Below are 288,358 nucleotides of genomic sequence, written 5' to 3' on the forward strand. Positions count from 1 at the left end.
ATGGTGTGTCTCATAATCATGTCGTGGTTTTTGCACATAAAACCCCAGACTCACCTCTTCTTCCCTGTAAGTAGCATTGGTTACACGAATTTAAGGCCATACTGCTCCACTCAAGGCCTATATGTAGTAGGGGTTTTCATATTCTGATATTTCTGGATAGAATTAAATATGGATATTTGACGAAACTGGCCTATTGAATATTGAATAACAAATATGTTCACATTTCAGAGAAGTGTGGAGTATTCTTAAAAAAAAAGAAACTTTACATTGCAAGGGTGGACTTTTAACATTGTTGGTACAACATTTTTTTAATGCTTAGCGCAGAAACCATAGACAAGACAGGCGAGAGAAGAGACACACACAAGTGGTACTTTCAACAATTTATTGGAAGTTGGATCACGGGTTTATACATGCAAGCATTTGCTAGCATTCTTGATAAACCTGGCCAGATTGATGTTATATTCCTGTATTGCAGACAGAAAAGCATTTGAGCTTGTTTGACACTCTAAACTAACTGAGAAGCTCTAAATCGCAAATCTTCTGCCATACTTAATTAGCTGAATCTCTGCATACTTAACTAAGCACAAACAATTCGTCAGCATAAGCGATTGCCCTTCCCATGAAGTGCCAGTTACTTCCAGTGTTCCTCAAAGCAGCATGCTTGGCCTCTTGTCATCTTTAATATGTATTAATGATATAGAAGTAGTCAGTCTCCCCTTTTAAATAAAGTTGTTTGCTGATGATTGTTTTTTATTTAATGAAATACATTTCTGTGAGCCCTAACTTCTGTTATTTCAATCTCAAAATTGGCCTTCGTCGGATAATTCGAACCTCACTGGTCAGATTCGCCCAAATACAGCTGTGTTATGCACTGAAGCATATGCAACGTACTGTGGTGAAGCATATTGAGAATGGAAAAGGGCCACTGTCACAGGACATCACACGTGTTCCTTGATTATACAAGCATGCAGTTTCCTGTCACAGTAGGAGAACCTAGCCACCTAATAAGCATAGTGGCAGCCATTCAGAGCTGTTTCTTACGTTTCAGTGGTGATTTTAGTCCTTTTTTCACCTTCCAAGCATGTCTCGTGTATGAGACTGTTAATGAGGCCTAGTATGTCTTCTTTAAGTAAATGTGCCGTGCACAGAGAAGTGGAAAACAATCATGTGTTTTGGGAAAGCTAGCAAAAAGGAAGGCAGTAAGTTGAAAAAACTGCGTTAAGCCGAGGAGATGTTAAAAGCCAACAAAAGAGTGTGAATATATCAAACTCTGAAGGCCTGCCCATACACCTATTAGGCGTCTTGGTGCTCATACTGTGACTGGAGACTGCACATGTGCATGTATGTAATTTAGGGAACACGTGCTGATTTGCAACAATGGCACCTTTCCCTGCTTGGTATGGTTCTGTGCATAACATGGCTGTATTGCAGCGAAGCTAACATTAAGAAAAATAGTAAACTGGGCGAGTTCGTAGCTGTTGATGGTTGCAGGTGTAGCGCTAAACTGAAACGCGGCCAAAGTTAATTTTAAAGGCAAATACTGCAAAGTGAAGCAATGGCATGTTTCAATGTTTTTTTGTGCCTTTTGTTTAATTCGACCAGTATCAATGGTCCCGTCAGGATCGAATTAACAGGCATGCCTCATAATCAGAACTGGTTTTGGCAAGTAAAACCCCAGAAAGATCATCAAATTAATGGAAGTCGACTGTATATATGGCTGAGTAGAGCCACACTGTCTAAAACCGGTACAGCAAAAAAACACCAAGAAACCTAAATGACCCATTGCAAATGCAGTCAACTTTCATGGCATGCGAAAATAATCTAACTTTCTCACGGGCAATGATAGTGATAGTTTGCTGATACATTGGTCAGCGGCCGATAGGATTTGCCCAGTTTCTACTATTAATCTTACACACTTGCGCTTATCCCTGTATATAATAGCGGTGTCATTTAGAAGAGGGCGACATGGACATGTATTGCAATGCAAAGCAAGAAAATTGTCACCTGATACACTATATTTCTGTGCTCTCTTAAGTTCTCATTAATGCATCTTCCGGTTTGGCCTATGTAGCATCTACCGCATGACAGTGGAATATGATAGACCACTCCTACACCGCATCCGACGAACTCATCTTTGCAATGCTACCACAAACCGGCTTATTTGTCCTTATTGGGTTAGTGGTTTTACACAAGGTGCTTAGCTTATTTGGAGCTGAAAAAACACCCGCACATTACCTTGGCTTCCTATCTTTTTCAGGCTATGTGATATCTGGTGTATATACGGAATCACAGCAGTTTTCACCTGGTCACGGCTGCTAGCTCTTGCATTTGCACGGAGGCATCGTCTCGAAAGTTCCTGTTTGAGCAGCCTTTCTGCCACCGACACCAACACGTTGTTAGGGTAACCAGCCTCCTTAAGACTTGCAGCAGATTGCTGGAAAATGGTCTTCATTAGGACGTTTTTGAAACACATGTTAGTTACGAAGGGTGTAAGATTGGGCTTGTTGATAAATTATGCTTCAAAGTCAGGTTAACAGCGCAAAGCCACCAGAAGGGATAGAAGAGAGAACGGAGCGCTGAACTTCCAACTGTTTCTTTTCTTTTCAGAAAGCATCGCTATTTATACAGTCACACAATAGCCCACCAACCATGCTTAGAACGCCACGACAAAGCCGCACAAAATTCAACGTGGTGATAGCCCGAGGTATCTGATCTCCTTGTCAGTGAGAGCGATAAAGGGGTGCTGATGCAACCATCCTTTAAACGTAGAATTTCTCCCGCTTTGATTATCTCACGTGTAACATGGTCTCCGTGTTTTGCAACGATAAAACATTTTTTTGAATTTCGGCCTACATCCACGTGCACAGCAGTGGGCAGAAAGCCATCCCTATTAGTTAGTTATGCCCTTCTTTACCAAATTCAAATGGGCTGAATGAAATTGGAGAAGGGGTTTCTTAGCTCATGGACTGTAAGCCCAGCAAGTCCTACTATCAGTAGAGATGAACTGAAAGTCAAGAAACTGAAACGTATTGCACTTCAAAAGTCATTTCAAGAGGTCTCAAACACTCGCAAAAGATCTTAGACATCGGGACATTTTTCTAGACAACTATTACTAGGGAAATCCGGAAACACTAAAAAATTGTTGACAAATCTAAAAGCTAGCTGAAAAACTGTTAGTCCCGTGAGGTGGTCATATATGTGCCTATCTAATTGTGCTAAATATAGGTTGCTAAAGACGGGAGCCAGACACAACCCTATGCAAATGCCTTTCTTCTGCAGATGCAGCCTATTGTTCCACTGTGCAAAGGTTGGCGACATGTAAAAACACCATAATTCTAAATACCCTTCTACGGAAACAACCTGCTTCCTGTGAAAACCTTACGGCGCCATATTTGTCAATACAATCCTCAACACATTGAATAAGGTCATTGAGCAGGATAGAATAATATAATTCTTTGACCTTAGCTGAAAAGGCCTTGAAGCCCTTTTTGCCGTGAAACCTAACAAAATCAAGGATTCGTCAGAACCTTTTACAAGAAACTGGTCATCAATCTCTTTAATGTTCAGCTTTGAAACCAGGTACGGGGCAGCTTGCTTCTGCCAGGTACCCCTTTCGAAATTATGACCCGAAAAGGAACATCCTCCTTGTGCACTTACTAAAAATTACATCTTTAAACTTTTCCTTAGTTTATCGAGATTCAACTTTCTGTAAATTTCACCTGGTTTCGCTGCTACTTTCATAAGTGATACATCCTTGCGCTCATTGAAAACTGCAGAAATTGCTTAACTGGCTTTTTCCAAGAAACATTTAAAGGAAAAAACTGCAGAACCACCCTCTCTGTCAGCTGGTATGACACACAATGAATTGCTCTTCAGGTAAGACTACACATTTTACAGGTAACTTATAAGGTTGGGGCTTACATCACAACAGAGCATCTAAACCTTCCGAATTCATCCTCACACCATCTTCTTGCGGGGCTCTTCTGGACACTTTACTTATGACGGACAGGGAAGTTCCGGTTTAGTCCAGCTGGTAGCTTGGGCAAATTTTGGACCGAGGCCAAGAACTTTGCACACACTGTTGGGTAGGATGAAACCTTCAGAAACGTAGACATCACTTGTTGCTTTCTGTCAATCCTTGTTCACATGAGCCCGTAGTAGTCTTATTTGAGGTTGTCAAAGGAACTTGGTGACCTGATCAGCTAAGTGCAGGTGCCTCCACAGAAGATTCCTTGCAGCGCACGACTCATACTGATAAAACATCTGCACGCTGAGGTAATCTCTGTGGAGACACGCCTGCTGAAGTTGTTTAGCACGTACAATCTTCAAAATTCTTTTTCCGTGACCGACATCCGAATGGTGCGAAACCAGTAAACAACGATTTTATATCCTGTGGAAGCTGCTTGTTATGAATACAGAACTTTAGGACACACGTGCTGCTGGCAGCCATGGCAATGAGGGCAACAGTATGCCCGGAATCTCGAGGAACATATTGAAAAAAGCCTGTTGTACTAGAAATGAAATCGACAAGGGTGGCAATATGGGCTTGTTGGTCGGTCATCATGGAGTAGTATCTGGGTAATGCAGCAAAACACGGACATAGTAAAAGAAAGCTAGAACTACCTGTGAGCGCATATATATGCAAAGTGCATGGTTGAGTAAACTCACAGGTGTTTAATTTGTTTTCTTCTGTTGCTACTTTTTCTTGCATTTTGATTGCTACATATATTGTAATTCCCGCAAAAAGCATCAGCTGGTAGTCACCACTGTATTTTGCTATGCAATTTGTATTTTGTTATGCAATCTTATCTCAGCGCGCGCCTGAAGGCGAAATTGTTGCCTAGGCAAACTATCGCCGAAGTGGAACGTTTCAGAAGACGTCCCCAAGTATGTGCACAAATATTTCACTGAAAAACATTTCAGGCGTATCTTTGCTTTGTTTCTACTAAAATTTCGCAGCAACACAGCATTTCTTTACTCCAAGTTATTTATGAATCACTAGATGTCATTATCTACGTCGTTCATGCGTACTTTAGGCAGTGAAAACGGCACACCCACCTGCGAGCTTCTCCGATACCGACGTGCCTGTTATAAGGCGATGATATATACATATATATATTGTTCTGGACAAATCGGGCGAAGCCAACATGCTAAGCATATAATGAACGATGAGTACCAACAAATGGGATCTTGTTTTGAAATCGAACTAGAACTGAAGGAAACGAAAACGCAGGTTAAGATTGCGGTAGATTACGGTAGAGATTACGGTTACGTAGTACCCATGTAGTGGTTTCAATACCACTTTTCATCAGGCCTATAAGAAAGTGGCGGTCAGATGCAGCTGCATACCGATAAAGCATGTAGTTAAATTACAAATATTGCAACGAAATATTGCTTGCAACGAAGGTCGGCGCAAGCTGGCTGAGAGGGTTTGCTTACCTCCAGAGATGGCGCGTATACAAAGACACACACGTATCGATGCAGGACTTTCTAGAGGCTCCACAAATACACACAGCATCTATTTAATGACATTGCGTCATGCATAATGGCACAGGAAAGCTTCGAGACTCAGCTGCGTTAGTTACGCCAACTTCGAAAAGTAAACAGGAAGCTGCCATGGCACTTTTTGCAGGAAACAGGTGGCGCTTCATGCATCAGAAACCGAAACAGAAACTAGCAAAACCATTTTTTTTTTGTAAGCGTTAATCTTGTTTTCGGCGCTCGGAACTTATTCCATTGGTTTGTTGCAGGACGTCCGTGTCATTGAAGGATTCAGTCCCAGTTTAAATGGTTTAAATTCTTCAAACAGTTTGTATTTTTTGCACCGCCAGTACACAGAAGCGTTTTATAACGATCTTTATTGATAAATCGATATGTGGCCATTGTTTATTGCGTTTTGAAGAGCACTCGCTTCGTCTTTCCAACAAGACGCGTAGGTTCGGCGCCCCGATTTGAATTTAAAGTGAGCTTTTGATAGCCTTACTTTATCCATTTACGCGCTGTATATGCGTTGTGACGCCTTTCACTAGTTTGCGACGACGCAGAGTATAACAGCGGAGTCCCGCTGTTTACCTTTAACATGTTAAACGAAGCAAAACCTCGGTAGTGCATCGTAATTTTTTTCTAAACATAATGCAGGCACCACTCGCACCGTTAAAGCATGACTGTTAAGAAGCATTTGCAGCAGCTCATTTGTCACTACGTTGGGGCGAGAATATTGCTCATCTGCCGCTTTACCTTTCTTTACTGCTCCGTATTTTTGTGTATCCGGATATTTTAATTTTATGCAAACCACCCCTTCCGTGTGAAAAAGAAAAGAATTTAAGGAAAGGAAGATGCAACAGTTGCAAGGAAGGTGCAACAGTTGTGTGAAATAAATAGTGCTTTACTAACATCTGTAGTGACCTGGTGATCGTGCGCCTTGGGCGAATTCATTTTGTGTAAAAATGTGTTCCGGCTACTTAAAAGGTAAGCGTGACGTTGTGGCATCAACTGCTATCTCTCTTGTTGAATGAATTTTCGACAATACATCATTGTCATGGTACCGAGGCAAAACACAACTGAAAGGCACCTTGCAACCAAAACGTTGCCTTTCAACATACGACAGGAACACAAACAAAACATTAGTGTATGCTTCAGTATACCTTATTTTTACAGCTATTTTGAGCTATAAAGCTTAGGTAGTTGTGAAAATGAGAGGCAACTGTGATGGATATAGAAGAGCATAGTGTGCTTGCATGACCAAGAAATTTTTTAAGGATGAAATATCAGTACTTGAAAACGGTGCATAAAAGTAGAGCACTGCATGGACACTTTTCCCTGGCCTGACCCGAGCCAGTGCCATGCACTGGTCCACCCTTGTCTAGCTCAGCTAGGTTTGTCCAGTTAGCCCTTGAGCCTCAGTGTAGCATGATCCACCTCTCTGTTGTTATGAAGATGCCAACTGCATATGTATTTGCTAGATACATATCTTGCTAAGCAGTTTTCCACTTGCGTTGCTGCCGACAAGTGGCAAAAAAAAATTTAATTTTTGGCAGCAGTGAATAATTTGCCGCCTTGCATTTTAGCTGTGGTCATAGTAATGCAAGCACAAAAAAAATTTAGAAAATTTCTGAGAGAAATGAAATTAACTGGACTGGACATGGAAGGAAATAAATTATGGATATACATTCACCAATTATGTTGCACGTTACGGTGTAGTCCAACTGACTAATGGTTTCCATTTAATTTCTTTATTCATTGTTCAAGCAAGTTGAATGAAGTTCTGTGATTAATTGCATAATTACATCAGCATGAATGAATTCTTGATTGAAAGTTTTCTTCAATAAATACTTGAAGGGGGGATGCTGCAAAATTTCTCATTAGTGAAGGGGATTTGGAAAACAGAAAAAAAATGTAATGTGTCACCGCAATGTCGATGAGATCGGTGGATGAATAGGCGACCAGAGTGTAGTGGCTCCGGTTTGAAGAGGGAAGGCAGGCGGCGGCAGATGGTGGTGGCGTTCTGGCCAGGCAGCTGGGCGTAGAACTGGGGGCCCATAGCCCGACTGCTCTCGTTCTGCCCATAGGCGCAGAAACTCGCTGGTTTCGAGCAGCAGTTCATGATCGGGTAGAGTGGCGAAGTCCAGGAATGGGTTGGCAGGAGGTCCCGGTTGGGTGAAGTCCTGGTGGCTCGGGTCCGAAACCTGCCGGCCGGTCTTGAACTCCCGGTCCGGTGGCCGACGTTCTCTTGGCGTCGCTTCCTGGAACTCTCCCTTCTTCTGCCAGCGCACCTTGCTTTTCTGCCGCTCTGGTCGATTTGTCCTTTCCTGATTGGCCCCTGGAAGCTCCGTGTATTCTTTTGATTAGATGCCTTTTCGTTTTATTTTGTTCTTCTAGTGCTGCGTGCTCACGTGCCGGACACTCTTCAACGTTGTCTTCCATCCAGTATAGAATTCGCCTCTGCGTGCACATTCTTTCTCGTCTGCTTCTTGTCTCTCCATCTACCGTACCATGTCACGCACTACACACCACACTATGTAGTACAGACATTCATATTATTACGATCTCATCGAGAGATGCTCAAGAGACGAGCCGCCGCGAGGAAGAGATGAAGTGTGTCTGGGCTCATGGCGTGAGCGAGTGTCGGCCTGGCTGTCTGGCTCCAGTGTAGATAGCATGTAAATAGCCTCTTTCATTTGTTTATTTTGTCTGTGTCTGTGCAACATTCTGGTGGAGGTTAGCGATCCCCGTCCTCTTCACAGCACTCCGAAGTGGTCGGCATATCGAGCTTGTCACCATACCTCCCGGTGATGAGACCGCATCTGCAACAGCTTCAGCTTGTCCGACTGCTCTTATCGTCATGGTTGCCCAACATCGTGACCCTGGTCTCTTCTGTGGCCTGGAGGGACAGGACGTTGATGAATGGCTCAAGCTCTATGAATGCGCCAGTGCTAATAACAGGTGGAATCCAACAATTATGCTTGCTAATGTAATCTTTTAACTCGGTGGCACCCCATGCGTGTGACTCCAAACACATGACGAGATAATGAGCTGGGACAGTTTCAAAGTAAAGCTACGAGAACTGTTCAGTGACCCCTTCGGGCGCAAGGTTGCCGCGAGAAAGGCTCTTGCGCCTCATGTCCAGACATCTACAGAGCCATACGTTTGATACATCCTAGACGTCTTGGCTCTTTGCCACAAAGCCCACGATACCATGTCTGAAGCCGATAAGGTGGCCAAAAGGCATCACCGACGATGCTTTCAATTTTTTGTTTTCGGCAACGTCTTTCCTATTGGCGCCATGATAAATGAATGCCGTCGCCTTGAATAAGCTAAGAGCCGCCGTATCACACACCACATCACGCAGCTACCCAACACTGCTGCTACGTCGACATGTGAGGGTCGACCACATCAGACGACCACCTGTGATGACCTAACCCGTATTGTTCACCGCCAGCTCGAGGCCACCTGTTGGCCAGCCTTCTCCGCGACACCTCCCGACCCGCCAGCAACCACAATTGCCAGGATTTAGGCCGTCGTCAGACAGGAATTTGAGAACATGGGTCTGAACTCTGTGTGTTTAACGACTCAACCCAGCGTTCCCCCATTCTCTAGCGGCCCTCCTTGTCCCCAGAACTCCTTTTCTGCCACATATCGCAACCTGTCCAAATGGCGTACCCCTGATGACAAGCTGATCTGCTTCCACTGCTGTCGCATCGCCCACTCGCTCGTCACTGCCGCAACCAATGGCCACCACCTCCTCGGACATACACCTGCGCTTATTCCTGCACCTTTGGACCTACTGTTCCCTATGCCACCAGCCTAGAACCCACTGCCGCTGATGCTCCACCTCCGAACCTTCGCTACAGCCACTCGCCCTCACCTCAACGCCATCAGTCTCGTTCGCCCCAGGCCCGTCGCTTCTCCTCGCCGCCTATCGCCTCCTGGATGCCACATATCGCAACCTGTCCAAATGGCGTACCCCTGATGACAAGCTGATCTGCTTCCACTGCTGTCACATCGACCACGTCGCTCGTCACTGCCGCAACCAATGGCCACCACCTCCTCGGACATACACGTGCGCTTATTCCTGCGCCTTTGGACCTACTGTTCCCTATGCCACCCGCCTAGAACCCACTGCCGCTGATGCTCCACCTCCAAACCTCCGCTACAGCCACTCGCCCTCACCTCAACGCCATCAGTCTCGTTCGCCCCAGGCCCGTCGCTTCTCGCCGCCTATCGCCTCCTGGATGCAGCCAAAAAACTAGGCACTACAGCTTCTGGAGGTGAAGCTGTGTTGTCGACCCTGCCCTCAAATTCTCTACTCATGTTACCTATGAACCAAAACTTTCTTGGCATTGACAGGTATCCTGTGTTACGTTCGACCAGCAGGGGCTGGCGATCTTTGAGGAAGGGACCGACGGAAAGGCGCCACCAGTTCTGCTGTGACGACTCGCTTTGAAAGGACGACCAGACATCAGTCCCCAGCCCATCGGTGCCACCATGGCTGTGGCGGCGACTGGTTTTGTAAGGAGGACAATGCGCCGTGTCCCCAACGGAAGGGCGCCGAGATGGCTAGACACAGTGGGCAGAGCAAGTATTGTTGGCGTGTACACCGTCAAGGTCTGCTTGGAGCAGGGGAGCTCCTGGAAGATATTTTGCGGTGCCGTCTCATGCAGCTTAGAACCCGTCTCATGTGTCAGTCAACGGACAGATGCGGCGGCCACTGACTGCAGGGTCAACTCTGGGATAAAGAGGTGCCTGCTCGGGTCAAGCACAGTGTCTGCGAAAACCCTCTCACCTCGGTGTGGTCAGTGCAACCTGTGCAGAAGTGAGTGCGTAGAAGAAGAAGAAGAACAACTTTATTGTAGAATAAAACGCCCAATGGGTGGAGCCCCTAGACAAGGGCCCCACTGGCTTCCGCGCGCCGTCTTGCTTGTCGGATGATGGCCCTTTGGACCTCTTCCTGTGAGCTGGACAGCGCCACCTCCCATTGTGTATGCTCCGTAATTTCTGTGTTTGTCTTTTGTGGATATGCCGTGCATGCCCACGAGATGTGGTCTAAGGTTGGCGTGGCTCTGCACCATGGGCATGTGTCCGTATATCTTTCCGGATGAATTTTATGGAGAATGTGCAGGTTTTTATATGTATAGGTTTGCAGCTTTCTCCATATAACCTGTTCTTCCTTAGTGAGATTCTTACCTGGGGGTGGTAGCTTCATTCTATTTCCTCTGTGATAGCTTAAAATTGCAGAGTAGTTCCGGTCAATCGGGATCGGGTCGTCAGAGGCTTCCTGTGAGCATCCGTGGGGTGTAGCATGCGCACAGGCTACTCTGTCAGCCTCTTCGTTTCCCCTGATTCCCTCATGACCGGGTATCCATAAAAGGTGAAATCTGGCTCGGGGTTTTATATCTTGCATAATCCTATAGGCTGCGGTGCATACTCGTCCCCTGAGGTAGCTTTTGCATGCCGCTTGAGAGTGATGGTTATTTGTTGTTGGTTTGGTTCCGTCGCTTTGATAGCAAGGGCTATTGCGATTTCTTCTGCTTCCACGATAGTGGTGTTGTGAGTGGAGGCGCTGATGATTTCTCTGCCCATGTAGTCAGTGACAGCAGCTACCGTTCTTTTCTGCCTGCCTGGGTATCTTGCCGTGTCCACGAAGCAGGAGTTTGGTTTGTCGCCGTGCGTTTTTTCAATGTATGCAGCTCTGGCTTCTCTTCTGCCTGCATGTAGAGTTGGGTCCATAATTCTGGGTATTGGCGCCACTTTGATGCAGTTTCTGATTATTGTGGGGATGGGCTTAGTTTGGTTGTGTTTTTCAAGGAGCTCGTGATACTCGAGTCTGCCAAGGAGTTTCCTACCCGTGGTCGTTTGTGCGAGTCTGTTTCTTTGAGTTATCAGCTGAGCGTCTGCCAGTTCCTCGAATGTATTATGAATTCCTAGAGACATGAGTTTTTCGGTTGGGGCGCACTGCGAAATTTGTAGGGCGATCTTGTAGGCTTTCCTTAAGTACGAAATTGATCGCATCCCTCTCTGTTTTCGTTAGCTGGTAATACGGCAAGCTGTAAATGAAGCGGCTAACCACCAGACTTCTTATTAGGCAAAGGGTGTCTGATTCCTTCATCCCCGTCCTTTTCGTGGCTACCCGCTTTATCATTCTCGCGACTTGTTGTGTTGCCGTCTTGATGAGGTTAAACTGACCCCCTCAAAGGCGGGTTGGTTACGATGACTTTGGACGCTCTGAATTGGTCGGCGGTGAACTGCTGTGTTCCGTCACCTAGGGATTTCGGGAGGACAGTGTATTTAAGGAGCTGTTGGCAGCTCTTCAGGGTGCATTCCTTTTTCAGTCATGTTAGACTGATGAACTGTAGCATTCTCATGCAGATACTGTAAATAAGTCCCAGATTCCTCGTTCTTGATGAGAACAAGTCTCTCCCTTCAACAACGTCCTCAGTGTGGATAAGTTTGATGACCGCATGGGCCAGCTACCATCTATTTCATGCCCGACTCCAACCATTACACCTGTCACTGCACTCATCGATGCAGGAGCACATCTTTCTATTATAAGTGCTGCCTTCCGACGACGACTGAAAAAGCACTTCACCCCAGCGTCAGCACGCGTTGGTCGCGTTGCGGATGGCGGTACTGTGCCTATCATCAGCATATGTACGGCATGTGTCAGCATCGCCGGCCGCCACACTCCTGTTTTCTTCACTGTAATTGCTCATTGCCCCATGACCTAATTCTCGGACTCGATTTTCTCTCTGCGCATTCTGCTCTTATTGACTGCTCTGCCAGTACCCTTTGCCTTGAGGTGCCGATTTTCGTAGAACCTTCTAACGCACCCCAGTGCCGCTTACGCCCCACCTGCTTTATTCGCCTGCCACCGAAGTCAACAGCCTATACTGAACTGTTGTGTTGCCCACCTGTTCCTGATGGCGAGTACCTCGTCACTCCCCTGCCCAACATTCCACTACAGTATGACATCACCGTGCCTCACAGCATTCTGACTGTTACTGCTAACCATACTCGCATGCCTATCTTTAACTTTGGATTGGGAAAGCAAATCCTACTGCAAGGTATTTGCCTTGTCAACATTGATTGTCTCGGCGACCATCACGTAGCAGCTTTATCAACCGATGGTTCTTCTGAGCTTAGCAGGCCCCTCGCACCAGCCTCGGGCACCGATGCCAACATAAAGAAAATGTTTGCGGTGGACCTGTTCTCTGCGCAGGCTGACGGCCTTTGCAAAGTATTATCGTCCTACCGAGATATTTTTTACTTCAAACGATTGCCCTTTAGGCCAGACACTCGCAGTCCAGCATTGGATTTCTACTGGCGATGCTACGCCTATTCACCGATGACCATATCAAGTTTCTGCATCGGAACGCCGAGTAATTCTAAGTGAAATGAACAAAATGATAGATAAAAACATCATTAAGCTTTCTTCGAGTCCCTGGGCGTCACCTGTGGTTTTGGTTAAGAAGGACGGCACGTGGCGCTTCTGTGTGGACTACCGTCATCTGAACAAAATTACTATGAAGGACGTCTACCCGCTGCCAAATATGCTCAATCAGCTTAGTAAGTTTTAAAAAGTAGGGTACGCTGTTCACTCTATAGAGAAATGTTTTGCATTCCTGGTTCATTGGCCTTGAGACGAAATTGACCTCACTGTACAGAACTATAACATGGTTGAACTTCAAAAGTTCCTCCCATGAGAATGCAAAGCTCTCCAGTAGGATGGGTGCAGTTGTCTAATGTGGCTATCACTAATATTACCCACAGTCAAGATTCTATGGCACATATGTTTCTTTGACTAAAAAGGCCAACTTAAAGCAAGATGTGTGTTTTAACACCATAGATCAGCAGCACATAAGCTCCACCTTAAATGTGCTTGTTCACCTAAATCTGCCTGCATTTGGAAAGGTAGTGCAAACCTTAAAATTAAATTAAATTGTGGGGTTTTACGTGCCAAAACCACTTTTGCCAAAACCACTCAACATATCAAACGGATATGTTGAGCCAACAATGTGGACTGATTGTATAAGGCGAGCAAGCTGCAGAGAATTGCTAAGCTTGATGTGCAAACCTCATTTCTCAGGCAAATAAACTGTGCAATGTCTTGTTTTATTATTGATGACTGCTCTGCCAGTCTGCCTGAGTTGTCATTTTTTTGTATTTATCATAAAGCAGACAATTTCATGTTTTTGTAGTTGTGTGACACAGAGTCATTTGTTTCTTACAGCTGTCGTCTTCTCGGAAGCAGGCACTGATGCTTGGAGACCTGCAGAGCACAAACTGCAGCATGTATGCCGAAATAAACAGCTGTTGCCTATTTCAAATAAAAACAATGTCAGGCAAGGCCCCTTTTTGCTGTACTGTGCTTGCAAATTGCAAAGCAATGATAAGACACAATGTAGAAAGAAACATTTTCTTTTATTTGGCAGACATTAGAGAGGCATAAAAAAAAAAATATTGAGCAGCCTCAAGTCAGTCACTACACCAAGCAGCTCCACTGCAATTCACATGACCTAGGAATCCCAGCCATACAACCGAATGATTATTCATATAAGTGACGATCAAGATCATTCTTCACTTGAATGTCACGGAGCGCTGTTCAGTAACAGCAGTCAGTTTGTGTCCCTGCAAGCAGGAATATTAATTCGTGTTTTGGTTATTGGTGACATAACGAAATTTATAGTTTTCTGGCCCATCAGATGTTTGAATCGGAAATAAATTCTCCAAAGATGTACACCTTGTCAGCGGTACATGCAGAATGATTTGAGGTGGCCAGAGACTTTTGAGTGGGACTTCGGTATCAATGGAGGTATAATGTGTGTGCATGCTTCAGTACCAGGGAGATTGGAGGCAGCATCAAGGCAACCTATAGGCACTGCGTGAAAAATCTTGAAAGCTACACTATTTGCTAATGCTCTTCTGCCCTCTGCACTTGATAGAATACTTTCCAGCTTTAATTTCAATCAGAAAAGAAATTTGGTATTTTCTGATGCTACCTTGACATGCAAACAAGTTTTTGTCATGTAGGAAGAGGAGGGGGGTTACGTTAAACTACACCACAATTTACAAGTTTTTCAGCGTCCTATTTCATGTGTGGTACACTTTCTTTAATTTGGCTTGCTGACCTGGCAGTTGCATAGTCTTGGGCCAGGGATGACTGGATGGGAGAAGACAATGAGGAGTACTGTTCATTGTTTAATATGCACTTGTGTAATATAATATGTAAAAATAAAAAAAACGAGTGATATTTTTATGCTTTAAGCGTTTTGCAGAGTGAAATAAAGTTATAACGAATTTTGTTTTTTTCTAAGAGATGAGAGAAGATGGTGTTGCTTGCTCATGATGTTGCTGGGATACCCTAGTACCTAACTCATAACTCTTTAGTGCAGTGAAGATCACCAGGTAGAAACCACATCAATTTTTAAGAGTTATGAATCTTCAGCATGAAAGTAAATTAGTGCTTTATTTTATTGGATATGTTCCCCTTTTGGAAAGTCCTGTGAACAAAATGAAAATCAGCAAAAGGAACAAATAAGGATTTGGAACAAGCATGCTATCAACACAACTAATGCAGAAGTAGAATTTAGTCACACTACATACCAATAAGGACAGTGTAGGTGTGAGAACGTCGCTGATTACTTTTCCACCTATGACAAAGGAAAAAGTATACTCCAGTAATTCAGATGAGAACACAATTCTTGTTACACCAGGTGTGGCGAGCCCGGGAGACAGCAAGAGCCGCAGGAGTCCTGGACTAAGGGCGCCTCCCACACAAGCAGAAATACACCTGCTTTTCCTTTCTTTTCTTTAATACAATAGTTTACCTGACTTGGAGGCAGTTTTATCTCGGGAGCTCCTATCTGAATACATGGGAAAAGAGAAATAGTTTTTCTCTGAAGCCAGCAACGGAATTCGATGAGGTTGGTTACAAGTTAAAAAAAAAAACTGAAATGTAGCCACTGTTTTAGGGGGCAATGTTTTGTGGCAGGAAATTTTGAAAATCGTGAAATTAAAAAGACTTTTGTATGAAGTTTACAACTTGATACAAAAGCTATGACATTGTAAACTTCGTGCTTATATTTTTTAAGCTTACTGACTCTCAGCAATTTTTCCTAAATATTCAAGGTCCTAAATCAAAATTATGCAGCCTAGAATGACTAAAATTTAACTTTTTCTCTCAAATGCAACAAATTTCATTGAAATTATTCGGGTAGTTGTCTCAAAAGCATTTTACATGTATTTGAATAAAGAGATTAGAGTTGGCACTGAACTAAAGCATCCTCCTCAAGGTAAGCACGTCAATTCTGGCCGTAAGGCCAGTTATCAATCGACACTCTACGCTATAAAGGAGAATTGCCTTTTTTTACACTTTTCCAGCAATTCCAACTTAGTAGCATGCTTAACTGAATGCAGCTAGGAATAAGGAAATTTGACAATATTTAGTTTATGTGCAGAATTAATGCATTTGTATGTCACTGAATTTTGGCCTTCATGAGCATTCATATCCTTGAATTTTTTTCAATGTTGAATCTAACATTTGAATCAATTGAATCAAAGCAGCCATCAGGCCACCAAGCAACGTAAGGGCAAATAAGAACTTCATGTGGAAGCACTTAAAAGGTCTGTTCAATTCACCTGCACAACTGTGAACCAGTTAACGGAGGTTTACAAGAAGTTCAGAAATTGTGCAGCTTGTTTCTGCGGTGCAGGCACAGCACAACACTCGAAACGAATGGCAAGGTGCAGATTCGGTGCAGGCGTTATGTTATGCCCGATTAATGTGCACAGAGTGCGTACATTTGAAAGATCGTGAACTACAAGTATCAGCTTGTGGGCCTAACTACAAACCACACTTGTAGACACACAAGACGTGCGTAAGCGAGCTTTTAATGGCGCTTGCGCCCATGTGCTGGATTTTCTGCTGCACTGCTGCGTCGCACCTGTATGCCTGTACCAAGTCGGCACTGACAGCGGAGTAGGTGCAGCAAAATCATGAACCAGCCCTGCACCTTTTGAAACGAACGGAGTGGTTCAGCGGGCGCCACTGGAACAAATGGCTGGGTGCAACACGTCGTGAACTCGTTCAGGCGGTGCAGGCGAATTGAACGCACATTCAGGGACGCTATAACATAAAATGATTTAAAACTGTTTTGATTCCAATCTCCTGACATCAAATTTACGTAACCACCGGTGCAAGCATTGGGCGGTGACCTGCAGCGTGGTCTGAACAACCCAATCAAACACTCTCCTCGTTTATAGGAGGTCACCTTTGTTCACTTTCAAAACCAATAACATTGCCTACACTCAGCGGTTTTTCTTATCTAATTGGCTGACAAGAGGCAAGGAGTATGGTCTAGTGGAGAGGGTTTCGATGGGGCTGAGCCAGCACAGTAAAAATAGATAACCGCATGAAGAGGGTGGTGCTGGTTTCTCCGATTGGTCCGCTTCACCTTACTTCGCTTGCGGTGGCTGGTCGAAAATCGTGGCGGCTTGTAACAGAAGGATAAGAAGGGCGCTAAAACGGATCCTCAGCAAGGAAGAGTTGGCAAAGCGATGCTGTATACATGCCGCAAGGGCTCGATAACGTTTTACTGTCATGCAAAAAGGTTTATCATGTGAAAATAAATACATGCTGACCGGCAGGTGCGAGTAGCGAGGGCCTGAGCGATCGGCGGGCAGCCATCTTCTATTCCTTTCAGAACGGGGCAGTCTCTGGCTATTCAGAAAAATTTTCAGTTTTGTTCGGCATATTAATGCATTTTTTTTCGCGTACACGTCACTTTGATGCAGTGAGTTTTTGCTGTTTTGTGAGGTCGCGTGACAGACAGGCGAGGTGGGTGTCGCCCAAAAACATTGAACCAATAGCAGAGGGCTAATGGTGAAAAGGCGTTGAATCAGGAATAATTATTTTTCTTTTGTGCGGTTTAATCATTCATTATCAGTGTGTACATGTATATCAGGTGGAGAGCCATCACGGTTTTCGTGACGTCGCGCGACAGACGAGTGAAGTTTGGAGTGGCCTGAAAAAGTTTTGACCAATCGTGCTGGGCTGATTGCAGAATTTCATTTTGTTATAGCACCGCAGGATTCTACAGGGGGCCATAGAATTAGACTTCCATGCAGATGGCCAACCTCGCAAGGTTCACACGGCTGACGTAATGAAGTCAACCTAAGCTGATCTCAACCTCCCAAAGTGATGCAACATTGGTTGGCTGTTAAAATTTTTTAGCTATGGCAGTGGCAACCTCATGGACAAATTGGAGGTTGAGTGAGGTCGAATGCTCGGTGAGGTTATATTTCACAGCAGCTGATGTGCACATTTCCACCTCATGAATAAATATGTGGAAAGTTTTATGATTTTACTGATATGAAGGGGTAATTATTTAATACAATAGATCTGGAAGTGGGCTTCACCCCAAGCCATCTGAGGCTTTGTTTTCAGTTTTTATAGACAGCTCTCATCACATATGAAGCATAGGTGTACATTTCTTTTGCTTTACTTCAGATGTGTGACACCACCGCAGTTGGATATCTTGCATCGGCCTGTATCCTCTGACCTTACTTTTAAAAGACAGTGAGTCACATGCCAAACTTCTTCCTCGTCGAGTATTCCTGCTCTAAACTAACAAATGACAGTTGTTGCCTCTCATTCAGTGTTGGCCAAAGACACCTAGCCAGAATCTTGGTACTGAATAATGAAACTGCGCAAGACATTCTTCTTCTGGTATGTTGCCTGTAGGCAACAAATGTCAAGAAAGGGCTAATGAGAAATAAATTAAAAACTGAAATACAGTAGAACCTCGTTGATACGATCTTCACAGGAACTGGAAAATAAAGTGTCTCATAGGAAAATCCTATCATCCAACATATTATCCAACCAAATTGGATTTTCGGGAAAAGAAAAACAAAACTTAACATTTCGAAAAATGTATTAAGCAGAATCGTATCGAGGTTCCACTTTATAAAAAGAAACGACACTGAAATTGGCTGTAGAAAAGTTAGTAAATTACTAACTGCGCTCTGAAGCTTGTCACAATTTTTTCTAGAGTTTAGAAGTCTAGGACCTTGATTTAACGCAAGAAATGAATAGTCAAAAATATTGTTACGGTGAAGGGAAGGAAGAAGTTGGATTAGACTAGACGAAGTCTGGCAGTTGCCTGAATGTCATTAACATCAGTTGTAAATGTACATTATTTTACACTTGTGGGCCTGCTTTTTTCCTGCAACATTTTGGTGGAGGTGCTGGGTACATTCACGGAACTTCGCAGCGGACATCATCTACCTGCCGCCACAATGGCAAATCAACCGGACGATACCGATGCAGACTCGGACATCAGTGTACTATCCCTCTCCGGCTTCCTCCATATTGGCGACGAGCAGCGGAAAGATCCTGTTCTTCGAACACTTATGGAACGCCTAAGCTCCTCGCCCAATGACCCATCCCTCCGGATGTTCACCTTGCGCGATGGAACTTTATACCGTTGCAGCGTTCGTCCAGACGGCCCGGAGCTCCTCCTAGTCGTTCCCAAGCACCTTCGACTCGCCTTGCTCCAGCAAGTTCACGACGCTCCTTCTGGCCCGGCATTTATCGCTCTGTGCGCCGTTATGTCGCTTCTTGCGACCTGTGTCAGCGCCGAAAGGCGCCTGCTATGCCTCCTGCTGGTTTGCTGCAACCAATTGATATCCCTAAAGAGCCCTTTTACTGGGTGGGCCTAGACCTCCTTGGCCCCTTTCCAATTTCCATCAAAGGAAACAAATGGATAGCTGTAGCAACGATTATGCCACGAGATATGCCATCGCACAAGCACTACCAACCAGCTGCGCTACAGATGTCGCCGACTTCTTACTATACGACGTCATCCTGCACCACGGCGCCCCTCACCAGTTGCTGATGAATCGTGGCCGCTACTTTCTATCGAAGGTCGTCGACGATCTGCTCCGCTCCTGTTCTACAGAACACCAGAGTGCTACCGCGTACCACCCTCAAATGAACGGCCTCACCGAGCGACTCAATCGCAAGCTAACTGAAATGCTGGCCATGTACATTTCCGACGATCACCGCGACTGGGACGTCGCTTTACCATACATCACTTTTGCATACAACTCGTCCCGTCACGACACTGCCGGATTTTCACCATTTTACCTGCTGTATGGCCGCGACCCCACCTTGCCCTTTGACATGTTGCTACCTTCCGCAGTACAATCACCCAGCACTGGTTACGCTCGCGATGCTATTGACTTAGCCGCCCAGGCCCGAGAAGTAGCCCATTATCGCCTCACAGTCTCGCAAGCTTCTCAAAAGCGACGCTATGACCTTCGGCACCGAGACTCCCATTTTTCACCTGGTTCCCTTGTCCTTCTCTGGACGCCTTCACGTTGCGTCGGCTTGTCGGAAAAACTACTGTGCCGTTATTCTGGTCCGTACCAGATCTTACACCAGCTTTCCAACGTGACATGCGAGATCGCCCCAGTCGGTCAGCCTTCAGTGCCTTCCAACCTCATTGGCGATGTTGTTCACGTCGCCAGGCTGAAGCCCTATGTCCCCCCATTAAGTGATGCCCTATATCTTGCACCGGGACAGAGCTACCCCGCCGGGAAGGTGACGTTACGGTGAAGGGAAGGAAGAAGTTGGATTAGACTAGATGAAGACGAAGTCTGGCAGTTGCCTGAATGCCATTAAATCAGTTGTAAATATACATTATTTTACACTCGTGGGCCTGCTTTCTTCCTGCAGCAATATCATGTAAGTACCCCTTTAAAGTTCAACATCTTTAGACGTATTTCTGCACATTGAGACGTAGTATTTACCGAAGACATAAGACTCTTAACAAAGCATGTTTCAGTCTTGCAGGCAAACCAAACATTTACAGTGGTGCACCTTCAAATGGTGCAGTCAATTCTATGGACCTAATGCTTGTATCTTGCACACCTGCTCAAGCCAGAGGCAGGAAATTAGGACAACCTCCAAAACATTTCAATGATCTCTTTCTGAAAGGGAGAAGTGTGTTTTATCCAGCAATTCTTGACATAGCCAGAGTGGTCTAAAGGTAAATTGACAACTATGTTCCTCACGAGCCCTGATTCACACTACAGGTGTTATCGGCCCCACCACGGTACACGCGTCTGTCGGGACAGAGCATTTCCTTGCCGATTTCTCCGCAGAAACAAGACGCTATCGACATTTGCTGATGCTCTAAACATCATCAGTATCCTATGTTAGAGGAGAAAATGGTGTGAAAACCCTCTATTTTCACAGATACAGGTTCCGTAACATTTTGTGCCGAGACATGACAGGATGGGTCAAATGTGTGAACCAGAATTAACTTACAATGGCACTTGAACATAAGATAAGTTAGAGAAACATTGCTGTAGACAGATGAAAAAAAAAAACTAAAACTTTTCACCTGTAGACACAGGTGAAAAGTTTTAGATAATGATGCCAAAGGACAGACACCATTGCTTGTAATGCTACAGTAGAAGCACAAGGTGAGATTTTCAAGATCATATGCTGGAATCTAAACCACACAAGGCAAGCAAAGCCCACCTGCCAACTGTGTTCACAGCAGCCTACACATATTGTCAACACACGTGACGTTTCTGTGGCCAACATACCATGGCGGTTGTGCCAGGATGATTGTGGACGCAGATGGCAACGTAGCCAAAGCATTCTCGCCTTGAGCGCCTGCTGCATAAACCATTATTGCGTCTGGAAGCGTCCGCAACCTCCATGAAAGTGTTACAGAGGAAAAGAGATGCACCAAATATATTTACTGAATATTTACAAAAACTGTAGCAGCTGACAAGATAGTACATAGCACGCAAAATCCAAAAGTGTTCCCTTTTTCATCAGCCTTTTAAAGTATGCTTTCTAGATCACTAGACTTTATCTAAAGCAGGAACAATCGATCAATCCTCTTAAAAAAAAAGACAATACAGCACTGACATGGGTACTCACATGAATGAGCCCACTTCATGTGTCGACCACTCGAATCTGTTTTAAACACAGGCCTATTTCCAAAGCTCCAACTGCAGCGCACTTGCTTTTGAGATATGTAATTTAATTTGGGCTAGTTGATGGGTCTTAAACGAATGCACAGTGCAAAACAAAATATAGATGGAAGTGACAATGGTGCACAGAACCGTCTTCCAACTGTTTCTATTAGAGCATAACCTCCCTATAGCAGCGAAGCAACATATAGGGAACTGACAGTTAAACTGAAAAAAGTGCCAGTCCTGATTACACTCCCTTAGGCATTCACATATTTTTTAATGATATCCCATTCATGCACTGCGTGCACAAGAGACTATTTAAATATGACAAGCCTTTGGTGCAACTTAGAATGAACAGGGGTTCCCTGCAGTGCGATTAGGTGACAAGTTTGGTTCAGTACATATTGATTGGTTTAATTGCATGGTATTTATATAATTGTTATTTTTACAATATAGTTTGCCTACTGACTAATGCGAAATTTCAGTGCAGCTCTATACATGTATCCATCTCGCAATATATTGGCTAGCATGGACAATCTGTCTCATGTGGCACTTCGCAAACAAAGCGAAGTGTGGCGCGACTGCGTTGCTAATTGGAAGACCACGAGAGCAGCACATGGGTGATGCGTGGGCGCAATTCACAGCAGCTGCCGCAGACAGACCTCTGCTCATGCAGCGCTTTGTTTCCATACAGATGATGCGCACTAGTGTGGTATAAAGGCATCCAAGATTTTCCTTCCTAGGAAACATCTAATGAAGCAATAGCTCCTAAGAAGCCCACTATCCAAAATAATCAAGAAAGGAATAGAGAAAAATGTCACAGAAAACCACATCAAACTAGGTCAGAGCACCAAAAGGTGACCAACATTCTAGGCCTTGCCCTTGGAAAAAGTCTTGCAGCAATGTTAATTGAGCACAAATGATATACAGGTATTCTATGGAGTGATGTCAAGGCTCGAACACTGAGCTCTGCTCTTCTGCAGGACCTTGGTGATGCACATTTTAAATGCCATTCTTCTGGCTACTATGGTTTCCAGGAAAATTGGTCATCCTTAAGAGGACAGGACACCACCATAGTGCATTTTCAGGCATATTACTTGCACTAGCATACAAAACAATTAAGGTCTACTGACAATGAACATTTGCGGCAGGACACAATAGCAATGACAGTATTTGGCAGGATGTTTAGACAACAGACTAAAAAGAGTGGACTGGAGGTGAAACCAGTTCTTTTGGTGAAGTATTTAGCTCGGCTTTAAACAGTGCATTGCTTGCATATAGGGCAACATACTTGTCATGTGCAATTTTGTAACAGTGTACTTATGATGGAAAATTCTGATCAAAACCACACAGTGGCATGGTGAGGCAAGTGGACAACACAGTGGTTTTAAAGCATTGTTTCGTGCTGAGTACTAAGTAGCAAGTTCGGTATTCCCGCACAGCAGCCAGGTTAATAAGATCAAAAATGGGAATAAAATGTCAAACCAAGTGACAAAGCATAAGTGAGACCTACAAAGTTTCAAGGTTCTTTGAGTCATGTATGCACCTTGTTGGCAAATGTGTTAACTTTCAACGCAGAAAAAATGTTGTCATTGGAAACAACTTGTCAAAGATAATCACTTGTTTATCAACAAAGCGAGATTTTATCACACAAAAGTTCAAAAAAGCCTGCTTAAAAAATTTAAAACACCAGTAATTTTGACCTTTTTTTACACTGAACACCCTGTGATTAAACTGTCTATGGCATCTCTAGCATGTCATGCGGACCAACACCTAGGCAAGAGACAATGCCAGCAACTGCTGCAGAATAGGTGAAAGCAGAGAAAACAGTGATGGCACGAAACAGGCTGTAGCATTACAAAAAGAAAATGCACAAGTTTGATGACAAATGATAAAAAAAAAATACAATTCAGCTCCCTTCCACTATGTGAAGATGGAAGACCAGCTGAAGCTGTACTTGTTGACAAGTATATTGAGTTATATATGGTTAATTGCTATATTGATTAAATAAAGAAACATACACACAACTTCGTTATCTTTGATATTCTATTTACTTTGTCACCATGGTAACCATTGCTTTGTGGTCACTGTGATATACTGCAATTGGTCGATGATGCTTTCGTGCCCACTCCCGCTTCTGTTTGCAAAGGTGATCCTCACGGGCACGCTGTTCTTCATCGGTTACAGAGCAGCTATCTGACATTATGGATCTGCAGACAAGACAGGTCTGGCTATAGCAGCTGCCCGTTGCCTTCACGCTGTTGCTCACACCGGTGCTCTTAACATGCACATCATTCTTCTTCAGTACGGGCTAGACGCGTCCTGGCCATAGCAGGACCAAAGTAAAACTGCTGATAACATCGCTAGAGTGATGTCGACTTCACAAGAAAACGAGGCACAGACATTGGTGGGTACACAATGACGTTTTATTATTCTGCCATCCACTCCAGAGCCACTGAGCACTGCTGGCGCACAGCAGGCTACTGTGGATTCAGTTTTGTCGACGCAACTTTTTTCTACACACCCTGTCGATGTATGCACTATTGGTCGCGGTCAGAACCTAGCCATATACAGCTTCGCTGTAAAAATAGCAGGGGAAACGGAAGCAGCCACGTTCAATGCATCACAAAGGAATGCAGCAAGCAAAAAGATGCGGTTTCTGCAGCACAAGCCATGACCTTGTACAGCTTGTGGCAACAAAATGCAGCACAAGCAGATAGCTCAATCACTTCGCAGTTGTTCTAGCCTTGTGAACTGGAGCAACTGGCTTTCCTGTCCAGGAAGCACGGGCAACGACACTGCACACATGTTGGTAATATCAAGCTTTGATGCAGACATAGTAATGTGTGGTGAGGAATTAAGTGTAATCTTTGTTTCCACTTCTGCATGAATTTTGTGGAAGTGCTGGAGGGTCAAGGTTTTATACAGCTATTAATTTATGTATGTGGTCTAATAAACCATTGCAAAGTGAATGTGTGGCATCAGCAACAGATAGCCAGGCACTATCACAAAAAGAAGCAAAATAATGCTAGGTTGTCGAAAGTTGCGAAATTCTGGAAGAGAGAGAGAAAAGGACAAGACTGCATCGATCAATTGGACATGACTGAAGGCATGCATGGTATGTTGAGCAAGAAGCGGACAGAAAGAGTACAAGGAAACGCATGAAGGAGAACAGTCTGACAGTGTGTGAAGGCAAGAGCATCACATGAAAAGAAAAATTTGAAGAAAGTAGCAAATAAATGGGGAGCTCAGATGCCAAGGAGCAAGAATTTTCTGCTAGAAATATTATTGCTGTTGTGCCTTAGCCCTGGTGCTGCAAATGGAAGGTGGAAGAAACAAGTACAGTACAAGTTGAAAAAGTGTTGTGGCAAGAGTGAGCGGCATTAGATCGGTGCCTCATCAAAATGATTGAATTTGCAGTGCTCATCTGCACTCAACAAAGCGTGCTAACCTGTACTCCTGGAAGTGTGTGAGCTATCTCGAGATGAAATGTGCAATCAGCCAGCTCTTCCAGATTCAGAAAAGACTTAAGACCAGAGGAAAATTTTTAAAACTACAAGACGGCAACCTGATTTGATAAATCTTATTTTGAATGTTTCCAGTAGAAGCACTTGCACCAACGGAAACTAAGCTGCATTAAAGGTTGGACTTCAGAAAGTGAATCAACACTACACCAACGATAAATGCACTTCCACTACATGGATGACTTGCCTTGTATGAAAACATTCTTTCACCTTTTGCTCTCCTGTTCGCCACGTAACCATTGCGGACTAAGACGAAGTCTCACTGTTTGGTGCAATGCGTTTGTCACTGGCTGACCACAAATTAATCGCTGTCAATGTTGTGTAATAAAATTAAAAAGTTCTCTTCAGCTCCTACTTTGTGACTAATGAGCTGGCTGCGCTTACATAGGTGCGGATCCACCTCCAGAGGGTCACCACTGAATTGCATCTTTGTTTTTTTCTTTTTTTACAGGAGCGTGGAGGGCTGCATTAATAGTGTTTTCTCACTGACTGCACATATGTTACCAGGCTTTTTATTAATCTTTTAAATCACCCACACAGGCGTACGTTATCCTCTTCATTTAGTAAAGAGGGCTAAACATCGACAAAATGATGCAGCTCAAATAGCTTGAACGTGTATGCGCTTTCTATCCGCAGTGATAGACAACATGGCTCGAGCGTTGCATAATGCCGTTTGCCTAAATCCAGCTTCGCTGCAGGGCCCCAATGTCGCGCAATGTATTGCGGCAAAGTATACCAAGAGTGGAAAGCGGCCAGTCAGAGGATACAGCGTGATGTACGTGCCCAATTGCCGTCACGTCTCCTGCCGCAGTACAAGCACAGAGACTCCGAACAAGTGTACTGGCAGGCATTCAGAGCTATTTCGCATGCGGTTGTAGCGGTCTGAGCCCTTGTTTCGCCCACATAGAGCGCCCCGTATATGAGCTAGACATCGTAACAGCCGGGATTATTAATTACCCTTGCGCACAAGCACCTCAGAAACGCTACGAATCTGCACCACGTAACCAATATCAGAGTTATTGTACAGCTTTCACAACGGTCTACTGTTATGAAATTGCATGACGACCACTTTTCTTTAGCATAAATGTGTTCCGTATTCATCCGCAGGGCGTAGTGTTTTGCCAGTGTGGCTCTCACAACGATTTACGGCTCAGATTGCATGGCGACGCAAGTTTTAGTACTTACACATACAGAGTACAAAATTTCCATTCCCACGAATCTCCAAGTGTGTTGTATGCTCAGTTACATTAAGAACTAATGCATCGCCACGGCAGTTGAATTCGTAAACTGTTTCCGTTCCCGCGATTCCCCTGAAGTGTGTGATATGCTGACCTTGATCAACGACACTAATGAACAATGCATCGGCACGACGTCATACTTTGCCACTAAAGTCCTCCGAGAAGACACCTCACTTCCAAGCGTATCCCCTGCGACTATAAAATTTAATATGCTACCGTCGCAACAAAATAGCAACAAACTCACCTCGGACGCGGCTTTGACATCTTGCCGCCCACGCATCCTGTCGATTCTGTGCTGCAAGCTCGGCTAGGGACAAACGGAGCAAACGGTTTTCTTCCCCGTAGTACCTAGGCGAAGAGAAATTTTGAGCACCAAAAGTCCCCACATTTCTCTCTCGCAACTACTGCTCCTCGCGCGTGCGCAGAAAGAGCGGTGAAATCCATTTTCGATGTGCTCGTGTGACTTTGCAACGTCGGTGAGTAAAACGGCGCCCGCAGACGGCGCTACAGCGTTTCTGCGCAAAACGCAAACGCGCCGCTAGAAACAGAGTCAAGATGGAGCCGAGGGCAGCGCTAAAGCGCAACTATGGTGGCTACCGGAAGGGAAAAAGCGCGACGATAAGCTGGCTCTTTATTTTATGACGCCAACTTCGACGCTCGTTGCAAAGGACGACCCTGACAACGACACATTGGCTCGCGATGCTGGGCTAGACTTCAGCGATTTATGCACTGATGAACGTGAGCTGTTGCTGGAAGCTCGCGCTGCCGGCGTCGTTGCGTACGACTACGGCGGCGGCCTGCTTTGAAAGGCACTCCACACGAGCACACTACGTGATTTTTCTGCTCTTTGCCAGCGCATTGGGGCAGAGGTACGGCACTGAACCACTTCGAACGGAGAGGTTCACTCGTTGGCACACATTGATAAGTAACGTTGGATTCGCCGCTGCGACTGCCCTTGGCCAAGTTCCGCGGACCGATCACGCATCCCACGACATAATATGGACGTGGCATTCTCGCTGCTTGTTCCAAATGCAAGTTTCGCGAGCCAGCAGGACCACCGCAGCACGACGCGATAACGAAAAACTGAAACTCAAAGTGCGCGCGGCGCAATGTCGAGCGAAAACGAAACCTTTCCATCACCCATACAACTGAAGCTTAACGTCAAAGTGCTATTTTTTCTTAGAATCCAATATAAGTAGACAAGTAGCATTTTCTTCCGTCTTATAATTAATGAAATAATCTTTTTAATACGAGTAGTTCAGTAATTGTGAAATAAATTGTGATGAGGAGTGCCTTTGTCATGGGGCTAGTACCAAAATGTCGCTGGAGCGTCTCAAATCGTGTCATCCATTTGCCTCAATTCCTCGGTTGCTAAAGCTCTGTTCGCGAATTATATTGACGCCTTAGACGTTCTAGAGCATTGCTTTATCACTTGAACTTGACTTCATACTAACCTTTAGTGTCCCTTTAACTCCAGCTGGCGGTCGCCTCCGCCGCATAGCGAACCACGCAAGATGCCGTGCTTCCGCCACAAAGCTCGCCGTTCATGCACTTCTCTCTCCGTCTCCTTCACAAGTCACTACACACACACACACACACACACACACGGCACGCGTTTCCAGGTTAACATTAGGATTACATGTGCTCCATTTGCCGGGAAGCGTGAAGAGCAGTCAGGGGTGTTTGAATGCTATTGCACTCCACCCTTAAAGGCGAAGCTTAAGCATCCTACGAATTTTATGTCGAGTCACGGGCGCGGACGCATGGGGGGCCGGTCGCGAATGCAACAAGTCATCTGTTTTTATTTTTTCGGCCCTGCGCCTTCTCGTGTCCAATCTTCGTCCTTTATTTCTATTGATGAACGGGGCGTTGTCTAGCAAGAAAGCGTGGCAGAAAAGGGGCTCTGTAGAAGGAGGCAACCAAGACGACAATGAAACATTGGGGCTGCGATCGGAGATCATGATTGGGAGCCTTCGTTCAGTCAACGGCGCGGGGGATTGGCCTACTCCGCGCCGACGCCGCCAGCCGCGTGGCGTGGCCACGTTTTTGGTGAGGTCAAAATGACGACACGCAAAATGACGACGTCGCACGGCAACGTGCAACCGAGCACGTTGCCTGCTAGGCGCCGAACCCGGCGGGAGTTGGAAAGTTTGGAGCGATCACACGCTCGTTACGCGCGCGGCTTCGCATGGCGCTTCTGGTGGATTGGATTGGATCCAACCGGCGGCTGCGGCTGCAGGATAGCACATTCGGATCCAATCCATAGTTTTATTCGAGAAAATGGCGCATGCGTTGAGAACTTAGGTTGTTGCGCTGGCGTTGCTCGAGGAGGAAGGAGAGCGGGTGGCGGTGGAAAACGCGTTTGAAGAAATGGCAGAACACAAATTCCGGCGTCGCTTTCGTTTCTCGAAACAAATAGCGCGTTGGTTGTACAGTTATATCGACCCCATCATCGGTGCCAGCAAGAAAATGGAATGTTGTTGCTGATTTTTAAAAGGTGCGCCACTGTTCCCGTCGTTTCTTTCTGCTTTTTCTCCTCGCTGTGGGCGACACCACCAAGGGATGACGCAGAGAAACTAATAGTTACAAATCGTAGTATTCACACGGACTACTATTTGAAAACGTACTTAAGCTTGAAAAGAAAAAGATATACATTGTTTAGGTAAAAAGTTCACTCATTGGACGACGAGAAACATTTCGTCTTGTAGTAAAATGTGTGGAAGCAGACGGCAGACGATGGAAGTAAACTTCCTGGGAGTTCACCGCTTGACAATTGGCTGCTCTATCCGCCTCGTTCTGAGAAATGTTGCATACTGCCACTTTGTGACGTTGCAGCAACCGAACAGAACGCGCATCGAACAAAGATATTCGACCGCGCCCTCGATTTCCGTTGCGTCATCGAAGTCGTCCCGTTCCAAGCCGCCACAGCGGCAATCTTAGGAGGGCCACACGTACCCCGTTATCGCCGGCGCGCAAGGAGAGAGCGCGGAAACATGCACGCTTTCCGCCACGGAGGAACGCGCATGCGCGCAGCAGTCGCTCTCGACGACTGGGTTGCGACGCCAGAAGGCAAGGCGGGCCGTTTCGCCACGCGTTTCCGTACCGTGCATTATACATTGTGGCCGAGAGCACGTGACAACGGAACAAGCCCAATGTATATGCATCCGCTGCTGCGGAATCGGCGGTAGATGTATGGAACGGCTGTCGCCTACGATAACGAAGCACTGGCAGCGTTGCGAAAGTGGAGGTTCCCCATTCTACACGACAGTGCGTGCAGGGCTCCTTTTATCTCTCGTCGACGCTTATCTGGGCAAAGTGTCTGACGCCACCCAGTAGCGATAAGCTCGGTAAAGAAACCCACCGCGCTCTCGTGTGGGCGTAGTATTCGTGCCTGAAGACACCGCCATGCCGGATCACGGACGAGGACGGGTGCACCGTTTTCGCGACCACGTCGTCGCCGGCGTCAACTGGCGACCGACGCGGTTCGTCGACGATGTTCCCAGTTCACGTGTGTGCGGCCTCTGCCGCATGATCCCCAAACGGATGGTGATATTGCCGTGTGGTGACGCTCTGTGCCAATCTTGCTTCGAAGGGAGCGTCGGGCGGTGTCCATTGGATCAAGTGCAATTCGAAGAAGCGGAATGCGTGGTTTGTGAATTCCCTGGCAGAACAGCGAACACCCTGAAGGTGAGGAGAAAAGACAATTCCTGCCAGTTATATTTGGGGGGGGGGGGGCAAGTATGCATTCGTGTTCGTATCATTCCGCCGCGGCATATCTGCACGCCGAACGATTAGTGTCGCTTTTATTATTGCCGAAAAGTAGCACACAAATTCACCCTGACTACATGTTACTTTTTACCGTCTATCAAAACTAAACGTTTCTGCCCTAAATTCAAAGGGAACCTGCTGATAATCACTTCAGTGACACTTGAGTGATAGTTAATCACTTTCTGTGTACACATTATTCTTCTTTCCCTTGAAATTCGCACTGAAACATCAGAAAATGAAGTTGGGCACACTACAAAATAAATTCACTAGTTATTCTTCTAAAAGATGGTGTCGCTTCTGGAAAACTACAAATTGTGCAAATTTTTACTTTAAGACATTATTCCTCAACACCACATACACCCCCACTCACTCCCAACCGCCCACCCTATGACAGATGACTTGGCCCGTAGTGGGTGACCTCATTTCTTCGAGGAGCAAGCTAGCAAGCGAAAAGCACATGGCGGTCTCCACTGCACAAGAATGTTGCTGTCTTTCCGTAGATGAGTTTGGAGCTGGAAGAATAGTTGAACAATGGGCGTATTTTTCGTCGATTCTAGCTTACCAAGGTTGCTTCTTGTGCGAGAGTAGCTGTCTTGCTATTTAGAAGCATAATTAAGTGATTAACTTTAACCTAGTATTCGTGTTTGATGGATCTTTAATCTTGAGACAGCGACAGATACTGCTTGTTGATTTTGAGCATAATCGCTTCCCCAAAGAATCTGGCGATAACGGTGGTTCACACCGTAATTCATGTAAAGGTATATTCTAAAAGTTAGGGACAGGTATAGAAGGTGCCTTTAGTAAAAATAGTTTATCGGCTAAAAATTTTAACGTGTGTTATTTATATATTTTATTTTCCATCAAGGTGTACTGCTGGAACGAAGCCCACGGGTGCGAGTACACGGGCACCATGGACCGCATGCTGGAACACTACGAGAACGAGTGCACATTTCACGCCGTGGAATGTTTGCGATGCGGCGAGGGAGTCCAGCACAGAGACCTGCCAACGCACTACGCGGCGGGATGCAGTGCCGGTGTTTCTACTGCGATCACAGAGTCCTCGCAACCTGCAGCAGTGACACTCGAAGACTTGAACGCTTCCCTTGAAGACGTGAAGGCGCTGCTCGGATGCCTCAACCACGACCAGCTGCTGCCAGTGATTCAGAGTCAGTTGAATGAGCTTACAGAACAAGCCAGAAACCAGGAAGCCAGGTTCACTCGCGAGCTCGGAGCATGCGAGCAGAATTTAAAGACCGAGATGGAACAAATCACCGCCACGATTTCCTCGACCGTGTCGCAGCAGCGGACGTCTCAGCAAAATCCATTGGAGGAAGCCAGCACGTCGAGGTCGCTGTCGTTGCGCTCGGAACAAGAAGATGAGATACGTCGAAAGCGTGAACACTCAGGTCACCTGAAACACTCGCGGCAAACTTCCCCGAAGCCTGATTCCAGCCGTGTCATTGCCCGTTGTGAGGCTGTGTTCGATGACGTTCGGCATGTGAACAGTGCGCAGTCGATACCCGAGCGCATTAAAAATATTGGGGGCGTGACATATCGGCTGATCCTAGAAAACATTGAAGAAATCATTCAGTGGCAGGGAGACAGAAGAAAGTTTGCCGAGATTACGGTGCGGCACATGCAGGACACGTACTTTACCATTGCCGTTTGGAAGCACGCCGATTGTGCAGCTGACCTCGTTCTGAAGATCAAGTTTAACGGGATGATGGTGGACTCTAAGTGTTGGCCGCCTTTCTGGAGAGTGTACGCGATGCATCCAGAACCATTATTTGAACGTTCGTTGACTCCCGCTGCCGAGCGTTGTTCCTGCAACCGCGATGACCCCTCATTGCTGCACTTCCACCTCAAATTTGCTGCAGACATTGCCTCGCTGAAAAAGGGCGGCTACCTCCAAGACGGAAAGATGGACTTCAGTATCTTGCTCAGCAAAAGTAAGAGGGACGGTAGCATCAGAGCACCACCCTAACGTTCGTCATCGCACAATGTGCACTGCACCGGAGAATCCTCCTCGCCACTTCACAATATGCGTCACAGGAGCTTAACGAATTTTATGCGAAGCATATTACGAGGGCTCAACCCAGCTCCTCAGGCGCGGCGGTGACCATGAAATCACGTGACACCGTGACGTCACGACAGAGGAGAACGAGGGCTCAACCCAGCTCCTCAGGCGCGGCGGTGACCATGAAATCACGTGACACCGTGACGTCACGACAGAGGAGAAGTGGCTTTGGCTCAACTCTTGCAAGACGGGCTGGGTGGGAATCGAACCAGGGTCTCCGGAGTGTGGGACGGAGACGCTACCACTGAGCCACGAGTACAACGCTTCAAAGCGGTACAAAAGCGCCTCTAGTGAATGCGGTGTTGCCTTAGAAACGCGCTGTTTCTAAGGCGTGCGTCTCTTGCTCAGGCGCACATTTCGTTGCCGCGCCGAACGCTGCTTTGCTCGACGCTCACCGCGTCCAATGCGGGGCGCGTAGTCGCTGCCCTGTAGCCCATTGTCTTACACCCCTTGGCGGGTCGACGGGAACGCTGTCGCGTTCCACTCTTGAAGGCGAAGAAGTAATGCATGAGTTGTTTCTTCGTCTAGCCGAACCAAATATAGCCAAGCAACAGCAGTTCACCAGGCTAAACAGTGGTTCAACAACCAAAATAAAGGCTAGTATGCTTCGCATCCTGGGCTTAACCTTACCTAAGCCACAGCCATTTTTTTTATCTCCTTTCTCGTAAATAAAGTGAGCTCTGCGACATCTGGTTTTTGGAAACTTGCTATCCCAAGTAACTGTCAACCTATTCTGTTCTGACTTTACTGGCCGTTCATTTTGTTTATTTCTTATGCTAATACAGTTTTTGTTGCGAAACGTTGTATTCCTCGAGCGGTTTCTGACCTTATGGGGTTCACGTAGATACTTTTCTCTCTGTTATTGCCGTGCGGCTGTTAAAGCGATTGATTTCAATGCGACGTTCGTGTTTGATACTACGCTGGAGTACCGCGTTGTCCCGTGTCCGAAATGCAAGACCAATGCTTATGCGTCGCATCGCAATTATTTATTTATTTACTTATTTTACCTTAATTCAATGCCCGAAGTCGTTAAATAACGGAATGGATCAAAATACATAGCATGTGCAGATAACAGGGTGTAATAATATTTAAAAAAAATTGAAACTCCGGATTCACAAATGCATTTTTCAATAGTAGTTCTAAAAACAGACGTATCGGTTATGTTAACAATTGAGGCCGGCAGATGATTCCATTCGATGGTAGTATTAGGAATAAATGAATAATAAAATAGGTTCGTGCGACAGTGTGGAACGCTCAATTTATGGCGCTCGTCAGTACGCATTTATGCGTATGCAGGTTCGGACAAAACTTCCCTTTTTAATTCCGGATTGTAAAAATAAATCTTTTGAAGCAGTGATAAGTGTGCTAACTTCCTAAAGGATGAGAGGAGAGGGAGGTTTAAAGTAGCCTTCGTAGATGTTACGCTTGATGTCCGAGAATAGTTAGTAATAATGAAACGTGCGCTACGATGTTGTATAGAGTCTATTGCATTAGTTAAGTAATCCAAACCAGGCTCCCATACAGAAGAGGCATATTCAAGCTTAGGACGTATTAGTGTTTTGTATAGAAATAGCTTTAAGTTAGCGGGTGCCATAGAGAAATTGCGACGGAGGTAACCAAGCGTACGGTTAGCATTGTTAGTGATGTGGTTTATGTGTGTTTGCCAGGAAAAAATTAGCTGTTATGTGGACGCCTTAGTATTTATAGGAACTGACTTCTTCGAGCACAGAGTTTTTCAAGTGATAGTTGGATAGGTTAGACGAAGCAGTATGGCGGGAAATCCTCATTAGTTTGCACTTTTGGCTGTTAAGTGGCATTTTCGAAGTATCGCACCAGTTAGTTACCGTATCTAGATGAGATTGTAGTTTTATTGTAAGAATTTGATGATATTACTCTGTAAATGACACAATTCGTCTCTAAATAACCTTATGGAGGACGCTACACACTTAGGCAAATCATTAATATAAATCAGAAAAAGCAAGGGTACGAGAACAGAACCTTGCGGCATCCCGGAACTGACAGGGCAAAGCGAAGAGTCAATTGTTAGCAGCGACAAAATGTGTTTTATTCGATAAGAAGCGTTCAATCCATGAGATAATATTACGGTCAATGTTGAGTGTATTTAATTTTAGACAAAGTAATTCGTTAGAGACGAGATCAAATGCTTTAGATAATTCTATGAAGATGGTGTCAATGTGAAATCCATTATTCAACGCGGCACCGATTTGATGTTTAAATGAAATAAGTTTAGTACCACAAGAAAACAATTTACGGAACCCATGCTGACGAGATGAACAAAACGAATTTGTTTCTAGCAAGTTGACGAGATTAGAGTACATTATATGCTCTAGAATTTTGCATGGCACACTTGTTAGAGAAATCGGCCTGTAATTTAAAGGTGAATTCACGACGCCAGACTTAAATAACGGAACCACCTTGCCGACTTTATTCTATCGTGCTGATTACCAAAAGATTTTGGATTGCGAAAAGATGTTGCAGAAAATTATGGATGAGTACACTCCGGTATTTTTCAAAAACTTAGAATTATTATCGTCTATTCCTGACGATGACGAGATCCGTAACTTACGAATCTAGTTCACGACACTATCGTAATCAATTAACAAGGGCTCGATCTTAGGAAAATTGATCTTAACAACTTCAGGTAGAGAAGCACAGGGCAACACGTTATGCAAAAATGATTTCGAGAACACTTCATTGAGTGCAGAAGAACATTCTTCTTGCAGAACAACAGCACCATAGAACTTTTGGGAACCCATGACAGTTTTCCAAATTTTTTTAGTATTTTCAGTCAGCAGAGATGGAAGTGTATTGTCCATTTGTCCATAAGTCCATTTGCCCAAAGTCCATATGGACCACTTAGCATCGTAAAGGTTTGCCGCAATCGCTTGAATCTCGGTTTGCTGTGCCTCGCCTTTCCAATGCGCCGTCCTCGAATGGTTCCGTCCTTGTGATCAGCTTCCGATGCGTCGCACAGCCTAGGAAGAGCCAATCGCGCCCACCGGTAACCACCGGGGATCGAACCCCCGACGCTTCAGAAATTAAAAGTGAGGAGCAGGACACGCGAATGACTGCGTCACCGCACTGCTTCAGTGCATGGAAATTTGGGAGGCGTCTTCCACGTAATCCAGACACCGCCTGCCGCGTCCACTACTTCGTCTGGCATCCAGTCTGAAGCCGCGGTTCGTTTCCTCTTGAAACAGAGATTCGAGGCCCGTGTGCTCGTATTTCGAATACGCACAGAAGGCAACGCTGTAGAGGAAGAACGTGGCATTATGCTACTGCATGTTTTATTTTATTGTTGACAGAAGTACTTTTTTTAGATCGCCTGTGGAGGTCGGCGCAAATCTATTTATTTCGCTGAAGTACTCGGAGATGTATGCATTACTTCAAAGGAAAGCCAATGCGCACACTTCACTAATAACAAAACTGAATTGAATCAGTATTCAACTAATTACTTGAGCAGATATACTGCAACTCACGCACTGAAGCCAGCGATATCACAAGGCTCGTCCGCTTCTGATGAAATTTTTCGAGTAGCACGAGGTTTGAGACAAGCGCAGTGAAACCTGCGGTGAACAGGCGCTGTTGTTCCTCTTCGTTTTCTTTTTAACAAAGCACCAATCAGGGCCGCAGCGGCCGTATTTTCATGCGGGAGAAATGTGAAAACACCCATGTATCACGCACGCTAATGTGCACGTTGAAACAATCCCTGGTGGTCAAAATTAAACCTGAGTCACCCACTACGGCGTGCCTCACAAACATATCATGGTTTCGGCACGTAAAACACCAGAATTTGAACAAAAATAAACACACACCCACAACAAAAAGCGCTTTTTGACGCATTTAGGCTGGAATGTTAATGCAACACCATCGCATGTTGTTGCAAACTTTCAAAACGCGTACCCCAAAATGATGTTCCCCCGCATACTGAGAATTCTTTCCTACTGAATATAGCCGTCCAATTCACCGCAACATGTGGTGTAAAGGAATAGTTTAAAAGCTAAATAACACAAAAATTTAAGCTTAAATTATGCGTATAGTTACTTTGATAAAGGGAAAATCAGACATCCACAAGTTCGTAGCGATTGCTACAAAGGAAACCCATGCCGGTTCCTGGAAAGAAAAGCCTCACAATTGAAGAAAAATTCGTCCCGGTCCGGGACCCAAACCCGGGACCACGGCCTTTCCGGGGCAGCCACTCTACCAGCTGAGCGTTGCGGGCTTTCGCAGAACAATTACGTCAAATAATTAGTTTGATATTTTATGCAAATAATGTCAGCCGTTGAGACGAACTCAAAAAGTGGAATTGTGCAACGTGTCATAAGTGATTTGTAAAGATCATGTTACCAATACAATTAAACTGTACTGCAAGCATTAAGCCTCTCCCGGGTCTATGTTTGCTGTGAGGCGTCTGCCGCTGCTTCAGAAGATAGGATATCAAAGTAGAAGTTATGTAGAAGAACACAGAAGGGCATAGAACTATGTAGGAAACTCATCAACTACTGGAGCATTATCACGATGTCAACGCTTAAGGCTCAACCAGACGTACGCGTTCCAATGCGTCCGCGCACGCCGCGCTGACTCGACGTCGCGTCGCGCCCGACGGAGGAAGGGGGCGCGCACCCAAACGATGCACGAGTCGCAGCGCGTAGCCGCGCGTCTCGTCGCGGCGGCGCAGTGTTGCTAGCTTGCCATGTTCAAGGCAGTCTTGCCTTCGCTTAACGGCCATGTTAAGCAATGTGTCACATAGTGCAAGAAAACACAATAATTTTAGCTTAAAATTTGTTTTTATATTTCAGAAACAGATTTTACGACTCCTTGTGGGTCATACAGCTCAACTGGGACCTTTCATGAGTATTGTGAGCCCAGCGAAACCTGCAGCAGCATCGGCATAGCATCACCAGTACGATGCGGCGGCGCTGCTGTCGGCTCCGAGATGCCTCCCGTACGGTGGCTAAGGTTCGCTGCGGTTATTTGGTTCCGCTGTGAAGGGCTTTCTCGCTCCGTGGCTTGTTGGGGAACAAAACGCGCATCGGAAAATAATTTTAAAGGCTAGGCGGCTTTATCACTGCAGCTGGCCTAACGTACTATTTACTAAATTTTGGTCATTTTATCGCCGCGCTTTAGCTTCGCGCTCATTGCAACACTTGTGAAACTCATAATTGCACCAAACAGAGAAAGCTTCCGCAGTAGGCGGTTGTTTGCAGTTTGCCAGTGCCGCTTTTACATTTTAAGGGACTATTATGGGGTGCCGTATGAAGTTTTGTTTGACGTGACTTTATTAGTGTTTTGAGCTACAGGCGCTTGTCCTAATCGTCTACTACGACTACCATCTCGTGAACTTCATATAGGTGGCTCACATCCAGGAGATCATCCAGCTTACTCTGCATACCGACCAAGTTTTTCCAGTGGCGTTGGTCAAGAAGGCTACTCAGAACTCCTTATGACGAGCAAACAAAAGCGGGGAAGGCGAAGCTAACTTCACCACAGACTTCACGAAGCGCGCGTGGAGCCGGAGAGATTGCTCAAACACATCACGCTAGGCATCTCGGAGACGACGAGCGCGCCACCTGTCGCTGTCATGAAAAAATGCCGCACCGCCATACGCGGCGCAGCCCAGCCGATGCTGACACCTCCCATTCTAGCCACCGGGCTTGCCTGAACGTCGCGCGAAGAGTCGTTCCGGAAGTGACGTTGGCTTGCCGTAGTCATGTGAGGTGCGCCATGCTACTGACGCGAGCGGCAGCTTCCGGCGCGGGCGCAGAAATCCTAGCGGTTGTAGGTCTCCACGCCGCCACGCGCCTACACGCGAAACAGCCTCCGCGCCTGACGCTGTACGCGCCCAGGCGTGGTGCAACGCGTGCGGGCGCATTGGAACGCGTACGTCTGGTTGAGCCTTTACTCCCCTCAAAGGTAAAACTTCAAGTGTATTACGCACTATTCGCGTCCTAGATTAACTACTGTAGTCTAGTCTAGGCTACCACAAATAAACGGAACTTAAATAAAATCTTGCTTTTACAAAAAAAGATTCTTCAAAATGTTGCAAACATTTCCTACCTGGCTTCAACTGAAACGGTGTTTCATGAATATGGTATCATACGGGTACAGCACTTATACAAATTTCGTATTTTGCGATCCTTGTTCTTTTCAAGCACTTGTAAAGAATTCCTTGTAACTATATCGAACTTAACACCTAATTACCCTAATTGACGTACGCGACATACCTTAACATGGTCTGTTCCTCGTTACCTGTCCACCTACAACTAACAGGCACTCCAACTTCAATTCACCATCCATTCTAAACGAATTTCCGGAACTAACTACTGCTAGACAACGGCAGCCATAACAGTTCTTCACATCAATGTTGTAAATAGAGGTCGCATAGTTATGAGAACAAGTTCCTCCCTTCAACAACGTCTTTAGGGTGGATGAGTTGGACGACGGCATGGGTCAGCTAACCCTTTTCACATGCCCGGCCCCAACTCTTAAAACATTGCCCATTTCGTCTGCTGCTGAACTTCTGATTGGCTGGGCTCGCGTATGCTTCTAAAGGAGACAGGCGCCCACAGCCAATCAGCAATTCAGCAGCAGACGAAACGGTGATGTGCACAAGGTGGACACTTACAGAATAGCCCCCAGGTGCTGCCTTCTGGTGGGGACTGCGGTAGACGGGCGAACATGGCAGCACTTGCAGTTCGCCTTGGCATGTTGCTGTGTCCTTAAACGTATTCTTGCCGCATGTGCTGAGCTATTTGCACTAAACGCGTTCTTGTCACATAGGCTGAGCGGTATGTACAAAGGTCATTCCACCGAGCCCTACTGTGCCGGCTTTAGCTGTGGCAACAACCAGCGATCGACAAAACTGCTCATGCAAGAGCCCTGCGATCGATGTTCATGGAGACACAAGTTTATGGTGGCGTGGAGTACATTCGGCTGTAGAAGTTTCCTGAGGCACTTGAGAAACGACGCTGTAATGTAGCGCGCTTAAACAGAGACGAATTCCTGCAGAGCAAGCTCGATCGGGTGGGTATTGGTTTTGTTGCCGTAAGCCACGCGATAGTAGGCTTCGTGTCTGGCTCTACTGCGGACCTGCGATAACAGCATAACAATGCCGTTCACGCCCTCTAGGTGTCTTTTATTGTTGTTCTGCTCGGTTCTATTTCTAGATGGGAAGAGCACGCAGGTCAACCCGCATACACAAAACTGCGTTTCGATGTGGAAGAAAGGTAAGCAGAAAGCGTTCGGTTGTGCCTGTCCAGTTCGTAACTGGTGCAGTGATAGCCGCGTAACGGCAAGCAAACAAGACTGCACGGAACTTGACGGTTTTCGTGCCCTGCGTTATTGATGCGCACGAACGGGCCGCATTCGAGTACCGCGAAAAGAGAGAGCACATTGTGAGTGGCGTGCACAGAAACAGGGCTGCTCACGCCTGAACGCCTCAGTTCATCGTTCGTTTTTCTTTCTCTTTCACACAATGTGAGGGTGCTTGAACTGATATAATTGTTCCGATGCTGACTCAGCTTCACAATACGAATGTTCAGACGTTCCAAAATGAGCTGGACATGTCTAACAAATGAGCTTCAGTGATGTCTAACATGAATACCCAAATTATTGCGTGTCCTATATTGACTTGCGAGGGAGAAAAAAATGAAGTGCCTGCAACTGCTTGCAGACTCGAAATAAAATGTAACGCTGCTATTTCGTGCACACGGTACGGGCCCACCTTACTTGGTTACGTCGCTGAGTGTGTCTGCCGTACGTCAGTGCAGAACCCTGCTCGTCCTCGTTTCAAGCGTGCCGAAGTCTTACGTAAACAACCAAGAGTTGGAGCTTTCCCCACGACTGCATGCGAAACATAGAAAAGTCAGTTTGTTGTAGTCATATCGATCGCGATGGGCTAAGACCAGTCGACGATCCAGACGACAAAGTCGGGTAGAAGTGCAGCGTCAATGTATGACGCTAGCGCGAGGCACAAATATGCACAAACATGCGCGAAAAAAAAAAGACTATAGCGTACTAGATGTACTCCAGTATCATTTCATAGAGTGGTTCAAGCCACCAAAAAAAAAAAACATGTGTAGATATACAGACATCGAAGAAAGAAAGCTGGGCTAACAGGACAACTTTCCAACTCCTGTGAAACGGAAGGCGCTATAGTTCCGTTGAATAAACACTGGGCCACTGGGCCTTCTCGCAAAGTTATCTTTGCAGTATATTTGTGTGAGCAGAAATGTGATCGCTTTAAAGAGGACACAGTTACTGGCGTTCAGAGAAGACAACACGGCTGAACAGGTACGTACCCAGGATTGATTTTCGGGGGGGGGGGGGGGGGGGAACCCTAGGTAACTATTCTATGCAAATGAGGCGGGCGGGGTACCTTTACTAGTGCAAATGTGAATAACGCCCGCGATTCGCCATGAAAACGCGCGAACACACAAAAGAAAAATGAAATAAGGTGTATCTCTCAGGTACGCCTGTGAGATACACAATTCCTTTACTAGGCAAACAACGTACCACATGAAATGCACTCGCGCCGGAAAGAAGCGCAGGAAGAGCACTACCAAAAAGAAGTACAGAAGCGAAAGTGTCAAATAAAGATTACTTTAGTAGAATCGAACTTAAGGAAAAACAGCATTTGGTAGCACAGGTACACTGACCGCGCGGAGTTGTGTTACTCAGGCAGCCAATCACAGATGCAAACAATATCGTCGTCGTGCCGCCTTTTCAAAATGGCGTCGTACTTGATACCTCCGGTGCGTCTCCTGTCCTTGAAGAGTCTTTTCACCGGCGGAAGCAATGAGGTGTGCAACAGACATGGACAAAATGTATGGAGTCTGAGCATTTGACTCTTCAAAAGTCTGCGGTGCAGTGTATTTCACTGCTGAACCCGTTTTACTCATGAAACTTCACTGCCAACTGAAGTGACACTTCACAACAAATAGCTGTAGCGAAGCAAGCATGTTATTTTCGTTCAATAAAGAATTAGGCATTCGCCATTCCACTATAATAGGCGAGGGAAAAGGCATAAAATTGCGCGCTAATATTTTTATTTTTGTAGGTACCGCCTTATATGTGTAGCAGAAAAATTTTGAAGTACGAAATATTTGCAGCCTCGCGGAGGAACAGCGCCTGGTGGGTATAAGGGCGCATGCGGGGCTTCATTGGAGACTTAAGTTGTATCTGACTATAGTAGCGTTTTTTTTTAATTGGCACTGGAAGAATTATACAGAAATATATATTTGCGGAACAATCACAGTTTTTTTTGGATCCCTCGTTCACTGCTCTAACCAGTTAAGTGCCACAACCGACTCGTATAATTATTTCGGAAGTTACGTAACGGTGCGTGCCAGCCAGTCACGTATTGCGCCCACCGCGAAAGGTTATAAAACACCTACGTAAGCACAGCAGAGAAGTGGCTAGGTTAGGCAGCTCGAATGATAACTGTAGAAGCGTCATTCAGAACACATGGAATCGTCCGCCGCTTCGGGCGGCGTTTTATCTACTTTCTTTTTAAATAAAAAAATGTTGATCCATAAATATTTTCATAAACAACCGTTAAATTTGTTAATTTTCGCTTTTCCTTCTTGTTTGGCTGTTGCCTGGGCTCTCTCCCTTAGTAGATCGCATAATTTCTCAAATCCTTCCGACTCTTGTTTCCAGTTGGCAGTTTTGCGCGAAAAGAGCTGCACAAAGAAGGAGAAACCAGAAGAGTCAGCGGGTGACAGTCATATTGCCTATGAGTTTAAGGGTTATTGCAGGCTTTGATGATGGACGCTGTTTCGCATTATATTATTTTCCACCTTATGTAACCCCTGTAACGGGTATATGGTTCCGAGGATCTGTCAGCGTCGCGGCGAGCCGTCACTCGAGGAAATAATGAAACAAGAAGTTAAACGCAATTGGCATTTTTTGTGGCCGCAACTCATTCCACGTGCATACAGGTCAGCTGACCATGAACTGAATCCCTTTCCTGCTCCCTGGATCAATCTGAATGAAGAAGTTTGGACTAACGATGCAACAACGACGCGCGTGACCGTTAAATAGACGGTGACAACTCAATGCATCTCGAGTTAATCGCGCGGGCCCCGAATTGATGAGGAAACTGGCCTTCTCATCCCAGGAGATGCCGATAACTAACGCCATCCAAAAGGAGTGAGAAAGGCAGCAAAATGTTGACCGCCGAATAGCTGTAAAGTCTGAACATTGATTTGGCGGCGCTTTAGGAATGTGTGTGAGAAATGGTGACGTGCGCGGGGAGGGGCGGGTAGCATCTCAATTTCGGGAGGGGGGCGGGTCCAAGCTCCTCTGCCCCCCCCCCCTCATGGGTACTTGCCTGCGGCTGAAGCGATTTCGGAACCGGCCATCACGGGCGACGGACAACCGCAAACGCGCGGTGGCTCAATGCCGCCCGCCACGCTCCCGCAGTCCTCTCAGCATTATCATCATCATGAAAACAGAAACATGGCGGCCGCCTACAGGAGCTCCAAATTCTATCGCCGGATTCAACTGAAGCCTGCAGTGAAGCCCCGCCCACGCCGTCATAAGCGCCTGCCTCTGTTCCTCCGCGAGGCTGCAAGTAGTTGAGACTTCAACTTTCCCCGTTAGCTAAGTAAGGCGGAAACCACCCAAAAATAAAATTATCAGCACGTTATTTTCTACGTTTTCCCTCCTCTATTATAGTGGAACAGAGAAAGCTTCATTATTTGTTGAACTGAATTAAAACGCATGCTTCGCTGCAAATATTTATTGTCAAGTTTCACTTCAGTTGGCATGCAGTGAAGTTTCGTGAGTAAAACGGAGTCAGAAGTGAAATGAACTGTGCCGCCTATTTTTGAAGAGTGAAAAGCTCACACTTCAAACACTTTGCCCGTGTCTCTCGCACACGTCACCGCTTCCGTCGATGACGCTCCGGAGGTATCAAGTACGACGCCATCTTGAAATGGTCGCAAGACGACGATTTTGTTTGCTTCTGTGATTGGCTGGCGGAGTAATAATCCCGCGCGGTCCGTGTGCCTTGGTTGCCAACTGCCATTTTTTAAAGTTTTATCCTACTATAGTGTATAGCATCTACATAATACAACGTAGTATCTGTTAACATTATGTACCGTCGGTAGATTAAGCACTAACACAAGCTTGTACCTACGTCAAATTATCATTCCGACCGCCAATTCCCACGGTTCCTAAGATCGGCATGGCTTTTGACAATGAATACGGCATCTTATCAAAAGATCTTGTGAAATACTTTTGTACCATTTCGAGATTATAGATTATTTACATTAGCGAGTACAGTAGGTAATGGATTAGACAGGCGCTGGCTGATAATAAAAACTTGTCGCTGACTAACGCCGATGGTTTATCATCGGTCTCATCTCTAGTGCACAATAGAGGTGCGGCGCCCACAACGCCACCTGGCAAAACTTTTCGTCACTCGAGCATTGTGAGAAGCCTGGTAGCTGCCTGGGCGCTGTTCCTCCTGCAAAGCCGGAATGTCCTTGCCTGCTGCGTCGCGACAATACATCGTGACCACGTGTTGTAAGAACACCGACGGAGTTGTTGAAGCGCTACGCTAAAATCTTGCTATTGATTTCAGTGCTTCACTCGTGAGGTTAAACTAGTAAACATTTTTATTCTTCTATTATAGAGATGTCTGTATTGTTTGTTTAACTGCGCCATTCGTATATCTACTTTCTTCTTTCACTGATATCAGTTTACATGTGGAAGCTTTTTTCAAGGCGTGCAGCGTTTAATTTATTTATGGGGTTTTACGTGCCAAAACCACTTTCTGATTATGAGGCACGCCGTAGTGGAGTTCTCTGGAAATTTCGACCACCTGGGTTTTTTTAACGTGCACCTAAATCAAAGCACACCGGTGTTTTCGCATTTCGCCCCCACCGAAATGCGGCCGCCGTGGCCGGGATTCGATCCCGCAAACTCGTGGTCAGCAGCCCAACACCATAGCCACTGAGCAACCATGTGCAAGCTGAAGATAATAAATTAGCCCTTTTCTCGTCGTCACTCAGTTGCTTAGCAACTTCGATCCAGTAGCGTGATGGCGTACACTCCGCCACAAAATATTTCGGGACACGCGAGTGCGTATGGAAACGGACCACCGCGCCTTCTGGCGGCGCTCCCCTGTTGCGCGCATGCGCGTTCCTCCGTGACTGCAAGCGTGCATGTTTCCGCGCTTCCTCGTGGCTCGCCGGAGATATACGAGAGTAGAGGAGAAATATAATCAGGTTCAACTTGTTTCTGTTTCCAGTGCTTATCCCCAACCCCGAACTACTAACATCGATTAGCTCAGGGCTCCGTCCTGGGGCCACTTCGGCATTTAGTCTATAATAATGATTTACCTAATTGTCTTTCTTCGACAACTGCATTCAAACCACAACATTCACTTTTCATAAAAATATCTCATCTCTCCTTATTATGCTAAAAGCTGACTTAGAAAATATTATAAGCTAATGTAATGTTAACATGTTATCTATTAATGCAACCAAGACTAAGTTTGTTCCATTCTTTTCACATCACCGAAACATAGCTTCCTATCAGTTTTGATCTCCACTGCCTTCATCCAAGTTCATGTTCATCTTTATTTGGCATTCTACATGATTGTAATCTGAAATATCACAATGAAATTGCTCACATGAAAAAGAAAATAGCTTGCGGTATACGCATCTTAATTAAAGTGCGCCCTTACTTCACACCTACCCACATTGCTCTCACTTTACCACTCTTTCGTCCACTCTCACATTACTCATGGTATGATATGTTAGGCAAACGCCTATAATGCTCATATTGCGTCTCTACAGACAGTTCAGAACCGAGCCATCAGAGTAATTACTTGTAGTGCACGCTTTTCTAATGCCACTTCCTTACTACACGAGAATAACATCCTTACTATTTCTGGGCTCTACTATAAATGCAACCTAGGTATATTTTTCCACACATTTCTACTTAATGAGCAACCATCGATCACATTTTCACCATCTAACGTGATAATTCATAATACGACCAGATTCGTGTTGAATAACAATTATCTTTTACCAACTTTCTGCACTAACTACGGTAAACAAACCGTGGAAATCACTTCGATATCACTATGGAGCACTCTTTCTCTCATTATGAAAAACAAGATCATTACACCAATTCAGAAGGGAAATAAAAATGCATTTATTATTGACAGACCACATAGAAAATTTACTGTTAAAGTTTTTTTTGTCCGTACCTTTGTGCTTTTTTTTCGCTTTTGTTTTGTTTTTGTCCTTGTAGATAAACTACTGGTTTTTCTTCCCATAGAATTCTTCTTCCTACCATGAAATAAGCTAGACATGGTTATTCTTTCTAAAGAATTCTGTATTTTGTTCTCTTAACGTTCATATCCAGTTGCTAGCCTACTACCTTATTATACGCTACTGTTGCTTTGAGATGTCAAATGTCGTAACTGTTCATGTACAGGAGGTCCCGATACAGTCTTTGAATACGGGACCTCCTCTTCCATACTAAATACTCGTAATCTGACCCAACTTCTAACAATAAATTCGGATTCCGACTATACCAGAAAAACACAACTCTGCTACGCGAAAACTCAAACGAACCCCTTCACACACAAAGACCGGCCGCGGCGTCCGCCATTTTGTCCGCGCCGGCGCGATGGGCATCTCGGGGGCCACGGAGCGGCGAACCCGGTTCCTTGCATTAACTCCAGGTGGCGCTCGTGTCCTCCGCATAGGGAGGACACGAGAGGACACTAGGGAAACTACGGAGCATGTTTTATTAGAATGTGAAGACGTCTACCCAGCGGTCGATTTAGGCACCACTGGCTTCCTTGAATCCCTTGGGTTCAGAGGGAGCAGTGGTAAAGCAAACATGGCCTTAATAGACATTAGTAAGAGGCGACTGGAGGATTGGTGGAAGTAGGGAAACTACAAAAGACGGAGACGTACAAAAGCACAGTTCGCAATAGGAGATCAGAAAATTTGGTCGTGGTAGTTCATAGTGTTTTTTTTTGTCTTTTTTCATTGTTTAACCTAGGTAGAATATTAGGCAGTATAGTAGCTAGAGCTTGGTGGCGCAACCCACCACCCCGGTCCAAAGGGGACGCTCATAACATCCATCCATCCATCCATCTGCACAGTTCTCAATAGGGGATGAGAAAATTTGGGCGCAGTAGTTGATAGCGTTTTTATTTCTTTTTTCATTGTTTAACCTAGATAGGATATTAAGTAGTATAGTAGCAAGAGCTTGGTGGTACAACCCGCTCATAACATCCATCCATCCATCAGCGAACCACCCAAGACGCCATGCTTCCGCCACAAAGCTCGCCGTTCGCGGCACTCGATTCCAGGTAAACATAAGGATTACATATTCTCCAGTTGCCGGGAAGCGTGAGGAGCAGTCAGGGATCTTTGAATGCTCTCGCATTCCACTCTTAAAGGCGCAGCTTAAGCTTCCTTCAAATTTTATGTCGAGTCACGGGTGCGGACGCATAGCGGCCGCCTCGGCCTCGAACGCAACAAGTCATCTGTTTTTCTTTCTTTTTCTTTTTTTGCTCTGCGCCTTCTCGTGGTTAGGCTTCGTTATTTCCTGCTTTTTACGAACGGAGCGTTCCCTAGCAAGAAAGCGTGGCAGAACAGGCGCTCCGCAGAGGCAGACAGCTAAGACGAAAATGAACCGTGGATATCCGTTACGTCAACGAAGTCGTGGCGTCCGAAGCCGCCACAGCGCCAATCGTAGGAGGGCCATAGAGAAAGAAATTCAACAAGAGGGGACACTCTTCAAAAACTGGCAACAGGAAACACGTCACGCCTAGTTTCAACAACAGCCGTTAGTTGACGCGAGCATCAGAAAAAAAGAATGTGAAACAACCTTCCAGATAACGTTTCATTTTTTTTATTCCTTCCCACTAAAAGCGAAAAAGTTTTGCGTGTAAATGAACTTATACTTTGCAACTTTTTGTTGCGTTGCCTAGCAACAAGCTAGCGGCACGCCAGACGCGCGTGCATACGTCATGCGCCAGACAAGCCGCAGGAGTGAGCGAGGACGGTCGTACGTGCGAAGCTCGCGTGCTCGGCGACCCGTCTGTTTTGGATGTAGCCCATTTTATTGGGGGGGTTGAGTTGAGTTGAGTTGTTGTAGGCTACTGGTGGGATTAGCCTTGCAGTTGCTGCCGGCAATTGCTCCACCGTAGCGACACTTAAAATAATTAAATCACGTAATCCGACACAGACCTCCCAATTACAAATGTCCACTCCTCAGTTCACCATGTTGAAGCCAAATCCGTGTCCTGTAGGTAATTTAACAGAAGGCGAGAGACCTCCTTCCTACACAACCGGTTCCCGCGCGGGAAAATTATGTCCTGAAGCGAACTGTGAGGAAGTCCTGTGTTCTTGAGAGACCCGAATAACACCCTCCTTTCCGCGTTATACACAGTACAGCACATTAGGTAATGTTCAATGTCACCACACACACCACACGTTGAACATAATGGTGATAACGCCAGGCCAGTCTTAAACATCCACGCAGGGGTACGAGCAGAGCCCGTGCGAATGCGTAGCAGTAAGGTTGCTTGGTTTCTTTGGAGACCCTTGATCACACATGGCTTGTGAGGTGAGCTCCACAAAGAACTGAAGTGGCACGACACCGCTTCTCTGAAGAGTCTCCCGTCTTCTTGAGGCACTTTTCTCGAAGGATTCCCAGACAGCGCTCTATGGGCGAGGCTGTCCGCCATCTCGTTGCCTATGATACCTATGTGTGATGGCACCCATTGGAATCGTATGGAGAAGCCTTTGACACTGAGATTTTGCACCGAACGTAGGGAGCTTAGAGATAAGGCATCAGTAGGGAATCCGTGCTCTAACCTTTGAAGGGCGGATTTCGAATCTGTAAGAATGACCACAGGTTGAGGCGTACAAAACCGTAGCTTTTTGAGAGCTGCCTCAATGGCAACGCTTTCGGCCGTTGTGGAGGACACGACTGCAGTGAAGCGAACGGACCAATCAAAGTTCAAAGAGGGAATGTGAAAAGCAGCTGCACTAGATCCTCTGACCTTGTCCACAGAGCCATCAGTAAAAATTTGAAGGTGACGTGCATATTCCGTTTCAAGATGTTCCAGTACGAGCGAACGCGTTGCTGCCAAAGGAGAACTCCGCTTAGCACGAACGCGAGGAACTGCCAACGAACTATCGAGGCTCGCGAAAGACCAAGGTGGTTTCGACCTCTTAATTCGACCTCTAGCGTCAATACCCAGGTAACCAAGAGTATTAAGGGCCAAGTACGCTCGGGACTCGGATCTCTTTCGAAGGCGCTGTAGAAGGGCTCGGCCAGCTGCCGTCTGTTTGAGGCGGCCAATTTGCATCAATAACCTTTGTGAAGCGACTAAGCTAAGAGGTCTCGATAGAGATTCATAAAGTACTGCATTGTTAGGAGCAGTCTGCGGAACGCCAAGAGCCCTTCTTAGGCCCTTTCTGTGCAGAACCTCAAGTCGTTCCAGCTGTGATATCGATGGGGAAATTAAAGGGAGCTGATACATTATTCGACTCGTCACTAGTGCATCGTGCAACCTGATCATTGAAGAAGGGTGATTTCCCCATTGCTCACTTGCAACTCTACGGATTACATTGAGACGCGAAGATATCGATGTCACAACGCTCTCGGCCTTCTCTATGCTTCTCTTGCGTGTCGTCTGCATTTCGACATGGCGCCACTGCACTACTGGACTACGGCAAGGTGAGAAATTGTTTGACAGTGTGCGGCTCATTTTAATCACAATTAGGCCTAGTTCGAGTGGCGCAGTTAGCGAAAAACAGCACCGCCATCCTGGCGCAGTTAATTTGAGTTAATGCCTCGTCCTGGGAGATGTTTGCGCCGCTTTTTATGAGCCCCAACATTACTGTAACTTATTTCGGTAGTTTTTGGGCACGCTTGCCGCGCCCGGCTTATTGACGCAGTAAGCGAAAACCGGCTCGGCCGTGTGACGCATTTGCGCATGTGCATGCGTGTACTACGTCGTAGCGCCTAAGACAAGTTTTCGCGCATTCTGTGGCCCCCAACATTATTGTAATAATAATAATAATATTTGGGGTTTTACGTGCCAAAACCACTTTCTGATTATGAGGCACGCCGTAGTGGAGGACTCCGGAAATTTTGACCACCTGGGGTTCTTTAACGTGCACCTAAATCTAAGCACACGGGTGTTTTCGCATTTCGCCCCCATCGAAATGCGGCCGCCGTGGCCGGGATTCGATCCCGCGACCTCGTGCTCAGCAGCCCAACACCATAGCCACTGAGCAACCACGGCGGGTAACATTATTGTAACTAACGTCGTTATATTTGGGGTAGTATAGAAGCACGGTTGCCGCGCCCGGCTTATTGACGCAGTTAGCGAAAAGCAGCTCGGCTGTGTGCCGCAGTTAGTTTCGCGTGTACTGAATCTTACTGGTGAAAGTTCGTGACGCATTCTCTGACCCGAAAAAGTATTGTAATTTATTTGGTAACTTTTGGGATATCTTGAGGCTTGCTCGCCGCGCCTGGGGTTGTGAAGGTGTTAGCAGAAATCCAAGCCGGAAGTATTGAGTTAGTTTTGCGTGTACTGAATTTTAGTGGGACAAGTTTGTGACGCATTTTATAGGCCTGCAACAACATATACCTTATTTCGGTACTCACGCTTCTCGAAAATGCGACGAGCGATTGCCGAGAGTGATAACACGGGAGTGTTGCATGCGCTGGCAGGACGCGTAAAAGATAACACGGAGGAGCTCAAGAACATGGCATTTACGTATTCTGAGCGACTGAAAACAGGCTTTGCACCCACGAGTCTGACTTGAGTGCGATTAGAAGGCATTCTGCGAGCGTGTAACATGGTCTGACTGAGCCTGTGTTGTAGCCACCTTTGTGTACTTGGCGTACCATCGTGTCGACTGAGGCCAAGTTTTTTTGGAAACGCGCAGTCACCCGTGTATTTGTGCACTTGAAGTGCAGGAAGTAATGCCCGGGAAAGGAAGGGTGCTTGAAAATCGGATGTTCAGATTTTATGACATTGTTTGGGAGGAGTCCTTGCTGCGAAATGTACGTAAAAGTGAATTTATCTGTAACGCCGCTCATTCACCACTTACGCACGTTTCGCCTCACACGAAATACTCCTGTTAGGTCAATATACCAAAATGATACATGCTTGTAATTTACTTTCTTTCAGCTGATGGCATCCGGTGGAGCTTCGTACGGCACCTGGTGCCACAACTTTGGATGAATGCAGAAGAAGCCCGGAACGAGCATTAATATAGAGCAAAATAAACATTTCATCATTTCAGAAGACATCTTTCGTTGTCTTTATGAAATTGCACCTGACAGATTCGGTGCAGTCTTGTAAAGGTCAATCGCAATCATTTCTACATAACAATGAAACGATTCCACGCCAAGGCCACGCGAGGTTCAGCAAAAGCGAAAAACAAAAAAAAATGAATGCCGCGCCAAGCAGCGGAGCCGGCGCCGCGTGTACCACCTGGTGTTCAAAACGCGCGCGCCCAAAGCCGAAACCGGAAGGGGTCAACAACATCCGCTTGGTGTGCTACAGTCAATTCGGCCGCTGGGCTCTATGGGAGTGTCCGCTCTTGTTGAAATTTCTTTCTCTATGGTAGATCTGCGGAACGGCAGTCGCCAACGGTAACGAAGCAGTTGTTCCTCGTCGAGTCGTGGAGGCGATAACTGCGATAAGAGTTCGCCATTCTACGCGATAGCGCGTGCAGGGCTCGTTTTATCTCTCGTAGACGCTGATTTATGCAAAGTGTCTGACACCACCCAGCAGCGATAAGCTCGGCAAAGAAAGCTACCGCGCTCTCGTGTGGGCGTAGCATTCGTGCCCGAAGACGACGCCATGCCGGATCACGGACCGGGACGGGTGCACCGTTTTCGCGACCACGTCGTCGCCGGCGTCAACTGGCGACCGACGCGGTTCGTCGAGGAGGTTCCCAGTTCACGTGTGTGCGGCCTCTGCCGCATGATACCGAAGCGGATGGTGACGTTGCCATGCTGGCACGCTCTGTGCCAATCTTGCCACGCAGCCAGTCTCGAAGGGGGCGTTGGCCAGTGTCCGTTGGATCAAGTGCAATTCGAAGAAGCGGAATGCGTGGGTTGTGAATTCCCTACCAGAACAGCGAACACCGTGAAGGTGAGGAGGAAAGAAACAATTTCTGTCACTTCTTGCGTTATCTTTTTTTTTTGGGGGGGGGAGGCAATTATGCTTTAGCATTCCCATAATTCCGCTGCGGCATACGTGCACGCCCATCGATTAGAGTGCCCCTTTTACCATTGCCGAACAGTATTACACAAATTCACCCTCACCAAATCTTACTCTTCAGCGTTTATCAAAACTAACACAAATTGACTGTAGAGAAACACGGGGAAGGCGGGAGATGGAAATTCAAGACGATGATCAAATCGAGAACAAGGTGAAATGAAATTGTTTATTTGCCATCCTGTACATTTACAGATGGAGGGACTGTAGATAAAAAGCTGTCCTTCAACAGCTTGACGTGTCCACAATCCCTGTTTCTGCAGGGAGGCAGCATAACATATGCGCACATACATGTACATACATATATGTAGCTGTGTACATAGCTGCAATGACATGTTACTCACTCACACTTTCATGTCAACAAAAGAATGCAACAACACAGATACATAACGCTACCAGATATTACATCGAAACCGCGTATACATCAGTTTCAGTTTCTTGGATGATGACGTGAAAAGATCAAATCGGACGGAATTATAGTAATTTAACAGTGTTGGTATGGTGTATTTAAGGCATTGTTTCCCATAGTTTGAACGTGGTGTTGGTACTAACCAATCCTAAAAATGTCTTGTAACGTAATTTGTAGATTTCTCTGAAGTTGGGCTAGAGTACGCAGGTTGCTGATATTTCGATGGATTTCCAGTTTATATACATGACTCAGACGATATCTGTAGAGATTGTGAGCTGGGATCACACCAGAATTATTAAAGAAGGTTATTGTCGATGCTGTGTAGGAAGCGTTATATGCGTTGCGGAGATACTTCTTTTGTAACAGGTGAATATGTTCTAGATTGGTGGATGTTGTATTACCCCATACTAATTGGCAATAGTTTAAATGTGATTGGAAAAGCGAATTGTACAGCAAGAGTTTAATACGCGTGGAAAGAATGTATCTCATACGGCCTACTACACCAGTTATTGTACTTATTTTACTTAGAACGTGTTTGACGTGATTGTCCCAAGACATGTTCGCTGAAAAGAAGACACCCAGACATTTGAAGCTCTCGACTATTCCAATAGTGTTTGAGTTTAATGCAATGTCTTGATGGGGGAGGTATTTGCTTGTTTTTCGGTCTGAATATAACTGCTTTTGTTTTGTTTGCATTTATCTTCGTTAAATTCACTCTCGACCATTCCTCTAAGGATTTCATTGCATTGTTGCATTGTTCTATAAGAACTTGAATATTATTACCAGTGAAGAAAATACTCGTGTCGTCCGCGTAGATAATAAACCTTGCCTGAGAGTTAGTATTGACGATATCATTCAGATATATATTAAAAAGCAAAGGCCCTAAAATACTTCCCTGTGGCACTCCACAATGGACAGCTCTAGCCTTAGAAGTAAAGGTGTCGATTTTCACACTTTGTGTTCTCTCAGATAAGTAGGATTTGACAAGAGATAGTGCCTGTCCTCGTATTCCATAATAGTTTAATTTCTCCAATAAAATGTTATGATCAACTAAGTCAAAGGCCTTAGAAAAGTCTACGAAAACACCAACAACTATACCTTTGTTTTCAAACTCTGTTAATATATATTCTTTTTGCTCTACTAATGCTAACTCGACTGACTTTTTCTTACGAAAACCAAACTGGTGTGGTGTTAATAGGTTAATAGGTGAAAGCAGGAGCCAAGGTTTAGACAAGTGGACTCGTCTTCTTCAAGGCGCCCTATGCTTTCGCCGCTACCGTGTATATGGGTGTAGTGCAAATAAAGGGGATAGGGCGTAAGGCTGGCGGGTTGTAAGATTCGTCGGACGATCTCGCCGCTGCCACCATATGTTAGAGTTGTCGGACGATCTACGAGCTGTAGGTCGATCTCACCGCTGCCATTCAGATGTAAGATATGGAAGTCGTAGCTGTAGGAAAGAGCTTGACTCTTCGTTGGGACTTAGGAAAGCAGGATTTATTTACATGTTATTTACAGTTGAAACTGAGATACATCGACGATCTAGCGTGACTCCCAAATGGAGCCCGCAAGACGAGCATACAGCAAACAGCTTACGAGCACACAGCTCACGAGTACATTTCGAGCACGACAACGAGCACACTCTAGCAGCCGACAATCGCTGCTTATAAGCACTCCGCTCGACGTCATAGTTGGACGACATTGTAGATGACCCGCCCTTTTGGAGGAGGCGGGCTCTCGACTTGGAGGAGGAGGAGGGCTCACACACACGCACACACACACACACATAGGTGCAACGGACCGGAGCGGACGTCAGAGGGGCTTCGTAGAACTCTGAGCCGACCGGGTAGCGCTTCCGGGTAGCACATTGTCTTACGTCTTGGTCGGCGCGTGGGAAGGAGCCCTCGTCAGCGTTCCCGCGGCAACTCCCCCACTCATAGCAGAACAGGGCGCCGTTGCCGTGTTGCGCACAAAGCCTGCTTCGTCGAACTCGGAGCCGCCCCGGGTGGCGCGCCCGGGTAGCACATTGTCTGGTGTCTCGAAAAACGCATGGGGAGGTTCCGCCAATTACCTACCCTCGAGAAGTCTCCTGAGCTGCACCCCTCGCCATGTGGCTGCCGGTTATCCGCTGCTTTCTGAAGTGCGCCACCGTCCCGGTTGGATCGGAACACGTGCAACGGATTGAAATAGCTGCAGGCCGATCCTAACAGGGCGCGGCAACGAGCGAAGCTGTGTTAGCGTGTGGAATTAAGAATAAAGAAGTGCTGTGCACAAAGCCAGGGGCCCGGCCGTCTGCCAATCACGTGTCAACGGCCGCGTGTCAGCCGGCGTGTCAACGGCGTCTGACACGCTGGCTGAGAAAGAAAAAAACAAGAAAGGAAGGAAGGAAAGGGAGAAAAAGCGACAAGAAACCAAATTAAGTGTTGTTGCCTATAGCTTCAAATTTAGCATCCCGGATGTATACTAAAGTTCCCTTTGAAAGGTTTATGCCTGTTGGTTGCAATGTCTTGAAATTATGGATAGGGTATCATCCTCTATTTTCTTTCTCGTTCCCACCTATAACATTGGCTTCTGCTTTCACCTTATTCTCGTTGCGCTCATCAATCAAAATCTCACTGTAGGCTCATGTGAAATATTCTGTTGGAACTCGGTATTTACTTATTTCATAGCGTACAGCTAAGACAGAAATAACAAAAAGGCAATACATTGAAATGTGCGACGTCACACTGACGTTTTGGGCTTGTCGTTTCTGCGTTAAATTCAAAGGGAAACTGGTAATAATTAATCACTGCAGTGACAATTCAGTGATAATTCAGTGCAAGCGAATGATAGTGCAAGCGAAAAGCCCATGGCAGGGTCCAATGCACAAGAATGTTGCAGTCTTTCGTGGATGAGTTTGGAGCTGGAAGAATAGTTGAACAATGGGCGTATTTTTCATCGATTCTCGCTTGCCAAGGTTGCTTCTTGTGCGAGAGTAGGTGTCTTGCTATTTAGAAGCATAATTAAGTGATTCACTTTAACCTAGTATTCGTGTTTGATGGATCATTAATGTTGAGACAGCGACAGATACTGCTTGTTGAGTTTGAGCATATTTGCTTCCCAAATGAATCTGGCGATAACCGTGGTTCAGACCGTAATGCACGTAAAGGTATGTTCTAAAAGTTAGGGACAGGTATAGAAGGCGCCTTAATTAAAAATAGTTTGTCGGCCGAAAATTTTAATGTGGGATATTTATATATTTTATTTTCTATTAAGGTGTACTGCTGGAACGAAGCGCACGGCTGCGAGTACACGGGCACCGTGGACCGCATGCTGGAACACTACGAGAACGAGTGCACATTTCACAGCGTGGAATGTTTGCGATGCGGCGAGGGAGTCCAGCACAGAGACCTGCCGACGCACTACGCGGCCGGATGCAGTGCCGGTGTTTCTACTGCGTCCTCGCAACCTACAGCAGTGACACTCGAAGACGTGAACGCTGCCCTTGAAGACGTGAAGGCGATGTTGGGTTGTCTCAACCACGACCAGCTGCTGCCAGTGATTCAGAGTCAGTTGAATGAGCTTACGGAACAAGCCAGAAAACAAGAAGCCAGGTTCACTCGCGAGCTCGGAGCATGCGAGCAGAATTTAAAGGCCGAGATGGAACAAATCACCGCCACGATTTCCTCGACCGCGTCGCACCAGCGGACGTCTCGGCAAAATCCATTGGAAGAAGCCAGCACGTCGAGGTCGCTGTCGTTGCGCCCGGAACAAGAAGATGAGATACGTCGAAAGTGTGAACACTCAGCCCACCTGGAACACTCGCGGCAAACTTCCCCGGAGCCTGATTCCAGCTGTGTCATTGCTCGTTGTGAGACTTTGTACGGTAGCGTTCGGCATTTGACCAGTGCGCAGTCGATACCCAAGCGCATTCAAAAAAATGGGTCCGTGGAATATCTGCTGACCCTAGAAAACTTTGAGGAAATCATTCAGTGCCAGGAAGGCTCAAAACAGTTTGCCGAGATTACGGTGCGGCACATGACGGACACGTACTTTACCATTGCCGTTTGGAAGTACGACGATTGTGCAGCTGACCTCGTTCTGAAGATCCAGTTTAACGGGACGCGGGTGGACTCCAAGTGTTGGCCGCCTTTTTGGAGAGTGAGCGCGGTGCATCCAAAATCACTATTCAATCTACCTTGGTTCACTCCCGCTGCCGAGCGTTGTTCCTGCAACCGCGATGACCCCTCATTGCCACACTTCCACCTCCAATTTGCTTCAGACATTGCCTCGCTGAAAAAGGCCGGCTACCTCCAAGACGGAAAGGTAGACTTCCGTATCTCGCTCAGCGATAGTAAGATGGACGGTGGGATCAGGGGAGCACCCTAACCTTCCTCATCGCACAATGTGCACTGCACCGGAGAATCCTCCTTGCCGCTTCCCAATATGTGTCTCAGGAGCTTAATGGAATTTTCGATCTCCTTTTTAGTAAATAAAGTGAGCTCTGCGACATTTCTTTTTTAAAATTTACTATCCTTTGTAACTGTCAACCTATTTATTCCTGACTTTACCGGCCGTTCGTTTTCTTTATTTCTCGCACTAATACAATCGTTGTTCCGAAATCTTGTGCTCCTTGAGCGGTTTCTGGCCTTACGACGTTCACTCCGATACATTTCTCTCGATTATTACCGTGCCGCCGCTAAAGCAATTGATTTCAATGCGACGTTCGTGTTTGATACTACGGTGTAGTACCACGCGTTGTCCCGTGTCCGAAATACGCGGCCAATGTTAATGCATCGCAACGCATTTATTTATTTATTTATTTATTTATTTATTTATTTATTTATTGTACAGTAATTGAATGCCCGAAGGCAGTAAAGAAGGGAGTGAATCAAAATACACAGCATGTGCAGATAACAGGGTATAATAATATTAAAAAAAAATTGAAAGTGCGGAATAACAAATGCATTCTTAAATAGTAGTTCTGAAGCAGACGTATCGGTTATGTTAACAATTGAGGGCGGCAGATGATTCCATTCAATGGTAGTTTTAGGAATAAGTGAATAAAAAAATTGGTTCGTGCGACAGTCTGGAACGCTCAATTTATGGCGATGTTCAGCACGCGATTATGTGTATGCAGGTTCGGACAAAACTTGCCTTTTTAATTCCGGATTGTAATACTGAATTTTGTGCAGGAGTGATAACCGTGCTGACTTCCTACGGGATGACAGGAGAGGGAGGTTTAAAGTAGCCTTCAAACATGTTGCGCTTGATGTCCGAGAATAGCTAGTAACAATGAAACGTGCGCTATGACGTTGTATAAAGTCTATTGCATTTGTTAAGTAATCCAAACCAGGGTCCCATACAGAAGAGGCATATTTAAGCTTAGGACGAATTACTGTTTTGTACAGAAGTAGCTTTAACTTAGCGGGTGCCATAGAGAAATTGCGACGGAGGTAACCAAGCGTACGGTTAGCATTGTTAGTGATGCGGTTATGTGTGTTTGCCAGGAAAAATTAGATGTTATGAGGACGCCTAAGTATTTATAGGAACTGACTTCTTCGAGTACAGAGTTGTTCAAGTGACAGTCGGATAGGTTAGACGAAGCAGTATGGCGGGAAATCCTCATTAGTTTGCACTTTTGGCTGTTAAGTGGCATTTTCGAAGTGTCGCACCAGTTAATTAGCGTGTCTAGATCAGACTGTAATTTTAGTGTAAGAATTTCATGATATTACTCTGTAAATGACACAATTCGTCTCCAAATAACCTTATGGAGGACGCTACACACTTAGCCAAATCATTAATATAAATAAGAAAAAGCAAGCAGGGCAAAGCGAAGAGTCAAAATTGTTAGCTGAGACAAAATGTGTTCTATTAGATAAGAAGCGTTCAATCCATGAGATAATATTACGGTCAATGTTGAGTGTATTCAATTTTAGACAAAGTAATTCGTTAAAGACGAGATCAAATGCTTTAGAAAAGTCTATGAAGATGGTGTCAATGTGAAATCCATTATCCAACGCGGCACCGATTTCATGTTTAAATGAAATAAGTTTAGTACCACAGAAAAACAATTTACGGAACCCATGCTGACGAGATGAACAAAACGAATTTGTTTCTAGCAAGTTGACGAGATTAGAGTATATTATATGCTCTAGAATTTTGCATGGCACACTTGTTAGAGATATCGGCCTGTAATTTAAAGGTGAATTCACGACGCCAGACTTAAATAATCGAACCACCTTGCCGACTTTAATATCCTTTGGTAATGAGAACGAGAGAATAGGTTGCGAAAAGATGTTGCACAATATTATAGATGAGAACACTTCGGTATTTTTCAAAAACTCAGAATTAATATCGTCTAATCCTTTAATCGAATCAAGTTCACGACATCGTAATCGATTAACAAGGGCTCCATCTCAGGAAAATTCATTTTGACAACTTCAGGTAGAGGAGCACAGGGCAACACGTTATTCAAAAATGATTTAGAAAACACTTCATTGAGTGCAGAACAACATTCTTCTTGCGGAACAACAGCACCATCTACATCTGTTAACGATATTGTGTTACATTCGAAACCCTTGGCAGTTTTCAAAAATTTTTTAGTATTTTCAATCAGCAGGGATGGAAGTATATTGTAAGAGAAAACGCGTTTAGCTTCTTTGACTGAGTTTTAAAACAGTGAAGCAACCTGCTGATACGCACGTAAGCTATCAGTTGTGTTCCGTTTTTTTTTTTTAGTTTAGCGAAACAGCCGCTTCTTCCTGTTCAAGATACGTTTTAGGGATGCATTAAACCACGCTGCTCGATGGTTAAAACGGACAACTCGCCGGGGTATGTATTTTTGTACCAATTCATTATATTTATTTTTAAAAAGCGACCAGAGGTGCTCAACGCTCCGCGTATAAAACTCCATTCGTCGATTAGTCTAAAGTCCATATGGACCATTTATCATCGTTCAGGTTTAACGCAATCGCTTGAATCTCGGTCTGCTGTGCCTCGCCTTTCCATTCCGCCCTCCTCGAATGGTTGCGTCCTTGTGATCAGCTTCTGATGCGTCACACAGCCTAGGAACAGCCAATCGCGCCCACCGGTGACCCTGGGGATCGACCCCCGACCGTTCAGAAATTATAAGTGAGGAGCAGGACACAGGAATGATTGCGTCACCGCGCTGCTTCACTGCTCGGAAATTTGGGTGGCGTGTTCCACGTGACCCAGACACCACCTGTCGCTTCCACTACTTCGTCTGGCATCCCGTCTGAAGCCGCGGTTCGTTTCCTCTTTAAAAAAGAGATTCGAGGCCCGTGTGCTCGTATTTCGCATACCCACAGAAGGCAACGTTGTAAAGGAATAACACGGCATCATACTACTGCATGTTTTATTTTATTGTTGACAGAAATACTTTTTTTTAGATCGCCTCTGGAGGTCGGCGCAAACGTACTTATTGTGCTGAAGTACTCAGAGATGTATGCATTAGTTGAAGGGAAAACCAATGCGCATACTTCACTAATAACATAATTGAATTGAACCAGTATTCAACTAATTACTTGAGCAGATATACTGCAACGCACGCACTGAAGCCAGCGATTTCACAAGACTCGTCCGCTTCTGATGAAATTTTGCGAGTAGCACCAGTTTTGAGACAAGCGCAGTGAAACCTGCGGTGAAAATTCGCTGTTGTTCGTCTTCGTTTGTTTTTTTTTAACAAAGCACTGATCAGGGCCGCAGCGGCCGCATTTTCATGCGGGAGAAATGGGAAAACGCCCATGTACCACGCACGCTTATATGTACGTTGAAACAATTCCCGGTGGTCAAAATTAAACCTGAGTCACCCAGTACGGCGTGCCTCACAACCATATCATGGTTTAGGCACGTAAAACGTCAGAATTTGAACAAAAAGAAACACACAGCCACAACAAAAAGAGCTTTTTTACGCATTCAGGCTGAAATGTTAACGCAGCCCCATCGCATGTTGTTGGAAACTTTCAAAAAGCGGATCCCAAACTGATCTCATACTGAGAATTCGTTCCCATTGAATGCAGCCTAAAATTCACTGGAACATGTGGTGAAAAGAAAGTAGTGTAAAAGCTAAATAACACAACAATTTAGGCTTTAATTATGCGTATAATTAGTTTGATAAAGGGAAAATCAGACATCCACCCGTTCGTAGCAGTTGCTACAAAGGAAACCCATACGGGTTTCTCGAAAGAAAATCCTCACACTTCAAGAAAAATTCGTCCTGGTGCGGGACTCGAACTCGGCACCACGGCCTTTCCGGGGCAGCCACTCTACAAGCTGAGTGTTGCGGACTTTCGCAGAACTACTACGTCAAATAATTAGTTTGATTTTTTATGCAAATAATGTCTGCCTTTGAGACGAACTCAAAACGTGGAAATGTGCAACGTGTCATACGTGATTTGTAAAGATCATGTTACCAATACAATTAAACATCCCGTATGCATTGCAAGCATTAAGCCTCTCCCGGGTCTAGTTTGCTGTGAGACGTCTGCCGCTGCTTCAGAAGATAGAATATCAAAGTAGAAGATATGTAGAAGAACATAGAAGGACATAGAACTATGTAGAAAACTGTCATCAACTACTACCCGCCATGGTTGCTCAGTGGCTATGGTGTTAGGCTGCTGAGCACGAGGTTGCGGGATCGAATCCCGGCCACGGCGGCCGCATTTCGATGGGGCCGAAATGCGAAAACACCCGTCTACTTAGATTTAGGTGCACGTTAAAGATCCCCAGGTGGTCTAAATTTCCGGAGTCCTCCACTACGGCGTGCCTCATAATCAGAAAGTGGTTTTGGCACGTAAAACCTTATATATTAATTAATTAATTGTCATCAACTACTGGAGCATTATCACGATGTCAACGCTTACTCCCCTCAAAGGTAAAACTTCAAGTGTATTACGCACTATTCGCGTCATACATTAACTACTGTAGTCTAGGCTACCACAAATAAACGGAACTTAAATAAAATCTTGCTTTTACAAAAAAAGATTCTTCGCCATGTTGCAAACATTTCCTACCTGGCTTCAACTGAAACGGTGTTTCAGGAATATGGTATCCCACGGGTACAGCACTTATACAAATTTCGTATTTTGCGATCCTTGTTCTTTTCAAGCACTTGTAAAGAATTCCTTGTAACTATATCGAACTTAAAACCTAATAACCATAATAGACATACGCAACATACCTTAACATGGTCTGTTCCTCGTTACCTGTCCACCTACAACTAACAGGCTCTCCACTTCAATTCACCATCCATTCTAAACGAATTTCGGGAACTAACTACTGCTAGACAACGGCAGCCATAACAGTTCTTCACATCAATGTTGTAAATAGAGGTCGCATAGTTATGAGAACAAGTTCCTCCCTTCAACAACGTCCTTAGGGTGGATGAGTCGGACGACGGCATGGGTCAGCTAACCCTTTTCACATGCCCGGCCCCAACTCTTAAAACATTGCCCATTTCGTCTGCTGCTGAACTTCTGATTGGCTGGGGTTGCGTATGCTTCTAAAGGAGACGGGCGCCCTCAGCCAATCAGCAATTCAGCAGCAGACGAAACGGAGATGTCCACAAGGTGGACACTTACAGAATAGCCCCCAAGTGCTGCCTTCTGGTGGGGACTGCGGTAGACGGGCGAATATGGCAGCACTTTCAGTTCGTCTTGGCATGTTGCTGTGTCGTTGAACGTATTCTTGCCGCATGTGCTGAGCTATTTGCGTTAAACGCGTTCTTGTCAGATCGGCTGAGCTGTATGTACAAGCTGCGGCAACAACCAGCGATCGACAAAACTGCTCATGCAAGAGCCCTGCGATCGATGTTCATGGAGGCACAAGTTTGTGCTTGTGTGGAGTACATTCGGTAGTAGAAGTTTCCTGAGGCACTTGAGAAACGACGCTGTAATGCAGCGCGCTTAAACAGAGACGAATTCCTGCCGAGCAAGCTCGATCGGGTGGGTATTCGTTTTGTTGCCGTAAGCCACGCGATAGTAGGCTTCATGTCTGGCTCCACTGCGGACCTGCGATAACAGCATAACAATGCCGTTCACGACCTTTCGGTGTCTTTTATTGTTGTTCTCCTCGGTTCTATTTCTAGATGGGAAGCGCACGGAGGTCAACCCGTATTCACAAAACTGCGTTTCGATGTGGAAGAAAGGTAAGCAGAAAGCGTTCGGTTGCGCCTTTCCAGTTCGTAACTGGTGCAGTGATTGCCGTGTGACGGCAAGCAAACAAGACTGCACGGAACTTGACGGTTTTCGTGCCCTGTGTAATTGATATCCACAAACGGGCCGCATTCGAGTACTTGTGACCGCGAAAAGAGAGAGCACATTGTGAGTAGCGTGCACAGAAACGGGGCTACTCACGCCTGAACGCCTCAGTTGATCTTTCGTTTTTTCTTTCTCTTTCACACAATGTGTGGGTGCTTGAACTGATATAATTTTTCCGATGCTGACTCAGCTTCACAACACGAATGTTCAGCCGTTCCAAAATGAGCTGGACATGTCTAACAAATGAGCTTCAGTGATGTCTAACATGAATACCCAAAATATTGCGTCTCCTATATTGACTTGCGAGGGAGAAAATTATGAAGTGCCTGCAACTGCTTGCACACTCGAAATAAAATGTAACGCTGCGATTTCACGCACACGGTACGGGTCCACCGTACTTGGTTACGTCGCTGTGTGTGCCTGCCGTACGTCAGTGCAGAACGCTGCTCGTCCTCGCTTCAAGCGTGCCGGAGTCTTACGTAAACAACCAAGAGTTAGAGCTTGCCCCTAGACTGCGTGCACAACTTAGAAAAGTCAGTTTGTTGTAGTCATATCGATCGCGATGTGCTAAGACCAGTCGACGATCGAGACGACAAAGTCGGGTAGAAGTGCAGCGTCAATGTATGACGCTAGCGCGAGGCACAAATATGCACAAACATGCACGAAAAAAGGAACTATAGCGTACTAGATATACTCCAGTATCATTTCATACAGTGGTTCAAGCCACCAAAAAAAAAACACGTGTAGATATACAGACATCGCAGAAAGAAAGCTAGGCTAACAGGACAACTTTCCAACTCCTGTGAAACGGAAGACGCTATAGTTCCGTTGAATAAACACTGGGTCGCTGGGCCTTCTCACAATGTTATCTTTGCAGTATATTTGTGTGAGCAAAAATGTGATCCCTTTAAAGAGGACACAGTTACTGACGTTCAGAGAAGACAACACGGCAGAACAGGTACGTACCCAGGATTGTTTTTCGGGGGGGCAAGCCAAGGTAACTATTCTATGCAAATGAGGCGGGCGGGATACCTTTACTAGTGCAAATGTGAATAACGCCCGCCATTCGCCATAAAAACGCGCGAACACACAAAAGAAAAATGAAATAAGGTGTATCTCTCAAGTACGCCTGTGAGATACACCTCCCCTTTACTAGGCAAACAACGTACCACATAAAATGCACTCGCGCCGAAAAGAAGCGCAGGAAGAGAACTACCAAAAAGAAGTACAGAAGCGAAAGTGTCTAAAAAAGATTACTTTAGTATATAGAATCGAACTTAAAAAAAAAACAGCATGTGGTAGGACATGTACACTGACCGCGCGGAGTTGTGTTACTCAGCCAGCCAATAACAGACGCTAACAATATCGTCGTCATACCGCCTTTTCAAAATGGCGTCGTACTTAATACCTCCGGAGCGTCTCCTGTCCTTGAAGAGTCTTTTCACCGGCGGAAGCAATGAGGTGTGCAACAGACATGGACAAAATGTATGGAGTCTGAGCATTTGACTCTTCAAAAGTCTGCGGTGCAGTTTATTTCACTGCTGAAACCGTTTTACTCATGAAACTTCACTGCCAACCGAAGTGACACTTCACAACAAATAGCTGTAGCGAAACAAGCATGTTATTTTAGTTCGATAAAGAATTAGGCATTCGCCATTCCACTGTAATAGGGGAGGGAAAAGGCATAAAATTACGCGCTAATATTTTTATTTTTGTAGATGCCGCCTTATAAGGGTAGCAGAAAAATTTTGAAGTACGAAATATTTGCAGCCTCGCGGAGGAACAGCGCCTGGTGGGTATGAGGGCGCATGCGGGGCTTACTTGGAGACATAAGTTGTAGCCGACTATAAAAGCGTTTTTTTTATTTAGCCCTGGAGGAATTATACAGAAATATATATTTGCGGAACAATCACACTTTTTTTGGATCCCTCGTTCACTGCTCTAACCAGTTAAGTGCCACAACCGACTCGTATAGTTATTTTGGAAGTTACATAACGATGCGTGGCCGCCAGTCGCGTACTGCGCCCACCGCAAAAAGTTAGAAAAACATCGACATAAGCACAGCATAGAAGTGGCTAGGTTAGGCAGCTAGAATGATAACTGTAGAAACGTCATTCAGAACACATGGAATCGTCCGCCGCTTCGGGCGGCGTTTTCTCTACTTCCTTTTTAAATAAAAAGATGTTGATCCATAAATATTTTTATAAACAACCGCTAAATTTGTTAATTTTCGCTTTTCCTTCTTATTTGGCTGTTGCCTGGGCTCTCTCCCTTAGTAGATCGCATATTTCTCAAATCCTTGCGACTCTTGTTTCCAGTTGGCAGTTTTGCGAGAAAAGAGCTGCACAAAGAAGGAGAAACCAGAAGAGTCTGCGGGTGACAGTCATATTGCCTATGAGTTTAAGGGTTATTGCAGGGTTGGGTGATGGACGCTGTCTCGCATTATTTTATTTTCCACCGTATGTAACCCCTGTCACGGGTACATGGTTCCGAGGATCTGTCAGCGTCGCGGCCAGCCGTCACTCAAGGAAATAATGAAACAAGAAGAAAAGTTAAACGCAATTGGCATTTTCTCTGGCCGCAACTCATTCCACGTGCAAACAGGTCAGCTGACAATGAACTGAATCCCTTTCCTGCTCCCTGGATCAATCTGAATGAAGAAGTTTCAACTAACGAAGCAACAACGACGCGCGTGACCGGTAAATACACGGTGACAACTCAATGCATCTCGCGTTAATCGCGCGGGCCACGAATTGATGAGGAAACTGGCCTTCTCATCCCAGGAGATGCCGATAACTACCGCCATCCAAAAGGAGTGAAAAAGGCAGCAAAATGTTGACCCCCGAATAGCTGTAAATTCTCAACATTGATTTGGCGGCGCTTTAGGAATGTGTGTGAGAAGTGGTGACGTGCGCGGGGAAGGGGTGGTGTAGGATCTAAATTTCGGGAGGGGGGGTGGGTCCCAGCCCCTCCGCCCCCTCCCCCCGCCCCCCTCATGGGTACATGCCGGCGACTGAAGCGATTACGGAACCGGCCATCGCGGGCGACGGACAACCGCAAACGCGCTGTGGCTTAATGCCGCCCGCGACGCTCCCGCAGTCCTCTCAGCATTATCATCATCATCAAAACAGAAACATGGCGGCCGCCTACAGGAGCTCCAAATTCTATCGTCGGATACAACTCAAGCCTGCAGTGAAGCCCCGCCCGCGCCGTCATAAGCGCCAGCATCTGTTCCTCCGCGAGGCTGCAAATAGTTGAGACTGATTGATTGATTGACTGACTGACTGACTGACTGATTGATTGATTGATTGATTGATTGATTGATTGACTTCAACTTTCCCCGTTAGCTAAGTAAGGCGCTAACCCCCCCCCCCCCAAAATAAAATTATAAGCACGTTACTTTCTACGTTTTCACTCCTCTATTATAGCGGAACAGAGAAAGCCTCATTATTTGTTGAACTGAAAGAAAACGCATGCTTCCCTGCAAATATTTATATTGTCACGTTTCACTTCAGTTGGCAGTGAGGTTTCATGAGTAAAACGGGGTCAAAAGGGAAATGGACGGTGCCGCCTATTTTTGTAGAGTGAAAAGCTCACACTTCATACACTTTGCCCGTGTCTCTTGCACACGTCACCGCTTCCGCCGATGACGCTCCGGAGGTATTAGTTAGACGCCATTTTGTAATGGTCGCAAGACGAGGAATTTGTTAGCGTCTGTGATTGGCTGGCGGAGTAATAATCCCGCGCGGTCCGTGTGCCTTGGTTGCCAACTGCTACTTTTTTTTAGTTTTACCCTACTATAGTGTATAGCATCTACATAATACAACGTAGTATCTGTTAACATTACGTACCGTCAGTAGATTAAGCATTAACATAAGCTTGTACATACATCAACTTACGCTCCCGACCGCCAATTCCCACGGTTCGTGTGATCGGCATGGTTTTTGACAATCAATACGGTATCTTATCAAAAGATCTTGTGAAATACTTTTGTACCATTTCGAGATTATAAATTATTTACATTAGCGAGTACAGTAGGTAATGGATTAGACTGGCGCTGGCTGATAATATTAACTTGTCGCTGAATAACGCCGATGGTTTATCATCGGTCTCATCTCTAGTGTACAATGGAGGTGCGGCGTCCACAACGCCACCTGGCAAAACTTTTCGTCACTCGAGCATTCTGAGAAGCCTGGTAGCTGCCAGGGCGCTGTTCCTCCTGCACAGCCAGAGTGTCCTTGCGTGCAGCGTACCGACAATACATCGTGACCGCGTGTAGTAAGAACACCGACCGAGTTGTTGAAGTGCTACGCTAAAATCTAGCTGTTGATTTCAGTGCTTCACTCGTCAGGTTAAACTAGTAAAGATTTTTATTCTTCTAATATAAAGATGTCTGTATTGTTTGTTTAACTACGCCATTCCTATATCTGCTTTCTTCTTTCACTGATATCAGTTTACATGTGGAAGCTTTTTTCACGGCGTGCAATGTTTAATTTATTTATGGGGTTTTACGTGCCAAAACCACTTTCTGATTATGAGGCACGCCGTAGTGGAGGTCTCTGGAAATTTCGACCACCTGGGGTTCTTTAACGTGCACCTAAATCAAAGCAAACCGGTGTTTTCGCATTTCGCCCCCACCGAAATGCGGCCGCCGTGGCCGGGTTTCGATCCCGCAAACTCGTGCTCAGCAGCCCAACACCATAGCCCCTGAGCAACCATGTGCAAGCTGAAGATAATAAATTAGCCCTTTTCTCGTCGTCTCTCAGTTGCTTAGCAACTTCCAGTAGCGTGATGGCGTACACTCCGCCACAAAATATTTCGGGACACGCGAGTGCGTATGGAAACGGACCACCGCGCCTTCTGGCGTCGAACCGTTGTTACGCGCATGCGCGTTCCTCCGTGACTGCAAGCGTGCATGTTTCCGCGCTTCCTCCTTGCGCGCCGGAGATATACGAGAGTAGCAGAGTAATATAATCAGGTTAAACTTGTTTCCGCTTCCAGTGCGTATTCCCAACCCCGAACTACTAACATCGATTAGCTCAGGGCTCCGTCCTGGGGCCACTTCGGTATTTAGTCTATATAATGATTTACCTAATTGTCTTTGTTCGACAAATGCATTCATACCACAACATTCACTTTTAATAAAGATATCTCATCTCTCCTTAATAAGCTAAAAGCTTACTTGGAAAATCTTCTAAGGTAATGTAATGTTAACATGTTATCTATTAATGCAAGTAAGACTAAGTTTGTTCTATTCTTTTCACATCACCGAAACAGAACTTACTATCAGTTTTGGACCCACTGCCTGCATTCAAGTTCATGTTCATCTTTCCTTGCCATTCTACATGATTGTAATCTGAAATATCACAATGGAATTGCTCACATAAAAAAGAAAATACCTTGGGGTATACGCATATTATTTAAAGCACGCCCTTACTTCACACGGACCACACTGTTCTCACTTTACCACTCTTTCGTCCAGTCTCACATTACTTATGATACGATATGTTAGGCAAACAACTATAATGCTCATATTACGTCTCTACAAACAGTTCAGAACCCAGCCATCAGAATAATGACTTGTAGTGCACGCTCTTCTAATGCCACTTCCTTACTACACCAGAATACCATCCTTACTATTTCTGGGTTCAATAAATGCAACCTAGGTATATTTTTCCACACATTTCTACATAATGAGCAACCATCAATCACATTTTCACCATCTAACCTGATAATTCATAATACCACCAGATTCGCGTTGAATAACAATTCTCTTTTACCAACTATCTGCACTAACTACGGTAAACAAAGCATGGAAATCACTTCCATATCACTATGGAGCACTCTTTCTCTCATTATGAAAAACAAGATTAATACACCAATTCAGAAGGGAACTAAAAATGCATTTATTATTGACAGACCAAATAGAAAATTTACTGTAACAGTTTTTTTGTCTGTACCTTTGTGATTTTTTTTCGTTTTTGTTTTGTTTTTGTGTTTGTAGATAAACAACTGGTATTTTCTTCCCATACAATTCTTCTTCCCACCATGAAATAAGCTAAACATTGTTATTATTTCTAATGAAGTCTGTATTTTGTTCTCTTAACGTTCATTTCCAGTTCCTCGCATACTACCTTATAATTAGCTACTGTTGCTTTGAGATGTCAACTGTCGTAACTGTCCTTGTACAGGAGGTCCCGATACAGTCTTTGAATATGGGACCTCCTCTTGCATACCAAATACTCGTAATGTGACCCAACTTCTAACAATAATCTCCGATTCCGACTATACCAGAAAAACATAATGATGCTACGCGATAACTCAAACGAACACCTTCACACACACATACCGGTCGAGGCGTCCGCCATTTTGCACGCGCGGGCGCGATGGGTATCTCGGGGGCCACGGAGCCGCGAACCCGGTTCCTTGCATTAACTCCAGCTGGCGCTCGTGTCCTCCGCATGGCACAGTTCCCAATAGGGGATGAGAAAATTTGGGCGTGGTAGTTAAAAGTGTTTTTTTTTTCATTGTTTAACCTAGGTAGGACATTAGGCAGTATTGTAGCAAGAGCTTGGTGGCGCAACCCACCACCCTGTTCCATAGGGGACACTCATAACATCCATCCATCCATCCATCTATCCGCGAACCACACAAGAGGCCGCGGTTCCGCCACAAAGCTCGCCATTCGCCGAACACGTTTGCAAGTAAACATAAGGATTACATATGCTCCAGTTGCCGGGAAGCGTGGGGAGCAGTCAGGGATCTTTGAATGCTCTCGCATTCCACTCTTAAAAGTGAAGCTTAAGCATCCTTTAAAGTTTTTATCCAGTCACGGGCGCGGACGCATAGCGGCCGCCTCGGTCGCGAACGCAACGAGTCATCGGTTTTATGCAAAGCATATTACGAGGGCTCAACCCAGCTCCTCAGGCGCGGCGGTGACCATGAAATCACGTGACACCGTGACGTCACGACAGAGGAGAAGTGGCTTTGGCTCAACTCTTGCAAGACGGGCTGGGTGGGAATCGAACCAGGGTCTCCGGAGTGTGGGACGGAGACGCTACCACTGAGCCACGAGTACGATGCTTCAAAGCGGTACAAAAGCGCCTCTAGTGAATGCGGTGTTGCCTTAGAAACGAGCTGTTTCTAAGGCTCAGGCGTGCGACGCTTGCTCAGGCGCACATTTCGTTGCCGCGCCGAACGCTGCGTTGCTCGACGCTCACCGCGTCCAATGCGGGGCGCGTAGTCGCTGGCGGGTCGACGGGAACGCTGTCGCGTTCCACTCTTGAAGGCGAAGCAGGGTAACGCATGAGTTGTTTCTTCGTCTAGCCGAACCAAATATAGCCAAGGAACAGCAGTTCACCAGGCTAAACAGTGGTTCAACAACTAAAATAAGGGCTAGTATGCTTCGCATCCTGGGCTTAACCTTAGCTAAGCCACAGCCATTTTTTCTTTCTTTTTTTCTTCTTTTTTTGCTCTGCGCCTTCTCGTGGCTAAGCTTCGTTCATTCTTTCTTTTTACGAACGGAGCGTTCTCTAGCAATAAAGCGTGGCAGAACAGGCGCTCTGTAGAGGCAGACAGCCAAGACGAAAACGAACCGTGGATTTCCGTTACGTCAACGAAGTCGTGCCGTTCGAAGCCGCCACAGCGCCAATCGTAGGAGGGGGCACATGTACCCCGTTATCGCCGGCGCGAAAGGAGGAAGCGCCGAGATATCCACGCTTGACGTCACCGCGGAAAGCGCATGCGTGGAAGCGTCGGTCTCGACAACAGGTGTGCGCCGGCAGAAGGCGCGGAGGGCGGTTCCGCCATATTTCGCCACGCTTTAGTGCATGTGACAACGGAACAAGCACGGTGCAAATGCATCCGCTGCTGCGGAATCGGCGGTAGATGTGTGGAACGGCAGTCGCCGACGGTAACGAAGCAGTTGTTCCTCGCCGCGTTGCGGAGGCGATAACTGCGATAAGAGTTCGCCATTCTACGCGACAGTGCGTGCAGGGCTCATTCTATCTCTCGTTGACGCTTATCTGGGCAAAGTATCTGACACCACTGAGTAGCGATAAGCTCGGTAAAGAAACCCACCCCGCTCTTGTGCGAGCCTAGGATTCGTGCCTGAAGACGCCGCCATGCCGGATCACGGACCGGGACGGGTGCACCGTTTTCGCGACCACGTCGTCGCCGGCGTCAACTGGCGACCGACGCGGTTCGTCGACGAGGTTCCCAGTTCACGTGTGTGCGGCCTCTGCCGCATGATCCCAAAACGGATGGTGGTGTTGCCGTGCTCGCACGCTCTGTGCCAATCTTGTCACACAGCCAGTCTCCAAGGGGGCGTTGGCCAGTGTCCGTTGGATCGAGATGCATTCGCAGAAGGGGAGTGCGTGGGTTATGAATTCCCGGCCAGAACAGTGAACACCGTGAAGGTGAGAAGGAAAGAAACAATTTCTGTCACTTCTTCCTTTATCTTTTTTTTGGGGGGGGAAGGCAATTATGCATTAGTAATCCGATAATTCCGCTGCAGCATACGTGCACGCCTAACGATTAGAGTGCCCCTTTACCATTGCCGAACATTATTACACAATTTCACCCTCACCAAATGTTAATCTTTAGCGTCCATCAAAACTAACACAATAGAGCAACACAAATTGACTGTAGGGAAAACACGGGGAAGGCGGGAGATGAAAATTCAAGATGATGATCAAAACAAGATCAAGGTGAAAGCAAAAGCCAACGTTTCGATAAGTGGACTCGTCTCCTTCAAGGCGACCTATGCTTCCCGCGCCACAGTTTATATAGGTGGGGTTCAAATAAAGGGGAGAGGGCGTAAGGCGGGCGGGTGCGGCAACCAGCGAAGCTGTGCTAGCGTGTGGAATTGAGAATGATGGAGTGCTGTGCACAAGGCCTGGGGTCCGGCCGTCAGCCAATCAGGTGTCGATGCCCGCGTGTTAGCCGACGTGTCAACGGCGTCTGACACGCCATCTGAAAAAAAAAAGTAAAATGGAAAGAAAGAAACACGCTAAGAAACCAAACGAAGTTTTGTTGCCTATAGCTTCAAATTTAGCCTACCGGATATATTCTAAAGCTCATTTGAAACGTTTATGCCTGTTGGTTGCAATGTCTTGAACTTATGGATAAGGTATCATCCTCTGTATTTTCTTTCCCGTTCGCACCTATAACGTTGGCTTCTGCTTTCACCTTCTTCTCGTTTCGCTCATCGTCACTAACTGACTCTAGGCTGATGTGAAATATTCTGTTAGAACTCCGTATTTACTTATCTCTTAGTGTACACATAAGAGAGAAATAACAAAAAGGCCATACATTGAAATGTGCGACGTCACACTGACGTTTTGGGTTTGTCGTTTCTGCGCTAAATTCAAAGTGAAACTGGTAATAATTATTCATTTCAGTGATAATTCAGTGATAGTTAATCACTTTGTATGCAAACATTATTCTTCTTTTGCTTGAAATTTGCACTGAAACGACAAAAAACGAGGTTGGGTCCACTACGAAAAAAATTTACTAGTTATTCTTCTAAAAGATAGTGTTGCTTCTGAAAAACTACCATTTCTGCAAAATTTTACTTTTAGGCATTATTAGTCAACCTCAACTACTCCCCCCAACTCCCTCGCAACCGCCCTCTCGGCGCCATCTTTGCCCGGAGTGAGTGACAGCATCTATTTGAGGAGCAAGCGAAAAGGAGATGGCGGTCTCCACTGCACAAGAATGCTGCTGTCCTCGTAGATAACTTTGGAGCTGGAAGAATAGTTCAAGAGTGGGCGCATTCTTCCTCGATGTCGCTTACCAAGGCTGACTCTTGTGTGGGAGTAGCTGTCTTGGTATTTAGAAGTATAATTAGGCGATTCACTTTGACCTAGTATTCGTGTTTGATGCATCTTTAATGTTTAGACTGCGACAGATACTGCTTGTTGATTTTGAGCCTAATTGCTTCCCCAAAGAATCTCGCGATAACGCTGGTTCACACCGTAATTCATGGAAAGATGTGTTCTAAAAGTTAGGGACAGGTATAGAAGGCGCCTTAATTAAAAATAGTTTATCGTCCAAAAATTTTACTCTGTGTTATTTATATATTTTAATTTCCATTAAGGTGTACTGCTGGAACGAAGCGCACGGCTGCGAGTACACGGGCACCATGGACCGCATGCTGGAACACTACGAGAACGAGTGCGCATTTCACGCCGTGGAATGTTTGCGATGCGGCGAGGGAGTCCAGCACAGAGACCTGCCAACGCATTACGCGGCCGGATGCGGTGCCGGTGTTTCTACTGCGATCACAGAGTCCTCGCAACCTACAGCAGTGACACTCGAAGACGTGAACGCTGCCCTTGCAGACATGAAGGCGATGCTGGGATGCCTCAACCACGACCAGCTGCTGCCAGTGATTCAGAGTCAGTTGAATGAGCTTACAGAACAAGCCAGAAACCAGGAAGCCAGGTTCACTCGCGAGCTCGGAGCATGCGAGAACAACTTAAAGGCCGACATGGAACAAATCACCGCCACGATTTCATCGACAGTGTCGCACCAGCGGAGGTCTCGGGAAAATCCAGTGGACGAAGACAGCATGTCGAGGTCGCTGTCGTTGCGCTCGGAACAAGAAGATGAGATACGTCGAAAGTGTGAACACTTAGCCCACCTGGAACACTCGCGGCAAACTTTCCCAAAGCCTGATTCCAGCCGTGTCATTGCCAGTTGTGAGCCTTCGTACCGTGACGTTCGGCGTTTGACCAGTGCGCAGTCGATACCCAAGCTCATTAAAAAAGATGGGTTGGTGATATATCGTCTGATCCTGGAAAACATTGAGGAAATCATTCAGTGGCAGGGAGACAGAAGAATGTTTGCCGAGATTCCGGTGCAGCACATGCAGGACACGTACTTTACCATTGCCGTTTGGAAGTACGGCGATTGCGCAGCTGACCTCGTTCTGAAGATCAAGTTTAACGGGATGATGGTGGACTCCAAGTGTTGGCCGCCTTTCTGGACATTGTACGCGAGGCATCCAGCAGGACCCTATCGACGTAAGTTGACTCCCGCTGCCGAGCGTTGTTACTGCAACCGCGATGACTCCTCATTGCCACACTTCCACCTCCAATTTACTACAGACATTGCCTCGCTGAAGGATAACGGCTTCCTCCGAGACGGAAACATGAAGTTTGAAATCTTGTTCTACGTTACAGATGTGGACGGTGGGATCAGAGGAGCACCCTAACGTTCCTCACCGCACAATCTGAACTGCACCGGAGAATCCTGCGCGCCACTTCACAATATGTGTCACAGGAGCTTAACCAATTTTTGATCTCCTTTCTAGAAAATAAAGTGAGCTCTGCGACACATATGTTTTGGAAACTTGCTATCCCTAGTAACTGTCAACCTATTCTTTTCTGACTTTACTGGCCGTTCATTTTGTTTATTTCTTGTGCTAATACAGTTTTTGTTGCGAAACGTTGTGTTCCTCGAGCGGTTTCTCACCTTATGTCGTTCACGTAGATACTTTTCTCTCGAGTATTGCCGTGCGGCTGTTAAAGCAATTGATTTCCATGCGACGTTCCTGTTTGATACTACGCTGGAGTACCGCGTTGTCCCGTGTCCCAAATACACGACCAATGCTTATGCCTCGCATCGCAATTATTTATTTATTTATTTATTTATTTATTTTACCTTAATTCAATGCCCGAAGGCGTTAAAGAAGGGAATGGATCAAAATACATAGCATGTGCAGATAACAGGGCATAATAATATCTTAAAAAAATTGAAAGTGCAGATTAACAAATGCATCCTTATAGTAGTTCTAAAAACAGACGAATCGGTTATGTTAACAATAGAGGCCAGCAGATGATTCCATTCGATGGTAGTATTAGGAATAAATGAATAAAAAATTGGTTCGTGCGACAGTGTGCAACGCTCAATATATCGCGATGGTCAGTACGCGATTATGTGTATGCAGGTTCGGAAAAAACTTCCCTTTTTATTCCGGATTGTAATAATAAATCTTTTGAAGCAGTGATAAGTGTGCTAACTTCCTACAGGATGAGAGGATAGGGAGGTTTAAAGTAGCCTTCATAGACGTTACGATTGAGAACAGCGTCGACTGGCCGCCCAGGCGGTCGATATGCTCGGCCTGTAATTTTTGGCTGAATAAAAGTCTTATAATAATAATGTCCGAGAATAGTTATTAATAATGAAACGTGCGCTACGATGTTGTATAGACTCTATTGCATTTGTTAAGTAATCCAAACCAGGATCCCATACAGAAGATGCATATTCAAGCTTAGGACGTATTATTCGTTTGTTTAGAAGTGGCTTTAAGTTAGCGGGTGCCATAGAGAAATTGCGACGGAGGTAACCAAGCGTACGGTTAGCATTGTTAGTGATGAGGTTTATGTGTGTTTGCCAGGAAAAATTAGATGTTATGAGGATGCCTAAGTATATATAGGAACTGACTTTTTCGAGTACAGAGTTCTTCAAGTGATAGTTGGATAGGTTAAACGAAGCAGTATGGCGGGAAATCCTCATTAGTTTGCACTTTGGCTGTTAAGTGGCATTTTCGAAGTATCGCACCAGTCAGTTACCGTGTCTAGATCAGATTGTAGTTTTAGTGTAAGAATTTGATATTACTCTGTAAATGACACAATTCGTCTCCAAATAACCTTATGGAGGACGTTACACACGTAGGCAAATCATTAATATAAATCAGAAAAAGCAAGGGTCCGAGAACCGAACCTTGCGGCATCCCGGAACTGACAGGGCAAAGCGAAGAGTCAATTGTTAGAGGCGACAAAATGTGTTCTATTCGATAAGAAGCGTTCAATCCATGAGATAATATTACGCTAAATGTTGAGTGTAATTTTAGACAAAGTAATTGGTTAGAGACGAGATCAAATGCTTTAGAAAAGTCTATGAAGATGGTGTCAATGTGAAATCCATTATCCAACGCGGCACCGATTTGATGTTTAAATGAAATAGGTTGAGTATCACAGGAAAACAATTTACGGAACCCATGCTGACGACATGAACAAAACGAATTTGTTTCTAGCAAGTTGATGAGATTAGAGTATATTATATGCTCTAGAATTTTACATGGCACACTCATTTGTTAGAGAAATCGGCCTGTAATTTAAAGGTGAATTCACGACGCCAGACTTAAATAATGGAACCACCTTGCCGACTTTATTCTATCGTGCTGATTACCAAAGGATTTTAGATTGCGAAAAGATGTTGCACAAAATTATGGATGAGTACACTCCGGTATTTTTCAAAAACTTAGAATTAATATCGTCTATTCCTGACGATGACGAGATCTGTAACTTACGCATCTAGCTCATGACACCATCGTAATCAATTAACAAGGGCTCGATCTGAGGAAAATTGATCTTAACAACTTCAGGTAGAGAAGCACAGGGCAACACGTTATGCAAAAATGATTTCGAGAACACTTCATTGAGTGCAGAAGAACATTCTTCTTGCAGAACAACAGCACCATATAAATTTTGGGAACCCTTGACAGTTTTCCAAATTTTTTTAGTATTTTTTTTATTGATATGATATAAGGAGATGTTGGCGCGCAATTTAAGGCGCCGGCTACTCCTTATCTCTTGGGTGGTTCCGTCATATCAAATATCATTTACATATCATATCATTACATATCATATCATATCATATCAAATATGATATCATATCATATTTACATATCAAATAATCATTTCACACAAGCACCAGGACTTATAAAGCAACGTTTCCACAGGAAGACTATGGAAAATGTCTCCACACCTATGTAGTCGAAAGTCTCAAAAGTAGAAACGATACTGTCGCCTAATAACACATTTTCTAGTCAGCGGGCCAGCGGGTACATACAATATACATGGCAAATGTCTCCACACTTATGTAGTCGAAAGTCTCAAAAGTACAAACGATACTGTTGCCTAATAACACTTGCCTAATAATAAATATATTAGCACATACAGTCACAACAAAGTCGAAAGTCTCAAAAGTACAAACGATACTGTTGCCTAATAACACTTGCATAATAATAAATATATTAGCACATACAGTCACAACAAAGTAGTCAACATAACATAATTCCCAAACAGACGGATATATAGAGTCACATTGAAATGAACAGAACAATGAAAGCACTAATAGCGTCCAGCGATGCCGCTGTCTTCAAAGAAAGTCTTTAGTGCTTTTAATGCGCTCTTCTGCAAGGCCGTTGGTGGCCAAGGGCCCAAAAGTTTCCTTAAACTGAAAGGTCTGCGGTCTAATTTACTTAGCGCTGATTTAAGTCGGCATCTTGGTGTATCGTGATGTGGGCAATCTAGAAGCAGGTGATATATATCTTCATCTACAAATCCGCAATCACATTCGGGGGTTTCCGCTCGGCCAATTCTGTGTAAGAAATGCTTTGTGTAGGCAGTGCCTAGCCTTAATCGATGAATAAGCGTTTCCATAGTTCTATCTAATGACAATGAAAATTTGAATTCAATAAATGGATCAATATGATATAAGTCAGAGCTCTTTGAATTCTGCTCAAACCAAGTGTTCCTAGACATGTTGAAAGACGTTGTCCTTACAATGCAGCGTAATTCATTCTTTGATATTGGGAGTGGAGCCGTATCATCTTTCAGGTGCGCTTGTCGTGCTGCTTCATCGGCTGCTGTGTTGCCAGGAATGTTGCAATGCCCTGGTACCCACTGGAATGCTATTGCATGTTTTGCTTCGCTTGCCTTTGTGAGGTATTTAAGTGTTTCATATATTATACTGTCGCTGAATGTTTTCTCCTTTGTGCTGCAGAGTGATGTTAGAGCCGCCTGTGAATCGCTGAAAATTACCCATTTTTGCGCTTCTGTTGCTGACAATATAAATTTTAGCGCACATAGGATTGCGAACAGTTCAGCCGTTGTGGACGAAGTCGCACGAGATAACCTAAATGATTCTTGTTTGTTGAGGTGCGGTATAATGAATGATGAAGTTGAAGAGGTTGCTGTACTGTAGCCGTCTGTATAGACGTGTGTGTATCCTGAATACCGCATATATATCTGGTATAGTGCTAGTTGTTGAGCAGCTTGAATGAACATGTCTCTTTTGCTGAATATCCCTTCTACTGACAATTCAATTTTTGGAACTGTAAGCAGCCATGGAGGATATTCGATGTCTGAGTTCCAAAATTCATTTTCTGGCAAAATGTGAAGATTTTTTTGAATTTCTATATGAACATAACTTCTATCTCGTTTCATTATGTCTAGAGCGAATGGGTGGTTTTTATGCTGGGTTTGAAGGCGGAAATAATGCCGGCATGTTTCTGTAGTTCGCATAACTGGAAATGGTGATTGGCGAGCCTCAGCTATTACAAGAGAACTCGAAGTCGCTCGTGGAACTCCTAGACATAGGCGTAGTCCTCTAGCTAAAAGTCTTTGAAGTCTCTCTTCTGACGTGTGGGAAAGTCCGTGTAAGATGGGCGCGGAATATGCAATTTTTTGTCGTATTAATGCATTGTAAACAGTCAGCATGGACGATACTGATCCGCCCCATGATGTGCCTGCAAGTCTGCGAAGTACAGTGACTATGGCATTGACCTCGTTTTCGAGTTTTTTTAAGTGGGGTGCCCAGGATAGCTGCCTATCAAGTATTATGCCAAGAAATCGATGCTGTGTGACAATCATTAGAGGGTGTCCTTCCAGATTAAGAGTGAAATTTTTTAACACCCTCCGAGTGAAGGGCAATACAGCAGTCTTTGCATGTGATAGTACCATTCCTCTTTCTCTCAAAAATTGGTTGATGATATTTATGCCGTCTTGCAGTGCCATCTGGAGTAGTTGAGCTTTAGACCCAGATGTCCAAATACACACATCATCTGCATACAGTGAGAACTTTAACTGTGATGGCAGTCTTCGCGTTAAATCAGCCATGACGCAGTTAAAAAGGAAGGGGCTGAGTACGCTTCCCTGTGGTACTCCCTGTTTGACAATATGTTCAGAACTCTTTCCTTCACCCGTCTGAACAAATATTTTGCGACCTGATAAAAACTCAGAAATCCATCGCAAGGACCGGCCAGACAGACCAAGTTCCAACATGCTTAGCAGAACATGAACGTGACTAACGGTGTCAAATGCCCTCTTGATGTCTAGGAATACTGCTATCGTCATGTTTCCACGTGCACGCTCGTGCTCCACACAGGTTGCTATATCTAATATTGCATCCATTGTGCATCTATGTTTTCTAAAACCTACTAAGTAGTTCGACAGCACCTTCGTTTCATTACACCACCATTGAAGTCGCGCGTCAATCATTTTCTCCATTACTTTGCATAAACAACTTGTCAAACTAACGGCGCGGAAGGATTCAAGGTACAAGGGCGTCTTACCAGGTTTTAAAATTGGTATGATTCGAGCGACTTTCCAAGAGTCAGGTACAGTTTCCTATATCCATAAGTTATTATAGATGTCTAAGAGCGCATTTGTACCTGTCGGTCCGAGGTTTCTTAGCATATTGTACGTAATGCCGTCCGGCCCAGCAGCGGACTTTTGGCGACATGATGCAATTGCACATTGGAGCTCGTTTAATGTGAAAGTGTGATCTAATTGAGGATGTTGGGCCCAGTAGCAAGCAGTAATTTTTCGCTTAGCCAACTCTACTGAAATATCAAATTCTGCACATTGTGATGAAAAGGCAGATCTGGAAATTAGCTCACAAAATTCATCTGCTACTATTATTTCACACGTGTCCCGGGCTACAGCGAGAGCACGAAATGGGAAGCTTTGTGTTACAGGTCCGCTTAAAGAACGAATTACTAGAAAAATTCGTGGGACAGCCGTGTGAGGAGACAGCGTGCCGCAGAAATCGCGCCAGCGCCGTTTGCCTAAGCTTTCCATTCGTCTGCGCATTACATTGTGTATTTTCTGAGCGTTTCTGTATGCTTCTAAACTTCCGCTCCGTCGGTAAGCTCTTTGGGATCGGCGTCGGATGGCTCTTAGGTGTTCATATCCTCCGTCAACTGCAGCATAGTCTTTTGGTATTGGGACCTTCTTTGTGCATATGTTCATATTATCCTGCAAAAATTCTGTAAATTTTTCCACTGTTGCATATTGGTTAATTTGATCCGTTAGGCGGTATGGAAAAGCTTGCCAGTTGGTTAGTCTGCTGTAACGCCTGATATCATAGTGCATGCTAGGGTGGTTAACAAGAATGGGAAAATGATCACTTCCGCGCGTTTCCATATCTGTTGTCCATCCCACACCATTCACTAGATCATGTGAACACAGGGTAACATCTATGCAGCTTGAGTAATTATATCCACGAAGGAATGTTGGCGACCCATCGTTTAAAACAGTCAAGTTGCATTTATCTATGGCGCATTCAATAACATTACCCCGTGCATCACAGTGATCACTGCCCCAGATGATGTTGTGTGCGTTGAAGTCGCCACATATAAATACATTAGAATGAGCTATTTTGAATATATACACTAGCGCTTCTACTGAAATCCGGTTTGAAGGTTGTAGATATAGATTAATCACTGTTATACAGAGCTTGCCAAAGGATACTTTACATGCGATGAATTCCGGGAAGTCTGAATCACTGGACTGAATTTGATAAGATGGTAGGTCCTTTCTGACGCACAGGAGCACTCTGCTAACAGCACCTTGACGAGAAGTCTTATATATCACATAATTCGAGAGGCGAAAGTCATCAGTGATTCCCGCCTCTTGAATGCAAAGTATTGGGAAGTTGTATTGCACAAGCAGTTTACGAAAGTCAGCGCACTTTCTTCGAAGACTGTTGGCATTCCACTGAAATATGGAGACATTTTTGTAGCGGTTATTCATGTAGTGCCTGCCGCAGTTTCGGCCTGGATTGTTGACACAATAGTGCTTCTAGAGGCAACAAGGCTTTTACTTCTGGTAGGTTGTTTGCTTCCGGCAAAGCAGATAGGATTGCCTTAAGAGCTGCGAAAAGCATTGGCAAAATCAGTTGTGTCACCGATGCTGTAGTATGTTCGCTATTAGCTGGTGTTACTTCTGCAGTAGATGCGTGAGGTCGCTGAGAGAAATGTGTGGTAGTACAGGAGCTTTCTTGTGTATTACTTTCTGCCTGTTGTCCTCTGGGTTTCCGTAGTACTGATGCATAGGACTGGGCGCTTGACTGTGATCCTCTTGATTGGTCTCTTGATTGCACTGTTGGTTGTTCTCTAGAGGAGGGATATCTTGTTGGTGCTCTTGGCTGTGGTGGTTCCGGTGCCCGCTGAGGTGGGTGATCTGGCACTGGATGAACAATCTCGAGGTTTGGCGCGGGTTCATTGCGTCGCGGTTGTCTTCCATGAATTAGTTCATGTCGACGCATTTGCGCCGCTGCTTTTTTCTGTGGGAAGCCTGAGAAGGAGGCGGCATGGTTCCCCGCACAGTTCGCACATTTAGGTTGGAGAAGTGACTTGCACTGCTTGTGGTCATGGTCTTCTGAGCAGATTTTGCATCTACGTGTGCTACGGCAGGTTTTCGCCATGTGCCCGAATCTCTGGCAATTATAATTATAGCAGCGAAGTGCGGGTCCTAGGTATTCCTCGACAGGGTGACTGGTGAAACCCAAGTAAATTCTTCCAGGAAGAGGCCGGTCGTCTCTGAAAGTCAGGATTACCGTGTGAAGTGGATATGACTTCACTGCTCCATCTTCTTGGCGGGAATACCTTATCTGTCTGCGTGCCGATATAACTCCTGCGTCTTTCAAGAAGTCTAGGAGTTGATCGTCTGTGTACTGCAGAGGCACATGTTTTATTTTCCCAACGTTTCGCGTGTACGACTCTGGGATGAATGGCTTGACTTCCAGGCCACCTACACTTGAGAGCATCAAAAGGCGTTTCGCCGATGCTAAGGAAGCAACGCTAACACTGAAACTTCCATCTCTGGTCGTCCTGAAAGACTGTACTTTCTCTTTGGCAGCAGAAACTATTTCGGCAGACACTCGGTTTGGATTTACTTGCCAAAAAGTAGTACCTTCATTTGTTGGGCGAAAGACAACCGGAATGCCTTCGGCTCGCTTTTTCTTATACGTGACCACAGTAAATGGTGCATCTTCACCCATATCTTCTTCATCACTTAGCTCATAAGTCGATGTTCTATCATCGTACTTGCCGTCTTCTAGGCGAGGTTTTTTGGTCTCGGCTTCACCATCAGCCATCATTCCTGAATTCGCTGAAGTTAATTCTGAGTTGGGGAGAACCAAACGTGCCGGCTTTATGAAGTTTTGTGACGCTTGCAAGGCTCCAGGCTTTTCATTACCGCCCGTAGCGTCATTCATATGGCTTGTTACGTTTGGACGAGCATAAGGCTCGTGACGATGTTCTCGGCTTCCGACCACCGTAGCGGCGGGGTAATAGACAGGTCTTCAAAAAAGAAATGTCGTACCTGTAAGGCGCCTGGCTCGTCGAGTCTTCACCCGATGTCTTGTTAATCAATCGTCGTCAAAGGTAACCGTAACTATCCAAAAAACCAGAAAACTCTGAGCACCACATAAAAACAGCGACCGAACAGATACACTTCTTCTTTCCTTCTTTTTCTTTTTTTAGTATTTTCAGTGAGCAGAGATGGAAGTGTATTATAAGAGAAAACGCGTTTAGCTTCTTTGACTGCGTTTTTAAACAGTGAAGCAACCTGCTGATACGCACGCCAGCTATCAGTTGTGTTCCGCTTTCTTAGTTTGATGAAAGAGCCGCTTCTTCCTGTTCGAGATACGTTTTAGGGATGCAATAAACCACGCTGCTCGATGGTTACACCGCAGAACTCGCAAGGGTATGTATTTTTCTACTAATTCATTAAAAATATTTTTAAAAAGCGACCAGCTCTGTTCAACGCCCCTAGGGTAAAAGTCCATTTGTCCAAAGTCCATATGGACCATTTACCATCGCTAAAGTTTGCCGGAATCGCTTGAATCTCTGTCCGCTGTGCCTCGCCTTTCCATTCCGCCGTCCTCGAATGGTTGCGTCCTTGTGATCAGCTTCTGATGCGTCACACTGCCTAGGAAGAGCCAATCGCGCCCACCGGTGCCCCCGGGAATCGAACCCCCGACCCTTCAGAAATTAAAAGTGAGGAGCAGAACACAGGAATGATTGCGTCACCGCGCTGCTTCAGTGCTCGGAAATTTGGGTGGCGTGTTCCACGTCATCCAGACACTGCCTGTCGCATCCACTACTTCGTTAAAAAAAATTATGGGGTTTTACGTGCCAAAACCACTTCCTGATTATGAGGCACGCCGTAATGGTGGACTCCAGAAATTTCGACTACCTAGGATTCTTTAACGTGCGCCTAAATCTAAGCACACGGGTGTTTTCGCATTTCGGCCCCATCGAAATGCGGCCGCCGTGGTCGCGTGATTCGATCCCGCGACCTCATGCTCAGCAGCCGAACACCATAGCCACTGAGCAACCACGGCGAGTGTCCACTACTTCCTCTGGCGTCCCGTCTGAAACCGCAGTTCTTTTCCTCTTTAAACAGAGATTCGAGGCCCCTGTGCTCGTATTTCCAGCACCCACAGAAGGCAATGCCATAGCGGAAGAACATGGCATTATACTACTGCGTGTTTTATTTTAATGTTGACAGAAGTACTTATTTTTTTATTCGCCTGTGGAGGTCGGCACAAATCTACTTATTCAACTGAAGTACTCGGATATGTATGCATTGAACAAAAAACCAATGCGCATACGTCACTAATAACATAATTGAATTGAATCAGTATTCACCTGATCACTTGAGCAGATATACTGCAACGCTCGCACGGCAACCAGCGATTTCACCAGGTTCGTCTGAAGAAATCTAGAGAGTAGCACGAGGTTTGAGAAAAGCCCCGTCAAACTTCCGGTGAAAATGGGCTGTTGTTCCGCTTCATTTTTTAACAAAGCACCAAACACGGCCGCAGCGGCCGCATTTCCATGGGGGAGAAACGCAATAACACCCGTGTACCATGCACACTTACGTGCACGTTGACACAATTCCCGGAGGTCAAAATTAAACCTGAGTCACCCACTACGGCGTGCCTTACAATCATATCATGATTTCGGCACGTAAAACGCCAGAATTTGAACAAACACACACACACACACACACACACACACAAACACACACACACACACACACGCACACACACACAACAAAAAACGCTTTTTTTGCGCATTCAGCCTAGAATGTTTACGCAGCACCATCGCATGTTGTTGCAAACTTTCAAAACGCGGATCCCAAACTGATGTCCATACTGAGAATTCGTTCCTACTAAATATAGCCGTGTAATTCACCGGAACATGTGGTGTAAACGAAGTAGCTTAATATCTAAATAACACAAAAATTTAAGCTTTAATTGTACGCCAGAATTTGAACAAACACACACACACACACACACACACACAACAAAAAACGCTTTTTTTGCGCATTCAGCCTAGAATGTTTACGCAGCACCATCGCATGTTGTTGCAAACTTTCAAAACGTGGATCCCAAACTGATGTCCATACTGAGAATTCGTTCCTACTAAATATAGCCGTCAAATTCACCGGAACATGTGGTGTAATCGAAGTAGCTTAAAATCTAAATACCACAAAAATGTAACCTTTAATTACGTATAATTAGTTTGATAACGGGGAAATCGGACATGAACCAGTACGTAGCAATTGCTACAAAGGAAACCCATACGGGTTCCTCGAAAGAAAAGCCTCACAGTTGAAGAAAAATTCGTCCTGGTCCGGTACTCGAACCCAGGACCACGTCCTTTCCGGGGCAGCCACTCTACCAGCTGAGCGTTGCGGGCTTCCGCAGAACTACCACGTCAAATAATTAGTTTGATTTTTTATGCAGATAATGTCTGCCTCTGAGACCAACTCAAAAAGTGGAATTGTGCAACGTGTCATAAGTGCTTTGTAAAGATCATGTTGACAATACAATTAAACATCCCGTATGTATTGCAAGCATTAAGCCTCTCCCGGGTCTGTGTTTGCTGTGAGGCGTCCTTCGCTGCTTCAGTAGATACGATATCAGATTAGGAGATACTTCGGATAGCTTCCCTGCCCTCCCCTCTTATGGAACGCTTTTTAATTAATGTTATTTTATTTTATTCGCGAGCATCCGATATATAGGAAATGCGTTTTTTCGCTACTTGAGACGAACTAGATTTTATCTTCGTGCCCAATTCAATCAATCAATCAATCAGCTTTATTTCCTTGGAATAGGAGGAGTACAGGACTAAAAGCTTGAGCAGCTCGTCAAGCCGACCCTAACTCAAGCCGACTCTAATTCCAACTCTAATTCGCCGATTTATGTTAATGCTACTCTGTAAGTGTACACCTAGTGGACATTGTTACAATAGGCCAGCACGGTTAGTGACCTTCTAGCTGCTACCGCCCCCCTGCGATGAATCGCTTCGCGAAGCCAACAAATGCGTCTCCCTCGGACAATCTAAAGAACCTCCTTCCAAAGCTCCTCCATCCTCCATCAACCTACCTCGCAAGGCGAGGCAGGTTTGGCGGACCGAGTATTGTTTGTTGATCCACTGTTGCCTTCGCAGACCGATGGGAGCAAGAAAGAAACTCCTGGAAAAGAGTGTTCTAAGGCGTTCCCTCAAGGACTCCGGTAACCGCGACAGTCAGCGTCATCCCAGGAACCAAGACGCGCCAGCTTTAGTCAAACGAGGCAACCCCTGTCTACGAGGCTCCCCCCTCCTTTCTGTGTGTTGTAGGGGTTGAAGGACGGACTTCGGGATGAAAACAAACTTGGGAGTATTTATTCTACATTATATACAGAGAGGTGAGACTCAAGTAACAGTCGTACAGTCATTACGGGCCGGCAGCAACTCGGACGCTGCGGCCCGCGGCAAGAAGTTCGACAGAGGTGAATCAGGGAATCAGGGAATGCTCTGGTCTCTCTGGAACGCTTCTTTTAAACCCTTCGAAGAGTGGAAGTCGCGTCATGTTCGACCAATGGGAGAGTCCGCTCAGATGACGCCATTTTCAGCCAGTGGTTGGCGCCCCTATCGCGTTGTCACACCCGGCGGCTCTCTGCGGTCTTGCCTCGCAGACTTGCAATGCACTTCTTCCAAGGCGGAGAATGGGGGGGGGGGGTGCTCATGCTTCATTGTCCGAGGGCCCACCTGCTCCCGGTGCTACGGCCGCGCAGCGGTAGCAAATGTCTTCTTCAAAGGCGATGAAGAGGTACGCTTGGGCCTTACCGGCACGTCCGGCTGTCACGGCGCATTACCGCCGTCTTGGTTTGGCACCGACTTTACTCCCAACAATGCCGTGCTATCCCCTCGCTTTCTGGAAAACTCAAGCATTGAATAGTTCCTCGGCGGCACACGACCTGGGGGCCGCAAACTTGTTTGCACGTGTCTTGTGGCCTTCAACTTGTTTGCTCGGGCGCTCCTCTCGAATGTGCTTTCCTGCTTCTGCATTCCTCAATTAGCTGTGCTGCGATTCGATGTGGTCTGGGGAACTCGAAGTAGCCTCAGGAAACGGCGCCATATTTAACAGTGTTAAGAACGGCCCAGCTGAGGTGCAAGTTTTGCCAGTCAGTTACGACAGCGGCGGCAACCTCATCTTGAACAAGCAATGAATAAGCTTCACATAATTCACAGCTTCACAGCACGGTACAAGGAAGTGCTTCTTTGTCGATTAAGGATAGGCAACGCATACGGTACTCAATCTTATATCTCGACTGGGGTCGATCCAGCAACTTGTACTAAGTGCGGCAATTGTCTGACAGTGCTCCATGTTCATATTCAGTGCCCTGCAATAGAAACATAGAGAAAAAAAGCATTTCCCTTCAGATGTCACCGAAAATATACCTCTTTACCCGTACTTTTTCTTATCGATGAACCACTTTTTAATCCGCAAATAGTCTAAGATTTATTAGCCGAAACCGACACCCTGAAAACCATTTGGCCAAGCAACTTTTAGCACATGACTAACAGCCCTGTGTTCAAGGGCTCTCTTAAAGGGCCCCTGAAACGGTTCGGACAAATTTTGTAGACGCGTAGGGTACAGCTTAAGTAGAACATTCGCACCACAATTTAAGTGAAGCGTTACGTATTAATGGAGCTACAAGCGATTAGAAGTTACCCTCCTCCCCAGCCATGCTTTTCCTCCTCAACTCGTTCGCCGAGCGAGCGGGGCTAAGCTCCGCCTTCACTGGTCCTGCGTCACGATGCAACGTCACATCGTCCACTTCCGGTTGTTTTGAAGCCCGCCCCCGCCCGCGCGAAACCTCCCCGCTAGCCGCTTGGCTGTCGATCCCAAGCGAGAGCTATCGAAGCAGCGTGCATTGCGAGCATTCCGTCGTAGCGCCGAACGTGTCTGGTATTCCGTTAGCCACAGGCAAGCTGGTCATATCGGCAAATGACTGGAGGCATAAACTCAAGCTGATGAAGGAACTTTGGCGCAGACGTACGTGAGCGGCCTGATCGGTCTGCACGGTCCAGACACTTGTTGGCGCAGCGCTTAACCAGCCAAACAAATCGCTAATATTGCTCTAACCAAGTGTAAAACATTTTAAACATTTATAAAAACAACGTGTTGATGATTACACTCCTGCGAAAAATACGCACCAGCAGCAAAAATGAATACGCTTCGTTGCTGCTACTGTGTATTGTTGAGCTCTATGCCACCAGGTGGCTGCACCGTGCAGACCATTCACCTTTGCCCTTCTGCTCATCTCGGCTCATGCCGTTACGACACAGTCAAGCGGCCAGACCCTGTCCCCTTGCGCTTACGTTTGCCCTAATACGGGACTCGCGAAACGCTAGTGCGTTAGTAATCTTCCGGTGTAAAGTGACGGCCACAAACGTGCAAATCCTGGCGCCGATCGGATAGCGGCAGTCCGATGCGCAGCAGCCAGTTCGCTCGTACGCTGCCCTGCAGAGGGGCACGGTGTCGCAGCTTGACATATTGCCAGTCACTACGTTTGCAGTCCACAAGGCAACAAAGTCGAATCATAGTGCTCGCGAAAAGACTGAGACCAACTCTGACCGCGCAGCTCTCGTCAAAATGGAGTACGTTGTAACACAAGCAGACGACACTTACTGTGTGCCGGAAGTGCTTAAGTGTACTGAAAAATTGTTCTTGTGCATTCTCTTTCTGCTACTTTTTCTTTATAAAAACAAATTAACTAACATTCCAACTATTACGAAGATCATTTGTTTACCATACAGTTGGAAAAATTATCGATCACGCGCCCTGGTCAGCCGATCGGATAGCTCGCCCCACTGACGTCATATGGGTGATTTCGGTCATATGGGTAGGGGCGGCTTAAAATTCCGCCGAGCAGTGCGCTGCGATCGGCAGCGATGTGCATTTTTAAAACCTTATAATAAATTACACGCTTTACGCAGAGCACTTAGATGTGTCAATTAATGATCAGAAGGACCTACTCTAAAAACTCAGTACGTTTGTAGAAAATCGTCAAAAGCGTTTCAGGGTCCCTTTAAAACTGTGGTGTCACTGTTATGTTTTATTGCATCATGTTTTAGTGAAAGCCCATTGCCATAGCCCACATCTCTACCTAGTCCGCGTCATTATTTTAGCACCTATATATTCTACGCCATTTACACCACAGGTTTTAGGCCCTTTCACAGCCGTGTCACATCCACCATGAGGTATTCATTGTGCACGCCATCCACAATATATCGTTAACATTACCACTTGTCATGGCGCTCTTTCGCCAAACGGCCCTTGCGCCATAAAACACCACACATCATCATCATCTTTCGTTGTGTTCTCGTCGCATCAGCTTAACTGTTTACTTTTAGGTGTTCTTACCGCATTTGCTGAGCAGTATGTAAGGTTATTGCCCCGAGTTCCACTGTGCCGTCATTTGACTGCGCCAACAACCAGCGAACGAGGAAGCTGCTCATGCAAGAGCTCGGCGATCGATCTTCACCGAGACACAAGTTTGTGTTTGTGTGCAGTACATTCCCCTCTACAAGTTTCCAGAGGCACTTGAGAACCGGCACTGTATGATAGCGGCCTTAAACAGAAAGAACTTTGTGCCCAGCAAGCTTCGACTCGGTTATATTTCCGCATGGAGATCTCGAAGATCAACCCGTATACACAAAACTGGGTTTCGATGTGGAAGAAAGGTAAGCAGAAAGCGTTCGGGTGCCCCTGTCGAGTTCGTAATTGTGCAGTGATTGCCCGTTACGGTAAATAAGCAAGACTGCACGGAATTTGACGGTTTTCGTGCACTGTGTTATTCATGGGCGTGAACGAGCTTCATTCGAGTAGATGTGACCGCGAAAAGGCAGAGCACTATGTGAGTAGCGTGCAAAGAAACAGAGCCGCCGACGTGTCAGTGCCTAACTTGATCTTTCATTTGTTTGTTTTTTTCATTCCCACAATGTGTGGGTGCCTCAACACCTATAAACTTTCCGATGCTCACACTTAGCTTCGCGACAACCATGTTCAGTCGTTGCTGACAGAGCTGGTGCCACCTTCAGTGTTGTCTTACATGAATACCCAAATTATTGCGTGTTGAATACGGACTGCGAGGGAGAAAAGAATGAAGGGCCCGTAACTCCTTGCACACGCCAAATAAGATGTAATGCTTTTAATTCGTGCACACTGGACTGGCCTACTATAGTTGGTTATGTGGTTTACTGTCCGCTGTCAGTGCAGAACGCTGCTCATCTTCGCTTCAGGCCTGTCGAAGTCTTACGTAAACACCCAAGAGTTAGAGCTTTCCCTGCAACTGCGTGCAAAACTTGAAAAACAAGTTTGTTCTACTCATATCGGTCGCGGTGTGCTAATAGCAGTGGACGATCGAGACGACAAAGTCGTTCACAAATTCAGCACAACCTATAACGCTAGCGCGGGGCACAAATATGCAAAAACATGCACAAAAAAAACCATAGCGCACTGGATATCCTCTAGTACCTTTTCATACAGCGCTTCAAGGCAGAAAACAAAAAACTTCTGTATATATACAGATATTGCAGAAAGAAAGCTAGGCTAACTGGACAACTTTCCAACTGCTGTGAAGAAGACGACGCTACAGTTCTGTTGAATAAACACTGCGCCGCTGGCCCTTCTCGCAAAGTCATCTCCACAGTATATTTCCGTGACCTGAAATGTCATCGCCTTAAAGGGACCCGGAACCACCCTTCGGGCTTGGTGAAATAACATAGTCCGCGGGTAGCATACGCTGTTGTGAACATCTCAGCCAAGTTCTGCTGTCGTACTTCCGTGGAATTCGCAAGCGGAGCGCGAAGTCACCTTTCTCTCAAACACTCTCGTTTCAAAAACCCCATTATCCTCGCCGTTTTCTGTGTGCTCGATCTCGTCATAAAGTACACCCCAATACGCGGCTGCTATTAAAGCCCCTCAATTTTCCAAAAGTAGCGCCATTCTTAGATCTTTCCGCCACCCCGCTCACCCAGGCGCTTCCTCCTCCACTCCTCCTGTCACCCCAGCCTCCTCCGCTCCCCCATTGGCCAATCTGTGTCACGTGAAAGCAGGCGCCGCGCTTTTGTATATTTTTTTCTTTCCGGCGCAGAGCAGGCGCCGCGCTTTTGTATATCTTTTCTTTCCAGCGCGCTGCGACCCCCATTCTTGGGCCTGCGAGACGAAAGTACGGCAGGCGGTTTGAAGGAGCGCGGTAGTTTTATACAATGTGTTAGGGCCGAGTGCTTAATTGCGATGCCGTGCTGCTGCGCCTACGGTTGCCACAACAGACCCAGTGACGGCAAAAAGCCTTTTGCTTTACCATCCGCCGGGCGCAACGCAAAACGAAGAAAAGTGTGGATTCACAAGATCGGGCGGGCTGACTTCGAGCCAGTGGCAAAGAACGCGCGCCTTTGGGAAGTAAGTGCCACGGCACCTCCACCCTCTTCTTTTGACGCCCGTGTCGAAACGGGCCCGTGGCCAGTGCATTGGGGCGCATTAAAGAACCCCAGCTGGAAAAAAAAAATAATCCGGAGCCCCCATTATGGCGTGCCTTATAAGATCGTGGTGTTGGGATGTAAAACCCAAGAATCAACTTTTATCTGTCTTGTGTGCCTTGACTGTTCCAGTTAACGCAACACTGCTTCCTTGTGAAAACTTACAACGCAAAAGAATACAGACGCACGTAGTATACAGAGATAAAATTAGCACTTCAAGAAAAGTGTTGCTTGTGCCAATGAGGGGAGGGGGATAATTATTTTCTGAACCTCTTTCCAGTTGTCCCATCAAGTTCCTTCTTTTTTTTCTATCAAATTCTAACTATTTGCGCTGTAATAAATAAATAACGATTTCATATGCTGGTACGTTGTTCAAATTATCTATACCGCCTATGTGTGAAAACGTTGCTCATGGCCACCACAACCTGTGCATGAGCTACGTACATCTGTAAAAGGCGCGGAACAGAAACGGCCCTGCTGCCAGGCATTGCTGACCGCAGACAGTCGGAATCTCTCACGCGCCGGCCGAACAAAAGCATCCTGCAGGTACGTAAATTAACCTACGAAACCACGTGCACATACTTTCACGCTGCCAAACCTGAAACTCTGGTAATTACTCGCGTGTCTGAGCACACCGCGTGCTTGTGTCGTGTTTCAGCAACACGAACTTTCAACGTGCGCGCGCTTTACGCCTTAAATACGCCTTGAATAATGGTGCTTTTCTCTATTTCTTCCGCAAATCCGACACGACATTCTTAAGGCCAGTTACCGACTGACAAAGCAAGATCTATATTGAAAAAACTTCTCCGCAGGACTCGAACGAACTTTTCCGCGGATTTCCTCCCGTAGCGTGTTAGCCGTCGTCTGCTACGGCAGGCCCACCACCGGCGGCGCCACTGTCGAGGCCACGCCGAGCGGAGGAGGAGGGAAGTGAATGGCGCTACTTTGGGAGATTGAGGGGCTTTAGCTGCTATTGGTGGCGGCGCTCGGCTACACCGCAGCCGCCGCAAGGTGCCGCCACGAGTCCAGTGGCTAAGCGCATAGAGCTTCCTGGGAAACTCTATATTATAGCCCCGTTTACATGAATGCGACAGTGGCGCATCGCATTTCCAAGCGCATTAGGGAAAGGTGATGCGACGCCGTTTACATGTAGCGCATTAACTCTCGCAAAAACGTAGCGCCACATGGTGTCGTATAAGTGAAGTGCAACCGACTTCCGGTGCAACTGGTTTCCGGTTGTGGGCCGAGTGCACGTTCGTGGTTGAGTGCCGAGAAAGAGACAGTTTTAGTTTAGCGTACGCAACTTATAGCGTACGCTATACGCTATAGTGTAGCGGACGCGAAGCAGCGCACGTTTTTTGGTGCTTTAGCTGGCCAGCGAGATCTTCGGATCTCGGAGGCCATTAGTCGTCGTTGCGGCTACTTTCCGACTATAGCGATAGGTAGCGCTGACATCTCAAATGTTTCTTGCATTAGGCTTCGCCTCGTTCGAAACGAGAAGCGATCTCGAAAACACCACAAGGTTATCCATAATACCCTGTCGTCGAAGCGGCCTGAGACTAAGCGAAAGCCGTTTACACATTCATTTGCTGCGAACGAAGTGCATTTTACAAAAGCAACGCCAAATTCAATTCGAAGCGGGCAGCCGGGACCGCCGCCATGTTGTTTGGCAATTCCTTCCCATCATTCCTAATGCGACGATCCTGCGTTTACATGATCCGCGAGAGTCGACTCGCGCCCGTAAATCTACCCTCGCCTGGCGCATTAATGCGATGCGCCTTTCTAGCGCATTACTGCTGTTTACATGAATGTGATGCGCTAGAAATGCGATGCGATGCGACACTGTCGCATTCATGTAAACGCGGCTTATGGCTAAGCGCTCTGCGGCTCCATGAGGATAGCCGCGTTTGGTTCACGTTTTAGCGTGGCATAGGCACCGAATCGGAAACTTGAACTGCGCACCACGGTGGCGTCTCCGACGTAGCGTCTTCGACGTAGGAAGGGGAGCAGAGCTGAGGCCGTATTTGATTGTCGAGGACACCGCTTCTGCTGAACGCATTGAAGTACTTTTTGCGGCAAAGTGGTTCTGAAATAGCCCACCTTCTCTTGAAATGTCTTTCTCCACATCGATAAAAAGTGGTCCAGGGCCCCTTGAAGCACTTACACGAGCTTGTATCTGCTTCAAATTATCGACCCGACCGCCAATACCCACGGTTCGTATGATCGAGATGGGTTTTTACGTCAATGCGGTATTTTATAAAAAATCTCGTCAAACATTTTTCTACCATTTTGAGGTTATAGATTACTTATATAAGCTAGTATGGTAGCTAATGGATTAAAGAGGCGCTGACTGATAATTACTTGTCGCTGACTAACGTCGATGGCTTATCGTCGGTCTCATCTACAGTGCACAATGGAGGTTATCGTCTTTGTTCAATGCGGCATGTATGATCGACTGTGAACCTACGAACGTTTTTATTTTCTGTTCTCTTGTCGTTTGGAGCTGCTATATATTCCTCGTTCCAAGCAATAAACTTCAGTTGCAAGTCAGGGCTTGTCTGTGTCATGTGTCCCTGTCAATATAGGCGCTGTTCTGTTTAAGAAAGCGTTGAGGAGCCCGTGTCGCAGGAAATCCGCCGTCCGGTGTCGCATCGGCGAAATGATTTTACAACCGAGTATACCCAGCTTCAATATGATGCAATGCACTGGCTGTACTAATTGAATTTCACAAGCTAAAATACGCAGGAAAATCGTAAACTACAACTTCCACACACCGACAGACAGATTAGATTAGATTAGATTATGGGGTTTTACGTGCCAAAACCACTTTCTGATTATGAGGCACGCCGTAGTGGAGGACTCCGGAAATTTCGACTACCTGGGGTTCTTTAACGTGCACCTAAATCTAAGTAGACGGGTGTTTTCGCATTTCGCCCCCATCGAAATGCGGCCGCCGTGGCCGGATCCCGTGACCTCATGCTCAGCAGCCTAACACCATAGCCACTGAGCAACTGCGGCGGGTCACCGACAGACACAATATAACTCGGATTGTAATATTACTATGCCAGAAAAAAAAAGTTATCCGACGATTACGATACTCCCTAATGCGAAATGTGAGCGCAGCTTTATACGTGTTTCCATTTCGCGATATTTTGAAGCAAAGAATTTGAGAGAGACATGTAGCACAGTCGGTAATGGTCGAAAATCTGATCTGCGGATCAAGCGAGCCGGCGTTTATACATGACTCGTCAAAGGTTCCAGTGTGATCGCTGGTGCCGCATGGCTTCCAGAAAGTACTATACAATTCGCATAGCGCATACAATCAGATTAAGAAACAATCTCACACAATAACAACCAAAACAAGCGCGCACGAGACCGACCCAACAGAACCAAACAGGCGCGGGCGAGAGCTTTGGCGCGAGCAGACGATAGTACGAAACGAGCGGATCGGCTGAGACCAGACACGAGTGCGCATCGAGCCGTAAGGAGGGTCCGCATGACACCTGCATCGCGCGCGCACGTCACTGAAGGTGCCGCTCTCATTGGTCTCCGCCATTCGCGGCTCGCGTCCTTCGTCTCCCACTCCAGCGAAGGGGGGCGGAGCTGGTTACGAGGCCGACAACGCCGACGACGACGCGAAACCCAGGAACGGACGCCAAAGAGCTGCGCTCTAAAATATATATGTTACGCAAAAGCTCAAGCGAACCCCTTCACAAACACAAACCGGCCGAGGCGTTCACAGGCTAGCCGCGGCGTCTGCAATTTAGCGCGCGCCGGCGCGTTGGGCGTCTCGAGGGCCACGGAGCGGTGCGCCCGGTGTCTTCCATTAAAGGGGCACTTCAAGGTTAAAGGTTATTAGGTCAACGTTGACTCTTGAAATATCATCCCAGAAACCTCGAAACGCTTTTTATCTGTGCGAAGAAGAGACGTATTTTAAGAGAAAATGCGTTCTGGAGCGTCGGCGTACCTCTAGCGCAGTTCAAATCGCCCGCCCTCTGATCGAGGAGTAGTGACGTCATGGTCTCATATGGTGACTTTGACGAGCACATCGAAAATGGATTTCACCGCTCTTTCTGCGCACGCGCGAGGAGCAGTGGTTGCGAGAGAGAAATGTGGGGACTTTAGGTGCTCAAAATTTCTCGTCGTTTAGGTACTATGGGGAAGAAAACCGCTTGCTCCGTTTATCCCTAGCCAATGCCCTAGCCGAGCTTGTTGCAGCACAGAATCGACAGGATGCGTGGCCGGCAAGGCGAAAGAGCCGCGTCCGAGGTGAGTTTGTTGCTATTTTGATGCGACGGTAGCATATTAAATTTTGTAGTCGCAAAGGGATACGTTTGGGAGTGAGGTGTCTTCTCGGATGACTTTAGTGGCAAAGCATTACGTCGTGCCGATGCATTGTTCATTAGTGTCGTTGATCAAGGTCAGCATACCACACACTTCAGGGGAATCGCGGGAACGGAAACAGTTTACGAATTCAACTGCCGTGCCGATGCATTAGTTCTTAACGTAACTGAGCATACAACACACTTGGAGATTCGTGGGAATGGAAGTTTTGTACTCTGTATGTGTGTAAGTACTAAATCTTGCGTCGCCATGCAATCTGAGCCGTAGATCGTTGTGAGAGCCACACTGGCAAAACACTACGCCCTGCGGATGAATACGGAGCAAACTTATGCTAAAGAAAAGTGGTCGTCATGCAATTTCATAGCAGTAGACCGTTGTGAAAGCTGTACAGTAACACTGATATTGGTTACGTGGTGCAGATTCGTAGCGTTTCTGAGGTGCTTGTGCGCAAGGGTAATTAATAATCCCTGCTGTTACGATGTCTAGCTCATATACGGGGCGCTCTATGTGGGCGAAACAAGGGCTCAGACCGCTACAACCGCATGCGAAATAGCTCTGAATGCCTGCCAGTACACTTGTTCGGCGTCTCTGTGCTTGTACTGCGGCAGGAGACGTGACGGCAATTGGGCACGTATATCACAGTGGCCGCTTTCCACTCTTGGTATACTTTGCCGCAATACAATGCGCATATGATGCGCCTTGTATTGCCCTGGTGAAAACAATGTTTTCATACAGGGCAAGTCATCCATGTAGTGGGATTGCATTTATCGTTGGTGTAGTGTTGATGCACTTTCTGAAGTCCAACCTTTAATGCAACTTAGTTTTCGTTGGTGCAAGTGCTTCTACTGGAACCATCCAAAATATGATTTAACAAATCAGGTTGGTGAAAACAATGTTTTCATACAGGGCAAGTCATCCATGTAGTGGAATTGCATTTATCGTTGGTGTAGTGTTGATGCACTTTCTGAAGTCCAACCTTTAATGCAACTTAGTTTACGTTGGTGCAAGTGCTTCTACTGGAACCATCCAAAATATGATTTAACAAATCAGGTTGCTGTCTTGTAGTTTTAGAAATTTTCCTCTGGTCTCAAGTCTTTTCTGAATCTGGAAGAGCTGGCTGATTGCACATTTCATCTCGAGATAGCTCACACACTTCCAGCAGCACAGGTTAGCACACTTTGTTGACTGCAGATGAGCACTGCAAATTCAATCATTTTGATGAGGCACCGACCTAATGCCGCTCACTCTTGCCACAACACTTTTTCAACTTGTACTGTACTTGTTTCTTCCACCTTCCATTTGCAGCACCAGGGCTAAGGCACAACAGCAATAACATTTCTAGCAGAAAATTCTTGCTCCTTATCATCTGAGCTCCCCATTCATTTGCTACTTTCTTCAAATTTTTCTTTTCATGTGATGCTCTTGCCTTCACACACTGTCAGGCTTCTCCTTCATGCGTTTCTTTAATACTCCTTCTGTCTGCTTCTTTCTCGACATACCATGCATGCCTTCAGTCATGTCCAATTGATCGATGCAGTCTTGTCCTTTTGTCTCTCTCCTCCAGAACCTGCAACTTTCGACAACCACTCCCCAGCATTATTTTGCTTCTTTTTGTGATAGTGCCTGGCTATCTGTTGCTGATGCCACACATTCACTTTGCAATGGTTTATAAGACCACATACATAAATTAGTAGCTGTACAAAACCTTGATTCTCCAGCACTTCCACAAAATTCATGCAGATGTGGAAACACAGATTACACTTCATTCCTCACCACAGCTTACTATGTCTGCATCAAAGCTTGATATTACCTACACGTGTGCACTGTCTTTGTGTCTTCCTTTGTAGCTGTAGGTCGCTGCATGAGCAGAAAAAGATTTTGTTGCTTAAATGTTCATGTGCTTAAGTAGGCAATGTAGTGTACTTGATTTTCACAATGCTTAACTCAATTGGTGGTATGCCTGCACTATAACATGCACAAACTGAACAGCATATCCAAACCAGAAAATTGCTAGCCTATCACAGTTAGGTTGAGTCATTTGAATGAAAGTAGGGACAGTTTTTGTATGGGATGGCTGATGGCATTCAGGCTCATCATGTCAACATCAAAGTGGGAGCAAAAACGCAGTACATGTATAAAATATGAGCAGTTTTATTGGATTGTGGTGCTTTACATGCACCTCACTTCAAGCACAACGATGTCTTTGCGTGTCACCTGTGTCCAAATGAAGCCACTGCAGCTGGTGAGCAATGTGCTTGTAGATGGCACTGGCTACATTCCTTTGGAAAGGCATCCTTATGTTGCACAATGTAGTGAAGATGAAGGCTTTTAAATTAATGTGTACTTTATTTTTTATTTACCTCTCACCTACTGTTGCCAACACAAATGATGTCTCCTGGTAAGCCGAATGCCTGTGAACATTGCAAGGCACAGTGTCAGGCAACCGTTTATAATCTTCAGCATAATACTGTAGAAGGCGGCCTTCTGGTTTGTATACATGAAAGCACCAGGAAAGCAAGCTAGATAGACTAAAGACTAGCTGACTTGACAGCTCTGTACAGCCTGTACTGCTTACAGAAAGCAAGTCACACTAGTCACGGGACCTATAGCAGCGGCATGCAAATAGAGGTTTGTATTGCCTGTAGTACATATACATAGCCTTTCTTTGAAAAATATGTTTGGTCACTTTTCATTAACTTTACCTAGTCAGGACATGCATTATCACTTAAGCTGCTTGGTCTTCAAATAAAACGAGCATTTTCTGCATAGTAACTTTTACTTACATGAAATATGTGGTGGTGTTGACCTGTAGAAGTGTACAGAATACATAAAATCTTGAAGCACTTAAGCAGAATTTATAAACAATGCTAAATTTAGGTGGACTGACAAACTGGACTGTACAACACAGATAATATAGGGCACTTGCAAGACAGTTTCTTTATGGCCTCGTTCCTAGAAGGTATTTAGAACGAAAACAGTGTCAACTGATTGGGAAAGGAAAGGGGACAGACACAGTGCTCACTTATGACTCAAGGTTTTTTTTTGTGTGTGTGTGTGTGTGCAGTAATATATACGAGGTGGGTTCAGAAAGAAACCGAACTTTTGAAATAGCATGCCAATCAGCAGAGCGAGCGCGCTGCGGCTACTGAGCGCATGTAATGGCAGGTTTAGACAACAAACTGCCATTTGCCGCGTTTCGCTCTGACCGTAGTTGGCGAGCTACAGCCACTGAAGTGAGCACATGAACAAGCTGCTCTTCGGATTGGTGCCAAAGTGACAATGAAGGAATTGGAAGAACAGCGTGTGTGTGTGAAGTTCTGCTACAAACTTGGGAAAACTTTCACAGAGACTTTTCAGTTGCTTAGCCAAGCATACGGGGAGGACTGTGCGAGTCGCACGCAGTGCTATGGTTGGTTCAAGCGTTTTGAAGAGGGAAGAATGCTGGTCGGTGACGATCCCAAGCCTGGACAACCTTCCACATCCACAGATGATCACCATATTGAGGGAGTTCGAACTGTGATTCGCGGAAATCATTGTTTGACCGTTCGAGAAGTCGCTGATGAAGTGGGTATCAGCGTAGGATCATGTCATGAAATTTTGAGTGACAAACTAGGGATGCGTCGTGTCAGTGCAAAATTTGTGCCACGTTTGTTGTCTGGTGCACAGAAGCAGACCCGTGTTGAAATCAGCCATGAAATGCTTGCCACTGCCACTGACGATGAAAACTTCCTTAAGAATATCATAACAGCCGATGAGACATGGGTTTATGCCTACAATGTTGAAACGAAAGTGCAGTCGTCGCAGTGGGTGGCCAAAGGTTCTCCTCGTCCAAAAAAAGCACGCATGAGTCGGTCAAAAATGAAGGTGATGTTGGTTGTGTTTTTTGACTGCAAAGGCATTGCCCATCAGGAATTTGTGCCACATAGTTAGATGGTAAACAAAGAAGGTTGCCAGGGAACCCTAGCATATTTGAGAGATTCTGTGTGCAGTAAGAGGCCTGAATTGTGGGAAAATCAGGCTTGAATGTTGCATCATGACAATGCCCTGGCTCACATGTCGCTCCTTGTCCGCAGCTACTTAGCGAAACACCGCACTTCTTTTGTGCCCCTCCTACCATATTCTCCGGACCTAGACCCTTTCCAAATCGTAGAGGAGATCCAGGACAATGCGAGAAGAGACCTGCATGCCATTCCAGAAATTTCATTCCAGGAGGCTTTCCAAAAATGGAAGAAAAGATGGGAAGAGTGCAGTGCCAGTAGAGGGGACTATTTTGAAGGGGACAGCACTTAAGATGTTGTACCATAAGCAGCAAAGCTTTTATAGCAAAAGTTCGGTTTCTTTTTCAACACACCTCATATGCATGGAAAGGGTGGGGTTCAAGGCAGGTGCAACAAGAACGCCCAATGTGAGCTTCAATGTAGAGTTTAATGTCCAAACCACAGCAGTAAGCTGGTAACCTTTAAATGGTAAGCAGAACAGTAATGCTACGGGAACTGTCAGGCCCTTCATAATTGTAACAACCGTCGGAATGTTGAAGTGTCTTTTCAATGTCCCATTAATTTCCACTATTCTCATTCTAAATGGGCAAATGCACCTGCATTCATTTACCATAAGACATATCAAGAGATCAACCCCACTAATGCTAGTTCTTTCTAGGTAGCTGAAGCAAAATAGCATTTCGTTCAGTCAGTATTGATGCAAGTTTTCAAACACTCTTATCATGAAATAGCTCAGTTGCTCAGATCTTGAGCAAGGCAGTTATTAGCTGGTATAATGTCAGAATTTGTTTATCATTTACTGGTAGACCTGCTGATGATAATGTAAGCAGAATGCTGCTGAGACCAATGAGAAAGTGTGAAAAAGAAAATAATTATTACATTGTTCCAGCCATCATTCTCTAACGTGTCCACCCTGCCCCATCGTAAGCAATCACTTCACATCCCAGCATGCATATCTTGCGCATTTCTTTATTTCACTCCTTCTCTATTGTGTAGGACTGGCCATATTAGCTTAAAGCACTAGAAATCAATAAAATGACATCAGCATTGCCGCTGAGGAAAGACTGAAGTTAAAGAAAACAGAACAAAATCATACAAGGAAAGTAAGGTACAACACAAATTGATAAGGAAAAAAAATGTTCACAGAAAATCTGTACATGTGTAACAGAACCTTGTGGGTGCATAAAGAAAAAAAGACTAAATGTTAACCTCATCACCCAAAGGGTCCCTGAAACTATTTTATTGGTGTGACCTACACGTACACAGTATCTCTCCTCGAATGGTTACTCAAAAAAAGCTTCGTGTCACCATGCTATATAAAGAGCTGCAATTGGTTAAAAATTACCCTCCTCTCAAGCCTTTCCTCTCCAATGTCACTTTTATTCTATGTGGCCTTGGCTATGTCCTGCCTCATTGGACACGACATCGTACAGTGACAGTAGTGTTGGCTACTTGCAGTTTACTTGAATCTAGTGTGTTCCCATATGACTTAGAGTTATTGTGGTGATGATGGCCTCAAAACGAAGTTTACATAGAGCGCTTATGTTTTGTACAGTGTGCACTTGCGGTAACTTACTCTCTGCACTCACCTGCAGTACAAGAATATAAGTGCAATAGGTACAGTGCAAGTTTCTGCCACCACATGTACCCCTCTGCTGCTTTGCTTTGGTTGCTGTCGTCACTGTGCTATTGTTAAACATTATTGCATTCTTTTTCACTCTTTGCCTGCACATCTACAGCCTGGCACATCTATTGCAGAGCCCTGCTTTTTTGGGGAAACTCTCTAATTCATACCTTCCCTACCACACACGTACAAATGTACTCTTGACCCAAAAAGTTAACAAATGAAGGGATCTCACAAAAAGCTGAATATCTCCGCAGCCTCAAAACGAAGCCTGGTATTCCCATTTCCAGCCTCTACTAGTATATGCAAACATTGTGATGTACGGTTTTACTGGCTACTTTTTAAAGGCTGCTCGGATATTTAGCATTTTCTGAGATCCCATGGTTCGTAAACTTTTTTAGTCGATAGTATGTGTGTAGATAACAGTGGCAGACAATCTGCTATCTCAGGCTAGTCTACCATTAGACTCAAGAAACATCTACATGTCTTACATTAGTGTGTTTACTTTTACAGGTACATCAATTACTATGCCTTCATATCCTACTAAGAATAAGCTAAATGAAGAGGCTTGCTTTGTGTATTCTTAATGATGTCATGTGGGAAGCCAATCCACTTCATGAAAAAAGATCACTAGTTCGTTCTACTAGAGGTGGCTCAAAACCTGGGGAGTGGTGCCGCTATGACATCTAGCAACGGTGATTTTTAATACCTAATAATTACACAATTGATACAGAATACCTAAATTTTATTTCATCATTCATCATTAGTACAGAAGGACGTCCCGGAGTTACAAAAACTGTCAGTGGGACCTATTAGTAGTTTAACAATATAGTAATTAATACATTATGGCAACATAGCAGTGATACACATCAGAATACACGAAGTTAATGAAGCGAGTAATCAAATACAAGGAAGGTGCTTACAAATACAAGCAAATGAAATAGATGCTGCGTATGAATAAATAATGTAGTAATTGGCACGTTATGGAAACATAGGGATGACACATATCAAAGAACACAAGGTTAATGTACGAGATAATCAGAAACAAAAATGTGCTTACAATATGCAAAGTACAAGTAAAATATATACTGTGCGACAAAAAACTTAAAATTTCTAAAAATAAGGAAGGAAAAAATAAAGACAATGGGATATAGAGAATAAAAGTGATACATTTGGCAAATACAGAAGCACTGAAAGTGGTAAAATGAGTTTGTATATAATATGTGTTCGTGGTAATGAGTCTGTAGCCAGTAGTGTCGATAGTAAATATGTCTTTATATCTCTCTTGAATGTTAATGTTGTGCGGCAGGCTTTAATATGGGGTGGTTTAATTTAGTGTTTAATCGCCATAAAAGAGCAGTAAACATTGACAATTAGTGTTTATTTGAGGAAGGAAAGAATTGTTAGAGGAATATCTCGTATTGTTAGTGTCGGCAAGAGCAGATATATTAAATGCTGAACCCTTGATGATCACCAGTAGGTACGCTACTGACGGTGCACTTGCACAAAACTCAAAATAATTTCAGAGCCCTGAAAACGAAACTTTTTTTTCCCTACTCGTCAGGTGTTTCACAATCTGCACTGATGGTATTCTTCTCGAGTATGGCTGGAGTACATATTTGTGCTGTGCGAATGTTCAAAATGTCAAATGTAAATCAAATGGCTGTTGACCATTTGACTTGTATTTAATTGGAGAACACGCAATTAGAACTTATCAAATCTTCCTTTCTGTCAATAATTACACATACGGGAATCTTTAGGGAGAAAGTCAGGTGCTTGTGATGACCATTCTCAAAGGGAACTGCAGTTCCTGAGCGGACATATACAGCAGGTATTTTTTTGCTTTGCTTAGTAATTTCTAGTCGCGCAGTAAGGATGCCTCGCTTTTAGGCAGCCAACGGATTTTTCTCAATTGAGGCTGTAAAAATTATCATTTGGACAATGTGAACATGTTCCTGATGTCATCTTGGTGCAGCAGATACTATCACCTTTCAGTCACTCTCATTTACAAACTTATCAGTTGACCAGAAACCTGGTTGTGACTGGCATTACACGTGTCAAACAATCTAAAAAACATCTCTTCTAAAGCTTTCCGCGGTTTCTCTCCACCTCTTGAGTTTCAAAACCCGCCATAATGCCTTTGGCATTGTGTGATGCTAATCCCAAGGGCGCGGAATCAAATTCCGACTGCAGCAGCTGCATTTCCACGGGGAAGAAATGCAAAAACACCTGTTTACCATGCATTGAGTGCACACTGAAGAATTCCAGGTGGTCAAAATTAATTCGGAGTCCCCCACTATGGTGTGTCTCATAATCATGTCGTGGTTTTTGCACATAAAACCCCAGACTCACCTCTTCTTCCCTGTAAGTAGCATTGGTTACACGAATTTAAGGCCATACTGCTCCACTCAAGGCCTATATGTAGTAGGGGTTTTCATATTCTGATATTTCTGGATAGAATTAAATATGGATATTTGACGAAACTGGCCTATTGAATATTGAATAACAAATATGTTCACATTTCAGAGAAGTGTGGAGTATTCTTAAAAAAAAAGAAACTTTACATTGCAAGGGTGGACTTTTAACATTGTTGGTACAACATTTTTTTAATGCTTAGCGCAGAAACCATAGACAAGACAGGCGAGAGAAGAGACACACACAAGTGGTACTTTCAACAATTTATTGGAAGTTGGATCACGGGTTTATACATGCAAGCATTTGCTAGCATTCTTGATAAACCTGGCCAGATTGATGTTATATTCCTGTATTGCAGACAGAAAAGCATTTGAGCTTGTTTGACACTCTAAACTAACTGAGAAGCTCTAAATCGCAAATCTTCTGCCATACTTAATTAGCTGAATCTCTGCATACTTAACTAAGCACAAACAATTCGTCAGCATAAGCGATTGCCCTTCCCATGAAGTGCCAGTTACTTCCAGTGTTCCTCAAAGCAGCATGCTTGGCCTCTTGTCATCTTTAATATGTATTAATGATATAGAAGTAGTCAGTCTCCCCTTTTAAATAAAGTTGTTTGCTGATGATTGTTTTTTATTTAATGAAATACATTTCTGTGAGCCCTAACTTCTGTTATTTCAATCTCAAAATTGGCCTTCGTCGGATAATTCGAACCTCACTGGTCAGATTCGCCCAAATACAGCTGTGTTATGCACTGAAGCATATGCAACGTACTGTGGTGAAGCATATTGAGAATGGAAAAGGGCCACTGTCACAGGACATCACACGTGTTCCTTGATTATACAAGCATGCAGTTTCCTGTCACAGTAGGAGAACCTAGCCACCTAATAAGCATAGTGGCAGCCATTCAGAGCTGTTTCTTACGTTTCAGTGGTGATTTTAGTCCTTTTTTCACCTTCCAAGCATGTCTCGTGTATGAGACTGTTAATGAGGCCTAGTATGTCTTCTTTAAGTAAATGTGCCGTGCACAGAGAAGTGGAAAACAATCATGTGTTTTGGGAAAGCTAGCAAAAAGGAAGGCAGTAAGTTGAAAAAACTGCGTTAAGCCGAGGAGATGTTAAAAGCCAACAAAAGAGTGTGAATATATCAAACTCTGAAGGCCTGCCCATACACCTATTAGGCGTCTTGGTGCTCATACTGTGACTGGAGACTGCACATGTGCATGTATGTAATTTAGGGAACACGTGCTGATTTGCAACAATGGCACCTTTCCCTGCTTGGTATGGTTCTGTGCATAACATGGCTGTATTGCAGCGAAGCTAACATTAAGAAAAATAGTAAACTGGGCGAGTTCGTAGCTGTTGATGGTTGCAGGTGTAGCGCTAAACTGAAACGCGGCCAAAGTTAATTTTAAAGGCAAATACTGCAAAGTGAAGCAATGGCATGTTTCAATGTTTTTTTGTGCCTTTTGTTTAATTCGACCAGTATCAATGGTCCCGTCAGGATCGAATTAACAGGCATGCCTCATAATCAGAACTGGTTTTGGCAAGTAAAACCCCAGAAAGATCATCAAATTAATGGAAGTCGACTGTATATATGGCTGAGTAGAGCCACACTGTCTAAAACCGGTACAGCAAAAAAACACCAAGAAACCTAAATGACCCATTGCAAATGCAGTCAACTTTCATGGCATGCGAAAATAATCTAACTTTCTCACGGGCAATGATAGTGATAGTTTGCTGATACATTGGTCAGCGGCCGATAGGATTTGCCCAGTTTCTACTATTAATCTTACACACTTGCGCTTATCCCTGTATATAATAGCGGTGTCATTTAGAAGAGGGCGACATGGACATGTATTGCAATGCAAAGCAAGAAAATTGTCACCTGATACACTATATTTCTGTGCTCTCTTAAGTTCTCATTAATGCATCTTCCGGTTTGGCCTATGTAGCATCTACCGCATGACAGTGGAATATGATAGACCACTCCTACACCGCATCCGACGAACTCATCTTTGCAATGCTACCACAAACCGGCTTATTTGTCCTTATTGGGTTAGTGGTTTTACACAAGGTGCTTAGCTTATTTGGAGCTGAAAAAACACCCGCACATTACCTTGGCTTCCTATCTTTTTCAGGCTATGTGATATCTGGTGTATATACGGAATCACAGCAGTTTTCACCTGGTCACGGCTGCTAGCTCTTGCATTTGCACGGAGGCATCGTCTCGAAAGTTCCTGTTTGAGCAGCCTTTCTGCCACCGACACCAACACGTTGTTAGGGTAACCAGCCTCCTTAAGACTTGCAGCAGATTGCTGGAAAATGGTCTTCATTAGGACGTTTTTGAAACACATGTTAGTTACGAAGGGTGTAAGATTGGGCTTGTTGATAAATTATGCTTCAAAGTCAGGTTAACAGCGCAAAGCCACCAGAAGGGATAGAAGAGAGAACGGAGCGCTGAACTTCCAACTGTTTCTTTTCTTTTCAGAAAGCATCGCTATTTATACAGTCACACAATAGCCCACCAACCATGCTTAGAACGCCACGACAAAGCCGCACAAAATTCAACGTGGTGATAGCCCGAGGTATCTGATCTCCTTGTCAGTGAGAGCGATAAAGGGGTGCTGATGCAACCATCCTTTAAACGTAGAATTTCTCCCGCTTTGATTATCTCACGTGTAACATGGTCTCCGTGTTTTGCAACGATAAAACATTTTTTTGAATTTCGGCCTACATCCACGTGCACAGCAGTGGGCAGAAAGCCATCCCTATTAGTTAGTTATGCCCTTCTTTACCAAATTCAAATGGGCTGAATGAAATTGGAGAAGGGGTTTCTTAGCTCATGGACTGTAAGCCCAGCAAGTCCTACTATCAGTAGAGATGAACTGAAAGTCAAGAAACTGAAACGTATTGCACTTCAAAAGTCATTTCAAGAGGTCTCAAACACTCGCAAAAGATCTTACACATCGGGACATTTTTCTAGACAACTATTACTAGGGAAATCCGGAAACACTAAAAAATTGTTGACAAATCTAAAAGCTAGCTGAAAAACTGTTAGTCCCGTGAGGTGGTCATATATGTGCCTATCTAATTGTGCTAAATATAGGTTGCTAAAGACGGGAGCCAGACACAACCCTATGCAAATGCCTTTCTTCTGCAGATGCAGCCTATTGTTCCACTGTGCAAAGGTTGGCGACATGTAAAAACACCATAATTCTAAATACCCTTCTACGGAAACAACCTGCTTCCTGTGAAAACCTTACGGCGCCATATTTGTCAATACAATCCTCAACACATTGAATAAGGTCATTGAGCAGGATAGAATAATATAATTCTTTGACCTTAGCTGAAAAGGCCTTGAAGCCCTTTTTGCCGTGAAACCTAACAAAATCAAGGATTCGTCAGAACCTTTTACAAGAAACTGGTCATCAATCTCTTTAATGTTCAGCTTTGAAACCAGGTACGGGGCAGCTTGCTTCTGCCAGGTACCCCTTTCGAAATTATGACCCGAAAAGGAACATCCTCCTTGTGCACTTACTAAAAATTACATCTTTAAACTTTTCCTTAGTTTATCGAGATTCAACTTTCTGTAAATTTCACCTGGTTTCGCTGCTACTTTCATAAGTGATACATCCTTGCGCTCATTGAAAACTGCAGAAATTGCTTAACTGGCTTTTTCCAAGAAACATTTAAAGGAAAAAACTGCAGAACCACCCTCTCTGTCAGCTGGTATGACACACAATGAATTGCTCTTCAGGTAAGACTACACATTTTACAGGTAACTTATAAGGTTGGGGCTTACATCACAACAGAGCATCTAAACCTTCCGAATTCATCCTCACACCATCTTCTTGCGGGGCTCTTCTGGACACTTTACTTATGACGGACAGGGAAGTTCCGGTTTAGTCCAGCTGGTAGCTTGGGCAAATTTTGGACCGAGGCCAAGAACTTTGCACACACTGTTGGGTAGGATGAAACCTTCAGAAACGTAGACATCACTTGTTGCTTTCTGTCAATCCTTGTTCACATGAGCCCGTAGTAGTCTTATTTGAGGTTGTCAAAGGAACTTGGTGACCTGATCAGCTAAGTGCAGGTGCCTCCACAGAAGATTCCTTGCAGCGCACGACTCATACTGATAAAACATCTGCACGCTGAGGTAATCTCTGTGGAGACACGCCTGCTGAAGTTGTTTAGCACGTACAATCTTCAAAATTCTTTTTCCGTGACCGACATCCGAATGGTGCGAAACCAGTAAACAACGATTTTATATCCTGTGGAAGCTGCTTGTTATGAATACAGAACTTTAGGACACACGTGCTGCTGGCAGCCATGGCAATGAGGGCAACAGTATGCCCGGAATCTCGAGGAACATATTGAAAAAAGCCTGTTGTACTAGAAATGAAATCGACAAGGGTGGCAATATGGGCTTGTTGGTCGGTCATCATGGAGTAGTATCTGGGTAATGCAGCAAAACACGGACATAGTAAAAGAAAGCTAGAACTACCTGTGAGCGCATATATATGCAAAGTGCATGGTTGAGTAAACTCACAGGTGTTTAATTTGTTTTCTTCTGTTGCTACTTTTTCTTGCATTTTGATTGCTACATATATTGTAATTCCCGCAAAAAGCATCAGCTGGTAGTCACCACTGTATTTTGCTATGCAATTTGTATTTTGTTATGCAATCTTATCTCAGCGCGCGCCTGAAGGCGAAATTGTTGCCTAGGCAAACTATCGCCGAAGTGGAACGTTTCAGAAGACGTCCCCAAGTATGTGCACAAATATTTCACTGAAAAACATTTCAGGCGTATCTTTGCTTTGTTTCTACTAAAATTTCGCAGCAACACAGCATTTCTTTACTCCAAGTTATTTATGAATCACTAGATGTCATTATCTACGTCGTTCATGCGTACTTTAGGCAGTGAAAACGGCACACCCACCTGCGAGCTTCTCCGATACCGACGTGCCTGTTATAAGGCGATGATATATACATATATATATTGTTCTGGACAAATCGGGCGAAGCCAACATGCTAAGCATATAATGAACGATGAGTACCAACAAATGGGATCTTGTTTTGAAATCGAACTAGAACTGAAGGAAACGAAAACGCAGGTTAAGATTGCGGTAGATTACGGTAGAGATTACGGTTACGTAGTACCCATGTAGTGGTTTCAATACCACTTTTCATCAGGCCTATAAGAAAGTGGCGGTCAGATGCAGCTGCATACCGATAAAGCATGTAGTTAAATTACAAATATTGCAACGAAATATTGCTTGCAACGAAGGTCGGCGCAAGCTGGCTGAGAGGGTTTGCTTACCTCCAGAGATGGCGCGTATACAAAGACACACACGTATCGATGCAGGACTTTCTAGAGGCTCCACAAATACACACAGCATCTATTTAATGACATTGCGTCATGCATAATGGCACAGGAAAGCTTCGAGACTCAGCTGCGTTAGTTACGCCAACTTCGAAAAGTAAACAGGAAGCTGCCATGGCACTTTTTGCAGGAAACAGGTGGCGCTTCATGCATCAGAAACCGAAACAGAAACTAGCAAAACCATTTTTTTTTTTGTAAGCGTTAATCTTGTTTTCGGCGCTCGGAACTTATTCCATTGGTTTGTTGCAGGACGTCCGTGTCATTGAAGGATTCAGTCCCAGTTTAAATGGTTTAAATTCTTCAAACAGTTTGTATTTTTTGCACCGCCAGTACACAGAAGCGTTTTATAACGATCTTTATTGATAAATCGATATGTGGCCATTGTTTATTGCGTTTTGAAGAGCACTCGCTTCGTCTTTCCAACAAGACGCGTAGGTTCGGCGCCCCGATTTGAATTTAAAGTGAGCTTTTGATAGCCTTACTTTATCCATTTACGCGCTGTATATGCGTTGTGACGCCTTTCACTAGTTTGCGACGACGCAGAGTATAACAGCGGAGTCCCGCTGTTTACCTTTAACATGTTAAACGAAGCAAAACCTCGGTAGTGCATCGTAATTTTTTTCTAAACATAATGCAGGCACCACTCGCACCGTTAAAGCATGACTGTTAAGAAGCATTTGCAGCAGCTCATTTGTCACTACGTTGGGGCGAGAATATTGCTCATCTGCCGCTTTACCTTTCTTTACTGCTCCGTATTTTTGTGTATCCGGATATTTTAATTTTATGCAAACCACCCCTTCCGTGTGAAAAAGAAAAGAATTTAAGGAAAGGAAGATGCAACAGTTGCAAGGAAGGTGCAACAGTTGTGTGAAATAAATAGTGCTTTACTAACATCTGTAGTGACCTGGTGATCGTGCGCCTTGGGCGAATTCATTTTGTGTAAAAATGTGTTCCGGCTACTTAAAAGGTAAGCGTGACGTTGTGGCATCAACTGCTATCTCTCTTGTTGAATGAATTTTCGACAATACATCATTGTCATGGTACCGAGGCAAAACACAACTGAAAGGCACCTTGCAACCAAAACGTTGCCTTTCAACATACGACAGGAACACAAACAAAACATTAGTGTATGCTTCAGTATACCTTATTTTTACAGCTATTTTGAGCTATAAAGCTTAGGTAGTTGTGAAAATGAGAGGCAACTGTGATGGATATAGAAGAGCATAGTGTGCTTGCATGACCAAGAAATTTTTTAAGGATGAAATATCAGTACTTGAAAACGGTGCATAAAAGTAGAGCACTGCATGGACACTTTTCCCTGGCCTGACCCGAGCCAGTGCCATGCACTGGTCCACCCTTGTCTAGCTCAGCTAGGTTTGTCCAGTTAGCCCTTGAGCCTCAGTGTAGCATGATCCACCTCTCTGTTGTTATGAAGATGCCAACTGCATATGTATTTGCTAGATACATATCTTGCTAAGCAGTTTTCCACTTGCGTTGCTGCCGACAAGTGGCAAAAAAAAATTTAATTTTTGGCAGCAGTGAATAATTTGCCGCCTTGCATTTTAGCTGTGGTCATAGTAATGCAAGCACAAAAAAAATTTAGAAAATTTCTGAGAGAAATGAAATTAACTGGACTGGACATGGAAGGAAATAAATTATGGATATACATTCACCAATTATGTTGCACGTTACGGTGTAGTCCAACTGACTAATGGTTTCCATTTAATTTCTTTATTCATTGTTCAAGCAAGTTGAATGAAGTTCTGTGATTAATTGCATAATTACATCAGCATGAATGAATTCTTGATTGAAAGTTTTCTTCAATAAATACTTGAAGGGGGGATGCTGCAAAATTTCTCATTAGTGAAGGGGATTTGGAAAACAGAAAAAAAATGTAATGTGTCACCGCAATGTCGATGAGATCGGTGGATGAATAGGCGACCAGAGTGTAGTGGCTCCGGTTTGAAGAGGGAAGGCAGGCGGCGGCAGATGGTGGTGGCGTTCTGGCCAGGCAGCTGGGCGTAGAACTGGGGGCCCATAGCCCGACTGCTCTCGTTCTGCCCATAGGCGCAGAAACTCGCTGGTTTCGAGCAGCAGTTCATGATCGGGTAGAGTGGCGAAGTCCAGGAATGGGTTGGCAGGAGGTCCCGGTTGGGTGAAGTCCTGGTGGCTCGGGTCCGAAACCTGCCGGCCGGTCTTGAACTCCCGGTCCGGTGGCCGACGTTCTCTTGGCGTCGCTTCCTGGAACTCTCCCTTCTTCTGCCAGCGCACCTTGCTTTTCTGCCGCTCTGGTCGATTTGTCCTTTCCTGATTGGCCCCTGGAAGCTCCGTGTATTCTTTTGATTAGATGCCTTTTCGTTTTATTTTGTTCTTCTAGTGCTGCGTGCTCACGTGCCGGACACTCTTCAACGTTGTCTTCCATCCAGTATAGAATTCGCCTCTGCGTGCACATTCTTTCTCGTCTGCTTCTTGTCTCTCCATCTACCGTACCATGTCACGCACTACACACCACACTATGTAGTACAGACATTCATATTATTACGATCTCATCGAGAGATGCTCAAGAGACGAGCCGCCGCGAGGAAGAGATGAAGTGTGTCTGGGCTCATGGCGTGAGCGAGTGTCGGCCTGGCTGTCTGGCTCCAGTGTAGATAGCATGTAAATAGCCTCTTTCATTTGTTTATTTTGTCTGTGTCTGTGCAACATTCTGGTGGAGGTTAGCGATCCCCGTCCTCTTCACAGCACTCCGAAGTGGTCGGCATATCGAGCTTGTCACCATACCTCCCGGTGATGAGACCGCATCTGCAACAGCTTCAGCTTGTCCGACTGCTCTTATCGTCATGGTTGCCCAACATCGTGACCCTGGTCTCTTCTGTGGCCTGGAGGGACAGGACGTTGATGAATGGCTCAAGCTCTATGAATGCGCCAGTGCTAATAACAGGTGGAATCCAACAATTATGCTTGCTAATGTAATCTTTTAACTCGGTGGCACCCCATGCGTGTGACTCCAAACACATGACGAGATAATGAGCTGGGACAGTTTCAAAGTAAAGCTACGAGAACTGTTCAGTGACCCCTTCGGGCGCAAGGTTGCCGCGAGAAAGGCTCTTGCGCCTCATGTCCAGACATCTACAGAGCCATACGTTTGATACATCCTAGACGTCTTGGCTCTTTGCCACAAAGCCCACGATACCATGTCTGAAGCCGATAAGGTGGCCAAAAGGCATCACCGACGATGCTTTCAATTTTTTGTTTTCGGCAACGTCTTTCCTATTGGCGCCATGATAAATGAATGCCGTCGCCTTGAATAAGCTAAGAGCCGCCGTATCACACACCACATCACGCAGCTACCCAACACTGCTGCTACGTCGACATGTGAGGGTCGACCACATCAGACGACCACCTGTGATGACCTAACCCGTATTGTTCACCGCCAGCTCGAGGCCACCTGTTGGCCAGCCTTCTCCGCGACACCTCCCGACCCGCCAGCAACCACAATTGCCAGGATTTAGGCCGTCGTCAGACAGGAATTTGAGAACATGGGTCTGAACTCTGTGTGTTTAACGACTCAACCCAGCGTTCCCCCATTCTCTAGCGGCCCTCCTTGTCCCCAGAACTCCTTTTCTGCCACATATCGCAACCTGTCCAAATGGCGTACCCCTGATGACAAGCTGATCTGCTTCCACTGCTGTCGCATCGCCCACTCGCTCGTCACTGCCGCAACCAATGGCCACCACCTCCTCGGACATACACCTGCGCTTATTCCTGCACCTTTGGACCTACTGTTCCCTATGCCACCAGCCTAGAACCCACTGCCGCTGATGCTCCACCTCCGAACCTTCGCTACAGCCACTCGCCCTCACCTCAACGCCATCAGTCTCGTTCGCCCCAGGCCCGTCGCTTCTCCTCGCCGCCTATCGCCTCCTGGATGCCACATATCGCAACCTGTCCAAATGGCGTACCCCTGATGACAAGCTGATCTGCTTCCACTGCTGTCACATCGACCACGTCGCTCGTCACTGCCGCAACCAATGGCCACCACCTCCTCGGACATACACGTGCGCTTATTCCTGCGCCTTTGGACCTACTGTTCCCTATGCCACCCGCCTAGAACCCACTGCCGCTGATGCTCCACCTCCAAACCTCCGCTACAGCCACTCGCCCTCACCTCAACGCCATCAGTCTCGTTCGCCCCAGGCCCGTCGCTTCTCGCCGCCTATCGCCTCCTGGATGCAGCCAAAAAACTAGGCACTACAGCTTCTGGAGGTGAAGCTGTGTTGTCGACCCTGCCCTCAAATTCTCTACTCATGTTACCTATGAACCAAAACTTTCTTGGCATTGACAGGTATCCTGTGTTACGTTCGACCAGCAGGGGCTGGCGATCTTTGAGGAAGGGACCGACGGAAAGGCGCCACCAGTTCTGCTGTGACGACTCGCTTTGAAAGGACGACCAGACATCAGTCCCCAGCCCATCGGTGCCACCATGGCTGTGGCGGCGACTGGTTTTGTAAGGAGGACAATGCGCCGTGTCCCCAACGGAAGGGCGCCGAGATGGCTAGACACAGTGGGCAGAGCAAGTATTGTTGGCGTGTACACCGTCAAGGTCTGCTTGGAGCAGGGGAGCTCCTGGAAGATATTTTGCGGTGCCGTCTCATGCAGCTTAGAACCCGTCTCATGTGTCAGTCAACGGACAGATGCGGCGGCCACTGACTGCAGGGTCAACTCTGGGATAAAGAGGTGCCTGCTCGGGTCAAGCACAGTGTCTGCGAAAACCCTCTCACCTCGGTGTGGTCAGTGCAACCTGTGCAGAAGTGAGTGCGTAGAAGAAGAAGAAGAACAACTTTATTGTAGAATAAAACGCCCAATGGGTGGAGCCCCTAGACAAGGGCCCCACTGGCTTCCGCGCGCCGTCTTGCTTGTCGGATGATGGCCCTTTGGACCTCTTCCTGTGAGCTGGACAGCGCCACCTCCCATTGTGTATGCTCCGTAATTTCTGTGTTTGTCTTTTGTGGATATGCCGTGCATGCCCACGAGATGTGGTCTAAGGTTGGCGTGGCTCTGCACCATGGGCATGTGTCCGTATATCTTTCCGGATGAATTTTATGGAGAATGTGCAGGTTTTTATATGTATAGGTTTGCAGCTTTCTCCATATAACCTGTTCTTCCTTAGTGAGATTCTTACCTGGGGGTGGTAGCTTCATTCTATTTCCTCTGTGATAGCTTAAAATTGCAGAGTAGTTCCGGTCAATCGGGATCGGGTCGTCAGAGGCTTCCTGTGAGCATCCGTGGGGTGTAGCATGCGCACAGGCTACTCTGTCAGCCTCTTCGTTTCCCCTGATTCCCTCATGACCGGGTATCCATAAAAGGTGAAATCTGGCTCGGGGTTTTATATCTTGCATAATCCTATAGGCTGCGGTGCATACTCGTCCCCTGAGGTAGCTTTTGCATGCCGCTTGAGAGTGATGGTTATTTGTTGTTGGTTTGGTTCCGTCGCTTTGATAGCAAGGGCTATTGCGATTTCTTCTGCTTCCACGATAGTGGTGTTGTGAGTGGAGGCGCTGATGATTTCTCTGCCCATGTAGTCAGTGACAGCAGCTACCGTTCTTTTCTGCCTGCCTGGGTATCTTGCCGTGTCCACGAAGCAGGAGTTTGGTTTGTCGCCGTGCGTTTTTTCAATGTATGCAGCTCTGGCTTCTCTTCTGCCTGCATGTAGAGTTGGGTCCATAATTCTGGGTATTGGCGCCACTTTGATGCAGTTTCTGATTATTGTGGGGATGGGCTTAGTTTGGTTGTGTTTTTCAAGGAGCTCGTGATACTCGAGTCTGCCAAGGAGTTTCCTACCCGTGGTCGTTTGTGCGAGTCTGTTTCTTTGAGTTATCAGCTGAGCGTCTGCCAGTTCCTCGAATGTATTATGAATTCCTAGAGACATGAGTTTTTCGGTTGGGGCGCACTGCGAAATTTGTAGGGCGATCTTGTAGGCTTTCCTTAAGTACGAAATTGATCGCATCCCTCTCTGTTTTCGTTAGCTGGTAATACGGCAAGCTGTAAATGAAGCGGCTAACCACCAGACTTCTTATTAGGCAAAGGGTGTCTGATTCCTTCATCCCCGTCCTTTTCGTGGCTACCCGCTTTATCATTCTCGCGACTTGTTGTGTTGCCGTCTTGATGAGGTTAAACTGACCCCCTCAAAGGCGGGTTGGTTACGATGACTTTGGACGCTCTGAATTGGTCGGCGGTGAACTGCTGTGTTCCGTCACCTAGGGATTTCGGGAGGACAGTGTATTTAAGGAGCTGTTGGCAGCTCTTCAGGGTGCATTCCTTTTTCAGTCATGTTAGACTGATGAACTGTAGCATTCTCATGCAGATACTGTAAATAAGTCCCAGATTCCTCGTTCTTGATGAGAACAAGTCTCTCCCTTCAACAACGTCCTCAGTGTGGATAAGTTTGATGACCGCATGGGCCAGCTACCATCTATTTCATGCCCGACTCCAACCATTACACCTGTCACTGCACTCATCGATGCAGGAGCACATCTTTCTATTATAAGTGCTGCCTTCCGACGACGACTGAAAAAGCACTTCACCCCAGCGTCAGCACGCGTTGGTCGCGTTGCGGATGGCGGTACTGTGCCTATCATCAGCATATGTACGGCATGTGTCAGCATCGCCGGCCGCCACACTCCTGTTTTCTTCACTGTAATTGCTCATTGCCCCATGACCTAATTCTCGGACTCGATTTTCTCTCTGCGCATTCTGCTCTTATTGACTGCTCTGCCAGTACCCTTTGCCTTGAGGTGCCGATTTTCGTAGAACCTTCTAACGCACCCCAGTGCCGCTTACGCCCCACCTGCTTTATTCGCCTGCCACCGAAGTCAACAGCCTATACTGAACTGTTGTGTTGCCCACCTGTTCCTGATGGCGAGTACCTCGTCACTCCCCTGCCCAACATTCCACTACAGTATGACATCACCGTGCCTCACAGCATTCTGACTGTTACTGCTAACCATACTCGCATGCCTATCTTTAACTTTGGATTGGGAAAGCAAATCCTACTGCAAGGTATTTGCCTTGTCAACATTGATTGTCTCGGCGACCATCACGTAGCAGCTTTATCAACCGATGGTTCTTCTGAGCTTAGCAGGCCCCTCGCACCAGCCTCGGGCACCGATGCCAACATAAAGAAAATGTTTGCGGTGGACCTGTTCTCTGCGCAGGCTGACGGCCTTTGCAAAGTATTATCGTCCTACCGAGATATTTTTTACTTCAAACGATTGCCCTTTAGGCCAGACACTCGCAGTCCAGCATTGGATTTCTACTGGCGATGCTACGCCTATTCACCGATGACCATATCAAGTTTCTGCATCGGAACGCCGAGTAATTCTAAGTGAAATGAACAAAATGATAGATAAAAACATCATTAAGCTTTCTTCGAGTCCCTGGGCGTCACCTGTGGTTTTGGTTAAGAAGGACGGCACGTGGCGCTTCTGTGTGGACTACCGTCATCTGAACAAAATTACTATGAAGGACGTCTACCCGCTGCCAAATATGCTCAATCAGCTTAGTAAGTTTTAAAAAGTAGGGTACGCTGTTCACTCTATAGAGAAATGTTTTGCATTCCTGGTTCATTGGCCTTGAGACGAAATTGACCTCACTGTACAGAACTATAACATGGTTGAACTTCAAAAGTTCCTCCCATGAGAATGCAAAGCTCTCCAGTAGGATGGGTGCAGTTGTCTAATGTGGCTATCACTAATATTACCCACAGTCAAGATTCTATGGCACATATGTTTCTTTGACTAAAAAGGCCAACTTAAAGCAAGATGTGTGTTTTAACACCATAGATCAGCAGCACATAAGCTCCACCTTAAATGTGCTTGTTCACCTAAATCTGCCTGCATTTGGAAAGGTAGTGCAAACCTTAAAATTAAATTAAATTGTGGGGTTTTACGTGCCAAAACCACTTTTGCCAAAACCACTCAACATATCAAACGGATATGTTGAGCCAACAATGTGGACTGATTGTATAAGGCGAGCAAGCTGCAGAGAATTGCTAAGCTTGATGTGCAAACCTCATTTCTCAGGCAAATAAACTGTGCAATGTCTTGTTTTATTATTGATGACTGCTCTGCCAGTCTGCCTGAGTTGTCATTTTTTTGTATTTATCATAAAGCAGACAATTTCATGTTTTTGTAGTTGTGTGACACAGAGTCATTTGTTTCTTACAGCTGTCGTCTTCTCGGAAGCAGGCACTGATGCTTGGAGACCTGCAGAGCACAAACTGCAGCATGTATGCCGAAATAAACAGCTGTTGCCTATTTCAAATAAAAACAATGTCAGGCAAGGCCCCTTTTTGCTGTACTGTGCTTGCAAATTGCAAAGCAATGATAAGACACAATGTAGAAAGAAACATTTTCTTTTATTTGGCAGACATTAGAGAGGCATAAAAAAAAAAATATTGAGCAGCCTCAAGTCAGTCACTACACCAAGCAGCTCCACTGCAATTCACATGACCTAGGAATCCCAGCCATACAACCGAATGATTATTCATATAAGTGACGATCAAGATCATTCTTCACTTGAATGTCACGGAGCGCTGTTCAGTAACAGCAGTCAGTTTGTGTCCCTGCAAGCAGGAATATTAATTCGTGTTTTGGTTATTGGTGACATAACGAAATTTATAGTTTTCTGGCCCATCAGATGTTTGAATCGGAAATAAATTCTCCAAAGATGTACACCTTGTCAGCGGTACATGCAGAATGATTTGAGGTGGCCAGAGACTTTTGAGTGGGACTTCGGTATCAATGGAGGTATAATGTGTGTGCATGCTTCAGTACCAGGGAGATTGGAGGCAGCATCAAGGCAACCTATAGGCACTGCGTGAAAAATCTTGAAAGCTACACTATTTGCTAATGCTCTTCTGCCCTCTGCACTTGATAGAATACTTTCCAGCTTTAATTTCAATCAGAAAAGAAATTTGGTATTTTCTGATGCTACCTTGACATGCAAACAAGTTTTTGTCATGTAGGAAGAGGAGGGGGGTTACGTTAAACTACACCACAATTTACAAGTTTTTCAGCGTCCTATTTCATGTGTGGTACACTTTCTTTAATTTGGCTTGCTGACCTGGCAGTTGCATAGTCTTGGGCCAGGGATGACTGGATGGGAGAAGACAATGAGGAGTACTGTTCATTGTTTAATATGCACTTGTGTAATATAATATGTAAAAATAAAAAAAACGAGTGATATTTTTATGCTTTAAGCGTTTTGCAGAGTGAAATAAAGTTATAACGAATTTTGTTTTTTTCTAAGAGATGAGAGAAGATGGTGTTGCTTGCTCATGATGTTGCTGGGATACCCTAGTACCTAACTCATAACTCTTTAGTGCAGTGAAGATCACCAGGTAGAAACCACATCAATTTTTAAGAGTTATGAATCTTCAGCATGAAAGTAAATTAGTGCTTTATTTTATTGGATATGTTCCCCTTTTGGAAAGTCCTGTGAACAAAATGAAAATCAGCAAAAGGAACAAATAAGGATTTGGAACAAGCATGCTATCAACACAACTAATGCAGAAGTAGAATTTAGTCACACTACATACCAATAAGGACAGTGTAGGTGTGAGAACGTCGCTGATTACTTTTCCACCTATGACAAAGGAAAAAGTATACTCCAGTAATTCAGATGAGAACACAATTCTTGTTACACCAGGTGTGGCGAGCCCGGGAGACAGCAAGAGCCGCAGGAGTCCTGGACTAAGGGCGCCTCCCACACAAGCAGAAATACACCTGCTTTTCCTTTCTTTTCTTTAATACAATAGTTTACCTGACTTGGAGGCAGTTTTATCTCGGGAGCTCCTATCTGAATACATGGGAAAAGAGAAATAGTTTTTCTCTGAAGCCAGCAACGGAATTCGATGAGGTTGGTTACAAGTTAAAAAAAAAAACTGAAATGTAGCCACTGTTTTAGGGGGCAATGTTTTGTGGCAGGAAATTTTGAAAATCGTGAAATTAAAAAGACTTTTGTATGAAGTTTACAACTTGATACAAAAGCTATGACATTGTAAACTTCGTGCTTATATTTTTTAAGCTTACTGACTCTCAGCAATTTTTCCTAAATATTCAAGGTCCTAAATCAAAATTATGCAGCCTAGAATGACTAAAATTTAACTTTTTCTCTCAAATGCAACAAATTTCATTGAAATTATTCGGGTAGTTGTCTCAAAAGCATTTTACATGTATTTGAATAAAGAGATTAGAGTTGGCACTGAACTAAAGCATCCTCCTCAAGGTAAGCACGTCAATTCTGGCCGTAAGGCCAGTTATCAATCGACACTCTACGCTATAAAGGAGAATTGCCTTTTTTTACACTTTTCCAGCAATTCCAACTTAGTAGCATGCTTAACTGAATGCAGCTAGGAATAAGGAAATTTGACAATATTTAGTTTATGTGCAGAATTAATGCATTTGTATGTCACTGAATTTTGGCCTTCATGAGCATTCATATCCTTGAATTTTTTTCAATGTTGAATCTAACATTTGAATCAATTGAATCAAAGCAGCCATCAGGCCACCAAGCAACGTAAGGGCAAATAAGAACTTCATGTGGAAGCACTTAAAAGGTCTGTTCAATTCACCTGCACAACTGTGAACCAGTTAACGGAGGTTTACAAGAAGTTCAGAAATTGTGCAGCTTGTTTCTGCGGTGCAGGCACAGCACAACACTCGAAACGAATGGCAAGGTGCAGATTCGGTGCAGGCGTTATGTTATGCCCGATTAATGTGCACAGAGTGCGTACATTTGAAAGATCGTGAACTACAAGTATCAGCTTGTGGGCCTAACTACAAACCACACTTGTAGACACACAAGACGTGCGTAAGCGAGCTTTTAATGGCGCTTGCGCCCATGTGCTGGATTTTCTGCTGCACTGCTGCGTCGCACCTGTATGCCTGTACCAAGTCGGCACTGACAGCGGAGTAGGTGCAGCAAAATCATGAACCAGCCCTGCACCTTTTGAAACGAACGGAGTGGTTCAGCGGGCGCCACTGGAACAAATGGCTGGGTGCAACACGTCGTGAACTCGTTCAGGCGGTGCAGGCGAATTGAACGCACATTCAGGGACGCTATAACATAAAATGATTTAAAACTGTTTTGATTCCAATCTCCTGACATCAAATTTACGTAACCACCGGTGCAAGCATTGGGCGGTGACCTGCAGCGTGGTCTGAACAACCCAATCAAACACTCTCCTCGTTTATAGGAGGTCACCTTTGTTCACTTTCAAAACCAATAACATTGCCTACACTCAGCGGTTTTTCTTATCTAATTGGCTGACAAGAGGCAAGGAGTATGGTCTAGTGGAGAGGGTTTCGATGGGGCTGAGCCAGCACAGTAAAAATAGATAACCGCATGAAGAGGGTGGTGCTGGTTTCTCCGATTGGTCCGCTTCACCTTACTTCGCTTGCGGTGGCTGGTCGAAAATCGTGGCGGCTTGTAACAGAAGGATAAGAAGGGCGCTAAAACGGATCCTCAGCAAGGAAGAGTTGGCAAAGCGATGCTGTATACATGCCGCAAGGGCTCGATAACGTTTTACTGTCATGCAAAAAGGTTTATCATGTGAAAATAAATACATGCTGACCGGCAGGTGCGAGTAGCGAGGGCCTGAGCGATCGGCGGGCAGCCATCTTCTATTCCTTTCAGAACGGGGCAGTCTCTGGCTATTCAGAAAAATTTTCAGTTTTGTTCGGCATATTAATGCATTTTTTTTCGCGTACACGTCACTTTGATGCAGTGAGTTTTTGCTGTTTTGTGAGGTCGCGTGACAGACAGGCGAGGTGGGTGTCGCCCAAAAACATTGAACCAATAGCAGAGGGCTAATGGTGAAAAGGCGTTGAATCAGGAATAATTATTTTTCTTTTGTGCGGTTTAATCATTCATTATCAGTGTGTACATGTATATCAGGTGGAGAGCCATCACGGTTTTCGTGACGTCGCGCGACAGACGAGTGAAGTTTGGAGTGGCCTGAAAAAGTTTTGACCAATCGTGCTGGGCTGATTGCAGAATTTCATTTTGTTATAGCACCGCAGGATTCTACAGGGGGCCATAGAATTAGACTTCCATGCAGATGGCCAACCTCGCAAGGTTCACACGGCTGACGTAATGAAGTCAACCTAAGCTGATCTCAACCTCCCAAAGTGATGCAACATTGGTTGGCTGTTAAAATTTTTTAGCTATGGCAGTGGCAACCTCATGGACAAATTGGAGGTTGAGTGAGGTCGAATGCTCGGTGAGGTTATATTTCACAGCAGCTGATGTGCACATTTCCACCTCATGAATAAATATGTGGAAAGTTTTATGATTTTACTGATATGAAGGGGTAATTATTTAATACAATAGATCTGGAAGTGGGCTTCACCCCAAGCCATCTGAGGCTTTGTTTTCAGTTTTTATAGACAGCTCTCATCACATATGAAGCATAGGTGTACATTTCTTTTGCTTTACTTCAGATGTGTGACACCACCGCAGTTGGATATCTTGCATCGGCCTGTATCCTCTGACCTTACTTTTAAAAGACAGTGAGTCACATGCCAAACTTCTTCCTCGTCGAGTATTCCTGCTCTAAACTAACAAATGACAGTTGTTGCCTCTCATTCAGTGTTGGCCAAAGACACCTAGCCAGAATCTTGGTACTGAATAATGAAACTGCGCAAGACATTCTTCTTCTGGTATGTTGCCTGTAGGCAACAAATGTCAAGAAAGGGCTAATGAGAAATAAATTAAAAACTGAAATACAGTAGAACCTCGTTGATACGATCTTCACAGGAACTGGAAAATAAAGTGTCTCATAGGAAAATCCTATCATCCAACATATTATCCAACCAAATTGGATTTTCGGGAAAAGAAAAACAAAACTTAACATTTCGAAAAATGTATTAAGCAGAATCGTATCGAGGTTCCACTTTATAAAAAGAAACGACACTGAAATTGGCTGTAGAAAAGTTAGTAAATTACTAACTGCGCTCTGAAGCTTGTCACAATTTTTTCTAGAGTTTAGAAGTCTAGGACCTTGATTTAACGCAAGAAATGAATAGTCAAAAATATTGTTACGGTGAAGGGAAGGAAGAAGTTGGATTAGACTAGACGAAGTCTGGCAGTTGCCTGAATGTCATTAACATCAGTTGTAAATGTACATTATTTTACACTTGTGGGCCTGCTTTTTTCCTGCAACATTTTGGTGGAGGTGCTGGGTACATTCACGGAACTTCGCAGCGGACATCATCTACCTGCCGCCACAATGGCAAATCAACCGGACGATACCGATGCAGACTCGGACATCAGTGTACTATCCCTCTCCGGCTTCCTCCATATTGGCGACGAGCAGCGGAAAGATCCTGTTCTTCGAACACTTATGGAACGCCTAAGCTCCTCGCCCAATGACCCATCCCTCCGGATGTTCACCTTGCGCGATGGAACTTTATACCGTTGCAGCGTTCGTCCAGACGGCCCGGAGCTCCTCCTAGTCGTTCCCAAGCACCTTCGACTCGCCTTGCTCCAGCAAGTTCACGACGCTCCTTCTGGCCCGGCATTTATCGCTCTGTGCGCCGTTATGTCGCTTCTTGCGACCTGTGTCAGCGCCGAAAGGCGCCTGCTATGCCTCCTGCTGGTTTGCTGCAACCAATTGATATCCCTAAAGAGCCCTTTTACTGGGTGGGCCTAGACCTCCTTGGCCCCTTTCCAATTTCCATCAAAGGAAACAAATGGATAGCTGTAGCAACGATTATGCCACGAGATATGCCATCGCACAAGCACTACCAACCAGCTGCGCTACAGATGTCGCCGACTTCTTACTATACGACGTCATCCTGCACCACGGCGCCCCTCACCAGTTGCTGATGAATCGTGGCCGCTACTTTCTATCGAAGGTCGTCGACGATCTGCTCCGCTCCTGTTCTACAGAACACCAGAGTGCTACCGCGTACCACCCTCAAATGAACGGCCTCACCGAGCGACTCAATCGCAAGCTAACTGAAATGCTGGCCATGTACATTTCCGACGATCACCGCGACTGGGACGTCGCTTTACCATACATCACTTTTGCATACAACTCGTCCCGTCACGACACTGCCGGATTTTCACCATTTTACCTGCTGTATGGCCGCGACCCCACCTTGCCCTTTGACATGTTGCTACCTTCCGCAGTACAATCACCCAGCACTGGTTACGCTCGCGATGCTATTGACTTAGCCGCCCAGGCCCGAGAAGTAGCCCATTATCGCCTCACAGTCTCGCAAGCTTCTCAAAAGCGACGCTATGACCTTCGGCACCGAGACTCCCATTTTTCACCTGGTTCCCTTGTCCTTCTCTGGACGCCTTCACGTTGCGTCGGCTTGTCGGAAAAACTACTGTGCCGTTATTCTGGTCCGTACCAGATCTTACACCAGCTTTCCAACGTGACATGCGAGATCGCCCCAGTCGGTCAGCCTTCAGTGCCTTCCAACCTCATTGGCGATGTTGTTCACGTCGCCAGGCTGAAGCCCTATGTCCCCCCATTAAGTGATGCCCTATATCTTGCACCGGGACAGAGCTACCCCGCCGGGAAGGTGACGTTACGGTGAAGGGAAGGAAGAAGTTGGATTAGACTAGATGAAGACGAAGTCTGGCAGTTGCCTGAATGCCATTAAATCAGTTGTAAATATACATTATTTTACACTCGTGGGCCTGCTTTCTTCCTGCAGCAATATCATGTAAGTACCCCTTTAAAGTTCAACATCTTTAGACGTATTTCTGCACATTGAGACGTAGTATTTACCGAAGACATAAGACTCTTAACAAAGCATGTTTCAGTCTTGCAGGCAAACCAAACATTTACAGTGGTGCACCTTCAAATGGTGCAGTCAATTCTATGGACCTAATGCTTGTATCTTGCACACCTGCTCAAGCCAGAGGCAGGAAATTAGGACAACCTCCAAAACATTTCAATGATCTCTTTCTGAAAGGGAGAAGTGTGTTTTATCCAGCAATTCTTGACATAGCCAGAGTGGTCTAAAGGTAAATTGACAACTATGTTCCTCACGAGCCCTGATTCACACTACAGGTGTTATCGGCCCCACCACGGTACACGCGTCTGTCGGGACAGAGCATTTCCTTGCCGATTTCTCCGCAGAAACAAGACGCTATCGACATTTGCTGATGCTCTAAACATCATCAGTATCCTATGTTAGAGGAGAAAATGGTGTGAAAACCCTCTATTTTCACAGATACAGGTTCCGTAACATTTTGTGCCGAGACATGACAGGATGGGTCAAATGTGTGAACCAGAATTAACTTACAATGGCACTTGAACATAAGATAAGTTAGAGAAACATTGCTGTAGACAGATGAAAAAAAAAAAACTAAAACTTTTCACCTGTAGACACAGGTGAAAAGTTTTAGATAATGATGCCAAAGGACAGACACCATTGCTTGTAATGCTACAGTAGAAGCACAAGGTGAGATTTTCAAGATCATATGCTGGAATCTAAACCACACAAGGCAAGCAAAGCCCACCTGCCAACTGTGTTCACAGCAGCCTACACATATTGTCAACACACGTGACGTTTCTGTGGCCAACATACCATGGCGGTTGTGCCAGGATGATTGTGGACGCAGATGGCAACGTAGCCAAAGCATTCTCGCCTTGAGCGCCTGCTGCATAAACCATTATTGCGTCTGGAAGCGTCCGCAACCTCCATGAAAGTGTTACAGAGGAAAAGAGATGCACCAAATATATTTACTGAATATTTACAAAAACTGTAGCAGCTGACAAGATAGTACATAGCACGCAAAATCCAAAAGTGTTCCCTTTTTCATCAGCCTTTTAAAGTATGCTTTCTAGATCACTAGACTTTATCTAAAGCAGGAACAATCGATCAATCCTCTTAAAAAAAAAGACAATACAGCACTGACATGGGTACTCACATGAATGAGCCCACTTCATGTGTCGACCACTCGAATCTGTTTTAAACACAGGCCTATTTCCAAAGCTCCAACTGCAGCGCACTTGCTTTTGAGATATGTAATTTAATTTGGGCTAGTTGATGGGTCTTAAACGAATGCACAGTGCAAAACAAAATATAGATGGAAGTGACAATGGTGCACAGAACCGTCTTCCAACTGTTTCTATTAGAGCATAACCTCCCTATAGCAGCGAAGCAACATATAGGGAACTGACAGTTAAACTGAAAAAAGTGCCAGTCCTGATTACACTCCCTTAGGCATTCACATATTTTTAATGATATCCCATTCATGCACTGCGTGCACAAGAGACTATTTAAATATGACAAGCCTTTGGTGCAACTTAGAATGAACAGGGGTTCCCTGCAGTGCGATTAGGTGACAAGTTTGGTTCAGTACATATTGATTGGTTTAATTGCATGGTATTTATATAATTGTTATTTTTACAATATAGTTTGCCTACTGACTAATGCAAAATTTCAGTGCAGCTCTATACATGTATCCATCTCGCAATATATTGGCTAGCATGGACAATCTGTCTCATGTGGCACTTCGCAAACAAAGCGAAGTGTGGCGCGACTGCGTTGCTAATTGGAAGACCACGAGAGCAGCACATGGGTGATGCGTGGGCGCAATTCACAGCAGCTGCCGCAGACAGACCTCTGCTCATGCAGCGCTTTGTTTCCATACAGATGATGCGCACTAGTGTGGTATAAAGGCATCCAAGATTTTCCTTCCTAGGAAACATCTAATGAAGCAATAGCTCCTAAGAAGCCCACTATCCAAAATAATCAAGAAAGGAATAGAGAAAAATGTCACAGAAAACCACATCAAACTAGGTCAGAGCACCAAAAGGTGACCAACATTCTAGGCCTTGCCCTTGGAAAAAGTCTTGCAGCAATGTTAATTGAGCACAAATGATATACAGGTATTCTATGGAGTGATGTCAAGGCTCGAACACTGAGCTCTGCTCTTCTGCAGGACCTTGGTGATGCACATTTTAAATGCCATTCTTCTGGCTACTATGGTTTCCAGGAAAATTGGTCATCCTTAAGAGGACAGGACACCACCATAGTGCATTTTCAGGCATATTACTTGCACTAGCATACAAAACAATTAAGGTCTACTGACAATGAACATTTGCGGCAGGACACAATAGCAATGACAGTATTTGGCAGGATGTTTAGACAACAGACTAAAAAGAGTGGACTGGAGGTGAAACCAGTTCTTTTGGTGAAGTATTTAGCTCGGCTTTAAACAGTGCATTGCTTGCATATAGGGCAACATACTTGTCATGTGCAATTTTGTAACAGTGTACTTATGATGGAAAATTCTGATCAAAACCACACAGTGGCATGGTGAGGCAAGTGGACAACACAGTGGTTTTAAAGCATTGTTTCGTGCTGAGTACTAAGTAGCAAGTTCGGTATTCCCGCACAGCAGCCAGGTTAATAAGATCAAAAATGGGAATAAAATGTCAAACCAAGTGACAAAGCATAAGTGAGACCTACAAAGTTTCAAGGTTCTTTGAGTCATGTATGCACCTTGTTGGCAAATGTGTTAACTTTCAACGCAGAAAAAATGTTGTCATTGGAAACAACTTGTCAAAGATAATCACTTGTTTATCAACAAAGCGAGATTTTATCACACAAAAGTTCAAAAAAGCCTGCTTAAAAAATTTAAAACACCAGTAATTTTGACCTTTTTTTACACTGAACACCCTGTGATTAAACTGTCTATGGCATCTCTAGCATGTCATGCGGACCAACACCTAGGCAAGAGACAATGCCAGCAACTGCTGCAGAATAGGTGAAAGCAGAGAAAACAGTGATGGCACGAAACAGGCTGTAGCATTACAAAAAGAAAATGCACAAGTTTGATGACAAATGATAAAAAAAAAATACAATTCAGCTCCCTTCCACTATGTGAAGATGGAAGACCAGCTGAAGCTGTACTTGTTGACAAGTATATTGAGTTATATATGGTTAATTGCTATATTGATTAAATAAAGAAACATACACACAACTTCGTTATCTTTGATATTCTATTTACTTTGTCACCATGGTAACCATTGCTTTGTGGTCACTGTGATATACTGCAATTGGTCGATGATGCTTTCGTGCCCACTCCCGCTTCTGTTTGCAAAGGTGATCCTCACGGGCACGCTGTTCTTCATCGGTTACAGAGCAGCTATCTGACATTATGGATCTGCAGACAAGACAGGTCTGGCTATAGCAGCTGCCCGTTGCCTTCACGCTGTTGCTCACACCGGTGCTCTTAACATGCACATCATTCTTCTTCAGTACGGGCTAGACGCGTCCTGGCCATAGCAGGACCAAAGTAAAACTGCTGATAACATCGCTAGAGTGATGTCGACTTCACAAGAAAACGAGGCACAGACATTGGTGGGTACACAATGACGTTTTATTATTCTGCCATCCACTCCAGAGCCACTGAGCACTGCTGGCGCACAGCAGGCTACTGTGGATTCAGTTTTGTCGACGCAACTTTTTTCTACACACCCTGTCGATGTATGCACTATTGGTCGCGGTCAGAACCTAGCCATATACAGCTTCGCTGTAAAAATAGCAGGGGAAACGGAAGCAGCCACGTTCAATGCATCACAAAGGAATGCAGCAAGCAAAAAGATGCGGTTTCTGCAGCACAAGCCATGACCTTGTACAGCTTGTGGCAACAAAATGCAGCACAAGCAGATAGCTCAATCACTTCGCAGTTGTTCTAGCCTTGTGAACTGGAGCAACTGGCTTTCCTGTCCAGGAAGCACGGGCAACGACACTGCACACATGTTGGTAATATCAAGCTTTGATGCAGACATAGTAATGTGTGGTGAGGAATTAAGTGTAATCTTTGTTTCCACTTCTGCATGAATTTTGTGGAAGTGCTGGAGGGTCAAGGTTTTATACAGCTATTAATTTATGTATGTGGTCTAATAAACCATTGCAAAGTGAATGTGTGGCATCAGCAACAGATAGCCAGGCACTATCACAAAAAGAAGCAAAATAATGCTAGGTTGTCGAAAGTTGCGAAATTCTGGAAGAGAGAGAGAAAAGGACAAGACTGCATCGATCAATTGGACATGACTGAAGGCATGCACGGTATGTTGAGCAAGAAGCGGACAGAAAGAGTACAAGGAAACGCATGAAGGAGAACAGTCTGACAGTGTGTGAAGGCAAGAGCATCACATGAAAAGAAAAATTTGAAGAAAGTAGCAAATAAATGGGGAGCTCAGATGCCAAGGAGCAAGAATTTTCTGCTAGAAATATTATTGCTGTTGTGCCTTAGCCCTGGTGCTGCAAATGGAAGGTGGAAGAAACAAGTACAGTACAAGTTGAAAAAGTGTTGTGGCAAGAGTGAGCGGCATTAGATCGGTGCCTCATCAAAATGATTGAATTTGCAGTGCTCATCTGCACTCAACAAAGCGTGCTAACCTGTACTCCTGGAAGTGTGTGAGCTATCTCGAGATGAAATGTGCAATCAGCCAGCTCTTCCAGATTCAGAAAAGACTTAAGACCAGAGGAAAATTTTTAAAACTACAAGACGGCAACCTGATTTGATAAATCTTATTTTGAATGTTTCCAGTAGAAGCACTTGCACCAACGGAAACTAAGCTGCATTAAAGGTTGGACTTCAGAAAGTGAATCAACACTACACCAACGATAAATGCACTTCCACTACATGGATGACTTGCCTTGTATGAAAACATTCTTTCACCTTTTGCTCTCCTGTTCGCCACGTAACCATTGCGGACTAAGACGAAGTCTCACTGTTTGGTGCAATGCGTTTGTCACTGGCTGACCACAAATTAATCGCTGTCAATGTTGTGTAATAAAATTAAAAAGTTCTCTTCAGCTCCTACTTTGTGACTAATGAGCTGGCTGCGCTTACATAGGTGCGGATCCACCTCCAGAGGGTCACCACTGAATTGCATCTTTGTTTTTTTCTTTTTTTACAGGAGCGTGGAGGGCTGCATTAATAGTGTTTTCTCACTGACTGCACATATGTTACCAGGCTTTTTATTAATCTTTTAAATCACCCACACAGGCGTACGTTATCCTCTTCATTTAGTAAAGAGGGCTAAACATCGACAAAATGATGCAGCTCAAATAGCTTGAACGTGTATGCGCTTTCTATCCGCAGTGATAGACAACATGGCTCGAGCGTTGCATAATGCCGTTTGCCTAAATCCAGCTTCGCTGCAGGGCCCCAATGTCGCGCAATGTATTGCGGCAAAGTATACCAAGAGTGGAAAGCGGCCAGTCAGAGGATACAGCGTGATGTACGTGCCCAATTGCCGTCACGTCTCCTGCCGCAGTACAAGCACAGAGACTCCGAACAAGTGTACTGGCAGGCATTCAGAGCTATTTCGCATGCGGTTGTAGCGGTCTGAGCCCTTGTTTCGCCCACATAGAGCGCCCCGTATATGAGCTAGACATCGTAACAGCCGGGATTATTAATTACCCTTGCGCACAAGCACCTCAGAAACGCTACGAATCTGCACCACGTAACCAATATCAGAGTTATTGTACAGCTTTCACAACGGTCTACTGTTATGAAATTGCATGACGACCACTTTTCTTTAGCATAAATGTGTTCCGTATTCATCCGCAGGGCGTAGTGTTTTGCCAGTGTGGCTCTCACAACGATTTACGGCTCAGATTGCATGGCGACGCAAGTTTTAGTACTTACACATACAGAGTACAAAATTTCCATTCCCACGAATCTCCAAGTGTGTTGTATGCTCAGTTACATTAAGAACTAATGCATCGCCACGGCAGTTGAATTCGTAAACTGTTTCCGTTCCCGCGATTCCCCTGAAGTGTGTGATATGCTGACCTTGATCAACGACACTAATGAACAATGCATCGGCACGACGTCATACTTTGCCACTAAAGTCCTCCGAGAAGACACCTCACTTCCAAGCGTATCCCCTGCGACTATAAAATTTAATATGCTACCGTCGCAACAAAATAGCAACAAACTCACCTCGGACGCGGCTTTGACATCTTGCCGCCCACGCATCCTGTCGATTCTGTGCTGCAAGCTCGGCTAGGGACAAACGGAGCAAACGGTTTTCTTCCCCGTAGTACCTAGGCGAAGAGAAATTTTGAGCACCAAAAGTCCCCACATTTCTCTCTCGCAACTACTGCTCCTCGCGCGTGCGCAGAAAGAGCGGTGAAATCCATTTTCGATGTGCTCGTGTGACTTTGCAACGTCGGTGAGTAAAACGGCGCCCGCAGACGGCGCTACAGCGTTTCTGCGCAAAACGCAAACGCGCCGCTAGAAACAGAGTCAAGATGGAGCCGAGGGCAGCGCTAAAGCGCAACTATGGTGGCTACCGGAAGGGAAAAAGCGCGACGATAAGCTGGCTCTTTATTTTATGACGCCAACTTCGACGCTCGTTGCAAAGGACGACCCTGACAACGACACATTGGCTCGCGATGCTGGGCTAGACTTCAGCGATTTATGCACTGATGAACGTGAGCTGTTGCTGGAAGCTCGCGCTGCCGGCGTCGTTGCGTACGACTACGGCGGCGGCCTGCTTTGAAAGGCACTCCACACGAGCACACTACGTGATTTTTCTGCTCTTTGCCAGCGCATTGGGGCAGAGGTACGGCACTGAACCACTTCGAACGGAGAGGTTCACTCGTTGGCACACATTGATAAGTAACGTTGGATTCGCCGCTGCGACTGCCCTTGGCCAAGTTCCGCGGACCGATCACGCATCCCACGACATAATATGGACGTGGCATTCTCGCTGCTTGTTCCAAATGCAAGTTTCGCGAGCCAGCAGGACCACCGCAGCACGACGCGATAACGAAAAACTGAAACTCAAAGTGCGCGCGGCGCAATGTCGAGCGAAAACGAAACCTTTCCATCACCCATACAACTGAAGCTTAACGTCAAAGTGCTATTTTTTCTTAGAATCCAATATAAGTAGACAAGTAGCATTTTCTTCCGTCTTATAATTAATGAAATAATCTTTTTAATACGAGTAGTTCAGTAATTGTGAAATAAATTGTGATGAGGAGTGCCTTTGTCATGGGGCTAGTACCAAAATGTCGCTGGAGCGTCTCAAATCGTGTCATCCATTTGCCTCAATTCCTCGGTTGCTAAAGCTCTGTTCGCGAATTATATTGACGCCTTAGACGTTCTAGAGCATTGCTTTATCACTTGAACTTGACTTCATACTAACCTTTAGTGTCCCTTTAACTCCAGCTGGCGGTCGCCTCCGCCGCATAGCGAACCACGCAAGATGCCGTGCTTCCGCCACAAAGCTCGCCGTTCATGCACTTCTCTCTCCGTCTCCTTCACAAGTCACTACACACACACACACACACACACACACACACACGGCACGCGTTTCCAGGTTAACATTAGGATTACATGTGCTCCATTTGCCGGGAAGCGTGAAGAGCAGTCAGGGGTGTTTGAATGCTATTGCACTCCACCCTTAAAGGCGAAGCTTAAGCATCCTACGAATTTTATGTCGAGTCACGGGCGCGGACGCATGGGGGGCCGGTCGCGAATGCAACAAGTCATCTGTTTTTATTTTTTCGGCCCTGCGCCTTCTCGTGTCCAATCTTCGTCCTTTATTTCTATTGATGAACGGGGCGTTGTCTAGCAAGAAAGCGTGGCAGAAAAGGGGCTCTGTAGAAGGAGGCAACCAAGACGACAATGAAACATTGGGGCTGCGATCGGAGATCATGATTGGGAGCCTTCGTTCAGTCAACGGCGCGGGGGATTGGCCTACTCCGCGCCGACGCCGCCAGCCGCGTGGCGTGGCCACGTTTTTGGTGAGGTCAAAATGACGACACGCAAAATGACGACGTCGCACGGCAACGTGCAACCGAGCACGTTGCCTGCTAGGCGCCGAACCCGGCGGGAGTTGGAAAGTTTGGAGCGATCACACGCTCGTTACGCGCGCGGCTTCGCATGGCGCTTCTGGTGGATTGGATTGGATCCAACCGGCGGCTGCGGCTGCAGGATAGCACATTCGGATCCAATCCATAGTTTTATTCGAGAAAATGGCGCATGCGTTGAGAACTTAGGTTGTTGCGCTGGCGTTGCTCGAGGAGGAAGGAGAGCGGGTGGCGGTGGAAAACGCGTTTGAAGAAATGGCAGAACACAAATTCCGGCGTCGCTTTCGTTTCTCGAAACAAATAGCGCGTTGGTTGTACAGTTATATCGACCCCATCATCGGTGCCAGCAAGAAAATGGAATGTTGTTGCTGATTTTTAAAAGGTGCGCCACTGTTCCCGTCGTTTCTTTCTGCTTTTTCTCCTCGCTGTGGGCGACACCACCAAGGGATGACGCAGAGAAACTAATAGTTACAAATCGTAGTATTCACACGGACTACTATTTGAAAACGTACTTAAGCTTGAAAAGAAAAAGATATACATTGTTTAGGTAAAAAGTTCACTCATTGGACGACGAGAAACATTTCGTCTTGTAGTAAAATGTGTGGAAGCAGACGGCAGACGATGGAAGTAAACTTCCTGGGAGTTCACCGCTTGACAATTGGCTGCTCTATCCGCCTCGTTCTGAGAAATGTTGCATACTGCCACTTTGTGACGTTGCAGCAACCGAACAGAACGCGCATCGAACAAAGATATTCGACCGCGCCCTCGATTTCCGTTGCGTCATCGAAGTCGTCCCGTTCCAAGCCGCCACAGCGGCAATCTTAGGAGGGCCACACGTACCCCGTTATCGCCGGCGCGCAAGGAGAGAGCGCGGAAACATGCACGCTTTCCGCCACGGAGGAACGCGCATGCGCGCAGCAGTCGCTCTCGACGACTGGGTTGCGACGCCAGAAGGCAAGGCGGGCCGTTTCGCCACGCGTTTCCGTACCGTGCATTATACATTGTGGCCGAGAGCACGTGACAACGGAACAAGCCCAATGTATATGCATCCGCTGCTGCGGAATCGGCGGTAGATGTATGGAACGGCTGTCGCCTACGATAACGAAGCACTGGCAGCGTTGCGAAAGTGGAGGTTCCCCATTCTACACGACAGTGCGTGCAGGGCTCCTTTTATCTCTCGTCGACGCTTATCTGGGCAAAGTGTCTGACGCCACCCAGTAGCGATAAGCTCGGTAAAGAAACCCACCGCGCTCTCGTGTGGGCGTAGTATTCGTGCCTGAAGACACCGCCATGCCGGATCACGGACGAGGACGGGTGCACCGTTTTCGCGACCACGTCGTCGCCGGCGTCAACTGGCGACCGACGCGGTTCGTCGACGATGTTCCCAGTTCACGTGTGTGCGGCCTCTGCCGCATGATCCCCAAACGGATGGTGATATTGCCGTGTGGTGACGCTCTGTGCCAATCTTGCTTCGAAGGGAGCGTCGGGCGGTGTCCATTGGATCAAGTGCAATTCGAAGAAGCGGAATGCGTGGTTTGTGAATTCCCTGGCAGAACAGCGAACACCCTGAAGGTGAGGAGAAAAGACAATTCCTGCCAGTTATATTTGGGGGGGGGGGGGGCAAGTATGCATTCGTGTTCGTATCATTCCGCCGCGGCATATCTGCACGCCGAACGATTAGTGTCGCTTTTATTATTGCCGAAAAGTAGCACACAAATTCACCCTGACTACATGTTACTTTTTACCGTCTATCAAAACTAAACGTTTCTGCCCTAAATTCAAAGGGAACCTGCTGATAATCACTTCAGTGACACTTGAGTGATAGTTAATCACTTTCTGTGTACACATTATTCTTCTTTCCCTTGAAATTCGCACTGAAACATCAGAAAATGAAGTTGGGCACACTACAAAATAAATTCACTAGTTATTCTTCTAAAAGATGGTGTCGCTTCTGGAAAACTACAAATTGTGCAAATTTTTACTTTAAGACATTATTCCTCAACACCACATACACCCCCACTCACTCCCAACCGCCCACCCTATGACAGATGACTTGGCCCGTAGTGGGTGACCTCATTTCTTCGAGGAGCAAGCTAGCAAGCGAAAAGCACATGGCGGTCTCCACTGCACAAGAATGTTGCTGTCTTTCCGTAGATGAGTTTGGAGCTGGAAGAATAGTTGAACAATGGGCGTATTTTTCGTCGATTCTAGCTTACCAAGGTTGCTTCTTGTGCGAGAGTAGCTGTCTTGCTATTTAGAAGCATAATTAAGTGATTAACTTTAACCTAGTATTCGTGTTTGATGGATCTTTAATCTTGAGACAGCGACAGATACTGCTTGTTGATTTTGAGCATAATCGCTTCCCCAAAGAATCTGGCGATAACGGTGGTTCACACCGTAATTCATGTAAAGGTATATTCTAAAAGTTAGGGACAGGTATAGAAGGTGCCTTTAGTAAAAATAGTTTATCGGCTAAAAATTTTAACGTGTGTTATTTATATATTTTATTTTCCATCAAGGTGTACTGCTGGAACGAAGCCCACGGGTGCGAGTACACGGGCACCATGGACCGCATGCTGGAACACTACGAGAACGAGTGCACATTTCACGCCGTGGAATGTTTGCGATGCGGCGAGGGAGTCCAGCACAGAGACCTGCCAACGCACTACGCGGCGGGATGCAGTGCCGGTGTTTCTACTGCGATCACAGAGTCCTCGCAACCTGCAGCAGTGACACTCGAAGACTTGAACGCTTCCCTTGAAGACGTGAAGGCGCTGCTCGGATGCCTCAACCACGACCAGCTGCTGCCAGTGATTCAGAGTCAGTTGAATGAGCTTACAGAACAAGCCAGAAACCAGGAAGCCAGGTTCACTCGCGAGCTCGGAGCATGCGAGCAGAATTTAAAGACCGAGATGGAACAAATCACCGCCACGATTTCCTCGACCGTGTCGCAGCAGCGGACGTCTCAGCAAAATCCATTGGAGGAAGCCAGCACGTCGAGGTCGCTGTCGTTGCGCTCGGAACAAGAAGATGAGATACGTCGAAAGCGTGAACACTCAGGTCACCTGAAACACTCGCGGCAAACTTCCCCGAAGCCTGATTCCAGCCGTGTCATTGCCCGTTGTGAGGCTGTGTTCGATGACGTTCGGCATGTGAACAGTGCGCAGTCGATACCCGAGCGCATTAAAAATATTGGGGGCGTGACATATCGGCTGATCCTAGAAAACATTGAAGAAATCATTCAGTGGCAGGGAGACAGAAGAAAGTTTGCCGAGATTACGGTGCGGCACATGCAGGACACGTACTTTACCATTGCCGTTTGGAAGCACGCCGATTGTGCAGCTGACCTCGTTCTGAAGATCAAGTTTAACGGGATGATGGTGGACTCTAAGTGTTGGCCGCCTTTCTGGAGAGTGTACGCGATGCATCCAGAACCATTATTTGAACGTTCGTTGACTCCCGCTGCCGAGCGTTGTTCCTGCAACCGCGATGACCCCTCATTGCTGCACTTCCACCTCAAATTTGCTGCAGACATTGCCTCGCTGAAAAAGGGCGGCTACCTCCAAGACGGAAAGATGGACTTCAGTATCTTGCTCAGCAAAAGTAAGAGGGACGGTAGCATCAGAGCACCACCCTAACGTTCGTCATCGCACAATGTGCACTGCACCGGAGAATCCTCCTCGCCACTTCACAATATGCGTCACAGGAGCTTAACGAATTTTATGCGAAGCATATTACGAGGGCTCAACCCAGCTCCTCAGGCGCGGCGGTGACCATGAAATCACGTGACACCGTGACGTCACGACAGAGGAGAACGAGGGCTCAACCCAGCTCCTCAGGCGCGGCGGTGACCATGAAATCACGTGACACCGTGACGTCACGACAGAGGAGAAGTGGCTTTGGCTCAACTCTTGCAAGACGGGCTGGGTGGGAATCGAACCAGGGTCTCCGGAGTGTGGGACGGAGACGCTACCACTGAGCCACGAGTACAACGCTTCAAAGCGGTACAAAAGCGCCTCTAGTGAATGCGGTGTTGCCTTAGAAACGCGCTGTTTCTAAGGCGTGCGTCTCTTGCTCAGGCGCACATTTCGTTGCCGCGCCGAACGCTGCTTTGCTCGACGCTCACCGCGTCCAATGCGGGGCGCGTAGTCGCTGCCCTGTAGCCCATTGTCTTACACCCCTTGGCGGGTCGACGGGAACGCTGTCGCGTTCCACTCTTGAAGGCGAAGAAGTAATGCATGAGTTGTTTCTTCGTCTAGCCGAACCAAATATAGCCAAGCAACAGCAGTTCACCAGGCTAAACAGTGGTTCAACAACCAAAATAAAGGCTAGTATGCTTCGCATCCTGGGCTTAACCTTACCTAAGCCACAGCCATTTTTTTTATCTCCTTTCTCGTAAATAAAGTGAGCTCTGCGACATCTGGTTTTTGGAAACTTGCTATCCCAAGTAACTGTCAACCTATTCTGTTCTGACTTTACTGGCCGTTCATTTTGTTTATTTCTTATGCTAATACAGTTTTTGTTGCGAAACGTTGTATTCCTCGAGCGGTTTCTGACCTTATGGGGTTCACGTAGATACTTTTCTCTCTGTTATTGCCGTGCGGCTGTTAAAGCGATTGATTTCAATGCGACGTTCGTGTTTGATACTACGCTGGAGTACCGCGTTGTCCCGTGTCCGAAATGCACGACCAATGCTTATGCGTCGCATCGCAATTATTTATTTATTTACTTATTTTACCTTAATTCAATGCCCGAAGTCGTTAAATAACGGAATGGATCAAAATACATAGCATGTGCAGATAACAGGGTGTAATAATATTTAAAAAAAATTGAAACTCCGGATTCACAAATGCATTTTTCAATAGTAGTTCTAAAAACAGACGTATCGGTTATGTTAACAATTGAGGCCGGCAGATGATTCCATTCGATGGTAGTATTAGGAATAAATGAATAATAAAATAGGTTCGTGCGACAGTGTGGAACGCTCAATTTATGGCGCTCGTCAGTACGCATTTATGCGTATGCAGGTTCGGACAAAACTTCCCTTTTTAATTCCGGATTGTAAAAATAAATCTTTTGAAGCAGTGATAAGTGTGCTAACTTCCTAAAGGATGAGAGGAGAGGGAGGTTTAAAGTAGCCTTCGTAGATGTTACGCTTGATGTCCGAGAATAGTTAGTAATAATGAAACGTGCGCTACGATGTTGTATAGAGTCTATTGCATTAGTTAAGTAATCCAAACCAGGCTCCCATACAGAAGAGGCATATTCAAGCTTAGGACGTATTAGTGTTTTGTATAGAAATAGCTTTAAGTTAGCGGGTGCCATAGAGAAATTGCGACGGAGGTAACCAAGCGTACGGTTAGCATTGTTAGTGATGTGGTTTATGTGTGTTTGCCAGGAAAAAATTAGCTGTTATGTGGACGCCTTAGTATTTATAGGAACTGACTTCTTCGAGCACAGAGTTTTTCAAGTGATAGTTGGATAGGTTAGACGAAGCAGTATGGCGGGAAATCCTCATTAGTTTGCACTTTTGGCTGTTAAGTGGCATTTTCGAAGTATCGCACCAGTTAGTTACCGTATCTAGATGAGATTGTAGTTTTATTGTAAGAATTTGATGATATTACTCTGTAAATGACACAATTCGTCTCTAAATAACCTTATGGAGGACGCTACACACTTAGGCAAATCATTAATATAAATCAGAAAAAGCAAGGGTACGAGAACAGAACCTTGCGGCATCCCGGAACTGACAGGGCAAAGCGAAGAGTCAATTGTTAGCAGCGACAAAATGTGTTTTATTCGATAAGAAGCGTTCAATCCATGAGATAATATTACGGTCAATGTTGAGTGTATTTAATTTTAGACAAAGTAATTCGTTAGAGACGAGATCAAATGCTTTAGATAATTCTATGAAGATGGTGTCAATGTGAAATCCATTATTCAACGCGGCACCGATTTGATGTTTAAATGAAATAAGTTTAGTACCACAAGAAAACAATTTACGGAACCCATGCTGACGAGATGAACAAAACGAATTTGTTTCTAGCAAGTTGACGAGATTAGAGTACATTATATGCTCTAGAATTTTGCATGGCACACTTGTTAGAGAAATCGGCCTGTAATTTAAAGGTGAATTCACGACGCCAGACTTAAATAACGGAACCACCTTGCCGACTTTATTCTATCGTGCTGATTACCAAAAGATTTTGGATTGCGAAAAGATGTTGCAGAAAATTATGGATGAGTACACTCCGGTATTTTTCAAAAACTTAGAATTATTATCGTCTATTCCTGACGATGACGAGATCCGTAACTTACGAATCTAGTTCACGACACTATCGTAATCAATTAACAAGGGCTCGATCTTAGGAAAATTGATCTTAACAACTTCAGGTAGAGAAGCACAGGGCAACACGTTATGCAAAAATGATTTCGAGAACACTTCATTGAGTGCAGAAGAACATTCTTCTTGCAGAACAACAGCACCATAGAACTTTTGGGAACCCATGACAGTTTTCCAAATTTTTTTAGTATTTTCAGTCAGCAGAGATGGAAGTGTATTGTCCATTTGTCCATAAGTCCATTTGCCCAAAGTCCATATGGACCACTTAGCATCGTAAAGGTTTGCCGCAATCGCTTGAATCTCGGTTTGCTGTGCCTCGCCTTTCCAATGCGCCGTCCTCGAATGGTTCCGTCCTTGTGATCAGCTTCCGATGCGTCGCACAGCCTAGGAAGAGCCAATCGCGCCCACCGGTAACCACCGGGGATCGAACCCCCGACGCTTCAGAAATTAAAAGTGAGGAGCAGGACACGCGAATGACTGCGTCACCGCACTGCTTCAGTGCATGGAAATTTGGGAGGCGTCTTCCACGTAATCCAGACACCGCCTGCCGCGTCCACTACTTCGTCTGGCATCCAGTCTGAAGCCGCGGTTCGTTTCCTCTTGAAACAGAGATTCGAGGCCCGTGTGCTCGTATTTCGAATACGCACAGAAGGCAACGCTGTAGAGGAAGAACGTGGCATTATGCTACTGCATGTTTTATTTTATTGTTGACAGAAGTACTTTTTTTAGATCGCCTGTGGAGGTCGGCGCAAATCTATTTATTTCGCTGAAGTACTCGGAGATGTATGCATTACTTCAAAGGAAAGCCAATGCGCACACTTCACTAATAACAAAACTGAATTGAATCAGTATTCAACTAATTACTTGAGCAGATATACTGCAACTCACGCACTGAAGCCAGCGATATCACAAGGCTCGTCCGCTTCTGATGAAATTTTTCGAGTAGCACGAGGTTTGAGACAAGCGCAGTGAAACCTGCGGTGAACAGGCGCTGTTGTTCCTCTTCGTTTTCTTTTTAACAAAGCACCAATCAGGGCCGCAGCGGCCGTATTTTCATGCGGGAGAAATGTGAAAACACCCATGTATCACGCACGCTAATGTGCACGTTGAAACAATCCCTGGTGGTCAAAATTAAACCTGAGTCACCCACTACGGCGTGCCTCACAAACATATCATGGTTTCGGCACGTAAAACACCAGAATTTGAACAAAAATAAACACACACCCACAACAAAAAGCGCTTTTTGACGCATTTAGGCTGGAATGTTAATGCAACACCATCGCATGTTGTTGCAAACTTTCAAAACGCGTACCCCAAAATGATGTTCCCCCGCATACTGAGAATTCTTTCCTACTGAATATAGCCGTCCAATTCACCGCAACATGTGGTGTAAAGGAATAGTTTAAAAGCTAAATAACACAAAAATTTAAGCTTAAATTATGCGTATAGTTACTTTGATAAAGGGAAAATCAGACATCCACAAGTTCGTAGCGATTGCTACAAAGGAAACCCATGCCGGTTCCTGGAAAGAAAAGCCTCACAATTGAAGAAAAATTCGTCCCGGTCCGGGACCCAAACCCGGGACCACGGCCTTTCCGGGGCAGCCACTCTACCAGCTGAGCGTTGCGGGCTTTCGCAGAACAATTACGTCAAATAATTAGTTTGATATTTTATGCAAATAATGTCAGCCGTTGAGACGAACTCAAAAAGTGGAATTGTGCAACGTGTCATAAGTGATTTGTAAAGATCATGTTACCAATACAATTAAACTGTACTGCAAGCATTAAGCCTCTCCCGGGTCTATGTTTGCTGTGAGGCGTCTGCCGCTGCTTCAGAAGATAGGATATCAAAGTAGAAGTTATGTAGAAGAACACAGAAGGGCATAGAACTATGTAGGAAACTCATCAACTACTGGAGCATTATCACGATGTCAACGCTTAAGGCTCAACCAGACGTACGCGTTCCAATGCGTCCGCGCACGCCGCGCTGACTCGACGTCGCGTCGCGCCCGACGGAGGAAGGGGGCGCGCACCCAAACGATGCACGAGTCGCAGCGCGTAGCCGCGCGTCTCGTCGCGGCGGCGCAGTGTTGCTAGCTTGCCATGTTCAAGGCAGTCTTGCCTTCGCTTAACGGCCATGTTAAGCAATGTGTCACATAGTGCAAGAAAACACAATAATTTTAGCTTAAAATTTGTTTTTATATTTCAGAAACAGATTTTACGACTCCTTGTGGGTCATACAGCTCAACTGGGACCTTTCATGAGTATTGTGAGCCCAGCGAAACCTGCAGCAGCATCGGCATAGCATCACCAGTACGATGCGGCGGCGCTGCTGTCGGCTCCGAGATGCCTCCCGTACGGTGGCTAAGGTTCGCTGCGGTTATTTGGTTCCGCTGTGAAGGGCTTTCTCGCTCCGTGGCTTGTTGGGGAACAAAACGCGCATCGGAAAATAATTTTAAAGGCTAGGCGGCTTTATCACTGCAGCTGGCCTAACGTACTATTTACTAAATTTTGGTCATTTTATCGCCGCGCTTTAGCTTCGCGCTCATTGCAACACTTGTGAAACTCATAATTGCACCAAACAGAGAAAGCTTCCGCAGTAGGCGGTTGTTTGCAGTTTGCCAGTGCCGCTTTTACATTTTAAGGGACTATTATGGGGTGCCGTATGAAGTTTTGTTTGACGTGACTTTATTAGTGTTTTGAGCTACAGGCGCTTGTCCTAATCGTCTACTACGACTACCATCTCGTGAACTTCATATAGGTGGCTCACATCCAGGAGATCATCCAGCTTACTCTGCATACCGACCAAGTTTTTCCAGTGGCGTTGGTCAAGAAGGCTACTCAGAACTCCTTATGACGAGCAAACAAAAGCGGGGAAGGCGAAGCTAACTTCACCACAGACTTCACGAAGCGCGCGTGGAGCCGGAGAGATTGCTCAAACACATCACGCTAGGCATCTCGGAGACGACGAGCGCGCCACCTGTCGCTGTCATGAAAAAATGCCGCACCGCCATACGCGGCGCAGCCCAGCCGATGCTGACACCTCCCATTCTAGCCACCGGGCTTGCCTGAACGTCGCGCGAAGAGTCGTTCCGGAAGTGACGTTGGCTTGCCGTAGTCATGTGAGGTGCGCCATGCTACTGACGCGAGCGGCAGCTTCCGGCGCGGGCGCAGAAATCCTAGCGGTTGTAGGTCTCCACGCCGCCACGCGCCTACACGCGAAACAGCCTCCGCGCCTGACGCTGTACGCGCCCAGGCGTGGTGCAACGCGTGCGGGCGCATTGGAACGCGTACGTCTGGTTGAGCCTTTACTCCCCTCAAAGGTAAAACTTCAAGTGTATTACGCACTATTCGCGTCCTAGATTAACTACTGTAGTCTAGTCTAGGCTACCACAAATAAACGGAACTTAAATAAAATCTTGCTTTTACAAAAAAAGATTCTTCAAAATGTTGCAAACATTTCCTACCTGGCTTCAACTGAAACGGTGTTTCATGAATATGGTATCATACGGGTACAGCACTTATACAAATTTCGTATTTTGCGATCCTTGTTCTTTTCAAGCACTTGTAAAGAATTCCTTGTAACTATATCGAACTTAACACCTAATTACCCTAATTGACGTACGCGACATACCTTAACATGGTCTGTTCCTCGTTACCTGTCCACCTACAACTAACAGGCACTCCAACTTCAATTCACCATCCATTCTAAACGAATTTCCGGAACTAACTACTGCTAGACAACGGCAGCCATAACAGTTCTTCACATCAATGTTGTAAATAGAGGTCGCATAGTTATGAGAACAAGTTCCTCCCTTCAACAACGTCTTTAGGGTGGATGAGTTGGACGACGGCATGGGTCAGCTAACCCTTTTCACATGCCCGGCCCCAACTCTTAAAACATTGCCCATTTCGTCTGCTGCTGAACTTCTGATTGGCTGGGCTCGCGTATGCTTCTAAAGGAGACAGGCGCCCACAGCCAATCAGCAATTCAGCAGCAGACGAAACGGTGATGTGCACAAGGTGGACACTTACAGAATAGCCCCCAGGTGCTGCCTTCTGGTGGGGACTGCGGTAGACGGGCGAACATGGCAGCACTTGCAGTTCGCCTTGGCATGTTGCTGTGTCCTTAAACGTATTCTTGCCGCATGTGCTGAGCTATTTGCACTAAACGCGTTCTTGTCACATAGGCTGAGCGGTATGTACAAAGGTCATTCCACCGAGCCCTACTGTGCCGGCTTTAGCTGTGGCAACAACCAGCGATCGACAAAACTGCTCATGCAAGAGCCCTGCGATCGATGTTCATGGAGACACAAGTTTATGGTGGCGTGGAGTACATTCGGCTGTAGAAGTTTCCTGAGGCACTTGAGAAACGACGCTGTAATGTAGCGCGCTTAAACAGAGACGAATTCCTGCAGAGCAAGCTCGATCGGGTGGGTATTGGTTTTGTTGCCGTAAGCCACGCGATAGTAGGCTTCGTGTCTGGCTCTACTGCGGACCTGCGATAACAGCATAACAATGCCGTTCACGCCCTCTAGGTGTCTTTTATTGTTGTTCTGCTCGGTTCTATTTCTAGATGGGAAGAGCACGCAGGTCAACCCGCATACACAAAACTGCGTTTCGATGTGGAAGAAAGGTAAGCAGAAAGCGTTCGGTTGTGCCTGTCCAGTTCGTAACTGGTGCAGTGATAGCCGCGTAACGGCAAGCAAACAAGACTGCACGGAACTTGACGGTTTTCGTGCCCTGCGTTATTGATGCGCACGAACGGGCCGCATTCGAGTACCGCGAAAAGAGAGAGCACATTGTGAGTGGCGTGCACAGAAACAGGGCTGCTCACGCCTGAACGCCTCAGTTCATCGTTCGTTTTTCTTTCTCTTTCACACAATGTGAGGGTGCTTGAACTGATATAATTGTTCCGATGCTGACTCAGCTTCACAATACGAATGTTCAGACGTTCCAAAATGAGCTGGACATGTCTAACAAATGAGCTTCAGTGATGTCTAACATGAATACCCAAATTATTGCGTGTCCTATATTGACTTGCGAGGGAGAAAAAAATGAAGTGCCTGCAACTGCTTGCAGACTCGAAATAAAATGTAACGCTGCTATTTCGTGCACACGGTACGGGCCCACCTTACTTGGTTACGTCGCTGAGTGTGTCTGCCGTACGTCAGTGCAGAACCCTGCTCGTCCTCGTTTCAAGCGTGCCGAAGTCTTACGTAAACAACCAAGAGTTGGAGCTTTCCCCACGACTGCATGCGAAACTTAGAAAAGTCAGTTTGTTGTAGTCATATCGATCGCGATGGGCTAAGACCAGTCGACGATCCAGACGACAAAGTCGGGTAGAAGTGCAGCGTCAATGTATGACGCTAGCGCGAGGCACAAATATGCACAAACATGCGCGAAAAAAAAAAGACTATAGCGTACTAGATGTACTCCAGTATCATTTCATAGAGTGGTTCAAGCCACCAAAAAAAAAAAAACATGTGTAGATATACAGACATCGAAGAAAGAAAGCTGGGCTAACAGGACAACTTTCCAACTCCTGTGAAACGGAAGGCGCTATAGTTCCGTTGAATAAACACTGGGCCACTGGGCCTTCTCGCAAAGTTATCTTTGCAGTATATTTGTGTGAGCAGAAATGTGATCGCTTTAAAGAGGACACAGTTACTGGCGTTCAGAGAAGACAACACGGCTGAACAGGTACGTACCCAGGATTGATTTTCGGGGGGGGGGGGGGGGGGGGAACCCTAGGTAACTATTCTATGCAAATGAGGCGGGCGGGGTACCTTTACTAGTGCAAATGTGAATAACGCCCGCGATTCGCCATGAAAACGCGCGAACACACAAAAGAAAAATGAAATAAGGTGTATCTCTCAGGTACGCCTGTGAGATACACAATTCCTTTACTAGGCAAACAACGTACCACATGAAATGCACTCGCGCCGGAAAGAAGCGCAGGAAGAGCACTACCAAAAAGAAGTACAGAAGCGAAAGTGTCAAATAAAGATTACTTTAGTAGAATCGAACTTAAGGAAAAACAGCATTTGGTAGCACAGGTACACTGACCGCGCGGAGTTGTGTTACTCAGGCAGCCAATCACAGATGCAAACAATATCGTCGTCGTGCCGCCTTTTCAAAATGGCGTCGTACTTGATACCTCCGGTGCGTCTCCTGTCCTTGAAGAGTCTTTTCACCGGCGGAAGCAATGAGGTGTGCAACAGACATGGACAAAATGTATGGAGTCTGAGCATTTGACTCTTCAAAAGTCTGCGGTGCAGTGTATTTCACTGCTGAACCCGTTTTACTCATGAAACTTCACTGCCAACTGAAGTGACACTTCACAACAAATAGCTGTAGCGAAGCAAGCATGTTATTTTCGTTCAATAAAGAATTAGGCATTCGCCATTCCACTATAATAGGCGAGGGAAAAGGCATAAAATTGCGCGCTAATATTTTTATTTTTGTAGGTACCGCCTTATATGTGTAGCAGAAAAATTTTGAAGTACGAAATATTTGCAGCCTCGCGGAGGAACAGCGCCTGGTGGGTATAAGGGCGCATGCGGGGCTTCATTGGAGACTTAAGTTGTATCTGACTATAGTAGCGTTTTTTTTTAATTGGCACTGGAAGAATTATACAGAAATATATATTTGCGGAACAATCACAGTTTTTTTTGGATCCCTCGTTCACTGCTCTAACCAGTTAAGTGCCACAACCGACTCGTATAATTATTTCGGAAGTTACGTAACGGTGCGTGCCAGCCAGTCACGTATTGCGCCCACCGCGAAAGGTTATAAAACACCTACGTAAGCACAGCAGAGAAGTGGCTAGGTTAGGCAGCTCGAATGATAACTGCAGAAGCGTCATTCAGAACACATGGAATCGTCCGCCGCTTCGGGCGGCGTTTTATCTACTTTCTTTTTAAATAAAAAAATGTTGATCCATAAATATTTTCATAAACAACCGTTAAATTTGTTAATTTTCGCTTTTCCTTCTTGTTTGGCTGTTGCCTGGGCTCTCTCCCTTAGTAGATCGCATAATTTCTCAAATCCTTCCGACTCTTGTTTCCAGTTGGCAGTTTTGCGCGAAAAGAGCTGCACAAAGAAGGAGAAACCAGAAGAGTCAGCGGGTGACAGTCATATTGCCTATGAGTTTAAGGGTTATTGCAGGCTTTGATGATGGACGCTGTTTCGCATTATATTATTTTCCACCTTATGTAACCCCTGTAACGGGTATATGGTTCCGAGGATCTGTCAGCGTCGCGGCGAGCCGTCACTCGAGGAAATAATGAAACAAGAAGTTAAACGCAATTGGCATTTTTTGTGGCCGCAACTCATTCCACGTGCATACAGGTCAGCTGACCATGAACTGAATCCCTTTCCTGCTCCCTGGATCAATCTGAATGAAGAAGTTTGGACTAACGATGCAACAACGACGCGTGTGACCGTTAAATAGACGGTGACAACTCAATGCATCTCGAGTTAATCGCGCGGGCCCCGAATTGATGAGGAAACTGGCCTTCTCATCCCAGGAGATGCCGATAACTAACGCCATCCAAAAGGAGTGAGAAAGGCAGCAAAATGTTGACCGCCGAATAGCTGTAAAGTCTGAACATTGATTTGGCGGCGCTTTAGGAATGTGTGTGAGAAATGGTGACGTGCGCGGGGAGGGGCGGGTAGCATCTCAATTTCGGGAGGGGGGCGGGTCCAAGCTCCTCTGCCCCCCCCCCCTCATGGGTACTTGCCTGCGGCTGAAGCGATTTCGGAACCGGCCATCACGGGCGACGGACAACCGCAAACGCGCGGTGGCTCAATGCCGCCCGCCACGCTCCCGCAGTCCTCTCAGCATTATCATCATCATGAAAACAGAAACATGGCGGCCGCCTACAGGAGCTCCAAATTCTATCGCCGGATTCAACTGAAGCCTGCAGTGAAGCCCCGCCCACGCCGTCATAAGCGCCTGCCTCTGTTCCTCCGCGAGGCTGCAAGTAGTTGAGACTTCAACTTTCCCCGTTAGCTAAGTAAGGCGGAAACCACCCAAAAATAAAATTATCAGCACGTTATTTTCTACGTTTTCCCTCCTCTATTATAGTGGAACAGAGAAAGCTTCATTATTTGTTGAACTGAATTAAAACGCATGCTTCGCTGCAAATATTTATTGTCAAGTTTCACTTCAGTTGGCATGCAGTGAAGTTTCGTGAGTAAAACGGAGTCAGAAGTGAAATGAACTGTGCCGCCTATTTTTGAAGAGTGAAAAGCTCACACTTCAAACACTTTGCCCGTGTCTCTCGCACACGTCACCGCTTCCGTCGATGACGCTCCGGAGGTATCAAGTACGACGCCATCTTGAAATGGTCGCAAGACGACGATTTTGTTTGCTTCTGTGATTGGCTGGCGGAGTAATAATCCCGCGCGGTCCGTGTGCCTTGGTTGCCAACTGCCATTTTTTAAAGTTTTATCCTACTATAGTGTATAGCATCTACATAATACAACGTAGTATCTGTTAACATTATGTACCGTCGGTAGATTAAGCACTAACACAAGCTTGTACCTACGTCAAATTATCATTCCAACCGCCAATTCCCACGGTTCCTAAGATCGGCATGGCTTTTGACAATGAATACGGCATCTTATCAAAAGATCTTGTGAAATACTTTTGTACCATTTCGAGATTATAGATTATTTACATTAGCGAGTACAGTAGGTAATGGATTAGACAGGCGCTGGCTGATAATAAAAACTTGTCGCTGACTAACGCCGATGGTTTATCATCGGTCTCATCTCTAGTGCACAATAGAGGTGCGGCGCCCACAACGCCACCTGGCAAAACTTTTCGTCACTCGAGCATTGTGAGAAGCCTGGTAGCTGCCTGGGCGCTGTTCCTCCTGCAAAGCCGGAATGTCCTTGCCTGCTGCGTCGCGACAATACATCGTGACCACGTGTTGTAAGAACACCGACGGAGTTGTTGAAGCGCTACGCTAAAATCTTGCTATTGATTTCAGTGCTTCACTCGTGAGGTTAAACTAGTAAACATTTTTATTCTTCTATTATAGAGATGTCTGTATTGTTTGTTTAACTGCGCCATTCGTATATCTACTTTCTTCTTTCACTGATATCAGTTTACATGTGGAAGCTTTTTTCAAGGCGTGCAGCGTTTAATTTATTTATGGGGTTTTACGTGCCAAAACCACTTTCTGATTATGAGGCACGCCGTAGTGGAGTTCTCTGGAAATTTCGACCACCTGGGTTTTTTTAACGTGCACCTAAATCAAAGCACACCGGTGTTTTCGCATTTCGCCCCCACCGAAATGCGGCCGCCGTGGCCGGGATTCGATCCCGCAAACTCGTGGTCAGCAGCCCAACACCATAGCCACTGAGCAACCATGTGCAAGCTGAAGATAATAAATTAGCCCTTTTCTCGTCGTCACTCAGTTGCTTAGCAACTTCGATCCAGTAGCGTGATGGCGTACACTCCGCCACAAAATATTTCGGGACACGCGAGTGCGTATGGAAACGGACCACCGCGCCTTCTGGCGGCGCTCCCCTGTTGCGCGCATGCGCGTTCCTCCGTGACTGCAAGCGTGCATGTTTCCGCGCTTCCTCGTGGCTCGCCGGAGATATACGAGAGTAGAGGAGAAATATAATCAGGTTCAACTTGTTTCTGTTTCCAGTGCTTATCCCCAACCCCGAACTACTAACATCGATTAGCTCAGGGCTCCGTCCTGGGGCCACTTCGGCATTTAGTCTATAATAATGATTTACCTAATTGTCTTTCTTCGACAACTGCATTCAAACCACAACATTCACTTTTCATAAAAATATCTCATCTCTCCTTATTATGCTAAAAGCTGACTTAGAAAATATTATAAGCTAATGTAATGTTAACATGTTATCTATTAATGCAACCAAGACTAAGTTTGTTCCATTCTTTTCACATCACCGAAACATAGCTTCCTATCAGTTTTGATCTCCACTGCCTTCATCCAAGTTCATGTTCATCTTTATTTGGCATTCTACATGATTGTAATCTGAAATATCACAATGAAATTGCTCACATGAAAAAGAAAATAGCTTGCGGTATACGCATCTTAATTAAAGTGCGCCCTTACTTCACACCTACCCACATTGCTCTCACTTTACCACTCTTTCGTCCACTCTCACATTACTCATGGTATGATATGTTAGGCAAACGCCTATAATGCTCATATTGCGTCTCTACAGACAGTTCAGAACCGAGCCATCAGAGTAATTACTTGTAGTGCACGCTTTTCTAATGCCACTTCCTTACTACACGAGAATAACATCCTTACTATTTCTGGGCTCTACTATAAATGCAACCTAGGTATATTTTTCCACACATTTCTACTTAATGAGCAACCATCGATCACATTTTCACCATCTAACGTGATAATTCATAATACGACCAGATTCGTGTTGAATAACAATTATCTTTTACCAACTTTCTGCACTAACTACGGTAAACAAACCGTGGAAATCACTTCGATATCACTATGGAGCACTCTTTCTCTCATTATGAAAAACAAGATCATTACACCAATTCAGAAGGGAAATAAAAATGCATTTATTATTGACAGACCACATAGAAAATTTACTGTTAAAGTTTTTTTTGTCCGTACCTTTGTGCTTTTTTTTCGCTTTTGTTTTGTTTTTGTCCTTGTAGATAAACTACTGGTTTTTCTTCCCATAGAATTCTTCTTCCTACCATGAAATAAGCTAGACATGGTTATTCTTTCTAAAGAATTCTGTATTTTGTTCTCTTAACGTTCATATCCAGTTGCTAGCCTACTACCTTATTATACGCTACTGTTGCTTTGAGATGTCAAATGTCGTAACTGTTCATGTACAGGAGGTCCCGATACAGTCTTTGAATACGGGACCTCCTCTTCCATACTAAATACTCGTAATCTGACCCAACTTCTAACAATAAATTCGGATTCCGACTATACCAGAAAAACACAACTCTGCTACGCGAAAACTCAAACGAACCCCTTCACACACAAAGACCGGCCGCGGCGTCCGCCATTTTGTCCGCGCCGGCGCGATGGGCATCTCGGGGGCCACGGAGCGGCGAACCCGGTTCCTTGCATTAACTCCAGGTGGCGCTCGTGTCCTCCGCATAGGGAGGACACGAGAGGACACTAGGGAAACTACGGAGCATGTTTTATTAGAATGTGAAGACGTCTACCCAGCGGTCGATTTAGGCACCACTGGCTTCCTTGAATCCCTTGGGTTCAGAGGGAGCAGTGGTAAAGCAAACATGGCCTTAATAGACATTAGTAAGAGGCGACTGGAGGATTGGTGGAAGTAGGGAAACTACAAAAGACGGAGACGTACAAAAGCACAGTTCGCAATAGGAGATCAGAAAATTTGGTCGTGGTAGTTCATAGTGTTTTTTTTTTGTCTTTTTTCATTGTTTAACCTAGGTAGAATATTAGGCAGTATAGTAGCTAGAGCTTGGTGGCGCAACCCACCACCCCGGTCCAAAGGGGACGCTCATAACATCCATCCATCCATCCATCTGCACAGTTCTCAATAGGGGATGAGAAAATTTGGGCGCAGTAGTTGATAGCGTTTTTATTTCTTTTTTCATTGTTTAACCTAGATAGGATATTAAGTAGTATAGTAGCAAGAGCTTGGTGGTACAACCCGCTCATAACATCCATCCATCCATCAGCGAACCACCCAAGACGCCATGCTTCCGCCACAAAGCTCGCCGTTCGCGGCACTCGATTCCAGGTAAACATAAGGATTACATATTCTCCAGTTGCCGGGAAGCGTGAGGAGCAGTCAGGGATCTTTGAATGCTCTCGCATTCCACTCTTAAAGGCGCAGCTTAAGCTTCCTTCAAATTTTATGTCGAGTCACGGGTGCGGACGCATAGCGGCCGCCTCGGCCTCGAACGCAACAAGTCATCTGTTTTTCTTTCTTTTTCTTTTTTTGCTCTGCGCCTTCTCGTGGTTAGGCTTCGTTATTTCCTGCTTTTTACGAACGGAGCGTTCCCTAGCAAGAAAGCGTGGCAGAACAGGCGCTCCGCAGAGGCAGACAGCTAAGACGAAAATGAACCGTGGATATCCGTTACGTCAACGAAGTCGTGGCGTCCGAAGCCGCCACAGCGCCAATCGTAGGAGGGCCATAGAGAAAGAAATTCAACAAGAGGGGACACTCTTCAAAAACTGGCAACAGGAAACACGTCACGCCTAGTTTCAACAACAGCCGTTAGTTGACGCGAGCATCAGAAAAAAAGAATGTGAAACAACCTTCCAGATAACGTTTCATTTTTTTTATTCCTTCCCACTAAAAGCGAAAAAGTTTTGCGTGTAAATGAACTTATACTTTGCAACTTTTTGTTGCGTTGCCTAGCAACAAGCTAGCGGCACGCCAGACGCGCGTGCATACGTCATGCGCCAGACAAGCCGCAGGAGTGAGCGAGGACGGTCGTACGTGCGAAGCTCGCGTGCTCGGCGACCCGTCTGTTTTGGATGTAGCCCATTTTATTGGGGGGGTTGAGTTGAGTTGAGTTGTTGTAGGCTACTGGTGGGATTAGCCTTGCAGTTGCTGCCGGCAATTGCTCCACCGTAGCGACACTTAAAATAATTAAATCACGTAATCCGACACAGACCTCCCAATTACAAATGTCCACTCCTCAGTTCACCATGTTGAAGCCAAATCCGTGTCCTGTAGGTAATTTAACAGAAGGCGAGAGACCTCCTTCCTACACAACCGGTTCCCGCGCGGGAAAATTATGTCCTGAAGCGAACTGTGAGGAAGTCCTGTGTTCTTGAGAGACCCGAATAACACCCTCCTTTCCGCGTTATACACAGTACAGCACATTAGGTAATGTTCAATGTCACCACACACACCACACGTTGAACATAATGGTGATAACGCCAGGCCAGTCTTAAACATCCACGCAGGGGTACGAGCAGAGCCCGTGCGAATGCGTAGCAGTAAGGTTGCTTGGTTTCTTTGGAGACCCTTGATCACACATGGCTTGTGAGGTGAGCTCCACAAAGAACTGAAGTGGCACGACACCGCTTCTCTGAAGAGTCTCCCGTCTTCTTGAGGCACTTTTCTCGAAGGATTCCCAGACAGCGCTCTATGGGCGAGGCTGTCCGCCATCTCGTTGCCTATGATACCTATGTGTGATGGCACCCATTGGAATCGTATGGAGAAGCCTTTGACACTGAGATTTTGCACCGAACGTAGGGAGCTTAGAGATAAGGCATCAGTAGGGAATCCGTGCTCTAACCTTTGAAGGGCGGATTTCGAATCTGTAAGAATGACCACAGGTTGAGGCGTACAAAACCGTAGCTTTTTGAGAGCTGCCTCAATGGCAACGCTTTCGGCCGTTGTGGAGGACACGACTGCAGTGAAGCGAACGGACCAATCAAAGTTCAAAGAGGGAATGTGAAAAGCAGCTGCACTAGATCCTCTGACCTTGTCCACAGAGCCATCAGTAAAAATTTGAAGGTGACGTGCATATTCCGTTTCAAGATGTTCCAGTACGAGCGAACGCGTTGCTGCCAAAGGAGAACTCCGCTTAGCACGAACGCGAGGAACTGCCAACGAACTATCGAGGCTCGCGAAAGACCAAGGTGGTTTCGACCTCTTAATTCGACCTCTAGCGTCAATACCCAGGTAACCAAGAGTATTAAGGGCCAAGTACGCTCGGGACTCGGATCTCTTTCGAAGGCGCTGTAGAAGGGCTCGGCCAGCTGCCGTCTGTTTGAGGCGGCCAATTTGCATCAATAACCTTTGTGAAGCGACTAAGCTAAGAGGTCTCGATAGAGATTCATAAAGTACTGCATTGTTAGGAGCAGTCTGCGGAACGCCAAGAGCCCTTCTTAGGCCCTTTCTGTGCAGAACCTCAAGTCGTTCCAGCTGTGATATCGATGGGGAAATTAAAGGGAGCTGATACATTATTCGACTCGTCACTAGTGCATCGTGCAACCTGATCATTGAAGAAGGGTGATTTCCCCATTGCTCACTTGCAACTCTACGGATTACATTGAGACGCGAAGATATCGATGTCACAACGCTCTCGGCCTTCTCTATGCTTCTCTTGCGTGTCGTCTGCATTTCGACATGGCGCCACTGCACTACTGGACTACGGCAAGGTGAGAAATTGTTTGACAGTGTGCGGCTCATTTTAATCACAATTAGGCCTAGTTCGAGTGGCGCAGTTAGCGAAAAACAGCACCGCCATCCTGGCGCAGTTAATTTGAGTTAATGCCTCGTCCTGGGAGATGTTTGCGCCGCTTTTTATGAGCCCCAACATTACTGTAACTTATTTCGGTAGTTTTTGGGCACGCTTGCCGCGCCCGGCTTATTGACGCAGTAAGCGAAAACCGGCTCGGCCGTGTGACGCATTTGCGCATGTGCATGCGTGTACTACGTCGTAGCGCCTAAGACAAGTTTTCGCGCATTCTGTGGCCCCCAACATTATTGTAATAATAATAATAATATTTGGGGTTTTACGTGCCAAAACCACTTTCTGATTATGAGGCACGCCGTAGTGGAGGACTCCGGAAATTTTGACCACCTGGGGTTCTTTAACGTGCACCTAAATCTAAGCACACGGGTGTTTTCGCATTTCGCCCCCATCGAAATGCGGCCGCCGTGGCCGGGATTCGATCCCGCGACCTCGTGCTCAGCAGCCCAACACCATAGCCACTGAGCAACCACGGCGGGTAACATTATTGTAACTAACGTCGTTATATTTGGGGTAGTATAGAAGCACGGTTGCCGCGCCCGGCTTATTGACGCAGTTAGCGAAAAGCAGCTCGGCTGTGTGCCGCAGTTAGTTTCGCGTGTACTGAATCTTACTGGTGAAAGTTCGTGACGCATTCTCTGACCCGAAAAAGTATTGTAATTTATTTGGTAACTTTTGGGATATCTTGAGGCTTGCTCGCCGCGCCTGGGGTTGTGAAGGTGTTAGCAGAAATCCAAGCCGGAAGTATTGAGTTAGTTTTGCGTGTACTGAATTTTAGTGGGACAAGTTTGTGACGCATTTTATAGGCCTGCAACAACATATACCTTATTTCGGTACTCACGCTTCTCGAAAATGCGACGAGCGATTGCCGAGAGTGATAACACGGGAGTGTTGCATGCGCTGGCAGGACGCGTAAAAGATAACACGGAGGAGCTCAAGAACATGGCATTTACGTATTCTGAGCGACTGAAAACAGGCTTTGCACCCACGAGTCTGACTTGAGTGCGATTAGAAGGCATTCTGCGAGCGTGTAACATGGTCTGACTGAGCCTGTGTTGTAGCCACCTTTGTGTACTTGGCGTACCATCGTGTCGACTGAGGCCAAGTTTTTTTGGAAACGCGCAGTCACCCGTGTATTTGTGCACTTGAAGTGCAGGAAGTAATGCCCGGGAAAGGAAGGGTGCTTGAAAATCGGATGTTCAGATTTTATGACATTGTTTGGGAGGAGTCCTTGCTGCGAAATGTACGTAAAAGTGAATTTATCTGTAACGCCGCTCATTCACCACTTACGCACGTTTCGCCTCACACGAAATACTCCTGTTAGGTCAATATACCAAAATGATACATGCTTGTAATTTACTTTCTTTCAGCTGATGGCATCCGGTGGAGCTTCGTACGGCACCTGGTGCCACAACTTTGGATGAATGCAGAAGAAGCCCGGAACGAGCATTAATATAGAGCAAAATAAACATTTCATCATTTCAGAAGACGTCTTTCGTTGTCTTTATGAAATTGCACCTGACAGATTCGGTGCAGTCTTGTAAAGGTCAATCGCAATCATTTCTACATAACAATGAAACGATTCCACGCCAAGGCCACGCGAGGTTCAGCAAAAGCGAAAAACAAAAAAAAATGAATGCCGCGCCAAGCAGCGGAGCCGGCGCCGCGTGTACCACCTGGTGTTCAAAACGCGCGCGCCCAAAGCCGAAACCGGAAGGGGTCAACAACATCCGCTTGGTGTGCTACAGTCAATTCGGCCGCTGGGCTCTATGGGAGTGTCCGCTCTTGTTGAAATTTCTTTCTCTATGGTAGATCTGCGGAACGGCAGTCGCCAACGGTAACGAAGCAGTTGTTCCTCGTCGAGTCGTGGAGGCGATAACTGCGATAAGAGTTCGCCATTCTACGCGATAGCGCGTGCAGGGCTCGTTTTATCTCTCGTAGACGCTGATTTATGCAAAGTGTCTGACACCACCCAGCAGCGATAAGCTCGGCAAAGAAAGCTACCGCGCTCTCGTGTGGGCGTAGCATTCGTGCCCGAAGACGACGCCATGCCGGATCACGGACCGGGACGGGTGCACCGTTTTCGCGACCACGTCGTCGCCGGCGTCAACTGGCGACCGACGCGGTTCGTCGAGGAGGTTCCCAGTTCACGTGTGTGCGGCCTCTGCCGCATGATACCGAAGCGGATGGTGACGTTGCCATGCTGGCACGCTCTGTGCCAATCTTGCCACGCAGCCAGTCTCGAAGGGGGCGTTGGCCAGTGTCCGTTGGATCAAGTGCAATTCGAAGAAGCGGAATGCGTGGGTTGTGAATTCCCTACCAGAACAGCGAACACCGTGAAGGTGAGGAGGAAAGAAACAATTTCTGTCACTTCTTGCGTTATCTTTTTTTTTGGGGGGGGGGAGGCAATTATGCTTTAGCATTCCCATAATTCCGCTGCGGCATACGTGCACGCCTATCGATTAGAGTGCCCCTTTTACCATTGCCGAACAGTATTACACAAATTCGCCCTCACCAAATGTTACTCTTTAGCGTTTATCAAAACTAGCACAAATTGACTGTAGAGAAACACGGGGAAGGCGGGAGATGGAAATTCAAGACGATGATCAAATCGAGAACAAGGTGAAATGAAATTGTTTATTTGCCGTCCTGTACATTTACAGATGGAGGGACTGTAGATAAAAAGCTGTCCTTCAACAGCTTGACGTGTCCACAATCCCTGTTTCTGCAGGGAGGCAGCATAACATATGCGCACATACATGTACATACATATATGTAGCTGTGTACATAGCTGCAATGACATGTTACTCACTCACACTTTCATGTCAACAAAAGAATGCAACAACACAGATACATAACGCTACCAGATATTACATCGAAACCGCGTATACATCAGTTTCAGTTTCTTGGATGATGACGTGAAAAGATCAAATCGGACGGAATTATAGTAATTTAACAGTGTTGGTATGGTGTATTTAAGGCATTGTTTCCCATAGTTTGAACGTGGTGTTGGTACTAACCAATCCTAAAAATGTCTTGTAACGTAATTTGTAGATTTCTCTGAAGTTGGGCTAGAGTACGCAGGTTGCTGATATTTCGATGGATTTCCAGTTTATATACATGACTCAGACGATATCTGTAGAGATTGTGAGCTGGGATCACACCAGAATTATTAAAGAAGGTTATTGTCGATGCTGTGTAGGAAGCGTTATATGCGTTGCGGAGATACTTCTTTTGTAACAGGTGAATATGTTCTAGATTGGTGGATGTTGTATTACCCCATACTAATTGGCAATAGTTTAAATGTGATTGGAAAAGCGAATTGTACAGCAAGAGTTTAATACGCGTGGAAAGAATGTATCTCATACGGCCTACTACACCAGTTATTGTACTTATTTTACTTAGAACGTGTTTGACGTGATTGTCCCAAGACATGTTCGCTGAAAAGAAGACACCCAGACATTTGAAGCTCTCGACTATTCCAATAGTGTTTGAGTTTAATGCAATGTCTTGATGGGGGAGGTATTTGCTTGTTTTTCGGTCTGAATATAACTGCTTTTGTTTTGTTTGCATTTATCTTCGTTAAATTCACTCTCGACCATTCCTCTAAGGATTTCATTGCATTGTTGCATTGTTCTATAAGAACTTGAATATTATTACCAGTGAAGAAAATACTCGTGTCGTCCGCGTAGATAATAAACCTTGCCTGAGAGTTAGTATTGACGATATCATTCAGATATATATTAAAAAGCAAAGGCCCTAAAATACTTCCCTGTGGCACTCCACAATGGACAGCTCTAGCCTTAGAAGTAAAGGTGTCGATTTTCACACTTTGTGTTCTCTCAGATAAGTAGGATTTGACAAGAGATAGTGCCTGTCCTCGTATTCCATAATAGTTTAATTTCTCCAATAAAATGTTATGATCAACTAAGTCAAAGGCCTTAGAAAAGTCTACGAAAACACCAACAACTATACCTTTGTTTTCAAACTCTGTTAATATATATTCTTTTTGCTCTACTAATGCTAACTCGACTGACTTTTTCTTACGAAAACCAAACTGGTGTGGTGTTAATAGGTTAATAGGTGAAAGCAGGAGCCAAGGTTTAGACAAGTGGACTCGTCTTCTTCAAGGCGCCCTATGCTTTCGCCGCTACCGTGTATATGGGTGTAGTGCAAATAAAGGGGATAGGGCGTAAGGCTGGCGGGTTGTAAGATTCGTCGGACGATCTCGCCGCTGCCACCATATGTTAGAGTTGTCGGACGATCTACGAGCTGTAGGTCGATCTCACCGCTGCCATTCAGATGTAAGATATGGAAGTCGTAGCTGTAGGAAAGAGCTTGACTCTTCGTTGGGACTTAGGAAAGCAGGATTTATTTACATGTTATTTACAGTTGAAACTGAGATACATCGACGATCTAGCGTGACTCCCAAATGGAGCCCGCAAGACGAGCATACAGCAAACAGCTTACGAGCACACAGCTCACGAGTACATTTCGAGCACGACAACGAGCACACTCTAGCAGCCGACAATCGCTGCTTATAAGCACTCCGCTCGACGTCATAGTTGGACGACATTGTAGATGACCCGCCCTTTTGGAGGAGGCGGGCTCTCGACTTGGAGGAGGAGGAGGGCTCACACACACGCACACACACACACACATAGGTGCAACGGACCGGAGCGGACGTCAGAGGGGCTTCGTAGAACTCTGAGCCGACCGGGTAGCGCTTCCGGGTAGCACATTGTCTTACGTCTTGGTCGGCGCGTGGGAAGGAGCCCTCGTCAGCGTTCCCGCGGCAACTCCCCCACTCATAGCAGAACAGGGCGCCGTTGCCGTGTTGCGCACAAAGCCTGCTTCGTCGAACTCGGAGCCGCCCCGGGTGGCGCGCCCGGGTAGCACATTGTCTGGTGTCTCGAAAAACGCATGGGGAGGTTCCGCCAATTACCTACCCTCGAGAAGTCTCCTGAGCTGCACCCCTCGCCATGTGGCTGCCGGTTATCCGCTGCTTTCTGAAGTGCGCCACCGTCCCGGTTGGATCGGAACACGTGCAACGGATTGAAATAGCTGCAGGCCGATCCTAACAGGGCGCGGCAACGAGCGAAGCTGTGTTAGCGTGTGGAATTAAGAATAAAGAAGTGCTGTGCACAAAGCCAGGGGCCCGGCCGTCTGCCAATCACGTGTCAACGGCCGCGTGTCAGCCGGCGTGTCAACGGCGTCTGACACGCTGGCTGAGAAAGAAAAAAACAAGAAAGGAAGGAAGGAAAGGGAGAAAAAGCGACAAGAAACCAAATTAAGTGTTGTTGCCTATAGCTTCAAATTTAGCATCCCGGATGTATACTAAAGTTCCCTTTGAAAGGTTTATGCCTGTTGGTTGCAATGTCTTGAAATTATGGATAGGGTATCATCCTCTATTTTCTTTCTCGTTCCCACCTATAACATTGGCTTCTGCTTTCACCTTATTCTCGTTGCGCTCATCAATCAAAATCTCACTGTAGGCTCATGTGAAATATTCTGTTGGAACTCGGTATTTACTTATTTCATAGCGTACAGCTAAGACAGAAATAACAAAAAGGCAATACATTGAAATGTGCGACGTCACACTGACGTTTTGGGCTTGTCGTTTCTGCGTTAAATTCAAAGGGAAACTGGTAATAATTAATCACTGCAGTGACAATTCAGTGATAATTCAGTGCAAGCGAATGATAGTGCAAGCGAAAAGCCCATGGCAGGGTCCAATGCACAAGAATGTTGCAGTCTTTCGTGGATGAGTTTGGAGCTGGAAGAATAGTTGAACAATGGGCGTATTTTTCATCGATTCTCGCTTGCCAAGGTTGCTTCTTGTGCGAGAGTAGGTGTCTTGCTATTTAGAAGCATAATTAAGTGATTCACTTTAACCTAGTATTCGTGTTTGATGGATCATTAATGTTGAGACAGCGACAGATACTGCTTGTTGAGTTTGAGCATATTTGCTTCCCAAATGAATCTGGCGATAACCGTGGTTCAGACCGTAATGCACGTAAAGGTATGTTCTAAAAGTTAGGGACAGGTATAGAAGGCGCCTTAATTAAAAATAGTTTGTCGGCCGAAAATTTTAATGTGGGATATTTATATATTTTATTTTCTATTAAGGTGTACTGCTGGAACGAAGCGCACGGCTGCGAGTACACGGGCACCATGGACCGCATGCTGGAACACTACGAGAACGAGTGCACATTTCACAGCGTGGAATGTTTGCGATGCGGCGAGGGAGTCCAGCACAGAGACCTGCCGACGCACTACGCGGCCGGATGCAGTGCCGGTGTTTCTACTGCGTCCTCGCAACCTACAGCAGTGACACTCGAAGACGTGAACGCTGCCCTTGAAGACGTGAAGGCGATGTTGGGTTGTCTCAACCACGACCAGCTGCTGCCAGTGATTCAGAGTCAGTTGAATGAGCTTACGGAACAAGCCAGAAAACAAGAAGCCAGGTTCACTCGCGAGCTCGGAGCATGCGAGCAGAATTTAAAGGCCGAGATGGAACAAATCACCGCCACGATTTCCTCGACCGCGTCGCACCAGCGGACGTCTCGGCAAAATCCATTGGAAGAAGCCAGCACGTCGAGGTCGCTGTCGTTGCGCCCGGAACAAGAAGATGAGATACGTCGAAAGTGTGAACACTCAGCCCACCTGGAACACTCGCGGCAAACTTCCCCGGAGCCTGATTCCAGCTGTGTCATTGCTCGTTGTGAGACTTTGTACGGTAGCGTTCGGCATTTGACCAGTGCGCAGTCGATACCCAAGCGCATTCAAAAAAATGGGTCCGTGGAATATCTGCTGACCCTAGAAAACTTTGAGGAAATCATTCAGTGCCAGGAAGGCTCAAAACAGTTTGCCGAGATTACGGTGCGGCACATGACGGACACGTACTTTACCATTGCCGTTTGGAAGTACGACGATTGTGCAGCTGACCTCGTTCTGAAGATCCAGTTTAACGGGACGCGGGTGGACTCCAAGTGTTGGCCGCCTTTTTGGAGAGTGAGCGCGGTGCATCCAAAATCACTATTCAATCTACCTTGGTTCACTCCCGCTGCCGAGCGTTGTTCCTGCAACCGCGATGACCCCTCATTGCCACACTTCCACCTCCAATTTGCTTCAGACATTGCCTCGCTGAAAAAGGCCGGCTACCTCCAAGACGGAAAGGTAGACTTCCGTATCTCGCTCAGCGATAGTAAGATGGACGGTGGGATCAGGGGAGCACCCTAACCTTCCTCATCGCACAATGTGCACTGCACCGGAGAATCCTCCTTGCCGCTTCCCAATATGTGTCTCAGGAGCTTAATGGAATTTTCGATCTCCTTTTTAGTAAATAAAGTGAGCTCTGCGACATTTCTTTTTTAAAATTTACTATCCTTTGTAACTGTCAACCTATTTATTCCTGACTTTACCGGCCGTTCGTTTTCTTTATTTCTCGCACTAATACAATCGTTGTTCCGAAATCTTGTGCTCCTTGAGCGGTTTCTGGCCTTACGACGTTCACTCCGATACATTTCTCTCGATTATTACCGTGCCGCCGCTAAAGCAATTGATTTCAATGCGACGTTCGTGTTTGATACTACGGTGTAGTACCACGCGTTGTCCCGTGTCCGAAATACGCGGCCAATGTTAATGCATCGCAACGCATTTATTTATTTATTTATTTATTTATTTATTTATTTATTTATTGTACAGTAATTGAATGCCCGAAGGCAGTAAAGAAGGGAGTGAATCAAAATACACAGCCTGTGCAGATAACAGGGTATAATAATATTAAAAAAAAATTGAAAGTGCGGAATAACAAATGCATTCTTAAATAGTAGTTCTGAAGCAGACGTATCGGTTATGTTAACAATTGAGGGCGGCAGATGATTCCATTCAATGGTAGTTTTAGGAATAAGTGAATAAAAAAATTGGTTCGTGCGACAGTCTGGAACGCTCAATTTATGGCGATGTTCAGCACGCGATTATGTGTATGCAGGTTCGGACAAAACTTGCCTTTTTAATTCCGGATTGTAATACTGAATTTTGTGCAGGAGTGATAACCGTGCTGACTTCCTACGGGATGACAGGAGAGGGAGGTTTAAAGTAGCCTTCAAACATGTTGCGCTTGATGTCCGAGAATAGCTAGTAACAATGAAACGTGCGCTATGACGTTGTATAAAGTCTATTGCATTTGTTAAGTAATCCAAACCAGGGTCCCATACAGAAGAGGCATATTTAAGCTTAGGACGAATTACTGTTTTGTACAGAAGTACCCTTATGAAAATGACTGTTGAAATGTTGTTGGCATATTGTTGACGAACTGTTGACTCAATAGCCTTTCAACAATACCTCAACAATTATTGAAACCATAGAGCAATAATTCAACAGTAAAGTTGTTGGGCAGTTCACAACAAAAAAGTCGTTGACTAAATTCTGTTGGTATAGTGTTGAATAGTATTGAGTATTATTGAGCCATTGTTGAGTAGTTTTCAACACTAAAGTCGTTGACTAAATTCTCTTGATATATTGTTGAATAGTATTGAGTATTATTGAGCCATTGTTGAGTAGTTTCCAACAATAAAGTCGTTGACTAAATTCTGTTGGTATATTGTTGAATAGTATTGAGTATTATTGAGCCAATGTTGAATAGTTTTCAACAATAAAGTCATTGACTAAATTCTCTTGACATATTGTTGAAAAGTATTGAGTATTGAATCATTGTTGAGTAGTTTCCAACAATAAAGTCGTTGACTAAATGCTGTTAACTTATTGTTGAATAGCACTGAGTCACGAGCAATATTGAGTTTCGAAGTACATGTGAAAAACACACGCACATATGTATGTGTGCGTCTTTTGCACATATATGTTGCTTTACTGATCACTTGATCACCATTGCATATATACAGGGTGTTGTTTCACGTTACTTGAACCATAGACGTATATACACGTGTTTCAGCCAACTTTACTCAGAGTTTAAAGATATGCCGTTGCACCATAAGACGATGCGACCAAATGCATGTTGCTCACTCTTGCACTTGTCACGTTATTCTTGTATTTTTCCTAAGTAGTTAAGTAGTCAAGAAAATTATATAGCCATTCTGAATGAACAAAGTTAGGCGGAAAATTCCAATTAGAAAGTTCTAGAGCACTTTGCAAAACGTCCGATTGGCAATTTCTAACTTTCTATCTATTAGGTGTTAGTGTTTTTCAGCTTACAGCGGATGCCCGAGAAATACAAAAAAATATCACCTGGCATATACCCGGTTGCGCGCCGTGCTTGCAGCGCTCCCAAACGAGCATACCATCGAGCAGGGTGTGTTGCCGCTTAAAAGGCAACAGGGCAGTGACGAAGGCGTTGGCTGTAGTATTGACGCCAGCGACGTGCTTCCCTCGCTGCGGTTCATGATGGCGATAAGCAGACGGGTGTTCACACCGGTTAAATGGTATGTTTTGGTTTGCGCGCAGAAGGCTTAGGAGCAGTGCAATCACGACTCGCAGGCGGGTATGTCACGTGGTGCTTTTTGTATTTCGCGAGCATCCGCAGTAAGCTGAAAAACACTAATACTTAACAGATAAAAAGACAGAAACTGTTTATTCGGACGTGTTGCCAACTGCTCTGCAACTTTCTAATTGGAATTTCTTCGCAACTTCCTTGCTTCAGAAGTTGGTTATTTATCCTTGACTAATTAGCTAATTAAGCAATATATAGAAATAGCGCGACATGCTACTTACCAAAGGGAGCAACATGCATTTAGTCGCGTCGTCATAGAGGGCATAGAGTTTACACTCGGCCTAAAGTTAGCAGAAACACCCTGCATATATACACACACACACACACATATATATATATATATATATATATATATATATATATATATATATATATATATATATAGTTTGAGAAGACAAACGTCGCTACAAGCAGTGATAAACAACCGATGATTGGACGCATCCTGCATTTCTATCGGCGTCCATTTTAAGGGGCCAGTGCCCTGGCTGAGTGTTAGGAAACGGCATTGCATGCCTCCATGTTAAATATGGTCAAGGTGGCGGGGAACGTTAACAAAATTCAAATCTGGGGTTTGACGGGCCAATACCACGCTTTAATTATGAGCCGCACCGTAGTAAGAAACTCCATATTTATTTTGACCATCTAGGGTCCTTTAACCTGCACCAAATTTGGTGCAGGTTAAACGCACAGTACGCGGGCGTTTTTGCATTTCAGCCCCATCGAAATGCAGCCGCCGCCGCCGGCATTAGACTCCAAGCACTCGGGTTAGTAGCGCAACACCTCAGCCGCTATGCCACCACGGCGGGTGCGGCGGAGAAAGGAATGAACATCGTTTTTACAGAGTAATTTCGCTTAGATGTTACCCGTTAGCGCGCTACAGAACGAAACGAAAAGCTTGGCGGATATGTACAACATGGTGCTCATATTTCACATGGAGGTCAAATTCTTTCCTGTGACCTAGACGGGGTGCTGGCGAATGTGTTGGGAATCTGCTCGGCCACCAAGCACAATCTGCGCTGCTATACGTTCTCGGTGACAACTCGCACAGCGCAGAAGCGCACGCACAAATGTTTAAAGAATGGGACGACAGACCGCCTGCAGTTTGCCATGACGTCGAAATAAGAAGCACAAACAGCGACGTTTCTGTACTTTTGTGGTCAATAGTTCAGTTCGCATGGTTGCGGCACGCATTACTTTTTTTTTTTTAAATACAAACGACGAATACTGTGCGCGCAAACATTAGCACGGCGTTTGCGACGTTTGAATTTGGCGCGTTTTCCCGCGCATGCCATTAGCTCCGGCCGGTGCACTGCGTTACTGCGCCAAAGAAAGTAGTTCATCAAAGAAGCGAAGCAAAAAACTTTCATACACTTGCAAATCGCAACAATTGTTCAGTATTAACATGAAATTACAAAATTTGTTATCAAATGGTACAATTCATGATAATATAAGCCTGTATTTGTATGAGTGTACACGTATAATTGCGCGTTTGGACTGTTGATGCTTGGCACATTTCGCCGGCGGCACGCTGTTTGCTTGAGAGTTTCCTGCGTTTTCTGCGTCCTTTGTGTGCTTCGCTGTGACATCTTTGGAATATTCCTGCGTGCTGCTCGCTTTTTATGGGCTTGTTGCCTCGAAGAGCGCCATGATCGCCTCCGACTCAGCGACATTAAGGGTGAGTTGAGTGTTTCGAATTCCCCTTGTTGAACGGAGCGCGGAAATGATTTCAGCGCTTGTGCGTGTCTTCTGCGCGCCTCTTTTCTAGTTTTCATTCCTAGTACTATCCTTCCGTTGCCAGAATTGGTTGTACAGCACTAGATTCGTGGTATATAACATGGAGCTTTGTCCTGGTTTAACTTTACACTCCGCTTGTGGTGACGTAAGGCAGCCAGCTAAAACAGGGCATGTTGTACGCCATGATTTCTGATACGGTGTTCGAGCACCGATTGAGTTAGCCTTATTAATGAGCGCAAAACAATGCGACGTGAAACCATCCGATCTGTACTGTAATCGGAAGATATTTCGTTTGCGCCACGCTAGTACAAGACGTGGGAGCGAGCTTGTAGCGGCGTGGGGCGGTGGGATCGGCGAAGGTGTATTCTGTTGCGCTGTTCCCTTCGACTCCGCGGCGCTTCAAGGCTGCTATCTGGCACGCCGTGCGGCCGATGTTCGCGCGATAGGAAAACACAGAGGAGGCTGTCGCGCAATAATAATAAAGAATTTGAAGGGTGTACGTGTGATTCTATGCGATACGTGAGATACAATGGAGAGGGATGCCACAGAGTGCTGCGAAATCATCGAGTTATACGCCGTGCCAACCGCGTGTGTTTTGTTTTCCACCAGTTCGCGCGCATTCAGCTTTCTTTTTTCATCTTCGTTCGACGCCATCGAGTGCTTCGCCCCAAACGGCTTCGCGTAGGCGCTCTTAGCATTCACGGAAAGGCAGATTTCATGGCACTCCAGGTCCTACAACATTCAAAATAATGTAATTTCGTGAAACCGCAGCTTTTCGCACTTCAGTAAGTGATTGATTTAACAAAATTTTAAAATCACTAAAGGAACGAGATGCCTGGCATATCTGCCTTGTCGTCCCACTGGGTTTCGAGGCGGCATGTATACGTTATCGGCAACATAAACATCAATAATTAGCATTGTTTCTTGTAACCATAGAAGTAGCTAGTTATGTCGAAAAGCTATTTTTGATTTGAATCCGAGCACTAAAGAGTGAACAGATTGAAAGGGGAGCGCATAGTTGGGAACTAAATGACAATGCTTTGCCACAAGCTTGGAATAATGCATCGTCGAAAGAGCAGTTCTGTGAAATTCTTTCTTTGAGAGTAAGCAAAAGTTCAGTAGCGTCAGGTAGACGGGGAGTAAAATGCAACACTGTGGTTTTATATGAAGGAGCTGCCTTTAATATGTGGCCATAACAGTTCAGTAGATGCATGGAAATAATTTTTAAAATAATAGAGGAATGTGAAATAAATTATTTGACGAGCTCACACTGCCATTGGCAAGAGCGGCCACACTTTAGTGTATTCAATGACTAGTCATTTGTATCCGTCAATTTATGTCAGCCTAATGGTCCATGTAGCGCTTTTGATTGTTGATTTTGCTGCATTGTGGCTTCACATTTTAATACTGACATCTTTTTTCAGATTCAAAATGAGCTGAGAGACACCCAAGCTGGAATGCTAAAGGTGAATTCTTTGGCCTTCCGTTCTGTAACGTCACCATGATCAAATACAGTGATGCCGTGAAAATGTATTGCAGGAAGCAGAAAAAACAACATTGCTGATGCAACTGCAAGGCATTTGCTCCAGTCATCAATTGGTGCAGAGTGCCTTCATTAGGAGACATGGTGCCTTTAAGCACTCAGCTGAAAGACTGCAACTGCACCGGGACTGGGAGTGAATTTCAGTGTCACTTGTGAACATATTAGAGATAGAATGTGCCTTCTTCAGGGTATATGCCTGATATGAGAGGGGCGTTCAGAAACTTAGTGTGGACATTAGTGGTCTACGTGAGTGCACATCTTCCTAGTTTTACCAGAACGAAGGTATGACCTATGTCATGCAGCAGTGCACTGCTAGAGGTATCAAACCAGAACAGCAGCACCCTTTGAGAAAGTTGGCTGAAGAACGAGCAGTGATCAGGGCTTTCTGCATTTCAAGGGCCAAATTCCAAAAAGATTGATGCCGAGCTGGACGGTGTGAAGTGCCGGTCACCACATACTGTAGCCAGCATGGCATGAATCTCCTTGGCATTATGCCTCGTTAGGATACAGAAATTGCATCACTGCTCATAAAAAAATTGGAAATTGGGAGGTTGAGGGGAAGTGGCAGGGCTCCCCTCTGGAGCAGCCAGTGCATGCCCATTGCTATACTGATAATCCTACCTTAATGAGAACTAGTGATGCATGTTAACCTATTACGCAGCTAAGTGCATTCCTTGTTTTGTATTAAGGGGACACTAATGACACCTTAAATGAATTTAAAATAAAGCATCATTTTAAATATCTACTTCTGTAAGTTTCTTGGTAATTGCTTGATTATTAGAGAAAATAAAGCTCAACGTTCAATTTTCTGAGTATCGCCCCAAAATCTTCGTGCTGACATCTCATTGTCACATCATGGATTTCAAGTATTTTTACAAACTTGGGTTGTATTGTTTCAGTAAAAGTTCCTGACGGTTCTTATTTTAAGCTTTCGGAATACGATGAAGAACATCTTTATTTGTAAAAAAAAGTTGCTGCACCTGAAGAGACATCATCAAAATCTATGACGTCACAGCAAGCGGGTGTGGTAACTTCAAGGCAGCACTGCCACCAATCTTTCCTCTTGCTGCTTTTACAATTTACTCAGCCTCTTGTCATCGTACGAGTGAATCTCTTGAATTGTAGGAAGGTCATTTACAGATACATCTAAAATAATTGTTCTCTTTAGTGCTTTCTTGCCATAGTTGCTTAGGGGTGTTGGCACAGCGCCGCTAAGCACGAGGTCACATGATCAAACAACCGCATTTTGATGGAGGTGAAATACAAAACTGCCCATGTACCTTGCAGCCTGATTTGGTAAAAATTAATCCAGAGTTCCCCACTATGGCGTGCCTAAAGCCTGTTTCACATGCAAGTGAAAATGCTTGCAAATCCTGCCGCCGCGCCGCAGAAATCAGTTTCAAGCGGCGGTGGGAGCGGCAAGGTTCGGGCAAGTTTGAATTTCATCGCAGCGGCAGAGCGGCAGCACTGCTTCCGAACGGCCCACCTCGACACGTGACCAGCGGAGGATTAGTGCTGGAAAGCCTGCGCATAGGACGATGTTTATTTACTTGGTACGCGTGGTACAGGCAACATGCCAAGAGAGCTTTTCAACGAATTGTTAAATTGCTAAGCGCAGGATATGTATTTATAAAATAAAAATTTGAGAGGCAGGGACAAAGCAATGTTTACGTTGGTAGTCGCAAACTACCGAAACTGACTGAAAGTCCTGTGTTTTATGCCAGCAACATTGCTATTCGCAGCAGCGGAAAATGCGCGGCGGCAATGCATGTGAAACGAAACTTCGCGAAAAGCTTTGCAGTGCCGCGTCGCAGTTCGCTCCATTAGCTGAATCGCTTGCATGTGAAACAGGCTTAAACATCAGATTGTCGTTTTGGCACTTAAAATGCCAAAATTTAATTAATGTAATTTTACTTTAGTGCTCCCTTAAGCGGTAGAATTCATGATCTCTGCAAAAACTCATGCTCAAAGTATTTTCCGTAAAGATTAAATAAACAGTAGATATAAGTGTCTATTTATATTTTGAATTCTGTGATACGTGATGACTATTAGTGGTACAACGACACAGAATTGTTATACAATGTGTGACGGCACGATGATGCACATCGAGGAAATGACCGAGTCTCCCTAGAGGTCCCTGACATGGACATCAACTGACTGTCCACAAACTTCTGAGTTCACTCCGTGATCTTGTGCAGCCTGTGCTTCGCGAGTAGATTAATTTAATTGAGGTTTAATTTAATTAATTTAATATACTGTCCTTGCGGCTTATGTACATTTCATACACTGGAGTGGAATCTCGCATTACTTCTGGAGCACAGCAAGGAAACGTGATGTGTAGTGGTAATCTTAGTAATGATCGACAATCATGTCCCACTTCGAGCTCCTAATGCTGCTTGCCAACACAAGCAGCAGCATCTGCTCAAGATAGCGTGAAAGAGATTCATTGAAAAGTGGCATATGCCCAGGGTTGCATACCCAGTCACCCAAGCTGTTCCAACGGTTGGTATTGAACTCTTCCCTCAACATAGCAGCCCAATCTCCCCATTAGACCATGGGCTACATATTCACACAAATGGATGGGACAATCGAGACAAACACCTGAAAATATGAAGTATCCCAAGAATGGTAATCACAATAAATAGTACTAGATGTGCATTAGCGCAAGCTCTTGGGCCAGTTGGTGCATGATGAACTTGAAAAGGGGGGTACCAGCAAAACAAAGGACGCGCGCACATGGAAAAGGCATTAGACAGGGACGAACGCTGGTCCGTCCCAATGTCCGTCCATGTCTAATGCCGTTTCCTTGTGTGCGTGTCATTTGTGTTTCGCTGGTACTCCCCTTTTTCAAGTACTAGATGTTTGGATACTTTGGTTTATTATTCTTGTTTGTGCTGGATTGTTTTTCTGAAACATGGGGCATCCAGACAGCATCAGAAGCTTGTAAAAAGTCAAGTTTAGCATTCTAGATTTGCAACAGGTACTTTTGTAATTTATTTGCAATAGGGCTGTTGTGTGAATGTACTTGAAAGGCCTAAAACTGTTTTGCTAACATTTACTTAAACATGCAGGTTCACATACGCTGTAAGAGTGCACATTGAGAAGGTTATCCTGGCCCAGCTTACCATGGCCTGCCATGGTGGACCAGGAAAGTTTGCAAGGGCCTTGCTTCACCATGTGTTCACAGAGGAGGAGCTCATGGGCCATTTGGGCTTTGGAAATAACACCAAGGGGCAACAGAGGCTCTTGACCCCATCAGGGTCAGTGCTGTTATAGGCAAGTACCATATATCCTTTCCGGTTGCATTTTTACATTCACATTTCTTTTCTAAAATTATGAACTTGCCATTAGCATAATAAACGACTTTCATGTAGCCCGTATGTGCAGTTGTGTGCTACAATAGCCTATCATTTGGAATGACTGTTCATATGATCTTAAGTGCCTAATGCCGCCATACTCAAATGCTTCTAAAATTTAAAAGCTGCCTTCACTGCCGAAAGTTTTTAGCATCTCCACCAAATAAAATGAGCTGCATTTGTGCATTAGCAGTGCTACTTGGCTATCATTGCAAGGAATAGTTGTCTGTGAAGCACGCTCCAAATCTGTTGGCATGGAGGACATGGTTAAGTAGCCTGAAAGTGTTATTCTAATACACAAATTGCGGAGAAGCTATGCTCAAGTGTGGTTACTGCTCAGCTCGAGCAGGAGCACGTTCACCAAATTGCAGAAATCAAAACAGCTCTCCATGTTCTGAGATGTGAAACAGTAGTTTCACCAATTTTAACAGACCACATCAAATCAAAGTTGCTCCTATCTTGAAGGAGGTCCATGTGATCCGAGACAGCAACCTTTCAGCAGAGGGAACCTGAGTGGTGTGGCAATTTTCTTTTGGTAGTTTCAATCAAAGAAAAACAGGGACAGAGTTGCCAGCTTCACTGTCAACAGTACTATGTTTAGTGGATGCTTACTTATTCTAAGCACCTAACCTATGACTCGTATTTATTAACATGCACTTTATCACTTTGTATTCTAAGATATGAAAAAGAATATTTATGTGGCTTTTCCCCATATACTTCAATGAATGGAGAATAGGCTCTTGGGGCCTAATGTATAAAGCTTCTCACAGACCATCGGACATGTCCACTACTCCCATTCTGAAATTGTTAGAATTGTTTCCTGCTTCCTTACTTCACCTACCTGTTAACAGGGTTATGAACCATTGCCAAGTAGATTATGGGCTTACATTTATCAAAAAGATGAATGGGCTTTTCTGTCGCTCTTGTTTAGCCCGTTGAGGATCACATTTTGGGGAGAAATATGCCTCTAATTTAGGAGTTATATATCTTTTGTGGTGTGCACATACTCAAAACTTTCGAATTGAATATTGTCCTATTCAATTTAGTCTTTGAATGGTCACTATTTGTAAATGTGAGTATTATTCTAATATTTCGAAACACCAATAAAACATCAGATTTGAGCCAAAGTACGGTAAATTTTCACCTCCAATAACATAGTATAGACGTAAAACGTAAGAACTTGTAAGAATAGCAGACCGGGCTACGTTACTAAAGTAGCTGTACTTTAGAGGCTGTACAGCAATCATTCATGCTTACTGAAGAGTCCTGTGCATGTGAAGAAACTTCTTGCTGCTCCATTTGTGCTTTTAATAAACAGCTCTTCATAACATAACAATGACAGAAACTTGCTAACATTAAGAATACTAGTATGTGAACCTCATCTTACATTAATTGTGATATCAGCTGTTCATTATTCAGAAGCTATCCAATATTTGATTTGCTTCTGGCATTATTCGGTTCAGTCTCAAAAATCACTTTTCGCGCATCCTTAATATTTTTATTGCAGATTTAAGTTCTTCAGGGCGACTTTCCGAGAAAATAAACTGGTAAATAATTTTTAAAATAACAATAAAGTGGCAATACAATTTCAGTATTTGCAGTTTTACATGTTTTATTTTTTTATGCAGAATAAAGCAGCATAATTTTTTCTGTAATGAAAGTTACAAAAACTTGTGGCAACACTCCCAAATTAGTGCAATGACAGACACCAAGGAGCTAAGTGAAAAATCCGTTTGGGAGAAACCCAAGGAGCGACAGCACTATAAGAATATTTCCTAGAAGTCTCGGAAGGTTGCAGCACCTCCAGTGGGAGGCTAGGCAACACTTTGTTCTGAAAAGGCAAATTTTTTCAGAACGTTCCGTCACAGCGACAGATGTATGGCAGTGAACCCTAAAAGGGTTAAAGAAGTCAGTCTTATGGCATATGGCCCTTAAAAGACAGCATTTCTTCGTATCTGTCACATTCTGCATGGGTCATGCTAAGCAGCTTGGTGCACAACTACACGGAATCCTCATTATAACAGTAATTCAGTCGTTGAGGCAGAAAACATACTTCGCTGTAAGCAGTGTCTTCTTTAATGTTGAAAGTCCTAAGTCATTGTAAGGTGAGAAGTACGTTCCGATTGCATGTGAACTCAGGAAACCTAACATCAAATGAAGCTACACTCAATTCTAGTGACATGACACTATTGTATTTGGAGCATGGAAAGGCACAGTGAAGTGCTGCACATTTTAATTATGAAAGTTACAAGAATTTATTTTAGTTGTCAGTTCAGGTTTATTTATGAACGACATGAATTTTTTTCACCATTTTGTTTCTCAGCAAGCAAGGTTCACATCTTTGACATTGAAGATATTCATAAAGTTATATTGCTACAGTGTTTTGTTCCTCTTTGCCCTTTCCTGCATTTGACACTTAGTGGAGTCCTGTGCCACACTAAATAAATTTAAATGGTCATGCTGTAAAGCTGTACCCATGGAAAATTGGAATGAAGCAACACAAATACATAAATCAATTTCATTGTAATGAGGGCACATTGCATGCCATTCTTTTGCATGTGGAAGTTGCTTTTTAAAACTTGTTCTGGCTTGTATTTGCAGGCTTCACGTGTCGCAAATTTCCTGGTACCAACATGCCCTATGTAAAGAACTCCGGCCTCGCTTCTCGCATGGGACCCTGCCCCTGAAGCAACTGCCCCTGCCCCTTCACCTCTGAAGAGCCCAAGTTGGACAGCTCAAACCAAAACACAAGTGTTGTGCTTTTGTGACTCTCGACATTTTTATGTTTTATGTTAGTCTCCTGAAGGGACCACTTTGGATTTCTCAAATGAGCATACAAATGTTGTGCCTTCCTATGCCTTGATATTTTTATGTTAATTTTATTTATGTTAACTTTGCTAGTCTCCTGAGAAGCCCACATTGGATTGCTCAATCCAGAATACAAGTGCTGTGCTTCGTTATAGTTCACTACATTTTTATGTTAGTTTTTGATATGGTTCCAGTAAGGATAGTGTTTCCTTATTAATATATTTTTTAAGTAGCTTAAGTCATTTCATGCCAAACCACTCAACAATTTTCTCAAGAACTGTTCCATTATGGCAAACCATTTCAAGTTTGCTTGATTTTGAGTAGGTACAACGAGAAAATTTTTGAGAAAATTTGCTTTCATACATACTCTTAAGTAATTCCAGGGCAACCAACCAGCGTTTTTTTGGCCATCACAGATATAGTTGAAGCTCCGAACTCTTGCTCCCCATTTATTTTCCTTCCCAAAAATTTTTTTGAATTTTGGCAAAAATTTATTGTTCTTGCCCAGCTAAGCTAGAAGCCACTGATACACGTTTCTTCTGAAAGGGAAATTGTATGATTCAGATATTCAGGTGGTGTTCATGTCAAGAGACTGAAGTGGTGTGACTGCCAAAATTTGCAAAGTTTGAATTTTCTTCTAACGTAGATGACTGACTGAACTGACTTGACTTGCCGTAGGGAAATACAGAAGGCACAAAATGAATATAAAATCAGACTGGTTGACTTGGGATAGCAGCAAAATATTTCAAGCCTTGGAGGTTCAGTTGATCAGTTAAAAAAACTGTAACGTTGAAATTTTTTGCAAGCTTCGTGTTGAAGGTAAAAAATTAGCTTTGGTGGTTGGCACAAAAGTATGTCACCCATCATTACACAGCCGTACATGTCTGCTATGCATGTGACAAGTAACAAAAAGTGATTATTCTTTAAGTGCGATAAGGTATTTTTATAATGTTCCTTTGTGGATCACACATACAGCATAAATATAGCATAAATATATGAAGCCATGTCATCTAGCAAGGAAAGGTTGTTAATATATTAGCCACAAGAACTACTCAACAAACTGACTTGCCTTTTTTATCATTACGAAGGCAGGTGACGTCAAGCGCTGCTGCTGCAGTCTCAGCTCGTATTTTTTAAACATGAACGCAAAAAGTGGTCGCCAATGGTGTCTGACCACATCAGACTGAACATGGCACATATGACTTTTATAGATGAGCATGTTCCAGCTCTGAAACAGTGGTAGCAAACAACACCACAAGAATTTGTTCATACTCATGTAGGTTTTCAGTCTTAATTATGAAGGTGTTTTCTACTTGCATCATCATTGGGCTTCAGGGAGCAGGGCACAAAGTGTCCTGCTCCCTCTATGTTGCATTGCAATGCGACATGCCCTTTAGGATGCTTTGTATGAACAATATCAGTGCTCTTTATAGATTTACTGTCTACATAATAGCTGATATTTCTTTTTCTAAACTGCATGAAACATATTTTTTAGCACTGCAGGATTCCCTCACATATTTATTACGTACAAGGTCTGTTAGAAAAGTATTCGACCTTTTTTTGCGAACACCTGATGAATATGAAACAAGCGCGTTTTCATCAGCCACCCTTGAACCTTTGTGCGCATGCATGAATTTTTTCCCACCTGCCAATAGCGTGAATTGCTGGGACGCAGCGTTTGAATGAGGTAGTACAGTGCTCTCGTCGGTTTTTATTGCAAGGAAAATGGCAGAGCGACTGGAGCAGTGCTACTGCATCAAATTTTGACAGAAACTGGGCGACAGCCAAGTGGAAACCATCTGGAAGATTCAGACTGCTTTTGGTGACTGTGCTATGAGCAGCACACAGATTAAGGAGTGGTACAACCAGTTTAAAGACGGCCACACATCGGTGGAGAGCGAGCCACGCTCCAGTCGGCCATCAACATGCTGAAATGACCAGGTCATTGCCGAAGTGAACCCCGTGGTGATGCGGGACCATCGTGTAACTATCCAAGAAATTGCGGAAGAGGTGGGCATCAGCACATTTTATCCACATTCCATTATCACCGAAGATTTGGCCATGAAGAGAGTTGCGCCGAAATTCGTTCGCAAGCTGCTCATGGTGGAGCAAAAGCAACTTCGTGTTGAAGTCTCACAGACATGCTGGATTCCACAAACAGTGACCCCAACTTCATGAACACCGTAATCACTTGTGACAAGTCTTGGGTGTATGTTTACGACCTGGAAACCAAATCCCAGTCGTTACAGTGGAAGCATTCCACGTCGCCAACCAAAGACCGCTAAGTGTGCAGCAACGTCAAAGTGTTGCTGACTGCTTTCTTTGACTCCCGCAGTGTGGTACACCACGGATACACACCACAGGGTCAAACAATCACTAAAGACTACTACAGGGATGTCCTCCATGGCCTATGTGATGCTGTATGGAGCAAGATACCGAAGTTGTCAACAGGAAATTGGCACATCCATCACGACAATGCTTTTCTCGCACTTGATTCAGACTTTTTTGGCGAAAAACCAGACTCCTGTAGTTCGACAGGCTCCTTGCTCTCCTGATAAGGCGGCCTGCAACTTCTGGCTGTTTCCCAAAATCAAGGGGCCATTGAAACAAGCGTGATTTCAGACAAGAGAAGACATTATGGCTGCAACGACAGCTGAGCTAAAGTCCATTTGGAAAGAGGCCTTCTCGGAATGCTTCTAACAATGGCAGCACCGCTGGGAGAAGTGGCTGGATTCCCAAGGAGACTACTTTGAGGGTGATTAGGTTTCCAACACTTCAGTTATGCCAGTTTTTTTTTCTTCAGCCAAAGGTCGGATACTCTTCTAACAGACCTCGTATTGATATTTTATGTGCAATGGCTGTATGGTTTACCTGGCCCACACCAAACACAAGCCTCGTTGCGTTAGAGCATGTGTCCCTTAGCAATAAAATGCAGACCCTAACACCGCTTCTCTGTCATCTGTGCATACGAAGCCAGCTTTGTCGTCTGCATTCCCGGCCAGCAAGCTGTGCGCACATCAGAGAAAAGTCGGTGCTGACAAAATTTCAAAAAAGAATTTCTCGCATTTAAAAATGCCTTTTTTAACTTCACACATGCATAGCAGACATGTAGAGCTATCCAATAATGTATCACATTTTTTCGCCAACTACGAAGGCTGTTTTTTCCTTGAACATGAAGCTTCTTGCAAAAGATTAGAATTTTTTTTTTACAGGCGATCAGCTGAACCTTCAGAGCTTCATATATTTTTCTGCTATACTATGTCACCTGGGCTACCATTCTGTATTTAATTTCGGTCCTGTGAATTTTTTCTTACGAAAAAAAAACTAACGGATTGCAATTTGACTCATTTTTGCCGGTGCCAAAAGCAATTGAAGTATTCAAATATTTGAAAAATTGGCTATTTTGGCAGTTGCATCACTTCACCGTATTTCCACGCACACCATTTGAAGGCCTCGATCAATACAATGTGCATTTGAAAAAAAGTATTTGAAGCATTTGAAAAAATGAAAAGCTAGAGGACATTTGATGCCTCTAGCTCAGCTGAACAGGAAAACTAAACTCACCTAAAATGCTACAAAATATCTGGCAAAAATAAATAAAAGTGGGTAACGAGCTTTAAACTCTAGTAAACATATGGCAATGTTTCAGATATATGTGCGGTGTCAAAAAAATGCTTGTCGATTCGGCATGGAATTGCATACCTGCAAGTGCATCTGTGCCATTTCCAGAGTTCAGTAAGAACGGCATTTTACATAACTTTGTAAAAATGGTTTATTGCTATCTAAAATACATGAGTAAAATTAATAGGTATAAGTCGGCTTAAATTTAATATGCAACGAAACATCTCCAGTAATGGCAATGATGTGCCTTTCATGTTTGCATAAAACCATATCTTCTGAATTCTTTCGTTATTTTTTGTGGCAGCGAATAAAATTGAAATGGAACTCGCACAAGGAGTAACTTTGCTGTATTCCAGCACATCACTAATAGCTGTCTTTGTTTCATATGAAAATCTGAAGCAGTTAATATGAATAAGTCGCTTGATATGGAATTACCTGCGCAGGAACGTTATCATAGAAGAAAACACAACTGGATCATGCAACAGCAATGCAGCATAATAAACTGCTCCCATAGGCATCACTTATTGTGATTGCCATGTTTCAAAAGTATGTAAAGTTTACTGAAATTGGCACACGCCATTCAACCAACCAATAAGGATTGTACAGTGATCCTTTTTCAGTTTTACAGATATTTAAGTTGTCTGCCAGGTAGCATAATTCTTGTTCTTGAGCTGGATTATTCAGAGGTGGACATTACTAGCACAAGAAATGGAAACATTAAACTGATTGTCATAAATTTATTAATTCACTTCTAACATCACAGCACATATTTCAGTTTGCAAATTGTAGCCAGTGAGTTTGCAAGACATTCACTTGAAATTAATTTCCAGGATGACACCAGTTGCGATATTTTTCCATAAATGTGAGAGAAATACATGGGCATTCCGGTTACTTTTGTGCTTCGATGCATAGCAGTGCATTTTTACAGCCAGTTTGATGGCATGTGTCTCGTTACTAGTGTCATTCTGGAAATTCATTCTAAGTGCATACACCTTGTAAAATTACCGGCTACAATTCGTAAAAACTTTATTAGGAACTGAGTTTTTGTTAATCAGCTGACTATGGTGTCTTGTTTCTCATGCAAGTAATGTTTGGCACTCTGTATCTAGAATTATGTTAGCTGCAACAGTCAGTCTTCAATAAGTTCCATGAAACTTAAAGATAACCACCCTGCATATCAGGTCTCAGTTGAGTGCTGTGGGCACAAGCAAATTGTGCCATGGTTATAGTACCACTGGCTACCTAATAGAGAAAACAAGTACCTTTTTTGAGTGTTCTTATTTACAGTCATGTCAGTCTGCTTGTACATTTATTTATTTAGGCATTTATTTTTTTAAATTTATTTCTTTTGGGAAATGTGTTTTACTTGAGAGCCACACTGACTACATCTTCAGTACTCAATTTTGTTATGGTGTCAAGCTGCAGGAAGTTTGTACTGTGTGATAGTTTTTAAGAAGTTTCTGATCTCAAACTACAAATGGTTGTACATTTACACAGATGTTTACAAATAAACAGTTCACCTAGAAAAATGGTTTTTGTCTGCATCAGTTCAGCACTCTTGATTTTTTGGAGGACCATTCACTCTGACAACTGAAAAAAGTGGCATAACAGTACTGCTAGCAGTTTTACAGTATGGTTTATTACAGGCAATCTAGGAGCATGCTTTTGAGCCCAGGGTGACAGAGGTCTGCGGTACAAAATGCCTGTATTTAAATTTTATCCTTATCCTCTCACAGCAGACATACCACCGTGACATCAAAGGTAATTATATGCAACATAGCTCAGCAGTATTTTAAGGTAAGTGCAGGTTTAAACTGCCAAATACCCAGTGGGGCATAAAGGGCTTTCAATGTAATTTGTGTTGATGTTCAACAGATCTGCAACAATGCTTCCATGGGCTTTCAATATTGACGAACTACACATTTCAACAATACCTCCATGGGCTTTCAATTTTGAGGCTCAACACATCTGCAACAATGCTTCAATGGGCTGTCAACATTGACAAACAACACATTTCAACAATACCTCAATGGGCTTTCAATTTTGGGGCTCAACACATCTGCAACAATGCTTCAATGGGCTGTCAACATTGACAAACAACAAATGTCAACAATACCTCAATGGGCTTTCAATTTTGACCTTCAACAATGCTTCAATGGGCTTTCAACATTGACAAACAACACATTTCAACAATACCTCAATGGGCTTTCAACATTGACAAATAACACATCTTCAACACTGCTTCAATGGGCTTTCAAGAGTGAAATACACCATAGTTTCAACGATATGCCAACGATCTTTCAAATTGAGAGGCCACAATGATGTTTCGACAAAATGTCGCGGGCCAATTATCAACACTTGTCAACAATTTCCTCAATGACGTTTCAACAATTTGCCAATAATCTTTCAAGGTCATTTGTTGACGTTGACCAATGATATTTCAATAACATTTCAACAATTTTTTTTGTAAGGGTAGCTTTAACTTAGCGGGTGCCATAGAGAAATTGCGACGGAGGTAACCAAGCGTACGGTTAGCATTGTTAGTGATGCGGTTATGTGTGTTTGCCAGGAAAAATTAGATGTTATGAGGACGCCTAAGTATTTATAGGAACTGACTTCTTCGAGTACAGAGTTGTTCAAGTGACAGTCGGATAGGTTAGACGAAGCAGTATGGCGGGAAATCCTCATTAGTTTGCACTTTTGGCTGTTAAGTGGCATTTTCGAAGTGTCGCACCAGTTAATTAGCGTGTCTAGATCAGACTGTAATTTTAGTGTAAGAATTTCATGATATTACTCTGTAAATGACACAATTCGTCTCCAAATAACCTTATGGAGGACGCTACACACTTAGCCAAATCATTAATATAAATAAGAAAAAGCAAGCAGGGCAAAGCGAAGAGTCAAAATTGTTAGCTGAGACAAAATGTGTTCTATTAGATAAGAAGCGTTCAATCCATGAGATAATATTACGGTCAATGTTGAGTGTATTCAATTTTAGACAAAGTAATTCGTTAAAGACGAGATCAAATGCTTTAGAAAAGTCTATGAAGATGGTGTCAATGTGAAATCCATTATCCAACGCGGCACCGATTTCATGTTTAAATGAAATAAGTTTAGTACCACAGAAAAACAATTTACGGAACCCATGCTGACGAGATGAACAAAACGAATTTGTTTCTAGCAAGTTGACGAGATTAGAGTATATTATATGCTCTAGAATTTTGCATGGCACACTTGTTAGAGATATCGGCCTGTAATTTAAAGGTGAATTCACGACGCCAGACTTAAATAATCGAACCACCTTGCCGACTTTAATATCCTTTGGTAATGAGAACGAGAGAATAGGTTGCGAAAAGATGTTGCACAATATTATAGATGAGAACACTTCGGTATTTTTCAAAAACTCAGAATTAATATCGTCTAATCCTTTAATCGAATCAAGTTCACGACATCGTAATCGATTAACAAGGGCTCCATCTCAGGAAAATTCATTTTGACAACTTCAGGTAGAGGAGCACAGGGCAACACGTTATTCAAAAATGATTTAGAAAACACTTCATTGAGTGCAGAACAACATTCTTCTTGCGGAACAACAGCACCATCTACATCTGTTAACGATATTGTGTTACATTCGAAACCCTTGGCAGTTTTCAAAAATTTTTTAGTATTTTCAATCAGCAGGGATGGAAGTATATTGTAAGAGAAAACGCGTTTAGCTTCTTTGACTGAGTTTTAAAACAGTGAAGCAACCTGCTGATACGCACGTAAGCTATCAGTTGTGTTCCGTTTTTTTTTTTTTAGTTTAGCGAAACAGCCGCTTCTTCCTGTTCAAGATACGTTTTAGGGATGCATTAAACCACGCTGCTCGATGGTTAAAACGGACAACTCGCCGGGGTATGTATTTTTGTACCAATTCATTATATTTATTTTTAAAAAGCGACCAGAGGTGCTCAACGCTCCGCGTATAAAACTCCATTCGTCGATTAGTCTAAAGTCCATATGGACCATTTATCATCGTTCAGGTTTAACGCAATCGCTTGAATCTCGGTCTGCTGTGCCTCGCCTTTCCATTCCGCCCTCCTCGAATGGTTGCGTCCTTGTGATCAGCTTCTGATGCGTCACACAGCCTAGGAACAGCCAATCGCGCCCACCGGTGACCCTGGGGATCGACCCCCGACCGTTCAGAAATTATAAGTGAGGAGCAGGACACAGGAATGATTGCGTCACCGCGCTGCTTCACTGCTCGGAAATTTGGGTGGCGTGTTCCACGTGACCCAGACACCACCTGTCGCTTCCACTACTTCGTCTGGCATCCCGTCTGAAGCCGCGGTTCGTTTCCTCTTTAAAAAAGAGATTCGAGGCCCGTGTGCTCGTATTTCGCATACCCACAGAAGGCAACGTTGTAAAGGAATAACACGGCATCATACTACTGCATGTTTTATTTTATTGTTGACAGAAATACTTTTTTTTAGATCGCCTCTGGAGGTCGGCGCAAACGTACTTATTGTGCTGAAGTACTCAGAGATGTATGCATTAGTTGAAGGGAAAACCAATGCGCATACTTCACTAATAACATAATTGAATTGAACCAGTATTCAACTAATTACTTGAGCAGATATACTGCAACGCACGCACTGAAGCCAGCGATTTCACAAGACTCGTCCGCTTCTGATGAAATTTTGCGAGTAGCACCAGTTTTGAGACAAGCGCAGTGAAACCTGCGGTGAAAATTCGCTGTTGTTCGTCTTCGTTTGTTTTTTTTTAACAAAGCACTGATCAGGGCCGCAGCGGCCGCATTTTCATGCGGGAGAAATGGGAAAACGCCCATGTACCACGCACGCTTATATGTACGTTGAAACAATTCCCGGTGGTCAAAATTAAACCTGAGTCACCCAGTACGGCGTGCCTCACAACCATATCATGGTTTAGGCACGTAAAACGTCAGAATTTGAACAAAAAGAAACACACAGCCACAACAAAAAGAGCTTTTTTACGCATTCAGGCTGAAATGTTAACGCAGCCCCATCGCATGTTGTTGGAAACTTTCAAAAAGCGGATCCCAAACTGATCTCATACTGAGAATTCGTTCCCATTGAATGCAGCCTAAAATTCACTGGAACATGTGGTGAAAAGAAAGTAGTGTAAAAGCTAAATAACACAACAATTTAGGCTTTAATTATGCGTATAATTAGTTTGATAAAGGGAAAATCAGACATCCACCCGTTCGTAGCAGTTGCTACAAAGGAAACCCATACGGGTTTCTCGAAAGAAAATCCTCACACTTCAAGAAAAATTCGTCCTGGTGCGGGACTCGAACTCGGCACCACGGCCTTTCCGGGGCAGCCACTCTACCAGCTGAGTGTTGCGGACTTTCGCAGAACTACTACGTCAAATAATTAGTTTGATTTTTTATGCAAATAATGTCTGCCTTTGAGACGAACTCAAAACGTGGAAATGTGCAACGTGTCATACGTGATTTGTAAAGATCATGTTACCAATACAATTAAACATCCCGTATGCATTGCAAGCATTAAGCCTCTCCCGGGTCTAGTTTGCTGTGAGACGTCTGCCGCTGCTTCAGAAGATAGAATATCAAAGTAGAAGATATGTAGAAGAACATAGAAGGACATAGAACTATGTAGAAAACTGTCATCAACTACTACCCGCCATGGTTGCTCAGTGGCTATGGTGTTAGGCTGCTGAGCACGAGGTTGCGGGATCGAATCCCGGCCACGGCGGCCGCATTTCGATGGGGCCGAAATGCGAAAACACCCGTCTACTTAGATTTAGGTGCACGTTAAAGATCCCCAGGTGGTCTAAATTTCCGGAGTCCTCCACTACGGCGTGCCTCATAATCAGAAAGTGGTTTTGGCACGTAAAACCTTATATATTAATTAATTAATTGTCATCAACTACTGGAGCATTATCACGATGTCAACGCTTACTCCCCTCAAAGGTAAAACTTCAAGTGTATTACGCACTATTCGCGTCATACATTAACTACTGTAGTCTAGGCTACCACAAATAAACGGAACTTAAATAAAATCTTGCTTTTACAAAAAAAGATTCTTCGCCATGTTGCAAACATTTCCTACCTGGCTTCAACTGAAACGGTGTTTCAGGAATATGGTATCCCACGGGTACAGCACTTATACAAATTTCGTATTTTGCGATCCTTGTTCTTTTCAAGCACTTGTAAAGAATTCCTTGTAACTATATCGAACTTAAAACCTAATAACCATAATAGACATACGCAACATACCTTAACATGGTCTGTTCCTCGTTACCTGTCCACCTACAACTAACAGGCTCTCCACTTCAATTCACCATCCATTCTAAACGAATTTCGGGAACTAACTACTGCTAGACAACGGCAGCCATAACAGTTCTTCACATCAATGTTGTAAATAGAGGTCGCATAGTTATGAGAACAAGTTCCTCCCTTCAACAACGTCCTTAGGGTGGATGAGTCGGACGACGGCATGGGTCAGCTAACCCTTTTCACATGCCCGGCCCCAACTCTTAAAACATTGCCCATTTCGTCTGCTGCTGAACTTCTGATTGGCTGGGGTTGCGTATGCTTCTAAAGGAGACGGGCGCCCTCAGCCAATCAGCAATTCAGCAGCAGACGAAACGGAGATGTCCACAAGGTGGACACTTACAGAATAGCCCCCAAGTGCTGCCTTCTGGTGGGGACTGCGGTAGACGGGCGAATATGGCAGCACTTTCAGTTCGTCTTGGCATGTTGCTGTGTCGTTGAACGTATTCTTGCCGCATGTGCTGAGCTATTTGCGTTAAACGCGTTCTTGTCAGATCGGCTGAGCTGTATGTACAAGCTGCGGCAACAACCAGCGATCGACAAAACTGCTCATGCAAGAGCCCTGCGATCGATGTTCATGGAGGCACAAGTTTGTGCTTGTGTGGAGTACATTCGGTAGTAGAAGTTTCCTGAGGCACTTGAGAAACGACGCTGTAATGCAGCGCGCTTAAACAGAGACGAATTCCTGCCGAGCAAGCTCGATCGGGTGGGTATTCGTTTTGTTGCCGTAAGCCACGCGATAGTAGGCTTCATGTCTGGCTCCACTGCGGACCTGCGATAACAGCATAACAATGCCGTTCACGACCTTTCGGTGTCTTTTATTGTTGTTCTCCTCGGTTCTATTTCTAGATGGGAAGCGCACGGAGGTCAACCCGTATTCACAAAACTGCGTTTCGATGTGGAAGAAAGGTAAGCAGAAAGCGTTCGGTTGCGCCTTTCCAGTTCGTAACTGGTGCAGTGATTGCCGTGTGACGGCAAGCAAACAAGACTGCACGGAACTTGACGGTTTTCGTGCCCTGTGTAATTGATATCCACAAACGGGCCGCATTCGAGTACTTGTGACCGCGAAAAGAGAGAGCACATTGTGAGTAGCGTGCACAGAAACGGGGCTACTCACGCCTGAACGCCTCAGTTGATCTTTCGTTTTTTCTTTCTCTTTCACACAATGTGTGGGTGCTTGAACTGATATAATTTTTCCGATGCTGACTCAGCTTCACAACACGAATGTTCAGCCGTTCCAAAATGAGCTGGACATGTCTAACAAATGAGCTTCAGTGATGTCTAACATGAATACCCAAAATATTGCGTCTCCTATATTGACTTGCGAGGGAGAAAATTATGAAGTGCCTGCAACTGCTTGCACACTCGAAATAAAATGTAACGCTGCGATTTCACGCACACGGTACGGGTCCACCGTACTTGGTTACGTCGCTGTGTGTGCCTGCCGTACGTCAGTGCAGAACGCTGCTCGTCCTCGCTTCAAGCGTGCCGGAGTCTTACGTAAACAACCAAGAGTTAGAGCTTGCCCCTAGACTGCGTGCACAACTTAGAAAAGTCAGTTTGTTGTAGTCATATCGATCGCGATGTGCTAAGACCAGTCGACGATCGAGACGACAAAGTCGGGTAGAAGTGCAGCGTCAATGTATGACGCTAGCGCGAGGCACAAATATGCACAAACATGCACGAAAAAAGGAACTATAGCGTACTAGATATACTCCAGTATCATTTCATACAGTGGTTCAAGCCACCAAAAAAAAAACACGTGTAGATATACAGACATCGCAGAAAGAAAGCTAGGCTAACAGGACAACTTTCCAACTCCTGTGAAACGGAAGACGCTATAGTTCCGTTGAATAAACACTGGGTCGCTGGGCCTTCTCACAATGTTATCTTTGCAGTATATTTGTGTGAGCAAAAATGTGATCCCTTTAAAGAGGACACAGTTACTGACGTTCAGAGAAGACAACACGGCAGAACAGGTACGTACCCAGGATTGTTTTTCGGGGGGGCAAGCCAAGGTAACTATTCTATGCAAATGAGGCGGGCGGGATACCTTTACTAGTGCAAATGTGAATAACGCCCGCCATTCGCCATAAAAACGCGCGAACACACAAAAGAAAAATGAAATAAGGTGTATCTCTCAAGTACGCCTGTGAGATACACCTCCCCTTTACTAGGCAAACAACGTACCACATAAAATGCACTCGCGCCGAAAAGAAGCGCAGGAAGAGAACTACCAAAAAGAAGTACAGAAGCGAAAGTGTCTAAAAAAGATTACTTTAGTATATAGAATCGAACTTAAAAAAAAAACAGCATGTGGTAGGACATGTACACTGACCGCGCGGAGTTGTGTTACTCAGCCAGCCAATAACAGACGCTAACAATATCGTCGTCATACCGCCTTTTCAAAATGGCGTCGTACTTAATACCTCCGGAGCGTCTCCTGTCCTTGAAGAGTCTTTTCACCGGCGGAAGCAATGAGGTGTGCAACAGACATGGACAAAATGTATGGAGTCTGAGCATTTGACTCTTCAAAAGTCTGCGGTGCAGTTTATTTCACTGCTGAAACCGTTTTACTCATGAAACTTCACTGCCAACCGAAGTGACACTTCACAACAAATAGCTGTAGCGAAACAAGCATGTTATTTTAGTTCGATAAAGAATTAGGCATTCGCCATTCCACTGTAATAGGGGAGGGAAAAGGCATAAAATTACGCGCTAATATTTTTATTTTTGTAGATGCCGCCTTATAAGGGTAGCAGAAAAATTTTGAAGTACGAAATATTTGCAGCCTCGCGGAGGAACAGCGCCTGGTGGGTATGAGGGCGCATGCGGGGCTTACTTGGAGACATAAGTTGTAGCCGACTATAAAAGCGTTTTTTTTATTTAGCCCTGGAGGAATTATACAGAAATATATATTTGCGGAACAATCACACTTTTTTTGGATCCCTCGTTCACTGCTCTAACCAGTTAAGTGCCACAACCGACTCGTATAGTTATTTTGGAAGTTACATAACGATGCGTGGCCGCCAGTCGCGTACTGCGCCCACCGCAAAAAGTTAGAAAAACATCGACATAAGCACAGCATAGAAGTGGCTAGGTTAGGCAGCTAGAATGATAACTGTAGAAACGTCATTCAGAACACATGGAATCGTCCGCCGCTTCGGGCGGCGTTTTTTCTACTTCCTTTTTAAATAAAAAGATGTTGATCCATAAATATTTTTATAAACAACCGCTAAATTTGTTAATTTTCGCTTTTCCTTCTTATTTGGCTGTTGCCTGGGCTCTCTCCCTTAGTAGATCGCATATTTCTCAAATCCTTGCGACTCTTGTTTCCAGTTGGCAGTTTTGCGAGAAAAGAGCTGCACAAAGAAGGAGAAACCAGAAGAGTCTGCGGGTGACAGTCATATTGCCTATGAGTTTAAGGGTTATTGCAGGGTTGGGTGATGGACGCTGTCTCGCATTATTTTATTTTCCACCGTATGTAACCCCTGTCACGGGTACATGGTTCCGAGGATCTGTCAGCGTCGCGGCCAGCCGTCACTCAAGGAAATAATGAAACAAGAAGAAAAGTTAAACGCAATTGGCATTTTCTCTGGCCGCAACTCATTCCACGTGCAAACAGGTCAGCTGACAATGAACTGAATCCCTTTCCTGCTCCCTGGATCAATCTGAATGAAGAAGTTTCAACTAACGAAGCAACAACGACGCGCGTGACCGGTAAATACACGGTGACAACTCAATGCATCTCGCGTTAATCGCGCGGGCCACGAATTGATGAGGAAACTGGCCTTCTCATCCCAGGAGATGCCGATAACTACCGCCATCCAAAAGGAGTGAAAAAGGCAGCAAAATGTTGACCCCCGAATAGCTGTAAATTCTCAACATTGATTTGGCGGCGCTTTAGGAATGTGTGTGAGAAGTGGTGACGTGCGCGGGGAAGGGGTGGTGTAGGATCTAAATTTCGGGAGGGGGGGTGGGTCCCAGCCCCTCCGCCCCCTCCCCCCGCCCCCCTCATGGGTACATGCCGGCGACTGAAGCGATTACGGAACCGGCCATCGCGGGCGACGGACAACCGCAAACGCGCTGTGGCTTAATGCCGCCCGCGACGCTCCCGCAGTCCTCTCAGCATTATCATCATCATCAAAACAGAAACATGGCGGCCGCCTACAGGAGCTCCAAATTCTATCGTCGGATACAACTCAAGCCTGCAGTGAAGCCCCGCCCGCGCCGTCATAAGCGCCAGCATCTGTTCCTCCGCGAGGCTGCAAATAGTTGAGACTGATTGATTGATTGACTGACTGACTGACTGATTGATTGATTGATTGATTGATTGATTGATTGATTGATTGATTGACTTCAACTTTCCCCGTTAGCTAAGTAAGGCGCTAACCCCCCCCCCCCCCAAAATAAAATTATAAGCACGTTACTTTCTACGTTTTCACTCCTCTATTATAGCGGAACAGAGAAAGCCTCATTATTTGTTGAACTGAAAGAAAACGCATGCTTCCCTGCAAATATTTATATTGTCACGTTTCACTTCAGTTGGCAGTGAGGTTTCATGAGTAAAACGGGGTCAAAAGGGAAATGGACGGTGCCGCCTATTTTTGTAGAGTGAAAAGCTCACACTTCATACACTTTGCCCGTGTCTCTTGCACACGTCACCGCTTCCGCCGATGACGCTCTGGAGGTATTAGTTAGACGCCATTTTGTAATGGTCGCAAGACGAGGAATTTGTTCGCGTCTGTGATTGGCTGGCGGAGTAATAATCCCGCGCGGTCCGTGTGCCTTGGTTGCCAACTGCTACTTTTTTTTTAGTTTTACCCTACTATAGTGTATAGCATCTACATATTACAACGTAGTATCTGTTAACATTACGTACCGTCAGTAGATTAAGCATTAACATAAGCTTGTACATACATCAACTTACGCTCCCGACCGCCAATTCCCACGGTTCGTGTGATCGGCATGGTTTTTGACAATCAATACGGTATCTTATCAAAAGATCTTGTGAAATACTTTTGTACCATTTCGAGATTATAAATTATTTACATTAGCGAGTACAGTAGGTAATGGATTAGACTGGCGCTGGCTGATAATATTAACTTGTCGCTGAATAACGTCGATGGTTGATCATCGGTCTCACCTCTAGTGCACAATGGAGGTGCGGCGCCCACAACGCCACCTGGCAAAACTTTTCGTCACTCGAGCATTGTGAGAAGCCTGGTAGCTGCCAGGGCGCTGTTCCTCCTGCACAGCCAGAGTGTCCTTGCGTGCAGCGTACCGACAATACATCGTGACCGCGTGTAGTGAGAACACCGACCGAGTTGTTGAAGCGCTACGCTAAAATCTTGCTTTTGCTTTCAGTGCTTCACCCGTCAGGCTAAACTAGTAAACATTTTTATTCTTCTATTATAAAGATGTCTGTATTGTTTGTTTAACCACGCCATTCGTATATATCTGCTTTCTTCTTTCACTGATATCAGTTTACATGTGGAAGCTTTCTTTCACGGCGTGCAATGTTTAATTTATTTATCGGGTTTTACGTCCCAAAACCACTTTCCGATTCCGAGGCACGCCGTATTGGAGGTCTCCGGAAATTTTGACCACCTGGGGTCCTTTAACGTGCGCCTAAATCAAAGCACACCGGTGTTTTCGCATTTCGCCCCCCCACCGAAATGCGGCCGCCGGGGCCAGGATTCGATCCCGCAAACTCGTGCTCAGCAGCCCAACACCATGGCCACTGAGCAACCATGTGCAAGCTGAAGATAATAAATTAGCCCTTTTTTCGTCGTGTCTCAGTTGCTTAGCAACTTCCAGTAGCGTGATGGCGTACACTCCGCCACAAAATATTTCGGGACACGCGAGTGCGTATGCAAACGGACCACCGCGCCTTCTGGCGTCGCAGCCCTGTTGCGCGCATGCGCGTTCCTCCGTGACTGCAAGCGTGCATGTTTCCGCGCTTCCTCCTTGCGCGCCGGAGATATACGAGAGTAGCAGAGTAATATAATCGGGTTCAACTCGTTTCTGTCTCCAGTGCTTATTCCCAACCGCGGACTACTAACATCGATTAGCTCAGGGCTCCATCCTGGGGCCACGTCGGTCTTTAGTCTATATGAATGAGTCACCTAATTGCCTTTGTTCGACAAAATTCATTCTGTATGCTGATGATAGGAGAACATTCACTTTTCATAAAGATATCTCATGTCTCAATTAGCTAAATGCTGACTTAGAAAACATTCTAAGGTGGTGTAATGTTAACGTGTAATCTAATAATGCAACTAAGACTGTGTTTGTTGTATTCTTTTCACATCACCGAAACATAGCTTCCTATCACTTTTGATTTCCACTGCCTCCATCCAAGTTCATCTGCCTCTTTCCTTGGCATTCTACTTGATTGTAATCTGAAATATCACAATTATATTGCTCACATAAAAAAGGAAATAGCTCATGGTATACGCATCTTAATTAAAGCACGCCCTTACTTCACACGTACCCACACTGCTCTCACTTTACCACTCTTTCGTCCACTCTCACATTACTTATGGTACGATATGTTAGGCAAACAACTATAATGCTCATATTGCGTCCCTACAAACAGTTCAGAACCGAGCCATCAGAGTAATTACTTGTAGTGCACGATTTTCGAATGCCACTTCCTTACTTTTATTTACAAATACTGCAGCCCAGAAGGGCTCTTGCAGGAGTGGGTGAATACAAATATGAGAAAGAAAATCACTATACAAAAGAACCATACGTGAGTAACATGGCTAAGGGGAGCATTCAATGGCGTCCCCAAATTCTCTATGTGGTAAAGAACGGATGGCACCAGGCAGGTCATTACAGAGTTCAATTGTCCGAGGAAAAAAACTGTATTTAAAAGTGTTGGTGCGAGCAAAAAAGACGGATAAGTTTAAGTCATTGCTGTTTCTCGTGATTAGGGGCTTTGCGCGGGTCAAATATGTGTTAGGGGAAGCATAATGTGGAGATTAAAATAGAGAGTGTAGAAGTTTCAGAGAATTAATGCGACGACGGTGGCAAAGAGGGGTTAAACCAAGCATATTCAGATGACATGACGGTGAAAACATGCTATCATAACGGCGGTATATGAAACGAGCTGCCTTTTTCTGAACAGATTCAATTTTGTGGATGTCCGAAATTTCGTAAGGGTTCCATATGGTAGACGCATATTCAAGAATAGGTCTTACAAGTGTTTTGTATGTAATGAGTTTAGTTTCTTTGGGGGCAGCATGTAGAGTTCGGGTTAGATAACCAAGTTTTTTCAGTGCTTTGTTGCAAGTTGTTAGAATATGTTCTGACCAGGATAATATCGGAGTGAAAAGGAGACCTAAATAGTTATATTCATATGCGCGCTGCAGGAAAGTGGATTTACAGGAGTAATCGAAATGTGAGCAAACAGTATGCTCGTGAAAGGACATAGCGACTCTTTTTTTAAAGTTAATGTTCATTTGCCAGAGTTGGCACCATTTACAAAAAGTTATAACAGATTGATTCAGAGTGTTATGATCGTTAGATGTCGAAATGACATTGTAGAGAACGCAGTCGTCAGCGTAAAGCGGAATTTTTACTGAAACAGAGTTTGGAATATCGTTAGTATAAAGCAAAAAAAGCAATGGCCCTAATATAGAACCTTGGCGTACTCCGGATGATACTGATGCGTCAAGAGAGTTAAATGAATTCAAAGAAACATACTGTGAATGACAATAAAGAAAACTACGGATCCAGTCAACAAGAACAGGGTTATTAAGGATAAGGCTTAGTTTATGTAATAGTTCAGGGTGTGGTATAGTATCAAAAGCTTTCGAGAAATCAGTGAAGAGCGCATCTACTTGATGACCTATATCAAGAGCAAAACTGATGTCATGTGTAAATTCAGTTAATTGAGTCACTTTGCTAAAACCACTGCGAAATCTATGCTGAGCGCTGCATAAAATGTTATTAGACTCGAGAGCAGTGATAATGTGTTTATAAATTATGTGTTCAAGCAGTTTGCATGCCTGGGAAGTTAAAGAAATGGGTCTATAATTTAGAAGAGATTGTTTCTGCCCAGATTTGAACAATGGAATGACGCTTGCCCGTTTCCATGAACAAGGAACTGTACAAGTAGATACCGATTTCTCAAAAATCAATGTGAGGTATTGACACGTCCAAAGCGCATAACGATGAAGGAACACATTGTTGACATTGTCTGTACTGCAGCCTTTTTTGATGCCAAGATTTAAAATAAGGTACAGGACTCCTTGCTAACATATTGTAACATTGTTAATTGCACAGGGCATGTTAGTTGTCGTGGAGTAGGGAGGAATTGCGCCATTGTCCTGTGTGAATACAGACTGAAAATATTCATTGAATGCTTTAGCAATAGGTCGAGGATCACTTATTTCGGGATCATCTAATAGAAATGTCTGGGTGGTGTTTTTGATAGGCGGAATTGAGCTCCAAAATTTTCGTGGATTATTTTTATTTAAGTTAGGTAGAGTGAACTGATAATAAAAGTTCTTAGCTGCGTCAATTTTTTGACGGATTTCTTCTTTCTTAAAGCGGAACTGGTCATTTGTTTCGGCATTCATGTGGCGCTTCCGACGTGCTCTGGCTACTCGACGCTTCAAATGCAGTATTTCCCTTGTCATCCAAGGAAGGTCAAGATTTCTCTTTTTTGTTTTTAATGGCACATAGCGCTCTATGCAAGTATGGACAATGTTTTCAAAATGGGATACTATAGCATTGATATCACTGGTAGTGCATAACTGGAAGAATCTGTCGAATGAAATGCTTAATGCATCAAGTATAGACATATCATCTGCATGATTATAATCGTAAAAACTGGTATATTCATAGCGGCGCCTTGAAACTGAAAGATTAATAGTAGAAATAACAGCTTTATGATCGGAAATACCGTCCGTAATCTCACACTCAAAGCCACTTGTTAAGAGCGGTGCACTTAGAAAATCAAATCTAGTATGGAGGACTCTAGTATGGTTAGATAAAGTTTGTTTCAATCCAAGGGATAGTGGAAATTCAAGCAACTCTCTAGAAAGAGGGACGTTATCACCAGTTATCGTTAATGAAGCCCACGAAACGTTACGTACATTGAAGTCCCCCATGCAGATTAAATTTGAAGAGCCAAAACCGCGCTCTTGGATGAACTCGTTAAGGATCGTTATTTCACTTGAGGCATGTCTGGGAGGTCGATAAAACACACCAATGATTACATTTGTTTTATTAAAGTGCACCTCACACCAGACCGCCTCGATTTCAAGTGGAGATTGTAGTACAGAAAACTGTAGGTCAGAGCGCAAAAACAAGGCAACGCCTCCGCCTCTTCCCGCATTCCTGTCTACTCTTATGACGTTATATCCTGGGGGAGTTACTTCGCAGTCAAGGATGTCGCTATGCAACCAGGTCTCAGTAACACCGATAACATGTGGGGAATGTGATGCCACCAAAGAGGAAAAGCTTGAATATTTGTTAGATAGGCTTCTTGCATTAGGATTTAATATAGAAAGTTTATCGTACTTGTCATTGTTAAGTCAAGGATTGTTCCCCTGGGAGAGCGGTAAATTATGGTGAGTGGTGCGGTCAGGAGCTTTTACAAGAGAGTGGAAACAACATCCCAATTGTAGAGCTGATTATCAACAAACGCATGGTCGTACCTGAGCTGTACCACTGAACCATTGTTACGGAGTTTTGCTGTAGCGTCCCATAGTTTTTTACGGATGGATCGTACGTTTGAAGAAAAATCTTCCGATAAGCGCCACTGAGACCCTTTTAGCTTATAGCCATTCTTTAGAGCTCCAATCTTGAAAAAAAGGAAGACGAAGTGCTTCTCTTGCGGAACACATCTCGCCCGTCTCTGTGTTTTTCTGGACTTCTTACTGCACCTGTGGGGTCTACCGCCCCCTCCATCGCGGTGATGGATGTACAACACCCCGAGGATCCTCCCGGTTCCCGTTCACCCGCGGACATCGGTTCGAGGAAGCGAGGAAGTACGTCAAGTGGTAGCGAGGACACAGAGTTGTACTGCGCATCAGGTGACGAGTCCTCGGAGGACAGCTTTCGACTTGTCCAGTACCGCAAGGCCAAACAAAGAATTATCAACTCATCTTCGGCGTCCAGCTCGAACACTGTGAAAACAGCTCCTCAGCGATGGCCTCACTCCATCCTGTTTGTGCCACAGAACGCTACCGACAACCTGCGCGTCCTCAACAGGCAAGCACTCTCCGTGTATCTAGAGAACACCGTGCCAAATGAGATCAAGGATGTCAGGATAAATACTAGACGAAACATCCTGGCAATCGATGTGATGAACCCGAGTGCACTGACCATACTACAACATGTAACGCAGCTGGGAAACATCAAGGTCCGATCCATCGTGCCAACGAATGGTGCCACAATAACTGGAGTCATCTATGACATTGACAATGAAATATCTAATGCAGACCTCCCAATTCTCATAAAACCAGCAAGCGAACACAACGTGATTGTGCATGTTGGTCGCCTCGGCAACACACGTTGTGTGAAGATAACCTTCAAAGGCGACTGCCTTCCACCCTACGTGAAGGTCGGCCATTTTCGCCACCAGGTTCGACCATTTATTCCAAGACCAATACAATGCTTCAATTGTCAGAAGATTTGACATGTGAAGGGTGTTTGCAGAAATTCGGCCGTGTGCCCTCGATGTGCCGAACCCCACTCAGAAGACAACTGCAGCGCAACCACGTTCAAGTGTCCTAACTGTCAAGGTGATCACTGCGCCTCTTCCAAAGACTGTCCCCAGATCAAGAAAGAGTTCACCATTCTTAAGCAAATGGTGAGAGACAACTCTACCCACAAAGAGGCCGCTGTGAAAGTACGGCGAAGACGACGTCACCGACAACGGTCTTCACGGCGGAAAACATCAAGCTTTCAGGAAAAGTCCCCTCGTCAAGCATCATCATCAGCGGACGTTTCCAGCACTCCGATCACCAATGTTGGAAGGGAGCAAACTGCCAGATCTCTCTCCACAAAGGAATGGCCGCCACTTCCGCGTACACGACCGCCAGAAGAGCCGCAGAAGAAGCCGCCCCCAGTACAGCAAGGTGCTGTATCCGAGGGGTCGCGGAAAACAGATGAGCAAGTGATAGCACTTATTAGGCCTTTAATGAATGCCATTCGCGTGCTGCTAAGCAACATGCACACACCGTCTGCCAGAAGTGCGCTTCAAGTACTGGACGCTCTGAGTCCGGTGCTTGCAACCTTTGAGTAGATCATGGCTCCACAGCCACGGTCTTTTAGGGAAGAGGTCCGACAAGCAGCTATTTTTCAGTGGAATGCCCGCGGACTCAGAGCGCGCCTTTCGGATTTCCGTCGCTTCGTGTTCGCCAATATGTTTCCCATTATCGTCATTTGCGAGCCGAACTTATTGAACAAAATCAGGCTTTCTGGATATGAATCATTTATGTCATCAGCTGTTGATGAAAACAGTAAGGTTTTGGTGTTCATTCTCCGTGACCTCACCTACACTCATCAGCCTGTACCACCTAATGAGAGTAATCAATATATATGCCTAAACGTAAGGAAAAAGAATCTGGCCTTCACTTTTGTAGGCGCCTACCTATCTCCGTCAAGTCGATTTGATTACAAAAGACTACGAGACATCCTTTCCTCAACTTCCAATCCCTGGGTCATCACTGGAGATTTCAACGCCCATCATACACTCTGGGGAAGTCCGATCATCAACGCAAGAGGCAGAGCTCTGGTATCTTTCGCCTCCAGTAATGAACTTTGGCTGCTGATAGATGGAAGTCCTACGTTCTTACGTGGCTCCACGTACAGCAGCTGTCTTGACTTGGCTTTCGTCTCACGAAGCCTAGTCAGACATGCAGGGTGGTTTGCGGACATAGAGATGCACGGAAGCGACCATATCCCCACGTACATCAAGATCAGAGGATTGACCGCTTCCAAAATACGGGATACGATCCAAAGAGTGGACTGGCCTAAATTGCAGTCTATTATGTAAGAACACTGCGACGCCAATCCATCTTTCGACTTGGAAGAGGCAATCAAGAGCGTGGTGCAAGACACTATGCGTACTCTAACATGCTCCTCGAAACTTAATGATTATGATGTGGAACTAGAACGACTTCGAGCAATCCGACGACGTGCTGAACGAAGATACCGACGTACGAAAACAATGGACGATCTACGGACCGCCAGGTGCACGCAAAAGAAGATACAGCGCCGGTTAGACAAGCTCGAATCGCAACGTTGGGCTGCCTTCTGTGAGTCTCTAGATCCACGCAAGCCTTTATCGCAACTATGGAGAACGGTGCGCGGACTGCGGACACTTCCCGTACAGCGATTCCCATTCAAGGCACTTGCCCTCTCTCAAAAGAGATCGGAGATTGACGTGGCAGAGGATTTCTGCGCCAGATTATCCGGCCAACTCACAGCTACCAACATTCCATCGCCTTCGAGCAGCTGTCCGCCACCACGTGATCACCGGTTGGATCTACCATTCTCGATCCACGAACTTAAGGCAGCATTAGCTTTGTGTAGCCGCACATCAGCGCCAGGACCTGACGGAATTCCCTACCGAGCTTTGTGTCACCTGGGGGAGCGAGCGAGAGGGGTTCTTCTTGAGGTGTACAATGAATCTTGGAGAAATGGCACGCTACCAACAACCTGGAAGACAAGTCGCCTTGTTCCACTGCTGAAGCCTGGCAAGTCGCCGTTGGAGCTCTCCTCATATCGCCCGATCGCTTTGGCGAGCTGTGTGGGCAAAGTAATGGAGAGGATGATCCTAGGACGCCTGGAGTGGTACTTGGAGTACCACAACACCTATCCAGATGCCATGGCGGGCTTCCGACGCGGTCGATCATCGATCGATAACGTCGTCGACCTGGTCACCTACATTCAACATGAGAAACGCCGTAAGCGTCTCTGCGCATCCTTATTCCTCGACGTTAAAGGGGCGTATGACAACGTTACGCATGAAGCCATCCTCTCTGCTCTCGCAGAGGTAGGAGTGGGTGGTCGGATGTTTCAATGGATACGGAGCTATCTATCCATGCGATCCTTCTTTGTAAGCACCGAGGAAGGCCATACTTCTCTACATAATAGCTACCGCGGCGTCCCCCAGGGCGGTGTACTTAGCCCCGTGTTATTTAATCTAACACTAATTGCTCTCCTTGAGCACGTGCCAACCACAGTCAGGGTATCAATGTACGCGGATGACATCTGCATATGGACATCTGCAGTAACACGCCTACAGCTGCGAGCGAGAATTCAGAAAGCCGCGACACAAACTGCTGTCTACCTCCGTAATCGAGGCCTCGAAATTTCCTCCGAGAAATGCGCACTGGTGCCATTTACGCGCAAACCCATGGCAAACTAGAGTGTAACGATAAATGGCCAAGTAATACGACGGGTCCGATCGTACAAGTTTCTAGGTGTCATAATCGACAGGGACTTGTCATGGAGCCCACACATATCTTACGTGAAAAAACGGTTGACAGGCATATGCCACCTGTTCAAATTTTTCGCTGGAAAGACCTGGGGAATGTCGCCTAGTGCCATGTTGCAACTGTACAGGGTGCTTTTTCTGGGATTTCTGCGATACAGCTTGCCAGCAATAAACAACACAGGCAAAACGAATCTACGCACTATACAAAGTCTTCAGGGTCAAGTGCTCCGGATCTGTCTAGGCCTGCCTCAGAGTGCTTCAACAGTGGCTACGATAGCAATCGCTAGAGACCACCTTGTCAAGACCCACATTGAAATTGAAGTACTCAGGACCCATATAAGGCATCTAGCCAGGACTCCTCGTCACCATTTAGCCTCTCTACCAGCGGACAGGCCACACACATCTTTCAGCCAAACGATAACTGCATATGATGAATCATTGCCAGCTTGTTTCACTCCGGCTGCGAGACCTTCGTTCCCTCCATGGTGCCTCGCTCAGCCGAAAACCAACTTCGCAATACCTGGTATCTCGAAAAAAGCTGATCTGTCATCACCAGCCCTTAGACAGCTCACGCTACTATATTTGTACGAGAACTACCGTGACTCTACGCATATTTACACTGATGGATCTGTCCTTCCAAGCAGCTCCGCGGCGGCAATCGTCATACCAGCGAAAGCTACAACAATCAAATTTAAGACGACCCACGCGACAACATCGACAGCAGCAGAGCTCGCAGCGCTCTTTACTGCTCTTCATCACATTGGTGATGAACCGCCACACAAATGGACAATATTCTGTGACTCGAAGGCGGCACTGCAGTCTCTACTGTCACCTTTACGACGCGGACCGCACGAACAACTAATATTCCATATTACAGAGACATTACACCATATAAGTGATGCAGGCCACGACATAACCTTTCAGTGGCTTCCAAGTCACTGCGGGATTGTCGGCAATGAACGGGCGGATCACGCTGCCCGCTCAGCCCATACTGAGGAGCGCCACGTCCCCATTCCTCTTTCTAGAACTGACGCTGCACGGAAGCTCCGCCTACTTGCTCGGCAGTGCACCGCGTCGCAATGGAATGAGCCACATTTAAGAAATCCGCGACTGCACTCACTTGATCCAACATTAAGTCTTCGAGCGCCATCACAGCTTCGCCGTAGAGACGCCACGCTTTTATATCGACTTTGGTTGGGCGTTGCCTTTACTAAAGCCTATGCCTTCCGCATAGGGATGACCGACACCCCAACCTGTCACCACTGCGGCCATGAAGAATCAATTGGCCATATTTTGTGCACCTGCCCGCAGTACAGTCCACAGAGGGCATGCCTCAGCCAGGAACTAGACCAACTGGACGACCAACCGCTATCCGAAAAAAGAATTCTGCAACATCGAAAGGACCTACCGTCACAGAAGAAGGCCGTGCAAGCGCTTTTGCGCTTCTTGCGATCTACCGGCCTGTGTGAACGACTTTAACTGGAACGCCTTTTGTGTGTGTGTCTCCATGTGTGCGCGTTCGTTTTTTTTTTTCGTTTCCCTCTCTGTCATCTTTCTAACCCCTATCCCCCATCCCCAGTGTAGGGTAGCAAACCGGAGACTCATATCTGGTTAACCTCCCTGCCTTTCCTCTTCATTCTCTCTCTCTCTCTCTCTCTCCAATCTTTTCGCGAAAATCTAGGAGCTTCATAATGATGGGGCGAGGTCTCCCACCTCTATGTCTACCAAGCCTATGCAATCGCTCAATTTGAGGAAAATCAAGCTTTAGTACGTCAGTAAAAAAGTTCTTAACTTGCGATTGCAGCAATTCATTAGTGTCATGCTCAGATTCAGTTAGACCATAAAGAATAAGGTTGTTCGACGCGAACGATTTTCTAAATCATCGTTTTGGGAAGAAAGTGTGTTAATAGTGGATGAGATTTTCTGAATTTGGCTCTGTAGGTTATCGCAGTGGGCTTTGCTAAACGTGGGTGCCTGCTGCTCAAGATCAACTATGCGTTTTTCAATTGCCTCAAATCGAGCGTCGATATATTTTCGCATGTCGGCTATATCTTTGGTTATCTTATTTTGCCCTGCAAGAAGCTGAGCGAACAGGTTTCATAGAGCCAGAATCATCTGTTTGAGTGGCGGAGCGTTTTGTAGGGCCCGGGTTTGTTTCAATATCGCCATTCAGTAGGAGGCTGCTCATGCAGTAAACAAGATCAGCACATACAGAAGCATATGCAGAAAGACATTCGTGTGGGCAAGGCATCAGCAATAAGAAGCGGTTGTCAGATCGAAAACAATAAGCGTTCTTAGGTAACATACCTGCATGAAGAAGAGACAGCGTTTGAACATCTGGCCTGTATTGCTGCTGCCTTGCCCACTGAAGCGATGAAGCTGCGGTGTGGCTTTTATACTGAACGGAGCCGGCGTCATGACTCGCATTAGTGCACCATCCAGGCTGACGTCACCGATGGCAGAGGTCAGTATCTTGTCGAATCCAGCGGTGAACAGACCATGACTATCTGCCAGGGCGGAGATAGGGCATTCACACATTCACAGGGCGGAGATTCACACATTCCAGGGCGGAGATAGGGCATTCAAACATTCACACGAGAATAACATCCTCACTATTTCTGGGCGCACTAAATACGGCCTATGTATTTTTTTCTAGACATTTCTACATAATGAGCTACTATAGCGATCACATTTTCACCATCTTACCTGACAATTCATAGTACCACCAGATTCGCGTGGAATAATAATTCTCTTTTACCAACCATCTGCACTAACTACGATAAATAAATCGTGGAAATCACTTCGATATCAGTATGGAACAGTCTTTCTCTCAGTACGAAAAACACAAGATATTTGCACCTATTGAAAAGGGAACTAAGATGCATTTATTATTGACAGACGAAATAGAAAATTTACTATAACCGTGTTTTTTGTCCGTTCTTTCCTGTTTTTTTTTCGTTTTTGTTTGTTTTTGTGCTTGTAAATAAACTACTGGTATTTTCTTCCCATACAGTTCTTCTTGCAACCATGAGATAAGCTAAACATTGTTATGATTTGTGATGAATTCTGTATTTTGTTCTGTTAACGTTGATTTCCAGTTCCTCGCATGCTACCTTATTATAAGCTACTGTTGCTTTGAGATGTCAACTGTCGTAACTGTTCTTGTACAGGAGGTCCCGATACAGTCTTTGAATATGGGACCTCCTCTTGCATACTAAATACTCGTAATGTGACCCAACTTCTAACAATAAATTCTGATTCCGACTATACCAGAAAAACATAATGATGCTACGCGAAAACTCAAACGAACACCTTCACACACACATGCCGGCCGCGGCGTCCGCCATTTTGCACGCGCTGGCGCGATGGGCATCTCGGAGGCCACGGAGCGGCGACCCGGTTCCTTGCATTAACGCCAGCTGGCGCTCGTGTCCGTCGCATCGTACAGTTCGCAACAGGGGATGAGAAAATTTGGGCGTGGTAGTTCATTGTGTTTTTTTTTTTCATTGTTTAACCTAGGTAGGATATTAAGTAGTATAGTAGCAAGAGCTTGGTGGCGCAACCCACCGCCCCGTTCAATAGGGGACACTCATAACATCCATCCATCCATCCATCTATCCGCGAACCACACAAGAGCCCGCGGTTCCGCCACAAAGCTCGCCATTCGCCGCACTCGTTTCCAGGTAAACATAAGGATTACATATGCTCCAGTTGCCGGGAAGCGTGAGGAGCAGTCAGGCATCTTTGAATGCTCTCGCACTCCACTCTTAAAAAGGAAGCTTAAGCATCCTTCAAGTTTTTTGTCCAGTCACGGGCGCGGACGCATAGCGGCCGCCTCGGTCGCGAACGCAACGAGTCATCTGGTTTTTTTTTTTTTTTGCTCTGCGCTTTCTCGTGGCTAGGCTTCGTTCTTGCCTGCTTTTTACGAACGGAGCGTTCTCTAGCAAGAAAGCGTGGCAGACAAGGCGCTCTGTAGATGGAGACAGCTAAGACGAAAACGAACCGTTCATTTCCTTTACGCCAACGAAGTCGTGCCGTCCGAAGCCGCCACAGCGGCAATCGTAGGAGGGCCACATGTACCCCGTTATCGCCGGCGCGCAAGGAGGAAGCGCGGAGACATGCACGCCTGCCGTCACGGAGGATCGCGCATGCGTGGAAGCGTCGGTCTCGACAACATGGGTGCGCCGGCAGAAGGCGCGGAGGGCCGTTTCGCCATATTTCGCCACGCGTTAGTGTATGTGTCAACGGAACAAGTCCAGTGCATATGCATCCGCTGCTGCCGAATCGGCGGCAGATGTGTGGAAGAGCAGTCGCCGACGGTAACGAAGCAGTTGTTCCTCGCCGCGTTGCGGAGGCCAGGACTGCGATAAGAGTTCGCCATTCTACGCGATAGTGCGTGCAGAGCTCATTCTATCTCTCTTTGACGCTTATCTCGGCAAAGTTTCTGACACCGCTCAGCAGCGATAAGCTCGGTAAAGAAGGCCACCGCGCTCTCGTGTGGGCGTAGCATTCGTGCCCGAAGACGCCGCCATGCCGGATCACGGACCAGGACGGGTGCACCGTTTTCGCGACCACGTCGTCTCCGGCGTCAACTGGCGACCGACGCGGTTCGTCGACGAGGTTCCCAGTTCACGTGTGTGCGGCCTGTGCCTCATGATCCCAAAACGGACGGTGCTGTTGCCGTGCTCGCACGCTCTGTGCCAATCTTGCCACGCAGCCAGTCTCGAGGGGGGCGTTGGCCAGTGTCCGTTGGATCGAGATGCATTCGCAGAAGGGGAGTGCGTGGGTTATGAATTCCCGGCCAGGAAAGCGAGCACCGTGAAGGTGAGGACCAAAGAAATAATTGCTGTGACTTATTTATCTGTTTCTTGGGGGGGAAGGCAATTATGCATTAGTAATCCGATAATTCCGCTGCGGCATACGGGCACGCCTAACGATTAGAGTGCCCCTTTACCATCGCCGAACATTAATACCCAATTTCACCCTCACCAAATGTTACTCTTTAGCGTCTATCAAAACTAACACAATAGAGCAACACAAATTGACTGTAGGGAAAACACGGGGAAGGCAAGAGATGGAAATTCAAGACGATGATCAAAACGAGAACAAGGCGAAAGCAGGAGCCAACGTTTCGAAAAGTGGACTCGTCTGCTTCGAGGCGACCTATGCTTCCCCCGCCACCGTATATGTAGATGGGGTTCAAATATAGGGGAGAGGGCGTAAGGCGGGCGGGTGTGGCAACCAGCGAAGCTGTGTTAGCGTGTGGAATTGAGAATGAAGGAGTGCTGTGCACAAGGCCAGGGGTCCGGCCGTCAGCCAATCACGTGTCAACGCCCGCGTGTTATACGGCGTGTCAACGGCGTCTGACACGCAGGCTGAAAAATAAAAAAAAAGACAAGAAAGGAAGGAAAGGCAGAAAAAGCGCTAAGAAACCAAACTAAGTGTTGTTGCCTATAGCTTCAAATTTAGCCTACCGGATATATTCTAAAGCTCATTTGAAACGTTTATGCCTGTTGGTTGCAATGTCTCTAACTTATGGATAAGGTATCATTCTGTATTTTCTTTCTGGTTCCCACCTATAACGTTGGCTTCTGCTTTCACCTTGTTCTCGTTTCGCTCGTCGTCACTAAATGACTCTAGGCTGATGTGAAATATTCTGTTGGAACTCGGTATTCACTTATTTCTTAGTGTCACAGATAACAGAGAAATAACAAAAAGGCAATACATTGAAATGTGCGACGTCACACTGACGTTTTTGGGTTGTCGTTTCTCCGCTTAATTCAAAGTGAAACTGGTAATAATTATTCATTTCAGTGATAATTCAGTGATAGGTAATCACTTTGTATGCAAACATTCTTCTTTTGCTTGAAATTTGCACTGAAACGTCAAAAAACGAGGTTGGGTCCACTACGAAATAAATTTACTAGTTATTCTTCTAAAAGATAGTGTTGCTTCTGAAAAACTACCCTTTCTGCAAAATTTTCCTTTTAGACATTATTCGTCAACCTCAACTACTCCCCCCCACTCCCTCGCAACCGCACTCTAAGCGCTATCTTTGCCCGTAGTCGGTGACAGCATCTATTTGAGGAGAAAGCGAAAAGGAGATGGCGGTCTCCACTGCACAAGAATGCTGCTGTCCTCGAAGATACGTTTGGAACTGGAAGAATAGTTGAACAGTGGGCGTATTTTTCCTCGATTCTCGCTTACCAAGGCTGACTCTTGTCTGAGAGTAGCTGTCTTGGTATTTAGAAGTATAATTAGGCGATTCACTTTGACCTAGTATTCGTCTTTGATGCATCTTTAATGTTTAGAGTGCGACAGATACTGCTTGTTGATTTTGAGCATATTTGCTTCCCAAAAGAATCTGGCGATAAGGGTGGTTCACACCGTAATTCATGTAAAGATGTGTTCTAAATGTAAGGGACCCGTATAGAAGGCGCCTTTAGTAAAAATAGTTTATCGGCCAAAAATTTTGACATGTGTTATTTATATATTTTAATTTCCATTAAGGTGTACTGCTGGAACGAAGCGCACGGCTGCGAGTACACGGGCACCTTGGACCGCATGCTGGAACACTACGAGAACGAGTGCACATTTCACACCGTGGAATGTTTGCGATGCGGCGAGGGAGTCCAGCACAGAGACCTGCCAACGCACTACGTGGCCGGATGCAGTGCCGGTGTTTCTACTGCGATCACAGAGTCCTCGCAACCTGCAGCAATGACACTCGAAGACGTGAACGCTGCCCTTGAAGACATGAAAGCGATGCTGGGATGCCTCAACCACGACCAGCTGCTGCCAGTGATTCAGAGTCAGTTGAATGAGCTGACAGAGCAAGTCAGAAACCAGGAAGCCAGGTTCACTCGCGAGCTCGGAGCATGCGAGCAGAATTTAAAGGCCGAGATGGAACAAATCACCGCCACGATTTCCTCGACCGTGTCGCAGCAGCGGACGTCTCAGCAAAATCCATTGGAAGAAGCCAGCACGTCGAGGTCGCTGTCGTTGCGCTCGGAACAAGATGAGATACGTCGAAAGCGTGAACACTCAGCCCACCTGGAACACTCGCGGCAAACTTCCCCGAAGCCTGATTCCAGCCGTGTCAATGCCCGTTGTGAGACTTGGCGCGGTAACGTTCGGCATTTGACCAGTGCGCAGTCGATACCCAAGCGCATTAGAAAAGATGGGATCGTGACATACTGGCTGACCGTAGAAAACTTTGATGAAATCATTCAGTGCCAGGAAGGCATAAAACAGTTTGCCGAGATTACGGTGCGGCACATGGAGGACACGTACTTTACCATTGCCGTTTGGAAGTACGCCGGTTGTGCAGCTGACCTGGTTCTGAAGATCCAGTTTAACGGGATGCTGGTGGACTCCAAGTGTTGGCCGCCTTTCTGGAGCGTGGACGCGGTGTATTCAGGATTATCCTTTGGACGTGCGTTGACTCCCGCTGCCGAGCGTTGTTGCTGCAACCGCGATGACCCCTCATTGCCGCACTTCCACCTCCAGTTTACTACAGACATTGCCTCGCTGGAAAATGACGGCTACCTCCGAGAGGGAGAGATGGCGTTCTCTATCTGGCTCGAAGATACAGATACGTGCGGTGCGATCAGAGGAGCACCCTAACGTTCCTCATCGCACAATGTGCACTGCACCGGAGAATCCTCCTCGCCACTTCAGAAAATGTGTCACATCAGCTTAACGAATTTTCGACCTCCTTTCTAGTAAATAAAGTGAGCTCTGCGACATGTGTTTTTTGGAAACTTGCTATCCCTAGTAACTGTCAACCTATTCTTTTTTGACTTTACTGGCCGTTCGTTTTGTTTATTTCCTGTGATAATACAGTTTTTGTTGCGAAACGTTGTGTTCCTCGAGCGGTTTCTGACCTTACGACGTTCACCCCGATTCTTTTCTCTCGATTATTGCCGTGCGGCTGTTAAAGCGATTGATTTCCATGCGACGTTCGTGTTTGATACTACGCTGGAGTACCGCGTTGTCCCGTGTCCCAAATACACGACCGATGCTTATGCGTCGCATCGCAATTATTTATTTATTTATTTATTTATTTATTTATTTATTTATTTATTTATTTTACCTTAATTCAATGCCCGAAGGCGTTAAAGAAGGGAATGGATCAAAATACATAGCATGTGCAGATAACAGGGTATAATAATATTGAAAAAAAATTGAAAGTGCGGATCAACAAATGCATCCTTCAATAGTAGTTCTAAAAACAGACGTATCGCTTATGTTAACAATTGAGGGCGGCAGATGATTCCATTCGATGGTAGTATTAGGAATAAATGAATAAAAAAATTGGTTCGTGCGACAGTGTGCAACGCCCAATTTATGGTGATGGTCAGTTCAAGATTATATGTATGCAGGTTCGGACGAAAGTTCACTGTTTAATGCCGGATTGTAATAATAAGTTTTCTGCAGCTGTGATAAGCGTGCTAACTTCCTACGGTATGAGAGGAGAGGGAGGTTTAATGTAGCCAGAGGGAGGTTTAATGTAGCCTTCATAGATGTTACGCTTCATGTCCGACAATAGTTAGTAACAATGAAACGTGCTCTACGATGTTATATAGACTCTATTGCATTTGCTAAGTAATCCAAGCCGGGCTCCCATACAGAAGAGGCATATTCAAGCTTAGGACGTATTAGTGTTTTGTATAGAAGTAGCTTTAAGTTAGCGGGTGCCATAGAGAAATTGCGACGGAGGTAACCAAGCGTAGGGTTAGCATTGTTAGTGATGAGGATTATGTGTGTTTGCCAGGAAAAATTAGATGTTATATGGACGCCTAAGTATATATAGGAACTGACTTCTTCGCGTACAGAGTTCTTCAAGCGATAGTTGGATAAGTTAGAAGAAGCAGTATGGCGGGAAATCCTCATTAGTTTGCACTTTCGGCTGTTAAGTGACATTTTCGAAGTGTCGCACCAGTTAATTACCGTGTCTAGATCAGACTGTAGTTTTACTGTAAGAATTTGATGATATTACTCTGTAAATGACACAATTCGTCTCCAAATAACCTTATGGACGACGCTACACACTAAGGCAAATCATTAATATAAATCAGAAAAAGCAAGCAGGGCAAAGCGAAGAGTCAAATTGTTAGCTGAGACAAAATGTGTTCTATTCGATAAGAAGCGTTCAATCCATGAGATAATATTACGCTCAATGTTGATTGTATTTAATTTTAGAGAAAGTAATTCGTTAGAGACGAGATCAAATGCTTTAGAAACGTCTATGAAGATGGTGTCAATGTGAAATCCATTATCCAACGCGGCACCGATTTGATGTTTAAATGAAATAAATTTAGTACCAAAGAAAAACAATTTACGGAACCCATACTGACGAGATGAACAAAACGAATTTGTTTCTAGAAAGTTGACGAGATTAGAGTACATTATATGCTCTAGAATTTTGCATGGCACACTTGTTAGAGAAATCGGCCTGTAACTTAAAGGTGAATTCACGACGCCAGACTTAAATAATGGAACCACCTTGCCGACTTTATTCTATCGTGCTGATTACCAAAGGATTTTAGATTGCGAAAAGATGTTGCACAAAATTATGGATGAGTACACTCCGGTATTTTTCAAAAACCTAGAATTAATATCGTCTATTCGTGACGATGACGAGATCTGTAACTTACGAATCTAGTTCACGACAATATCGTAATCAATTAACAATGGCTCGATCTGAGGAAAATTGATCTTAACAACTTCAGGTAGAGAAGCACAGGGCAACGCGTTATGCAAAAATGATTTCGAGAACACTTCATTGAGTGCAGAAGAACATTCTTCTTGCGGAACAACACCGTCATCTAACTCAGTTAACGATATTGTGTTACATTGGGAACCCTTGAGAGTTTTCCAAAAATTTTAGTATTTTCAATCAGGAGAGATGGAGGTGTATTGTAAAAGAAAACGCGTTTAGCTTCTTTGACTGCGTTTTTAAACAGTGAAGCAACCTGCTGATACACACGCCAGCTATGAATTGTGTACCGTTTTTTTATATTGGCGAAAGAGCCGCTTCTTCCTGTTCAAGATACGTTTTAGGGATGCATTAAACCACGCTGCTCGATGGTTATACCGAACAACTCGCAGGGGTATGTGTTTTTGTACCAATTCATTAAATTTATTTTTAAAAAGCGACCGGTCCTGTTCAACGCTCGGAGTGTAAGCGTCCATTTGTCCAAAGTCCATATGGACCATTTATCATCGTTAAGGTTTCGCCGCAATCGCTTGAATCTCGGTCTGCTGTGCATCGCCTTTCCATTCCGCAGTCCTCGAATGGTTGCGTCCTTGTGATCAGCTTCTGATGCGTCACACTGCCTAGGAAGAGCCAATCGCGCCCACCCGTGACCCCCGGGAATTGAACCCCCGACCCTTCAGAAATGATAAGTGAGGAGCAGGACACAAGAATGATTGCGTCACCGTGCTGCTTCAGTGCTTGGAAATTTGGGAGGCGTGTTCCCCGTCATCCAGATACCGCCTGCCGCGTCCACTACTTCGTTAAAAAAATTATGGCGTTTTACGTGCCAAAAGAACTTTCTGATTATGAGGCACACCGTAGTGGAGGACACCAGAAATTTCGACTACCTAGGATTCTTTAACGTGCGCCTAAATCTAAGCACACGGGTGTTTTCGCATTTCGCCTCCATCAAAATGCGGCCGCCATGGCCGGGATTCGATCCCGCGACCTCGTGCTCAGCAGCCGCACACCACAGCCATTGAGAACCACGGCGTGTGTCCACTACTTCGTCTGGCGTCCCGTCTGAAGCCGCAGTTCTTTTCCTAATTGTTTTAAACAGAGATTCGAGGCCCGTGTGCTCGTTTTTCGAATACCCACAAAGGCAATGCCGTAGAGGAATAACACGGCATTATACTACTAGCATGTTTTATTTTAATGTTGACAGAGATACATTTTTTTAAGTCGCCTCTGGAGGTCGGCAAAAATCTACTTATTGCTATGAGGTACTCGGACATGTATGCATTACTTGAAAGGAAAGCCAATGCGCACACTTCAATAATAACATAATTGAATTGAATCAGTATTCAACTAATTACTTGAGCAGATATACTGCAACGCAAGGCTCGTCCGCTTCACAAGGCTCATCCGCTTCTGATGAAATTTCGTGTGTGGCACCAGTTTTGATACAAGCCCCGTCAAACTTGCGGTGAAAATGCGCTGTTGTTCAGCTTCTTTCTTTTCTTTTTTTTAACGACACACCAATCCCGATCGCAGCGGCCGCATTTCGATGGGGGAGAAATGCGAGAACACCCGTGTGCCGTACACGCTTATGTGCACGTTCAAAAAACCCCCGGTGGCCAAAATTAATCCGCTGTCCCCTACTACGGTTGCCTCATCACATCGTGGTTTCGGCTCGTAAAACACCAGAATTTGAACAAAAATCACACACACACAACAAAAAACGCCTTATACGCATTGAGGCTAGAATGTTGCTGCAGCACCATCGCAGGTTGTTGCAAACTTCCGAAACACGAATCTCAAAACTGATGTCATCCTGAGAATTCGTTCCTAGTGAATATAGCCGTACGATTCACTGGCTACACTTCGTAAATAGGAATTTGTGGTGTAAAGGAAGTAGTCTTAAAGCTAAAAAAATCAAAAATGTGATTTATGCGTATAATTAGTTTGATTTCTTGTGCAAAGAATTTCTGCATCTGGGACTATAACGCTAAATGTAGAATTCTGCAACGTGTCATGAGTGGTTTGTAAAGATTATGTTAACGATACAATTAATCATCCCGTATGTATATCGCAAGCATTAAGCCTCTCCCAGGTCGATGTTTGCTGTGAGGCGTCTGCCGCTGCTTCAGCAGATACGATATCAAAGTAGGAGATACTTCAGATAGCTTACCTGCCCTTGTCTCTTATGGAACGCTTTTTCTTATCCTCGGTATGATTTGTGTCACGTACTTCCAAAGACTGTAATGATCATACCAGCAAAACTCTATCCCTACGCAATAAATTTATTCCTTGCGAAACTGCTGGAAATATAGTTTGACGAGGGGCGAAAGTTTTTCTTTGCAAAAATATTGCCTTTTTTCTACCAGATTCCACAAATAACGCAGCAAAACAACCGCAACACTAATGTTATCGGAGGAAACGTAAATGGTGTAATAGCGAAATCATTACTTCCAAGGGTCGATTATTAATTTATTGTTTTGTCATCAAAACATAACCAAACTGTCGGATAGTAGCCTTACCTCTGACATGGCATTCTCAAAAACTTCGTTCCCCCAAAGCAGAACGATTGTGTTCTTTTCATTTCTTTATTTATATTTATTTATAACATGATTTATTTATTTTTACTTATAAAATAATTTACTTATTTTTATTTGCGAGCAACCTATATATAAGAAAGGCGTTCTGTCTCTACTTGAGAAGCACTAGATTTGATCTTGCTGTCAATTCCAAATCTAATTCGCCGATTCATGTACATGCAAACGCAGGTATGCTCTCCATTCATTCATTCATTCTCCATTCAGGAAAGCAATGGAATATTCGACGTTCTGCACCGATTTGTGAAGTGCATCCACCGTATCTCTCAGTGCGAGAAGCTCATCTACGTTTAGGGCAAGGAGGTTGATGGCGACTTTCAGCAAAAGGAAGGCTTCTATCTTTGCTGCTAATTCAGATACTGATGCTGAAACAGGCACTAATTCATCTTCCGTCGATGCCTGGTTGTCCGCTAGACAAGCACGGCATCGCCAACTGTCTCGCTTATCAGCTCCTTTGCCCGACATGGTACTTTCAGCGACGCGAACACATTTTTTTTCCCAAAGTGAAAACTCTGTTGGCATTCTACGCAGGTTAGAAATTTGCCGTCAGCCGGCCAGAAGTTTCCTACATAAACCACAGTTCGGTTCCATTGTCATCACACAAATCGGAAAGGCAGCAGACGGCGGCAAGCATGAAGTAATGTGAAAAACAAAAACAGCGAATACTACACCTCACCTGCAAGCGTAAGCCTGTGCCGAGCGCTTGCCGCCGACTGCGAAGAAGCTGCTGCGCGGTCGAGACTTTATCCCCCTGGACGTTGCTGATGCGCAGGCGTCCAGATAAGTGGGCCATCTTGCAGCCGGTGATTAACTCCTGACGATAGAAGCTGGGCGAGGGCCTCCAGGATGGTTGAAGCACGCTCCGCGCCGCCCGCAAATGGGACAGGTGCTCCCAGCAAGTGCTGTTGCACCTAGCGAGATCGGCACCAAAGACAAGCGTAGGCGTGGGCCGAGCGCTCGCCGCCGACTGCCTGGCGGTCGTAGCTCGCTACTTTTGACTGAACAGGTCAGGAAGCGATGAAAGTACCCGCGACACCGAATTCAGACAAACGTAGACAAGCACGATAGCACAACGAGTGAGGGGGGCGTATTTCGACGGGTGAACTTTACGAGCGCGACTTTCTGCACATTTCAAGAGCTGTATTGCATTGCGAGTGACAGCGGCGTCAACGCCCCCTGTAACGATGGGCGCCGAAAATAAATGCATCTATTAATAATAATAAAATTGAATAAACTTGTATTTTCTTAACTCGTCACGAATATATAAGACTGAACTGAAATTTTATTTTCATTGAATGAATCTGTCTCGCTTGAATTAAAAACCGATTTTTTTCTTTCCAAATGTTCGTTCCCTCCAAACATAGTCGCGCTTCAATCGCTGCTCCCGTAGCCACCCTTGCTGATGTCGGCGACAATATTTAGTGAACCGCTTTTCGCCCGAAGCTTCGCGACCTATTTGGATCGACCTTAGTTCGTACGCGTATGATCGGCGTGACTTCTTACGTCAATACGGAATCTTATAAAAAGATAGCGTGAAACATATTACACCATGTTGAGATTATAGATTATTTATATTAACTAGTAACAGTAGACAATGGATTAATCAGGCACCGACTGATAATAACTTTTCGCAGACTAACGTCGATGGTTTGTCGTCTGTCTCATGGACAGTGCACAACGGAGGTGCGACGCTCGCAACGCCATCTGGCAAAGCTTTTCGCAACTCGAGCATTCTGAGAAGCCTGGTAGCTGCCAGGGCGCTGTTTCTTCTGCACAGCCGGAATGTCCTTGCGTGCTGCATCGCGACAATACATCGTCGCCGCGTGTAGCGACAGCACCGACCGAGTTGTTGAAACACTACGCTTAAACCTTGCTATTACTTTCAGTATATCTTAAAAAGCTAGTTGTTAGCTGTTCATTATAGAATATGAAAGATGCCAAACAAACCGACACACACAAGACAAGAGAAGGGGCCAAGGCGCCACATTTGCAGTTGCGACTGGCGCCTTGCCCCGTTCTCTTCTCTTGTGTGTATCGGTTTGTTTGGCGTCATCATATTTCATAATTACTTTCAATGTTTCACCCATCAGGCTAAACCACTAAATATTTTTATTGTCCTATTACAGGGATGTCTGTAGTATTTCTTCGTATAAATGAGCCATTCGTATATCTGCTTTCTTCTTTCCCCGATATCAGTTCCCACGTGGAAACTTTCTTTCACGGCGTGCAATGCGCTCGGTGACGATAAGAAAGCAGGCGTTATCTCGTCGTGTCTCAGTTATTGAGCAATTTCCAATGGCATGGTGGCGTACACTCGGCCACAAAATATTTCGGGACACGATAGTGTGTGGCGCACCCCTGTTTCGCGCATGCGCGTCCCTCCGTGACTGCAAGCGCCCATGTTTCCGCGCCGGCGGTGTCCGAGAGTAGCCGCGAGGTAGCCGGGCTACGAGTGGCGCTGTGGCAGCTTCGACGGGCACAGTTAGCGTAGCCTCAGCTTGCGCCCACCGCGGCGGACGCTTCTCACGCGACAGCGTTAAGGAGACCGTGTCGAGGGAAATCCGGCGTCCAGTGTCGCATCGGCAAAAAGCTTTTACACCCACGTTTACCCAGGGCTTCTATATGATGCAAGACATTGACTGAAATAATTGAATTTCACAAGCTAAAATACACAGAAAAATCGTAAACTACGACTTGCATACACGTACAGAAACAATAGCTCTCGGATTGTAATTTCACTATACCAGACAAAATAATTAGTTTGCGCAAAAACTCAAACGAACCCCTTCACAAGCACAAACCGGCCGAGGCGTTCACAGACCAGCCGCGGCGTCCGCCATTTTGCGCGCGCCGGCGCGTTGGGCGTCTCGAGGTCCACGGAGCGGTGCGCCCGGTGTCTTCCATTAAAGGGACACTTCAAGGTTAACATTAGGTCAACGTTGACTCTTGAAATACCATCCCAGAAACCTCGAAACGCTTTTTTTTCTGCGCGAAGAAGAGACGTATTTTAAGAGAAAATGCGTTCTGGAGCGTCGGCGTGCCTCTATAGCGCAGTTCAAATCGCCCGCCCTCCGATCGAGGAGTGGTGACGTCATGGTCTCATAGTGACGTTGCATCGTCGGTGAGTAAAACGGCGCCCGCCGACGCGCTACGGCTTTTCTACGCAAAACGCAAACGCGCGGTCAGAAACAGAGCCAAGACAGAGCCGACAGCAGCGCGAAAGCGCCACCAAGGTCGGCGCAACTATGGTGGCTAGCGGAAGGGAAAAAGCGCGACGATAAGCTCGCTCTTTATTTTATGACGCCAACTTCGACGCTCGTTGCAAAGGACGACCCCGACAACGACACATTGGCTCGCGATGCTGGGCTCGACTTCTGCGATTTATGCACTGATGAACGTGACCTGCTGCTGAAAGCTCGCGCTGCCGGCGTCGTTGCGTACTACTACGGCGGCGGCCACTTTTGAGAGGCCCTCCACACGACTTCAGTAAGTCGGCGTCGAACTCGTAATATTCTGCACGAACGTGCAGCAAGCACTCTACGTGATTTTTCCGGCTCTTTGCCAGCGCACTGTGGCAGAGGTACGGCACTTAACCACTTCGAACGGAGAGGTTCACTTGCTCCCACACAGTGATAAGTAATGTTGGATTCGCCGCTGCAACTGCCCTTGTCCAAGTTCCGCGGACCAATCGCGCATCCCACGATATAAGATGGGCGTGGCATTCTCGCTGCTTGTTCCAAATGCAAGTTTTGCGAGCCAGCAGGTCCATCGAAGCACGACGTGATAACGAAACAACTAAATCTCCAAAGCGCGCGCGGGCCAAAGTCGAGCACGCAGAGTCGAGCGAAAACGAAACCTTTCGATCACCCATACAACTCAAGCGTAACGTCAATATGTTATTTTTTTTCTTAGAATCAAATAGAAGTAGACAAGTAGCATTTTCTTCCGTCTTATAATATAATGAAATGATCTTTTCAATACCAGACGTTGAGTAATAGTGATATAAATTGTGATGAGGAGTTCCTTCGACATCGGGCTGGTGCCAGAATGTCGGTGGGGCGACTCAAATCGTGTCATGCATTTACCTCAATTTCTCGGTTACTAAAGGTCTGTTCGCGCTTATATTGACGCCTTAAACGTTCTAGAGCATTGCTTTATCACTTGAACTTGACTTCATACTAACCTTTAGTGTCCCTTTAACTCCAGCTGGCGTTCGCCTCCACCGCATCGAGAACCATGCTAGAGGCCGTGCTTCCGCCACAAAGCTCGCCGTTCATGCACTTCTCTCTTCCTCTCCTTCACAAGTCACTACACACACACACAGTTTCCAGGTTAACATTAGGATTACATATGCTCCATATGCCGGGAAGCGTGAAGAGCAGTCAGGGATGTTCGAATGCTATCGCATTCCACTCTTAAAGGCGCAGCTTAAGCATCGTTCGAATTTTATTTCGAGTCACGGGCGCGGACGCAACAACTCATCTGTTTTTCTTTTTTCGCCGTTGCGCCTTCTCGTGTCTAATATTCGTCCTTTATTTCTCTTTATGAAAGGGGCGTTCACTAGCAAAAAAGCGTGGCAGAAAAGGAGCTCTGTAGAAGGAGGCAACAAAGGCGAAAATGAACCCTTGGGGTGCGTTCGGAGATCGTTGTTGGGCGCCTTCGTTCGGTTAACGGCGCGCACGATTGGCCTACACCGCGCCGACGCCGCCAGCCGCGGAGCGCGGCCATGTTTTCGGTGACGTCAAAATGGCGACGTCACATGACAACGTGCAACCGAGCACGTTGTCTGCTAGGCGGGGAGTTGCCAAGTTGGGAGCGATCATACGGTTATTACTAGACCAGCTTCGCATGGCGCGTTTGGTGGATTGGATTGGATCCAACCGGCGGCTACGACTGCTCAATAGCACGTTCGAATCCAATCCATAGTTTAATTCGAGAAAATGCCGCTTGCGAGGTTGTTGCGCTGGCGTTGCTCTAGGAGGAAGGAGAGCGGGTGGCGGTGCAAAACGCGTTTGAAGAAATGGCCCAACACAAATTCCGCCGTCGCTTTCGTTTCTCGAAACCAATAGCGCGTTGGTTGTACAGCGAAATCGACCCCGTCATCGGTGCCAGCAAGCCACTGCAATGTTGTTGCTCCCTCTTGAAAAGTGCGCCACCGCTGCCTTCGTTTCTTTTTTTCTTTCTCTCCTCGCTGTGTGCGACACCACCAAGGGACGACGCAGAGAAACTAATAGTTGTAAATTGTAGTATTCACACGTAATACTACTTGAAAACGTATTTAAGCTTGAAAAGAAAAAAAAATACATTTTTTAGTTAAAGATTTCATTCATGGAAGACGACAAACATTTCGTTCTGTAGTATACTGTGTGGAAGCAGCCGGCAGACGAGGGAAGTAAACTTCCGGGGAGTTCACCGCTTGACAATTGGCTGCTCTCTCCGCCCCGTTCTCAGAAATTTTGCGTACTGCTACTTTGTGACGTTGCAGCAACCGAACAGAACGCGTATCGAACAAAGATATTCCACCGCGCTCTTGATTTCCGTTGCGTCAACGAAGTCGTCTCGTTCCAAGCCGCCACAGCGCCAATCGCAGGAGGAGCTCATGTACCCCGTTATCGCCGGCGCGCCAGGAGAGAGCGCAAAAATCTGCTGGCTTTCCATCACGGAGGAACGCGCATGCGCACAGATGTCGGTCTCGACGACAGGGTTGCGACGCCAGAAGGCAAGGAGGGCCGTTTCGCCACGCGTTGCGGCTGAGTGCACGTGACAGCGGAACAAGCCCATTAAATATGCATCCGCTGCTGCGGATGCGGCGGTAGATGTAAGGAACGGCTGTCGCCGACGATAACGAAGCAATCGTTCCTCGCCGCGCTGCGAAGGTCAAGGTGAGATAAGTGTTCCCCATTCTACGCGACAGTGCGTGCAGGGCTCATTTTATCTCTCGTCGACGCTTATCTGGGCAAAGTGTCTGACGCCACCCAGTAGCGATAAGCTCGGTAAAGGAAGCCACCGCGCTCTCGTGCGAGCGCAGCATTCGTGCCCGAAGACGACGCCATGCCGGATCACGGACGAGGACGGGTGCACCGTTTTCGCGACCACGTCGTCGCCGGCGTCAACTGGCGACCGACGCGGCTCGTCGATGACGTTCCCAGTGCACGTGTATGCGGCCTCTGCCGCATGATCCCAAAACAGATGCTGCTGTTGCCGTGTGGTCACGCTCTGTGCCAATCTTGCCACACAGCCAGTCTCGAAGAGGGCGCTGGCCAGTGTCCGTTGGATCGAGAGCCATTCGAAGTAGCGGATTGCTTCGGTTATGAATTCCCTACCAGGAAAGCAAACGCAGTGACGGTGAGCCAGAAAGAAACAATTTCTGTTACTTTTTGAAGGGGTGGCGGGGGGGGGGGGAGGGGGCGAGGGACATTATGCATTAGTATTCGCATATTTCCGCGGCGGCATATCTGCACCGCTTACGATTAGTATCCCTTTTACTATTGCCGTACTGTAGTACACAAATTAACCCTGACTAAATTTTACTTTTTAGCGTCTATCACAACTAACACACTAGAACAACACAAACTCACTGTAGGCTCATGTGAAATATTCTGTTGGAAATCAGTATTTACTTATTTCTTAGTGTCACAGATAGGAGAGAAATACAAAAAAGACAATACTCGGAAATGTGCGACGTCACACTGTCGTCATGGGGTCGTCGTTTTTGCGCTAAATTCAAGGGGAAACTGGAGATAATCACTTGAGTCACACTTGAGTGATAGTTAATCACTTTCTATTCAAACATTCTTCTTTCCCTTGAAATTCGCACTGAAACATCATAAAATGAAGTTGGGTTCACAGCAAAATTCACTAGTTATTCTTATAAAAGATGGTATTGCTTCTGAAAAACTATCATTTCTGCAATTTTTTTTTTACTTTAGGACATTATTCCTCAACAGCAACAGCCTCCCCCCCCCTTTCCCTCGATGCCACCCAACACTGTAAAATAATTTACACGTTTAAAGGCGAAAAAGGGTGTAAATGTGTCTATACCTCCCACCCGTCGAGTGTCCGTTATATAAATAACACCCCAAGGGTGTCAGTTATAGGCACACTTACACCCTTTATCACGTTTAAGGGTGTAAATAATTTTACGGTGTATAATAGTTATCTTGGCCCGTAGTGGGTGAGGGCATTTATTTGAGGAGCAAGTTAGCAAGCGAAAAGAAGATGGCGGTGTCCAGTGCACAAGAATGTTGCTGTCCCCGTAGATGAGTTGGGAGCTGCAAGAACATTTGAAGTGTGGGCGTATTTCTCCTCGATTCTCGCTTACCAAGGCTGACTCTTGTCTGAGAGCAGCTGTCTTGCGATTTAGAAGCATAATTAAGTGATTCACTTATACCTAGTAATCGTGTTTGATGCATCTTTTAAGTTTAGACAGTGGCAGACACTGCTGGTTGATTTTAAGCATAGCGAATAGACTGTTCACACCTTACTTCATGTAAAGGTACAGTGACGTCCACACTTAGGCTTAACACGGCTCACCGTGGCCGCGCTCCTCGGGGCGCCATTGCGGCCGGCGCGGCGCATGCGCACACGGACCTCGGGAAGGCGCTTCGCGTCGTCTGCTACAGAGCTGGAGCTCTGGCTTTGCTGTACAGCACGCTTCGCTGGACCCACAGGCAACGTTACTAGACTAGCTTCAGTTTTAAAACTCGGCCCCGTTGCACGGAACCGCCACCCGCCCGCGCCTTCGTGGCGCTGCAGTCGCGCCCGGCTTCACTTCCCCACTGGCCGGCTACGCGGGCGGGCCGGACTAAGCACGCGGTGCAGCGTTGGTCTACTCTGTGGTTCGTTGTTGACGGCGAATTTCAGCAAGCATGTCATCCTTGGAACTGTAGCCTTCGCCGAGTTTCTTAAGAATATCAGCTGACGATGCCGACGTGCTGCGTACCTGGCTGCATAGGCCGCTATCGGAACGATGTCAACAGTTTGGCGCACCACTTTTTCTGTGCTCCCAGGAATGCGATGCTTCGCTCGGCGTGAAAAAAAGCGATTCCTCGTGCCGACCGGTAACAGTTGTTGTTGTTGTAGCCTGTGAAGCGTGTGGCTCCTACCCACGATGGGGCATTGGCCAAGAAATGGGTGGATTATTCGAAATTATTATGGAGCATAAATTTCCTAATAGCTATTGAAATAGCATTGAATAGCGCAGAATTACCTGTTAAATAAAATCAGGAAGGTCATATTGAATGAGTAATAATTAATTTAATAGTAAAAAAAAAGAAAGGAATTTAGCAGGGCATTCGTTTAGATTCCGTAAGGAATGTTTCGACAGCGAAGCATGCATCCCTGTGGCTGAATCCCAAAGTGGACGCTCCGAATGAAAGAACGAAAGAAGACCGGGAACACTCAGCGAAATCAACGGCACGCGCTCGTGCCACTGCTCCCGCGTTCGTCGTCGTCTTCCACAGCTGGCTGCATGGCCGTTCATCTTTCTAGCGTAGAATTTCGCTTCACTTCTGTCGTCGTAATGGGGAGGCCACGTTTACGGGGGTATGAGCCATTGCTTAAGGGAGTATGAGCCACTCATGGTCTTACGTAACGGAAAGATTTAGTTTTGAAGAAATTTAATTTCAAAGAATCACCAGCGGCAAATCGCAGGCGATGGCTGCTAACCATGCCGCCGAGCAAACTCGAGACATCGAACGCAAGCGACAACTGCGGACTGCGGGCATGCCATCAGTGACGTCGTTCTCTCTCGCAGCCGATTGTGTGTGTAACCTCATAACTGAGAAATACTTTAATGAACCCTCGGGATTAACCCAGTGGTAAACACAGGGGCCGCACGTTTCAGCTTCGCTGATTAAGCATCTTGACGGAATAAAAAATCCGGCTTCTTTTTTTTTGTGTGTGTGTGTGGCTTGTGGGTACAAAGACCGACCTCATCTTTCTTTTTGTAGCGCTTCTTTGGCGTGGTGACAAGCTTCGGTGGGGATGAAGATCATCCTAAAATCACGCACTTTGGCCAGATATTCAGGCTCCTGAGCCTAAACTGCGCGAATCATTAAGACGACAGGAAGAAACACACGACATTTAGAGACGCAGCTTCTGCGCTTCGCTGTATGCGTTTCTTCTTTTCGTGCAGTTTACCCTTCTTTCAGTATTAACGAACTGGTGCGATAATTCTTATTGCTGTAGGTGGATATCGCTTTCTCGTGGTCTCACTAATTCGGACAAGGGGAACGCCAGCGAGCGTGAAACACGCACCAACGGCGGCCCGTCCGCACGAGCTCAAGGCTGTGACGAGGCGTCTGCAGTGGAGCCCGATGGAACAGCGTTGCCCTCTGGCGGCTGTCACAGAAGTGGCGACAGCGGCTGTAAGCGCGCGGGCGGAGAGTTTTACAACTGAAGCTAGTCTAGTAACGTTGCCCACAGGTGACTGTGTGCCAGAGGCGGCGTCGCGGGAAGGCGCACTTCGCTGATTGGATCATTTTCCAGCTGGTTCGGTCTACAGCTTGTGAACAGCCTGCTTAATCAATATACATTACCAGAAACGAGCCTCTCACCACATAAATCACTTAGTGTGTTTTTTATAAGTGATGAGGGTAAAAATACAGTCGTTTTTTCGCGCTCTTTATTAGGCTGGGGCTGTTTCATTTTACTCTCACAGCACTTGGTGTAGTGCATACGGAGAAACCTATTAGGCGGGCTCTTCTTGGTTGGAGTCATCACGTGATGAGCCTAGCGCGCCGTTTCGCGCATGTCTTGATGCTCGAACGAATTCGCTTAATTCACTTAAGAAAACGACCGAAACCCGCAATAAATTTCTCACCAAGTTAAACAGCGATTTTTCAATCACGCATCATCATGTTTGCCATGGAGTTTACCATTAAGGAGGGCAATAATGTTACTTCGACCGCAACTAAGAAGTGATTTCCGCTGCTTCGTGACTCGCTTATTGACACTTTAATGTCGCTCGTAGGAGGACATGGAGCGCTACACGCGATGTAGAAAAGTACCCTCCCCGACATAGCAACTGATTTGTCTTTACTCCCCCTTTTCATCTCTCTACATCCTATAAAAAAAAAATTCATTTTTGTTGTCACAGTTTGGGCAAAATCACCGAAGCGGTACCGGCCCTTTGATGGCTACCTGACGCGAGAAGTCGCATTCTCATTTAGAGGAATCATCGGTCAATTATTTGATTACATTAATTAGGTGAAGTAAAACATGTGGCGCAGACATTTTTTTGGTTGTTTTTTTTATCCTTGGAGTCATTACACGCCACATGCGAATGCTGTTTCTGTCCGTTTTGAATACGTAATTGGAGGGGAAAATCTATAATCTACGTGTCTGTTTTCTAGCTTAAGTTACGTCTTGCCGGGTAAGTAAGACGCTATTCGCTTCTATTTCATTTCAGTACTTCCTCGCAATAGGCCATATGCGTGTTCTCATTAGCATATAATTTGCTAATTGCGAGGTATACGGTGCGAAGCGACACATTGCCTCTGCGTTACGTCATAGAGGTGGGCATCGGATAAATTTCGAGAGTAAGAGGAATTGATTTCTTTCCTTTTCTTTTTCTTTTTTAGGGGGAAGGAGGGGGGCTGTACAGAGTGGCTAAAACCCAAATGCAGACAAGCGATGCAGTTGCCGTCCTGGGGAAGTGGCCGGTCCGTGTGTTGGACGAACGCGGCCACGATAATTAAACCGGCGGTCATGAGGCCGGCCCGGTGTCGCCTGCCGACAGCATGCCGGTGGTCGTCAAACGGGCTCGCCATTTGTAAAAGCCAAGCCAGATTGCTGTGGTCGGGCCAGTTTACTTTTTAACTGACCATGGGCGTCAGCCCGATCTACCGCCGAGCCCTCCCCCCCCCCCCCCCCCGCTTTTATTTTCTTGCTTAGGTCATGGTATGCCCCATCTTAGCTTAATATGATGATGCGCTACAGCCAACGGCTACTCAACTGAGTGACCGGCCGCTCACGAGTTAAAGATTCTTGGATGACTCGTAAAAAACGAGACACCACAGGTGTTTCCATTAAACGCATTTTTGTCGACTTGCATGATGAATTGCATTTTGTTCGGTTACTGGTTGCCATGGCACTTCGGCGATAAAAACGCTGTCACATTGCAGGATAATTTCATTTCCCCGTTGCACTTTCGGAAACTAGTCATGTCGAGGGTAACGGAAAAAAGAAAGATGACGCATTGTAGATCTGTGCCTACAAAACTATTCTCAAGGCGTTATATCCGAGTTGACAAAAGGGCCACTGAAAACTGAATAGGCGCCCAGGCTTAGAAGAAGGATGGAAGAATTGTGGGTGTTCCCCGTAAAGCTCGGCAAACAGTGACCACTCAAGCTGAATACATGAGTATTGTTGAGCAAGTGAGCAATACATGAGCAAATTAACAACAGGCTCAGATTGGCCGACGTCTCTGACACGACTATCATGCGTCGCCTCTACGCCTCAGCCTAATAAAGAGCGCGAAAAAATGACTGTATTTTTACCCTCATCACTTATAAAAAAAACACGATAAATGATTTATGTGGCAAGAAGGTCGTTTCTGGTAATGTATATTGATTAAGCAGGCTGTTCACAAGCTGTAGACCGAACCAGCTGGAAAATGCTCCAGTTAGTGAAGTGTGCTTTCCCGCGACGCCGCCTCTGGCACTCAGTCACCTGTGGGTCCAGCGAAGTGTGCTTTGCCGCAAAGCCAGAACTCCAGCGCTGTAGCAGACGACGCGAAACGCCTCCCTGAGGTCCGTGTGCGCATGCGCCGCTTCGCTGCGACGCGCCGCCGCGCCGGACGCAATGGCAACCCGCGGAGCGTGGCCACGGTGAGCCGTGTTCACCGTAAGAGTGGACGGAACTGTACGTTTTGAAAGTTGGGGACAGGGATGCAACGCAGCTTTAGTAAAAATGTTTTGTAGTCCAAAAAATCGTCATGTGTGGTTTCCTTATTTTATTTCCTCTTAAGGTATACTGCTGGAACGAAGCTCACGGCTGCGAGTACACGGGCACCATGGACCGCATGCTGGAGCACTACGAGAACGACTGCACATTTCACACCGTTGAGTGTTTGCGATGCGGCGAGGGAGTCCAGCACAGCTGCCTGGCAACGCACTACGCGGCCGGATGCAGGACCGACGTTTCTACTGCGATCACGGAGTCCTCGGAGCATACAGCATTGACCCTTGCAGACGTGAACGCTGCCCTTGAAGACGTGAAGGCGATGTTGGGATGCTTCAACCACGACCAGCTGCTGCCAGTGATTCAGAGTCAGTTCAATGAGCTCAAAGAAGAAGTCAGAAACCAGGAAGCCAGGTTCGCCGAGATCACTCGCGAGCTCGGAGCATGCGAGCAGAACTTAAAATCCGAGATGGAACAAATCACCGTCACGATTTCCTCGACCCTGTCGCAACAGCGGACGTCTCAGCAAAATCCCTTGAACGAAGCCAGCACGTCGAGGTCGCTGTCGTTGCGCTCGGAACAAGAAGATGAGATACGTCGAAAGCGTGAACACTCAGCCCACGTGGAACACTCGCGGCAAACTTCCCCGAAGCCTGATTCCAGCCGTGTCATTGCCCGTTGTGAGAATTTTGGCGGTGACGTTCGGCATTTGACCAGTGCGCCGTTGACACGCGAGCGCAATAAAAGAAGTAGGTCCGTGACATATCAGCTGACCCTAGAAAACATTGAGGAAATTATTCAGTGCCAGGAAGGCTCAAAACAGTTTGCCGAGATTACGGTGCGGCACATGGAGGACACGTACTTCACAATTGCCGTTTGGAAGTACGGCGATTGTGCAGCTGAGCTTGTTCTGAAGATCCAGTTTGACGGGACGCTGGTGGACTCCAAGTGTTGGCCGCCTTTCTGGAGAGTGTACGCGAGGCATCCAACAATATTCCGTGAATGTTTGTTCACTCCAGCAGCCGAGCGTTGTTCCTGCAACCGCGATGACCCCTCATTGCTCCACTTCCACCTCCTATTTCATATAGACATTGACTCGCTGAAAAATGGCGGTTACCTCCGAGACGGAAAGGCAGAGTTCCGTATCTATCTCAACAGTAGTTCGATATTCGGTGGGATCATAGGAGCACCCTAACCTTCGTCATCGCAGAATGTGCACTGCAGCGGAGAATCCTCCTCGCCACTTCCCAAGATGTGTCACAGGAGCTTAAGGAATTTTTGATCTCCTTTCTAGTAAATAAAGTGAGCTATGCGACATCTGTTTTTTGGAAACTTGCTATCCCTAGTAACTGTCAACCTATTTTTCCTGACTGTACTGGCCGTTCGTTTTTGTTTATTTCTTGTGCTAACACAGTTTTTGTTCCGAAATATTGTGCTCCTCGAGTGGTTTCTGACCTTGCGACGTTCACCCCGATTCTTTTCAATCGATTATTGCCATGCGGCTGTTAAAGCGATTGATTTCAAGGCGACGTTCGTGCTTGATACTACGCTGTAGTACCGCGTTGTCCCGTGTCCCAAACACATGACCAATGTTTATGCGTCGCATCGCATCGCATTTATTTATTTATTTATTTATTTATTTATTTATTTATTTATTTATTTATTGTACCTTATTGAATGCCCGAAGGCATTAAAGAAGGGAGTGGATCAAAATACATAGCATGTGCAGATAATTGGGTATAATATTATTTTTAAAAAATTGAAAGTGCGGATTAACAAAAGTATTCTTCAATAGTAGTTCTAAGAGCAGACGTATCGGTTATGTTAACAATTGAGGCCGGCAGATGATTCCATTCATAGGTAGTTTTAGGAATAAATAAATAAAAGAATTGGTTCGTGCGACAGTGTGGAACGCTCAATTCATGGCGATGGTCAGTACGCGATTATTTGTATGCAGGTTCGGACAAAACTTCCCTTTTTAATTCCGGATTGTAATAATAAATTTTGTGCAGCAGTGATAAGCGTGCTAACTTCCTACGGTATGAGAGGAAAGGGAGGTTTAACGTAGCCTTCATAGATGTTACGCTTGATGTCCGACAATTTAGTAAGAATGAAACGTGCGCTACGATGTTGTATAGAGTCTGTTGCATTTGTTAAGTAATCCAAGCCAGGGTCCCATACAGAAGAGGCATATTCAAGCTTAGTACGTATTAGTGTTTTGTATAGAAGTAGCTTTAACTTAGCAGGTGCCATAGAGAAATTGCGGAGGAGGTAACCAAGCGTACGGTTAGCATTGTTAGTGATGAGGTTTGTGTGTTTGCCAGGAAAACTTAGATGTTATATGGACGCCTTAGTATATATAGGAACTGACTTCGAGTACAGAGTTCAAGTGATAGTTGGATAGGTTAGACGAAGCAGTATGGCGGAAAACCCTCATTAGTTCGCACTTTTGGCAGTTAAGTCGCATTTTACAGAGAGAGAGAGAGAGAGAGGAAAGGGGAAAGGCAGGGAGGTTAACCAGAGGAAAAAAAAATCCGGTTGGCTACCCTACGCTGGGGAGAGAGGGGAGGGGGAGGTAAAGTGGAAACAAAGTAGAGATAAGGAAAGGAAGGAGCATAGACACACAATCACAATCGGTCACTGTCACCGAACACTGTCATCGCACAGCACACTGACACCTGTAGCACTATCAACATCTGTTCAGGCTACAGTCGCCTGTCCAGTTCTGTCGCCCTCAAGAACCGCAACAGTGCCCTCGTCGCCCTCTGCTGCGATGGCTTATGATGGCGGTATCTGAAAATGAGTTCCTCTGTGAGAGGTCTTTGGTCAAAGCGCGCTATCGCGGTTGCAAGTGATTGTCTCTGTAAAGTATATCGAGGACAGTCACAAAGAAGGTGTTGAAAAGTCTCCTCATTACCACAGTCCTCACACGAGGCGTTGTCGGCCCATCCAATTCGGTAAGCGAAAGACTTGGTGAAAGCCACCCCTAGCCATAGTCGACAAAGCAGGGTAGCTTCGCGACGACAGAGCCCAGCTGGAATACAAAGGCGTAGGGAGGAGTCAAGATGGTGGAGTCGGTAGTTGTGAAAACTTCCAGCGTTCCACAAGGATAACGTGATGTGACGGCTGATCATTCGAAGTTTTCGAGCGGCATCTGTCCTTGATAACGGTATCGGCTCGTCTTCGTCGCCTTGAAGAGCCGACCGAGCAGCGTTATCAGCGTGTTCGTTCCCTATGACTCCGCAGTGACTTGGGAGCCACTGAAATGTCACGTGGTGTCCTTTCTCAGTTAAGGTATGTATGAGTTCTCTAATCTCAAATACCAGTTGTTCGTGTGGTCCACGCCGCAGGGCTGACAGCAAAGATTGCAGTGCAGCCTTGGAGTTACTGAATATTGACCACCTTCGAGGTTGTTCTTGGTTGACGAGACGAAGTGCAGCGCGAAGGGCTGCAAGTTCCGCGGCCATCGGTGTCGTTGGGTGACATGTCTTGAAACTGATGGTGGTGGCTTTCGCTGGGAAGACCACGGCTCCAGAGGAACACTGGAGAGTTGCCGATCCATCAGTATAAATATGTACGTGTTCGGCGTACCTCTCGTGCAAAAGAAGCAGAGTTAGTTGTTTAAGAGCTGGTGATGACAGCTCAGATTTTTTCCTGATTCCTGGCACGGTGAGGTGCACTGCGGGTCGAGCCAAACACCATGGAGGAATCGATGGCTTAGTTGCGGGGGTGTAGCCTGATGGGAGGCAGGTGTAATACTCCGAAATCGTAGTACAAAAAGCTGCCTGCGGCCTTTCTTATGGTAGTGTTGCCAGATGGTGGGAACAGGCACGGGCAACGTGCCTAATGTGCACTCGCAACACTTCTACCGCAATGTGTGTTTGTATAGGTTGGTCCTGAGCAATCGCAATAGTCGCTGCTGTCGATGTGCATTTTGGCAAACCAAGACAAACCCTGAGAGCCCGAGCTTGAATAGCCTGTAGAGCACGAAGATTTGTCTGGCAGGTGTTGGTCAGTACGGGCAAACTGTATCTCAAGAAACCCAGAAAAAGAGCCCTGTACAATTCCAACAGTGCATGCACTGACATTCCCCAAGTCTTTCCTCCCAGAAACTTGAAAAGTTGGGAGATTGCTGTAAGACGCTTTTTCAAGTAGGTAACGTGCGGGCTCCATGAGAGATCTCTATCAATGATTATGCCAAGAAATTTGTGAGTCTTCTCATAAGAAATTATCTGGCCATTTATTGATATGGCGTAGGGTGTCATTGGTTTGCGAGTGAACGCCATCAGTGCACATTTGTCTGACGAGATTTCAAGACCTTGGTTGCGGAGGTATAGAGCTGTTAGCAGCTTTTTGAAGTCTTGCACGTATCTGAGGACGTGTCACACATGAGGTCCATATACATATGTCGTCGGCGTACATTGATATCTTGATCGCTGCTGGCAGATGATCAACGAGACCAATGAGTGTGAGGTTGAATAGGGTAGGGCTTAGTACACCGCCTTGAGGTACACCTCGGTACGTGTAGTGTAGTGCGGTTTTACCATCACCGGTACAGACAAAGAACGATCTCATAAAAAGGTAATGAGAGATCCATTTGAAAACTCGACCACCTAGGCCAACCATCTCCAGAGCATCGAGGATAGCCTCGTGAGATACGTTATCGTATGCCCCCTTGACATCCAAGAACAGAGCTGCAGATAATCTTTTGCGTGACTTTTGAAGCTGGACGTACGTAGCGAGATCAACAACACTGTCTATGGAAGAGCGATCTCGACGAAAACCAGCCATGCAATTCGGTAACATGTTGTAGTGCTCCAGGTACCACTCCAAGCGGGCAAAGATCATCTTTTCCATTATCTTTCCCACACAGCTGGCCAGCGCTATTGGGCGGTATGAGGTGGTTTCAAGTGGGGACTTGCCTTGCTTCAGGAGAGGGACCAAGCGGCTTATCTTCCATTCTGCGGGAACCATGCCATCCTGCCAAGATAAGTTGTAGAGATGTAACAGTTCTCTCCGTGCGCCATCACTCAGGTTGTTCAAGGCGTGGTAGGATATTCCATCTGGTCCCGCGGATGAAGAACGCCTGCGTAGAGCAAGAGCCGCTTCTAGTTCATCCATTATGAATGGAAGATCCATGCGGCCGTCACGTGAAGCAGGGATGCGACTGGGGGCTGGAAAGCCAGGACCGGTTGCTTGGCCAGCGATCCTTGCACAAAAGTCTTCTGCAACATCAGCCTCTAGCCGCCCCTGGAAGAGCGCCAGCGCCTTGAATGGGAAGCGTTGTTCAGGGAAGGAACGTAGACCACGTATGGTTCTCCAGATGTGGGAAAGTGGCTTTCGGGGGTCTAGTGACTGGCAAAATCTTGCCCAACGTCGAGATGCCAATCTATCCATGCGACGTTGAAGTTTCTTTTGTAGTCGTCTGGCTGCCCTAAGGTCTTCGATGGACTTTGTACGCCGGTAACGCCGCTCCGCACGACGACGGAGCGCACGAAGTCGCTCCAACTCTATATCCAATTCCGTGTGCTTCGACGAAACCATGACCGTGCGTGTGGCGTGTAGCATTGCAGACTTGATTGCTTCCTCTAATCCAGAGGACAAGCCCTCTCGACAAGCATCCTCCATGGTGGAAGTAAAAGTGGTCCAATCAATTAATCGAATGGTGTTCCGTGGGGTGGGACTGGACATTCCTTTGATGACAAGGTATGTGGGAATATGATCACTCCCGTGTGTCTCGATATCCGAAAACCATTTAACATATCTTGTGAAAGTGCTGGAGACGAAAGCTAGGTCAAGACAGCCGCCATAATTCACGCCTCGTATAAACGTTGGGCTGCCGTCATTCAGAAGTGAAAGGCCGTGGTTACAGGCGAAGTTTGCAAGTCTTTGCCCTCTTGCATTTGTTTTTGCGCTTCCCCATGCTATATGGTGCGCATTAAAATCTCCGATGATGATGAAGTGTCGCACCGGTTAGTTACCTTGTCTAGATCAGATTTTACTTTTACAGTGTCAGAATTTTATGATATTACTCGGTATATGACACAATCGTCTGCAAACAACCTAATGAAGGACGCTACACAGTTAGGCAAATCATTAATATAAATGAGAAAAAGCAAGGGTCCGAGAACAGAACCTTGCGGCATCCCGGAACTGACAGGGCAAATCGAAGGGTCAAAATGCTCAGCTGAGACAAATTGTGTTCTATTGGATAAAAAGCGTTCAATCCGCGAGATAATATTACGGTGAATGTTGAGTGTATCTAATTTTAGACAAAGTAATTGGAGAGAGACGAGATCAAATGCTCTAGAAAAGTCTATGAAGATGGTGTCAATGTGAAATCCACTATCCAACGCGGCACCGATTTCATGTTTAAATGAAATAAGTTGAGTATCACAGGAAAACAATTTGCGGAACCCATGCTGACGAGATGAAAAAAAAAATGACTTTGTTTCTAAGTTGATGAAATTAGAGTATATTATATGCTCTAGAATTTTGCATGGCACACCGGTTAGAGAAATCGGCCTGTAATTTAAAGGGTAATTCACGTCGCCAGACTTAAATAATGGAATCACCTTACCGACTTTAAAATCCTTTGATAATCAGCACGACAGAATAGATTGCGAAAAGATGTTGCACAAAATTATGGATGAGTACACTTCGGTATTTTTCAAAAACTTAGAACTAATATCGTCTATTCCTGACGATGACGAAATTTGTAACTTACGAATCTAGTTCACCACACCATCGTAATCAATTAACAAGTGCTCCATCTGAGGAAAATTGATCTTAACAACTTCAGGTAGAGAAGCACAGGGCAACGGGTTATGCAAAAATGATTTCGAAAACACTTCATTGAGTCCAGAAGAACATTCTTCTTGCGGAACAACACCTCTATCTAACTCAGTTAACGATATTGTGTTACATTGGGAACCCTTGACAGTTTTTCAAAAATTTTAGTATTTTCAATCAGCAGAGATGGAGGTGTATTGTAAAAGAAAACGCGTTTAGCTTCTTTGACTGCGTTCTAAACAGTCAAGCAACCTGCTGATACGCACGCCAGCTATCAGTTGTGTTCCGCTTTCTTAGTTTGACGAAACAGCCGCTTCTTCCTGTTCAAGATACGTTTTAGGGATGCATTAAACCACGCTGCTCGACGGTTATACCTGACAACTCGCAAGGGTATGCATTTTCGTACTAATTCATTAAAATTATTCTTAAAAAGCGACCAGTTATGTTCAACGCTCCGAGTGTAAAAATTCATTCGTCCATTTGTCCTAAGTCCATATGGACCACTTATCATCGTTAAGGTTTGCCGCAGTCGCTTGAATCACGGTTTGCAGTGCCTCGCCTTTCCATTCCGCCATCCGCGACTGGTTGCGTCCTTGTGATCAGCTTCTGATGCGTCACACTGCCTAGGAAGAGCCAATCGCGCCCACCGGTGACCCCCGGGGACCAAACCCCTGACCCTTCAGAAATTATAAGTGAGGAGCAGGACACACGAATGATTGTGCAATCGCGTTGCTTCAGTGCTTGGAAATTTGGGTGTCGTGTTCCACGTGACCCTGACACCGCCTGTCGCATCCACTACTTCGTCTGGCGTCCCGATAAAGCCGCGGTTCTTTTCCTCTTTGTTTTAAACAGAGATTCGAGGGCCGTGTGCCCGTATTTCGAATACCCACAGAAGGCCATTCCATAGAGTAAGAACGCGTCATTATACAACTGCGTGTTTTACTTTAATGTTGACAAAAATACTTTTTTTTAAAATCGCCTGTAGAGGTCGGCAAAAATCTACTTATTGCGCTGAGGTACTCGGAGATGTATGCATCACGTGAACGGAAAACCAATGCGCACACTTCAATAATAACAAAATTGAATTGAATCAGTAATCAACTAATTACTTGAGCAGATATACTGCAACGCACGCCCACTGAATTCACAAGGCTCGTCCGCTTCTGACGAAATTTTGAGAGTAGCACCAGGTTTGAGAAAAGCCCCGTCAAACTTGCGGTGAAAATGCACTGTTGGTCCGCTTCCCCTCTTTTTTAACGCAACACCGATCCCGGCCGTGATGGGATTGGTGTTTCTCGTATTCACATTTCTCCCACACCAATGTGGGAGAAATGCGAATAGACCCGTGTACGGCGCACGCTTATGTGCACGTAAACCCCCGGTGGTCAAAATTAATCCGGAGTCAATCACTACGGCGAGCCTCACAATCATATCGTGGTCTCGGCCATGCCAGAGTTTGAAGTAAAAGCGCGCGCGCACGCGCACACACACACACACACACACACACACACACACACACACACACACACACACACACACACACACACACACACACACACACACACACACACACACACACACACACACACACACACACACACACACACACACACACACACACACACACACACACACACGCACACACGCACACACGCACACACACACACACACATTGATTGATGCTTGAAAGTACTGCGAATTCGTTCCTAGCGAATAGAGCCGAACAATTCACCGGCTACACTTCGTAAATAGGAACATGCTGTGTAAAGGAAGTAGTGTAAAAGCTAAATACCACAAAAATTGTTAATTATGCGTATCATCAGTTTGATGTTTTGTTCAAATACTGTCTGCCTCTGCGACGGTCTCAAACAGTAGAATTGTGCAACGCGTCAAAAGTGATTTGCAAAGATCATGTTAACAATGCGATTAAACATCCCGTATGCATCGCAAGCATCAACCTTCTCCCGGGTCGATGTTTGCTGTGAGGCGTCTGCCGCTGCTTCAGTACATACGATATCAAAGTAGGAGATACTTGAGAAAGCTTACCTGCCCTCCCCTCTTATGGAACAATTTGTGTACTTTGTGTCACGTACTTCCAAAGACTGTTATGTTCGTGCCAACAAAACTCTATCCCAACGCAATGAATGTATTCCTTGCGAAACTGTCGGTAATATCGGCTGACCAGGGACGAGGGTTTTTCTTTGTAAACATATTGCTTTTGATACCAGATTCCTCAAATAACGCAGCAAAACAACTGCAACACCCATGTTATCGGAGCAAACGTAAATGATGTAATAGCCACATCTTTACTTCCAATGATCGATTATTAATTTATTGTTTCTTCAACAGAACATTACCAAACTGTCATATAGTAACCTTAACTCTAATTTCTCATTCATTAAAACTTCCTTGACCCGAAGCAGGAAGATTGTGTTTTTTCATTTATTTATTTATTTATTTTACATATAAAATTATTTATTTTTGTTAGCGAGCGACCGATATATAGGAAAGGCGTTTTGTCCCTACTTGAGATGCACTAGATTTCATCTTGGTAATAAATTACAACTGTAATTCTGCGATTCATGTACATGTAAACGCAGATATGCTCTCCGTTCATTACCTATGAACCATGCATGAACGTTGCCGCATGTAGTAGGGAAGGTATAATTTTACCAACTGCTTTAGACTATTGTCTAAGAAACACTTTGGGTTCAGCGAAAATTGTAGAAAATCCGTAAATTATGGTCAAAAGAAGTGTAAGTTATGACTTCTCAGATTGGTAACTCTGGCCAAAAGGAGATATCTCCCTTCTTTGTATTCCACATCTGGGAGCATCTCAATACAAAAAAATATGACGTCTCCTTATCGCAACGCTGGTACCAGCTACACTGCTCACTAAAACACGTCATTAAGTACTCAAAAATTGGTAGCATATAAAAAAGCGCTATATACCGCATATTTCTCTGCTTTTTATTTCTGTTTATTAAAATCTTCCATATTTTGCAACCTTGTTTTTCAGAACAGCCTCGACTCACTCACTCACTTTTCGAGGAGCCTCACAGTACTGCCAGTAGCATCCCACTTTTCTTTATTCTCAATACTTCTCCCATCTGCTCTCTTTGCACTTTTATTTATGAAACAATATTTCTTTAGAGGCATTCTGCCAGCCATTGCTCGTATACCCAGCCTGCGAGGTCAAGAGAGAGAGACGCGAAACTTTATTTAATGCCCTTGCTTCTGTCAAGGGTGAAGGGGGGGGGGGAGGGGGGCAAAGAGGAATGTAGGTTGCGGTGGGCCTAGTCAGTGAAGACGAGGGGAGAAGGGGAAGGTAGTAAGGTAGAGCAAACGCCTAAGTTCATTATATTACTGCTTTGGTTGGCCATTACACAGGCTGTTGCAGTGAACACTTTTAAAATATTTTAAATGTTGTCTGTGGCATATATCTCAATTCTAGTTTATGATCTGGTCTACTCGAAGCGGTGAACGCTACTTGCACAAAAATTGAAAAGCAAAATCGATCAGCTAAAGAGAATTCACTAATTAACTTTCTAACTAATTAACATATGACCCATATTGCCATTTACAAAATTCTAGCAATGGACTTTACAAAGCGGATCCACTTGAAACGAATTGTGAGGACGACATCTGCTTCGAGATACAAATTCCCGAACTTTGCGAAGAAATGAATTGGCGTTCCAGTTACTTGTGTGCTACAGCGCATTAAACAACGTTTTGTTAAATTAACTGGAACGCGAATGCATTTCTCCGCAGAGTTCGGGAATTTATATCTTGAACCTGGCGTCATCTTGAAAATTCGTTCAAAATGGATCCGCCTTGCGAAATCCACCGCTAGAATTTGTAAATCGTAACATGGGCCATAACGAAATCAGTTAGAACCTACACAACGAATTTTTATTAATTCGTCGATTTTGCATCTCAATTTTTTGTGCAAGTACTGTCCGCCGCTTCGAGTAGACCAGGTGATGAACTAGAATTGTGATATCTGCCACAGGTCACTTTTAAAGATTTTTGAAAGTGTTCGCTGAAACACCCTGTATATACTACTTACACTGTCCTCGCAAATGGTCATTCTTGACGCGAGCCGTTCCTGGAGACAGCGCAAGGAAAAGTGTGGGAGCTAGGCATCCAATTTCATAAGGATGTCGTGCGGAAAGACGGCTGGAAATAGGCTGGAATGTCTAGCAGTGACAAAGATTCCGTGTCGTCCAGGAAAATAAGTGAACTTAATTTATTCCCGAGTATTGCTTCAACATAAGCAAGGTCGCTACACGCATGAGGCATCAACATGTAAAAACCGCTGCGCTACCATCGACAGCGAAAAATGGGGGGGAGGGGGGGCTATTCTGCAAGTGTCCACCTAGTGGACATTGTCACAATGGCCCGGCGGTGTTAGTGACCTCCTTGTCTCTCCAGCCTCGCTGCAACTAATCGCTTGGACAGACTAGCGGCGCCAGAAGCGAGGCAGGTTTCGCGGACCGAGCATGGTTTGTTGGTTCACTGTCGCCTTCATGGACCAATGGGAGCAAGAAACCAATGGAAAAGGGTGTTCGAAGGCGTTACCTCACGGATCCCGGTAACGGCCACGGTCGTTTGACAAACGCCCCACCTAACTGCGGGCTCATCGCAGGAACCAAGACGCGCCAGCTTGAGTCAAGCGTGACAACCCCTGTCTACGAAGCTCCCCCTCCTTCCTGCGTCTGCAGTGAACAAAGGTGAGGGGGTGAGCGTGTGAACCCTCACAGTCAATGCGGTTCCTTCGGCGACTTTGGATGCTCCGACTAGAAGAAGTTTGGACGGCAGTTTCCAGGGCTAGGCATCTAGGGAGTACAGAGCGTTTTTAAGCAGACGTTTCTCGGCTCCTCGGTGTGCTTCACTTCAGTCATGCGATGCTAATTAGATGTAACGTTTAGAACGACAGAAAGCTGAGCTAGCTGGTAAGGATAAATTATGTAAAAAAACAAACGGGTGAGGCGTGCAGACAAGACACAAGAGAAGTAGAATACACGAATGCCGACTATCAACTGAAAGGGAGCACTGAAAGGGAGCATCATTCCAGAGTTTGTGCAGATGAGATTTGTGTCTTCTTCCTTTTTTCGCCTCAGTGCTCCTTTTCAGTTGATAGTCGGCGTTTGTGTTGTCCCCTTCTCCTGTGTCCTGTCTGCATGCCTCACCCCTTCTTTTTTTGCATAACGAGATGTAGCCTTCTTCACTTTTCGTGTAGATGTTGTAAATAAACTCAGCACTCCTCGTACTCAATGAGACCAAGTTGCTCCCTTCAACAACGTCCTTAGCGTGGATGAGTTGGACGACGGCATGGGCCAGCTACCCATTTTTACATGCCCGGCTCCAACCCTTACATGTTGATTTCTTCTGCTGCTGATGTTCAGATTGGCTGGGCTTGGGTACGCGTATAAGTGAGACAGGGACCCACAGCCAGTCAGCCATTGAGCAGCAGAAGAAATGGACATGTCCACAAGGTGGACACTTACAGAATAGCCACCAGGCGCTGCCTTCTGGTACTACTCAAGCGTAACGTCAAAATGTCATTTTTTCTTAGAATCGAATAGACAAGTGACATTTTCGTCCGTCTTATAATCGACTGAAATAATCTTTTTAATACGAGTAGCTGAGTACTAGTGGCATCAATTGTGATGAGGAGTTCCTTCGTCATCGGGCTAGTACCGGAATGTCGCTGGGAGGTCTCAAATCGTGTCATGCATTTACCTCAATTTCTCGCTTACTAAAGGTCTGTTCGCGCTTATATTGACGCCTTAGACGTTCTAGAGCATTGCTTCATCACTTTAACTTGACTTCATACTAACCTTTAGTGTCCCTTTAACTCCAGCTGGCGTTTGCCTCCGCCGCATCGGGAACCACGCAAGAGGCCGTGCTTCCGCCACAAAGCTCGCAGTTCATGCACTTCTCTCTTCCTCTCCTTCACAAGTCACTACACACACACACACACACACGGTACGCGTTTCCAAGTAAACATTAGGATTACATGTACTCCAGTTGCCGGAAAGGGTGAGGAGCATGTCAGGGATGTTTGAAGGTAGCTTAAGCTGCGCCTTTAAGAGTGGAGTGCGATAGCATTCAATTTTTTTGTCGAGTCACGGGCCCGGACGCATAGCGCCCGGTCGCGAACGCAGCAAGTCATCTGTCTTTCTTTCTTTTTTGCGCTGCGCCTTCTCGTGGCCAATCTTCGTTCTTTCTCTCTTTTACTTTTTTTTTCTAGCAAGAAAGCGTGGCTGAAAAGGCGCTCTGTAGACGGAGACAGCCAAGACGAGAATGAAACATTGGGGCGGCGATCGGAGATCGTCGTTGGGCGCCTTCGTTCGGTTAACGGCGCGCACGATTGGCCTACACCGCGCCGACGCCGCCAGCCGCGGGGCGCGGCCACGTTTTCGGTGACGTCAAAATGACGACACGCAAAATGATGACGTCGAATGACAAGGTGCAACCGAGCAATGTTTTCTGCTAGGCGCCGAACCCGACGGGAGTTGGGAAGTGTGGAGCGATCATACGCTCGTTACAAGACCGGCTTGGGATGGCGCGTCTGCTAGATTGGATTGGATCCAACCGGTGGCTAGCACGTTCGCATCCTATCCATAGTTCAATTCGAGAAAATTGCGCTTGCGTTGGGAACTTGGGTTGTTGCGCTGGCGTTGCTTGAGGAGGATGGAGAGCGGGTGACGGTGCAAAACGCGTTTGAAGAAATGACAGAACGCCAATTCCGACGTCGCTATCGTTTCTCGAAACAAATAGCGCCTTGGATGTACAGCGAAATCGACCCCATCATCGGTGCCAGCAAGCCACTGGAATGTTGTTGCTGATTCTTGAAAAGTGCGCCACTGTTCCCGTCGTTTCATTTATCTTTTTCTCCTCGCTGTGTGCGACAGCACCAAGGGACTACGCAGAGAAACTAATAGTTATATATTGTGGTATTCACACGTATTACTACTTGAAAACGTATTTAAGCTTCAAAAGAAAAAAAAATACATTTTTAGGTAAAGATTTCATTCATTGGAAGACGACAAACATTTCGTGTTGTAGTATACTGTGTGGAAGCACACGGAAGACGAGGGAAGTAAACATCCGGGGAGTTCACCGCTTGCCGATTGGCTGCTCTCTCCGCCCCGTTCTCAGAAATTTTGCATACTGCCACTTTGTGACGTTGCAGCAACCGAACAGAACGCGTATCGAACAAAGATCTTCGACCACGCCCTTGATTTGCCTTACGTCAACGAAGTCGTCCCGTTCCAAGCCGCCACAGCGCCAATCGCAGGAGGGCCACATGTACCCCGTTATCGCCGGCGCACAAGAAGGCAGCGCGGAAACCTGCACGCTTGCGGTGACGGAGGAACGCGCATGCGCACAAATGTCGGTCTCGACGACAGGGTTGTGACGCCAGAAGGCAAGGAGGGCCGTTTCGCCACGCGTTCGCGTGCTCTGCATTTTGCGTTGCGGCCGAGTGCACGTGACAGCGGAACAAGCCCAGTGAATATGCATCCGCTGCTACGGAATCAGCAGTAGATGTAAGGAACGGCTGTCGCCGACGATAACGAAGCAATCGTTCCTCGCCGCGTTACGAAGGTTAAGGTGCGACAAGTGTTCCCCATTCTACGCGACAGTGAGTGCAGGGCTCATTTTATCTCTCGTTGACGCTTATCTGGGCAAAGTGTCTGACGCCACCCAGTAGCGATAAGCTCGGTAAAGGAAGCCACCGCACTCTCGTGTGGGCGTAGCATTCGTGCCCGAAGACACCGCCATGCCGGATCACGGACGAGGACGGGTGCACCGTTTTCGCGACCACGTCGTCGCCGGCGTCAACTGGCGACCGACGCGGTTCGTCGACGAGGTTCCCAGTTCACGTGTGTGCGGCCTCTGCCGCATGATCCCAAAACGGACGGTGCTGTTGCCGTGCGGTCACGCTCTGTGCCAATCTTGCCACGCAGGCAATCTCGAAGGGAGCTTCCAGCAGTGTCCGTTGGATCAAGAGCCATTCGAACAAGCGGAATGCGTGGGTTATGAATTCCCTGCCAGAACAGCGAACACCATGAAGGTGAGGAGAAAAGAAACAATTTCTGCCACTTATGCTCGGGAGGGGGGGGGGGGGGGTAAGTATGCATTAGTATTTGTATAATTCACGCGGCGGCGTATCTGCATTCCTAACGATTCGTATCCCTTTTACTATTGCCGTACTGTAGTACACAAATTCACCCTGACTAAATTTTACTTTTTAGCGTCTATCACAACTAACACAATAGAACAACTCAAACTCCCTCTAGGCTCATGCGAAATATTCCGTTGGAACTCGGTATCTACTTATTTCTTAGTGTCACAGATAAAAGAGAAATACAAAAAAGCAATACTTTGAAATGTCCGACGTCGCACTGAAATTTTGGGGTCGTCGTTTCTGCGCTAAATTCAAAGGGAAGCTGGTGATAATTAATCACTTCAGTGACAATTCAGTGATACTTAATCACTTTCTATTCAAACATTCTCCTTTCCCTTGGAATTCGCACTGAAACATCAGAAAACGAAGTTGGGTTCACTGTAAAATAAATTCACTAGTTATTCTTCTAAAAGATAGTATTGCTTCTGAAAAACTATCATTTCTGCAAATTTTTTATTGAGGAAGTTAGCCCTCAACAGCAACTCCCCCCCCACCCCTCCCTGGCAACCGCCCTACATTAATATAATTTACATGCTTAAAAGTGAAAGACGGTGTAAATGTGCTTATAACTCACACCCGTCAAGTGTCCGTTATATAAATAACACCCCTAGGGTGTAAGTTATAGACACCCTTACACCATTTTTCACTTTTCAGGGTGTAAACTATTTTACGGTGTATAACAGTTATCTTGGCCCGTAGTGGGTGACCGCATTTATTTGAGGAGCAAGTTAGCAAGCGAAAATGAGATGGCCGTCTCCACTGCACAAAAATGCTGCTGTCCCCGTAGACGAGTTGGGAGCTGGAAGAATATTTAAAGTGTGGGCGTATTCCTCCCCGATTTTCGCTTATCAAGGCTGACTCTTGTCTGAGAGTAGCTGTCTTGCGATTTAGAAGCATAATTAGGTGATTCACTTTGACATAGTATTCGTGTTTGATGCACATTTAACGTTCAGACAGCGGCAGATATTGCCGGTTGATTTTAAGCATAGCGCATACACTGCTTCACACCTTACTTCATGTAAAGGTACAGGCTCGTCCACTCTTAGGGTGAACACGGCTCACCGTGGCCGCGCTTAGCGGGGCGCCAGTGCAACCGGCGCATGCGCACACGGACCTCGGGGAGGTGCTTCGCGTCGTCTGCTGCAGCAATTTTTTTTATTTTTATTGTTTGACTTAGGTTGGACATTATGCAGTATAATAGCAAGAGCTTGGTGGCGCAACCCACCGCCCCGTTCCAAAGGGAACACTCATAACATCCATCCATCCATCCACACAGCGCTGGAGCTCTGGCTTAGCTGCAAAGCACGCTTCGCTGGACCCACAGGTGACTTAGTGCCAGAGGCGGCGTCGCTGGAAGGCGGACTTCACTAAGTGGAACGTTTTCCAGCTGGTTCGGTCTACCGCTTGTGAACAGCCTGCTTAGTCAATATACATTACCAGAAACGAGCTTCTCACCACATAAATCACTTAGCATGTTTTTTATAAGTGATGAGGGTAAAAATACAGTCGCTTTTTCGCGCTCTTTATTTGGCTGGGGCTGTTTTGTTTTACTCTCACCGCACTCGGTGCAGTTCGTACCGAGCAACCTATTAGGCGGGCTCTTCTTTGTTGGAGTCATCACGTGATGAGCCTAGCGCGCCGTTTCGCGCATGTCTTGATGCTCGAACGAATTCACTTAACTTCAGAAAACGACCGAAACCCGCAATAAATTTCGCAGAAAGTTAGAGAGCGATTTTTCAATCACACATCATTATGTTTGCCATGCATTTTACCATTAAGGATGGCAATAATGTTACTTCGACCGCAACTAAGACGCGATATCCGCTGCTTCGAGACTCGATTATTGACACATTAATGTCACTGGTAGGAGGGCGTGGAGCGCTATACGCGATGTAGAAAAGTACCCGCCCCGGCATAGCAACTGATTTGTTTTTACTCCACCTTTTCAGCATTAATTTTTGTTGTCACAGTTTGGGCAAAATCACCGAAGCGGTGCCAGTCCTGTGACGGCTACCTGACGCGAGAAGTCGCATTCTCATTTAGAGGAATCGTCGGTCAATTTTTTGATTACATTGGTCAGGTGAAATAAAACATGTGGCGCCGACGTTTTTTTTGTTGTTGTTGTTGTTGTTTGTTCGTTTTTTTCTCCTTGGAGTCGATACCCGCCGCATGCGAATGCTGTTTGTGTCCGTTTGGAATACGTAATTGGAGGGGAAAATCTATAATCTACGTGTCCGTTTTCTAGCTTAATTTACCTCTTGCCGGGCAATTAAGCCGTTATTCGCTTCTATTTCATTCCAGTACTTCCTCGGAATAGGCCATATGCGTATTCTCACTAGCATATAATAATTTGTTAATTGTGCGGTATACGGTACGAAGCGACACATTGCCTCTGCGTTACGCCATAGAGGTGGGCATCGCATTAATTTGGAGAGTAGGAGGAATTGATTTCTTTCCTTTTTTCGTTTCTTATTTAGGGGGTAGGAGGGGTGCAGGGCTGGGCGGAGTGGGTAAAACCCAAATGCAGACAAGCGATGCAGTTGCCGTCCTGGGGAAGTGGCCGGTCCGTGTGTTGGACGAACGCGGCCACGATAATTAAACCGGCGGTCATGAGGCCGGCCCGGTGTCGCCTGCCGACAGCATGTCGGTGGTCGTCAAACGGGCTCGCCATTTGTAAAACCCAAGCCAGATTGCTGTGGTCGGGCCAGTGTACTTTCTAACTGACCATGGGCGTCAGCCCGATCTAACGCCGAGCCCCCCCCCCCCCTTTCTTTATTTTTTAGCTTAGGCCATGGTATGCCCCATCTTAGCTTAATATGATGATGAGGTGCGGCCAACGGCTACACAACTGAGTGACCGGCCGCTCACGAGTTAAAGATTCTGGGATGACTCGTCAAATCGAAAGACACCAGAGGTGTTTCCATTAAACGCATTTCTGTCGACTTGCATGATGAATTGTATTTTGTTCGGTTACTGGTTGCCATGACACTTCGGCGATAAAAACGCTGTCGCATTGCAGGATAATTTCATCTCCCCGGTGCACTTTCGGAAACTAGTCATGTCGCGGGTACCGGAAAAAAGAAAGATGACGCATTGTAGATCTGTGCCTACAAAACTATCCTCAAGGCGTTATATCCGAGGTTACAAAAGGGCCACTGAAAACTGTGAATAGAATCGCTAGGCTTATAAGAAGGATGGAGGAATTCTACGGGATGCTCCCCGTAAAGTTCGGCAAACAGTTACCACTGAAGCTGAATACATGAGCATTGTTGAGCAAGTGAGCAATACATGAGCAAATTAACAACAGCCTCAGGTTGGGCGACGTCTCTGACACGACTATCATGCCTCTACGACTATCTACGACACGACTATCTACGCCTCAGCCTAATAAAGAGCACGAAAAAACGACTGTATTTTTACCCTCATCACTTATAACACACTAAATGATTTATGTGGCGAGAAAGTCGTTTCTGGTAATGTATATTGATTAAGCAGGCAGTTCACAAGCTCTAGACCGAACCAGCTGGAAAATGATCCAATAAGCGAAGTGCGCCTTCCCGCGACGCCGCCTCTGGCACGCAGTCACCTGTGGGTCCAGCCAAGTGTGCTTTGCAGCAAGGCCAGAACTCCAGCGCTGTAGCAGACGACGCGAAACGCCTCCCCGAGGTCCATGTGCGCATGCGCCGCTTCGCTTCGATGCGCCGCCGCGCCGGAGGCAACGGAGCCCCGCGGAGCGCGGCCACGGTGAGCCGTGTTCACCCTAAGAATGGACGACCCTGTACGTTCTAAATGTTAGGGGCAGAGATGGTACGCGCCTTTAGTAAAAATAGTTTGTCTGGCGAAAATTCTAATGCGTGTAATTTATTTTATTTCCTCTTAAGGCATACTGCTGGAACGAAGCGCACGGCTGCGAGTACACGGGCACCATGGACCGCATCCTGGAGCACTACGAGAACGAGTGCACATTTCACATCGTCGAGTGTTTGCGATGCGGCGAGGGAGTCCAGCACAGAGACCTGCCGACGCACTACGCGGCCGGATGCAGTGCAGGTGTTTCTACTGCGATCACAGAGTCCTCGCATCCTACAGCAGTGACACTCGAAGACGTGAACGCTGCCCTTGAAGACGTGAAGGCGATGCTTGGCTGCCTCAACCACGACCAGCTGCTGCCAGTGATTCAGAGTCAGTTGAATGAGCTTACGGAACAAGCCAGAAACCAGGAAGCCAGGTTCACTCGCGAGCTCGGAGCATGCGAGCAGAACTTAAAGGCCGAGATGGAACAAATCACCGCTACGATTTCCTCGACCGTGTCGCAACAGCGGACGTCTCAGCAAAATCCATTGGAGGAAGCCAGCACGTCGAGGTCGCTGTCGTTGCTCTCGGAACAAGAAGATGAGATACGTCGACAGTGTGAACACTCAGCCCACCTGGAACACTCGCGGCAAACTTCCCCGAAGCCTGATTCCAGCCGTGTCATTGCTCGTTGTTGGGCTGAGTACGGTGACGTTCGGCATTTGAACAGTGCGCTGTCGATACCCGCGCGCATTAAAAAAATTCCTACCGTGACATATCGTCTGACCCTAGAATACTTTGAGGAAATCATTCAGTGGCAGGGAGACAGAAAACAGTTTGCCGAGATTACGGTGCCGCACATGCAGGACACGCACTTTACCATTGCCGTTTGGAAGTACGGCGATTGTGCAGCTGACCTGGTTCTGAAGATCCAGTTTAACGGGACGCTGGTGGACTCCAAGTGTTGGCCGCCTTTCTGGAGAGTGTTCGCGTTGCATCCAGGAACATCCCATCTACGTTGGTTGACTCCCGCTGCCGAGCGTTGTTGCTGCAACCACGATGACCCCTCATTGCCACACTTCCACCTCCAATTGACTACAGACATTGACTCGCTGAAAAATGACGGTTACCTCCGAAACGCAAAGATTCAGTTCCGTATCTGGCTCGAAGATACAGATACGTACGGTAGCATCAGAGGAGCACCCTAACCTTCGTCATCGCAGAATGTGCACGGCACCGGAGAATCCTCCTCGCCGCTTCACAATATGCGTCACAGGAGCTTAACGGATTTTTTATCTCCTTTCTCGTAAATAAAGTGAGCTATGCGACATCTGTTTTTTTTGGAAATTCGCTATCCCTAGTAAGTGTCAACCTATTCTTTTCTGACTTTACTGGCCGTTCCTTTTGTTTATTTCTTGGGCTAATACAGTTTTTGTTGCCAAACGTTGTGTTCCTCGCGCGGTTTCTGACCTTATGACATTCACCCCGATACTTTCCTCTCGATTATTGCCGCGCGGCTGTTAAAGCGATTGATTTCATTGCGACGTTCGTGTTTGATACTACGCTAGAGTACCGCGTTGTCCCGTGTCCCAAATACACGACCAATGCTTATGCGTCGCATCGCAATTATTTATTTATTTATTTATTTATTTATTTATTTATTTACCTTAATTCAATGCCCGAAGGCGTTAAAGAAGGGAATGGATCAAAATACATAGCATGTGCAGATAACAGGGTATAATAATATTTTAAAAAATTGAAAGTGCGGATTAACAAATGCATCCTTGAATAGTAGTTCTAAAAACAGACGTATCGGTTATGTTAACAATTGAGGCCGCCAGATGATTCCATTCGATGGTAGTATAAGGAATAAATGAATAAAAAATAGGTTCGTGCGACAGTGTGGAACGCTCAATTTATGGCGCTCGTCAGTACGCGATTATGTGTATGCAGGTTCGGACAAAACTTCCCTTTTTAATTCCGGATTGTAATAATAAATCTTTTGAAGCAGTGATAAGTGTGCTAACTTCCTACAGGATGAGAGGAGAGGGAGGTTTAAAGTAGCCTTCATCGATATTACGCTTGATGTCCGACAATTTAGTAAGAATGAAACGTGCGCTACGATGTTGTATTGACTCTATTGCATTTGCTAAGTAATCCAAGCCGGGGTCCCATACAGAAGAGGCATATTCAAGCTTAGGAGGTATTAGTGTTTTCTATAGAAGTAGCTTTAAGTTAGTGTGTGCCACAGAGAAATTGCGACGGAGGTAACCAAGCGTACGCTTAGCATTGTTAGTGATGTGGTTTATGTGTGTTTGCCAGGAAAAATTAGATGTTATGTGGACGCCTTAGTATATATAGGAACTGACTTCTTCGAGTACAGAGTTCTTCAAGTGATAGTCGGATAGGTTAGACGAAGCAGTATGGCGGGATATCCTCATTAGTTTGCACTTTTGGCTGTTAAGTGGCATTTTCGAAGTGTTGCACCAGTTAGTTACCCTATCAAGATGAGATTGTAGTTTGAGTGTAACAATTTGATGATATTACTCTGTAAATGACACAATTCGTCTCCAAATAACCTTATGGAGGACGCTACACAGTGAGGCAAATCATTAATATAAATGAGAAAAAGCAAGGATCCGAGAACAGAATCTTGCGGCATCCCGGAACTGACAGGACAAAGCGAACAGTCAAAATTGTCAGCTGAGACAAATTTTGTTCTATTGGATAAGAAGTGTTCAATCCACGAGAAAATGTTCTCAATGTTGAGTGTGTTTAATTTTATTAGTGTTTGTTTAGTATTATTATGTTTAGTATTATTAGTTTAGTTTAGGTAGTTGTATTAGTAGTGTTTAAATATTAGTGTTTCTATAAGCATAAGCATAGACAAAGTAATTCGTGAGAGACGAGATTAAATGCTTTACAAAAGTCGAAGAAGATGGCGTCTATGTGAAATCCATTATCCAACGCGGCCCCGATTTCATCTGCAAATGAAATAAGTTTAGTACCACAGGAAACAATTTACGGAACCCATGCTGGCGAGATGAAAACAATGAATTTGTTTCTAGGAAGTTGTCGAGATTAGAGTATATTATATGCTCTAGAATTTTGCATTTGCATTTTGCACACTTGTTAGAGAAAACGGCCTGTAATTTAAAGGTGAATGCACGACGCCAGACTTAAATAATGTAACCACCTTGCCTACTTTAAAATCCTGTGGTAATGAGCACGACAAAATAGTTTGCGAAAAGATCCTGCACAACATTATGGATGAGTACACTTGGGTATTTTTATAAAAACTTAGAATTAATATAATCTATTCCTGACGATGATGAAACCTTACGAATCGAGTTCACGACACCATCGTGATCAATTCTCAAGGGCTCCATCTGAGGGAAATTCATCTCAACAACTTCACTTAAAGGAGCATAGAGCAAAGGGTTAGTCAAAAATGATTTAGGAGACACTTCATTGAGTACAGAAGAAGATTCTTCTTGCGGGATAACAGCACCATATACATCAGTCAAGGATATTGTGTTACATTCGGAACCCTTGACAGTTTTCCAAATTTTTGTTTAGTATTTTCAGTCAGCATAGATGGAAATGTATTGTAAATGAAACCGCGTTTAGATTCTTGGACTGCGTTTTTTGAACAGTGAAACAACCTGCTGATACGCACGCCAGCTATCAGCCGTGTTCAGTTTTTTTTTTTTTTTGGGGGGGGGGGGGGGTTGGCGAAACAGCCGCTTCCTTCTCTTCGAGATACGTTTTAGGGATGCATTAAACCACCCTGCTCGATGGTTATAGCGGACAACTCGCAAGGGTAGGTATTTCTGTACTAATTCATTAAAATTATTCTTAAAAAGCGACCAGTTCTGTTCAACGCTCCGAGTGTAAAAGTCCATTTTGTCCAAAGTCCATACGAACCATTTATCATCGTTAAGGTTTGCGGCAATCGTTTAATCTCGGTCTGCTGTGTTTCGCCTTTCCATTCCGCCATCCTCGAATGGTTGCCTCACCGCGCTGCTTCAGTGCTTGGAAATTTGGGGGGCGTGTTCTACGTCATCCAGACACCGCCTGCCGCGTACACTACTTCGTTAAAAAATTATGGGGTTTTACGTGCCAAAACCACTTCCTGATTATAAGGCACGCCGTAGTGGAGGACTCCAGAAATTTTGACTACCTAGGATTTCTTAATGTGCGCTTAAATCTAAGCACACGGTTGTTTTCGCATTTCGCCCCCATCGAAATGCGGCCGCCATGGCCAGGATTCGATCCCGCGACCTCGTGCTCAGCAGCCAAACACCACAGCCACTGAGCAACCACGGCGGGTGTCCACTACTTCGTCTGGCGTCCCGTCTGTCGCCGCAGTCTTTTTCCTCTTTAAACAGAGATTCGAGGCCCCTGTGCTCGTATTTCGAATACCCACAGAAGGTAATGCCGTAGAGGAAGAACATTGCAATATACTACTGCGTGTTTTATTTTAATGTTGAGAGAAATACTTTTTTTATTCGCCTGTAGAGGTCGGCACAAATCGACTTATTCCGCTGAAATACTCGGATATGTATGCATTACTTGAACGCAAAACCAATGCGCATACTTCACTAATAAGAAAATTGAATTGAATCAATATTCAACTAATAAATTGAGCAGATATACTGCAACGCGCGCACTAAAGCCAGCGATATCACAAGACTCGTCCGCTTCTGATGAAATTTTGCGAGTAGCACGAGGTTTGAGACAAGCCCCGTCAAACTTGCGGTGAAAATGAGCTGTTGTACCGCTTCCTTTTTTTTTTAACGAAACACAAATCCCGACCGCAGCGGCCGCATTTCCATGCAGCAGAAATGCAAAAACACCCGTGTAAACTACACGCTTATGTGCACGTTCAAAAAATCGCCGTTGGTCAAAATTAAACCCGAGTCACCCACTACGGCGTGCCTCACTATCATGTCATGGTTTCAGCACGTAAAACGCCAGGATTTGAACAAAAAAAAAGCACACCACAAAAAGTGCTTTTTTACGCATTCAGGCTGGAATGTTAATGCTACACCATCGCATGTTGTTGCAAACTTTAAAAACGCGGATCCCAAACTGATGTCCCATACTGCGAATTCTTTCCCACTGAATATAGCCGTCCAATTCACCGGAACATGTGGTGCAAAGGAAGTAGTGTAAAGCTAAATAACACAAGAATTTAAGCTTTAATTATGCCTATGATTAGTTTGATAAAGGGAAAATCAGACATCCACCCGTTCGTAGCAATTGCTACAAAGGAAACCCGTACGGGTACCTTTGCCAAGGCCAAAATCCAGAATCATGTTACCATACGGGTTCCTCGAAAGAAAAGTCTCACAGTTGAAGAAAAATTCGTCCTGGTCCGGTACTCCAACCCAGGACCACGTCGTTTCCGGGGAAGCCACTCTACCAACTGAGGGTTGCGGGTTTCCGCAGTACTACGTCAAATAACTAGTTTGATTTTTTATGCAAATTATGTCTGTCTCTGAGACCAACTCAAAAAGTGGAATTGTGCAACGTGTCATAAGTGATTTGTAAACATCATGTTACCAATACAATTAAACGTCCCGTATGTATCGCAAGCATTAAGCCTCTCCCGGGTAGAGGTTTATTGTGAGGCGTCTGCCTCTACTTCAGTAGATACGATATCAGAATAGGAGATACTTCAGAAAGCTTCCCTGCTCTCCCCTCTTATGGAAGGCTTTTTCTTATCCTTGGTATAATTTGTGTCACGTACTTCCAAACACTGTAATGATCGTACCAACAAAACTTTATCCTTACGCAATAAATTTATTCCTTGCGAAACTATTGGAAATATAATTTGACGAGCGACGAATGTTTCTCTTTGTAAAAAATATTGACCTTTATATCAGATTCCTTAGATAACGGAGCAAAACAACCGCAAAGTTATGTTATTGGACCAAACTTAAATGATGTATTAGGCTAATGTTTATTTGCAAGGTACGATTATTAATTGTTTTGTCATCAAAACATAACAAACAGTGTAATAGTAGAGTTACATCTGATTTAGCATTCCCAAAACTTCCTTCCTCTGAAGCAGAACGATTGTGTTGTTTTCATTTATTTATATTTATTTATAAAATGATTTATTTATTTTTATTCGCGAGCGTCGGATATATAGGAAAGGCGTTTTGTCTTCACTTGAGACGCACTAGATTTTACCTTGGTGCCCACTTCCAACCCTAATTCACCTATTTATGTACATGCAAATGCAGATATGCTCTCGATGCATTACCTATGAAGCGCACATGAACTTTCCTGCATGTTGGAAGCAAGGATCAGTTTTACCAACTCAATCAGAATATTGTTTTAGAAACACGTTAGGCTGGGTGCAAAATGTCGAAAATCTGGAAATTATTTGTCAAAAAAGTGTATGCTCGGAGTTCTCAGTTTGAAAACTCTGCACAAAAAGGGATATCCCAGTTGTTTGTATTGGACATGTGAGAGCAACTGTTTCCATATCGCAACGCTGGCGCCAGCGACATTGCTCACAAGTACACAGCTCATTAGTACTCGTTAATTGGTAGCATATAAAATTCGCTACATACCGCATCATATTTTGCTGCTTTGTACGTCGCTTTATTAAAATCTCGAATATTTTGCAACCTTGTTTTTCAGGGCAGTTTCGACTCACTCATTCACTTCTTGAGAAGCCTTACAGTTCTGCCAGTAGCCTCCCAATTTTTTTTTTCAATCCCAATGGTTTTCGCATTTGCTTTCTAAGCCCTTTAATTTACAAAACATGATTTTTTGGGAAATTTTGTCAGCCATTGCTCGTATACCCAGCCCACGAGCTCAAAAGAGAGGCGAAACTTTATTTAATGTACTTGAGGTGTCAAGGTAGACGGGGGGTCAGGAGGAAGGTAGGCTGCGGTGGGCCTAGCCAATAAAGACGGGAGGGGCGCAGGTGGAAAGGTCGGAAAGTGTATACTACTACTTTGGAGTGCCAGTATATAGACAAGGTAAGATGTATGTGTCCTAGCACTGAATAATTCGAAATGCGAGCCGTTCCTGTAGACAGCTCAAAGTAAAGTCTGAGAACTAGGTGCCGAAATCGCTAAGGCTATCGCATCACTGTCATCGATGTGCTCCACGTGGACATACATTCTTTCGTTCTTTATCACGGTTTGCATCAGGTTTGTATCAGGTTTGTATCAGGTTTGTATCAGGGTCTTTATCAGGCCCTGCATCGGTGTCCCACCGAGTGGACATAGCGTGGGGGCATACCACACAGCTGTTGGGCTCGGGTAGCGTGGGATTCACTCACGTTAGAGTGGGGTGGTGAGGGACAAAACTGCCTCGAAAGTGCGGACGGAAGAATCGAACATTTGCGCGTAAGGACATTCACCAACGCACCAATGACGTGGTGCAAATAGTCCGGACGTCGCACAGCGGGCAAACGCGTTACGTTGCGTACACGATCCCACTTATTCCACTTGCACCGTAACACCGACTTCGTCCTGGTTATATAGAGTGCAGAAAGACGGCTCGGGTATGGATACGCTGGAATGTCTAGCTGTGACAATGACTCAGTTCTGCCCAGGAAAAGAAGTCAACCTAATTCGGCTAACATTTCGCCTAATCCGGCTAACTTGGTCAACTGGAAAATTTTCTAACTGCTGTGAAGTAGACGACGATATCTAGTTCCGTTGAATGAAATTAAGACTACCAGTGGGCCTTCTCTCAGTTTAATCTCCGCAGTATATTTGTGTGAGGAGAAATCTGATGATGAATGTAGTGTTTTGTGACGCAAGGGCCAAGTTTGACTAACGAGCGCCAGACCAATGGTAGTAAGATCAAAGTGATGCGATAAATTACAAGCAATGGGAAAAAGAGAGAGATGCAAATGAAAGGAAGGCAGGGAGGTTAACCAGACTTAAAACGTCCGGTTTGCTACCCTGCACTAGGGGAAGGGAAAGGGGAAATAAAGACGGAAAGAAGAGCGTGACAAAAATGAAAGCATGAGAAAAAGAAATATGAGAAGCGACGAAATGGGGTCATTAGAGTCTTTCTAATAGGCCACTGTCACGTAGAAAAGTCAACAGAGCCTTGACCGACTTTTGCTGCGACGACAGGTCACGTCGGCATTCCAAAACTAACTGTTCTGAAAGTGGCCTGTCGTCAAGGCGCGCCAACGCGGTCGCTAGTGACAGCCGGTGCGCGCTGTATCGAGGGCAGTGGCAAAGCACGTGTTCGATAGTCTCTTCGCCGCCGCAGTGTCTGCAAGCCGCGCTGTCATCCATACCGACTCGGAAGGCGAAGGATCTTGTATAGGCGACACCAAGCCACAGTCGGCAAAGTACGGCTGTTTCGAGTCGAGAGAGTCCAGGCGGTGGTCGAAGTCGAAGGGATGGGTCCAATGATATGACAGGGATATAAAGGGCCTAAAAGTCGGTCACATTAAAGTGCATCAGAGCTGCATGTAATAAACCTACGACAATGACTATACGAAGCGTGCCAAGGGCGCGAAAGATCGATTGTGAAGGAATTACAATGCGCTACGAAAATCGTAAACTACGACTTGCACGACAACCATAGACTTGATAGCTCTCAGATTGTAACTCGACTGTAAAGGAAAAGATAATTCTGTTTCGCGAAACCTCAAGACAAACCCCTTTACACAAAAAAAAACCGGCCGCGGCGTTCGCAATTTTGCGCGCGCTGGAGCGATGGGTGAGGGCCACGCAGCGGCGCACCCGGTTCCTTGCAACACCTTCAGGTGGCGCTCGCCTCCTCCACATGGCCGCCCATGCAAGAGGCCGTTGCTCCGCCACGAAGCTCGCCGTTAGCGACAAGCGTTTTCTGGGCTGCAGTCTTGTACACGTTCGAAAAGCCGACGTTGGATTTCGCTTCGCGCGATTGTCCAGGCTGCGCCGATATCGCGGCCTATGCCAATCTAGTCCAATCGCGTCAGGCGAAATCATTATCGCGTGAGGCGATAAGCAGGTGGATCATTATACACCTGCTTCATAATCATAACACCAATACACAAATCAGGAAATAAATCTGATCCTTCTAACTACACGCCCATATCTACAATCGGCACAGCATGCAAGTTAGTAGAACGTGTTATTTTAAAACACGTAAACGCTTATCTAGAAGTAAATGATATGTTAACGCCTTGCCAGCACGGCTTTCGTAAAGGTCTTTCTACTATTACGCAATTAATTGAATTAACACATGACATATCCAAGAGCATTGATAACCAGAAACAAATAGACCTCATATTTTTAGACTTTTCGAAGGCATTTCACCGCGTCTCACACACTAAACTTCCTGCTAAACTAGAACTAACTTTGGGAAGCGGCCCTATTCTTGATTGGATTAAAAACTATCTTAGAAATCGCACACAATTTGTTGAAATTAACAACGAGAGCTCCGCGACAACTAACGTTACACCAGGAGTACCCCAAGGACGTGTCTTAGCCCCAGTGTTATTCTTAATCTTTATTAATGACTTACCAGCATATGCTCCACAGAATATAAAATTTTTAATTGACTGCGTTCTTTTCCAGGAAATTAACTGCCTTGATGACTGTAGAACTTTAGATAACGCCATAGCAGCAGTCTCCCAGTGATGGAAGGACTGGCAGATGGATATCAATCTAAAAAAGTCCGTTTTATTATCTATACCCAGAAAAAAAAACATACATCAGCCTTCCAGTACACCCTTAACATTCCTCTTGCATCTGCTCATGAGCATAAGTACCTTGGTGTGACACTAACATCTGACTTCAGGTGGGATTCTCACGTTAACAATATCACATCAACCCAAATAAGACAGCTATTCTTCATTAACAGACGCCCTAAACTAGCACCATCTGAAACAAACTTACTCGCATATAAAACACTTATAAGACCGGTTCTAGAGTACTCCAACACCGTTTGGTCCCCGTTTAAAACAAGCTGATTAAAAAACTTGAAGGGGTACAGCGAAAAGCGCTGAGAAACATATATAATAAACATTGCATCACAGACTCACCAACAGCATTGCTGAAACGGGCAGAACTTGTAACCATGGATAACAGAGCTAAGCTTGCTAGACTAAACATCATGTATCAGTTAATACACAATCAACTCCAACTGCCTATTATGAAAAACATATCAACATCCTCAAATAGATTAACTCGTCATAAACTCACACACACATTAAGCGAATTTTCATTCCACACTGATATTTTCAAATACTAATTTTTTCCAAGGGTCACACGCGAATGGAATAATCTTAATACAGGTATCATTGACAGCTCATCCTTAGATACGTTTGGTACCCTGATTGCAGATCAACTATACGTATCGCAGAAATAATTATTCTCATTATTTACGTAGTTCTTTGTTGCCTTGTTAATTTAATGGTGTTTGTGCTTGAACATAATTAGGGCAATGATGCAATATATTTCCTTTCGTGTTGGCATTATTGTAAGCTTGATTGTTGCGTGACTTTTATTACCTCAATACTGACCCGGTAACTGGTTTCTGCAACTGTAATTATTGTTGTCATATCCTCCTCGTTCTTGTTATTCTCTTGTACAATAGCGTAATCAAATTGTTATGTGCCCAAATTCTTTATTGTATAAGATTTAGTATGTAACACCTTATACCATATTCCTATGTATCACATACAGCCCTTCCTGTTACAATATCTGATGGGATTCACATTATCAATAAATGAAAAATGAAAAATATCGCGGCCTAGGCAAATCTAGGCCAATCGCGTGAGACGAAATCGAACGTCGGCTTTTCGAACGTGTAGAAGATAGCGGCCCAGGTAAACATTACGGTTACATATGCTCCAGTTCACGGGAAGCGAGTGAAGTACTCGGGCATCTTTGAATCCTATCGCGTTCCACTTTTAAGTGCGAAGCTTTTTTAAAAGTCCTTCAAAATTTTTATCGAGTCACGGACGCGGACGCATAGGGCGCGGTCACGAACGCAACAAATCAGCCGTTCCTCCTTTCTCTTTTCCTTTTTTTTCCCGTTGCGCATTCTCCTGGCCAATCTTCGTTCTTTATTTCTTTTTACGAACGCCCCGTTCACTAGAAAAAAGAAACGCTTAGCAGAAAAGGCGCAGCGAAGACGAAAATGAACCCGTGATTTCCGGTACATAAGCGCAGTCGTGAACGTCGAAGCCGCCACAGCGCCAATCGCGAATGGGGCACCTGGCGGCGGCACTCAGTTGTCGCCGTCGCGCAAGGAGAAAGCGCGGAAAGATGCGTGCTTGCCGTAACGGAGGGACGCGCATGCGCGGAAGTGTAAGTCTCGACAGCATGAGTGCACCGCCAGAAGGCGCCGAGGGCCGTTTCACCGTAGTGTTCCTGTATATGCTGCCGCAGTGAGCAGAGTTGCGCGTAGGTCCGCCACCTTGCCTGAGAAGCAACCAAGTCTATGCGGCGAAGCCGCACTCCGTTTTTGCAGGTGACATGCCTAGCGTATCGTCGATCGACCGTGGGCGCTTTTGCATCGCTTGCGCACCGCTTTTCCGCCTAATCGCAAACAAAGCGCATCGAAACAGCTGACTGGATTGGACTGCGAAGAAAAAGGCGCTGCCCTTTTTTAGCGCGCGGCGTAAGATGCAGCACGTATATTAGTTTTTTTTTTGAGTTGCATTCACCTGTGCACTTTCTCCGCCCTAATAACGTATCGGCACTCGCGTATCTAGAATAGATTGTGTATTCTATATACGCCGATCAGATGCAGCATTCGTGAACCGCGACGGCAACGATTAGATCGCACCGAATAAACTTAGGGAATATGGTGATGTTATTATATACATTCCGGAAATCCTACAAAATTTTCGTGCGAGAAAGCTACTTCCCAAGGTAGTATAAGGTTCGAAATAACATAGCGTATTAAAAACTGGACAAACTTTAGTAACTGAGATAAACAATCAGATACTTTAATAACTTTCCTTCGCTTGAATACTACTTGGCACTCAGGTTTTGTTTCAACAGAGATAAATACGCTCCTAAGAGCAGTGCAGTGCTCTTTTAGCATGTAAACAGTAACAAAAAGTACCGAGCCGCAACTACCTCTTTCTTTGGCAATAAAATCACAATGCGAATTCCAGAGAAAACAAACAAACACTAGTATATGCGCGTGCTAATTTTTTGATATAGCGAGCTTTATCAAGTGGTGCTCTTTTACAAAAAGAACTGTACTAAATCTAATGAGGCTCATACTTGCTTATGTGCCATAGCTCTCAACATGTAGCCAGTCTAAAATATTACTGGTGAATCAATGACCAACCATTGCTATTTCGACTCTGGTACCCCATTAGATCTTGTGTAGGAACATATCCATCTACCGCAAGCAATGGATATCAGCTACACCTTCAAGTGTGATTTCATTATGCGCCTTTTCACTGCAGGGATTCCAAAAGTAGCCTTCTGTGGGAGTGTAGCGAAAGTTTTTCTCACAGGATTGACGTAGCTACATTATAGGGAATAATTCAAAACAAAGTTCGGCCCTTGCCGTATGTTAAATGACGACATTCATTCCTCTTGCATCCTGGTTCACATAAGCTGTAGTAGATTAAATATCTTTACTCAGTAGTAACCTCTTTCATTTTCAGAAACAACCCAAGCAGTGCATAATCATGAAAACGTGAGCTGGCTTTTTTACGACACTTCTGTGAAAGCAGTGTGGTGCATCACATGCAGACAACTGGTAATTCCAGCTAAATATTCTATATAACTCTACGTGCTTCCATTATTTAAAGAACAATCCAGACTTGCAGCAGCTTTTAATATTCCAGCTGTGAATTTTTTAGCACAGCCCAAAAAGCACGTAGCTGTTAGTCAATCAATTTCATCTCATACACACTTGACGCAATAGGCAGTTCACTGAAAATTTGTTTGTTCAGGTGTCTTTACCTGAACACCCTTCACTAGTTTTACAAAGGAAGAAAAACAATTACTGCAGTAAGGTGTCACGAGGCAGGCCGACGAAACAAACGTGAGATGCGCTGCGCACGTTGCGTTGTTGCTACGCAGCTAGCACGCACGTGGACAGCGAACGGCAAGATCGGCCGGATTGGATTTGAATTTGACTGGCGATAACTTATGTCAATCCAGTTCGCTGCAGCGGCGGCGTCGGGAAATACAAAAATTGGCCCGAACATCTGCTTCTCCGCAATGCACGGTTGCTTGGCTACCACGTGATGACGTTCCGCCAATAGAGGCGCTAGCGGCGTGATAAAACAGACGCGCAACTCTGCTACCTGCGGTAGTACATACAGTAACTCTAGTTTCATCTAGTTTCACCATAGCGTTCCTGTATATGCTGCCGCAGTGAGCAGAGTTGCGCATAACACTTGCGACGCCGCTCGCATCGCTATTCGCCGAACGCTATCACGTGGCGCAATATAAGGTCAAATGTTCAACCGCTCCGGAGCAAAGCCAACTTTACGGGCACGGCGCAGACTCGTTTCCGTCAGTGCCATCGAAATTGCAATCAGCGGACCGTCGAACGTTCGTTGCAGCAAGCGGCTGCGGGTTGTATATACGGTATCCGACGATATTAGGTCATCGACTTTGGGGAAGTGGTGCGAAACATAGCATTTTGACGCTTGAATTCCAGCATGACGGGGTGCACTGCACCAAACTGCACAAACCGCACGGAAGGTCCCAAAACTTTTCACACGGTGCCATGCGGACGGACGAGACAGGCGGGATACGAAAGGGGTCCAGAATATGCGAGTTGCGTTCGCCTTGTTTACAGGGATGAGCTCGGCTTGCTTACATCGAAGCAGCATTTATCTCGAGTAACACTCCTGTACACGCTGAAATGGGTACGCCTGGCGGGAGATCTTGTTCACTTGTGCAATTTTCGGTGCATATTTACAGCGCGACACAGACGCGAGACAAAGCGGTGACGCCCCGTCTGTGTCACGCTGCACATATACGCAAAGAATTTTAACTTACCAACTCGCCCAATTCGCTGTGTTGCTAGTACGATTGTTCTGACTATGCGTGTCTACAACAGGTAGTTCTAAACAGAATAAATGCTAGCAGATACAATTTGCCCGCTGCACTATGGTTTTTCTCTACTCGGTTCTTTTTTTTTTCCTTTTTGTCGGCGTTCTGATTTGTCATGTAAGGTCGATTGATGTACTGGTATCGTTATTTTTTTAGTAAGCGAAAACATCGTGCGCTCCCGCTGATGAGACAGCTGTGATAGCTTCTGCATTTACCGCCCATAATCTGATGCTTGTTCGATCAGCCTTAGTCGACGTGAGGAATGTGAAACTATTTTTGCGCGTTTAATAAGCGCTCTATTATAGTGAATTAACCTGAGTAGCATGAAGACGTAAAGAAACATGTGTTGTCATCTTACAGTCTGCCATGTGTGAATAATTACTTTGCAAGTTTGCCATCTCATGTGATTAGTGCAATAAAAATAACCTGTTGTTACCCTTGATAACTTGTTGCCTTTCCTATGGCTTCGAATTCTCCTCCCCGAGGCTCCACGGAACAGCACTCATCCCCTGCTGCCATCAGCCATTGCTCAACCATTCCCTTGTGCGAAATCAATTACATCTAGAAGCTCGTGCATCTTGAATCTTTTTCCACTTGCAGATTCGCTGCTACGAAGCAGCTGTTAAGTTTGCGGTATGAATCGTAAAAATAAGCTTTTCACAAAATCAGCGCATTTCAACAATTGAAATGCGTTTAAATGTGTGTGTGTACCACATATATCGATGACGCACGTACAGCAGCTGTGAACGCCGGTTAGTGATGAATGACGGTCACGGTCAACGGTCACTGACATAACTGCAGCAACGATAGTTCTCTTGGCGACGAGCATTATTCGTGTGATTTCGACAGCCAAAATGTGCTCACCTAATTGCCCACCACACGTGTGTGAAGTTTTCGTTAAACACCATTCAAAAAATTTCTTGCCTTGCGTCCTCCGCGACAAAACTTCATATTCATGCTGAAAAACATTGCGCCGCTTTTTGTTGCAAGCTAATGCGCGTTTGCACGCGAACTTTTGAGCTGTTCGAGCAATGGGCGTAGTCATTGTTTTATTTCGAGGGATCGAGAGGGGTCCTACTCCTTATATGTACGTTGACGCGTGTGTCTGTATGTGTGCGGGCATATATGTACATACAAACTGAAAATTTCGGGGGTTTGGCATCCCTCCGGCTACGCCGATCGTTCGACCTTAGCCTGCATTAAAAAGCGTCATCTTGCTTGCGAACACTTGCCGCACGTAGTTCGCGACAAGCAGACAAAAAAGAAAACGGAACACCGCGCGGCATTTGCCTCCTGCGCGCGCGAGGAGTGGCTTCACTGCAGACACGGAACATAACCGCGGACCCATGCGCAACTCTGCTCCCTGCATGCGGCAGCATATACAGGGACACTATTTCGCCACGCGCTTGCATGGCCCCTAATATGTTGTCGCCGAGTGTGCGTGACAAGGAAAGAAGCCCAGCGCATATGCATCCGCTGCTGCGGAACCGGCGGTGGATGTATGGAACGGCTGTCGCCGACGATAACGATGCCCTGGCCGCGTTGCGAAGGCAATAGGTGCGATAAGTGTTCCCCATTCTACGCGATGGTGCGCGCAGGGCTCATTCTATCTCTCGTTGACGCTACTCTAGCCAACGTATGTGAGCCCACTCAGTAGCGATAAGCTCGGAGGAAAAAGCACCGCGCTCTTGCGCTCTCGGTTAAGCGTACGATTCGTGCCTGAAGACGACGCCATGCCGGATCACGGACGAGGACGGGTGCACCGTTTTCGCGACCACGTCATCGCCGGCGTCAACTGGCGACCGACGCGGCTCTTCGACGAGGTGCCGAATGCACGTGTCTGCAGCCTCTGCCGGATGATCCCAAAACGGACGGTGCTGTTGCCGTGCGGTCACGCTCTGTGCCAATCTTGCCACGCAGGCAGTGTCGAAGGGACCGTTGGGCGGTGTCCGTTGGATCGAGAGCCATTCGAAGAAGCGGAGTGCGTCGGTTATGAATTCCCTGCCAGGAAAGCGAACGCCGTGAAGGTGAGGAGCAAAGAAACAATTTCTGTCACTTTTTGATGGGGGCGGGGGGAGGGAGAGGCAAATTATGCATTAGTATTGGCATAATTACGCTAAGGCATATCTGCAAGTTTAAAATTAGAGTGCCCCTTTTCAGCATCACCATCATCAGCCTGGTTACGCCCACTGCAGGGCAGACGCCTCTGCCATACTTCCCCAATTACACTGGTCATGTACTAATTGTGGCCATGTTGTTCCTGCAAACTTCTTAATCTCATCCGCCCACCTAACTTTTTGCCGCCCTCTGCTACGCTTTCCTTCCCTTGGAATCCATTCCGTAACGCTTAATGACCATCGGTTATCTTTCTTCCTACGTGTCCTTCCCATGCCCATTTCTTTTTCTTGATTTCAACCAAGATATCACTAACTCGCGTTTGTTCCCTCACCCAATCCGCTCTTTTCTTATCCCTTAACGTTACACCTATCATTCTTCTTTCCATAGCTCGTTGCGTCGTCCTCAATTTAAGTAGAACCCTTTTCGTAAGCCTCCAGGTTTCTGCCCCGTACGTGAGTATTGGTAAGACACAGATGTTGTAAAGTTTCCTCTTGAGGGATAATGGCAACCTGCTGCTCATGATCTGAGAATGCCTGCCAAACGCACCCCGGCCCATTCTTATTCTTCTGGTTATTTCAGTCTCATGATCCGGATCTGTCGTCACTACCTGTCCTAAGTAGATGTATTCCCTTACCACTTCCAGTGCCTCGCTACCTATCGTAAACTGCTGTTCTCTTCCGAGACTGTTAAACATTACAAAAGTTTTCTGCAGATTAATTTTTAGACCCGCCCTTCGGCTTTGCCTCTCCAGGTCAGTGAGCATGCATTGCAGTTGGTCCCCTGAGTTACTAAGCAAGGCAATATCATCAGCGAATCGCAAGTTACCAAGGTATTCTCCATTAACTGTTATCCGCAATTATTCCCAATCCAGATCTCTGAATACCTCCTGTAACCACGCTATGAATAGCATTGGAGAGATCGTATCTCCGTGCCTGACACCTTTCTTTATTGGGATTTTGTTGCTTTCTTTATGGAATACTACGGTGGCTGTGGAGCCGCTATATATATCTTTCAGTATTTTTACATACAGCTCGTCGGCAGCCTGATTCCGCAATGCCTCCATGACTGCTGAGGTTTCGACTGAATCAAACGCTTTCTCGTAATCAATGAAAGCTATATATAAAGGTTGGTTATATTCCGCACACTTTTTCCATCACCTGATTGATAGTGTGAATATGGTCTATTGTTGTGTAGCCTTTACGGAATCCTGCCTGGTCCTTTGGTTGACGGAAGTCTAAGGTGTTCCTGATTCTATTTGCTATTAACTTAGTAAATACTTTGTAGGGTACGCACAGTAAGCTGATCGGTCTAAAATTTTCAAGTCTTTGGCGTCCACTTTCTTATGGATTAGGATTATATTAGAGTCTTTCCAAGACTCCGGTAAGCTCGAAGTCATGAGGCATTGCGTATACAGGATGGCCAGCTTCTCTAGAACAATCTGCCCACCATCCTTCAACAAATCTCCAGTTACCGGATCCTCCTCAGCTGCCTTCCCCCTTTGCATAGCTCCCAAGGCGTTCTTTACTTCTTCCGGCGTTACTTGTGGGATTTCAAATTCATCTAGACTATTCTCTCTCACATTATCGTCGTGGGTGTTACTGGTACTGTATAAATCTCTATAGAACTCCTCAGCTACTTGAACTATCTCATCCATATTAGTAATGATACTGCCGGCTTTGTCTCTTAACGCATACATCTGATTGTTGCCAATTGCTAGTTTCTACTTCACTGCTTTTAGGTTTCTCCATTCTTGAGATCATGTTTAATTCTATCCATATTATACTTCCTTATGTCAGCTGTCTAACGCTTGCTGAATAACTTCGAAAGTTCTGCCAGTTCTATCCTAGCTCTAGGGTTAGAGGCTTTCATACATAGGCGTTTTTTGATCAGATCTTTCGTCTCCTGCGATAGCTTACTGGTATCCTGTCTAACGGAGTTACCACCGACTTCTATTGCACACTTCTTAATGATGCCCTCAAGATTGTCGTTCATTGCTTATACACTAGGGTCTTCTTCCTGAGTTAAATCCGAATACCTGTTCCGAATACTTGCTGAGCGCGTCCAAATCTTGTAGAATGCCAGGGTTAGCACAAAGTATGAAGTCAATTTCATTTCTAGTCTCGCCGTTCGGGCTCCTCCACGTCCACTTTCGCCTATCGCGCTTGCGGAAGAAGGTATTCATTATCCGCATACTATTCTGTTCCGCAAACTCTACTAATAACTCTCCCCTGCTACTCCTAGTGCCTATGCCATATTCTCCCACTGTCTTGTCTCCAGCCTGCTTCTTGCCTACCTTGGCATTGAAGTCGCCGATCAGTGTAGTCTATTTTGTTTTGACTTTACCCATAGACGATTCCACGTCTTCATAGAAGCTTTCGACTTCCTGGTCATCATGACTCGATGTAGGGGCGTAGACCTGTACAATCTTCATTTTGTACCTCTTATTAAGTTTCACAACAAGACCTGCCACCGACTCGTTAATGCTATAGAATTCCTGTATGTTCCCAGCTATATTCTTATTCCTCAGGAATCCGACTCCTAGTTCTCTTCTCTCCGCTAAGCACCGGTAGCACAGGACGTGCACGCTTTTTAGCACTATATAGGCTTCTTTTGGCCTCCTAACTTCACTAAGCCCTATTATATCCCATTTACTGCCCTCTAATTCCTCCAACAGCACTGCTAGGCTCGCCTCACTAGATAACGTTCTAGCGTTAAACGTTGCAAGGTTCATATTCCAATGGCGGCCTGTCCGGAGCCAGGGATTCTTAGCACCCTCTGCTGCGTCGCAGGTCTGACCATCGCCGTGGTCAGTTGCTTCGCCGCTCCTGGGGACTGAGGGCCGGGGTTTGATTGTTGTGTTCACATAGGAGGTTGTGGCCAAGTACTGCACCAGGGTGGCCAATCCTGCTCTGGTGAGGGAGTGCGTTACCGGTTCTGGTCACCGGGATCAGGCCACGCTCCAGGCCTTGTTTGTGCAATTTTATCAACACGCGGATTTTTTATTTTTTTATTCCGATGGAAAATTGCCGGCACCGAGATTCGAACCACGGACCTCTTTCACGCGGGGCGGGTGTTCTACCTCTACGCCACCACTGTTCTTGTTCCCACCTATAACATTAGCTTCTGCTTTCACCTTGTTCTCGTTTCCCTCATCATCACAATCTCACTGTAGGCTCATGTGAAATATTCTGTTGGAACTCGGTATTTACTTATTTCATACCGTACAGCTAAGAGAGAAATACCAAAAAAGCAAAACCTTGAAATGTGCGACGTCACACTGACTTTGGACTTGTCATTTCTGCGTTAAATTCAAAGGGAAACTGGTAATAAATAATCACTTCAGTGTCAATTCAGTAATAATTCAGGGCAAGCGAATGATAATGCAAGCGAAAAGCACATGGCAGTCTCCAATGCACAAGAATGTTGCTGTCTTTCGTAGATGAGTTTGGAGCTGGAAGAATAGTTGAGCAATGGGCGTATTTTTCCTCGATTCTCGCTTACCAAAGTTGCTTCTTGTGCGAGAGTAGCTGTCTTGCTATTTAGAATCATAATTAGGTGATTCACTTTAACCTAGTATTCGTGTTTGATGGATCTTCAATGTTGAGACAGCGACAGATACAGCTTGTTGAGCTTGAGCATATTTCCTTCCCAATAGAATCTAGCGATAACGGTGGTTCACACCGTTATTCATGTAAAGGTATGTTCTAAAAGTTAGGGACAGGTATAGAAGGCGCCCTAATTAAATATAGTTTGTCGGCCAAAAATTTTAATGTAGGTTATTTATACATTTTATTTTCTATTAAGGTGTACTGCTGGAACGAAGCGCACGGCTGCGAGTACACGGGCACCATGGACCGCATGCTGGAACACTACGAGAACGAGTGCACATTTCACACCGTGGAATGTTTGCGATGCGGCGAGGGAGTCCAGCACAGAGACCTGCCAACGCACTACGCGGCCGGATGCAGTGCCGGTGTTTCTACTGCGATCACAGAGTCCTCGCAACCTGCAGCAGTGACACTCGAAGACTTGAACGCTGCCCTTGAAGACGTGAAGGCGATGCTGGGATGCCTCAACCACGACCAGCTGCTGCCAGTGATTCAGAGTCAGTTGAATGAGCTTACGGAACAAGCCAGAAACCAGGAAGCCTGGTTCACTCGCGAGCTCGGAGCGTGCGAGCAGAATTTAAAGGCCGAGATGGAACAAATCACCGCCACGATTTCCTCGACCGTGTCGCAGCAGCGGACGTCTCAGCAAAATCCATTGGAAGAAGCCAGTACGTCGAGGTCGCTGTCGTCGCGCTCGGAACAAGAAGATGAGATACGTGGACAGTGTGAACACTCAGCCCACCTGGAACACTCGCGGCAAACTTCCCCGAAGCCTGATTCCAGCCGTGTCATTGCCCGTTGTGAGCCTTGGGACGGTGACGTTCGGCATTTGAACAGTGCGCTGTCGATACCTGCGCGCATTAAAAAAATTCCTACCGTGACATATCGTCTGACCCTAGCAAAATTTGAGGAAATCATTCAGTGGCAGGGAGACAGAAAACAGTTTGCCGAGGTTACGGTGCGGCACATGCAGGACACGCACTTTACCGTTGCCGTTTGGAAGTACGACGATTGTGCAGCTGACCTCGTTCTGAAGATCGAGTTTAACGGGATGACGGCGCACTCTAAGTGTTGGCCGCCTTTCTGGACAGTGAGCGCGGTGAATTCAGGAACACCCTTTGCACGTCCGTTGACTACCGGTGCCGAGCTTTGCTCCTGCAAGCGCGATGACCTCTCATTGCTGCACTTCCACCTCCGATTTACTGCAGACATTGCCTCGCTGAAAAAGAAGGGCTACCTCCGAGACGGAAAGATGGAGTTCCGTATCTGGCTCAGGAGTACAGGTGGGTTAGGTTGGATCAGAGGAGCACCCTAACCTTCGTCATCGCACAATGTGCACTGCACCGGAGAATCCTCCTCGCCGCTTCACAATATGCGTCACAGGAGCTTAACGAATTTTTTGATCTCCTTTCTCGCAATAAAGTGATCTCTGCGACATCTGTTTTTTGGAAATTTGCTATCCCTATTAACTGGCAACCTATTCTGTTCTGACTTTACTGGCCGTTCATTTTGTTTATTTCTTGGGCTAATACAGTTTTTGTTGCGAAACGTTGTGCCCCTCGCGCGGTTTCTGACCTTACGACGTTCACCCCGATTCTTTTCTCTCGATTATTGCCGTGCGGCTGGTAAAGCGATTGATTTCAATGCGACGTTCGTGTTTGATACTACGCTGGAGTACCGCGTTGTCCCGTGTCCCAAATACGCCTCCAATGTTTATGCGTCGCATCGCAATTATTTATTTATTTATTTATTTATTTATTTATTTATTTATTTATTTATTTATTTATTTATTTATTTTACCTTAATTCAATGCCCGAAGGCGTGAAAGAAGGGAATGCATCAAAATACATAGCATGTCCAGATAACAGGGTATAATAATATTTAAAAAAATTGAAAGTGCGGATTAACAAATGCATCCTTCAATAGTAGTTCTAAAAACAGACGTATCGGTTATGTTAACAATTGAGGTCGGCAGATGATTCCATTCGATGGTAGTATTAGGAATAAATGAACAAAAAAATAGGTTCGTGCGACACTGTGGAACGCTCAATTTATGGCGCTCGTCAGTACGCGATTATGTGTATGCAGGTTCGGACAAAACTGCACTTTTTAATTCCGGATTGTAATAATAAATCTTTTGAAGCAGTGATAAGTTTGCTAACTTCCTACAGGATGAGAGGAGAGGGAGGTTTAAACTAGCCTTCATAGATGTTAAGCTTGATGTCCGAAAATAGTTAGTAAGAATGAAACGTGCGCTACGATGTTGCATAGACTCTATTGCATTTGTTAAGTAATTCAAGCCGGGCTCCCATACAGAAGAGGCATATTCACGCTTAGGACGTATTAGTGTTTTTTATAGAAGTAGCTTTAAGTTAGCGGGTGCCATGGAGAAATTGCGACGGAGGTAACCAAGCGTACGGTTACCATTGTTAGTGATGTGGTTTATGTGTGTTTGCCAGGAAAAATTAGATGTTATGTGGACGCCTAACTATTTATGGGAACTGAACACTGTCCTCGAGTTAGCCAAGTGATGGTTGGATAGGTTAGAGGAAGCAGTATTGCGGGAAACCCTCATAAGTTCGCACTTCTGGCTGTTAAGTCGCATTTTCCAAGTGTCGCACCAGTTAGTTACCGTGTCTAGATCAGATTGTACCTTTAGTGTCAGAATTTCATGATATTACTCTGTAAATGACACAATTCGTCTCCAAATAACCTTATGGAGGACGCTACACACTTAGGCAAATCATTAATATAAATAATAATAAGCAAGGGTCCGAGAAGAGAACCTTGCGGCATCCCGGAAGTGACAGGACAAAGCGAAGAGTCAATTGTTAGCCAAGACAAATTGTGTTCTATTCAATAAGAAGCGTTCAATCCATGAGATAATATTACGGTCAATGTTGAGTGTATTTAATTTTAGACAATGTAATTCGTTAGAGACGAGATCAAATGCTTTAGAAAAGTCTATGAAGATGGTGTCAATGTGAAATCCATTATCCAACGCGGCACCGATTTGATGTTTAAATGAAATAAATTTAGTACCACAGGAAAACAATTTACGGAACCCATGCTGACGAGATGAACAAAACGAATTTTTTTCTAACAAGTTGACGAGATTAGAGTATATTATATGCTCTAGAATTTTGCATGGCACACTTGTTAGAGAAATCGGCCTGTAATTTAAAGGTGAATTCACGACTCCAGACTTAAATAATGGAACCACCTTGCCGACTTAATTCAATCGTGCTGATTACCAAAGGATTTTAGATTGCGAAAAGATGTTGCACAAAATTATGGATGAGTACACTCCGGTATTTTTCAAAAACTTAGAATTACTATCGTCTATTCCTGACGATGACGAGATCTGTAATTTACGAATCAAGTTCACGACACTATCGTAATCAATTAACAAGGGCTCGATCTGAGGAAAATTCATCTTAACAACTTTAGGTAGAGAAGCACAGGGCAACACGTTATGCAAAAGTTCGAGAACACTTCTTTGGGTGCAGAAGAACATTCTTCTTGCAGAACAGCACCATATATCTTTTTGGAACCCTTGACAGTTTTCCTAATTTTTTTAGTATTTTCAGTCAGCAGAGATGGAAGTGTATTCTAAAAGAAAACGCGTTTAGCTTCTTTGACTGTGTTTTTAAACAGTGAAGCAACCTGCTGATACGCACGCCAGCTATCAGTTGTGTTCCGCTTTCTTAGTTTGACGAAAGAGCCGCTTCTTCCTGTTCAAGATACGTTTTAGGGATGCATTAAACCACGCTGCTGGACGGTTACACCGGACAACTCGCAAGGGTATGCATTTTCGTACTAATTCATTAAATTTATTTTCAAAAACGACCAGTTCTGCTCAACGCTCCGAGTGTAAAAGTCCATTCGTCCATTTGTCCAAAGTCCATATGGACCATTTATCATCGTTAAGCTTTGCCGCAATCGCTTGAATCTCGGTTTTCTGTGCCTCGCCTTTCCATTCCGCCGTCCTCGAATGGTTGGGTCCTCGTGATCAGCTTCTGAAGCGTCACACTGCCTAGGAAGAGCCAATCGCGCCCACTGGTGACCCCCGGGGATCAATCCGCGACCCTTCAGAAACGATAAGTGAAGAGCAGGACACAGGAATGATTGCGCAATCACACTGCTTCAGTGCTTGGAAATTTGGGTGGCGTGTTCCACGTAATCCCGACAACGCCTCTCGCGTCCACTACTTCGTTTGGCGTCCAGTCTGAAGCCGCGGTTCTTTTCCTCTTTGTTTTAAACAGAGATTCGAGGCCCGTGTGCTCGTATATCGAATTCCCACAGAAGGCAATGCCGTAGAGGAAGAACACAGCATTATACTACTGCATGTTTTATTTTATTGTTGACAGAAATACTTTTTTTAAATCGCCTGTGGAGGTAGGCACAAATCTACTTATTGCGCTGAAGTACTCGGAGATGTATGCATTACTTGAACGGAAAACCAATGCGCATACTTCACTAATAACAAAATTGAATTGAATCAGTATTCAACTAATTACTTTAGCAGATATACTGCAACGCACGCACTGAAGCCAGCGATTTCACAAGGCTCGTCCGCTTCCGAAGAAATATTGAGAGTGGGACCAGGTTTGATGAAGGGAAAATCAGACATCCACCCATTCGTAGCAATTGCTACAAACGAAACCCATACGTGTTCCTTGAAAGAAAAGCCTCAGAGTTGAAGAAAAATTTGTCCTGGTCCGGGACTCGAACCCGGGACCACCGCCTTTCCGGGGCAACCGCTCTACCATCTGAACTAACGAGGCGGCTAGCAAATGGCAGGGCGAAGTCGAATTTGTCGACAACACACGAAGCAAAGGTAAGTGTTTGACGTAGTATTTCAGCCGAAATCCGCAAGCTGGAGAGAATTGATAAAGGGAAAATCAGTCATCCACCCTTGGATGTCTGATTTCCCTTTATCAATTATTTTTCTCCACCTAGCGGGTTTCCGCCGAACTACTAGGTCAAAGGACCACGTTTGAGACAAGCGCAGTCAAACTTGCGGTGAAAATGCACTGTTGTTGCGCTTCCTTTGTGTTTTAACGAAACGCCAATCCCGGCCGCGATGGCCGCATGTCGATGGGGGAGAAATGCGAGAACACCCGTGTACCGTGAACGCTTAAGTGCGCATTCCAAAAACCCCCGGTGGTCAAAGTTAATCTGCATTCCCTCACTACGGCGTGCCTCACAATCATATCATGGTTTCGGCACGCAAAACTCCCGAATTTGAACAAAAATCACACACACGCACAACAAAAAACGCCTTATACGCATTGAGGCTAGAATGTTGCTGCAGCACCGTTGGATGTCGTTGCAAACTTTCGGAACGCGAATCTCAAAACTGACGTCATACTTACAATTCGTTCCTAGTGAATATAGCCGTGCAATTCACTGGCTACACTTCCTAAATAAGAATTTGTGGTGTAAAGGGAGTAGCTTAAAACTAAAAAAAAATCTAAGTTGTTTTTATTTAGGTTGATTTTTTATGCAAATAATGTCTGCCTCTGACCCCAACTCAAAAAGTGGAATTGTGCAGCGTGCCATAAGTGATTTGTAAAGATTATGCTAACAACACAATTAAACATCCCGTATGTATCGCAAGCATTAAGGCTCTACCGGGTCGATGTTTGCTGTGAGGCGTCTGGACGCAGCTTCAGTAGATCCGGTATCACAGTAGGAGATACTTCAGAAAGGTTCCCCGGCCCTCCAACCTTACGGAACACTTTTTCTTATCCTCAGTATAATTTTGGTCACGTACTTCGAAAGATTTTTATGATCATACCAAACACAACCCTATCTCGACGCAATAAATTTATTCCTTGCCTAACTATCGTAAATATAGTTTGACGAGGGACGAATGTTTTTCTTTGCAAAGATATTGCTATTTGTACAAGATTCCTCAAATAACGTGCAAAACTACCGCAACACCGATGTTATCGGAGCAAACGTAACTGATGTAATAGCAAAAATAAAAATTAAATTATGGGGTTTTACGTGCCAGAACAACTTTCTGATTATGAGGCACGCCGTAGTGCGGACTCGCCGATTGGCCGAAAATGGCGTCATCTGAGCGGGCTCGCCCATTGGCCGAACGTGACGTGTCTTCGAGACACCGAAGGGCTTAAAAGACACAGACCGGGAGTAGCAAGAGAGCATTCCTAGAGCATTCCTTGATTAATCTCTTTCGAGCCTTCTTGCCACGGGCCGCAGCGTCCGAGTTGCTGCTGGCGCGTAATGACTTTAAGACTGCTAATTGACTCTCACTGTAAATAATGTAAATAAACCTCCCAAGTTTTCATCCTAAAGTCCTCCTCAACTCCTACAACACTGAACATAACGACGAGCACGTGCAGTCATTCCTGACAGAGCTGGTCCCCATTCAGTGATGTCTTACACGAATAGTAGACACATTTGTATTACAAATATTGATTGCCTAGTTTCACTTCAATTGGCAGTGAAGTTTCATGGCTGAAACATGGTCAGATGTGAAATGAACTGTGCCGCCGACTTTTGAAGAGTGAGAAGCTCAGACTTCTTACACTTTGTCCGCGTCTCTTCCACACGTCATCGCTTCCGCCCATGCAAATTCTCCTAAGAATAGCAGACGCTAAGGAGGTAAAAAGTACGACGCCATTTTTAAATGGTCGCATGACGACGATATTGTTTGCTTCCGCGATTGGTTGGCGGAGTAACAATCCCGCGCGATCCATGCGCCTCAGTTCTCAACTGCAGTTTTTTTAGTTGTACCCTACTATAGTGTACACCATCTACATAATACAACGTATCTGTTAGCATTAGGTAGCGTCAGTATATTAAGCACTAACACACGCTTGTACCTACATCAATTTACCCTCCCTACCGCCAATTCCCACGATTCGTACCATCAGCATGAATTTTTACGTGAATACGGTATATTATAAAGAGATTTCATGAAACATTTTTGTACCATTCTGAAAGTACGGATTATTTATATTAGCTAGCATAGTAGGTAATGGATTAAACAGGCGCTGACTGATAACTTGTCGCTGACTAACGTCGATCGTTTATCGTAGGTCTCATCTCTAGTGCGCAATGGAGGTGCGGCGCCCACAGCGCCACCTGGCAAAGCTTTTCGTCACTCGAGCATTGTGAGACGCCTGGTAGCTGCCAGGGCGCTGTTCCTCCTGCACAGCCGGAATGTCCTTGCGTGCTGCGTCTAGACAATACATCGTGACCGTGTGCAGTAAGAACACCGAGTTGTTGAAGCGCTACGCTAAAATCTTGCTATTGCTTTCAGTGCTTCACACGTGAGGCTAAACTACTAAACATTGTTATTCTTCTATTACAAGGATGTCTGTATCCTTAGTTTAAATGCGCCATTCGTACATCTGCTTTCTTCTTTCACCGATATCAGTTTACATGTGGGAGCTTTCTTCACGACGTGCAGTGTGCTAGCTGAACATGACAGATCATCCGTTTTCTCGTTGTGTCTCAGTTGTTTAGCAATTTCCAGTAGCGCGATGGCGTACGCTCGGTCACAAAATATTTCGGGACACGAGAGCGCCTGGCATACCCCTTTTGTGCGCATGCGCGCACCTGCCTCACTGCAAGCGTGCATCTTTCCGCGCTTCCTCCTTGCTCGCCGGCGATATCCGAGAGTGGCCGCGAGGTGGCTCTGCTACGAATGGCGCTGGTCAGTGGGTCGCCTCGCACTGGGCGCTCACGGGAAGACTACAAATGAAGCTGTGCAGTTTTGAAGTGAGGGAAGCTCGCAGTAAAATTGAGTATGAAGAACGTCTGAGGAATCTGGAAGAAAGTAAATGGGCTGGGAGAGTGTTCAGACATCTGTGCAGGAAAAACATTGATTCACAGTGGAGGAAAAGAACTAGGAAGCTTACCAGCAAGTATGTGGCTTGTAGGGTGGGCAACACAGCAACAAAGACGGTCAAGCGGAAAGGAAACCTGCCATGAGTAATTCCTTAAGAGGAAAAAACGAAATCAGGAAATAAATAAATTATGATAACTCAAAGGGCAGCTCATTACTTTTCGAAGCGAGATCGGGACGCCTTAGAACACGGACCTATAAAGCGAGATATGAGAAGGAACAAGAAGCATGTGCTTGCTGCGGTAAAGCTACGGAAACTAAAGAGCACGTTTTATCAGAACGTGAAGACGTCTACCCAGCGGGCGATTTAGGCACCACTTGCCTCCTTGAAGCCTTTGGGTTCAGCGGTAGCAGTGGAAAAGTAAACATGTTCGCGATAGGCATTAGCAAGAGGCGATTGGAGGATTGGTGGACGAAAAGTAGGGAAACGACAAAAAACGGAGGCATACAAAAGCCCAGTTAGCAATAGGTGATCAGAAAATTGGGGTGTGGGAGTTTACAGTCTTTATTTTTTCATTGTTTAACTTAAGTAGGAAATTAGGCAGTATAATAGCAAGCGCTTGGTGGCGCAACCCACCACCCCATTCCAAAGGGACGCTCATAACATCCATCCATCCATCCATCCATCCTGTGGCGGCTTCGACGGGCGCAACCATGCGAAGCCTGAGCTGGCACGCGCCGCTGCGGACGCTTTTAACGCGACAGCGTTAAGAGGAAGCTTTAGCTCGGGCGCTCCCATCTAAATACATGTAAAAGGAGAATACGTTTTTCTCGGTAACCGCTGCACCAAATGTGACGAGGTTTGTAGCATGTTAAACAAAAACTTAAAATTTAATGACTGTTGCTTTCAAATATTTCATTTAGCTTGTCAATTTCTTACTAAAAATGGGAAAATATGAACATTTTCAAGAAAGAAAACTATCAAGTTTGCAGCTCTGTAACTCAACAACGAGAAATGATAACACAATTCTGTGAATTGACTGTAATAGTACACCTCTAGCGGACAAAATTGATATGTTACACATGAATACAAAAAAAATTCAGTAATATGGAAATACAGCTTTTGCAGAACCCTTGTAGACGACGCAACAAATTCATGTAAGTTATAAAATGACATACCGAATTTGTCCACTTTCCCAGATCTAATGGCTGCCATTTACAGAACAGTGATATCTATTCTTGACGCAGAGCTTTGAATTTGTATACTTGGTGCTTCTATTTCTTTTCATGCTTTCGAATTTTTGAAAATCTTTTAAACAAAATACAGGACCTAAATCAAGATTCCACTTCCAACTGTCACTAGAATTTACTTTTCTCTCTCAAATGCAACAAATTTAATAATATTGACCCAGCGGTTACCTCACCAGAACGTTTTTGCGTTTTACAAGTATTTGAATAGGCCGCATCGGAGTTGGGCCAGAGCTAAAGCTTCCTCTTGAGAGGAAGCTTTACCTCGGGTGCTGCTATGTAAATACATGCAAAAGGAGAATTCGTTTTACTCGATTATTCGTTTTACTCGGCGACCACTGCACCGAATGTCGCGAGGTTTGTTGCATTTAAAAGAAAAACATAAGGTCCAGTGACTGTTGGTATCAAATTTTTCATCTAGGTCGTCAGTATTTTATTAAACATAGGCAAAAATCGAAAATTTTCTGAATACGAAACTATCGAGTTTACAGCTCTGCAATTCAGCAATCAAAAATGACATCACGATTCTATGAATTGAATCTAGTAGTACATCTAAGACGGACAAAATTGATATGTTACACATGAATCTTAAAAAATTTAGTAATACGAAAATGGAGCTTTGCAAAACCCTTGTACACAACGTAACAAATTCAGGTAGGATATAAAATGACACGTTGTATTTGCCCGCTTTCAATGATCTACTGGGTGCCGTTTACACAACCACGATATGTGTTCTTATGCAGATCTGTTCATTTGTAAACTTCGTGCTTCCATTTTCTTCAAACCTCCCAGTTCTTGAAATTTTCTTTCATCAAAACTTAACCCCTATATCGAAATTCCGCTTCCAACAGTCAGTAGAATTTAATTTTCGCAAATACAACAAATTTCATTTCAAATGCAACACATTTTATTTCAATAGATGCAAGGGTTATCTCAGAAAAACGTTTTTGCGTTCTACATGTATTTGATTAGGCCGCGTCGTAGTTAGACCCGAGCTACAGATTCCTCTTAAGGAGTCCGTGTCGCAGGAAGTGCAGCGTCCCCCATCGCATCAGCAAAAAGATTTCACAACCTCCTGTACCCAGGGCTTCTGTATGATGCAAGGCATTGACTGAACTGATTGAAGTCCTCAAGTTAAATACGCAGAAATATCGCAAACTACGACAAGAATAGAACCGACTGATTTGGTAGCTCTGGGATTATAATTTTACTGTACCAGAAAACGTAATTCTGCTAAACGAAAACTCAAACAAACAAACCCTTCACACACACAAACCAGCCGCGGCGTTCACAGACCGGCCGCGGTGTCCGCAATTTCACCGCCACAAGACTCGCCGTTCACCGCAAGCGTTTCCAGGTAAACATGAGGATTACACATGCTCCAGTTGCCGGGAAGCGTGAGGAGTAGTAAGGGATGTTTGAATGCTCTCGCATTCCACTGTTAGAGGCGAAGCTTAAGCCTCCTTGAAATTTTTTGTCGAGTCACGGACGCGGACGCATAGGCGGCAGGTCGCGAACGCAACAAGTCATCTGTTTTTCTTTTTCCGCCGTTGCGCCTTCTCGTGTCCAATCTTCGTCCTTTATGTCTATTTATGAACGGGGTGTTCTCTAGCAAGAAAGCGTGGCAGAAAAGGCGCTCTGTAGAAGGAGACAGCCAAGACGAGAATGAAAACTTGGGGCTGCGATCGGAGATCGTCGTTCGGCGCCTTCGTTCGGTCAACGGCGCGCGGGATTGGCCTACTCCGCGCCGACGTCGCCAGCCGCGTTGCGCGGCCACGTTTTTGGTGACGTCAACATGACGACACGCAAAATGACGACGTCACACGACAAGGTGCAACCAATCACGTTGTCTGCTAGGCGCCCAACCCGACGGGAGTTGGAAAGTTTGGAGCGATCATACGCTCGTTACGCGCGCGGCTTCGCATGGCGCGTCTGGTGGATTGGATTGGATCCAACCGGCGGCTGCGGCTGCAGGATAGCACATTCGGATCCAATCCATAGTTTTATTCGAGAAAATGGCGCATGCGTTGAGAAGTTAGGTTGTTGCGCTGGCGTTGCTCGAGGAGGAAGGAGAGCGGGTGGCGGTGCAAAACGCGTTTGAAGAAATGGCAGAACACGAATTCCGGCGTCGCTTTCGTTTCTCGAAACAAAAAGCGCGTTGGTTTTACAAAGAAATCGACCCCATCATCGGTGCCAGCAAGAAAATGGAATATTGTTGCTGATTTTTAAAAGGTGCGCCACTGTTCCCGTCGTTTCTTTCTTCTTTTTCTCTTCGCTGTGTGGGACACCACCAAGGGACGACGCAGAGAAACTAATAGTTATAAATTGTAGTATTCACACGTACTACTATTTGAAAACGTACTTAAGCTTGAAAAGAAAACGAAATACATTTTTTAGTTAAAGATTTCATTCATGGAAGACGACAAACATTTCGTCTTGTAGTAAACTGTGTGGAAGCAGACGGGAGACGAGGGCAGTAAACAAGCGGGGTGTTCACCGCTTGCCGATTGGCTGAATTCTCCGCCCCGTTCTAAGAAATTTTGCATACTGCCACTTTGTGATGTTGCAGCAACCGAACAGAACGCGTATCCAACAAAGATTTTAGACCGCGCCCTTGATTTGCCTTACGTGAACGAAGTCGTGCCCTTCCAAGCCGCCACACCGCCTATCGCAGGCGTGGCACATCTACCCAATTATCGCCGGCGCGCCAGGAGAGAGCGCAAAAACCTGCACGCTTTCCTCCACGGAGGAACGCGCATGCGCGCAGATGTCGGTCTCGACGACAGGGTTGCGACGCCAGGAGGCGAGGAGGTCCGTTTCGCCACGCGTTGCGGCTGAGCGCACGTGACAGCGGAACAAGCCCAGTAAATATGCATCCGCTGCTGCGGATGCGGCGGTAGATGTAAGGAAGGGCTGTCGCCGACGATAACGAAGCAATCGTTCCTCGCCGCGTTACGAAGTTCAAGGTGAGATAAGTGTTCCCCATTCTACGCGACAGTGCGTGCAGGGCTCATTTTATCTCTCGTTGACGCTTATCTGGCCAAACTGTCTGACACCACCCAGCAGCGATAAGCTCGGTAAAAGAAGCCACCGCGCTCTCGTGTGGGCGTAGCATTCGTGCCTGAAGACACCGCCATGCCGGATCACGGACGAGGACGGGTGCACCATTTTCGCGACCACGTCGTCGCCGGCGTCAACTGGCGACCGACGCGGTTCGTCGACGAGGTTCCCAGTTCACGTGTGTGCGGCCTCTGCCGCATGATCTCAAAACGGACGGTGCTGTTGCCGTGCGGTCACGCTCTGTGCCAATCTTGCCACGCAGCCAGTCTCGAAGGGGGCGTTGGCCAGTGTCCGTTGGATCGAGAGGCATTCGAAGAATCGGAGTGCGGGGGTTATGAATTCCCTACCAGGAAAGTAAACGCCGTGATGGTGAGCAAGAAAGAAAGAACTTCTGTCGCTTCTTCAATGAGGAGGGGCGGGGGAAAGGTTATCTATGCATTACTATTGGCGTAATTCCACTATGGCATATCTGTACGCCGAACCATAAGAGCGCCCTCTTTACTATTGCCGAACAGTAATACACTAATTCACCGTGATTAAATGTTCCTTTTTAACGTCTATCAAAACTTAAACAATAGAACAACACAAAGTCAGTTTAGGCTCATGTGAAATATTCCGTTGGAACCCAATATTCATTCATTTCTCAGTGCCACAGATAAAAGAGAAATACAAAAAGGCAATACTTTGAAATAAGCGACGTCACATTTACATTTTGGGGGTGTCGTTTCTGCGCTAAATTCAAAGACATCGGTGATAATAAATCGCGAGTCATAATTCAGTGATAATCACTTTCTACTCAAACAGTATGCTTCTTCTCTTTGAAGTTCACACAAAGCAACAGAAAAGGAATTTGCATACATTACAATATCACTAGTCATTCTTTTAAAAAATAGTAATGCTTATGAAAAAGTACAATTTCTGCAAATTTTTAAGACATTATTCCTCAAGCGGCACTACTCCCCCCACCCCTACCAACATATAATAGCTGTCTAGCCCCGTGAAGGCTGATAGCATTCATATGAGGTGCAAGCTAGCAAAAGAAAGGAAGATGGCGGTCTCCACTGCACAAGAATGCTGCTGTCCCCGCAGATGAGTTGAAGTATGGCATATTTTTGTCACCCATTCCTGCTTACGAAGCCTGCTTTTTCTGCAACAGTAGTTACGTTGCTATTTAAAAGCATAATTAGGTGATTCACCTTGACATAATGTTCATGTTTGACGCCCCTTTAATGTTAGGCAGCGACAAGTACTGCTGGTTGATATGGAGCATATTTACTTCCCCATGGAATCTCGCGTATACGTTAGTTCACACTGGAATTCATGTGAAGGTACGTTCTAAATATTAGGGGCAGGGATGGAACGCGCCTTTAGTAAAAAGTTTGTCTGGCGAAAATTCTAATGCATCTAATTTATTTTATTTCCTCTTAAGGTGTACTGCTGGAACGAAGCTCACGGCTGCGAGTACACGGGCACCATGGACCGCATGCTGGGGCACTACGAGAACGAGTGCACATTTCACACCGTGGAATGTTTGCGATGCGGCGAGGGAGTCCAGCACAAAGAACTGCCAACGCACTACGCGGCCGGATGCCCTGCCCGTGTTTCTGTCGCGATCACAGAGTCCTCGGAGCATACAGCACTGACCCTTGCTCACGTACATGCTGCCCTAGAAGACGTGAAGGCGAGGTTGGGATGCCTCAACCACGACCAGCTGCTGCCAGTGATTCAGAGTCAGTTGAATGAGCTGACAGAACAAGCCAGCAAACAGGAAGCCAGCTTTTCCGAGATCACTCGCGAGGTCAGAGCATGCGAGCGCAACTTAAAGGGCAAGATGGCTCAAATCGCCGCCACGATCTCACCGAACGTGTCGCACCAACGGACATCCCAGCAAAGTCCATTGCAAGAAGACAGCACGTGGAGGTCGCTGTCGTTGCGCTCGGGACAGGAGTTGATACTTCGAAAGTTGGAACACTTAGTCCACCTGGAACAATCGCGGAAAACTTCCCCGAAGCCTGATTCCAGCCGTGTCATTGCTCATTGTAAGGCTTTGGGCGGTAGGGTTCGGCATTTGACCAGTGCGCTGTCGACGCCAGCGTGCATCAAAACAATTCTGTGGGCAAGTTATAAGCTGACCCTGGAAAACTGTGAGGAAATCATTCAGTGGCAGGGAGACAGAAAACAGTTTGCCGAGATTACGGTGTGGCACACGAGGGACACGTACTTCACGATTGCCGTTTCAAAGAACGGCGCTACTCTTGCATCTCCCCTCGTTGTGGAGATCGAGTTTAACGGGACCGTGGTGGACTCCAAGTGTTGGCCGCCTGTCTGGAGTGTGTTCCCGGTGCATCCAGAAACAGTATTCAAGCTATGTCCGTTGACTCCCGGTCGCAAGCATTGTTTCTGCGAGCGTGATGATCCCTCATTGCTACACTTCCACCTCGAATTTACTAAAGACATTGCTTCGCTGGAAAATGACGGCTACCTCCGAGACGGAAAGATAGCGTTCGATATCTGGCTCAGCCATACAAATATGTACGGTGGGATCAGAGGAGCACCCTAACGTTCGTCGTCGCAGAATGTGCACTGCACCGAAGAATCCTCCTCGCCACTTCAGAAAATCTGTCACATGGGCTTAACGAATTTTTGATCTCCTTTGTTATAAATAAAGTGGGCTCTGCGAAATTTCTTCTTTTTTTAATTTGCTATCCTTTGTAACTGTCAACCTATTGTTTTCTTACTCTACTGGCCGTTCATTTTGTTTATTTCTTGTGCTAATACAGTTTTTTGTTGCGAAATCTTGTGCTCCTCGAGTGATTTTTTACCTTACGACGTTCGCCCCGATACTTTTCTCTCGATTATTGCCGTGCGGCTGTTAAAGCGATTGATTTCAAGGCGACGTTCGTGTTTGATACCACGCTATAGCACCACGCATTCTGCCGTGTCCGAAATGCACGCCCAATGTTAATGCATCGCATTTATTTATTTATTTATTTATTGTACCTTCAAGGCCCGAAGGCGTTGCAGAAGGGAGTGTAACAAAATACAGAGCATGTGCAGATAACAGGGTATAATAATAAAAAATTAGGAAGCGCGGATTAACGAAAGTATTCTTCAATAGTAGTTCTAAAAGCATATGTATCGGCTATGTTAACAATTTAGGCCGGCAGATCATACCATTCATTTATATTTTTAGGAATAAATGAATAAAAAAGATAGGTTCGTGCGACAGTGTGAAACGCTCAATTTATGGTGATGGTACGTCAGTACGAGATGATATGTATGCAGCTTCGGACAAAAGTTCACTTTTTAATTCCGGATTGCAATACTAAATTTTGTGCAGCAGTGATAAGCGTGCTAACTTCCTACGGGATGAGAAGAGAGGGAGGTTTAAAGTAGCCTTCATCGATGTTACGCTTGATGTTCGAGAATAATTAGTAAGAATGAAACGTGCGCTGCGATGTTGTATACCGTCTATTGCACTCGTTAAGTAACCCAAGCCACGGTCCCATACAGAAGAGGCATGTTCAAGCTTAGGACGTATTAGTGTTTTGTATAGAACTAGCCTTAAGTTAGCGGTTGCCGTAGAGAAATTGCGACGGAGGTAACCAAGCGTACGGTTAGCATTGTTAGTGATGAGGTTTATGTGTGTTTGCCAGGGAAAATTAGGTGGCGTGTTCCACGTCATCCAGACACCGCCTATCGCGTCCACAACTTCGTCTGGCGTCCCGTCTGAAGCCGCGGTTCTTTTCCTCTTTTTTTTTTAACAGAGAATCGAGGCCCTTCTGCTCGTATTTGAGCACCCACAGAAGGCAACGCTGTAGAGGAAGAACACGGAATTATACTACTGCGTGTTTTATTTTATTGTTGACAGAAATACATTTTTTTTAAATCGCCTGTGGAGGTCGGCAAAAATCTACTTATTGCGCTGAAGTACTCGGAGATGTATGCATTAGTTGAAAGGAAAGCCAATGCACACACCTAACTAATAACAAAATTGAACTGAATCAGTATCCAACTAATTACTTGAGCAGATATACTGCAACGCACGCACTCAATCCAGCGATTTCACAAGGCTCGACCGCTTCTGATGAAATGTCGAGAGTAGCACGAGGTTTGTGAAAAGCCCAGTCAACTTGCGGTGAAAATGTGCTCTTGTTCCGCATGCTTTGCTTTTTTTTTTAACGAAAGATTAATCCCGGCCACGGCGACCGCATTTCGATGGGGGAGAAATGCGAAAACACCTGTGCACCGTGAACGCTGATGCGCACGTTCAAAAAGGCCCCCGGTGGTCAAAATTAATCCGCAGTCCCTCACTACGGCGTGCCTCACAATCATATCGTGGTGTCGATGCGCAAAACGCCAGAATTTGAACAAAAATCACACATATACACAACAAAAAATGCCTTATACGCATTGAGGCTAGAATTCTGCTAGAAAGGTAAGCAGAAAGCGTTCGGGTGCGCCAGTCGAATTCCTCACTGTTGCAGTGATTGCCACGCTATGCGGCAAGTAAACAAGCCTGCACGGAACCTGATAGTTTTCGTGCGCTGTGTTATTCACGCGCGTGAACCAGCCGCATTCGAGTACTTGTGACCGCGAAAACGGGAGAGCGCTATGTGAGTAGCGTACACACGAACCGGGCTGCAAACGCGTCAATGCTTCACTAAATCTTTTACTTTCTTTTACTCAATGAGTGGTTGATTGAACTGCTATAACTGTCCCGATGCTCACACTCGTCATTCCTGGCAGAGCTGGTGCCCCCTTCAGTGTTGTCTTACATGAATACCACAAACTATATTGTTGCGAGATAGAAAATAATGAAGCGCTTGTAACTGCTTGGACACGCGAATGTAATGCTCCTATTTCGTTCAACACTGTACTCGCCCGCTATAGTTGGTTATGTAGCTGAGTGCGTCCGCTGTCAGTGCAGAACGCTGCTCATCCTCGCTTCAAGCGTGTCGAAGTCTTACGTAAACACACATGAGTTAGCTGCTTTCCGAATGACTGCATGCAAGACTTGGAAAATGAAGTTTATTGTTACTCTTATTGGTCGCGGTGTGCGAAGAGCACTGCACGATCGAGACGACAAAGTCGGGAAGAGGTGGAGAACAATGTATGACGGTAACGCGGGGCACAAATATGCACAAACATGCAAGAAAAAAAACTATAGCGTGCTAGATATCCTCTAGTACTGTTTCGTACAGTGGTTTGAGCCACCAAAAAAAAAGAAAGGTTGTGTAGATATACAGATATCGCTGAAAGAGAGCAAGGCTAACTGGACAATTTTCCAACTGCTGTGAAGCAGACGACGCTGTATAGTTCCGTTGAATGAAATTAAGAGTACCAGTGGGCCTTCTCGCAATTTAATCTCCGCAGTATATTTGCGCGAGAAGAAATCTGATGACGAATGTAGTGTTCTGTGGCGCAAGGGCCAAGTGAGACTAACGAGCGCCAGACCAATGGTAATAAGATCAAAGTGAAGCGATAAATTACAAGCAATGGATATGGCAGGGATATAAAGGGCCTAAAAGTCGGTCACTGTAATGTGCACCAGAGCTGCATGTAATAAAACTACGACAATGACTATACGAAGCGTGCCAAGGTCGCGAAAGATCATTTGTGAAGGAATTACAATGTGCTAAAAACGTCAAAGAGCACTACTGCCGTAACAGAGCCCTTCAAACGCAGGGGCCTGAAGCCGTATGCTATACAAGGCCTACTTTCACCGCTGCATCCTCTAGAAAGAGGATGCGCTACGAAACTGTGGGGTTATTAATATGCAGGGCCACATCACTGAAGTAACCTAGGACAGCTTTGGTGGTAAAATGGGGTTCCTTACCAAGAAGCATAGCAGGATAAAGAGGGAGACAATACGGGTATGCTAGAGGAAATTCTTTTTTCTTTTTCTTTCGGCTTCCCGACACTCCACGAGGACGTGGAGGACGGTGAGCCTCTCACCACACCTACCACAGTTTGAAAGCTCATTGCCAGTCAACAGAAAATTGTTAGTACGATATGTGTATCCTATTCTGAGTAGACAGAATAAGACATCAGTTCTTCGTGATTTTGTAACAGAGGGCCAGAAACCTAAGTTTGGCTTAATCAAGTAGAGATTATCGTTTGTTTCGTTGTCCCACAAATTACAGACGAAATGGCCGCATCAATTACATCGCAAGCTATCAATCCTGTCACTGCTTCGCAGTTTTGTTCGCAAAAAAGGCCTGAGATCTGCGGTAGAAATAGCAGTGGCAGGCTTGATAGCTTGCGATGTGATTGATGTGGCCATTTGGTCTGCCATCACATTACCCTCGATGCATCTATGGTCAGGAACCCAGCATATTATTATTATTATTATTATTATTATTATTATTATTATTATTATTATTATTATTATTATTTGTGTTGAACACATATACACATATATACAGTTAACAGGAAAGGGAAAGCGAGGAGCAGGCTGCCAACTGCCACCGGAAGGGGCACAACGCCTGCCTACTCTTCTGAAGGGAGGTGACAGCAACACAGAACTGGAAGATAGGAAGGAAGGGAGGAAAGAGGAAAGGAAGAAACAGCACAAATCTAAAGGCTAAAATAGAACACAGTACACTACGCACGTTGTTCTGCCGAGTTTCGACTCTGCAGCCGGAATTAAAGTGACGCCGCGTCGAACAGCCTCCACATTTATCAATCACATCCATGGCTAGTTCGCTATGTGGCTAATTATTATTAGATGTCAACGAGATGAATAAATATTGCACAAGTACGAGTAAAACTGAATAAGAACAGGATTTTTGTGTTTTTCTGACAACCAGAGTGCTTTTACGACACTTAACAAGTCCACGAATATAATTGCTTTTTCTTGTCTTGATTTCTTTATGCGTTTAACCGCAGACAGTACTGCACAGGCTTCTGCACTAAACATACTTCTGTGGGGGTTCAATACACTTGATTCAGAGAAAGAGGAGCCAAATGCCGCGTAAGTCGCAACATGCGATTTTGATGCATCGGTGTAGAAATGAGAACAAGTATACTTCGATTGGAGATCATGGGAATGCATCCGAATTTCGATCTCTGGTGCATATTTAGTAAGTCTTACAAAAGATATATCACATTCAACCACCTGCCGCTCCCATAGCGGTAGCTGCTTCGCTGGAGGCATTAAGCGATGCTCGTAGAGTGGGACGTCGATTTCCACGCTAAGCTTCCTCACACGGAGTGAAAGAGGCCGTCTCACAGAGGGTCGACCATGGAAAAGTGCAGTGCATGTCGAATTGTTAATAGTTTCACAACACGGATGTTCAAGATTAGAGCGCACTTTAAGGACATGTAGAGCTGATGTATGATCTCTTGAGATGGAGTGACCACTCATTCGATTCTGCATATAGCTTTCAATGGGACTAGTTCTGAAGGCGCCTGTCGCCAGGCGGATAGCCAGATGGTAGACTGGTATCGAGATCTAGCATCTTTAGTGCACACGAGGCGGCAGAGTGGTATACTAAGGCGTCATAGTTTACACGTGACTGAATGAGGCTCCTCTAAATATTCATTTTACATATCCTGTCGCTACCCCATGTTGTATGAGATAGTATTTTCAGTAAGTTCAATTGTTTGTAGACATTTCGCTTTGAGATGTTTTATGCGTGGGATAAAAGTAAGCTTAGAGTCAAGTATTATGTCTAGAAATCTGTGCACATTGTTGACAGGTATTTCTTGTCCACACAGTTTAATGCACGGGTCTGGAACCAGGCCGCTCTTTCTTGCAAAGAGAACACAAGAACTTTTGCGGGGATTGACTTTAAGCCCATATTCGTCTGCCCACTTATATATCGTGTTCACGCACTGCTGTACTTGTCTCTCGCACACTGCAAGGTTTCAGAATTTAAAACCTATCTGTATGTTGTCTACGTAGACGAAATAAAATATAGCTGGTGGTAATGAATCGCACAGTGTGTTCATCTTAACTATACATAGTGTGCACCTGAGCTCACCTCCCTTGGGTGCACCACTTTCCTGTATAAATGGACGTGAGAGTACATTCCTGATTTTTACGTGAAACGTACGATTATACAGATACTTTTCTATTAGGTTTAGCATATTGCGACAGATGCCCGTTCCCGACAAGTCTCGCGAGATCCCGTAACGCCACGTTGTGTCGCACGCCTTCTCCATATCGAGGAATATAAATAAGAAAAACTGTTTGTGTACAAACGCGTCACGAATATTTCCGTCAATGCGCACGAGATGATCGGTTGTGGACCGACCCCCTCCGAAGCCAAACTGATAGGCAGTCAGTATTTTGTTCATTTTAAGGGTATGTATGAGTCGCCGGTTAATCATTTCCTCAAGCACCTTACAAAGGCAACTCGTGACAGCTATCGGGCGATAGCTTCCCGCTGACGAAGGATTTTTACCTTGCTTCAAAACGGGGACCAGAATCGCATCTTTCCTTGCGGGTGGAAGATATCCAGCAGCCCAAATAGTGTTGCAAAGGCAAGCGGTGCCAGTTGTCTATCAGTGTGCGCTTGCTTAATCATGTCGTACATTTTTCTATCGGGTCCCGGTGCATGCTCTTGCATGAGATCACGGCAGCTCACGGCAATGCAGAAAGGACGGTTATATGGTGCGTTTTGTGGGGATTTCCGCTCAAATGCCTTAAATTCTTCTATTTGTTTGCAGTTCATGAAGGATGGGTACTAGTGGATTGAGCTTGACACACGCTCAAAGTGCTCCCCTATAGGGTGTATGCTTGCTCTTCTAAGGTATTCCCTTGATCGTTCACCAAAGGCAACGGATTTATTTGCTGCCCTTTTAGCCTCCTTAGGCCATTCCAAACATTTGCCTCCTGTGCGCACGAACTTATACGTGAAAGGAACCGCGCCCATCTTTCTCTCTACACCTGATGTCGTATCCGCCTTCCCTGCCATTTTATCTGTTTAAATTCAATTAGATTTTCTGTATTCGGCAATCTGCGCAATATGCCCCATGCCTTATTCTGCCTCTTTTGCGCTTCTCTACAGTCTTCATTCCACCAGGGAACACGTCTTTTAAGTGAACCACCATTCGTTTGCGCAATAAACTTTTCAGCAGCATCAATAATAAAAGCGCTTAAATATTCGAGAGCATCATCTATGCTAACATTGTTTATAAAATCGGCTGATAAATGAGTTGATTCTTTGAAATGCTCCCAGTCAGCCGATGCTCATTTCCAAATGGGAACTCGGGGAGGGTTTTCATGCTGCGTTATTAAGTTTAAAGTTATAGGGAAGTGGTCACTTTCGAAAAGGATTACTAATCACATTTCATTACAGGTGAGGCAGAAGAGAAGCAGAGCCTATTACTAGGTGTATGGTCGCATACGAGTTGTGTTGGATGCTGCAATATGGTGGCTCCTTCTTATTAAACAGGCACGCTCGAGACGTAACAACGAAATGAGTCGGCCCCTTCCATCGCATCGCGCCTCTCCCCATAACGTGTTGTGGGTGTGAAAATCACCCACACGTATGTAAGTTTCCGGGAGCTGATTTATGACCTTAGAGAAATCTGTCTTCGTTTTCACTAAACTTGGCACAAGTCAGCCGCCATCGACAGTTATGCGAACTGTGGCCGAACCTTTGACACTTGAAGCATCCCAGGGGATTTGGCACATAGGGCCTAACAGGAATCTTGAGGTACCCGGAATCGGTGGTCTTCCGCAAAACACTAGCACCGAAAGTATTAGGTGTTTGGTCTGAATTTCTTTTGCTTTCCCGCCTCATATTAATTCCTTTGACACTGATGAAGTTCTGATCACACCAGCACTCTAGGAGTTTAGCTTCGGATAGCTCTAGCAAATCAGCATCGGAGATTTTATAACCACGCATACCCAGGCCTTTAATACGATGTAAGGCATTGACTGAACTAATCTAATTTCTCGAGCTAAAATACGAAGAAAAATCGTAAACTACGACTTGCACCACACCTACAGACATGACAACTCTCAAACTGTAATTCGACAGTAAAGGAAAACTTCATTCTGTTACGTGCAAACTCAGACAAACCACTCTACACAAAAAAAAACCGGCCGCGGCGTCCACAATGTTGCGCGCGCCGGAGCGATGGGTGAGGGCCACGGAGCGACGCACCCGGTTCCTTGCAACACCACCAGCTGGCGCTCGCCTCCGCCACATCGCGGCCCATGCAAGAGGCTGTGGTTCCGCCACAAAGCTCGCCGTTAGCGGCAAGCGTTTCCAGGTAAACATTGCGGTTAGACACGCTCCTGCTGCCGGGAGGCGAGGGAAGCAGTCAGGGATCTTTGATATCTACCGCGTTCCACTCTTAAATGCGAAGCTAAAGAGTTCTTCGGAGAGAGAGAGGAAAGGGGAAAGGCAAGGAGGTTAACCAGAGAAAAAGCTCCGGTTTGCTACCCTACGCTGGGGAGAGAGGGGAGGGGGAGGTAAAGTGGTAACAAAGTGGAGATAAGGAAAGGAAGGAGCGCAGACACACAATCACAATGGGTCACTGTCACCGAATACTGTCATCGCACAGCACAGTGACACTTGCCGCACTATCAACATCTGTTCAGGCTACAGCCGCCTGTCCAATTCTGCCGCCCTAAAAAACCGCATCAGTGCCCTCGTCGCCCTCTGCTGCGATGGCTTACGATGGCGGTATTTTTTGTCGAGTCACAGAGGCGGGCATAGGGCCCGGTCACGAACGCAACAAATCAACTGTTCTTCCCTTTTCTTTTTTGGCGTTGCGCCTTCTCCTGGCCAATGTTCGTTCTTTCTTTCTTTTTATACGAACGGGGCATTCTTTAGCAAAAGAAAGCTTGGCATAAAAGGTGTGCTACAGAAGGAGACAGGGAAGACGAAAATGAACCCGTGATTTCCGTTATATAAGCGCAGTTGTGCCCGTCGAAGCCGCCACAGCGCCAATCGCGAATGGGGCAACTGGCGGCTGCCCTCAGTTATCGCCGTCGCGCAAGGAGAAAGCGCGGAAAGATGCCTGCTTGCCGTAACGGAGGAACGCGCATGCGCGGAAGTGTAAGTCTCGACAGCGTGGGTACACCGCCAGAAGGCGCCGAGGGCCGTTTCACCATAGTGTTCCTGTATATGCTGCCGCAGTGAGCAGAGTTGCGCATAACCTTTGCGGTGCCGCTCGCAACGCTATTCGCCGAGCGCTATCACACGGCGCAAAGTGACGTCAAATGTTCAACCGCGCCGCTGCGAAAGCAACTTTACGGGCACGACGCCGACTCGTTTCCGTCAGTGCCATCGAAATTGCAATCAGCGGACCGTCGAGCGCGCGTTGCACCAATCGGCTCCGGGTTGTAGGTACAGTATTCGACGATATTAGGTCACCGACTTTGGGGAAGTGGTGCGAAACACACCATTTTGACACTTGAATTCCAGTATGACGGGGTGCACTGCACCAAACTACACAAACTGTACGGAAGGTGGCAAAGATTTTTACGCGGTACTGTGCGGACGGACGAGACATGCAGGCACCGAAAGGGACAAGGATGTGCGAGTTGCGTTCACCTTGTTTACAGGGATGAGCTCGGCTTGCTTACATTGAAGCAGCATTTATCTCGAGTAACCCCCCTGTACACGCTGAAATGCGTACGTCTGGCGTGAAAGCTTGTTCACTTGTGCAATTTTTGGTGCGTACTTGCAGCGCGACACAGACACTGGACAAAGAGTGAACGATCCGTCTGTGTCGCACTGCACAGATACGCAAAGAATGTTAACTTACCAACTCGCCGAATTCGCTGTGATGCTTGTATGATTGTTCTGACTGTGCGGGTCTACAAGAGTCTGTTCTAAACAGGATAAATACTGGCAGATACAATTTGCCCGCTGCACTCTGGTTTTTCTCTACTCCGTTCTTTTTTTTTTCCTTTTTGTCGGCGTTCTGATTTGTCATGTAAGGTCGATTGATGTACCGGCATTCATGGTTTTGTAGTAAGCGAAAACATCGTGCGCTCCCGCTGATGAGACAGCTGTGATAGCTTTAGCATTTACCGCCCACAATCTGATGCTTGTTCCATCAGCCTTAGTGGACGTGAGGAATGTTAAACTATTTTTGCGCGTTTTATAAGCTCTGTATTATAGTGAATTAACCTGAGTAGCATGAACACGTAAAGAAAATGTGTTGTCATCTTACAGCCTGCAATGTGTGAATGATTACTTTGCAAGTTTGCCATCTCATCTGATTAGTGCAATAAAAATAACCTGTTGTTACCCTTGATAACTTTTTGCCTTTCCAATGGCTTCGAATTCTTCTCCCCAAGGCTTCAAGGAACAGAACTCATCCCCTGCTGTCATCAGCCATTGGTCAACCACTCCCTTGTACGAAATCAATTACATCTAGAAGCTCGTGCATCTTGAATCTTTGTCCACTTGCAGGTTGGCTGCTATGAAGCAGCTGTTAAGTTCGCGGTATGAATAGTAAAAATAACCTTTCCATAAAATAAGTGCATGTCAACAATTGAAATGCGTTTGAATGTAAGTGTATGTACCACGTATATCGAAGACGCATATATCGAAGATGAATTACGGTCAGGGATAACGGTCACTGACGTAACTGCTGCCACAATAGCTCTCCCGGCGACGAGCAAAATTCGTCTGGTTTCGGCAGCCGAAATGTGCTCACCTAATTGCCCACGACACGTGTGTGAAGTTTTCGTTAAACACCATTTAAAAAATGTCTTGCCTTCAGGCCTCCGCGACAAAACTTCATATACATGCTGAAAAAAATTGCGCCGCTTTTTGTTGCTAGGTGATGCGCGTGTGCACGCGAACTTTTGAGCTGTTCGAGCAATGGGCGAAGTCAGTGTTTCATTTCGAGGGATCGAGGGGAGTCCTACTCCTTATATGTACGTTGACGCGTGTGTTTGTATGCGTGCGTGTATATAAGTACATACACACTGAAAATTTCGGGGGTTTGGCATCCCTCCGGCTACGCCAATCGTTCGAGCGTAGCCTGCATTGAAAAGCGTCATCTTGCTCAGCGCTTGGGAACGATTGCCGCATGTAGCTCTCGACCAGCAGACACAAAAGCAAATGGAAGACCGCGTGGCATTGGCCTCCTGCGCGCGCGAGGAGTGGCTTCACTGCAGACATGGAACATAACGGCGGTCCTATGCGCAACTCTGCCCCTTGCATGCGGCAGCATATACAGGGACACTATTTCGCCACGCGCTCGCATGGCCCCTAATCTGTTGTGTCCGAGTGTGCGTGACAACGGAACAAAACCAGTGCATACGCATCCGCTGCTGCGGAACCGGCGGTGGATGTATGGAACGGCTGTAGCCGACGATAATGAAGCCCTTGGCGCGTTGCGAAGGCAATAGGTGCGATAACTGTTACCCGTTCTACGCGATAGTGCGGGCAGGGATCATTTTATCTCTCGTTGACGCTACTCTAGCCAAACTATGCGAGTCCACTCAGTAGCGATAAGCTCGGAGGAACAAACGCTGCGCTCTTGCGCTCTCAGGTGACGAACGATTCGTGCCCGAAGACGACGCCATGCCGGATCACGGACGAAGACGGGTGCACCGTTTTCGCGACCACGTCGTCTCCGGCGTCAACTGGCGACCGACGCGGCTCTTCGACGAGGTGCCAAATTCACGTGTCTGCAGCCTCTGCCGGATGATCCCCAAACGGACGGTGCTGTTGCCGTGCGGTCACGCTCTGTGCCAATCTTGCCACGCAGCCACTCTCGAAGGGGGCGTTGGCCAGTGTCCGTTGGATCGAGAGGCATTTGAAGAAGCGGAGTGCGTCGGTTATGAATTCCCGGCCAGGAAAGCGAACGCCGTGAAGGTGAGCCGGAAAGAAACAGTTTCCGTCACTTTTCATGGGGCCGGGGGGGGGGGGGGTGGAGTGGCAAATTGTGCATTAGTATTGGCATAATTACGCTAAGGCATATCTGGACGCCTAAGATTAGAGTGCCCCTTTTCATCATCACCATCATCAGCCTCGTTACGCCCACTGTAGGCCAAAGGCCTCTCCCATACTTCCCCAATTACACTGGTCATGTACTAATTGTGGCCATGTGGTCCCTGCACACTTCTTAATCTGATCCGCCCACCTAACTTTCTGCCGCCCTCTGCTACGCTTTCCTTCCCTTGGAATCCATTCCGTAACTCTTAATGACCGTCGGTTATCTTTCCTTCTCATTACGTGTCCTGCCTATGCCCATTTCTTTTTCTTGATTTCAACCAAGATATCCCTAACTCGGGTTTGTTCCCTCACCCAATCTGCTCTTTTCTTATCCCTTGACGTTACACCTATCATTCTTCTTTCCATAGCTCGTTGCGTCGTCCTCAATTTAGGTAGAACCCTTTTCGTAAGCCTCCAGGTTTCTGCCCCGTACATGAGTACTGGTAAGACACCGATGTTGTAAAGTTTTCTCTTGAGGGATAATGCCAACCTGCTGCTCATGATCTGAGAATGCCTGCCAAACGCACCCCGGCCCATTCTTATTCTTCTGGTTATTTCAGTCTCATGATCCGGATCCGCATTCACTACCTGTCCTAAGTAGATGTATTCCCTTACCACTTCCAGTGCCTCACTACCGATCGTAAACTGCTGTTCTCTTCCGAGACTGTTAAACATTACATTAGTTTTCTGCAGATTAATTTTTAGACCCGCCCTTCGGCTTCGCCTCTCCAGGTCAGTGAGCATGCATTGCAGTTGGTCCCCTGAGTTACTAAGCAAGGCAATATCATCAGCGAATCGCAAGTTACCAAGGTATTCTCCATTAACTGTTATCCGCAATTATTCCCAATCCAGATCTCTGAATACCTCCTGTAAACACGCTGTGAATAGCATTGGAGAGATCGTATCTCCGTGCCTGACACCTTTCTTTATTGGGATTTTGTTGGTTTCGTCATGGAATACTACGGTGGCTGTGGAGCCGCTATAGATATCTTTCAGTATTTTTACATACGGCTCGTCTACACCCTGATTCCGCAATGCCTCCATGACTGCTGAGGTTTCGACTGAATCAAACGCTTTCTCGTAATCAATGAAAGCTACATATAAAGGTTGGTTATATTCCGCACATTTTTCCATCACCTGATTGATAGTGTGAATATGGTCTATTGTTGTGTAGCCTTTACGGAATCCTGCCTGGTCCTTTGGTTGACGGAAGTCTAAGGTGTTCCTGATTCTATTTGCTATTAACTTAGTAAATACTTTGTAGGCTACGCACAGTAAGCTGATCGGTCTAAAATTTTTCAAGTCTTTGGCGTCCACTTTCTTATGGATTAGGATTATATCAGCGTTTTTTCAAGATCCCGGTAAGCTCGAAGTCATGAGGCATTGCGTATACAGGATGGCCAGCTTCTCTAGAACAATCTGCCCACCATCCTTCAACAAATCTCCTGTTACCGGATCCTCCTCAGCTGCCTTCCCCCTTTGCATAGCTCCCAAGGCGTTCTTTACTTCTTCCGGCGTTACTTCTGGGATTTCCAATTCATCTAGATTATTCTCTCTCACATTATCGTCGTGGGTGTTACTGGTACTGTATAAATCTCTATAGAACTCCTCAGCCACTTGAACTATCTCATCCATATTAGTAATGATACTGCCGGCTTTGTCTCTTAACGCATACATCTGATTGTTGCCAATTGCTAGTTTCTTCTTCACTGCTTTTAGGCTTCCTCCATTCTTGAGATCATGTTCAATTCTATCCATATTATATTTCCTTATGTCAGCTGTCTAACGCTTGCTGAATAACTTCGAAAGTTCTGCCAGTTCTATCCTAGCTCTAGGGTTAGAGGCTTTCATACATAGGCGTTTTTTGATCAGATCTTTCGTCTCCGCGATAGCTTACTGGTATCCTGTCTAACGGAGTTACCACCGACTTCTATTGCACGCTTCTTAATGATGCCCTCAAGATTGTCGTTCATTGCTTCAACACTAAGGTCTTCTTCCTGAGTTAAATCCGAATACCTGTTCCGAATACTTGCTGAGCGCGTCCAAATCTTGTAGAATGCCAGGGTTAGCACAAAGTATGAAGTCAGTTTCATTTCTAGTCTCGCCGTTCGGGCTCCTCCACGTCCACTTTCGCCTATCCCGCTTGCGGAAGAAGCTATTCATTATCCGCATATTATTCTGTTCCGGAAACTCCACTCATAGCTCTTCCCTGCTACTCCTAGTGCCTATGCCATATTCCCCCACTGCCTTGTCTCCAGCCTGCTTCTTGCCTACCTTGGCATTGAAGTCGCCGATCAGTGTAGTCTATTTTGTTTTGACTTTACCCATAGACGATTCCACGTCTTCATAGAAGCTTTCGACTTCCTGGTCATCATGACTCGATGTAGGGGCGTAGACCTGTACAACCTTCATTTTGTACCTCTTATTAAGTTTCACAACAAGACCTGCCACCCTCTCGTTAATGCTATAGAATTCCTGTATGTTACCAGCTATATTCTTTTTCATCAGGAATCCGACTCCTAGTTCTCGTCTCTCCGCTAAGCCCCGGTAGCACAGGACGTGCCCGCTTTTTAGCACTGTATATGCTTCTTTTGGCCTCCTAACTTCACTGAGCCCTATTATATTCCATTTATTGCCCCCTAATAACTCCAATAACACTGCTGGATTCGCCTTACTAGATAACGTTCTAGCGTTAAACGTTGCCAGGTTCATATTCCAATGGCGGCCTGTCCGGAGCCAGGGATTCGTAGCACTTTTTGCTGCGTCGCAGGTCTGACCACCGCCGTGGTCAGTTGCTTCGTAGCTGCTGGGGACTGAGGGCCGGGGTTTTGATGTTTTGTTCATATAGGAGGTTGTGGCCTATTACTGCACCAGGGTGGCCAATCCTGCTCTGGTGAAGGAGTGCGTTACCAGTTCTGGTCACCGGGATCAGGCCACACTCCAGGCCTGTTTATGCAATTTTATCAACACGCGGATTTTTTTTAATGCGTTTTACTATAGCCTGAAAGTAATTTACTAATTCACACTGACCAAATATTACTTTTTAGCCTCTATCAACGATAACACAATGGAACAACTGAAACTTACTGTAGGTTCATGTGAAATATTCTTTAGGAAATCGGTATTTATTTGTTAGTTTGCCACACAAGAAAGAAATACAAAAAAGGCAATGCTTTGAAATGTACGAGATCACACTGATGTTTTGGGGTTGTCGTTTCAGCGCTAAATTCAAAGGGAAACTGGTGAGGATTCGGTAGCAATTGAGTGATAATTCAGAGATAGTTAATTACTTATTTCTCTATTCAAACATTATCCTTCCTTTCCTTGAAATTCGCACTGAAACATGATAAAACGAAGTTGGGTTCACTGCGAAGTAAATTCACTAGTTATTCTTATGAAAGATGGTATTGCTACTGAAAAAGTAACATTTCTGAATTTTTTTACTTCAGGACATTATTCCTCAACAGCAACACCCCCCCCCCCCCGCTCCATCGTAACCAACCGACACTGTAAAATAATTTAGACGCTTAAAGGTAAAAAAGGGTGTAAATGTGTCTATAACTCAAACACGTCGAGTGTTCGCTATATAAATAACACCCCAGGGGTATCAGTTATAGACACACTTAGACCCTTTCTCACTTTTAAGGGTAAATTATGTTACGGTGTATAAATGTTATCTTTTCCTGTAGTGGGTGACTACATTTCTTTGAGGAGCACGTTAGCAAGCGAAAAGCAGATGGCCGTCTCCAATGCACGAGAATGCTGCTGTCCCCGTAGATGAGTTCGGAGCAGGAAGAATATTTCAAGTGTGGGCGTATTTCTCCTCGATTCTCACTTACCAAGGCTGTCTGTTGTGTGAGAGTAGCTGTCTAGCGATTTAAAAGCATAATTAAGTGAATCACTTTGATCTAGTAATCGTGTTTGGCACATCTTTATTGTTCAGACAGCGACAGATACTGCCGGTTGATTTTGAGCATAGCGCATACACGGCTTCACACCGGAATTCATGTAAAGGTACAGCGTCGTCCACTCTTAGGCTTAACACGGCTCACCGTGGCCGCGGTCCGCGGGGCGCCATTGCGTCCGTCGCGACGCATGCGCACACGGACCTCGGGGAGGCGCTTCGCGTCGTCTGCTACAGCTATTTTTTTATTATTTTATTGTTTAACTTAGATAGGACATTAGAGAGTATAATAGCAAGAGCATGGTGTCGCAACACACCGCCCCATTCCAAAGGGGACACTCATAACATCCATCCATCCATCCATCCATTCATACAGCGCTGGAGCTCTGGCTTTGCTGCAAAGCACGCTTCGCTGGACCCACAGGTGACTGAGTGCCAGAGGCGGCGTCGCGGGAAGGCGCACTTCAATGACTGGAGCATTTTCCAGCTGGTTTGGTCTACAGCTTGTGAACAGCCTGCTCAGTCAATATTGACACGTGTACTTATCTTCATCGGGCGACCACGTTTCGCCGCCTAACAAATGTCATCGCAAAGCACGGGACGCGCCTGCATGTATCCGAAGTTTCTAGAAAGTTATCGATGCTTAGAAAGTTATTGACGCGAATGGTGTAGAACTTTGTGGAAGGCATGCGGGTCCGAACGATTAGTCTGGAACATTCGTCGACTGTTGCATAAAAGCCGACGCGCTTGACCCGCTGATCAGATTTTCGACGATCGCCGACCGTGTTCGCCGCTATCGTTGTGCTATAAGCTTAGCCTGTATTGTGGGCACAGCTTCGCCCAATAAAAGTTTTGTCGTTCACAGTATTGCTACTGTGTTATTCAACGTCACCACCACGTGACAATATACATTACTAGAAACGAGCTTCTCACGACATAAATCACTTAGCATGTTTTTTATAAGTGACGAGGGTAAAAATACAGTCGCTTTTTCGCGCTCTTTATTTGGCTGGGGCTGTTTTGTTTTACTCTCACAGCACTTGGTGCAGTTCGTACCGAGCAACCTATTAGGCGGGCTCTCCTTGGTTGGAGTCATCACGTGATGAGCCTAGCGCGCCGTTTCGCGCATGTCTTGATGCTCGAACGAATTCACTTAATTGAATTAAGAAAACGACCGAAACCCGCAATAAATTTCGCAGGAAGTTAGAGAGCGATTTTTCGATCACGCATCACCATGTTTGCCATGGGTTTTACCATAAAGGAGGGCAATAAAGTTATTTCGACAGCAACTTAGAAGTGATATCCGCTGCTTCGCGACTCGCTTATTGACACGTTAATGTCGCTCGTAGGATGGCATGGAGCGCATTACGCTATGTAGAAAAGTGCTCTTCCCGGCAAAGCAACTGATTTGGCTTTACTCCCCCTTTTCATCTTTCTAGATCCTATAAAAAACAAAATTAATTTTTGTTGTCACAGTTTGGGCTAAATCCGCGAAGCGGTACCGGTCCTTTGACGGCTACCTGACGCGAGAAGTCGCATTCTCATTTAAAGGAATCGTCGCTCAATTATTTGATTACATTGATTAGGTGAAGTAAAACATTTCGCGGTTGCAGTCACGGACCATAGCGGAACTTGCGTCGCGAGCGCGACGATACGCACGGAAGAGCCGGAGGCGGCCGAGGAAGCAGCGATAGCCCTCGCGGTGGCCACCACGGATGCCGAGGTGATAATCAGCGACTCGCAGGCAGCGATACGCAACTATGCTAGCGGCCGGATCTCCCGGGAAGCGGCCCACATTCTCCAAATTCAACAGGGCAATATTTGCCGCAAAAACGACCGTTTCCTCGTATGGACCCCCGCCCACACGGACCCTCCGCTCTCGGGAAACGAGACGGCCCACGCCACGGCTCGAGGACTTACATGCCGAGCCGGCAATCCCGACGTCTCGCCCACCGCGAGAGCGATGCAGGAGTGGACGTGGGGGGATCGCATGACCACTTTCAGAGACATCACGCAACACTACAGATTGAACAGATGTAAATACCCACCACCGCACGCCAACCTAAACAAGAAACAGGCGGTTGCCTGGAGGCAATTGCAGACACACACATATCCTAACCC

General features: G+C 45.6%; 10 protein-coding genes across 11 annotated transcripts in view; all 10 read left to right on the forward strand.

The window, feature by feature from the left end:
• The first annotated feature begins 29,385 nt into the window (after window positions 1-29,385).
• On the forward strand, window positions 29,386-32,836 carry LOC139046817 (uncharacterized). The gene is made up of 2 exons (XM_070520729.1): window positions 29,386-29,938; window positions 30,885-32,836. The coding sequence occupies exons 1-2, from the start codon at window positions 29,657-29,659 to the stop codon at window positions 32,001-32,003; spliced, it is 1,401 nt and encodes a 466-aa protein (XP_070376830.1). The 5' UTR covers window positions 29,386-29,656; the 3' UTR covers window positions 32,004-32,836.
• A 17,903-nt stretch (window positions 32,837-50,739) lies between these two features.
• On the forward strand, window positions 50,740-56,323 carry LOC139060949 (uncharacterized). The gene is made up of 2 exons (XM_070540306.1): window positions 50,740-51,279; window positions 55,067-56,323. The coding sequence occupies exons 1-2, from the start codon at window positions 50,986-50,988 to the stop codon at window positions 56,177-56,179; spliced, it is 1,407 nt and encodes a 468-aa protein (XP_070396407.1). The 5' UTR covers window positions 50,740-50,985; the 3' UTR covers window positions 56,180-56,323.
• A 13,484-nt stretch (window positions 56,324-69,807) lies between these two features.
• On the forward strand, window positions 69,808-219,071 carry LOC139060947 (uncharacterized). Of its 2 annotated transcripts, XM_070540304.1 has the most exons (3): window positions 69,808-70,487; window positions 72,170-72,516; window positions 218,171-219,071. In XM_070540304.1, the coding sequence occupies exons 1-3, from the start codon at window positions 70,194-70,196 to the stop codon at window positions 218,949-218,951; spliced, it is 1,422 nt and encodes a 473-aa protein (XP_070396405.1). In that variant the 5' UTR covers window positions 69,808-70,193; the 3' UTR covers window positions 218,952-219,071. The 2 variants fall into 2 exon arrangements, with proteins under 2 accessions (XP_070396405.1, XP_070396404.1); XM_070540303.1 differs by lacking the exons at window positions 69,808-70,487; window positions 72,170-72,516 and adding an exon at window positions 211,638-212,197 and having other exon boundaries at window positions 217,824-219,071.
• Window positions 131,628-134,823, forward strand: LOC139046819 (uncharacterized). Its single transcript, XM_070520730.1, has 2 exons — window positions 131,628-132,180; window positions 133,128-134,823. Exons 1-2 carry the CDS (start codon window positions 131,899-131,901, stop codon window positions 134,244-134,246), a joined length of 1,401 nt encoding a protein of 466 aa, XP_070376831.1. The 5' UTR covers window positions 131,628-131,898; the 3' UTR covers window positions 134,247-134,823.
• On the forward strand, window positions 152,986-158,569 carry LOC139046820 (uncharacterized). The gene is made up of 2 exons (XM_070520731.1): window positions 152,986-153,525; window positions 157,313-158,569. Exons 1-2 carry the CDS (start codon window positions 153,232-153,234, stop codon window positions 158,423-158,425), a joined length of 1,407 nt encoding a protein of 468 aa, XP_070376832.1. The 5' UTR covers window positions 152,986-153,231; the 3' UTR covers window positions 158,426-158,569.
• LOC139046821 (uncharacterized) lies at window positions 197,701-201,396 on the forward strand. Its single transcript, XM_070520732.1, has 2 exons — window positions 197,701-198,361; window positions 200,048-201,396. Exons 1-2 carry the CDS (start codon window positions 198,068-198,070, stop codon window positions 201,161-201,163), a joined length of 1,410 nt encoding a protein of 469 aa, XP_070376833.1. The 5' UTR covers window positions 197,701-198,067; the 3' UTR covers window positions 201,164-201,396.
• A 13,044-nt stretch (window positions 219,072-232,115) lies between the features above and the next one.
• Window positions 232,116-237,901, forward strand: LOC139046822 (uncharacterized). Its single transcript, XM_070520733.1, has 2 exons — window positions 232,116-232,631; window positions 236,627-237,901. The coding sequence occupies exons 1-2, from the start codon at window positions 232,338-232,340 to the stop codon at window positions 237,743-237,745; spliced, it is 1,413 nt and encodes a 470-aa protein (XP_070376834.1). The 5' UTR covers window positions 232,116-232,337; the 3' UTR covers window positions 237,746-237,901.
• A 13,790-nt stretch (window positions 237,902-251,691) lies between these two features.
• Window positions 251,692-257,713, forward strand: LOC139060946 (uncharacterized). The gene is made up of 2 exons (XM_070540302.1): window positions 251,692-252,579; window positions 256,475-257,713. Exons 1-2 carry the CDS (start codon window positions 252,286-252,288, stop codon window positions 257,591-257,593), a joined length of 1,413 nt encoding a protein of 470 aa, XP_070396403.1. The 5' UTR covers window positions 251,692-252,285; the 3' UTR covers window positions 257,594-257,713.
• Window positions 257,714-268,067: 10,354 nt separating this feature from the next.
• LOC139046823 (uncharacterized) lies at window positions 268,068-271,206 on the forward strand. Its single transcript, XM_070520734.1, has 2 exons — window positions 268,068-268,780; window positions 269,841-271,206. The coding sequence occupies exons 1-2, from the start codon at window positions 268,487-268,489 to the stop codon at window positions 270,969-270,971; spliced, it is 1,425 nt and encodes a 474-aa protein (XP_070376835.1). The 5' UTR covers window positions 268,068-268,486; the 3' UTR covers window positions 270,972-271,206.
• Window positions 271,207-281,574: 10,368 nt separating this feature from the next.
• The window catches only part of LOC139046824 (uncharacterized), a 10,233-nt gene continuing 3,449 nt past the window's right edge, over window positions 281,575-288,358 (forward strand). Inside the window, exon 1 of the mRNA XM_070520736.1 lies at window positions 281,575-282,213. Coding sequence (XP_070376837.1) covers window positions 281,920-282,213 — 294 coding nt within the window. The 5' untranslated portion in view covers window positions 281,575-281,919. The remainder of the gene's footprint in view (window positions 282,214-288,358) is intronic.

This window comes from Dermacentor albipictus, chromosome 6 (genome assembly GCF_038994185.2).
Source record: "Dermacentor albipictus isolate Rhodes 1998 colony chromosome 6, USDA_Dalb.pri_finalv2, whole genome shotgun sequence".
NCBI lineage: Eukaryota > Metazoa > Arthropoda > Arachnida > Ixodida > Ixodidae > Dermacentor > Dermacentor albipictus.

Coding starts and splice junctions, on each gene's coding strand:
- LOC139060946 (XM_070540302.1), top strand. CDS start 252,286: ATGCCGGATCACGGACGAGGACGGGTGCACCGTTTTCGCGACCACGTC. Junction 252,580..256,474: donor GGAAAGCGAACGCCGTGAAG/GTGAGGAGCAAA, acceptor TTTTCTATTAAG/GTGTACTGCTGGAACGAAGC.
- LOC139046822 (XM_070520733.1), top strand. CDS start 232,338: ATGCCGGATCACGGACGAGGACGGGTGCACCGTTTTCGCGACCACGTC. Junction 232,632..236,626: donor GAACAGCGAACACCATGAAG/GTGAGGAGAAAA, acceptor TTTCCTCTTAAG/GCATACTGCTGGAACGAAGC.
- LOC139046817 (XM_070520729.1), top strand. CDS start 29,657: ATGCCGGATCACGGACGAGGACGGGTGCACCGTTTTCGCGACCACGTC. Junction 29,939..30,884: donor GAACAGCGAACACCCTGAAG/GTGAGGAGAAAA, acceptor TTTTCCATCAAG/GTGTACTGCTGGAACGAAGC.
- LOC139046820 (XM_070520731.1), top strand. CDS start 153,232: ATGCCGGATCACGGACCGGGACGGGTGCACCGTTTTCGCGACCACGTC. Junction 153,526..157,312: donor GAACAGCGAACACCGTGAAG/GTGAGGAGGAAA, acceptor TTTTCTATTAAG/GTGTACTGCTGGAACGAAGC.
- LOC139046821 (XM_070520732.1), top strand. CDS start 198,068: ATGCCGGATCACGGACCAGGACGGGTGCACCGTTTTCGCGACCACGTC. Junction 198,362..200,047: donor GGAAAGCGAGCACCGTGAAG/GTGAGGACCAAA, acceptor ATTTCCATTAAG/GTGTACTGCTGGAACGAAGC.
- LOC139060949 (XM_070540306.1), top strand. CDS start 50,986: ATGCCGGATCACGGACCGGGACGGGTGCACCGTTTTCGCGACCACGTC. Junction 51,280..55,066: donor GAACAGCGAACACCGTGAAG/GTGAGGAGGAAA, acceptor TTTTCTATTAAG/GTGTACTGCTGGAACGAAGC.
- LOC139046819 (XM_070520730.1), top strand. CDS start 131,899: ATGCCGGATCACGGACGAGGACGGGTGCACCGTTTTCGCGACCACGTC. Junction 132,181..133,127: donor GAACAGCGAACACCCTGAAG/GTGAGGAGAAAA, acceptor TTTTCCATCAAG/GTGTACTGCTGGAACGAAGC.
- LOC139046823 (XM_070520734.1), top strand. CDS start 268,487: ATGCCGGATCACGGACGAGGACGGGTGCACCATTTTCGCGACCACGTC. Junction 268,781..269,840: donor GGAAAGTAAACGCCGTGATG/GTGAGCAAGAAA, acceptor TTTCCTCTTAAG/GTGTACTGCTGGAACGAAGC.
- LOC139060947 (XM_070540304.1), top strand. CDS start 70,194: ATGCCGGATCACGGACCGGGACGGGTGCACCGTTTTCGCGACCACGTC. Junction 70,488..72,169: donor GAACAGTGAACACCGTGAAG/GTGAGAAGGAAA, acceptor ATTTCCATTAAG/GTGTACTGCTGGAACGAAGC. Junction 72,517..218,170: donor GCCAGAAACCAGGAAGCCAG/GTTCACTCGCGA, acceptor CCAGGAAGCCAG/GTTCGCCGAGATCACTCGCG.